The 288,358-nt window shown below is 45.7% G+C and overlaps 6 protein-coding genes and 1 long non-coding RNA gene across 19 annotated transcripts; 4 read left to right on the top strand and 3 right to left on the bottom strand.

Moving 5' to 3' along the window:
* The first annotated feature begins 29,537 nt into the window (after positions 1–29,537).
* On the top strand, positions 29,538–33,950 carry LOC135919577 (uncharacterized). The gene is made up of 2 exons (XM_065453495.2): positions 29,538–30,124; positions 32,200–33,950. The coding sequence occupies exons 1-2, from the start codon at positions 29,827–29,829 to the stop codon at positions 32,559–32,561; spliced, it is 660 nt and encodes a 219-aa protein (XP_065309567.1). The 5' UTR covers positions 29,538–29,826; the 3' UTR covers positions 32,562–33,950.
* Positions 33,951–40,269: 6,319 nt separating this feature from the next.
* On the bottom strand, positions 40,270–158,209 carry LOC135919594 (mucin-2-like). Of its 3 annotated transcripts, none has more exons than XM_065453510.1 (14): positions 157,956–158,209; positions 153,791–153,889; positions 152,374–152,448; positions 148,567–148,672; positions 130,883–131,071; positions 100,279–102,415; positions 91,972–92,198; positions 89,800–89,975; positions 81,755–81,871; positions 80,970–81,071; positions 56,440–56,568; positions 52,878–52,939; positions 44,791–44,915; positions 40,270–41,118 (listed from the first exon to the last, which is right to left on the bottom strand). In XM_065453510.1, the coding sequence occupies exons 2-14, from the start codon at positions 153,863–153,865 to the stop codon at positions 41,075–41,077; spliced, it is 3,564 nt and encodes a 1,187-aa protein (XP_065309582.1). In that variant the 5' UTR covers positions 153,866–153,889; positions 157,956–158,209; the 3' UTR covers positions 40,270–41,074. The 3 variants fall into 3 exon arrangements, with proteins under 3 accessions (XP_065309582.1, XP_065309584.1, XP_065309583.1); XM_065453512.1 differs by having other exon boundaries at positions 130,883–131,026; positions 157,956–158,208; XM_065453511.1 differs by lacking the exon at positions 157,956–158,209 and adding an exon at positions 157,592–157,879.
* Positions 158,210–158,396: 187 nt separating this feature from the next.
* On the top strand, positions 158,397–167,385 carry LOC135919596 (histone H3.3A). Of its 3 annotated transcripts, none has more exons than XM_065453513.1 (3): positions 158,397–158,571; positions 160,784–161,096; positions 165,760–167,385. In XM_065453513.1, exons 2-3 carry the CDS (start codon positions 160,815–160,817, stop codon positions 165,886–165,888), a joined length of 411 nt encoding a protein of 136 aa, XP_065309585.1. In that variant the 5' UTR covers positions 158,397–158,571; positions 160,784–160,814; the 3' UTR covers positions 165,889–167,385. The 3 variants fall into 3 exon arrangements, with proteins under 3 accessions (XP_065309585.1, XP_065309586.1, XP_065309587.1); XM_065453514.1 differs by lacking the exon at positions 158,397–158,571 and adding an exon at positions 159,117–159,271; XM_065453515.1 differs by lacking the exon at positions 158,397–158,571 and adding an exon at positions 159,368–159,520.
* A 9,334-nt stretch (positions 167,386–176,719) lies between these two features.
* On the bottom strand, positions 176,720–217,312 carry LOC135919593 (uncharacterized). Of its 7 annotated transcripts, none has more exons than XR_010570019.1 (8): positions 216,596–217,309; positions 201,646–201,894; positions 194,282–194,351; positions 189,156–189,356; positions 181,249–181,320; positions 179,453–179,821; positions 177,566–177,644; positions 176,720–177,063 (listed from the first exon to the last, which is right to left on the bottom strand). XR_010570019.1 is itself a non-coding variant. In XM_065453508.1 (6 exons), exons 1-6 carry the CDS (start codon positions 216,974–216,976, stop codon positions 179,505–179,507), a joined length of 1,290 nt encoding a protein of 429 aa, XP_065309580.1. In that variant the 5' UTR covers positions 216,977–217,309; the 3' UTR covers positions 179,215–179,504. The 7 variants fall into 7 exon arrangements, 2 of the variants coding, with proteins under 2 accessions (XP_065309580.1, XP_065309581.1); XR_010570016.1 differs by having other exon boundaries at positions 177,566–177,666; XR_010570018.1 differs by lacking the exon at positions 177,566–177,644.
* Positions 217,313–223,143: 5,831 nt separating this feature from the next.
* On the top strand, positions 223,144–225,653 carry LOC139048642 (uncharacterized). The gene is made up of 5 exons (XM_070523115.1): positions 223,144–223,276; positions 223,357–223,533; positions 224,253–224,328; positions 224,469–224,555; positions 224,613–225,653. The coding sequence occupies exons 2-5, from the start codon at positions 223,439–223,441 to the stop codon at positions 225,651–225,653; spliced, it is 1,299 nt and encodes a 432-aa protein (XP_070379216.1). The 5' UTR covers positions 223,144–223,276; positions 223,357–223,438.
* LOC139048643 (uncharacterized) lies at positions 225,645–235,959 on the bottom strand. Of its 2 annotated transcripts, XM_070523116.1 has the most exons (5): positions 235,552–235,958; positions 235,093–235,294; positions 233,877–234,010; positions 232,216–232,280; positions 225,645–227,901 (listed from the first exon to the last, which is right to left on the bottom strand). In XM_070523116.1, exons 1-3 carry the CDS (start codon positions 235,762–235,764, stop codon positions 233,988–233,990), a joined length of 438 nt encoding a protein of 145 aa, XP_070379217.1. In that variant the 5' UTR covers positions 235,765–235,958; the 3' UTR covers positions 225,645–227,901; positions 232,216–232,280; positions 233,877–233,987. The 2 variants fall into 2 exon arrangements, with proteins under 2 accessions (XP_070379217.1, XP_070379218.1); XM_070523117.1 differs by lacking the exon at positions 232,216–232,280 and having other exon boundaries at positions 235,552–235,959.
* A 219-nt stretch (positions 235,960–236,178) lies between these two features.
* Positions 236,179–239,035, top strand: LOC139048381 (uncharacterized). Of its 2 annotated transcripts, XR_011507649.1 has the most exons (5): positions 236,179–236,349; positions 236,471–236,722; positions 237,495–237,529; positions 238,332–238,406; positions 238,475–239,035. It is a non-coding gene; the product is annotated as an uncharacterized lncRNA (long non-coding RNA). The 2 variants fall into 2 exon arrangements; XR_011507650.1 differs by lacking the exon at positions 237,495–237,529 and having other exon boundaries at positions 236,183–236,349.
* Positions 239,036–288,358: the final 49,323 nt, after the last annotated feature.

Raw genomic sequence — 288,358 nt, forward strand, 5'->3', positions numbered from 1 at the left:
AGTTCGAATTATCCGTGAGGGAACCTTCTCGCGTTCGAATTAACGGACTTTTTTATACATAGACTTCTGTGGAGCTTGGCCGGACCAAATCGTACAGTTCGAATTATCCATAAATTCGAATTATTGAAGTTCGAATTAACGAGCTTTCACTGTACATGAATAATTACTGTATTTTCATTGCCAAAGATGCTGCAAACGAATTCTTGAACGCTACGCGCTGTCAATACAAGCAAACTATGTATTTTTTTCATAGAATATTATATTCGTATGTGCCAAAAATTGTGCCCAACATAACTGATGTCAATGCTTCCACGTTTTTGTCTATTTACTAAGTAAAGAAAATATCACACGAGCTTTAGAACTACATCAGTTCGAAACCAGCAAAGCAGTGCATGCCGCTGATATGAAAAATGTAAAGGCCATGAAATGAACAAGTTGAGCACAAATATGTTAATGAAACTTTGTCATTCAAGATCCTTGTTTACATTCTTGTACATATGCAATGGCCAGTGAAAAATCTCAGTGACGCTGTCATTTGTTCCAATGTATTACGCAGGAGCAGCTGTCACCGATCGTGTATCGTGAGTAATTGCACCTAAATTATAGTCGCAACAGACAGCACGTATAAAAAGAAGTTCTGCAGAATTTACGAGGGCCAGTCAAATGAAAGTGGGCCAATGCGAATATATGACAAAAGGGTTACTTCATTTAAACGTAGCCTCTGTGAGCATTTAGGCATTTGTCCCATTGACTAACGAGTCCCGTAGTTCTCCTCTCATTAAGCTCCTTGGGTTGTTGCTCCAAAACGTCTGCAACTGACTTTCACGTCATCGTCCGAGACGAATCTGGTTCCCTTGAGCTGTTTCTTTGGTTGCCCCAAAATGTGGAAGTCGCAAGGCGACAGGTCTGAGCTGTATTGCGGATGTTGCAGCGTTTCCCGCTTGAACTTTGCCAGTTCTGTATTAACCACATCAGCCACGTGTGCTCGGGCATTGTCGTGGAGCAAGATCAGTGCCGTATCAACAGGGGGGGCCGGGGGGCCGCGGGCCCCGGATGCAAGGGGCCAGTGAGGGGGGGGGGGTGTCATATACGTCTGAAGACACCCCTCTTTCCGCCGGCTACACCCGGGGAAGGGGGTGACAGAAGGCCTATGGGCACCGGGTGCCAGACGACCTAGCTACGCCATTGAACAAGATGACCCCATTCGTGAATTTTTCACGTAGTTTGTTCTTGATTGCAACATGTAGGCGATCCGGCGTTTCACAATATCGGAAACAATTGATAGACTCTCAGGATTTAGCAAATTCTATCAGTAATGGCCCCTGACGATCGAAAAATAAAAGTCAACAACACCTTTCCGGCGGAAATGACGGCCTTTGCTGTCTTTGGGGGTGGTGAATTTTAATGTTTCCATTGTAAGCTTTGCCGTCGTGTTTCAGGCTCGTAGTAGTGGTATGATGGTTCGTCTCCGATCACAACTGCAGACATGAAATTGTCACCCTTATTGCAATACCGGATCAGATGAGTAAAGGCAGCGCCGAACTTCTCCGTACTCTGGCGGTGGCTGAAAATCTTGGGCATCCATAGCGCACACAAGAGCCGATAACCGAGATATTCATGAATTATAGCGTGAACGGTGACGGTGAACCGAACCGTGACTGACGTTCACACGCTCTGCCAGTTCATCGATGCTTATCCTCCGTTCTTGTGTCATCAGCTCATCAACCTTTGCAATTTTGTTAGGGGTAATAGCACGATGGCTTTGGTGCGGTCTGGGATCGTCTTTGCAACTTCCACGTTCTTCTTTGAACCGTTTGTTCTAACGCTTGACGGTGGCCAATGCAATGCATTCTTCGATGTTCAATAGGACTTAGTCAAGCTGCTGACGCAGCTTTTTTCCTCAAGACCTGTCCATATTCAAATGTATATTGTATATGGGAAATAAAGCACTTTACTTACTTACTTACTTACTTACTTACTTACTTACTTACTTACTTACTTACTTACTTACTTACTTACTTACTTACTTACTTACTTACTTTACTTACTTTACTTACTTACTTTGCTTGCTTGCTTGCTTGCTTGCTTGCTTGCTTGCTTGCTTGCTTGCTTGCTTGCTTGCTTGCTTGCTTGCAATGTACACGCGGCAGCCATACGGTCACTAATTTCTTTTTGGGAAGCACCTTCAGCTGTCAAAAACCTCACGGCACCACGTTGCTCAACTTCTGGAGCGTCCATTACGTCTCGCAACCATGTTCAACCCAGTGTATGAGCGCATTAAAGAACATTTATTCTCACACCTGCGTGTCACTTTTGTAAATGAGAGATGCCTGTGTGCTACGCGCAGGCCTTGCATAAGATGAACAGGACCATAATTGCGCAGGATGGGTGGGCTCACTTTCATTTCACTCGCCTTCGTACATTAGAAACGCGAAGATACAATGGAATATACAAATGCCAAGATACAGCTTGATAAACGGCAAAAAAGTGCCACTCGAAACAAAGTTCACTACACGTACGCACAAAACCTCGCAACAAGATATCTAAACGTACGTATAAGTCTCCAATAAATCTACGTATCTAAGAAAAAAGTCACGGTGTATAATGCGTCAAACAAGGCAAATAAACATGTTGCGCAATCACAGATTCACGGAATCCTAGATCTCTCCCCCATTCCATCCACACTCTCCGATGTATCGCGCGCGACGGAAAGCGGCACGCTTGCTCCTGTTTTCTCCCTCGAGCACACAAGACTGAGACACCATCGTCGTCTCACCCATTCCAGCCCCCCATCCCCCTCACTACGCTTTCACTCGCACATACAGCATGCGGCGCGCGGTCATGATGTTATCGCCCTTGGACTTTATGCGGAACATGAGCGCGACGGCAACGGCAGGAATGCGCCTAGAGTGTCCATATAATTGCTATCGCAATAATATAATAAGAGTATCCGGCAGCTGAAGCGTCCCATGGTCCATTACTTTCCGCAAAAGAAGAAGCAACAAAATCGAACTTTCACCATGCGACAATTCGCTGTGCCACAACACTGTCTTTTTTTTTTCTTTTGTGGGGCGGGGGCAGCGAAATGCAAAAACGCAAACGAAAGTATCTCCACAATCGAATGTCTACTTTGGGCACCTAATTTGGCTACCGAAAGAATATCGAAGAAATCGTGAGACGTTTGGTCCACCGAGAACCATACGCATACTGCTCGGTATCCTACACCGGCTAGACAAGACTTTCTGGAGAGGTTGCGCTCAGGCGAACGCGGTGCAATCCATCGAGTCCCCACAGTGATAGTGGCGAGCGACCATAGTTTCTTTTTCTCGTCTTCTAGCTAGAAAGCGTCCAAAACTCTGCCAGGCGAAAATGCACTCGGCCAGAGAAAACCGAACGCGCACCGAAGTGCGCCGCGCGGTGGTCGGGGCAACACGAGAAAAACGCATGCGCTCTGGCTGGCTCCGGCAGCCCGCGTATAGGGGAGCGAGAACAAAAAAAATTGAAGAGGCTCAATGTGCACTCCCGATTAAAAGTCAAAGTAGAAAAAATAAATAGGAACGTAGTTACCTTGGCTGGCTTTAGTACCTTCACTGGATGCATTGGCGCAGGTGAAAAAAAAAGTTAATACATTTATGTGACATGACGGCACCAAAGAACCACCACAACGCTTTGTCTCATCGGGCCTCGCTGCGGGCTTTGTCAACTTGTCTGGAAGTGCGTTGATTTGGCTTGTCTCGTTGTATGGCTCGATGTACGACTTTGAAAAAGTTAATGAACCTTTGGCGTCAAATATTCATGGGCGTCTTGCGCTGGAGTTTGAGGTATAGTAGCGGCACCTGGTGGCGGCGCGGGAAACGACATCTGGGTCGTACCAGCTTGGGTCGTATTGAGCCCTGGCTGTGGCAAAGCACGTTTCTAGGCCGAGTTTTGCGTCGATTCGCACTTTTTTTATGCCCTGTTGCGAAAGCGAAAAGGCCCGTCACTTCTCACAGACCACGCCGACCACGCTGTGAGCTCGCCTCCGCCTATAGTTTAACGAAAACGGACTCTCCGTGTGCCGTGGGACGTAATGCTGTGAGCAGAAGGAATCGGTGACGCCGATCCGGAGAGACCTAGCCCAGCCTCGAAAAGGCGTCACCGTCATTACTTCTGCGTCGTGGGCCAGCTGCCATGAACAAGAAGGCCTGAATCCCAACAGCATATTCTGCCGTTTTCCTTCAAGGCCTCACGAAGTGGAGCGTCGGGCGCGCTGGATAGCTGCAGTTCGTCGCGCTGAGTAAGCGAAACTTCACGCTATGTTGACTGCTTCGCCTGTCTTGAAGCTTGCTTGATTATCTGCGTTCTAACGTTCGGTCTTTTGCACCTACAGTCCCGACAGCAGACCGATATAGCAGCAGGCATGGCTGGTAATTCACGATTCGAGACCCGGCCACAGCGACAAATAACAATTCAACCGATGCAAAGTGGTGAAGTGACCAGGTGTGTGCAAATGAGCACAAATGGTCGGGCTCATTCGATGACAATTCACTACTCCACTACAAGCAGCACAAGTTAAGAAAGTTAAATGCGCTCATCCTTGATCTCAAGCCAGCACGTTGAGGCAGCGCAGCAAGGCAGTATTGATTGCAGCACATCGATGTTCGAGCGCTGTCATTAAAACCTACATCAAGCGAGCAGCGCACGAGCTCGCGCTGCAGCGCGATTCGCACGTACGTGCGAGCTCATATGCATGGCATCAGTTATTAGCGTTATTATTTAACTTATATTTTAATGATTTATCTAATGTTGTGAACGTCAAATTATATCAGTATGCTGATGACACTGTCCTTGTTTCACACGCTCGAAGTTACGCTGACGCCATCTCTTCTTTACAAATGGCAACAACAAGAGTGATGGACTGGTTTCAGAATAACGTAGTCCATATAAATGCGTCCAAAACCCAACTAATCTGTTTCCACAACCCTGTCAAGCAAGTTACCCTATCCTCCCCGTTATATTTGCACACATCACATTGCAATCCCTGTTCGTGTGCCCCTGTGCAATACGCTTGTTCAATTAAAAACCTTGGTGTCTTTTTTGACAGTGATTTATCCTGGAACTCTCATTTCGCATATATTTGTCAAAAACTTCGCGCAATGTCTTGTGTTTTGTATAACATAAAATTTTACATGCCATTGTCTGCCCGAAAGCTTGTAGTACATGCCTTATGCTACAGTGTAATCCGGTATGGGATATCTACATATGGTCATGGCGCTCAACATTTGGTAAGCCGGGTCAACTCCGTCCTTCGTGGCATTCTGAAGCATGTTGCTTATGATGTCTCCCCCAAATCTGATGTGTTCAAAACTTTGTCTTTACCTGATTTCAATTCTTTGCTGCTTGAAACTGTTATCTTAAAACATTTTTGGTTAAGTCAGTATAAAATTCCTTATGTGCCTGTCCGTTCCCTGAGACCAAAGAATCCTTACATTACACCCCGCTGTAAGACGAGATATGGTCAAAGACTTCGTAACTACTATGTCCCAGCAATGTTTAATCTACTTCCTCAAAGCATACAAGATGTGAAAACAAAATATGGTCTTAGAAAGGCTCTTAGACACATGAATGCATGATTGGAAGCCTGTCATGTGAGTGTATGTGTGTGTGTTTTTTTTCACTATTGTTTAATAACGAGTTACTGATGGCTCTGTCGCTGTCTGCCAGGCACTGCCGTTCAAGCCCACTGTGGCTTTGGCAGGCCCGATTCTTGCACTGTATGCTTCTCAAGTCATCAATAAAGTATTATTATTATTATTATTATTATTATTATTATTATTATTATTATTATTATTATTATTATTACCAGTTACTAAAAGGGACAGATGGCCGCTACTACAACGCAGGCATAACTACTTGTTTAGTGGCATGCAGTCAACAAAGATTGCAGGAGGCCCGCCGTTTCGCGGCATGTCGAAAGACCGCTGCCGTCGCGGCGCGTACGATCGTGCGCTCGAGCAGTTCGTACATCGCGGCGCGTACCGTCGTGTGCTCGAGCAGTTCCGTACACATGATGCCTGCTTATCGCTGCTGTGGATTCATTTATAGCAAGCATTTCCTCGCGTTTGTGCGCCTGAATCTACTAGCGTGCAAACCTTACCTGACGTTCCACTTCATACGCGACTCGCTTCACTTGCGATTGAAACGGTGCTAAAACTTCGCCGCCTAATTCTTGAACGGCGTACACGTATTCGGCACTGCATAATTTCTTGCCTTTACGCAGCGTGCCACCCCTGAAAAAATCTTAGGCGCCCGATATTCGCTGCAAGCCGTGAAACAACACAACCGAAAGTGGCGGGTCCATATTGTAAACGTGCTTTCCGAAGCAGACGACCGAGCTTGGTACGACCCATTTTAGCACAGAGGGCGCTTTTTATCACCTTTCTCGCAGCGCCCCCTTGGCAATGCAAGAGCCCCATTATACATAGAGTTACTATACTGACTCTAGAGGACAAGCTACCCATAGGGCCCATGCATTAAAATCGGGAACCTCAAGAGCGCCGCCATGTTGCTACGCGCCGAGGTTGCCAGCTCCTGAGACGCTTGCTAGACTTGGTGACAGTAGTCAGTTTTAATCCGGCAACAGTAGCAGCTTAGCAGCATGGCGTCTCGCTTGAAGTGTTGTGATGTGTGCGTGCAGCCGTGTGTTTGGGCTTCATAAGTCGGTTCTTTATTCTATGTTGCGGGATGGTGTGGGTGTGGTCCATGTTGGCCGTAGAGCTGGCAGTTATGCAACCGAGGGATGATCCTGTTCAAGCTTCTGGCGGTATGCGGTTTTCAGCGGTCACGCCTGTTGCAGGAGTGTCACTCGACGACGTTACGAGCTCGAAGCTGTGGTCAGATTCCTCGTTGGCGTTCCGTAATTATCTTCGCACGGGCGCGGTATGTTGCAAAAGCCGCTTTCGCGATCTATCGTCGTGACGATAGATCGGTTTTTTTATTATTATAAGTAATGATCCAGCTGTAGGGCACATGTAACCGACAAACGAAAGTCTCAGGAGAGCACCTGAGATGGTAGTAGAGCAGGCGGCGCAGGAACTCCAGGGCGAACGAGGGACAGTGGGGGGATCAAAGCTCAAAGCAGAACGGTACGTAGTTTGGGGCCGCCGAGGCAGGTGTGTGCCAGGGAGTGTTCGCACGGACAGCTCCCCTGGCACGCGCAGCCGTGCCTCGCAAGGTCGAGATACTTTAAAGGCACCTGCGCCCATGGTCTTTCTTTTGCCTCGGCGCAGTGAGCAAGATTAACGAGAATAATGTGGAGGGCATCCGGTGCAGTCGCGAATGCATCATGACAAATGTAGCTCGCGTCGCCTGGCGTCTGTAGTAATATCAGAGTTGATTGTATGAACTTTATGCATAATACGTTTTGTTACGGTACCTCAACGGAATGGGTCTAGAGGACGGTGTTGGTACATTTTTTCGTACCGCCCTAATCCTATACCCCCACTACAAACACACACATACCCCGCTTTTTTTATGTATACATACAATTCCTTGCCATGACGGATCATAGCCTCCTTTATTTTTGAAAAATAGAGGAGGCTATGGACCGATTGACCAGTTCAAGTTGTCAACTGGTCAGTAACTGTCGTAGGAATCACTGTAATAAACATAATTCCACGATTGGATTGTTTACTTTCATTTTTTGTTGTAACACTGAGGACTACATAGAACTTTATTTTGTATATGTGAGAGAAGTATGTGGATATCACGAGCTTAAGCCAATGTGCAATACACAGACAAAGCAGCTGCTACAACATGAACTGCGTTGAGGGCCACACAACACATACGTAATTAAAGGTGCAAAATATAGGGGGAAGCTTCAAAATACGCTCTGTAGCACTGCAAAGTATAACATATATTGTATGTGTACAATAAATGTTCAAAAATACAATGCACCAATGTACCATTTGCCTTCAAGTTTATTATGAAGTTCAAGTTTACTGAAGTTTATTATGAGCATATGTACAACAGGGATCAACTAACACACCCGCAGTCGAGGTGGCTGTTCGAGGTGTGCTGGCTGCTTCAGTGTAAGAAAAAGAAATTGGGTAAATGTCGACACCAGTGCCACTGCTTCTTGCCTCTGACCTGCACGTGCCTCTGCGGCATCTTTGTGCACAAGTGTGCTGGCGTGGTGAGGCGTAGGAGTCATCCGAAAGAAAGAGTATTGTTTACATGGAGGAGTGGCTGTTCACATTGCCTGTCACTTTCCCTCAAATGTTTCCTTGGCGACTAGGGTGACACACCCGCAGTCAAGGTGGCTGTTCGAGGTGTGCTGGCTGCCTAAACGAAATAAAAAGAAATTAGATGAATGTCGATACCAGGGCTATTGCTTATTGCCTCTTACCTGCATTTGCCTCCACGGCCTCTTGGTTTGCGGAGTCTGTATGAGGGAGCTGCTGTGGCTAGGCGTAGGCATTGTCTAAGCAAAAAGAAAAGGCCATTTAAATGGGGAATTATGGAAATAAATGCAGTTATGTCTGCTTCTTGCACTCTTCTTGCCTAAAAGTTTTCAAACATAGTGTCCAGAACACACCAGCACTTTGACTGCTTCTGCTTTTTACCTGCAGGTGTTGTTGCGAGATCCTTAGTATGGCTGCGTGCAGCATTGTAACACTTGGTGGAGGCATTTGAAGTGGTACCCAAAAATATAAACAATCATCCTTGTCTGCACAAATGCTTTCAATTTCTAAATGCAGTGGTAACTATCACTATTGGTGCAAGCCCCCCCCACATCTATGCGGCAAGTGCCATAGCTCGAAACTGAATTGTTCCTTTATGTTTCACAAGGCATCTGATATGTCCACATTAGATGTGATGTGTTTGTTTTTATTTATCCCAGTGTGGAGAGAGCATCATTAAATGGCTGAAGTACTATAGCGCCAAACAGACGACACAAGAAGAGACACGGACGAGCGCTTATGTCCGTGTCTCTTCTTCTTGTGTCGTCTGTTTGGCGCTATAGTACTTCAGTAATATGCACCAACTAGCCCAACAAAAAGTTCTGCTGAAATATCATTAAATGTTTTGTTTATTTTTGCGTGTCTTGTTTTTTGGTTTATTTCTGAATTTATCATGATGCTAAAGTGACTTATGTAATGGCAATCAGCTTTTGTTTTGCAGAAAAACAATGCATTTCCTGACCCATTGTTTGACATCCCCTCACTCGCATAATTTTGCAGAGTATTCTACCTATATTGACTTGCTTGACTTCCACTAAAGGGTCTTGCATTTTTAAATACGACTCTTTCCTTAAAATCATTCGACACTTCTCATAAGTTCTGTACCTTGGGCTTCTGATACTCTGCATTCACTATTTTTGCTTGTTTCTGACTAGAAATGTCTTGTTTAATTTAGAGCTTAAATTTTACCTTTGGAACACACGGAAGGGCTTGCCATTGCATATCTGCATAAAAGGGAAACATGTTTCATTAAACATTTGCAAAATCCCATTGAAGATTGATGAATGCAGCTTGCAGTGTGATATGACTGAATGAGCCATAAAAGTAACTCATCTCACTTGGTAAATGAAAGCACATATTAGTGTGATGCACAAGATACGTTACACTAACGTGGTGGGTTCTCTTGCTTATAAAGCAAAATAATCGGTGCACGAGAAAAAAATTATTTTTGCATAACCCTTGTACACACTGACTTAAGGAAAATGAGCTGGAGCTGTCCACATTATCTACTTATTTTACCTGCGAGTACGGTCAACAAAAATGTGTCCCAGCTGCTTAGTGGTATTCCGGATTATGTCAGTATTGCATATGTGCCTGTTGTCGAAAATAATTGAATTTTGAAAGTGCTCCCAGGGATCTGATGTGCATATCTGCAGTTTATGGGTACATGTAAAAGACTCAGCATCAAGTGCAAGTGAACGGTCCCACAGGCCCGGAGTCGATCATGCAAATAGATTCGCTGCACAAATTTGTGACCAGAAAAGATATGCCACATGAAATGGCATGCAAGGACGTGTTGAAAATATTGCACAGTTAATACAACGCCTCAACTATTAATATGTGGCTTGATGCACTCGTTATGCAAAACGGAGGTGAGGCGTGCAGACAGGAAACAAGAGTAGAGTATTTACAAGCAAACAACACGCGCGCCGCCCACTTCTCTACTCTTGTGTCCTGTCTGCACGCCTCACCTCTGTTTTGCATAATGAATCCTTACGAACTAGCTCAGCTTTCTGTCGTTCTAAGTCTCGATGCACTCTATTTCGTCCGCATTAGGCACTCGCCTCTTGATTACTGCGTGGCACAGAAATACTCGGTCATCAGGCTGTTTTTCTGCTGTGGCCTTTGTAGAAGCATGATTGTTAAAAGTGCAACAATAAACAGATTCTTTGAGTTGCTTGTGGCTTCGCCAGTGCAATTCCGGTGCGCTGGTCCGCCTGTCCAGCAATTTCCTACTCAAGGGAAACCTGCAAATAAAAACACCGCTCCGCATGCAGAAAAATGCTCTACTGTGACGCTTCTCGAACGATTGTGATGTACCACAAGAGCTGCCTACTCGCGTGATATTCTCAACAAGGAGATAAATTCGTTTACTTACATGTGAAGGTATATGCCAGACCACTTCGGGGCTTCGGTGGCACATAAGGCACGAGTGTGTCATAGCGTCCGATGTCGACGCGCGATCGCATGTCAAACGAAACTACTACGCATCCAAAAAACAGATTCGAAACCGAAATTCGCGTCATCCATTATTGCATGAATGCGTACATCGTGATTTACATAGGTCACGGACTTAGCGATCGCTTTCTGTAAACTTAATATTAACGTACCACCTTCATAAAGCCATCAGGTATGCGTTTTTAGGTGACAAAGCATAAGGTGACCTGTACTTGTTCTCAGCTCTTTCAATAGTAATTGCGCTGGCCACATTGACCAGTAGCAACAGGGCGGCGCCCTAGAGGTTCCCACTTTTCCGGCCCAGCTTTTCCTCTAGAGTTGTTCTACTAACTCTATGCCATTATATGCTCCTACCACAACCTACTGGTTCAGTAGGTCGTGGCTCCAGACGCTCCCGGACCTTCGAAGCGAGCGGTCGCATCGCCCCTCGCTCCGACGACTACGGCTCGCCCGCCACTTCTTGCGCGCGTACGTCTCCTCCTTCGACCGCGCTTACGAGCGCAGCCCTTTTCAGGGCTCGCACGGCAGCTGGCTCGATTGCCTGAGCCACGCTGCTACACGGAGGCCCCATCTCATGGGTGACGCTCCGAAGCAGCAACATCGGAAGAGGCCGAAGAAGTCAGCTCCTGGCTTCAACGACTCGGAGCACCGACGGGGCCGGCAGCACCAGCCGCGTGGTCAACAACCACGCACCGGCGGATCGCCTCCCGCGTTACGATGGAAGCGCGGACTGAAGGCTCGCGCGCTGCGTGCGCTGTCGGCTGATTCGACGGACTCCACGCCGTCATGCCCACCTTCGCAAGGGAGTGCGACGCCGACCGCGCGCGCCCCATCATCCTCGGACACTCCCTTCCGCGCATTTCCATTTGATGTGCAGAAGACGACTTCCAGCGGCCACGACGCCGCACCGTCCGCCTCAACGGACACCACCACAGAGGCCCCCACTTCGGCTGCCTCCACCGACGACGGTGCTAGCTGCGCGTCGATCGGCGACACCGACGAGAGTGCCGGCAGCTTCTTCTTGCCAACCGCAAGCATGATTGGTACCGACACTTCGTCCTCCCGTATGGACGCGACGACCTCGCCCGAGGCAAGTCCTGTCCGGACCGATTCCCCATCACTGTCGTCGCCGGCGGCCTGCGCGTCGCCCCCACTCACCAACATCGAGCCCACCGCTCCTGCGGCGGGGGAGGGCTCCCGCTCGGCGACGGTGCCTGCCACCGTCACGGACGACGACCAGGCTGACGGCCCCTCGCCCAACGAGAGCCGGCCGAGTGCGCCCACCCCTGCTCCAGCTGCTGGGGGATCAAGGGAGCTCAACCAGGAAAATCCTCCGCTGCTGCCTGCGGCCGCCGAGGATGCCCAAGCCTGCCAGCCGGCAGCGGCGCAGCAAAAACAAGCCGCACGAAGGAAACGCCGTCGCCGACGGCTCGTCGACTTTGAGCCGCACGCCCCACCCGTTGACGACGGCGTCGCCCGCGATACCGACGTCACGGTACTCTACCGTCCCACCGGACGCAAAGCGACTTTCCTCGCACTGTCACGGGACGGTATCGCTGCCCAGCTCTCCCCTTTGCCAGCCGTGAGACGCGTTCGCGTCAACTTCCGCCGGAATGTGGTGGCTGCAGACGTGATGCGCGGTGCCGACTTGGCGCCTCTCCTCGAAGTGTGCGACCTCGGCGGCGTGACGGTGCGCCCCAAGGCACTACACAACAACTCCTGTGTGGGTGTCATCCATGGGGTCGACCCTTCTTTCGACGCCCGCACAGTGCGCGAAAACCTGGAAGCGCCCGTCGCGGTGCTGTCATGCTCGAGGAGTGGCGCCAGCGTCACCGTCACTTTCGTCGGGAGTGTCGTGCCTCCAAGCGTGCGGCTTTTCAAGCAGCTGCGCGCCGTTCGCGCCCGTCTTCCTCGACCGCTACAGTGCGACCGCTGCGGCGTTTTCGGACACGCCGGCGCCACCTGTTTCCGCGACGCCCGCTGCCTCCGCTGCGGTGAGTCGCATCCTACAGGAGGCTGCCCCGCGGAGAAGGCACGCTGCGTAAATTGCGGTGGACGACACCCCTCGACAGAGCCGAGCTGTCCAGAGTGGCAACGCGAAAGGAAGGCGGCCGTGCTGTTGTCTTCGTCCGAGCAGCCCCTCTCGAGGAAGAAAGCGCTTCAGCTGGCCGGCGCCACATCGCACGAGTCGCCTTTAGCCACCCCTTCGAAGAATGCTCGCCCCCCGCAGGGCCGATCCTACAGTGATGCCCTGCGTGGCCGCAACACCCAGACGGCCGCTCCCGAGCCGTCACGCGGCCCACAAACCGCACCAAGCAGCGACCCCAGGGACGCGCTCATAGCCGCCCTCGCGGCTGCACTCCGTGCCGTACTAGACCAGTGCCCAGCCATCGACAGCAACATCCGACAGATGTGCGACGCGGCTATCGCGGCACAGGAAGCTTTGCTGCTTCACCACGACTAGGAGCGTTACCGCGCCTTACAAGCGAATGTAAACAACCTGCCCGCGCGCTGTCTGGGCAGCCGCCGCCGCGTCTATCTCACCCTTCTTTCGATTCCCTATCCCTCTTGTGCAGTGCGGTTGAGGTGTCCTCATCTGAGAGACAGTTACTGCACTGCACTTTACCCCAATTATTTCCTTCCCCAACAAGAACCTCTCTCTCTCCCACACTCTCCTAACATATCGAGACAGAAGAGTACGGCAACCTCTGCAACGCCTGCAACCCCTGCCGTTGTACAGAGCAGTGACTGCCTTTACCCAGTCGAATCACCACTGTCTGTTGCATGTACATGCACGCTTTGCGCTGATTTGCGCGTAGTCGGTCACATGACTTAACGACGCCGTCTTATTGGATCTCTTCGCTCTTCTGCGCAAGCTCGGAATGCTTGAAGGCCTGACGGTTGCTGGGCTGGTGTGCTCCGCGCTCTCACACGCTCAGGCGTTCAGTTCGTGCGCTTTCTATCGCTTTTTATGGGCAGGTTGCAAGTGCACAGGCGGCGCCCTGTCTTTCCGACCCCTAGCGCCATCTGACGAATAGTTGCGCGAATGCGGTAGGATAACTCACGGCGTCAGCAGCCCGCGCTGCGTGTTTGGCGTCCTGCCAAACGGTAGCGATGGCGCTAAACAGCGTGCCGATATTAATTTTAACCGGGTTTCGGGAATTACAAGATCTTCATAGCTTTTTTCGTGAAAAGAATTTAGAGAAAGGAAGTCATCTATTTGAAGTGCGGCACGTCTACGACGTGAGGGAAGTGTTGAACTCGCACTAATCGGAAATGACTGCTAGGTTTATTCCGCAAACGAAAAATAATGCACCAGCGAGGTGCGTGAAGCTCAGGGTAAGTTACTTCGTTATCTACGGTGTGGACGCATGAAATTATAGGCGACATTGATTCTTGAAGATCGGCGACAGCAGACAAATCCTAGCGGGCAGCTGCGATTGCAGTGCTGGCATCGCAGGGAAGTGCAAGGACGCCGCGGTAGTTTCCCTGTACATACAGGACGGCAAATACGAATCCAAAACATCTCATCCAGGAACGTGGAGCGTACGAACGACTCGTAAGACCTACCAGAGGTATTCTAACGTTGCTCTCCCCAAACACAGAAAAAAGGGGATGAACTTACCAGTTGTGTTAGACTACGCTGGGAAAATATTTTCGCCCAAGTTACTGGAAGATACGATACTCTGGAAGTGCGATACTCTTATGTTGCGATTTTTTCAGTGCGTGCAAAGGAGGTTCCAATAAACCACGTTGTCAAAAATTTTGGTTATCTCAACTGCCCCTTCGTTGATAATATGCTGGGCGCAGAAGGGCGTATGCCAGCTCAGCCGGCTTCAACCCCTCCTCAAATCTCTCAGCAAGCCCTAGCGCTGTTTGTATGGGAGAGGATTGGGAAAGAGTTCCACAGCTTTACTGCAGTACAGTGTGGGAACAAACTACTTTGTTTGCTGCATATCCTGGTACGCACTGCAGGCAGTGGCGTAGCAACGGGGTGGGGAGGGGGGGGCGGGTCCGAGGGGCCTGTGTGGGGGTGTCATATACGTCTGGAGACGCACGGAAATTGTTGATAACCTCACCTTCCTCGAATAAACCCGGGGGAGGGGGGGGGGGGACAGAAGACCTATGGGCACCGGGTGCCAGACGACCTAGCTACGCCACTGACTGCAGATGTCCCGTTGCTGCCATCATTGCTGTAAAAGCAAAGAATTCAGCGTTATAACGCATTTGACATAACGCCGGAACATAAAACAGCTTATGCCGTCTGACGAGCGCTATCCAGTGTTGACGCCGTTCTGCTTCATACGGTCGGCTTGGAAACCTGTAAAACTTTGTTCCTCGTGAGTTGGTGTACGTGCTGTTGCAGCCCACTACTCAACAGCTCGGGTTGCACTTCGGCATTGCTCAGAAAAGGCAACAGCTACGCGCGAAACAGTCCACATACAGGCTTTCCGAACGCAAGCGGGCCGGTCGTATCCTGCCGGTTCCGCGCTCGCCGCCGCGAGGGGCGCCCTAGTAGGCGCGGGAACTACGTTCGCAACCTGCCTATGAACGTGGTGGTTGTACCGTTGTGCCATGTGCTCATGAGTTTCAGGGTGAGAGTTGGTCGGCTCCAGGTGAACGTTTTTGTCATGCGCGTTGGAGCTCCATTTCTGCGGCGCCTGTACGTCTTACGCCTATCAAGAGGTAAGTGACAGTTCATGAAATCAATGTTTTTTTCTCTTAGCAGCCCTGCAAGTGTCTTGTCTGCGCATAATCGAATGACGGACATTGTACTACATCGATCCCCATCTTTTGCAGCGACGGTAACATCCATCGGCGATTGACTATGGTCGCATCGTTTGGTCGCATCGTACTAGTTTTCTGCAAACTTCCGAGCTTACTCTGTCCTATATTTCTGCGCAGCGCAGAGATCCGCAGAAAAAAAAAATCCTGAATTCGAAACTTTAGAACCGTTAACTCCCGTGTAGCCCACAGGATGAGTCCGCGAGAGTTATCGGTGTCTGCTGAACAGTGGCAAATAGTAAGAAAATTAATATTAATTATAATAGCTTCCCGAGACACACTGTCCAGAATAGCCTTGCTTCAGCTTCGTTTTCTTTGCGTAACCGTGATTGCGAGAGCAATCAATCATACAACTGCATAAGGTTGAAATAGCTGAAATTTTGTGCGCATTTGTATCGCGGTCGGGGCACTTGCTGCACGTTATGGCCGGCAACGCTGCTGAATTTTAATACACCTGTCTTTAGGGCTGCTATATTCTTAAATACTAACAGTGCATGCACTTTTCTTGGAATAACTAAACTTTAGGGCGACTTGCTAGTCTTCAAGACAAGTTTACTCCTCGGCTGCCTGTGGCGAACGAAACGTTTGCGCCTACTTAATTGCTCGTTCGCATGTGGTCGTATTTTTTAGTACGTAACAGTGAAACTTTTTCTCACTTGACTGATTCTTTCGCGTGCTCGTAGTGATAACCGTGTCGCTTAAACTTCGGTACGTGTGCTGTTGGCGTTTTCTTTGCGTAGCAGCGATTGCCAAAGTAATCGTAAAACTGCGTACGTTCGGAATAATAGAACTTAGTTGGCGTTTATATCGCGAGTTGAGAATTTGCTGCCCGTGATAACCGGTCGCATTGCTGAATTTAACAGCTCCTGTATTTACGGCTGGTATTGTTTGCCAGTGTTGTGCACGTTGTCGTAATAACGAGACATCTGGGCGTCTTGTTAGGTTTCTGCTTATTTACACGTGAACGGATGCATGCTTGTATGGTGTTAAGGTCAAATTCACGTCTCAGCTCTGTAACGACGAAACCTGCGCGGTGATGAGCTCGCTCGCATGTCGTAGCAATTTTTTTTTGTTATAAGAGTTTGTGAGGGTTGACTCCATCACACGCTCGTAGTGAGTAACTGTGTCGCTTAAGCTTCGTCTGCCATTGCTGTTTTGTTTGCTTAACGATCGCAATAGCAATCGTAAAAAGTGTGTAAGGATGGATAAACTGAATTTATTTATTTCAATGACTCTTAATGTCACGCAGGGCGTTACAAAGAGGAGTGGGATTCTATACAATAAGTTGAAATCGTGGTTTTGAAGTGTGATGGGACAGCTTGTCGCTGACCTTAGAAGAAGAAATAACCGGCCGTGCACGTTTGTACGTGAACTTGGGACGTGGAATACAGATGTAGGCATCTGTGTCACGATCGGAGCACTTGCTGCGCGTGATGGCTAATTGGGCGGCCGTACTGCTAAACTTTACCACGCTTGTCTTTACAGCTGGTATACCAGCCGTAAAGACAAGCGTGGTAAAGTTGAGCAGTGCGGCCGGCTACTTATAACCATTGCGTACAGCATACATATATGTGCCGAACAGTGACATGCACATTTTTCGAAATAACGAAACTTTTGTGCGACTTGTTAGGCTGCTGCCTATTTGCATGTGGTCGGATGCATGCTATTATGAGGGTAATAAGACCAAGCTTAGGCCTCAGCTTCCTGTAATAATCGACGCATTAACGCTTATACTATAGCTCGTTCGAACGAGCTGCACGTGGTCGTATTGTTTCGTATTATTAATGGGGAACGTTTTTCGAACTTCGTTGACTGCTAAATGTGCGTCACGCTACCGCCCTCAGTGATTAACCGTGTCGCCAATTGAGCTTCGTCTGCCGTTTGTGTTTTCTTTGCGTCACCGCGACTGCGAGAGCGATCGTAAAATGGCATGCGGTTGAAATAACTTAACATTTGTGGGCATTTGTACCGCGATCACAGCACTTTTTACACGTGATGGTTGGCCTGCCGCGCTGCAGAATTTTCCCACGCGTTTCTGTCATACAATGCCCTACGCGTTCGTTTCTGGGAATAACGAAATTTTGGGCGATATCTAGTGAACTGCTGCCTATTTGCACGTTCTCAGGTGCATGCTAGTATGTTCGTGAGGTCAAGCTTACGTCTCAGATGTCTGTAACGATCGAATCGTTTACGCCTATTAGGTTATCGCTCCGAATTCGCACGTTGTCGTATTTTTAGTAATGGAGTCCCTCCCGGCCACAGCGCCCGCATTTTGACGAGGGCAATACGCGAAAACACCCGTGTACTTAGATTTAGGTGCATCTTAAGAACCCCAGGTAGTCCAAATTATTCCGCAGTCCCCCAATCTGGCGTGCTTCATAATCAGATCGTGGTTTTGGCACATAAAACCCAATAATTTATTTTTTTAGTAATGGCGAACGTTTGTCTCTTTTGACTGCTAATTACCGCCGCGGTAGCTCAGTGGCTATGGGCGTCTTGCGCTGGAGTTTGAGGTATAGTAGCGGCGCCTGGTGGCGGCGCGGGAAACGACATCTGGGTCGTACCAGCCTGGGTCGTATTGAGCCCTGGCTGTGGCGAAGCACGTTTCTAGGCCGAGTTTTGCGTCGATTCGCACTTTTTTCTGCCCTGTTGCGAGTACGAAAAGGCTCGTCACTTCTCAGAGACCATGCCGACCACGCTGCGAGCTCGCCGCAGCCTATAGTTTAACGAAAACGGACTCTCCGTGTGCCGTGGGACGTAATGCTGGGAGCAGAAGGAATCGGTGACGCCGATCCGGAGACCTAGCCCAGCCTCGTAAAGGCGTCACCGTCATTACTTTTGCGTCGTGGGCTGCCATGAACAAGAAGGCCTGAATCCCAACAGCATATTCTGCCGTTTTCCTTCAAGGCCTCACGAAGTGGAGCGACGGGCGCGCTGCATAGCTGCAGTTCGTCGCGCTGAGTAAGCGAAACTTCGCGGCATGCTGACTGCTTCGCCTGTCTTGAAGCTTGCTTGATTATCTGCGTTCTAAATTTCGGTCTTTTGCACCTACAGTCCCGACAGCAGACCGACATAGCAGCAGGCATGGCTGGTAATTCACAATTCGAGACCCGGCCACAGCGACAAATAACAATTCAACCGATGCAAAGTGGTGAAGTGACCAGGTGTGTGCAAATGAGCACAAATGGTCGGGCTCATTCGATGACAATTCACTACTCCACTACAAGCAGCACAAGTTAAGAAAGTTAAATGCGCTCATCCTTGATCTCAAGCCAGCACGTTGAGGCAGCGCAGCAAGGCAGTATTGATTGCAGCACATCGATGTTCGAGCGCTGTCATTAAAACCTACATCAAGCGAGCAGCGCACGAGCTCGCGCTGCAGCGCGATTCGCACGTACGTGCGAGCTCATATGCATGGCATCAGTTATTAGCGTTATTATTTAACTTATATTTTAATGATTTATCTAATGTTGTGAACGTCAAATTATATCAGTATGCTGATGACACTGTCCTTGTTTCACACGCTCGAAGTTACGCTGACGCCATCTCTTCTTTACAAATGGCAACAACAAGAGTGATGGACTGGTTTCAGAATAACGTAGTCCATATAAATGCGTCCAAAACCCAACTAATCTGTTTCCACAACCCTGTCAAGCAAGTTACCCTATCCTCCCCGTTATATTTGCACACATCACATTGCAATCCCTGTTCGTGTGCCCCTGTGCAATACGCTTGTTCAATTAAAAACCTTGGTGTCTTTTTTGACAGTGATTTATCCTGGAACTCTCATTTCGCATATATTTGTCAAAAACTTCGCGCAATGTCTTGTGTTTTGTATAACATAAAATTTTACATGCCATTGTCTGCCCGAAAGCTTGTAGTACATGCCTTATGCTACAGTGTAATCCGGTATGGGATATCTACATATGGTCATGGCGCTCAACATTTGGTAAGCCGGGTCAACTCCGTCCTTCGTGGCATTCTGAAGCATGTTGCTTATGATGTCTCCCCCAAATCTGATGTGTTCAAAACTTTGTCTTTACCTGATTTCAATTCTTTGCTGCTTGAAACTGTTATCTTAAAACATTTTTGGTTAAGTCAGTATAAAATTCCTTATGTGCCTGTCCGTTCCCTGAGACCAAAGAATCCTTACATTACACCCCGCTGTAAGACGAGATATGGTCAAAGACTTCGTAACTACTATGTCCCAGCAATGTTTAATCTACTTCCTCAAAGCATACAAGATGTGAAAACAAAATATGGTCTTAGAAAGGCTCTTAGACACATGAATGCATGATTGGAAGCCTGTCATGTGAGTGTATGTGTGTGTGTTTTTTTTTTTTCACTATTGTTTAATAACGAGTTACTGATGGCTCTGTCGCTGTCTGCCAGGCACTGCCGTTCAAGCCCACTGTGGCTTTGGCAGGCCCGATTCTTGCACGGTATGCTTCTCAAGTCATCAATAAAGTATTATTATTATTATTATTATTATTATTATTATTATTATTATTATTATTATTATTATTATTATTACCAGTTACTAAAAGGGACAGATGGCCGCTACTACAACGCAGGCATAACTACTTGTTTAGTGGCATGCAGTCAACAAAGATTGCAGGAGGCCCGCCGTTTCGCGGCATGTCGAAAGACCGCTGCCGTCGCGGCGCGTACGATCGTGCGCTCGAGCAGTTCGTACATCGCGGCGCGTACCGTCGTGTGCTCGAGCAGTTCCGTACACATGATGCCGGCTTATCGCTGCTGTGGATTCATTTATAGCAAGCATTTCCTCGCGTTTGTGCGCCTGAATCTACTAGCGTGCAAACCTTACCTGACGTTCCACTTCATACGCGACTCGCTTCACTTGCGATTGAAACGGTGCTAAAACTTCGCCGCTTAATTCTTAAATGGCGTACACGTATTCGGCACTGCATAATTTTTTGCCTTTACGTAGCATGCCACCCCTGCAAAAAATCTTCGGCGCCCGATGTTCGCTGCAGGCCGTGATACAACACAACCGAAAGTGGCGGTTCCATATTGTAAACGTGCTTTCCGGAGCAGACGACCGAGCTTGGTACGACCCATTTTAGGACAGAGGGCGCTTTTTAGCACCTTTTTCACAGCGCCCCCTGGGCAATGCAAGAGCCCCATTACCATTTGTGTTGGGCTGCTGAGCATGAGGTCGCGGGATCGAAACCCGACCACGGCGGTCACATTTCGGTGGGGGCGAAATGCTAAAGCACCCGTGTACTTAGATTTAGGTGCAGGTTAAAGCACCCCAGGTGGTCGAAATTTCCGGAGTCCTCCACTACTCCGTGCCTCATAATCATAAAGTGGTTTTGGCACGTAAAAGCCCCATATTTTATTTGAATGTTAATTAAATTTGCTGTTGGGTGCGCATTTTATCGCGTTTTGCTGGACCTAACAAAAGTTTATTCACTCAGTCTGTCAGGTAACCTACCGTGTCGCCCAAGTTTTGTTTACCGTTTGAGTTTTCTTTGCATAATCGCGTTTGCAAGACCAATACAATCGCGGAAGTTCCAAATAATGAACTATATTGTGGGCATTTGTATTTTAATGGCAGCACCTCGCACGCAGTGCGGTTGACCAACCGTGCTGCTTCAGTTTTCTCGAATTTGCTATCATTTGGGCCAGCGTATGTGCGGACATGTGTGCGCGACGCGCTGGACAAGATCACGAGACTGTTGCATCCCCATATTGTCATTGTATATGTACTGGAGTTGTGCAGTCGACAATCGCCTAGTTTCTGTATTATTATTGCGATAGAAATTGTACGGACACTCCTGACGAAATTCCGCTGACGCGGACGTGCGCCGTGGTGGGTAGTGGCTTCGTGGGCGCTGTTCCCGCGCAGCTTAGTGTCGAAGTTCGCGTAAATGTGGCTCTGGAAAGGCGCTGTGGCTGGAAGCAGCAAGAAGCGATTGCGTGTCGCTGCTGCCCCGCTTCACGCCAGCGTTCATACAGCGTGTTTACCGTCAGGGAGATGTGTTCATGTTTGGCTTTGCGCACAACACTGTTAATTTAACAAGGAAGCGAAGGTTTATTGTAAGTTAAAGTGGCGATAACACGTACAGCTGCTTAAATATAGCGTTTTGTAATTTGCTGCCCCCAATCGCTGCTTCGCTTTTCGAACAAAACTATGCTATGCTGACGTAGTGACTAGGAGAATTCCTTTTATCTTTGTAGAGTTGAAATCATTACTTCTTTTCTGATAATTGTTCGCTCAACGAGTTTGTATTAAGCCACAAAGAAGCAAAGCTGCTGTCAGAACCTGTAGATTGCTGTTAAATGTGCAGGTTGTTAAGATAGCAATTTTCGTAAACATTTCTAACACGTTTTTATTGCATACTTTACAGACATGCTGTATTCCTGCCATCAGCCTGATGTCACTTTGGGTCGACATCATTCTTTGTTGAGGATCAGCACAAAAACAAGCCCACGGAAATCTGCTTCTTTAGTACCTCTGATCTCAACAGTGTATTTTAGTGTCTGCGACCACAGGAACCGATCCTTCAGGTTGACTAGTAAATTGTGTAGCGTACCCGTGATCTATTCTGTTCTGCATCTGAAACTATGGACGAAAGGCTTCACCCAGCGTGTGGCGACTTCCTTATGGACTGATGTACCTGTGAACTCTGGGTTAATTTTTGTCTCTGACTGTTCAAGCAAGTCCACAGAAATGCCCCACTAAATTTTTTAGTAGTCACGTGAACTGCAATGTAGTCGTCTTCGAGCACTGAGCCAGCCTGCAGTGAGCCTTAGTGAAATGTTTAGTCGCCAAGATACCTGTGATCTTTTCAGAAGTATTTGTAACTGCTGCCAATGAAGAACAGTCGATCATGCTCTGCCTCTGGTAACTTCCATCGAGGCTGTCTGATACCCATGAATTTTTAGGATGAAATTGTGTTTATGTGTGGCCGCTGAAGCAAGCGCACACAAATACTCTATTAGCTTTCCATATGGGTGAACTCATATAATACATTTTTCTGTCTATGACTGCTGAAGCGAGCATGCTGCAAGCTTTTAATCTTGTAGTCGCCATGGTACCTGTGACGGTTCAGCAATATTTGGCTGTGACCACGGGAAGGTCGCATTCAGCTTCTGTTTACTTACTTAGAGGCCTTCAAGCCTATGAACACTTATGTTGAATTTGTGTTTGTGACCACTCAAGTGCAGCAAGTGTCTTGTAACTCTAGTACCTGTGAAATCAGTTTGGTATATTCTGTTGAAGCAAGTGTCTTGTAACTGCTTTCGTATCTGTGAACTCTCGAGTAATGTTCGTGTTTGCAACTGCTTAATTGATCCTTTAGTGTTTTTTAATGCCCAGTGTGTCTATAAAATATTTAGTACTTTTACTGTGTGCAACTGCTGAAAGAGGCCTGCAGAAAGTGGAGTAGCTTCCATCATGGCTGACACCTCTGAACTTTCCAGCAAATATTGCATTTATGTGCACGCAACTGTAGAAGTAAGGCAGCCCACAGTAACCCTCCTACTAACTTCCTTTGTACCCTCCCCCCCCCCCCACCCTTACATAGGGCTTTTAAACTTCTTTTACTGGCCGAGGTGCATCTGCGAATTAGCTCAACTGAAATGGTCCTGTCACTACACACAAAAGTTTCAATGTTTGCTCTGGTGACCTTTGCCTGAACTTGCTATGGATGCACAGTGCATTTGCTCTACACTCTAAGAACAGTTGCACCCTTTGGGGTTTAAATTTGCCACAGAACAATAATCATCATCTGTCTTGCTTGCGTTTCCTTTCTTGAAAACCCTGCGCTCATTACTTTCCTGTTGAGAATGCTCTGTCATGCTGATAATGCGCATGCCGTTCATGACATGGAAGTACCGGGCTTGCAGTGTTAAAGATGGGAAATGCAGGCAAGACAGATGACGATTATTGTTCTGTGGCAAATATGCACCCCAAAGGGTGCATATTTTTAGAGTGTAAATTTATGTTCATATAGAAGCTGTTTGTCTATATATGACCACTGAACTAGCCTCGAGTAATTTTGTTAATGCCTAATGTAGTTGTGACGTCTTAATTTAGCATAACTCGTGTTCGTGTATGTAACTACTGAATATGGCCTAGGGAAAGGCTCTGGCAACTTAAAGTGGCTAACATATCTAAACTTTCAGCAAATTTTGCATTGATGCGCCCGCTACCATGGAAGTGAGCCCACAGCAAGCCTCGTGATAAGTTCCATAGTGGCCCCACTGCGAATTCTTAAATTTTCTTGCTGCCCAAAGTGCATTTGTAAAGAGTTTGATTAATGTGCACTTTTACTAACCACGGTGCGGTATAACTCCTAATAGCTGAGCATGTATAATGAAATTATCGAGTTTATTTGTTTGCATTGATGGGTTTTACTAAAAACTGCTGACTGCATTTTAGAGCTCAACGAGTGATCTTCCTGCAACTGTTTTATTGAAATAAATGCTGTATTTTTAATGAGATTGTCAAATGATTCAGCAGCCTGCAGAACTTAGTTCTGTAGCTTTGTCCCGGTTAGCACAAAAAGTATAGGTTGCATGTCTATATGTTTTGAATTAATGCATTTTTATCAGGTTGTATGTAATGTATTTGCTTAGCGTAGCAGGGAACCATGTGCGCAATGCTTAGTTGCACTGCAGCCTTCATTTAACGTGCTTTGAGGTACGGTGGGTTGCATTCCTGGCTTGTCTCCTGGTACTTCAGCTTTTGCATGACAAATATTTGGTCGCCTTATTGGACCGCTGGGATAGACCTTCAAGAGCCATGCAGTTCCTTTTCATCATTGCCCACAAGTCATCACAAAACCAGCTTACTGTGTTAATGGTATGTAAATTGCTGCAGGCTTGCTGCACTGTAGGGCCCATTTTGAGGAACATCCCAATTATGGTAATTCATAAGCAATATGGACGCCGTGTGGTTATCCTAAATCCCCAACCTAATGTCCCGCAAATGTCCTTTGGACGATTGGTAAAATGTCCCAGAAGCGTATACATCCTGACAAAAATGTCCTTAGGATGCACTCGGGGTTATGCAATAAGAATAATCCGTATTGAAACGTCTCTTGGACGTCCGAATATCCCATTATGACGTTCGGGGGACCTTTCTATGAACGGCAATCCCAGGGACGTTCGAATGTCCCGTTTTCGATCTCTGCTGGGCATCTGTAGGACGCTGGTGCTCCAATGCGTTATCTTCAAAGGTCCTGCGGACGTCCGAATATTTGATTTTGATGTACGATGGACGTTCGTGGGATGTGCAATTGCGTCGGACGATCCTATGGACATCCGTAGTACATCATCGGGAGTTCTAGGTATGTTTGACTGACATCAAAATATCCTTTGCAGGACGTCCTTTGGACATTCACTAGAGCCTTGGGAAAACTCTGAGCGGCATGTGAGGGAATTTTGCTCTCAAAAGCTTGGCATTGCTGTTACCTCCGTTGCCAGAGCTCACCGCTTAGGACGTTTTTCGACAGACAAGAAGCGACCCATCATTGCTAAATTTTATAATGAAAAAGAAGTCGAATCTGTCCTTAGTCTTGGCTACAAACTAAAGAACACCAATTTAAGTATATCACGCGATTACTCTGAGGCAGTTCGGCTGAAACGCCGTGGACTGTGGCAGTTTTCTAAAACGATAAGGAGGGAGGGGGACCGCATTCGTCTGTCGTTCAATAAACTTCGTGTGAACAATGATGTTTATCTCTGGGATACCACTGGCAATAGGGCTGTGCGTGTGTCCGATTCTTCTACCGAATGACACAATCAAAGTCACCATGATGCTTCCGATCGTGCACCACCATCATTGTCGGGACCGAAGTGTTTAGATAAGATGTGTTTCCTATACACTAACATCAGAAGCGTTACGGCGAAAAGTGTTGCCCTCTCCTCCCTTATCGACTCCACTGGAGCCTCGATATTAGCACTGACTGAAACGTGGCTAAACGATTATATTGCCGACGATAACATCCTTTCATGCGAATCAAGTTTTAATTTTTTCGATGTGACAGAAAGGACAGGAGAGGAGGTGGCGTCCTTATTGCGGCGAAGCAAGAACTCATTATCGTACCAGTTGTTGTTTCCTCTTTTCTGGAATGTATATTCATCTCGATAAAGTGCAGTACTACAAATATTATTGCTGGTGTGTTGTACCGTCCTCCAGACCTGAACGATGGGTTTGCTGACGAATTTTGTCGCCTACTGACTGATGTGTGTACGCGTTTTCCAAATTCCGTCCTAATTATCTTTGGTGATTTTAATTTCCCCAGTATCAATTGGGACATTTTATCTGTCTCACCAAGTGATAAGGAAGCGCACGCTTTTCTGCAGTCTTGTCTAGATTTTCACCTAACTCAGCTCATTACAAAGCCCACGCGATCCACAGGTACCACTGCCAACATTCTCGACCTGATCCTAACCAATAATCCCGATGCCTTTTCTAAAATATTTCATCTTAGTGGTCTTTCTGACCATGACCTCATTACCGGGTGCATAAATCACCGTATGCTTGACAGGAAAACTACCTCAAAGCTGATCAGGTGTTATAACAGGGCTAATTTTGACCAGATGAATCTCGAATTAACCACTTTTTCTGGGCGGTTCTTAGCCGAATGTACTTTCCGTTCCATTGAACAGAACTGGTCGCTGTTCAAAACAACCCTACTTAACCTCATTACAAGATTCATACCGGTTATCTCAATTAGGTGCAGTAAAAGAGCGCCTTGGTTCAACGAGCGGCTGCGAAGAGCCAATAAAAAGAAAAAGCGTTTGTATAGGCAGGCAGTTGCTAACAACCTATTAACTACGTGGGAAACCTACAGGAAAAGCGACAAGGATTACCAAATAATGCTGAAAGCCACCCGGCGCCAGTTTTTCAGTGACGTCTTACCCACTATGCTATCTAATAATCCCCAAAGATTTTGGAGCGTAATTAACCCACATTCACGCCCCATTTCATCCTTAACAAATTGCAATGGTGATCAGCTGGATGATGCCCATTCTGCTCAACTTTTTAACAACGCTTTTTCGTCTGTTTTCACTCATGAAGTCATTACCCCTTCTTTAGCACTCAGTTCACTTCACGATTATTCCATGCCCTCTATAGTTATAAGTGATGGTGGTATTCTTTCTTTATTAAATAACCTTAAAGATACTACAAGCACCGACCCGCTTGGCTTTAACTACAAAATTCTTCGAAATATATCTCAGAGTATTTTTCAAGTCCTTTCTGCACTTTTTTCTCAGTCTTTATCATCTGGCTGCATCCCTCATGACTGGCGAGTAGCTAAAGTAATCCCAATTTTCAAATCTGGCAGCCGCTCTGATCCCCTAAACTTTAGACCCATTTCACTGACTTGCACCTTCTCAAAGCTCCTTGAACATGTCATACACACCCATATCATTAATTATCTTGAAGATCACAACATCATATATAAATATCAGCACGGTTTTCGCAAGGGATTTTCTTGCGACACTCAGCTTGCTGGATTTACTAACGACTTATTTACTTTAGTAGACGCCGGGTTTCAAGTCGACGCTTTGTTTCTCGATTTTTCTAAGGCATTTGATCGGGTCCCCCACCATAGACTACTACTCAAGTTATCGCATCTCAATGTTCACCCTCAGGTTTTAGCATGGATTAAAGACTTCCTCTCATCTCGCGTTCAGTTCACAGCTGTTAATGGTTCTAACTCTTCGATGGCTCAAGTCACATCCGGTGTACCCCAGGGGAGCGTGCTTGGTCCCCTGCTCTTTCTAATATTTATTAATGACCTACCCAATTGTGTATCTTCCCAAATCAGACTGTTCGCGGACGACTGTGTTGTGTACCGAGCCATTAAATGTGAAACTGACCACCAATTTTTACAAACTGACCTCGATTCAATTAACACTTGGTGTTCATCGTGGCTAATGATGCTAAACCACTCTAAGACAAAGCTGGTCTCCTTTACAAGAAACTCTTCCCGCATCCCAACTGCATACACTATTAATCACGTAACAGTTGAGACAGCTTCTACTTACAAATATTTAGGGGTTCACCTTCAGTCCGACTTAACCTGGAACTATCACATCGATCTGATTTTAGCAGCTGCTAACCGTTCTCTTGGCCTCTTAAAACGTAACCTTCGACACGCTCCAGCGCCTGTGCGTAAACTTGCTTATATCACCCTAATCCGTCCGAAAATCGAGTACGCTTCAGCCATATGGGACCCGGATCAAACCTACCTCATAGATAACATCGAATCCCTGCAGAACCGTGCTGCTCGTTTCATTTTTTCAGATTACTCACGTTTCACTAGCGTCACATTGTTAAAGGCTCGTGCTGGTCTTGATAACCTTTCCCATCGTCGCAAACTTGCTCGCTTAACACTTTTTCACAAAATTTACCATCATCCGTTGCTTCATGACGATTTCTTTCAATCACCATCGGCGGTCTTTCCACGCCGTGACCATCCTTTCAAGATCAAACGCATCATTTGCCGCACTTCATCTTTTGCGAAATCATTCATACCCAAAACAATTATTGAGTGGAACCAGCTGCCTGCTTCAATCGCAACTGAAATGAATTCGTCCAAGTTTCATGAACTTCTAAAAAATGAATGTGATGAGTAGCTTTTTTTCTAGTTTTGTTCCATTACCACAATGTGTTTGATTTTTAATATATATACATTTTTTTGTGTTCTGTTTACTACGTTGCGTTTTTTTTTCATTATGTCTCATTGAGTGTTGTTGTTCTGTTTTTTTTATTATTATTCTTTGCCTATTCCTTGAATACGCTTCTCTGGGTTGCTTGTAGAATTTTTGTCACCCCCTATGTAATACCCTCGTTGTGAGGGCCTTTAGGGGTTTCTTGAAATAAGTAAATAAAATAAATAAATCTGTTGTCCAATGGGAAGCTCTCTCCACTCGCCCCATATAGCCTACGCACGCGAAATTCCTTCCCTGCGTTATCCCATACCAGACCTCAAGGATCGTGTGAGGCATACGTCACAGGCATCGCCTATATCCTTTTTTTTTTCTCCTCGCTTTTATTTTTCTCGGCGCTATGCATTTCCGCCGACCGCGTCACACGCGACCTGTTGTGTCGTTCACGCAGCGCACGATTTTGCGCGATGTGCACTAGGAAACATGACTAGCGGTATAATTCAGTACGACACGAATACTGAGGCAGAACAAGCGGATCGCAGAGCGTGATGCCTTGGAACACAGTAGAAAACGGCATAGTTTCGGAACCTGCGCACGACCGTGGGAACAAGCAGACGAAGCGGAAGTACATCCCTCTTGCTTCGGTGCGAAGTAAAACAAAAAACACGCGGACATTCCGTTTGTGTTTTATTATTTCTCTAAACTTCAATTTGTCAATTCAAGCAACAGATCGCACAGATAACATGCTGTCTTGAATAATTCTCGAATTCGCGCGTCACCACGAGTGACGTCACACTACGGACACAATTACGTATGCGCAGGGGCACGATTACGTCACCGCTCGGCTTGGAGCGCGGCGGCCGCGAGTGAAGAGGGGAACGGCGTTCGGATTGAAATTTCAGATATTTCCGCGGCGTGTTGTGATGTAATACCTTGCATACACGAATGTTATCGCGCAATGTATGCTCTGCGCTTGTCAGCTCAATATGGCTAGACCTGGTGAGGGGCCCTTTAACACTTTGAAGGGATCGAATAAGCAATTTACTGCATAGGCCTTAACTAAATTACCCATTTTGAAGTTTGTCTAAATAATCCAACCTGCCACCTATTACCACAAATTATAAGCTAGGTGACTGGATTAGTATACCAAAGACTCCATGGTGAAAAAAATGGGGGAAATGAGAGAGAAGCTGGGATGTATTAATTCAATCAATCAAACAATATTTATTTTCATTCTGTCAATAATGCAGAAGGGACTGTGACAAAAAGCTGTTTGTCATAACAGCTTGACTAGGTCACAGCCCCATAGAAAAATTTCGGAGCACTGGCAGCACTACAGTAAAATAAATAAAAAATTGAAACTTAACAGACAGCATAGTACTATAAGGCACACACTAAGTGTTATAACTGCAGTGTTCTTATCATTTCTCAGTTGAAGTCTACAGCTACACGTGCCAATCTGGTTGCCTATCTTATGTTTTCTTACTTCCTTTCCCTTCCCCTCCTTCCTTAGCCTGTCTTTATATTCCGACGTTCACTGCAAATAAACGCCCATTCTTCCAGCTTGTCAGCGTGTGTCTGTCTCGCCTGCGTCAAGCGCAGTGTCCGACCTACGATGTAACAGTGGCGACGAGAAACGGAAAGCAAAACCCCTGGCAAAACCTTGAAGCACAGGACGGCAGCTACGCTACGGAGCGACGACTCGACGATGGCACACCAGCAACTGCCCGACTTCGACGACGAAAGAGACAACTGGAAGGCCTATGTTATCAAGGCAGAGGCATACTTTGAGGCAATGGGCGTGAAGGAGTCGGCAAAGAAACGGGCGCTTTTGGTGGCAGCTTTAAGCACACGCACCGTTCAAATATTAGCAGGACGAGTAGCGCCGAAGAAGCCGAATTCTTTGGAGTACGAAGACGTCGTGAAAGTCTTGGACGAGTTTTTTGATCCCAAGCGACATGAGATTACCGAAAGCTTCCGCTTCTTCAACCGCTGCCAGCTTGACGGTGAGTCTGTTCAAGAATTCATTATCGAAATTCGTCGAATTGCGGACAACTGCAATTGCGGTACCATGCTCGACCGAATGCTACGGGATAGAATTGTGTGCGGCATAAGATCGAATGCACTGCAGAAACAACTCCTGACAAAGAAAGATCTGTCCGTAGAGGAAGCTGAAACGATGGCACTGTCGGCTGAAGCTGCAGATAAGGACGCCAATAAAATGGCCGCAGACACGTCGGCGGTGCTTAAAATCAAGGCGCAGTCAGCCTCAACGAAAGAGGTACTGGCCGAATGTGGGCGTTGTGGCAGCATAAAGCACAACAGTAATGCCTGCCGTTGGAGTAATGCTCGTTGTTATCACTGCGGTCGACGTGGTCACCTAGCAGTAAAATGCCGGAACGAAGAAAGCGCAAGATCTCGAACTAGAGAAGGAGCCCGGGGATTTCGTGGCAGAGTACTGGTTGTTAAGGAAGGGGAGGCAGATGAAGACATAGAGGATAGCATGCACATTTGGACGCTAAAATCGACGCAGGAGGTAAATGTGAAACCCCCAATGCGATGTACCTTCACATGGGGAGGTGTGGACGTATCAATGATTGTCGATACGGGTTCCCGGTCTGCGTCGTGTCTCGACAGCTATTTGAGCAGCACAAAAACACTTGGCCTTCGCTACGGCCCTCACGCACTAAGTTATCATGCTACCTCGGAAAATTGCCAGTTTTTGGAGAGCTCCTCTTGCCGGTGTCGTACGACAGTACAACTGTGGAATGCACATTGGTGGTGCTAGATTGCCCCGGTCCAAGCTTATGTGGTCGAGACCTAATTTCCCTTCTGAGCGACGCAGGCTCCCCTGTCCTCAGCCTCTCAGCCAAGCCGCTGACCACACAGCCGTCTACCACCACGCAAGTCACTGCTGACGTGTTTGCCGAGTTTCCAGATGTTTTCAGCTCGCAGCTGGGCCTCATCAAAGGACCCGCGGCACACTTGCAGCTGAAGGAGGGAGCCACGCCCAAGTTCTGTAAGGCCCGATCTATTCCCTTCGCTCTACGCGACAAGGTATCTGAAGAGCTTGATAGGCTCGTGGCATTAGGCGTCTTGTCACCAGTGCCGCATTCCGAGTGGGCTACGCCCATTGTACCCGTCCTTAAGAAGGACGGCACCGTTAGAATTTGTGGCGACTTCAAAGTCACTTTAAATTCAGCATGTGAGCTGGAGCAGTACCCATTGCCGGTAATCAATGACATGTTCGCGTCCTTAAGCGGTGGAAAACATTTCAGCACACTAGATTTACGTGACGCATATAACCAAGTCCCTCTCGATGAGGCATCGCGCCAGTTATGCGTGATTAACACGCATAAAGGCCTTTTCTGCTACAACAGATTACCTTTCGGCATTGCCTCTGCGCCAGCCATTTTTCAACGCAGAATGGAAACGGTTCTACAAGGCTTATCAGGCGCTCAAGCTTATCTGGACGATGTCTTGGTGTCCGAAAGAGCAGGAAGTGACGACGTGCTAAAAGCCGTTCTACAGCGTTTCCGCGAGAATGGTGTTAAACTGCGCCTCGACAAATGCAAATTTCGGCAAGCATCCGTTACATATCTCGGCCATCGAATCGATCAGCAAGGGTTGCACCCAATAGAAAAGAATGTCGAAGCTATCACAGAAGCACCTAGCCCGAAAAATGTAGCTGAGCTTCGTTCTTTTCTTGGCATGATCACTTTCTACGCAAAATTTTTGCCGAACATATCGTCTCTGCTCGCTCCACTGTATCGGCTGCTGGAAAAGAACAGACATTGGCTATGGGAACAAGAGCAACAAACGGCGTTCGATAAAGCAAAACGTTGTTTGCAGCAAGCAGATGTTTTGGTTCACTTCGACCCTTCACAACCGCTGAAACTAGAGTGCGACGCATCGCAAAAAGGTATCGGCGCAGTGCTTTTTCACACGAAAGGGAACGTCAACAAGCCTATCGGATTTCGTTCAAGGACATTGTCGAAAGCAGAAAAAAATTATTCGCAACTTGAACGTGAAGCACTGGCCCTCGTATTTGGAGTAATGAAGTTTCGTGATTATCTTCTAGGCCGAGAATTCATCCTGGTCACAGATCACCAGCCGCTCCTGGGCCTGCTGAGACCGGATCGGCCTACTCCACCTCTGGCTGCTGCTCGCATACAGCGCTGGGCGCTGTATTTGGGAGGATTTCGCTACAAGCTACAGTATTCGCCAGGCAAGCAGCTCCTGAACTCGGACGCACTTAGTAGGTTGCCACAAGAAACTTTGGAGCCAACCACGGAAGGGGAGCCACCTGACTACGTTCTGGCACTCGTATGTGTCCAGGAGGGGCCGGTCTCGGTAGAAGAACTGCAGGTGCTGACGGCAGGTGACGCACGTACTTTCAAAGGTCATGCAGTACACAAGAGACGGGTGGCCTCCAAGCTCTAAAGCATTAGAAAGGAGCTTACTCCCCTTTTACGACCGCAAACAGGAACTGTCATTGGCCCACCGTTTGCTGTATTGGGGCCGTAGAGTTGTCATTCCAGTTAACGCGCAACATAGAATGTTGCACATGTTGCACGAGACGCATCAAAGATCATCGGCGATGAAATCAATCGCTCGGTCAGCTTTTTGGTGGCCAGGAATGGACCACGACATAGAACAACTGTCAGCGGGGTGCACAAGCTGCATCCAAAATCGACCAATGCCGGCATCTGCTCCACCAGTTAACTGGCCGACCTGCCAGGAGAACTGGTCAAGAGTGCATCTAGATTTCGCGGGGCCGATCAAAGGAAACATGATCCTTGTTCTCGTAGATGCTCACAGCAAATGGATTGAGGCCGTACCAATGAAACAGGCGACCACATCTTCGACTATTACTTGCCTGCGCAGCCTCTTTAGCAGGTTCGGCATCCCTCGCACCATTGTTTCAGATAATGGGACGCAATTCACTAGCCAAGAATTTGCTGATTTTGCGAAAAACAATAACATAACCCACCTGCGCACGGCTGCGTTTCATCCACAGTCGAATGGCCTAGCAGAGAGAGCCGTCCGAACTGTTAAAGATGGGCTGAAGAAGATGAACCAGGGCAGATTAGAAGATTGCCTTTGCAGACTACTTTTCAACTACCGGAGAACACCCCTTGCATCGGGCAAATCTCCTTCGGAACTTCTTCTTGGCTACCAAATCCGGTCCCGCCTCGACACATGTCTTCCTCCTTTGGTTGCAGGAAGATCGGGAACATCGGATGACTGGTCTCTTGCACCAGACACAAATGTTTACGTCCGTAACTTTGGTAAAGGTGATAAGTGGAAAACGGGCACGGTAAAGTCAGCAGATGGATCTAGGATGGTGACAGTGGAAACGCCTGAGGGCCTCGTTCGGCGACACATTGATCAAGTTCACACAAGGAAAGACCCAACAGCTACCCAAGGCCACAAGGAGAGTGAAAGCTCGTCCATCTCGAGAACCCCGGAAGAAACTTTCGGAGCAAAGCCAAAGGCAACAGCCGACACTCGTGAAACGTCATCACCACAGCGTCAGTCATCACCCCAACCCATTGGCCCACAAGAGAGCAACGGTGAACCTACCGTGGCCTCGGAACTCCGGCGCTCAACACGAGAGCGCAGACCTGTGCAGCGTCTTCAGTATTATTGATGGAGAAATGTTATAACTGCAGTGTTCTTATCATTTCTCAGTTGAAGTCTACAGCTACACGTGCCAATCTGGTTGCCTATCTTATGTTTTCTTACTTCCTTTCCCTTCCCCTCCTTCCTTAGCCTGTCTTTATATTCCGACGTTCACTGCAAATAAACGCCCATTCTTCCAGCTTGTCAGCGTGTGTCTGTCTCGCCTGCGTCAAGCGCAGTGTCCGACCTACGATGTAACACTAAGTAATGGAAATGTAAAGTTAATACAGAAAAGTTCAAGCAGTTTTTACAGTTGTCATAAAAATAAATACAAAACAGTTTCTTAGAAAAAATGAATATCTGAAATGCTATCAAATTACAAATATCTAGAATAAACTTTTTTAAACAGGGTTGAAGTACCTCAGACAGGCTGGCCAACGTTTCGATAGGTGGACCTATCTTCGTCAAAGGCGGCCTCGTCATCCTCGGCGTGTTAGTTTTAAAGGGTTAGTGCAGTGACGTCACGTGCGGGTGTTGTCGCTGGCGGCTGGTTTTAAAGAGAGAGATTACAAGAGGGAACAGGCGCTGCCGTCCGACGTCTGTGAGCCTCATTCTCAAGACGAAGGGACAAGAGCGTGAGAGTGGGCACGCGGGGAGGAAAGAAAAGAAATAGAAGCAGAAAAAAGGGGAAAAGAAGGGAAAAAAAGCAGGGGGGTGCCAGGGCCGTACCAAGACACAACAAAGGGGGGGGGGGGGTGAAAGAAAAAGAAAAATGAAATCTTTAAGAAATACGGGGGCTTGGGAGCGTGTTGGGGATGCGAAAGGTTAGGAGGTAATCCGGGGGAGTCGTTGGCGGCATGTTTTTGAGGCATTAGAACGGCCGGTCAAGCAATAGGTCGAGTAATTTTGAAATAGTTAAGGTGGCGACGGGGAGTCTGCGGTGCAATGGTGGGGTGACTGAAAGGCAGCGGCATGGTCTTTCAAGGGGCACTGCCCCACGCGCTTAACGTAGGTGTCGTTACTCCGGCATCCAGAAGGCGATGGTTGAGGCGCCGAAAAAGGCATATTGACTTCGGAATGTGTTGTCGAGGGGGTTTCTTTTTTTTTTGAAACCCCCTCGACAACACATTCCGAAGTCAATATGCCTTTTTCGGCGCCTCAACCATCGCCTTCTGGATGCCGCCGTAACGACACCTACGTTAAGCGCGTGGGGCAGTGCCCCTTGAAAGACCATGCCGCTGCCTTTCAGTCACCCCACCATTGCACCGCAGACTCCCCGTCGCCACCTTAACTATTTCAAAATTACTCGACCTATTGCTTGACCGGCCGTTCTAATGCCTCAAAAACATGCCGCCAACGACTCCCCCGGATTACCTCCTAACCTTTCGCATCCCCAACACGCTCCCAAGCCCCCGTATTTCTTAAAGATTTCATTTTTCTCTTTCTTTTTCTTTCACCCCCCCCTTTGTTGTGTCTTGGTACGGCCCTGGCACCCCCCTGCTTTTTTTTCCTTCTTTTCCCCTTTTTTCTGCTTCTATTTCTTTTCTTTCCTCCCCGCGTGCCCACTCTCACGCTCTTGTCCCTTCGTCTTGAGAATGAGGCTCACAGACGTCGGACGGCAGCGCCTGTTCCCTCTTGTAATCTCTCTTTAAAACCAGCCGCCAGCGACAACACCCGCACGTGACGTCACTGCACTAACCCTTTAAAACTAACACGCCGAGGATGACGAGGCCGCCTGTGACGAAGATAGGTCCACCTATCGAAACGTTGGCCAGCCTGTCTGAGGTACTTCAACCCTGTTTAAAAAAGTTTATACCACAGTGTGCCATTCCATCTGCCAGCCCCTTTCTTGTTTTTGAAATATCTAGAATAAATACACTGAATGTACAGGAAAAAACAGTATAGAAATCAATTTGTTACAAACAGTTACATACCACTGGACGAAACAATTCGATTCGGTTATGGATTTGATAAATGAGAAGGTTTGCGATAAAATAAGTGCTAAGTAGTAGAAATCTCAGAGCTATACATCACTGTATATAACTTGCGGATATCCTGATATGAACAATCAAACAAGTCAAAATTGTTAAGGTCGTAGTGCAGAAGGGATGGAAGAGTGTAAGACAAGCGCTCTTTTCCGGAGTTTAATCGTACTGTGTCTCCTTCCCAATTTTCTCCATGACACGTAGAATAATTTAAATGCCTGGTTCTTAAATTGGCCAGAACGCGCAAATTTGTTATGTTCTTACGAGTTCCTAACTTGAATTTCCTGCTTAACATATGATTGCACGTCTGCTGCACTTTAACTATTCCTGAATTTCAGAATAAAACATTACTAGATGCCACAAAAGGCACATTGAAAATATGCCTAATACATTTTTTCTGAATCAAGTATATTTGATTTAGATTAGTGACCGTTGTCGTACCCCATACTAGTTGGCAATAATTTAAACGAGAGCTAAAGAGTGAGTGATAGAGCAGAAGCTTGATTCCTTTTGGAAGTAAGTATCGAAACCGACCAATTGCACCTGTCACCTGAGCAAATTTTTGCAGGACATGTCATACATGGTAATCCCAGCTCATATTCGTGGAAAAAAATATGCCCAGACATTTAAAATGGTCAACTATTTCAATAGCGTGAGTACTCGGTACTATGTCTTCATGAGGTGGAATAATTTTATTTTTTGGTCAGAATACAACAGCTTATTTTATTTTCGTTAATATGCATAGCATTTACTGCTGACTATCCCTCTAGCGTTTTCATTGTGTGATTACAAGTTCTAAGCTCGTGAATATCGTGCCCTGAAAAAAGTATGCTGGCATCATCAGCATATACCAAGTATTTGGCCCCTCGCAATATCTCATTAAGACAGATGTTAAATAATAGTTGGCCTAGAATACTGCCCTGTGGCACTCCACACGGCAAAGGTTTCACTCCGGAAGTAGAGTCGCTTATCTGAACGAGCTGCTATCTGTTTCATAAATCAGAGTCAATAAGCGTTAAGTCTTGTCCACGAATTCCGTAGCAATGCAATTTCATTACCAATATTTTATGGTTTACTAAATCAAAGGCCTTTCAAAAATCAACAAAAATGCCAAGAACGAGCGCCTTATTTTCAAATTGTTTGAGAATATACTCTGCTTGCTCCAGCAGCGCCAGTTCAACTGATTTATTTTCCGAAAATCTAATTGGTTAGGCGTAAATAAATTTTATTTATCCACTAAATTTGAAAATCGAGTGTGCAGAATTTTTTCGAAGGCCTTTGAGAACACAGGCAAGATAGACACCGATCTATAATTGCCAAAGTTCTTTCGGTCATCTTTTTTGTAAAGCATGGTCACTTTTGCTATTTGCATACTTAAAGGGAAAACAGAGTTAGTTAAATGTTATAGATATCTGCTAAAATCGGCGCGATAACATCAGACATGTCTTTGACAGGATGTATTTGAATTTCGGTGATATATCACAACTGGAACTACATTTTATACTTTTTATTGTTGATAAGACTTTGTGGGCGGTGGCAGGACAAAAGTAGAATGATTGAGAATTGTGAACACTTTTGTATTCGCACGCATCAGCTGAGGTTCCCGTCATTATCATATCAGTGAAAAAATTATTAAATGTGTCAGTCAAATCTGATCCATCCATATTTATACTGTTTACTTATAGTTTTGAAACAGGGGAGGTAAAGTGGCCACGATGAAGGAGTGTGTTTAATCTAGACCACAGTACGTCAGAATGATTGCCAGGAACTTCAAGATATGTGGATTGATAGTGAGTTCTCGGGGATCACAAACATTTTGTAAGTTTGTTGTGATAACACTTGAAGGCTTCCGGTAAATGAGTATGTAGGCATGTTTGGTAAAGTTTATCTCTTGTTTTCATTTGATGACGCATCTCAGGCGTTATCCATGGTTTTCGTGTTTTACAATTTAATCTGCACTCTTTATTTTTTAAATGATATAATCGTTTGAAACTTGCAATAAATTTATCGTAAGCATTGTTTGCATCTAGAGATTTCCTTATATCGCTTCAATCTGCCTGCAATGGACTGCTACGAAATGCACTGTACACCACAGGTTTAAATAACTGAAACCTAATTATTCGAGACTTCGCTGTACCTTGTGTCAATAGCTCCACACATAAAAATATTGGAAGATGGTCACCGATACAACATGACAAAACACCTGACCTAATATTCATCTCAGACAAATTTGTAATAAAAAGATCTAGGACTGACTCGCATTCAAGTGCAATTTCCCCAGCAATTATAGTATATTTATTTTCTGCCATAAATGAAAGGAATTGATCATAAAAATCAAGAAACGTTGCAATACCGCCATTTGGTGGTCGATAACAAACTGAAAACACGTTATTGCTTGCACGCACACAAAGCATTTCATAATCAGAGGTTGTCTGGGTAAAATAATCCAACAGCTAACATTCAACATTCTTGCAAACCAACAAAGCAACACCCCCATCATGGCTGTGCATGCGATTTAAATAAAATGTCTTGTAATTGGACAGCATAAGACGTAGCATTCATTAGTGCTCCAAGTTTCAGTCAGCATTATGGTGGAGTATTGGAATTAAAATTCAGTGAAAAACCTTCTAGGTATGATAGCTTATTTCTAATCAACCTCGCATTAAGGTGCACGCATCTACATGAATTAGGAGGTAGCCGACATACAAGATCGTTAAGAGGAAGCTTTAGCTCGGGTGCTCCTATCTAAATGCTTATCTTATATTTCGGCCCGCACTGACCACAGCCTTAAAATCAGGGTGCCATTGTGCCATACAAACCGGTACAGTGACTCATTCATCCCCAGCACAAGCACGCACTGGAATCGCCTTCCCGCCTCAATCACACTCATCACCGACCCTACTAACCTCAAGACCGCCGTTCAGAATGCGTTTTGTTAATATTTTTTGTTAATACTTTTTGTTTGTATTTTTACTGCATTACTTGTTGTTTTGACTCCACTCCTTTCTGTGACGTAATGCCTTCGGGCCTTGAAAGTACGTGAAATAAATAAATAAATGCATGCAAAAGGAGAATTCATTTTTCTCGGCAACCACTGCACCAAATTTGACGAGGTTTGTTGCAGTTAAAAGAAAAACTTAAAATCTAGTGATTGCAGGTTTCAAATCTTTTATTTAGGTCGCCAGCTTTTATTAAAAATTGTCAAAAATCGAAAATTTTCAATAAACGAGATTATGAAGTTTAGAACTCTGCAGTTCAACGTAAAATGATAATACAATTCTGTGAATTGCATCTAATAGTACATCTAAAGCGGACGAAATTGATATGTTACATATAAATATAAAACAATTTAGTAATATGGAAATACACCTCTTGCTGAACCCTTGTAACCAACGTAAAAATTTACATAAGATATAAAATGACATATAGAATTTGTCCGCTTTGAATGTTCTAATCGACGCCGTTTACAGAACCGTGACATCTGTTTTTGATGCAGAGCTATGAATTTGTAAACTTCGTGCTTTTATATTTTTCATATTTTTGAAAATCTCTAACGAAATTCAGGACCTAAATCGAAATTCCGCTACCAACAGTCACTAAAATTTAACTTTCTCTCTCAAATGCAACAAATTTTATTAAAATCGGTTCAGGGGTTATCTCCGAAAAACGTTTTTACGTTTTACATGTATTTGAATAGGCCAAGTCGGAGTTGGGCCCGAGCTAAAGCTTCCTCTTAAGGTCATTTGGCAGCTAACGGTGATTGGTCATCTAAGTTATTTTCGCAAAGTAACATAACAGTGATTATATTGTCTAGACTCTACAGTTAAGGTCAGCATAGCTCCTAATGTGAACGGCACGTGCTCCTTTCGTCTTCTGGACCAGTACTTTACCAAATTTATTTGTGAAGCTCATATTTCAGCCAGAAATGTTCTTGCTGCACTTAAGCTTGGTGGGGAAACAAACTACTGTGTCATGTTTTCTCGCACTCAATAAATTTTTTTACGAGTACCGTAATTTAATCACCTACAAGTATACATTGCATTCACATTGCAAATTATTTTAATGGCTTAGGATACACCACCTAAGAAATTGCACTTTGAAGGCGTGTACATCAAGTTCCTGCAGCGTTCCTGAGCTGGACCCGTTCATACAGTTGCGGGCCAGCAGGATGAACACCAGCTTGAGGTGTTCATCCACTACTACTATAGCATAGAGAGCTCTCTAGAATGCGACTATTCCTGCTCAGGTGAACAAACATATTGAATGATGTGTACGAGGCTAAATTTAGCTCCGATTGCATCATGTGTGACAAGACAATGGTGACATCTGTGCATGCTACATGCGTAGTCTAGTAGCGACTTCTTTCCTCTACATATCAATACCAAAGTGCGTGGCTAGTACAGTTGCAAAGATATGAGCGATAATGCTATATAATATGTCTTTATTACATCGGTTTTACCAAGCAACCACATTTTGTGAGGCGAATGAAGGCAGCAGTTTTCTTTACGCATGGTTCAATACAAAAAGTCAGCCACATGAAGTTTCAGTCTGAAATTTTTATTCAGTAGAAAGCTTCAAAAAAGTGAGCGTGAAGAAAAAGAACAGATAGTTTTAGCTTACTCGGTATTCCGGTAAATGCAGGTGGATTGGGCATTTCACCAGATGGGCAGGAGGCACAGTTGTGATCGGCTGGACAGGTGGTTCTACCTAGTGGCATACAGCTAAACCAGACAAACACAGATCTAATGCACCAACCAAGTGTGTTCTACTTTGCTGCAGGTATAAACTTCTGGCAGCAGCAAATCATGACACAATAATGCCAATGTGAAAATTTAAACCAGCAGCCCAAAAGAACATGCTTAGTTACTGCAAGCTCTTTCTCTCTAGTTGAGCTCTGTGGCAAAAGGTGGCTGCACCACTCAACTCACTCACTTCTACGCCTCCACACATCCGGCAAAATGCCCAGAACGCCTGCAATTACCGGAATACTAGAACATTAAACATCTCTAATGAACACACATAAGGCTATAACAGACTACTCAACATGCAGAAGGCTCAGAAATCAGTCATAACACTTGAATGATATAAAACAGGCAAATTTTCATGATCACATTGAAGAGCTATTTACTGCGTGAGGCTAAAAGTATCTGCCACATGATTGACTGGTCCCGATGATCAAAGATCTGCCATGCGAGCACTCTTTGGTCCTCTATTCAACTTTGCAGCCTGGCTGCAAACCCCTGGCCATCAAACAACTGAAAGGCACATTTGGCAAGGCGTAGCAAAGAGAAAATATCACTGCAGCTGAAAAAATAACTGGCTGCGGATGATCAAGACAACTCAACATCAGACTTTGTACATTGGTAGACGACAGATCTTGCGAGTGGTCCCTGCAGAGACAGAGAGAAAAAAAAGGCAACAACAAATTAAAATGAAAAGCCAAAAATTCGATTCAACTCTAGGGTTTCACATACCAAAACTAATTATGAGGCATATCGTGGTAGGAGACTACGGATATAATTTTTACTCCCCGAGGTTGGTACTTTAGTGTGCTCCTAAATAAGTACTCAAGCATTTTTGCATTTTTCCCATATCAAAATATGGCCACAGCGGCCAGCACGGAACCAGCAACCTCAATCTCTGCAGCACAGTGCCCTAGGCCACATTGAAAGACAGCACAATATGGCACGACGCTGGGCTAACTATCAACTAGCTGCAAGCGACAAAGTATAGTATTAAAAATGCAAGAGGCACATTCAGGACCTTTTGTAAACAATAGTGATCATTTTATACAATCAACGATGGTGCCATCTGTCCTCTTTAAGGTAAAATGTGGCAAGCCACATCTCTTCACAAAGCCGAAGGCTGTGCCATCAGTACTATGTTGAGAAATTCCACATTTCGAGGAGGCATTGCTGCACACGGTATGTACAATGTTAGTTTATTCCAAATGAACGAGGCAAATAAACAGGGTACATAGGAACCTCGGTTAATGAACTGACATATGACATAAAATATCTTAGTTATATGCAATATTCGTTACATTGCTGATATCAATGAGAAATATTTTATATTTACTTTGTTATACCTGATAATTCAATAACCACGTTTGATTTATCAAAGCATGACTATCGTAAAAAGATGCACCAGAAAATGCCACTGGAGTCAGAAATTTCAGTGCAGATCTGCCAGAGCCAGCATATTAGGCGAAAAAGATGCATGTTGCATACCTGCCACCTCAGCCGATTTGTTGCATAAAATTTATTAATCTTGGCTTGTTCTAAAATTTTATTAATATTGCATCAAGATTTATAAAAGACGATTCTGTTCTACAACACAGCTACAAAAAGAAAAGAATGCATACAAGAAAGAAATTGTATGCTACCCGTGTTGTTCTTTTGTAACAGCACTAGATGCCACATTCCACAGAGGCACTTGCTTTGAGCAAGTTTATTTGGACAAGGTCCCGAAGCAGGCCATATGGGCAACAGCAAAGTCACAAAAAAAAGCCTCTGTGATCTAAAAACGTGGTGTTGCTTGTCAGTCTCCGCTGTTCCAAGTTCGCTGTGGCTCGCGTACTGCGTCTAAAGGTAAATCATCTATAATAATGTATGTAAAAAAGCATATGCTCGAGGCAAACTATAAAAATTGATCTTCGGGCCTGGTGGAAGAAAACGTAGTTTGCGGATAGCATACGCTGCAGTGAACGTGTCGGCCAAATTTTAGTCAAGTGCGGCAGACGGTGCTGACAAGCAGAGCATGAAGTCAGGTATGTCTCAAAACACTCTTTCTTCAAGTGACCCACTTCGAAGGTGCTAGCGGCTTGCATATGTAGTCACGTGCAAGGTTCCCATGGATGGCTGCTATTGGCCGATAGCTGACACGAAACAAAAGAAGTGTTTGGATCAACCCGCTGCTTACTACTGTTACGGCACACATTTACCGTATTTACTCGCATAATGATCGCACTTTTTTTGTCAGAAAAATTGACGCAAATTCAGGGGTGCGATCATTACGCGGGTTAAATTTACCGCGAAAAAAAAATTTTTTTTTCGCCCCGCGTTTGCTGCGGGATGCGAGATTGCGGGTGCGGGACACCAAAACAAAAATGGCGGCCGGCGGAGCAAGCCGAGCGCGCCAAACGCGATTTTTTTTTCTTCTCGTGAGTACATTACGTGTATTGAAACAGTTTCTTCCGTATCAGTGATGAATAATATCGTTAATATCGGCAAGTTTGCGGCAGTAACGTAGCCATGTCCACTTTGAGGGGACAGAAACAGGTGGGCGCGCTTAGCTGCCAGTGACATAGAAATGCATGGATGACGTGCTGCGGAAACTGCGGAAACTGCGACATCTGTCTTCACTACTATCCTAATACGGCACGTTTCCGCTAAGGGTGGGCGAATATCTTAGCTGTGTTACAAGCGTCGGCGTATGAATAGGGTGCACTTTTAACGTATCAGAGTAAACGTGGCTACTATCATTGCCGCTCACGATTTGTTGCGTGCTCACGAGTGCAGAAGCAGATGAAAAGAATCGAAATGCGCCTTTATTGTTTTTGTTGAGATCAACCATTATAAAGCCAGCCCATAATAAAGGCAAGTTTGGTTGTACCTCATTTTGACATAGATGTGCGGAAAGTGATGAAAGTAATGAAATGAGGCATCTACTTAAGAATGTTTGGTGCGTGCAGGCCGCTTGGCTTGTCTTGAAGAGTCGTTCGCGTAGCATTCGACAGATGGTAAGCGCGATCATTATTAGCTAGACTTAGCACACGACATATCACTGCGGCAAGTTCGGGGTGCGATCATTACGCGGGGAATAAAAAAAAAATGGAATTTTGACGACAAAATTTAGGGGTGCGATCATTACGCGAGTGCGATCATTATGCGAGTAAATACGGTATTAACGCAGTTTAATAAATCGGCTAAAGTGAAAATCTGCTTTCAAATTTTAATACGAATTACGCATTTCCAGAAGAAGCAGACTATCGCCTGCTCGTGCTCAACTGCGGCCGCCCACGAAGGAATTCAACTTTGGCCACCCTGCTTATTGGCATCATAGACATTGGGTCTCGCTAATTTCAATTACTTTTGAACACTCGAACTAGCCTCGAACCACACGAAACTTAGTCAGGTCAGCATTCGCTCACTCCTGGCCACTCCTAACTTGACACCTCGGCAGACATCTCTTTGTAGCAAGTTACTGACAGCGCTTCAAAATGTACAACTTGAAAGTGGCTACTATCCTTCGGTAACGCCGGTGCAGGACAAAGCCAGTTCACACCACGCATCACTGCCAGACTGCAGCACATGAACGTGAGTGCACACTCCAGCCCCATCATGCACAAAGCAAACGCTAGGCATACGGACTACAGTTGCATGCGGCTGCAGTCCAACGCATAGCATAGATCCCGTGACCGCCACGGGGTATCGCAAGGAGCCCGTTCGCTGAGCGCACTGCGGCTCACCAAGGACAACCACATTTGGCCAACACCTCCTTTGTTGTTTGTCTGGCGTGTCATGGGCACCAAAATCAGAAATAGCGGTGTGTACATCAACATCTAAAATCAAATTTGAACTGCAGGCCACAGTGGTGCTCAGCTGGCGGGGCTTTGTGGGCAAGCCCCGATAGGCTTCGCAGTGTGAGGCACTGAAGGAGGAATGGGAGCACTGCAACGGGAATCAAAGCCAAACTTTGATTGCCAGTAACTCCAGCTTCTGCTGAACATGCCAAATTAGTTTCCGTCTGCAAATTATTTCTAAAATATTCTACTTTAACTTCAAATGCATTTTTCTACTCTGATTAAAAGTGTTTTAGGGACCTTTTAATAGAATGTTTGCTGTCACCTCCCCCGCCCTTTTGTTACTGTCCATGTTTTCTTTTTTTTAAGGAACCTTAAAGTTCACAGGTTGGCAGGCATGTTTTTGTCTCCATTTCATGCACCTGACATCCAGTTCAATGCACACAAACTGCTCAGGAGTTATCACTCGGCAGTCTAATGCATTACTTCCCTTCTGACCCAAGGGCTCTCTGGCAGCAGCCTTGCCAACGTATCTTACCTGAGGGTGCCGCTCCAGCCGTGTGACATGTGTCAGCTGGAGCGGCCGCAACGAAGGTATGGGATCGGACCACTGCTGTCGGTCGCTTGCCCTCCACTTTCGGGTTCTGGCCTTGTCCAGTCAGCCTGGGGCAAAGCGCCAGCAAGATATTTTAATAGGTGGACTGGCTCACCAATCAACCCTACCAATCAACCCCATCAAGCTATGCTCAAGTAATGACAGATGCCACAATGGGACTTGGGACAACACTTTCAAAACGTTTCCACCCACTGCAGTGTTCCTGTCCACGAACAGTAACCATCATCTCGCTTGCTTGCATTTCTTTTCTTGAAAACTCTGCACACATTACTCCCCTGTCAAGAATGCTGTCACACTGACACTGTGCATTTCATTGGGCCTGGAAGTACTGGGTGCAGTTTTAAAGAAAGGATAGTCACACGAGATAGGTGACGAATATTTTTGAGGGGGACAAAATTGGCACTAGCATTGTTTTCGGTTTTCCTTCTTCCCCTACAACACTGAACTTTGGAATAACCTTGAAGCGTCCTTGCATGAATGGCCTCTTGATCAACTTGTTATTCAACTGCCCAATTATGTTTGCTACTCTTTTTTTGTTTTCAAGATTTATGCACCTACTCCTGCAATGTCTTGCACATGTAAGAGGGCAATATCTGTAAATAAATAATAAATAAATAAAAGGGTGCAAACATTTCTTTGAGTATAAAATAGACCATCTGCCACAAAATTTTAGAAAGAACAGAGTGCACATCAATGTGTACTACAAGGCATCTGTTTTACACTTTGCGATCTTCAGATTGCAGTGGCCATTACCAAAATTCTTATGTAGCAAACACTAAGCCAGCGACGTAGGTGTCTAGGGTGCCTCAATGTCGTTTTGACATGCCGCTTTGTGCAGGGTGGTGACAACTGTATCATTTGCCACAACGCACGCCAAGTTTAGTCCCACTCTGCAGCACCGTGCACCTAGCGCCGGGACAGATGTTCATGCAATAAATAATATAACTCCAGCAAAGCATTCCAAGAATGTATATTGCATGACATTGCAAGTGAAGTTATTTGCTTATCCCCTTTCTTTCTGCACCAGTTTAAGCAACATCTCTGCCCTTGTTTGCTCGGTGCATTAAACTCTGCGTGGTCTCAAAACTCTTTCTTTCTTTTTTAGGATTGTGCACTGCAACTGTAGACCTCATCTGCCTTTGATTTCAGCGCATACTTTCATTTAAGTTTATTTCAGTTTCATCATCATCATCAGCCTGGTTACGCCCACTGCAGGGCAAAGGCCTCTCCTATATTTCTCCAACAACCCCGGCCATGTACTAATTGTGGCCATGCCGTGCCTGCAAACTTCTTAATCTCATCCGCCCACCTAACTTTCTGCCGCCCCCTGCTACGCTTCCCTTCCCTTGGGATCCAGTCCGTAACCCTTAATGACCATCGGTTATCTTCCCTCCTCATTACATGTCCTGCCCATGCCCATTTCTTTTTCTTGATTTCAACTAAGATGTCATTAACTCGTGTTTGTTCCCTTACCCAATCTGCTCTTTTCTTATCCCTTAACGTTACACCTATCATTCTTCTTTCCATAGCTCGTTGCGTCGTCCTCAATTTGAGTAGAACCCTTTTCGTAAGCCCTTTTCGTAAGCTGCTGGGGCTAGGTCCACAGAACATGGTGGGTGGGACACAACAGGAGTGTGGTGTTTCCCTAAGTAGCTGCGGACAAGAAGATACGCGTGAGTCGGGGCATTGTCATGGTGCAACATCCAAGCCCGATTTTCCCACAATTCAGGCCTCTTACTGTGCACAGAATCTCTCAAAAATGCTAGGATTTCCTGATAAACTTCTTTATTTACTGTCTGAACATGTGGCACTAATTCCTGATGGACAATGCCTTTGCAGTCAAAATACACAACCAACATCACCTTAATTTTTTACTGACTCATGTGTGTATTTTTTGGACAAGGAGAACCTTTGGCAACCCACTGCGATGACCACTTTCGTTTCAACATCATAGCCATAAACCCATGTCTCATCGCCTGTTATGATGTCCTTAAACCATTAAAAGTCAATGACGTAAATACACGGCTCCAGGAACAAGTCCAAAATGGTCAATGCTGGCGCCATCTCTACCATTAAAAAGCGCGCCAATTTCCTAGCTTTTTCTTTTCTGTTATGTGCTGCCACTATGTGGGAATACAGGGAATTTTTTTCGCGCGCCTCTGTCTCTCGGTTTTCATTGCAAGCTTTGTTTTAGAGCTAGTTTGCTCCCATGCGGCTATATACTACCGCTTGAGCACTGGCACGCGGGTGGGCGGGCGGCAGTTTGGGTTTTGTTCCATGGGCAGTTTCGTCTTCTTGCGCTTGCAAAACTGATGGCTATCTCGTTACTAATCGCTCAAAGGGCGACCGCCTCTCTCTCGCTCGTTTAGTGCTCATTAGCTCACAGGGGGTGTGCATAGGATGGATGGAGTCGTGCATGCGTTTCCGTCGCTTTCCTTTTTGGACACTCGCGAAAACTAATTGCACACGTTTTCCTTTTTTGATGGGCACACAACCACAAAGTTTTCTTGAGGGTGCGCGCCTACACTGTTCTATTACGCTATGGATGTGATCATCCATAGCGTAACAGCAGGAACATTTGAGTCTTTCGAAATATTCTGGTGTGCACACTTTCAAAGCCTTGAACTATGTGTATAACAAGGCATCAAATTTGTAATACTTATAAGTTCATTTCCTTTTCGATTGTTGTTATTCATGAATGAAGACTACATATATACCAACTCAAAATATTTTTTTCTCACTTTATCGTCAGCCTAGAAAAATTTTGCTGCTTTCTTCATCTTCCCTACTATGTGACATCTAGTGGAGGTACTTTGCGTTCATTTACTGGACACCCCCACAAAGCAGTGACCCAAGCCTGAACGCATACGACAACACCAGCGTCACCAAGAACCAGCGAGGTAGCTGCAGGCTGCAAGGACTGCCTCCAGAGCACGCACTTTTGCCTGAGACGACCAGGAAGATTGTCACCAAGTCAACGCCCATGGCAGTCCCAGCATCCCCCATCGTGCTACAACAACCCAGGGAGCCAATGACCTTCCATAAATCATTGACTGAAGATCCAGAAACTTGGCTGGAGACTTAAGAAAGAATCGCCACATTCAACAGCCGGAACAGCGACGACAAGCTGCGACATGTCTATTTCGCATTGGAAGCCATCGCTGGGATGTGGTTCGAGAATCGAGACGCCACCTTAAACGGCTTCCTGCTGACATTCACAAGCGTCGTACACAAAAAGCGAGCCCAAGCTCTACTAGAAACCCGAGTGCAGCTGCCCAATGAGACCATTGCTGGAGGAGATGAGCCGTCTATTCTGCCACGCCGATCCGAAAATGTCCGAGGAGAAGAAAGTTAGCCTACTCATGTGTGGTTTGAAGGAGGAACTTTTCACCGGAATCATACGAAGGCCACCGAAGACGGTTGATGAGTTTCTTCGCAAGGCCACCAGCATCGAGAAGACACTGGAAATGTGGAACTGGCAATTCAAACACCGCACAAACTCGACAAACTATGCCGGAGTGCAATCGCTGGCCACTGACGACCTGCGTGAAACTATCAGAGCTGTCATGCGGGAGGGGCTTCAGAAGCTGTTCCCTCCATCACAGCCTCAAGTGGCTTTGATTGCCGATGTCGTGTGCGAGGAACTACAACAATCACTCGGAGTACCTCAATCGCCGCAGCCTCAGCCAGAAGCGAGGACGTTCGGTGCCATCGCCCATCGTCAAAGTAACCCTCCGTGCCCACGCCAGGGTGCTGTAACGATGCAGTTCCACTGTCCGCCGCTGCGGTTGTGTCACCTATTGCGGTTGTGTGAGGAGATCGAGGTAGACGTAGAGGAGCACTTGACGGAAACAGAAATTCGTAAGACAATTCTTGAAAGTGAGAATGATGTGAAATTCATTGAACATATAGGTAACCGAATTCTAAGCAAAAAACGGGAACAGGAAGCAATTAGGCAAGAACAGGAAGAATTCAAGCAAGAACAGGTAAAAGCTAGGCACGAACTAAAAAGTATTTCGCAGGAAGAAGGCCTAACACAAGTAACGAGGCAGTACATTGATGCATTGAACAAAGAGATTGAAGGTTTTGAGCAGTTAATCGAGGAAAGTCAACAGCAGCTGGAGAAATCTGTAGGCTGGACGCAGCGAAAGTAGGAGGAAGTAGATAGCAGATTTCAGTCACAAGCCAAGGAAAATTGTAGTACCTGTGAGATTAGCAGCACGTTCATAGGTGAACTTGAAGTGCTAGCAGCTAACGATGCCTTAGTGGCAACAGAGGCCGTTAAAGGCCAGAGTGAGAGCGAAGAGGTGCTGTGCCAACAGAGGACTGTAGAGATAGCTAGGCCAGCTGTGAACAAATTGGCACAGTTGCCACGCGTGTGTGTCGCATCTCATGGTATCGAGGCCGTTAGCGAGGTACAGAGTACTGTTGACCCGACGGACACGAGCACCCATGTTGAGCCAGATCTGCGTGCCGAAATAAAGTGCGAGCTGGACGATGCACTTGAGGGCAGCTCTCAGGATTGCGAGCTGCGTAGCTCAAGAGAGAACAACTGCATTGTTCAGGGATCGGTGCAGCTCTCCGACAGTCTAGGTAGCCAAGAGAGCGATGATTTAGTTAGGAATCATTCAGACTGTGCGGGTAAGAGACCGATCCGGGCCGACGAGATGTGTACTGGCCAGCACGAGGCGCCAGAAGGTGACATGAAAGCGAGTTCAAAAAGAAAGCGCCGTAGAAAGAAGCGCGGTAAAAATCGGGAAGCCATAGATAAGCTAGCGCAGCCAAAAGGGGCGAGAGGCGCGAAAACCCAAGGCATGAAGAGAAGAAAGGTGCGGTCGTCGTTGACAACGTTGGCGCCTCAAACATGTTCGAGCCACCAGTCAAAAAGAGATTGAGAAGCATGTTCTGCACGGACGCGGACAAAGGGCACGGGGGGGGGTTATGTTCCTTGCCGATCCGTTGTTCTTTTCGAAGTTCAGCGTGTAGTAGAAAGAAGCGCAAGGTGGCAAGATCAGACCAGGTGGTAGGGAGTCGCGATGTGGTCAGTCAAGTTCGTGATGAAAGAGGGGCGCCAGGACACAAATTGGCAGGAGACTATAATGTCTTGAAGGAGCTAATAGCGTGTCAGTCCTTTTCTTGTTCCTGGGTAGCCAGAGTAGCTTTTGAACCGCGACCGCCTCGAGTACGGCTCAAAAATTTTGAGTCAGTCGTAAGTGTTTAGAACGGGAGGCCAAGAGAGCTTCCGTAGGAGGGAAACGTGTTATTTTTTTATTTTTTTTGAGCATTTGAAAATTTTCGTGAATTGAGGCTAGGATTTCTTTCAATGTGTAAGGTTTGAGCTTTGTTTGTGCTTTCATTCGAGAAGCTCCGAGCTTTGAAAGAGGTGTATTATGCGAATATGTAGTTTCGCGAGGTGTTCATTAATGAGTAGATAGGCTTTCTTTTTTGTGTGCATGAGTAACCTGATGGTCAAGGTTATCATTGAGAGGCCTCTTGTAATGCGCGTGTGTTTTAGTTAACCTTCTTTTTCTATGTGTTCTTTTATTTTCTAAGGTTAATCGCGTAGGTTTTCAGTAAGTGCATGATTTGCACTAAGAGCTCTTAGGTCCCTTAGCGCGTGTCCTGTGCGGACGGAAGGAAGCAGAATGTTTATGACTGGGTTGCTCGTGTGTGTTGAGGGCAGCCGTATTCTGTCTTCTCTAGTACGCGTGCGTAGAGCTAGTTATTTGAAGACACAATTGTTTAAAGGTTCCTCTGCCTTGCGTAAGTTACGCAAGTTTGGTTGTTCGTTTAAAGAATGTGTCCTGTGTGGACTAAAGGTACAAATGTGAGTAAGCGTGATGAAATGCTTACGTAAGACACAAGTACGCGTTCAGAATAGAGACCACAAAGCTAGCGCAATTCTGATTTCGTACCTGTGGAGTTGGCCAGACGGTTCAGTGGCAACCATACATGAGATAAGTACGCCACTGCGATAGCGTAAGAACAGGCTGTTCGTGAAGTTAGGCTGCTTATGTTCGGGTATTGGTGGTTGAGAGCCTTCGGTTTAGTTCTGCGTAAACCTTTGCTTTTGTGCAGCACGACGGCCAGATCTGGTTAAACTCGGGGAACATGAACGCTCGCTTTAGCGGCACAAAATTTTGGGGCAAAATTTTGGGTTCCCAGTTGAGTGGCTTGCGTTGAAATTTTGATAAGAAGCCTGGTGGGTTAACAGCTGATTCTGGGCGTTTGCACGCTGAGTGGTATTGTGTTGCCGGGATTGACTCATTTGTGCCAGTTGTTGTGAGATGGTTGAAGGCATCCCAAGTGCGCAGGGGTTGCAGAGAGCGAAGCCATCGTCTTGCTCGCCAGCCATTCTCTTCCTGTCCAGCGGTTGCCAGCACTGGCCAGGCGAGATTTTCCGGGCCATGGAGGAGCTGTTAGGATCGGCCTGAAACTATTCCAGCCTGCTGCACGTGCGTCGATCGATCCGGGGTGGTGGTGCCCTTCAGAGAACCAGCGAGGACAGCGCTAACCAACCGTGAACTTCCTTTGGAGAACTGGGGACTACGGCAGCTCTGGAATTTAGGTGCGCTGGCTGAGTTCGGGCGTGACCCCCTAACTACGGGGACGCAGGACAATGGATACCACGACTACTGCACTGCAATGGTCGTCGGCCCTCGAGAGAACACTGAAACCTGTGCGGGACGTGTGTGTGAGCCCTCCTCCTCCAAAAAGGCGTGTAGTCTGCGATGACGTCGAACAATGACGTGGAACGGAGTGCTTATAAGCAGCGATTGTCGGCTGCTAGAGGGTGCTCATTGTCGTGCTCGAAATGTACTTGTGAGCTGTGTGCTCGTTTGCTGTATGCTTTGTCTTGTGGGCTCCATTTAGGAGTCACACTAGACTGTTGATGTATGTCTTGTTTAAACTGTAAATAATGTAAATAAACCCTGTTCACCTAGTTCCTCCCAAGTTCCTCTCTAAGACCTTCAATTCCTTCAAATGCTGGCAGCGGCGAGATCGTCTATAAATCCTACAACTGGTAACAGTGGTGGGATCGTCCGACGAATCTAACAGCGTCAAGATTGCTCTTGCTCCATTCGTGCATTTGTTGCGCCGACCCACAATGCATGACATGGAGAAAAAAGGTGCCCGCGCTGCTTCACTGATGGTCGCAGACAGCTGTTCAAAGCAGAGTGCCGGTTGGGGATCGTTCTGCGAACGCTCTGAACAGAGCAGCTGACAGCGTATGCGTGCGTCGAGCTATAGGCAGTATAGAGGAGACAGCACTTCAGCTGACGCAGCGCGCGTGTCGTAGTGTGACTGGCCGCAAGCAACACGCGCCGAAAATATCGGACTATAAACGCACGTTCGTGCCACTGACGCTCGCCACAGATACAAGAGCAGCGCTCCAAAATGCACTCATGAGACGCACAACCTGGTGTGACATTGGTCTCCATAATACTTTCATAGTTGGAATGGCTGCACGGTATAGGCGGCATCTAAACTAATGCTTTCCTTTGAGTAATAGCCACAAATCTCAAAGGCTATGCTTTTTGGTACTGCGATCGCCAATAAATGTCACTGCCGCCATGTTTTGGACATTACCTGGTGCCGCTTCTCAGCAAAACAAAGAGCCTCGAAGATGTAGCATGAAAAAAAATGCGCAGCACTGCGACCACATTTTCACCTTGAAGGTCTTTACAGGGGGGAGAACCAACCTGCAACAACGCCTCTCTCTCCAGTCAGGTCTAAACAAAGGGCTGCAGTGTGAATTAGCGGGATGCATAACATACTGCTTTCAATATGTTGTTGGACGGGCCACGGCGGCTACATCAAATTATTCAAAATTTCAAATAATTGAGTTGTGATAACAAGCTTTTACTGTACATAAGTGTTCTTGCATTTCACCCCCATCAAAATGTGGCCAGGACCTCAAACTCAGCAGCGCGATGCCGTAGCTACTGAGCTAGCGCCATGGCTCCTTTCTCAACAGTGCCACTGGTGACTCAAAGGAAGGCACTCACTTGGAGAGCCGTCTCTCGAGCACCTTCTGTGTGGCCAAGGAGATCTTCTTTGGTGCCTGCTCCTGCAATGCAAGCGAGGATTACAACACAAGGTGCGAACACACATGCACACATGCACATATGCACGTACACCTTTATACTGTGTGCCTTTCTTTTTAAAATTCAAGGGGCCCTGAAACACTTTTTCACAACAGCAAGAAAATGTTGCTCGCCTGTCATAGAGGGTGTTGTGAACATGTAAGCCAAGTATTACTGCACTGCATGCAGCAGCGAGTTTACAATCTCGTGTCAGAAAAAAAAAATCGCTTGCTCTCACTTCCACAACGACATTGTGGAGCATTACCAAAAGCATTTGGGCCCATCAATGCTTCTGGCCGACTTTGTGATTGCGAGAGCAATACATAATTGCTAATTTTAAGTTAAATAAGCTAAATACACATATGCGTGCATGCGTGTGTGTGTGCATGTGTGAACTAAAAAAATATCATTTCATCTTTGCGCTACACGTAGCTGTCTCAGCTGTGCATGGCCTCTGAGATGGCAGCAGCATGCTACTAAGCATAAAGTAGCGCGACCGCCACAGAATGCCACGATGAGCACTTTCACAGCCACACCATTAAACTTATGGCCGAGGCTTTGCCCTGTTGGCATCTCTGCTGTGGAGCTTCTAGCATGCAAGCAGAGACTAAAGGAGAAAGCCGGCTATTGGTACGATAACTCCACTTATATTTGAGGAACAGAGTTTTATGCTTCCTCTTAAAAGGAACATCAAAATGTACCATTCAGGACTAATTACTGCCCAGTTTTGATTGAAAGGCCTTGGCAACAACTATTTACACTGTAGGTTTATTTAACGCATCACAACAGGTGCTTCTTTTTTCTTTTCTATGAGTTTTATGATATGGTTAACTTATGTTAACTTAAGTAATGATAAGGTGTTCCCTTTAGAAGAGGACCATGCTGTACACTAGGGTGTTTTAGCTGTTTCCCGCAAAACACAAGAGCAGGACATGTTCGTACACGAGCACGGAAAACTGCCCATGGGAGCATGTTGGATGCCTGATTTATATGCAGTAGAACCTCATTCATACAATTTGGAAAAGACCTTGAGAAAAAACTTACTAACTGGGAAAATGTGTGAGCCGAAGTAACTAAAAAAATTGGACAGGCTCAATTATTGTTCACATTTTACCTAACGTGAGGTGTCACGCGGATCGTTGCAGAACGAGATGGCGACACGCATTGAGCAGGTGGTGCTCTGGCAGCCCAAGACACGTTTTGTTGCTTTCGTATTGCACGCTGCTTTAAGAAAGTGAAGGGAAACCAAGACGAAATCGAGCTGGCGGGCAGCGCCGGATGCCATCAAAGCAAAACGTGATGCCAACATATGCATCACATTAAGCATAAAATGGTGGCACATTTGGATTGTCGCCCACTAAAAGCACAAAGTGCACTACCAATGACACTACACACCATGTGCAGTAAAACAGATAGGTGAATATGCTTATCACAGTAAATTTGGTTGCAATAGCTATGCATTCGGCAGGCACCTATATGTTGTTCTAGGCGACCCCCTGGACGGAGATTTGCTGGTACAGTAAAACCTTGTTCAACTGTACCCGCTTAAACAGTAGTTTCTTTTTAAAAGTAGTAAAATCAAATCCCCGACACATCAGCCATTGAACATAATGTGTCTTGTATCCGCATAAATTGTACCAGCGTATTGCATACATATTGGTTAACACGTAGTGTTTCCACTTTTCGCCGCGCAAACACGGCGGTGTGTTGTCTCCATTGGGCGGCCCGGCAGAACAAACCTCAGAGATCGGAACAACGGCCTCCAAGCGCCCTGTGCGTTTGCGCATGAAGCCACATCAACATCAACATCATTTTGGCGCCGTGCCAAAGAGCGTTGTGGCATCGTGCAAGCAAGGATTCCCATTATTTCTGAAGCTCGGATAAAAAAGACACCAGGTGCTCAGCACAGAAGAAAAATTAGACATTGTTCGTGCTATCGAATGTAACACAAAGACGTGAGCACTGGCACGTGACAGGGATCTAGTGCTGACTACAGTGTGTGGCATTTGGAATGCCAAAAAGTTGCTCGGCAGTGCTGCTGCAACAGCAAATAGATGTGGGCTACAAGGTTCGACTTTTCGCCATTGTTGCTTCTGTTGTTGCCGAAGTGGCACCTAGCGACAGCGATGAGGTTGACACGAGAAGCGACAGCACAGGCAATTCAGGCCCGACAGTGGCAGAAGCTGCGCATTACATCAACTTCATGAATGCAATCGTCGCTACGTGAACAGCACCCCACAAGGAAAAAGGCACCCCACGACTTCTGCAATGTTACCGCGCCCGTGCACGGAGAATATGCAATGCCAACAAGGAATCTGCCATGCAAGTGTCTGCCGAGGGGGCTGGCTGAAATGCTGGCTTGCAGCTTCAGTAAGTTTGAAGCCGCTGTCGTAGTTACTAGGCCATTGTGGCATCAAATGAAAATAACACTTTTGTCGCGCGAAGTGAATAAATACTGCATGTTCTTTCCTCTTCCATCACACTCTCTCCGAGTTCCGTTTTTGACAGGTAAATGAACGATCTTGTGCTATTTCAGTTAAGCAGTGCTACCATTTAGTACCTACTTATTCTAAGCTCCACCCAACTACAGTTTAATGAAGCTTCACTGTACCAGAATAAGAAACTGTTTGCGCTGTAGATTTCACACGAGATTGGCAGCTATATACTGTTCTCGATCGCATACACATCGTGCCTTTTTTTGCTCACATGGAATCTAGCAGCCAGAAAATGTATAAGATTGCAGTCTGCAGTAGGGAACGGCGGCGCGTTTCTATTTACCTATTGTCTATTAAAAGCGTGCACTACACTTCGGACGACACCACGTGGTGTGGAACAGATAAGCGAAGATGTTCATGACAATTGGATTGGCAGTGATTGTTGTGAATGCGACACGCGAGGACCCTGGTAAAGATTTGCTCGTACCAAAATGAGAAACCGATTGTGCGCCGGCGTTTTCAAGCGACAGGCAGGCGAGTATTGCGGTGAAGCTGCCATGGCAGGCAAGAATATGTACTGATCTCGATCGCATGGGCCTCGCACATCTTGTGTACATGGAATACGTGGCCAGAAAATGTATTATACAATTGCAACTTGGTGACGTACTGAACGTTAGTGTCGAAAAATCATGTTTTCCAGGAACGTATGAACTGGCAAAAAAATGAGCTTAAGTACATTGGGTCATTTTTTGTGTTCTCGATTGCAAACGTTGGCGCCGGGAAAACATACGTAATGGCAACATATCAATGAGGTTCTACTGTATAAAGGCAGTTATATGGACACTCCAAGCACGTTTTTGGCATTGCCGTCAGTGTGATGTCCCATATAAATCCAAGTGCGATAACATCGTGGCCATGTACTGCATGCTATAGCCGTGCTAGTGGAAGTGTGCGAGGGTATCACGTGCAAGGCACCAAAGGAGGAGGGTTCTACTCAGGGGTGCTACGCCCCTTGGACTTGGAACTACTAATCTAAGACGAAGCCTCACCGTGCAGCCCTTGGTGATTCGCACAGGTGGACGAGCCTTCTGTGAACGCAGCTGTGCAATCAACTGCATCCTCTCGGCAACCGGAATGTTGAAGAACACATCATGGAGCTCGTAGCACGCTGACGTGAGCTGTGGTTAAAGCAAAAAATAAATCTATGCACATTATGGAAAGAGATTCCAATGCCCAATAACGTACAATATGTATTAATAATATATTAAGAATGAAATCATAAGCATTATTTATTACCATGCACAATGGAGTCACCAGCACTTACAGTCTGAGCTAAAGTCAAGCTTTTGATTACAATTGCAAATTTATGTTGACTTTAAAATACAAAATACTGTAGCACTCAGACGAAGCCACGAAAAAAGTCTGTGGTCTTTTTTTCACAACTTTTGCAGCACATTTTATTTTAGTCCCAAAACCATACCGAATTTTTTAAAATGTATGTTATGTTTTCTCTTGCTCAATCAGTCATGTTGATGAATCAAGAAAAGAAGGATAAAGCCAACCCACAATTAACTTGAACGCGACCACACAGCCTTCAAAGCTGTAATTGATTCCATAGTGCAAAGACCAGTGAATTGAAAGCTGTAAATTTGTAAGAAAATTTTCTAATTTTGTGCCAATGACCTCTCGCTAGCACAGTTAAAGCTCTATATAATGAAATTGTCAATATAAAGAAGTATTTAACTTTTCGTGTCTTGCCCACAGAACACCATGTATTGAACCTCAATATAACGAAGTGTGTTTGTATGCGATTTCAATATACAGTCAAACCTCGATGCATCAAACGCGGATATACCTAATTATTGCGTATATCGAACACTTGCCTGGTATCGAACACCTGGAAAATCGCAGGCATTTACAATTTTTTAGTTCGAATGGGGCCAGACATAAAATGGATATATAGAGCTCCGCCACCCCAGACCATGTGCGCTCTGTTGACAGGCAGCGAGCTTTCCCGCACACCCTCGAAGACAGCAGTGGCGCGATGGGCGTTCCCGATTTCTGGGCATTATAGCTACACAGATCGATCGCACCGAGGGTGCCATCTGAACACAGCAGCGTATGCATGCGGCGTCTTGGCTTGTTCTACAACGTCAACGACTCATTGCATTTGTCGCACTGACTCTTCCTTGGCGCCACACTCTGCACCTGCCGCACCTCAGAAGGACTGGCGGTTTGCATCCACAAAGACACGCAACAGCACGTGCTCACAGGGCTCATAGACATCTTGGCAGATGCCACTTATAGGGCCCCTCACCAGGCCACATAGCAAATTTTAGTTATACTACACTGGAAGCTGTTACATGTCCTCTAGGGAGCATTCTGCCATAAAGAGATGTCAAATCGGCTAATTAATAGCAGAGATAGAAATATTTATGTTGCAAACCCATGATTTCAGGAGGCGAGCTTCACCGCAAACATAGGGGCTCTCTCCGCTCGCCCTGTCTAGCCTCAGCAAGCAAAATTCCTTCCCTGCATTCTCCCATACTGGGCCTCAAGGATCACGTGATGCATACGTCATGGGCCCCGCCTTCACTTTTTTTCTCCTCGCTTTTCTTTTTCATTTTTTTTTTGGCGTTGCACACTTCCGTTGACGGCGTCCCGTGCGAGCTGTTCCGATTGTCTGGCTTCATGCAGTACACGACTTTGCACAGTGTGCACAAGGACATGTGACTAGTGGTGTAATTTAGTGCTACATGAATATTCAGGCCGAACATGTGGATCGCAAAGCACGATCACGCGCTGGAACACGGCAGAAAATGGCATAGTTTTGGGAAAGATATGGGATCGTTCCCCACCTGTGGCAACTTTTTTCATCCACTTTCATTTCCATGAAATACTTTCTTTAATTAATTTTGTAGGTACAAGTTTTTTCCCCTATGTCGTCCTTGGTGTCAATGTTTGTTGGCTTCTTATGATATTGGTATTGAGTGTTTCAAAATGCTTCGATTGATGGACATGGAGATCGCAGCAGAAGTAGCGGCCAAACGAAAATGCTGCCGAGGTTGATCCCGCAAGCGCTTACGTTGCCCCTTTCCCGACTTCAAGTGGGGCCGTAGCTAGTTTGGTCCTTCTACACTGCTGCTGCAGTGCAGTAGAGAGCACCGGCATATCGCTTGTGGATCATTTCCGTGTTTAAGCTAGCAGCTGTCAATGAGAAGCAGGCTACACTGCTGCAGTACTTTCAGCCAAATAAATAAATACTTTGTGCGAAGCTTCAAGTGCGTATTACCTGCACCAGGATTTGGGCAAAATCAGGGATCGTTGTTTGGGGCAGGCGCGCGCGGCGCAATTGAACACGCGTTCACAGCGGACGAAGTCGGCGCGGCCTACGTGCATTCGCTCCGAATAGCGATCCCCGATCGCGCCCTTCGTTCATTGATTAATTTGCAGAAGTTTTTTACGTGATTTTATATATAGAATTCTGGCTATATCGAACTAGCTCGCAATCACTGCACTGTTCGGTATATCGAGGTTCGACTGTAATGAAATTTCACCTCTGCCACAAAGGAATGCCAAGACAATAAATGGAAACTTCCACAGACACCGAGGCTCAAAGATTTAATTACAAGCAGCTGCTTGCAAACACATTTCTCAAATTGTGCGCGACGCAACAAGAGTGACCGCGGTAGTGAAGCTGCACCAGGTTCTGTATAAAATACAAGTGCGATAAGATCCTATCTTGCCCCACGTACATTGTGCTTTAGGTGCTAGTGAAAGTTAAAGAGGGTGAGAAAAGAAACATGGTGGCTTCAAGAGTGCTGCCTTCCCACATGAGCAAAGGGAAAAAGGGGGAGGGGAGCGAGCTCACAGTACACAATCAAGCGGGCACGGGAAGGCAGGGAAGGGGGCATAGTGGGGGCAAGTTGGCGCGCGTCTTGGCCGTGGCTGCACACGGCTGCAAGTGTGGCTGAGCGTATACACAGCCGCGCACCCTGCTTTAGCAGTAATTTGCTGCGTGTGCAAAGAGTGGGCGTGCTGAAATGGCATGGAATTATGCAAACTGTCTTATGGCATGTTTAGTATTGGAGGTTGCGTAATATCGAGCTTCGTTGACTCATGCAGCCAGAGGCAGACGAAGCATTCACTCCCTGCTGCTGCCGCTTTTCATGATAGCATCATCCTAGTACAAGCAACGCTATCAGCCGCGGGGGCGGAGTGCACGTGAAAGCATGGATAGCTTGGCTTAGTTCATATTGCCTATGTGAAGATATGGTCGACATACGTGGCATGAAACAGTATCATTCGTCACAGACTTGCAAATTTATCATAATAAATTGTTTTTTCGTTCACATTTGCTTTTTTCAATTGTTCAATGATTTGGAGAATTCTGTGGCCCCTTTCTGTGTAAGAAAAATTGATCAGCGACTGCATAAAAGGTCAAATTTCAATACAACGAAATTTCGATATAATGAAGCAAATTGCCGATTTTACCTACTTCGTTAATCAATATTTAACTGTATTACATATAGTTGAATTTGATGTAATTAATGCAAAATAACAATATATCAGATATAATTAATCTTGGACTCGTTGGTACAGCATCTCCTATTTTGTTGTACCACAAGCTGAACAACAAGGACAACAGAAAGGCACATCCGACAGACACAGCACTAACTTTCAACAATATATTTATTTCAAGTTCTCATAACAACCCTTTCAGGGCCGATTTTTTTTGTTGCAGATTCCAATTCTTCTTAGCGACCTATTTCAAAAAAAATTTATTGTAATTTTTCTAGGGTGACAGTAAAGTGAAAAAAAAATATTTTGCATTGGTATATACATATATACTCTTCATTCATGAATAACAATAGAAAAGGAAATAAACTTATAAGAATAAAAAATTTGACGCATTGTTATACACACAGTTCAAGGCTTTGAAAATGCGCACACGAGAATGTTTCGCAATTAAAATGTTCCTGCTCTTACACTAATACGTACGTCTATAGTGTAATAGAACTGCGTAGGTGTGCACTGTCAAGAATACTGTGTGGCTGTGTGCCAATCAAAAAAGATAAACGGTTTGACAAACTTCCACTAATCTTCATCTTATTGCCAACCAGAGGCAATTAGTTTTCGCGAGTCTGCAAAAAAAAAAGAAAAGAAAAGGAAACGCATGCACAGCAGCATCCTTCCTATGCACACACCTGTGAGCACTAAACGAGTGAGAAACAGGCAGTTGCCCCTTGAGCGATTAGTAACGAGATAGCTACCAGTTTTGTGAGCGGAAGAAGCTGAAACCACCTGCGGAACAGAACCCAAACCGCTGCCCGCCGGCGCAAGCGCCAATGCGCTAGCGGCAGTATATAGACGCGCAGGAGCAAACTAGCTCTAAAGTAAACCATGCAAGCAACGAAAACCGAGAGAAGGAGGTGCGCAAAAAGAATTCTCTGTATTCCCACATAGTGGCAGCACATGAGAGAAAATAAAAAGTTAGGAAATTGGCACGCCTTTTAAACGTACAGATGGCACCGTAAACATATGGCATCGAGCATTTTGGGCTTGTTAGCGGCGCCGCATATTTACGTCATTGACCCTGAAAGGGTTGAGGGAAAATGAGACATCCACCCAATCGTAGCAATTGCTAAAAAAAGAAACCCATATGGGTTCCTCGAAAGAAAAGCCTAGCAGTTGAAGAAAAATTCATCCTGGTCTGGGACTCGAACCCGGGACCACCGCCTTTCTGGGGCAGCCACTCTACCACATGAGCTAACTAGGCGACTAGCAGATGGCAGGGCGAAGTCGAATTTGTGAACAACTCAAAGCAAAGGCAAAAGTTTGACGCAATAGTTCTGCAGAAACTCACAAGGTGGAGAGAAGTTATCACAATATATACCCTTACAACATCATGCAAAATGTGTAAAAGCTCGGTAAACATGAACAAAAAACAGGGAGCCACATGCAGCAGCACTTTTCTGCTACACAGATTGACAGACATGTACACGTTCAACGCAAACAAAAATAATCAAGCTCTTTAGTGGTTAAAGAAATTCAAGGCTTACTGACGCAAGCATCACCAAATGTTGATATGTGTCTAGTTTCTATTATCAAGCATGTCATCGTACACCTGCTTCTACTCATGATGACTGTTTCTTTAAATCTGAGTTAGCATTTGCATCTTTGCCAATGGATGGCAAGAAAGCTGTCAGCAGCCACATTGTTTACTTTGTTATTGTGTTCTTGTAGCCTATAATTTATGCAACTAAACCGTATCCGCTTAAGCAGTAGTTTCGTTTTAAAAGTAGTAAAGCTAAATCCCTGACTCAGTGGCCATTGAACATAATGCGTTTTGTGTCCGCATAAGCCATACTAGCTTATTGCGTCCGTATCGGTTAACATGTAGTGTTACCACTTTTCGTCACACAATCATGGCAGTGCGTCATCCCCATCTGAACAGCAAGCCTCAGAGACAGGAGAAGTGACCTCCAAGCACCATGTGCGTTTGCATGTGAAGCCACACCGACGTCAACACCATTTCGGTGGCACGCAAGCCATGTGCAAGCAAATACTGGCGTCATGCCGAAGCTCTAATAAAAAAAGACGCCGGGTGCTCAGCGTAGAAGAAAAATTAGACATTGTTCGTGCTATAGAATGTGACACAAGGAAGTCAGTCTTGGCACGCAACAGGGATCTAGTGATGACAATGGTATGTGGCATTTGGAATGCAAAGAAGTTGCTCAGCAGCGCTGCTGCAACCGCGAAAAGATGTCGGCTATGAAGTTTGACTTTTCGCCATCGTTGCCCTTGTTGTCAAAGTGACGTCTAACGACAGTGATGCGGACAACACGGAAAGCGATAGCACGGGCGAGTCAGGCCCGACAGTGGCAGAAGCTGCGTGTTACGTGCGCCGCATGAACGCAATCGTCGTGATGACAACAGTACCCCACAATGAAAAGGGCGCCCTGCGACATCTGCAGCGCTACCGCGCCCATGCACAGAGAATATGCAACGCCAACAAGGAATTTGCCGTGCGAGTGTTTGCCGAGAAGGGGGGGCTGACCGAAAAGCTGGCTCGCAGCTTCAGTGAATTTGAGGCCGCTGTCAACGCAGCTAAGCCGCCGCGGCATCAAACGAAAATGATGAGACTTTTGTCACATGAAGTTAATAAATCACAACCTCCTCTACAAACTTTATAGAGGACGTCGTGGACTAAAAACTACATGTTTTTGCCCTTTCATTGCACTCTCTCTGAGTTCCATTTTTGACAGGAAAGTAATCGATCTCATGCTATTTCAGCTAAGCAGTACTACCATTTATTACATACTTTTTCCGAGCTCCGGGCAACTACAATTTAACGAGGTTTCACTGTACCAGTTTGACCAATGTGGGATCTTCCACATGCGAGAGGAATGCGGTATACTACACTCATCATACAATCAATAATGTCAATATTGATACTAGCACCAATATAAACAAAAGAAAGGTTGGTCATCCCTCACACACACAGGTTCTCTCACAGATTAAAAAAGACTCCTGGAATGAGTGACATCAACATTGTTTTTTGGCGCCTAATAAATTGGTGAGCCTGTGTAAAAACACTAGGCCAGAAATAATCGCAAGTACCGCATGCGAAGAGGAACATAAAAACAAATTCATTGTCTGTATCTTTATAACAATATTGTATTTTTGGCACACAAAACCCCAGAGTTTAATTTTTTTTTATATCATCATGCATATATATAACGAATATTGGTTATAACTAAGGTACATTCATGTTGAACATGAGTATGTCATAATGAAGTGCAACTGTAGTGAAAGAAATGCTCACAAGGTGGCACAAGCGTACAGTTGAGCAAACGTCATAGTGTCACTGTAAAGATGGTCACCGCACTTCAGACGTAAGCTAAGTGACCACAATTCCTGTTGTACCAGATTTTACCAAGTAAAGAAATGGAAGCTGTTGAAATTAATAGGAGAATGAAAGTTCAGTATGGTAATGCATGGCCACTCTTCGGACAACCACTTCTCTATATGACTTGTGCTAGTCGCCTCGCTTTTGCCCGAAAAGGTCTTTCTGACGATGCTGCTGCCAACCAGTGCCACCAGTGAAGCGTTCTTCGAATGCCACAGCAAACCATTTGGCCATCTTCATGAGCATTGGGCCATCAACAGGTATGTTCTTGGCACGTGTCGCCAAAAACCAGGTGTACAATGCCTTCTCGACTTTGTCAACGCCGGCGGAAAACTCACAATTCATGTAAGGTCTGTGAAAAATACTTGTCACGTGAGTCAATCCCATCAAGTTGTGATGCCAGAGCACAATGACACTTGTCCTCATACTGTTCATGCGATGGTTGGAACCATTTGACATTTGTGCTTTGATTGTCCGCTACATTCTCTTTATCAACCTGTCACTAGATTATTACAGCAAAGTTGTATATGGGTAGCTGATTCGTTTGTCTATCCATTTGTCGCTTGTATGCCGAAAACTCCTCCGGCGCAACGCCATGCGCATGCATGAAATAAAATAAAAAAAGAAAGAGAAAGAGAGGCACGCAATTGTCTGCGCCAGTAGTGACGTCGTTTCTCTCCATCGCAGCTGAGCACGTGCACAGCAGTTTCTCTCCAGCTCCGAAATGGGGAGGCCAAGCATCATATGTACTCCTGAAGAGCAGGCAGCTTTCAATCAGCAATACCGAAAGCAGAACCAGGAACAAGCTCGTCCACACCATGCCGATGCTGCAGCCCGGCCACAACAAGAGGCTCATGCAGCAGAGCGCAAGCAGCAACTGCCTAGCAAGGATCCGATAGTCTACGAAGCTCTTGTTTATTGAACCGTCGGGATCGACCTAGTGATAAAACACCGGGGCTGCACATTTCAGCTTAGCTGGTTAACAATCTGTAGGAGTGCTTGGGCAGTGATTCTTTCTAGAATACAGTCGATCCTGGATATATCGAACTCGAAGGGGATCACGAAATAGTTCGATATATCGATAATTCGACATCTAAAATATGCATGTCAGAAGCTTCTCTAACAACTCCGCACATCTCAAGGCAGTTTCCCGATGTCGTAACTAACGGGAACTTACCGATCTGTGCCTCCAAGGCGCGTAAAAAAACCAAAAACACAGAGAGTTGACCAGAGCACTTTATTTCGGAAAAAAAAATCTGTGATCTTTGCTTGCTTTTTCTTCTGCACCATCAATTTCATTAGGCTGTCCTCAAGCTTGTTTACAGTGTCCAAATGAGAAATGCCAGCTCCTTCCATTGTGCCACAACAGCGGCGAATGACGCTGAAAGCTGATGCAAGTTCAGCTGCAGTGCATGGTGGTTGGAGTTCTTTGTCGGAACATTCGCCGCTGCTCGAGTCTGCGTCCTCGTCACCCGTGATGTCAGCCACAATCTTCGCATCAGCGCAATCTGCTACAGCTTGCACGCCGTCATCAGCGCTGACGAAATTGCATGCTGTAACGCCGCCTGGGAATGTCGAGAGCTCGCGAAATTCACTGTCCAGGCATCCAGCAACATCGTCTTCACTGTCAAGACATCCGTCGTCTGCGGCTACCACAAAGCCTGCTTTGCGGATGCAGTTCACAATTGTGCTTTTCTTCACATTGTTCCAATCACCAGCCAGCATTTGAATGGCTCCGAAGAGGTCCACCTTGAGTTCGATTCCTAATGAAAGGTTGATTAGGAGCCTCTGCACCAGTTGTCGTCTGTACCCAACCTTAAACGCTTTCACAATGCCTTGGTCGAGAGGCTGAAGTTTTGCCGTTGTGTTTGGTGGCAGAAACTTGATGTTGATCTGCTTTAATGGGCAGACGACATGATGGGCCGAACAATTGTCAAGAAGAAAACAAACTTTGCAGCCATGCCTGTAGCCACTCAACGAAAAAATCGCGTGTCACATCCAAGCTTTTTTATTGGATGCGTAGCGAACCGGGAGGCCTTTCACGTTCTTAAAGCAGCGTGGCGACCTGCTTTTTCCGATAACAAACGGCCATAGTTTGCATGACCCATCCATATTTGCAGCAAGCAAAATCGATACGCACGCTTTGCTGTTCTTTCCACCATGGCATGCAGTGCCCTTCAGATGCAGAGTCTTGTTTGGCAGCATTTGCCAAAACAGTGCCGTCTTATCTGCATTGAATATTTGCGATGGCAAAAAGCTGTTGGAAATATTTGGCCACTCTTCAGACAACCACTTCTTTATGCGACTTGTGCTAGTCGCCTTGCTTTTGCCCGAAAAGGTCTTTCCGACGATGCTGCTGCCAACCAGTGCCACCAGTGAAGCTTTCTTCTTCGAATGCCACAGCAAACCATTTGGCCTTCTTCCTGAGCATTGGGCCATCAACAGGTATGTTCTTGGCACGTGTCACCAAATACCAGGTGTACAATGCCTTCTCGACTTTGTCAGAGGTTGGGACGTGCACACGACACGCTCCAGGGCGATTGGACTGCACTGCCTTCAGCTTAACATCGGCTTTGTTCTTGAGGATCATACTCAGGGTGTTGTGAGGAATTTCGAACGCTGCGGTGACCGACTTTTTCTCGCCAGCCTCCACTCGTCGAAGAATGTCCGCCTTTGTTGCAAAATCCAAATTCTTGCGTTTTTTCCGGCCAAGGCTCCGGAACACGTGCCAAAAGCAGAAAGACAAACGCACTGCACCACGCGAGTCTCAAGCCTTCGCGTTGGCCTCGTGAATAAAAGGAACAAAGCGAATCGAAAGACGCACCACTCCGCGTCTCCGCACTACCACAAGCCCAAGCTGCACTGACCTCATTCGTCTCACTGCGCCAGTGGTGTCAGCCAACCAAAACACAGGAAACGGGCACCTGCGGTCAGTGTGGTTTCTACCTCCCGCTTCCCTTTCCCACCCAATCGCACTCCAAGTGCACCTCGTCACGTGCCTTTTACCCACACGCCCCTTTCTCAGAGTGCGGGGCGGCGCGTGTGAGATCGCGAGAACATCGCGAGAGCGTCGTGAGGAGAAGCGCACTTACGGGGGTGGGATGCGATGGGAGAAGCGCACTTGCACGAGTGGGATATGGTGGGAGAAGCATACTTGCCGGGGTGCAGCTCAGCACGGAGTTCGATAGATCGATATGCCGTTGCACGGGAGTTCTATATATGCGAACAATAGCGCTATACTTTTGCATGGGATTCCCAAGGGGATTTTTCAACTGTTCGATATCAGCAATAATTCGATACATCCGGGTTCGATATATCCGGGATCGACTGTATATCAACTTCTCAACTACTAAACTAGTACCCCTCATCAAGTCATTATCAGTTGTTTGGACCCCTCAAGGAAGCACAGGGCGGGAGTTCTAATCAGATGATGAGGTACACCAAGCAGTGTATGACTGTGCAGCCAAACAAAAAGAAGAAGAGTGTGCGAATACTCGAATATTCAATTTCTAATCAAATAGAGAATGTTCTAATCAAATTGCAAAATGAATATATAATATGTATTGGATTCGTCGAACATTATATTTTCCGAATATTGGTACCTTCGGTGGAGGACTTGGCCGTGTTCAGTGCCTTGATGCGCACAGCACTCCCACAGCTTGTGATCTCTATTGGTACATGGTTCAGTGAGATCAACGATGCCGACAGACACTATTAATGCGGCACGCACAGAGGGATCTCGAACAGCAGCACATATGCAAAGAATGACAGCATGTAAAAAGATCGGTGTGATTAGCCACCGGAAGATGTGCTGATCGCATTGATTTTGCGAGTTCAGTGTTCACACACACAGATTCCCACAGTTTGGAGCTCTCTGCCTACATGCCCGCACACAACCAAACTTGGCACGCACGCTCACGGTGGTTACTGGCTGGTCGACTGCGGACCCAAATTTCACTTCAACGGTCGTCAATCCAACCTGTACATGGGATATTACGACCGGTCACAGATGAGCTATACATAGGAACATATTAGAGACAAGCTTTTCGGAACAGTTGGCGGCCCATTATCATGTCAGCCGGTAGCGAATTTTCGTCATGGCCACAACATTGGTCACACTCTCTAGGCCAGTAGGCCCAATAGGAGATTCGTCATCAGGTATCAGCGACTTAAGTTAACGGTTACCGTATCAATGCAGATCTATTCACAGCCGTTGCACATGCCAAAGAAAAGCCGACAGATCGCCTTGCCAATGAAAGTAAGTATAGTCGAGCCCATTTATAATAATATTCAAGTGCCACAAAAATTCCATTGTTATAATCGATAATTGTTATAAGTGGATTGCATGAAAAAATCAAAACAGGGGGATGGCAGAGCTGTTGTGCGAAAACTATCAAACTATAATGGCGGGGAGTTCAGTATCCCTCCCCACCACCTTCTTCCATCCGGCTGCTGATTGTGTTCACTCATTTAACTGCTTCCTGGACGCTCCGATCGTGTGTAACAAGCCACAGCTGCCGGTTTTAAAGAATGGCACTGCTACAACAACTGCAATGAGGTGTCACGGGTGGCAAGTAATATGCGAGCACCACCAAGGCACCGCTTTGGTGGCCACAAAAGGGGCCTTTTAAAGATTGCGAGAAGGCTGCCGTGGCAGTCTGTCAGCTTGAGAAATCCAGAAGAAATGCTGAGAAGAGATCGCCACAAGCATCACACCATGTACTTCCCAATGGCTTGCACGAGAAAGGCCTATGTCTGTCAGCCTTGCATGCTTTATGTGAAGTTTGCTGACATCCTTCTCCAAGGCATACAAGTGCTCCATGTAGTGCAGCGGAATGTTTCTCACAAGAAAAAAGCCCTGGAGGGACTGAATCATCTGCCAGGCCTCCTGTGAGGACAACATGAGGCAGCCTGCCCTAATGCGTTATCACTGCCCTCGTCGCCATCGCTATCTGATGCAAGCATCATCTCCGTGAGACCATTAGTCTGTGGATGGTAAGACGTAGTCAGCTTGTGCTTGGTTGAGCAGGACTCCAGAATGTCGGCAATGACTTTAGAAAGAAAAACCACGGTCAGTGAGCAGTTGATGTGGAGCGCCGTGCTGCAGAATCACGTCGCATAAAAGAAAATCGGCGACGCCTGTGGTGCAGCTCATTGGAAGGGCTCTGGTGATTGCATAGCGTGTAGCGTAATCTGTCACCACAGCGACCCACTTGTCGCCAGATGTGGACAGAGAGAAAAGGCCAAGTAAGTCCAGGACAATGCGAAAGAACAGCTCCGAAGGAATGTCGAGTTGTTGAAGGCACCCGGCAGGCAGCGTCGATGGTGTTTTTCAGCGCTGGCATTTCTCACACGCCGCAACATATTTCCGGACGAAGTGCACAAGGCCTGGCCAAAAGAAGCATCGGCGAATCCGGTTGTAGATGCGGGAGACGCTAAGGTGACCTGCCGTAGGTAAATTGTGAAGTTCTTGGAGAACAGCTGACTGGAGGTGCTTAGGAATGACGAGGAGCAGGGCAGGACTGTCGGGGCGTACATTGTGGCGGTATGATACACCATCCCTGAGAACAAACAGGTGGAAGGACAAATCAGAAGACGAAGATTGCAAGCCATCAATGATAGCACGCAAGGTGGCATCACGGCGTTGCTCGTCAGCAATGTGTAGCAGCTGAGAAATGAAGAAAATGCAAGCGTCGGCATCCGGGTCAGGGTCAGCCGATGGTTCGTCCACTGGATAGTGTGATAAACAGTCTGCGTATTGATGTAATCGGCTCGACTTGTACACTACTGCATAGGAATATTCTTGCAGCCGCAGAGCCCAGCGATCAAGCCGGCCAGTAGGATCCTTGAGTGAGGAAAGCCAGCAGAGCGCGTGGTGGTTTGTGATGACAAAGAAGTGCGTGCCATACAAGTACGGGTGAATTTGGAAACCGCCAAGACAAGAGCCAGGCATTCATGATCTGTAAGCAAATAGTTGCGCTCCGCTGCTGTGAGGAGGCAGCTAGCGTAGGCGATAACACGGTCTTGACCCTGTTGGTGCTGGGCTAAGACGGCTCCGATACCGTGACCACTGCATACCTGCCAACCGTCCCGATTCGCCCGGGAGACTCCCGATTTTTTACTGAGCTTTCCGATTGCACGATGACTGTCTTATATCTCCCGAAAAGTCTCTGTTCGCACAATAGTGGTTTTCGCAGAACCGGCACCGTGGAATCTGCAGCCACATCGTAATCGTCAGCATCACCAACGGCTGCACTAGCGCCCTCGGTATCATCGACTAAGCAGCCGACTACGGTAGCTAGTAAGCCGTCCAAAGCCAGAGCCAACCTGGCTCTTGCATTTCATGCATGCGTTCAGCATGCGTTCCTCCATGGTGCATTGTTACTGCTGTTTGCGTGTATGATTAGTGTTGGCTAGGCCGTGTGTGTGGTGCACCATGTAAAGTTAAATACCTAGTGTGCTTGATGCCATGGTGCTATCAAAGCCCAAGAAAAGGTATTCGCAGACGTTTTTGCGATCTTACACTTGTGAATTTCAGTGCTTTATGACATTAAGAAAAGGAGAACATTTTGCATTTTATACGTTTCGATGCGACGTCAGCGTGCCTCACGGTAGCAAACGCGACTTCAAACTGCACATTTCTACGGCAAAGCATCAAAGCTATGTTCGCACCGCTGAGCAGCAAGACAACATAGTGAACTTCCTCCGGAACAACTGCGATGACAGTGTCATACGTGTGGAGTGCCTGTTTATGGAGATTCCTCGCCGAACGCAAGCTACTCCTTAGTGTCAGCGACCACGTTGGGCCTCTTCTACGTAAAATGTTTCCGAAATGCGACGAGGCGAAGTGTTATGGATGTGGACGCAACTCTGAAGAATGTGGAGGTGGCCAACTTGAAATTTATTTCACAAGCATCGCTTTCGAGTCTTCATTTCTTTATTCAGAGTTTCCCTCATCTACTGCCTCGAGATTCCAATGAATTTACTGAAGATGCTTTAGATGCTCTCGAAACTGAGGTTGCCACTCTACAGGTGTACAGTCTTCCAGAGGACATTCTGAATGAAGAAAGGTGGGATGTGCAGTGGTCTATGGTTGGAAAAATGAAAAACACTGATGGAAAACATGTTTCACCGAGTTGCTAAGGTGATGCTGGATTAAATCGTGATACCACATAGCTACGTGGTGTGCGAGAGTATTTTTAGCATGGCACGAAAAACTAGGACTGAATTACACTCATCGATGTGCAACACAGCCCTCCAGCACCTGCGGCTAGTGAAGGGCCGTCAGTCTGGACCATGTTTTGAGCAAAGCTACTCCGACAAATTTTTGAAGTGAATAAAATCTGCTACTGCAAGATCCCTGCAAAAGCACTCGCCAAACACTGCCTGAAAGTTTGAACAAAACACCCCCCCTCCTGGTTCCACCGGAAGTTGAAAGAATAAATGCCCCCCCCCCCCCCCCATTTTTGATCTCTCCAGGTTGGCAGGTATGCCACTGGCATTGGTACGGACCTCTGTAGGAAAGGATGGGTCAAAGTGGGCCAGTACAGGTGGCGTGGTGAGAATGTTGGTGAGCTGGGCAAACGTGGCACTTTGAGCGGGGCCCCACGTAAACAGCACGTTTTTCTTCAGAAGATCAGTAAGCGGTTGGGCAATTGCTGCGAAGTCTCTAACAAAGCGCCGGAAGTAGGAGCAAAGTACTACAATACTTCGGACGTCTTTGACAGACTGAGGTACAGGAAAAAACATGACAGCACGAATTTTCTACGGGTATGGTTGAATACCGGAAGCATCGTCGAGGTGGCCCAGCACTGTAATCTGCCGACAACCCAAGTTACACTTCGATGAATTTAGTTGCCGCTCAGCCTCACGGAAGACTTGAAGAACAGCTGATAAGCACTCAAGGCGAGTCTCAAATGTAGGTGAAAATATGGGACCGTCGTCTAGGTAGCAGAGGCATGTTGACCATTTGAACCCTTGAAGCAAAGAGTCCATCATATGTTCGAACATTGCTGGAGTGTTGCATAGACCGAATGGTATAACTTTGAATTGATATAGACCATCAGGGGTGACGAACGCAGTCTTCTCTTTGAATTGATATAGACCATCAGGGGTGATGAACGCAGTCTTCTCTTGGTCCTTTTCATCCACAGAAATTTGCTAATAACCATACCGAAGGTCTATTGATGAAAAGTAATTGGCACCATGGAGACAGTCGAGGGCGTCGTCAATGCAAGGCAAGGGGTAGACGTCTTTCTTGGTAATGTAGTATGCGCCTCGTGCACCGCCTATAGAGGGGCCACTGAAAGCCACCTAACGGACGCTTCCAACAGTACACGCGGGAGCAGTAGCAGACGACAACCCTTTGCAGCAAGGATGGCTGAAGTTCATGGCTGCGATTTCTCCTTTGTTCGGGTGCCAGGCTGCTTCTTCTGCAGTGACAGCTGTAGGGAAGATGCTGACCTCTGTGCGAGTGGGTATGAACACGATGTTACCAGTGTTTGGTACAACATGGTCCACATACGTGCAAGGTGTGTCCCGCAGACAAACGCCATGAACCCCATTTACATGACGTGGAGCTCATGTTGACTAGCCGATAAATTTTGTTGAGTGATGCGATCTCTTGATGTTTTTTTTTTTAATCTACCCTTGCCGCAATGCTGCTTCTGTACCTGAATAATAAGCCCCCGTCGTTAGTGCAGACTTATATCAAACAAATCCGCAGGGTGCAATCTCTGCATATGCCGTTGTGATTCTTCTGCCGATGAATACATGTGACATCGCCGAATAACTGCAGTCGAAGTCGCCTCAAGAAGAGTAATTGCCAATTTATTGATGGAAACGCGTATACTAGCCAACGAAGTCACCAAACACACGGGTTAATAAAAGCGCGTGTTAGTCCTGTACCGCCAATGCAATTCTGCTGCATACGCCGATGAAATACCATTCCCGCTGCAGTTTGTGCAATTTTAAATTGCCTAAGGGAGCTGCTTGGAAATGTACAAAGCTAAAGACTGGCTAGCTTTTCAGTAATTTTTTATATTACTAGAAAGAGGTGCCATATGATATATTTAAAGGCAGAGCAGCGCTAGTCAAAGTAGATGAGCGCTGGCGGCAAGGCCCGGTTTAGTCGTCTGCAGCGTAAGTATAATAAAGATTCAGTTGAGTACAAAACTCACATGCAAGAAGGGACTACGTTGTGAAACAAACAAATCACTCGGCATGTTAAGTTTGCTCAGGCAGCATCGAGGTGTGATGACTTCCCAAACGGAACGCGAGCTTTTCAGCGAGAAATGGAACAAAAATACCATATGCAACAGTATTAGCAATTCTCGCCCTCAACTACCTATTTTCTAAACACATTTCCAAAAAACACAAACAATATCCAAGATGCCCTCGGGCGAAAAGAATAAAGCTGTTAAAGAAGCACTTCCTTGGTATCATTCCGATAAGACACAGCGTGATTTATATATACCCTTTACAAACAAGGCAGGGTGAAAACTTCGCAGCTCAGAAGAATCGACAAGAGTTATGCATGGAGCAACTAGCAACAGTTAAACATGTGCGAAGCCACGCATAAAATAGATGTAGAAACATGAAGTGCACGACAGCTGGTGTGAGGATTTACCGCACCACACGAAACCAACAATTTCAGTTCTTGCAAACTTCAGTAGCTTTAACATACAACGCAATGCGCTCGTGCAGTCGTGCTGCCTAGCTAGCGCAACGCGGTAAAGAAGCGGAAAACAATATAAGCGGCAAACAGCATTCCAAACTTTAGCGAAATGCCTTTAAACCTCATGCTGCACTGCAGATGAACTTCGTTGCTCACGCGTCTAACTATGATTGAGTGGAAAAAACACCGACGAGACAAAGGAAAGGATGAGAACAAGAAATTTCCCCTCGAAGCGACGATCCATTTTTGCTACCATTGCTCCTGCTGATGAGGCTTTGCCGGGAATGATTAGAACCGTATCGCCGGCACGTTTTCACCGGTATTTGAGCCCCCCACCCTGCAACAATTCTTCTTCGACATTCCCTGAAGCTTTGGCCACCCCACACGTGCGAATGGTGTTGCCTATCTTGCTCTGAAAACGGGGATAAGACAGAGAAGCACGATCAATGACACAACAAACTACGGCACGCGCCTGGGTCCGCTTCCGCGTGTTCTGCGCAAGGCCGCCACCAGTGGCGCGTCCGTCGGTGTGCACGGCGCCTATAGATGACGATAATCTATGCAGAAGCACCATGTGCCATCTTTCTTTTTAACAAGTACCATGCACAACGCCCAAGGGCTTGATGACGGTTCAACAATACCTTTGGCAAGCATCTTGTTCACTTCATTTAGAACAACCTTGTGCTCTGAAGCAGAAACTCGATATGGCCGGCGATGGATAGGACTGGCATCACCAGTATTTATGTAATGCTTAACAATTGAAGTCTGGCCCAATTGGTGATTGTTGAGGTCGAAGATGTCGTGGTTGGAAACCAAAAGGCGACACAGAGCTGTTACTGTACTTGTTCAGGCAAGAGGTCTTCAGCAATCATGGGACGAAAAAGTTGCGTCAGAGCAAACAGCATCCTGTGGACATGGTGAAGAATAAGAGCAGACGTCTACTGAAAACGTCGTGACATGGTCATCTTCTACAACATGCAGCATTGTAACCAACAGGCCTTGGGGTAGAACTGTTCCCTTGGTTGGCTAATGTCCAGTGTTGCCCTTATTCTATTGCAAATTACCTTGGTGAATATTTTATATAATACTGGGAGCAAGTTAATGGGCCTATAACTTTTGAATTCTTTAAAGTCTCCCTTTTCATGGACTGAATGAATGAACAAGGTTTTATTATTAATAGACAAGATATAGTACAAGGGAATATTATACAGGAGAAGGTCCCGAGGTCAAAGACTGTAATGGGACCTCCTGTACAGCGTATAAGTAAAAAATATAAACAGTCGCAACAAATAATGTAAAATATTTAAAAAATAGAAAACATAGTATTGGTTTAGGTTTGGCAGTACTAATACAAACCAGCTGCAGACATGCTAGTAAAGAAAGTATAAGAATTATTATTATGTTAGACTAATTACAGAACTATAACACCATTATGAAAGTAAATGGATAATGAGACATAACCAAACGACCTTTTATTTGTGTAGCATAACCAAATGTACATTTGGAAGAGAGAAAAAAGGGAAAAAAAAAAAGATTTATCTAGGTGGTTGCAGATGATAAAATATGGTCTTTTAGTACTAGAAGAGAAACTTGAACGAGTTGGTGGTGATTCATGTTTCGTAAATTAACAGCGCAAAAGAAACGAGTGTCCTGTACTTCTTTCCCTTCATCCTCGTTTGTTTTGCGCTGTTAATCTACAAAAACATGGTCTTTTAGTTCTCATTTAAATTGAAATTATTTACATGACCTAATAGTAGGAGGTAGTGTGCTCCAGAAGGAAACGGACGAAAAGTGGATGCTCTATTACCATAATTTGGGCGTACCTTCAGAAGAATAAAATTATTGTTTAATGCAAAATCACGTAAGATTCGTATTCATTAGACAAGATTGAGGTATTAGACTGTTGCAGTGAGCGTTATCTAGTTCTCGGTACAAAAAACGTACCAAGACTAAAGTTAATAAGTTTGTCCACAGTAAGAATGTTATAGTTATGTAATAACAGTTTGGAATTGAAATGGTTAAGACTAAATGTAATTATTCTAACAGCCTGGTTTTGTAATACTTGTAATGATTGTAAGTGGGTACGATACGTATTGGCCCAGCATGCAATGCAATAGTTTATATGTGAATGGATAAATTAGTATAAAGAGAGTAGTGTTTTCTGGTTAAATACATACCAAGCTTTTAGAAGTGTTCTTATTTCGTATGTTGCCCTCTGCCTAATGTTGGCTATGTGTTGATAAAATTTAAGGTTAGAATCAAGTTCTACACCTAAGTAGTTACAGGAAATACTATGCATGATAAGATTATTACCAAGGTAGAGCGAAGGAATGAATGCGGATGAACGTTAGTGGGATATGAATAAAACAAATTTAGTTTTAGACGAGTTTATATTGAGCTGGTTAATATTGCACCAATTTAACACATTGTTTAAGTCATATTAGGTTTTGAAACTAGGTTCCCTATACAAATGTCAGAGTTAAAGATAGTTGTGTCATCTGCATAAAGAATGTAGTTAGAAGAAAGCAGGCAATTAGGCAGGTCGTTAACATATATTAAAAACAAAGGAGGGCCAAGTATGGATCTCTGAGGTACACCAATGCTTGTTATCATGGATTTAGAAAGAACAATATTAATTCTAAGTCTTTGTGTTATATTCTTTAAGTAATTTTGTAACAAAGTTAAAGCTGGACCTGTTATTCCGATAGATTCAAAGTTCAAAAGATAAAATGCAGTGGTTAATTTTATCAAAGGCTTTGGTTAGATCCACGAACACTGATCCAGTATACATGTCCTTATCGATTGTTATCGTTAATCGTTCAGTTAGGGTGATAAGAGCAAGTTCGGATGAATAGCCCTTGCAGAAGCCGATTTGGAATGGTTAAAGAATACTGAATTTAGATAGGTACTAAGGCGCTTTTCTACCAGCCGTTCAATAGCTTTGCTAAAAAAAGGGTAGAATGCATATTGGCCTATAATTACTAATCAAGGGACGGTCACCCTTTATAAATAGCATGGTCACCCTTTTTAAGTACAGGAGTAATTCTACCTTGTTTTAGTTCTTGTGAGAAGGTTCCAGTCTTGAACATTAGGTTAATAATACTTGCGAGAACATCTGAGGTTAGGTGCACAATTAGCTTGATGTGATTCGAATGCACATTATCAAGACCTGCACTTTTTGCTTTTAAATTTTTTATTATGTTTTCTATTTCCTGTGGTGTGGTTGGAAAAGAAAAGAATGAGTGAGGTAGGTGCTGCATTAAATGGTTATATTGCGTGGGTATACGCGAATCCCTGCTAAAGAAAAATTCTTCAAAAGCATCAGCAATGTCTTGTGAAGAGGTGTACGCTCTGTCATTATGAATAATTTCCTTCAAAATATCGCGATTGTTCTGCCTATTTAAAAAAAAATCATTTACTATCTTCTATTTCTTACTAATGTCTTTTTCGCATTCTAATAATTTTTTCTCGTAATAAGCTTTTTAGCTTTCTTTGGTTTGATAGCAAGAAAGTTGGAAAATTTTTTGTATCTCTTAGTCAAATTGCCGTTAAGTGGCCGTAGTTTCTTCTTATACAAATTGTCTTTTTTGCCCATCAAGGCTAGAAGCTTATCTGAAAGCCAAGGATTCTGTGGGGACGCAAACTTTATTTTGCATTTGACTTTGCGGGTGAAGCAGTCAAAATATGATTTTAGTACAGATATAAAGAACGAGAAGGCTGTTTGTGGATCTTTCATATTTGCTATAGAAGACCAATCAGCTTAGCTCTGTGAATAAATGAAAGCTTCTTTTTCAAGTGTCAGCTTTGTGTAAGCGGCTTTGACAAAGTTTTCATTATTCTGATAGCGTACAAATATCGGGTAGTGATCAGTCAGATTTTGTAACAGGATGCCTACATCTGGTGGAGACAGCAAATTTGAAAGCGCATGATCGATTATTGTACCATCTTCACAGTTAGTGCACTGCGTAGGCCCTTTTATTAAGCATTCCTAACCGAAGCTATTGAAGCAATTTGAATATTGTAGGGCCTAGGCAGACGAGCTGTCTGCGAGGTTAATGTTAATATTGCCTATAATTATAACATCTTTATTCTCGTCTGCAAGGATATTCAGCACTACATGAAGTGCGGCGAAGAAATCTTTCATACACGATGAAGGCAAGAGATATACACAACCTATTATTAGATTTTTGTTGTCCACATTAATAAAGTGACCTTTAAGTTCTACCCATACTGACTCACAGTTTGTATGCTGAGAAGAAGGTTGTGCCTTCTTTTATACAAAAGAGTACTTAAAGTCTAGAATGTGGCACCGCCATGACAGCTGTACAGACGATTTGAGTATTCTGCTTCATGGTTAGGAAAGCAAAACATGTTCTTGTCGTGGTCACTTAGCCAAGTTTCCGAGATCCCAATTATTTACCATGAGAATTAAAGTGTCGCAATCAGATTTGAAAAGTTATCATAGCATCTGCGTATGCTTTGTGCATTAAAATGAATAATACATTTGTGATTATTGGAGATATAATTATTTAGCTCTTTAGTTATAAAATATGATGACATTGTGAATTTGTCTGGTGGTGCAACTTGTCAAAGGCGAAGGTAGCTAAGTGATCACAGAAAAGTCTGCCTCTAGGTTGACCTGTTTCTTCCTGACCTACTTTACTCTTTCTCTCTTCAAATTGAGGTGAATCCTGGCTCTCGCTAACCTATGATCACTGCACTTTACCCAACCTATCACTTCTACATCCTGCACTATGATAGTATCAGCAGAAAGTATGAAATCAATTTAATTACTTGATTCACCATTAAGGCTTTTCCAGGTTCGCTTTCTGTTACTACGCTTCCTGAAAAACGTGTTCATTATTCTCAGCTTATTCCTTTCTGCGAATTCTACCAGCATCTCTCCTCTAGTGTTCCTATAACCGACGCCGTAGTTGCAAAATTGCTTGTTCACCAGCCTGTTTTTTCCCTACTTTTGCATTAAGTCGCATATTACTACAGTATACTGAGTTTACACTTTTCTTGTCACTAATTCAACATCTTCATAAAACTGCTCCACTTCCTTATCATCATGACTGGATGTTGGAGCATACGCTTGTACTACCTTTAATCTATACCTCATGTTAAGTTTGAGTAGGACTAATGTGACCCTTTTACTAGTGCTGCAGAATTCCTCAATGTTGCCCGCTATGTCCTTATGGATTAGGATTCCTACCCCGTATTGCTTCTTATCTGGGAGACCACAATAGCAGAGGACATGGCCACTAGTCAGCACTGTATAAGCTTCACCAGTTCTTCTAATCTCACTAAGGCCAATTATGTCCCAGACAATGTCTAATAGTTCCTCAAAGAGTCCTGCTAAGCTAGTCTCACTCGACAGAGTTTGGCTGTTAAAGGTTCCTGCCCAGGTACGGAGAACCTTAGCACCCTCTGCTGCGTTACAGGTCTGACCACTGTGTAGGTCAGGTGCTCAACAGCTGCTGGCGACTGATGGCCATGGGTTAATTGGAGGAATCATGAGGGAGGGAGTGGCTGAATACTGCACCAGGGAGGCCAATTCCTGTTCTGGTGAGGGAGTGTCTTTGTTGAAGCTTAGTGGGCCTTACACTACATACACTATATATTTTCTATATATAGGTACACTATATATTTTCAGCACATTTGAACACCACTTAAAACTTGTGTGAAAAAAAAGAAAAAGGAAAAAGGTTTCAGTGTTTACCGAGATACACGACATATTTTCAATGAATTTTAACAGCACTTAAAAGTAGCGTGAAAAAAAAGAGAAAAGGAAGAAAAAAAACTTTCAGTGCTCACTGGGAATTCACTTGTTGCGTATGGATAGAGGTACACCAAACAGCTCACAGTCTGGGCTGCCTATCTCAGGCATCTGATACTGGAGCACCGCCCAAGGCTGAGACACCACATGAGAGAAGGGTGCATCGGCAGAGACTTTCACTCAAAGGACAAATCCTCAGAGTGGCCAGTCGGGCCGCCAAGTAATATGGTTCTGAGCCTAAGTAATGTAGGCGACCTTAAGAGCAGCCTTGCCCTATGGTTGGGAAGTGCTTATAGGAAACCTCCTTTAAGCTATAGTGTATGCGTTCGCGATCAGTTAGACATTGTTTGTGCACTCCTCGAGGGAAAGCTATTGACGTTTCTTCTGCCGCCGCACTTGCAATATTTGCAATTTAGCAGTTGTGCATACATGCTCGTGATCTACAGGAGTACAAAAAGAAACCCGCGAAAACGAATAAAAGTGCAAAGGTAGAGAAGAAATAAATGGACGCAAACTACAACCTTTTTTACTTGATGACAATGTGTACCTGAACTTTGCAACTGTTGTTGCTACGTTATATTTTTTTCTTATTGTTTGCGTATGGGACCCTCAATACTTCCAGTGAGTCCGAGAACTCACTTATACAGCTAAGCTGCAAGTTTCAGTTGCTCAGACTGGCATGCATCTGTGAAGGGTCTCTTAAGCGCTGTCACTGCAAACAATGTGCGCTCGGACTCACTGTTAATGAAACAGGCGAGCACCGTGCACAAACGTGGCATTGAACTGAACATACTGTAAAATTTCATTTATTAATTTATTTTCAATACCCTAAAGGCCCCAAGAGGGCATTACATAAGGGGGGATACAATTCACACATGGTATTTCAACGTAATAAAAATGACTGAAGGCAACAATCAAGCGCAGATTTCGGTAGAAGAAACACTTTGTAGAAAAAAGATGAAAAAATAGAAAAAGAAAACGAAAAGTAATTGGCGTGAGAGTACATGGTACAATTCATATTTGCTGTCCATGGCACTTTCAAACAAGGCACAAGTGGCAGGCAGCTGCGGGTAAATGTACATTTAGAAATTATACATATATATAACACAGGCCAGTCAAGAAGAGGCAGCTGAACATTTTATACATTTTAAAATGTGCGCAGGGCTGATTGGAAGGCAGACGGGTCAGTGATTGTTACAATATCTTGAGGTAGGGCGTTTCATTCATTCACTGATAACACCAAAGGGGAATTCCCGAATTTTTTGGTCCTAGCAAATATGGGAGACACTTTGCATACATGGTCATTGCGGGTGGACAGATAATGGACAGGTAAGATGGAAGCAGATGAAAAAGATGAACCACAATAGTAAAGGGAGTGAAAAAAAGACAGACGGAAATATTTCCGTTGTGTGTCAAGATCCAGAAGATTAAGGGTCTGCTTTAATGCCGACACACTTTGATATGGAGAGTAGGAGCGCAAAATAAAGCGGGCAGCCTTATTTTGAATTGATTCGATGCAATCAAAAAGGTTAGCTGTGTGAGGGTTCCAAATAATTGAGGCATAATCGAGGGTTGTTCTGATAAGGGAGATGTATGCACGAAGTCTTGTGTCACTGTTTGCAAGGTACAGACGGAGTTTTAAAAAGCCAAGTTTTTTTATTGCCTTCTTAGTAATATGCTCAATATGTATGGCCCAGCTTAAATCAGATGTAAGAATAATGCCCAGATATTTAAAGGAAAAGGTTTGTTCGAGTATGCAATTGCGTAGTGTGTATACGTTAGATGGAAAGGTTAGCTTGGAAGAAAATGTCATGACCTTAGTTTTATCTGCATTAATTTCCATCTCCCATACGCGACACCATTCAGCTAACGTGGCTAAATCTTTTTGTAATATGGCAACGTCATCAGGGGTGGTTATCTGTCTATAAATTACACAATTATCGGCAAACAGCCGTATTGTTGAAGTTATATTCGTAGCTATGTTATCTACCTGCTGCTACCTATGTTCTATGTGCTATCTAGTTCTAACTATGTTCTGCTACCTATGCTACCTATATCCAAAATTTGAATGGTGATCAGCCAGTGGTTAAGCAGGACAAGTACATCTCATGACATGACATCAAGTGACATCTCGTGCAGTTACTGATGCAACACTCAGTTTACCGGCCGGACACTCTGCATCGCAGCAAAAAGCTTTCTCTCCCTGTCTTACCTGCGTGATGAGCCTCTGGTGCAGCTCGACATCCTGCGGAGTCACCAGTCCACTGCGTATGTGTGGCTCTCCATGCAAACGCAATGCACACTCCAAGGTGTCCTGCATATCACACACTTCATCTGTTTTTTTCCCCCCATCTGTTAAACACCCGCATTCAGGCTTTTCATATCACTCTTACCTAAAATCGAGCCCCTCGATCCTCTCATTCTCCATACTCATTGCATAACAAGCATTCTCATCCCTGGCCACCTTTATGCCTTGAAAAGGACGGTACATTGGGCACTTTGGTATTCCATGCTAAAGCTACTGATGGCGCGAAACGGCATGAACTACACATGAAAGATCCCCGGACACTACGTGCCTTGAGGTCAGCTTATGGTGTATGCTTCCGAGTTCCCATACTTTGTGGCACTTGCAGTTGAAAGGATTTTCCGTATTCCCTGCCAGGACCACAGGTGGGGCAAACAAGAAACCAGCAGATCCAAGAGATTTCATTTCCAATAATTTTGTTGAGGGACCTCGAGACAAAAAAACCTTCCAGCACTTCAAGTCATTAAATCAGTTTTGTGCTACAACCTGCTAGCCTCTGCATTAGCTCAAATGGCAGAGAAACTGACTGCTCTAGATTAGAACTTCAATCCCTGGACTAGCACAAATTTTTTTTCAACTGTGTAGTTCACTTCTCTGACAACACTGACACGATTCCCTTTGTATCCTGCTACTACCAGCTGCATGGACTGCCATTTCTTAGATGGAACTGTAACAGCCAAAGCTACACTGACCTTGATGGTCTGAATGATTGACTGCACACGCTGCGTCTTCATCAGCCTCCGAGTCAGGTGGCCCCTAGCCATGGCGGTGAGTCGGTCAAAACACCGGCGCCACCTGGGGTGCAGGGACTGTACAGCACATACATAACAGCTCACTTATTTGCACTTAATATATATTCAGTGGAAAAGTCACATCACATGTGTGCAGATCTACAACGGCATTTTTTTTTTTGTACAATGAAGCCAGTCACTCACAAAACACTTGATCTAGTGAAAAGCGATAACGACAATGATGACACTGATGACTTACTTGGCATTTTGTCTCTTTTAGAATTTTACAAATTGTGTCTCCCCCCACCCCCCCTGTGCTTCGGTGCCCTCCACATCTTGCATATTATTTTTAAACTATACCTTTACCTGCAGGAGTGGCCAGTGATGGGTCGGAATGTGAAAACACAAGAGAAAGTCCCCAACTTTTTGAAATGCTGTCAGGATATGAAGAGTGTACTTCACCTACAAAGTCAGCTCTGATGCACCCAAATGGCTCACCAATAAGTATTTAAGTTTGTCTCCAAAAGTACAAACGCTTCAGAAGTGTGCCTTAAGAAGCTGAGGGCCATATATATTCCTTGCAATAAAATTAGGTGAAGCGATGCTTTTAGCCAAATTATAATGTGATAAATCTTACTCAGGCAATTTACCAGCTATTTACAGTTATGTTATCGTTTTTAAAAATACGAAGAAAAGCAAAGCTGTCGTTAAGGTGACCAAAAACTTGCTAAATGTAGCGACTTCACCAAGTTACCAAGACTGGCATGGATGGAAGGATGACCGTGGAATACACAATGCAACAAAGTGCGCACCTACATTACATATCAGAATCTGAACAGCTCAAAGGCAACGCGAAAACAAGACCGGACAAGCACTGCCAGGACTTGTTCAGCCTGATTTTCCTCTCCACATTGCCTTTGCACAGGTCATGTTCAGTGTGCATTCCATATCAGCCATTATTGGTCTATCAATCTGCCTCGGAGTGGAGTCAGCAACAGATTAAGGGTATCACAAGAGAAAAATTTCTCATTACTTGGATCTGAGAAGTGCTCTTTGCACAAACACTGCTATCAGTTTCTGGAGTATGAAACACACACACACACACGCACGCACGCACGCACGCACGCACACACACACACACACACACACACATTTTCGTTTGCTGCGTGAACGGTCTACAAGCTTTTCTGCAGAAGCAGTCTATAATATAAAGAAAGTTTCTTTCTTGTGAATTTGTTTGTCAGCGTTTTTTTATGTGCCTCCAAGAGGGGAAACTAATTTTGAAGGCCATGCGTTGTTGAAGGCCACGCGTTGCTGTAGTTGCCGGAAGTGATAGAGCCACCATGTTTTTTAAACATCCTTCAATGGGAGGGGCATAGAAGAAGACGAGTTCGAAGTTTATTTTTCTTACGTACCAGGCAAGCAACATCGCCAAGTGTTATACCAAACGATCCGGGCCATATAAAGTGCTTAATTGTGTGAAATTTGAGCGAGAACAGAGCAGCGATAAACGGAAAAAAAACATTCTCCACTATTTTAAGAGAAAAACACACCTCCTTGTACTAACAGTACCAGCTTTGAAAGCTACGTGTCAATGCCAAGATGGGCTCCTTAGTCGTCAAATGCAAATAACGCAAATTAACACACTGTCGGTGAATTGGCCTTGCTTATACTAAGACAACCTGTATCTCAAGCATGCACGGGCTTCTAGTCACTTCTAATGACCAAAATGCCCTGCTGAGAAGACGAGTAAACAGAATTAACCCTTTCAGTGTCACTGACATGCTAGTACATTTCTCCATTTCTGTACCGCCATGTCACTGACGTACCAGCACATTCCCCACAACTCCCTCCATTTGCATGTGCATAGTAACATAGTTGGCATGGCTCCGAGGCAGTTCCAACATGTGTACATTTCTGGGAGGATATTTTCTCCTCTCCTTGGGTCTGCTCGGTCAGGGATTTTGTGAGTGACACTGTGGAACACACCACTTCGAGGGTGTGGTTCTACTGTGCAGAGTGGGTGCCTTCGCAGGTTTTGTACACTACCACAGCAGCAATTCTCCCTTCCCCATATTCTCATCATGGTGCAAGGCCATCACTCTCGCATGTTCTCGCACTTGTTCCAAGTTTATAGAAGGCTTTTTTTTTCTGCTTTTTTTCCCCTGTCTTGCGCTGTCTTTGCTGCAGCGTGCCTCCTTTCGAGCAATGAAATGAAGGTGCTCCGTTTGTCGGTGTGCTTTCTCCAAGATGGCTCTGCCCTCTGTCATATGTCTTTCATCTGTTGCTCTCTGTTCCATCTGAGGCTCTCTCTGCTCCAATTGGTCAAGTGTGAATAAACAAAAGCACCCCTTTTTTGAACACGGCCACGTGACCGCATTGAGATGGCTTTGAATGCAAGCAAAGCTCAGATTATATTTAGATGACAGCTTGTCATCCAAGAAAGAACAAACTTCAACCGGGCGAATTTTTTACCTTGACCTGGCAGCGCTATCGCAGAAACGTGCACATCAAGATGAGACTGTGTGGGAGGTAAGAAACGGAGATAGGAATGTAAGGACTCTATCAAGAGTGAATTTGCCATTATCTGCGTCATTTTTTTCCCTTCTGCATAAGCAAAAATAAACTGTTGTTTGCTTCATAATATCCAAGAAAAAAGAAAACAACATTGGTGTTGCGTCACTTGCAAAAAAGCAGACAGTGAAAGGGTTAATAGGGGCGCTCAAACCAAACCTAACACGAACTACATTCAAGAAAAACAACCTTCGAGTATTGAATTGAATATGTATAATTTTCTATTTCTAAACAGTGTGAAGTATCAAGGTTGCTGGAATCTTTTCAGCAAGAAAAGCTTATTTGCATTACTTAATTGATACGTGTAATGCCACTAACAAATGGAGGTCAGGTAAACTGAGGAGCTTGAAAATGATAAACAAGTGAAATCTATCACATGTGGTGCTGTACGACACTGACAGTAACTAGACAGCAGACTTCCGCTAAATAAACTCTGGTTATTTCAATTTTTCGGTTAATTTGATCCCTACTGAAGGTCCCAACCAGTGCCCATGCATTTCTATCGGTCCAAACGTTTGCTATTTCGATCCCGAGATTGGCCTTCGCCAGATAATTTCCAACTTGGCTGGTCAGCACGCACACGCCTAACCAAAATGGTGACCTCAGTGGTGACTCCAATACGGTAAAACCTCGTTAAACCGTACACGCTTAAACAGCACTTTCGTTTAAAAACTAGTAAAGTCAAATCCCCGACTCAGCGGCCATTGAACATAATGTGCTTTGTATCTGCATAAACCGTACCAGCTTATTGCATATGTATTGGTTGGTATAGGGAATGCGTAGTGGTTCCACTTTTCATCACATAGACACGGTGGTGCGTCATCTCTATAGGGTGGCCTGGCAGAAAAAATATATGGGGTTTTACGTGCCAAAACCACTTTCTGATTATGAGGCATGCCGTAGTGGAGAACTCCAGAAATTTCGACCACCTGGGGTTCTCTAATGTGCACCTAAATCTACATGGATGCGTTCACATGTCGCCCCCATCGAAGTGTGGCCGCCGTGGCCGGGATTCGATCCCGCGACCTCGTGCTCAGCAGCCTAACGCCGTGGCCACTGTGCAACCACGGCGGGTAGGTTTGGCGGAACAACAGCCTTCAAGCGCCCTGCGCGTTTGCGCGTGAAACCACATGAACATCAACATCATTTCGGCGCCGTGCCAGAGAGCGTTATGGCATCGTGCAACCAAGGACTCACATCGTGCCAAAGCTTGAATAAAAAAGGATGCCGGGTGCTCAGCCTAGAAGAAAAATTAGAGATTGTTTGTGCTGTAGAACGTGGCACAAAGAAGTCTGCGCTAGCATGCGACAGGGTTCTACGCTGACTACGGCGTGTGGCATTTGAAATACGAAGAAGCTGCTCGGCGGCACTGCTGCGACCGCGAAGAGGTGTCGGCTATAAGGTTTGACTTTTCGCCATTGTTGCTTCTGTAGTTGCCGAAGTGTCGACTAGCGACTAGCGACTAGCACGAGCAATTCAGGCCCGACAGTGGAAGAAGCTGCGCGTTACTTCAGCCTCATGAATGCAATCGTCACGACGAGAACAGCTCCCCACAATGAAAAAGGCACCCCGCGACTTCTGCAGCGCTACCACGGGCATGCACGGAGAATACGTAATGACAATGAGGAATGTGCCATGCGAGTGTTTGCCAAGAAGAGGGGGCTGGTGGCTCGCAGCTTCAGTAAGTTTGAGGCGATCTCTTGCTATTTCGGTTAAGCAGAACTACCATTTAGTACAGACTTTTTCCGGGCTCCAGCCAACTACGGTTTAATGAGGTTTCACTGTAGCGGCAGCATCTGTTGCAGCACTCAGGGTAGAGTGAATGAGTTGAATACATGTCAGCTCCAGTCGAGAGCACCTATATTCGCTGTACCTGTGCTGGACACAAAGACCAGAAGGGGTGAGTGTCACTGCTTTTAAATTCTTGCACGTGTCTGGGCCATGGCTGCGCATGGCTTTAAGTGCGGCTGAGCACATAGACAGCTGCGCACCCTGCTTTAAAGGTAATCTGCCGCATGTGCACAGAGTGGGCATGCCAAGATGGCGTGGCACCATGTAAGCTGTCCTGCGGATTTAGTGTTGGAGGTTGCGTAATCTCGAGTTTCGGTGACCTGTTGGAGCGAGAGGCAGATGACGCATTCGCTCCCCGTTGCCTGCACTTTTCATGATAGCGTCGTTCTAGTGCGAGCGCCACTATCAGCTGTGGGGGCAGAGTGCATGTGAAGGCCTGGACGGCTTTGCTTAGTTCAAACTGCCGATGTGAAGATATGGTCGACATACGTGGCACGAAACAGTATCATTCGTCACAGACTCGTAAATTTATCATAATAAATTGTTTTCTCATTCAAGTTTGCTTCTTTTGATTGCCTGATAATTTGGAAAATTCTGCAGTCCTTTTCCATGTAAGAAAAATAAATCAGTGACTGTACTTGCTTGTAAAAAAAAGTATAATTTCAATACAGCGAATTTTCGATATAACGAAGCAAATTTCCAATCTTACCGACTTTGTTATATCGAGGTTTAACTGTATTTGAATATCAGTGCAGAATAGTTGTTTCAAGCCAAATGCACCAGCCATGAATCTACCCCCTCTAATTTATATTTAAAATGTTACGGCTAACCAGTGCACTTAGTGAAGTACATTCCCATAATACTCCCGGCAAAAAAAAAAATGTCCGCCTACCTCAGCACTATTCAAACTTCACAGTGCAGGTGGATGGTGTACAATGATTTATTTTTAAGATATTACACCCAATTTCATGAGAACAGAAGCATTCTCTTAGTACTTTGGAGCAATTGCATTTTGATTGAGGCTATTATTTTATTTTTGTGTGTTCATTGTCGGATCATGAAGTACAACTAGGAGTAGGTCTGAAGTTTATAGATTATTTAGCTTTTCATTTCATACCATTTTATGATCTGATATTGGCAGTCTTATACATAAATAATTATATACAAGTGCTTTGTCATGCAAGAAACACAACAGAAAAGAAAAAAGGCCCATATTTAAGGCCATATTCAAAGCCACATTTAAGGAAATGACACTTTTACTGTGTGTTCTGCTGTAAATGGCACACTGTTAGGGCCATCAAAAATATAAGTGATAGTTCACTACACTTCAGGACCCATAATAACTTGTTTATGGGAGTTCAATGAAAGTATCTTTTTACACAAGAAAAATTTTACTTTTTGTCGTTGCTACATCTACTGTCATTGATCTATAGTACACCTATAGATCAATCTCCTGCTACTGTAATACATGCCTCAGTCTTGAGAGAAGTTGATGTGCTTATTGCGTTTATTGTTATACGAAAGCTCTGCAGGAGCGCTGAACATGTGGCTTTCACCGCACTGCCACATAGTTTTTCCTATTGCATTTTCTAACTAAATGCCGCACACTTGGAGTAGAAGTTTATCCTGTATACTACAGGCATTTCTTCAAAGATCTGGACCCCTACCAGCGGTGCAGAAGAATCTTACTTCACTGCAGCAGTTTTAATTTAAGCCACACAGCTGCCCTGTAGCAGCCATTGAGGGCATGTTATTACAACCAGTTTGTAAGAGTCTAACAAGAAGAATTAGTGCAACAGTCACAGCAGCTCTTGCGTAAGTGACTGGATTTGTTACACTAATAAAAACTGTCTGTAAATACACTACGTTTCTACAGTGTGGACACTAGGCAGCATCAACTCATCCACAAAAAGAAATACTGCTCCGTAGCAAACTAAAGCCTTCGGTTCGTTGTGGAAAAGTACACATACATGTCAAATTTGCCTCTGCCACTATTAATATTGTTACGGAAGGATAAAAGATGAGGAAGGAAGAAGAAGATTGTGAGACGCTGGCTGCAGCGTGTTGCTGCTGGTGAGCCATCTTAAACACATTGACTCGGCTTGTATATATATTGTAAATACACTGTCTATATTCCCAACATCCCTGTAACAGTAACCAAAACATACAAGGTGCTTCACGTATGGCCAAGCTCTGTGCATAAACAATTGTACTGCAATAGAAAGGTGCGCTGTCTTGCAAGTGCATGCAGGGGCTAAGAGTGCACTCGTGTTGAGCCAGAAGCCAGTGTTACACGTAATTTATGAATCAATGCTTTTATCATATTGATAGAAAATAGAATAACTGTGCAAGACATCTCACTCGAAGTGTTGCAAAGAGCCTAATAACCTTGCAGGGAACAAACTTACATAAATTCCAACTTCGGCAGTTTAATCAGTCATTTCCCCCGACTTTACTCATTAACCCTTTAATGACGAGACATATAAATACCGAGAAAACATGTTTATTGTTCTATCTGAATATGCAAAACACGTCATGAGTAAGCATAATCAACAAAAAGAAAAAATATTTTGCAGAAATTTTTCAGCAATAGAGGGAAAACCCCAGGCAGGAAACTGGAAGTGGGCTTCACCCCACTGAAGCCACCTAGCTTTATTTTCAATTTGTATAGACAGCTCTTATCATATGTGAACCAGAGGTGCCCATTTCATTTGCTTTACATCAGATGTGTGACACCAATGCAGCTGCGTACGTTGCATTGGCCTGTCTCCTCTGAACTTGCTTGCACAAGACAGTGAGTCGCGTGCCAAACTTCTTCTTCCTCGTCCAGTGTTCCTGCTCTAAACCAACAAATGACGCTTGCTGCTTGTCATTCAGTGTTGGCCGAAGACATTTAGCTAGAAACTTCGTACTCGATACTTAAACTCGACAAGAAAAAAATTCTTTTTTGGTGTGTTGCCTGTAGGCAACACTCGTCAATAAAGGGTTAATATAAGATACTCCCGGACAATTCCATGTGCTCAAAGTTTCCCCAACCTTTCCAGGTCGCTAAACACCCTGCAGTCTGTGGGGAGCACGCACATCCATCCATACTCAAGTCGGCTCAATTGCACAGTGTGGGCATGCCGAGAGCAGGTGGGCAGGCTTGGAAAAGGCACACTACGGCCTCTCCCTGTGTTTTTGTCGTTCTCGTGACACGCGTGCCCCTTTTTGAAAACTTGGAAACGTATCCAACATGCGAGGAGAACATTCAGCACAGGAAAGTAAAAACATAAAAGAGCATCCATGAAAGAAACGCCCTCTCTGGCACCTTGACCTGACCAATGACCTGACGTGAACCTTACGGATACCTGCCACAGCCTGTGAGTGACCTCACTGCCCAACCATCAGGAACAGCAAGGCAAGCCTAATAAGGACATTTTTAGAGTGCGGCCCTTCTTTCTGCAAGTGTTGGTTATTACTGGCAGCAATAAATATTTTTAGAGTTGATGACGCTGGTTGCCTTTATTCGTCCGAACCCAACGTAGCTGCGATTACATGCGCAACGGGTAGGGGAGTACTACGGAACGACTGTGTGAGGCTAGATCTGGAGCTTGCCTTCGACCCTAGCAGCACAGAAAGCAAAGCCCTCCGAGTCTCACCTGTCGTGTTTCCGACAGCAAGTCTAGGTGGATGGATGTGCTGGCCAGCGACGAGTCCACTCGAGAGTGGTCCCCGTCTGAGTGCCTCAACATGGACAGGTCAGCCGGTAGGCTTGTGTGGTCAGAAGAGCTGCGGCTACAAGGGCTGTGGCCACAAAGACTGTGGCCATCTGCACCTGCAGGGTGATCAAGCAGACCAAGCAGTGGTCACAAGGGTATGAGTGGAAGCACACAGCCCTGCTATCACTTTTGTTTTATATTTACCATACGGTTGGCAACTTCAGACTAATTTGGAGTTCTTCGGATCTGGGTATCTCGTTGCCACACTCTCTTGCGACATGGGACACCCTCTTGTGACACGAGCTCTGTTTTGTGATGATGAATGACTCAACAATTGTGATTCGCTGTGTGCTACGGTGCTAAACAGAATGAAAAGGTGTTGAGTAGAAATTATGCATCGTGGGATTCGTTAATTTCCTGGACGACCTTTTTCAAATGCACACACACACACACACACACACGATGACATCTTTCGGAAAGTACGGTATTTACTCAATTATAGTGTGCCCTAGATTGCAACGTGCACCTGTTTTACTGACGAAAAACAAGGAACAAGACATCCTCGATAGTAATGCGAACTCGTTTGCCGTGACCTAAAGAAAGTCATTTACAGTACCATGCACCTCATTCTTTCATACAGAAATACAACTTTCTCTCATTTGGAAAAACAAAGATTTATTCCCAATGCATTAAAGTTGCAATAAATAAAGTCTCAGTTTCACCTGAAAGGATAAGCATCGACTGCGAATACAAATTAGTAGACAGCTATACGAAAAGTAAGGATAGTTGTTTTATAGGCCGTATAAACTTTTAAACATTCACTTACTAACTAAATTAACAAGCATGGTGTCACATGCGCACAAGCAAACATGAACACATATCGCACAATGACCACGGGAACTCTTTATCAGCGGTAGCAGGCGCAAGCAAATCATGGAGCGAACTGACCTTTGTGCGGCCTCTCGCTTCAATGCGAACTAAGTGACGAGAGCACAGCGCAGTGCGCCTATATGCGTAGATACTCCATCGCAGATGGCTTTCAAGATAGGCGCCGCATGGCCGCACTGTACGTAGCAGCCGCCATAGTAGAACACATCTCCTGTTTGTGCAAGTTTTGGGAACTCTGAACGTCGGTGAGGCGGCGCGATTTCTGTCCGTCTCCGCACACGTGATCACTTTCCTTTTAAATATGGCATCGTGATGAAGTCGGCATGTCTTTGTAGTCAGCACTTCCATGCTGATAGCGCAAACGCAGAAAACGGGAAGACAAACAGTGCAACACGTACTACAGCACATGGAGGAAGCTACAGCAGCTAGGCTCGAAGCGTACGAGGCAGCCATTTTGAAATGTTGATGGCAATACGGTAACGCAGATTTAGGGTCGTACTCAATTCTAGTGCGCACGCAATTCTTGGACCCAATTTATAGGAAAAAAGTATGCAACAGATTCGAGTAAATACCGTAAGTTGCAAGACTTGAAGCAAACCACAACTGCACCCCTGGTTGCTCTCCATTTTTAGTAGCATTAAAGGGGACCTGACACCAAATTTTCAAGCTCGAATTACACACTGCACATAATACCATACATGTCCCATAGTAAGCTGGCAAAATTTAAGTCCATTTGACATGATAGAAAATTTATATACATTTTTATGTCATAGTTGAACCACGCAGCACTCTAGGAAAACAACATGTGTTCTGCACAGTCAATCTCCACAGTTTACACGTGGTATTGTTTTCATATATGTGCCTTGGCAGTAAGTCCAAAACGTTTCTGTGGGTGTTAAAAAAATATAGTAAATTCTGGGATTCTACGTGCCAAAACCACAATCTCTCTGGTTGGTGCTGCTTTCATTAAGCAAGTGAAAGAATTGCAGGCTCGATGCAACGGCAATGCACTTGAAGTGCAGCTGGGTCCCAGAATGTATGGAGCAGGGGGAGTCGAGCACAGAGCACATGTGATTTGGAAATGTTTCAGAGCAGAGGACACAGTTTGGGAGCTGAAGTTTAAGTTGGGAGTTAAAAGTCCAACACAATGTAACTGTCATTTTAACAATTATTATTTTTATAGAGACGCTTCCTTTGCTACAGAAACTGGAGGCATCCACTTACTCAGAGGCAATATTGAACCTGCTCTCTGCACTTCCAGTGGTGTGTCGTCATCTGTACAAGATTTCTCCTCCCCTCTCAATGCTATGGAAACAGCTTCTTCCCGCAAAACTGAAAAGCCACTCCGGTTGACCCTGGCGTAGTCCAGTGCGAGTGTCTGGCACAAAGTCTGCAACTTTAGCTCGTGGGCAGCAACCATGTCGTCTGCCGTCATGCGCTGATTAAGAGACCTGCAACACCGGGAGGTGAGCGAGCATTTATTAAAGAAGCACCACATGGAAACATCAGGTGCGGCTAACATGACAGATATCCATGTGAGGAGCTTATATGAGCTCATAGTGCAAACACAACCATACACAAAAAATGAGGACAACAAAAGACAAGATATGGAAAAGTATCTTGTGTTTACTGGACATCTGTGCTCTGTGCTGGTATCCTGCGAAACATCTGCCATGATACTGAAACCAGTGCTTGCACACATTTAAATCTCTTACGGAGACCGAAGAAAAGTGACCCGGTCACAGAGTTGATTTAAACAAAGTACTCTAGTCATGTCAGTCATGCAATATAACAAACTGAAACTCTCATACCATTCACTACTTTCTTTTTTTTTAAGCTTTCTTGTGTTTCATACATTATATGCAGTATAACTGCGTACTTACTAGTGCTCACATGCATTTTGCCGTAGTTTTAAGGCAGGAGTGTTTCACACCTACACTCCATTGCATGCAGACCATGCAAAACTGTGGAAGCTAGCACAACTTTTTGAGGTATCTGCACTCGTAACAAGAAATAGCTGGGTGTTCTTTGCCAGCAATCAAGTGAACTGTTCCATACTTAAGCACAGTATAAAAAGAAAAAATTTTCAATCCATAAAAATGAACTGCATTATACAGCTGTTAATAAAAATTATCTAAAACAACATAATATCACTGCTTTCATTTTCGGGTTTTTCATTAGCAGCTCATTGTGACAGCCATGTCTTACGCCTCAGAAGCTAAGTAAAGAGACAGTTCACACAAATTGACACCAGAACAGAACCGCGAGTCATCGCTTCACATGTCACGGCCAGGCGCTGTCTTTATTTTCTTCTCATGCAGGTGCGCACTATCCAGATTCTAAGCACCACCCAAAGGAGAGCACTACAGGACCCCCCACCTAGACTGGAAGTTGAAACCGGACTGAGGGCCGCTTGTCGCAGGGGAGGAGCCAGCTGTTGAATGAAGGAGGTCGGTAAGCAAGCGAAGCAGCTCTGCACAGTGTGGTGGTATAAAGCGCGTGGAAAAATTCACAAGCCCGAGGAACTGGCGCAACTGGCACAGTGTTGTAGGCTGGGGATAACTCTGGATGGCCTTGTCATGGGACGGGAGAGGGCGTATACCCTCGGATGATACGTGATGGCCAGAAAACTCAAGCTCAGATATGCCGAAAATACACTTGGAGGCGTTCACAATCAGGCTGTACTGCTGTAGACATTAGAACAAAGCACGGAGATGGTGCTCATGATCTTGAGGTGTAGGGCTGGTGATAGGACGTCATTAAGGCACGCGAACACAGTGGGAAGGCCCCACGTGACCTCAGCAATGAATTGCTGAAAAGTTTCAGCCGAATTGCGGAGTCCAAAATATCTGCACATAGTTAAACAAACCCAAAGGCGTCGTGGCAAGTTTGATATGAATTTGATGGTACGTCTTCACCAGGTCTGCTTTGCTAAAATGGCGCAGCCGTCGAGGTGCGATGTAAAATCTTGGATTTGAGGCAGCAGATAGCTGTCGTGGACAGTCTTGGCATTGAACAGTCGATAGTCTTAACAGGGGTGCTAGTCACCGCGATCACGCTGGGGCACTAGATGCAGCAGAGAAGCCCATGCACTGGAGGATGGGCGTATAATGCCGAGCTGCAGCATGTGGTCGAACGATCCTGTTTGGTGATAGGTGGACAGTCCCCAAACAAGCAGCGTGGACGAGCAGCTGCTGGTGGACCAGCGTTGACAATGTGGTGTGTCACAGTATGTTTAGGCGCCAGCATGGGGTCGCACTCTCCCGTTTGGCGATAGGCGGACATTCCCCAAACAAGCAGTGTGGACGAGCAGCTGCTGGTGGACTATAGGTGACAACGTGATGTGTCATCGTATGTTTAGGCGCCTGAGTGAGGTTGCGTAGGTTTGCTAACTGTGAAAAATCCGCCAAGATTTTTTCTAACGCAGAGGAAAGTATCAGCGGTCAGATGCCCGCTGATGTCAGTCAAAGTTCATTGATGAAGTCTTGCACTGTGGATGAGTTCTTAAAAAGCAGAAGTGTAAACGCGGCATCCACGATACCTTTGAGGATATGTGCAACCTTTTCTATTCCCAGCATCATGTCATCGACTTTGCAACGAAGTGCAAGCACGTCCTGGATGTACGTCACATAGGACTCGGTGGAAGTCTGAGTTCGGCATGCAAGTTCTTTCTGCGCAGCACGACGGTTCCAATGGGCTTGCCAAACAGATCGATGAGCTTTTGCTTACATACCTCCCAGCTTGTAAGTTTCTGTTTGTGGTTCAGAAACCACACTTGTGCCACGCCCACCAGGTAAAATATGATGTTCCCTAGTATCTGAGTCGGGTCCCAGTTGTTGCTAGTGCTCACCTGTTCATACAGTTGAAGCCAATCTTCGAGGTCGGTGTTGTCAGAGCAAGAAAAGGTACTTGGGTCATGCGGTTATGTGAAGACGACAGGCGAATGGCGGCGAATGGTTGAGGCGCGCTTGGTGACCTGCTCGAAGCATTCTCGTCCCCGCCAAGTGCTGGCATTGTAGATGCCGGCGCGGCAACTACAATGCTGCACGGGCTCCATCTGCGCATGGGCTCCATCTTGTATGCCTGTCTTCTGCCCAATGTATATATTTTATATATTGTCAAGCGTCTTTTCTCCCCGTAGCAATATGTACTGTTTATTCATGAATAACAACAACAAAAAAAGGAATTAAACTTATAAGAATTAAACATTGGATGCACTGTTATAAACATAGTTCAAGGCTTAAAATATGCGCACACGAGAATATTTCACAAGTCTCAAATGTTCCTACTCTTACACTAATATTTACGTCCATAGCGTAATCGAACTGCGTAGGTGAGTGCACTCAAGAAAACAGTGTGGTTGTGTGTTGACCAAAAAGCAAAACATGTGACAAACTTCCGCTAATCATCATCTTATCGCCAACCAGAGCAGATTAGTTTTCGTGAGTCTCAAAAAAAAAAAGAAAACGCATTCACGGCAGCATCCTTTGCGTATACGCACACCTGTGAGCAATAAACGAGCGAGTCACAAGCGGTCGCCTTTTGAGCAATTAGTAACGAGAAAGCCATCAGTTTTGCAAGCGTAAGCCGAAACTGCCTGCGGAACAAAACTCAAACTAACCACCGCCCGCACACGCGCCAATGCGTGAGCGGTAGTATATAGACACACCAGAGCAAACGAGCTAGCTCTAAAAGAAACCATGCAACGAAAACTGAGCGAGGGAGGTGCAAGAAAAATTTACTCTATTCCCACATAGTGGCAGCACATGCCAGGAAAGAAAAAGTTAGGAAATTGGCGCGATTTATAAACGTAGACGGCACCGTAAATATATGGCATTGACCATTTTGGACTTCTTTGTGGCCCCGTATATTTACGTCACTGACCCTGAAAGGGCTAAGTAAGGTCCCTAATTTATTATGTCAGTGGTTGAGCACAGGTATTACACGATACTTTTAAAGTGGCACCGCCAACAGCTATGTTAAACACTGTGCAACCAGACATTGTCTGAGACTTCTTTTTGATCCGACAACTTCCTTGATCAAGCTCCGTACCATGCTGGAAAAAGGAACACTGAATGCACAAACGGCACTAACCCAACTGCACTACAGTGACAGGAACATCTTTTGGTGAGAAATTCACCAAAAGCGTAATGTCAGTGAGTGGAGAACCAAAGGCGTTAGCTACATCAACGGCTATGGCCGCGCCGTTGACTTTCAGGAGGACGATGATAATGGCAGTGTGCTTTAATCAGGCTTTGGTTACAGCTTCACTACTGAGGCCGCAGCATCAATATAAGGAGAGTTTTGTCCCAATGCTTCATTTGGCACATGCATGGTGCAATTTTCCGCTAAAATGCCATTTCGGAGCAGGATGGCACAAGGCACAGCTCTTGGCACAACTGTTCCATCACTGCTTTACCTTATTTTAACATTTCAATTTTTCCTATACTTTCCTTGGATTCATTTTCTCCTGACTGCTGAAAGCTTTTTGCTCCTCCCAGCGACTCCACACAAAAGACAAGAAAACACAGTTTACTCACAGCAAGGGCACAAGTATCCTGGCCATTAAAGGGGCCCTGAACCACTTTTCATGGAAGTGGAGAAAGGTATTTGGGGGGAAAGTAGGCTATTTCAGAAATATTTTGCCGCAAAAAGTACTTCAATGCATTCAGCAGAAGCGGACTTATTAGCAATCAAACACGGCCTCGACTCTGCTCCCGTTCCTTCTTCAGTGCCTTGCAATGCGAGGGCTACAGTGCAGCAGGACATGCCCACAATGCTCTGCCTTCGAAACGTCACCGTGGCGCACAGTCACAAATTTCCTTTTGGATGTTAACATCGATGCAACGACTTCTGCCTTTGGTGCCTACGACGTGCTGAACATAAGCCAAACGCGGTTGTCCTCAGCGAGCCGCAGTGCACTTAGCCAGTGAACTCGTGGCGGGGCACACCACGGCGGCCGCAGTATCTACACCATGTAGCCAATAACAGCTTGATGTGAGCTATCAGCCAATAGCAGCCGTCTAAGGGAATAACAAAATAGTGCGTCTAGAAGAGAGTGAGGACATGGCCTTCTGTTGAAAAATGAGCATTTGAGAGAAAGGTGACCTTGCGATTTGCTTACGAGCTCCACACACCGCGTACGACAGCAAAGCTTGGCTGAGATGTTCACAGCAGCATATGCTGCGCGCTATGTTATGTAACCAAGCGCAAGGGGAGGTTCAGGGCCCCTTTAAGGATGTGTCCTGGCCCTTAAAGGTTCATCTATTTGCGTGAATGTACTCTAAATCGGAGAAAACTGGCTTTTACTTAAATTATTATTACCATATTTATTGGTTTATGAGGTGGTCACTATGAGAAAGAGAGGGTGCAATTGTGGGACCCAAGAAAAAGAACATGCCCTTTAATATAAGGCAATATAATGTAGCTAACTTATTATTTAAACTTGGCATGGATTGCCCAAAGTGCTAAATAATTGAAAGCCCCCGAAATAATCATAATTTGGACAAATGGTGCAGGTTATAAGCACAAGGACCACAGTTCTCGTGCCGGCACAAGGTGCCAACCGACCTCGTATGATACGCACACATCCCTGCCACATAGTATGTATATGACACACACTGATGTAAGTTGTTCCGAACAAGAACACACAACCACTCCACACCTGCCTGGCCAAGGCCTTGAGCCACACCACACGTCAGCCGACTCAACAGCAGCAGCAATCCGTAAAAAAAAAAAAGAAAAGAAAAATAAACGAAAAGTCGAGAAGTGCAAAAAGACGATTTCACGGCAAAGCAGCGCATGCCAATTTGCCATAAAGCCACACCATAAGGCAAAATTTGCAGTGCCATGAAGCCACACCTCAAGGTAAAATTTGCATTTAATATTCACTCCACTTTTACTGTTAAATTTCTTTAACTCTTCAGCGTCGGTCTATGCGCAATAGTATTGAACTGCCTCACCTGCCAAAGTTCAGCAATTGCTACAATTTGCACTGCCATCTACAATCTGGATCGCTGGAAATGTGGTGCTGCTGCCGCCATACTGAAACGGCTACTGAATCTATCAGCCTCGCATATAAGGTGGATGGCGACTTTGAAGCAAAGGATTCTGGAAAAAAAAAACCTTGCCTTAGATTTGAATAAATAAAGTATTAAAGAGGCAATAGGAAAGATTTAATATGAAACATGAAAGTCTTGCACCTAACATGAAGGAATCAATACAGTACAGTAATTTTCTTTTCTTCAACAAGAGTAAGTGCTTCAATACTTCGGAACCAGTTTTAGCCATCTGTAAAGTACATACTCTCCCCTGATGGCAGTTGTAAACATTAACTGAGACAGTGACCTCCATGGCAGTGATTACTATGTCGCTAATTGCATTGTGATTCACTACTAGTCCCTTGAAAGGTTCAATGCCAAGTCAGACTTCTGAAGACAAGAAGTTTCATGGAGACAACCTAGAAGAGAGTACTGAAAAGAGCACAAGCCAAGTTTCGTTTCAAGCTGTTCATTAAGATGCAGCTGTTCATTGTCATGCTACTTGAGACAGCTGGTGTCACAACTTGTTTATTTTAAAATTTTTTAAAGCATCATGGGTATTGGAGGCAAGGACTTACTGAGTCGCTGCCTGTCGGAAGCGCCTAGCTTGCGTAGTATGAGGGATAACGCGGTGCGATCCTCATAGGTTTGGCTGTTGGCGCTCAATAAAACCACCACGTGGGAGCCCTCCTGGACATTTCTATAAGTACTCTCGAAATGGGTTAAGTTTTTCAGTGTCAAAAATAATACTCTTGGGCATGCAGAAAGCACAGAATGGTTTACAGATGCTGTCTCTTTACTGACTATGGACAGTGGACGCCCACGGCACACGGTTGCCACGATGGATAGAGTCCACCGAACTGGCCCTTTGCGTGAAAGGTAGGCAGTCACCGAGAGCAAACTATATGAAATATGATATGGCTGTCTGTATAACCAAATGAAGCATAACAGAATGAAGCCTCAATGCAGCGATCGTCCAGGTTCGCAGCGAATGACTGCACATCTGCAAGCATGTCCACACAAAATCTCTCGCTTTCTCTGCAGGCATGCTTTGACACTGTGCTGCGAGCTTTAGGCTGCAGCATATCAGCATTTGACAGCACACATATAACCATTGTTGCGAGGACGATATCGGAGCTGTTAAAAAGCAATTTTGTCACAACTAGGGACTTTGACGCCTACGACGACTTGTGATGTGCCATTGAGACAATTCAATCTTCCTTTTTTTCTTCTTCTAAATTCTTGGACATTTCAATATCATTATTTCTCAAGTTGTGTCGCACTGTATGTTTATCGGTCTTCACAGCGAGCAATTTCCCACTGCTTCTTTTTCTTAAGTGAGCATGAATTAAGCAACTGTTTGGTGCTAAAATGAACACGAGCATATGCTACGCCTTTTTTTTTTATGTGCTTCTTGCCCTTTCCTTTCCATTCCAGTGAACTTGCCAGTATGTAGCATCAACATGTTCATAGATCAAAGCTTCATCGCAGTCCCGACGACGTAGCAGATATCTTCCTCGCAGAAGTGCTTGTTGCACAGCCGAGTTGTAGCTGCTGGCTGCTTGCCGGTTCAAGCTTCGTGATCCAAGCTTCGTGGAGCTTCTTGTCCTGCGGGTGCATGTGAAGGCTGACACAGGGCTCCCTTGTGTACGTCCGGCACTGCGGCACCGAGCAGTAGCCTACCAAGCTGGACTCCTTCAAAGGCAGCCACTACCTATTATAGTGCTTTCAAGTGTTCTCAAGCAGACATCCAAAGTGGGAAAACTTCCTCACTTAATCAGAACCGCGGTGCAGGTGGGGCTTTAAACTTTTATTTTCAGTTCGCTTCGGCGTTCCTGAAGCAGCCGACGTGGCCACTGTGTCCACGTGATCCCTCATATTATGTCACACTGACAGCAGTGCTAGCTTTTCAAGTGGTGGAGCTCACCCCCAATATGGAACACAATTTTCTAATACTATTCTAATAAGCACAACTTCGTCAAATTTCCATAGAGTCCACAAAAATGTGGGGCCATCAACCAGTCACACATGTAGCTATTCGTCACAGTAAACAAAGTCATGTTTTTCAATTTCTGTTTCTCATATATACAGGAGCTCTAAAATGTAGAAGAATAGTGAAGTACTATGAGCTATACAATGGGGCCTACAACATACATTCAAGTTGAAATTTGTCCCTTCGTCAAATGTAAAAGAGCACTCAAAATGGTGCTACTGAGCCATCAACAAGCATAGCAAAGCGCTAATGCACATCATCTATAGCTTGAGACTGACCAAATTACTTCCGGGTACCCAACAAACAAAGCTATATAACATAATACGAAAGCTAATATCCAACTACTGACCAGTGAAAAATGCTAGCTATGCCTGAAGCTAACCTGGAGCACTTCCTTACCGACACTTCAGGCTCCGATAAAAATTTTCACCCTTATTTGATTATTGTTGACACATCACACAATAACTTGTGGAAGCCATTAAAAAGCTCACTACTCACTTTAGGTGTTCACTGCCAGAACTTGCAGATGACTCATCCAATGAGCTTCCACTACTTTCTAAACATCCATCCAGTTCAGCAGAAGAATTCGCTTGGTCATCATGATGTTCATCCACACCTTCATACTGTTCTTCATCCTCCTCAACATCACCCGAAGAGTTGAGAGTAAGTGCCAGGACATCACGTTCTGCATCAAACGACGAGCGGACGCTGCTAATAGAGGAACAGATAGAGTGTTTGTTGGAGCTTGGTGATGCTGGCACAAAACTAGCATCACCTCGGCCCCAGTCGCTAAGAAAAGTCTTGCCAAGCATTGGTACGGTACAAGCAGTCGCAGCACTGTCTTTGGTAAAAAATCCAGGCAACGAAGCAGACGACAGTTCAGCCCATTTGTCATCGAGGGCATCAGTAAACACGTCATCTACTACAGTTTCCTCTGCTGAATCATCCCCAGGCACATTAGGTATGTTGTGCAAAGTATTGTCAGCAGCACTGTCTTTCACAGATGCAGCAGGATCTTTGGCTACAGCTACCACGTCAAGTATAGAGGAAGTCCAAGGCACGACACGTCCAGTCACTTTGGACGAGTTGTCGAAAGGAACGTTGAAACTGCCGTCGGGTGTCTCATGGGTGGGAAGATAATTTGTCTTGGCAAAACTTTTTAGGGTGTCACTGAAGACACGAGAAATGAAGCATGCATCGACACTGTGACATTTACCCAGCAAGGTTGATGCTTGTTCAATTCTGTCAGGTGATGCAGGCACTCGTAAAGCTGTGGGCTTCACAATTGGAGGGGATCCTCTAGTGTTTTCAGTGTTTTCATCTGCATGTGCATGAATGTCCGGATCACTGCGACAAGAAGCAAGGTCGTGTTGCTCTCCAGCTGGCTCACATACAGAGTTCCTCTGAGGTTGGACATCACCACCTAATCGGTGACTACTTTCATCAGTAGTGTCATCTGTCGACCGTGAGATAACACTTGAACAGTTCACTTTACGATCAGCTTTGATGAAAGTTTTTGAAATAGTGAGGCCTTTTGTTTTGCGAGTTTGTTCTCCCACCCTTGCGGCATACATATTTCTCTCACTGCTGCGAGGGTTCAAATAGAATGAATCCTTAGTCGGGGAGTTGCATGGCTGAACAATCTTGGCATCGGTTCCATTCACCCTGTTGCGACCATCTTGATTCAGTCCTCTCAGCAGTAGCTGGGCCAGAGACGGACTCTCAACAACAAATGACCGTGATCGGCACAGTGAGGGCACCGACACTTTGGTTGAGAAGCATTCCTCTCTGATTGGCGATGAAAGGGGTGTTGTCACTGCCATTGTTGTTAGTGTTGCAGCTGAAGTCCCTTGTGTTGTCATTGGCATTTTTGGTGAAATTATCATTGGCGTCGTCATTGGTGTTGTGGCTGATGTTTGTGTTGCCACTGCAGTCATCACTGGTGTTTTATGTGGCATTGTCATTGGCATCGTTGTGGGAGCTGCAGCTGATGCTGATGTCACTTGTGTTGTCACTGTCATCACCGATTCTTTAGGCAGCATTGTCATTGGCGTCACTGTTGATGTCGCAGCTGATGCTGATGTCACTTGCGTTGTCGCTGTCATCACTGGTTCTTTACGCAGCGTCGTCAGTGGCATCGTTGTTGATGTCACAGCTGATGCTGATGTCACTTGTGTTGTCGCTGTCATCGCTGATTCTTTAGGCAGCATTGTTATTGGCATTGTTGTTGATGTCACAGCTGATGCTGATGTCATTTGTGTTGTCGCTGTCATCACTGGTTCTTTAGGAGGTATTGTCATTGGAATCGTTGTTGATGTTGCAGCTGATGCCAATTGTGCTGTCATTGGCATCATCATTGGTGTTTTAGGTGGCATTGTCATTGGCATCGTTATCGGTGTTGTTGCCGGTGCCACCTGTTTTGTTAGTGTCATCTCCGTTGTCACCTCCAGCAGTGTCATTGGCATTATCATTGGCATCGCTGTAGGTGCTGCCTCTAGGTACTGCTTCGGTGTAGTTGCTGTTGGCATTGCTGGTGTTGCCTCTGTCAATGTTACGGGCACCTCCATTTGTCCAACTTGGTTACCAGGCACTAAATCCTTTTCTGGGGACAGCCTGGTCTCATCCTTTTGATGACCTGCATAACAGAGCAGACAGCTTAATTCTTGAACAAATGCAGGGCTGTAAATCAGGTTCAGAAACTGAAAGAGCATTAAGCTGAATGGAAGCTTAGGTGCAAACAATACAGGAAACCCTTGAACACTGCTATTTTACAGTGCCCTCTGTGCCTCACTGATTAGTTAAAACTCCAGAGAAATGCTGAAGCCAGTGTAAAGCATGACTTAAAAGTGGACTAGTTGGTATTCTATAACTAGTAAACCTGAATATGCAAAGGAAGAACAGTGATGTCAGGACAAAGAATGCTGTGTAAAGCACATCATTAGGGAAATTGTGTTGTGGCAGCAAGTGCAAAAGCCAACACAAGAGTAACCAACATAAGATGCTCAGAGCCATTGGTTCTTATCACGGCACCTCAGGTGCAACTTGTTTCATAAGTCACACTGTCGTGACGGTAAAGAATCAAAGCCAACCAATACTGTGAGTTAAACTTAAACACTTATGCACTTTGTTGGGCAAACTAGCACCCAGGAAAGTAAGTTATAGTTAAAGCACACAAACAACAGCAAGCAATACGAACGGTTGGTGTAATATAAACTTCAAGTCTGTTCACTATATTAGTAATTGCATCGCCATGTGCTCCATGGTAATTGTTGGTGCTTACATGTTTGCGTCGTGCAAGCAATCTAATTAGACAATAATCTTTTATTACAGAATCTGTGGCAACATCCAACAAACTTTGGACGCATTATGCACGTTTTGCACCAAGCGATAAGTTGACAACAGTGATAATCTGATTAAAAAAAATCTTCACAGGTATATGCTTGTGCAGGCAATTCACACATCAAAGACAGTACAGCTGCCTAAGCAAGTCGTTTCAACCTTCAGAAGTCCTAGTCGCCTGTTCTTCCACTACCAGAAATCTACCCAAGATTTGTAAATGCTTCCCTATAACCAGTGCAATTACTTTGCTACACCCAAGCCTTTGCAATTACTTCACTATAGCCAAGCTTGGCGCTTCTACAGTCTGCATTATATCAGGCACCTGTGCCTATATTGTGTGCGGTCTCTACTGTGGCTGGCACCTGTCTGCTCGTACCAAGGGCCACGTTCGGCTGCACTGCTGGCTATTCGTAGCGACGATTCCTCACCGACGTTGGCCTCTGGACATGTGTTCTCATCGACGCCCTCATACTTCAAGACTCCCTTCATTGGATGTGTTTCTGGGCTGCTCTTTCATTGACATTTGACACCGACCATGCCATCTGCTTTCACTTCCACAGCCATGTACTTTTCTAGCTGACCTCCAACTTAAGGCAAGTAAAACATGATGCAAGAAACAAAAATGACAAAGTACTGGCTAAAGCAAACTGCGCAATGAAGTTGTCTATTTGAGTGAGGTATATGCAAGATAACTACTTTTCTACACTCATAATTATGTCTTAAAGCAAATTCAGAGCTCCAACATAGGTTGCATTGCTGGCTTTTCGTTTATAACAACCATGCCATCACACACACCGGCCTTCACAGCCACATGAAAACTGCTGCAGAACTCTCTTTAATACAGTCGAAACTCGATATAATGAAGTTGTACTTGCAACGAAAAACTGCAGTAAATCGTGAATTTCGTTAATTTGAAGTTTTAGTTTCAGCATTAAATATAACTTCAAAAATTCCCAGAGCATTCTGGGTGCATAATATCTTCTTAGTAAGCATCTATAAACCAATCGCAACAAGTTCGGGCCATAATAGCATGGTTAGGAGCACATGCAGTGCAGATCGGACCAAGAGCAATGCATTGAAGTGGCTCGTGGCATCCAAGATTTGCGTGTGTTGCGTCGTACGGCACCGTAAATCTTGGACGCCATAGCTGACAGCACTTAGTGCCTGCAGCTGGTGCCCACAAATTAAAAACTGGTGAACAGATACAGATACTGGTCCTGAGCCAAAAAAAAAGTCAGTTTTACAGGAAAGGTGGAGCACTCATGGCTATAGCAAAGAGACTACACAAAGTAAGGTTCGTAGTTCTATTGGTGTCACGTATGCTCAGGCAAACATTAACAGATCTCACTTGATGACCACGAACTCGCAGTCACAATGCAAAGCGAGTGCTTTGTACCGCATCTCGGAAACTTCAGATTACCCGACCGCCAAACACTAGACGTGCGGGAACAAAATGCACGTGAAGGCACCATCCATTTTGGCTTACCACAGAGAGGTTACCTCCAAGATCGATACTGAATGTGACCCGTGCATGGACGCACCCAAGGATGAAAAGGCAGATAGACACACGTTCCTGCCCCCCCCCCCCTCCCTCCAGCGCGTGCTTGATCACATTACCGCTCATTCACTTTCTCCCCATTCCTCTTGGGCAGAAAGAGCCGCCAGCTCTCGTGTTGTATACCAACACGACAAATGGCGCAGCACTTTCTCCTGCCTACCGCTTCCCAGCATGCACGCTTTCACAGCACTTTTGCCGCTTAAACTTTTCCTGCAGAAGGACACTTAAAATACTTTTTGCCTCGGTCAACATAGTTTTTTGCTAGATTTACTAGCCATACAGGCTCCAAGTACAGTCGAACACGGATATATCGAACTCGAAGGGGATCGCGAATTAATTCGATATATCAAAAATTCGATATCAAAAATACAGGCCCAGAGACTTTACCTGTGGCGGACGATGACCTACCGATCGGCGCATTCAAGAATGACAACTATTTCCACACACACGACGCAACGTAATGCTTTATTTGCGTGAAAAAAAATCGCTTATGTTGGTCTGCTTCTTCGCCTTGCAAATGAAATTAAAGACGCCAACCTCGATCTTATCGAGGCTGTTCAGGTGCGAAAGCCCGGTTCCTTCCATGTCGCCGCAACAACGGCGAATCAAGCTGAACGCTGCCGCCACTTCAGCGGCGAAGTACGAGCGTGTAGCCGCGCCCTCGTCCGGACGATCTTCGTCGCCACTCGAGCTGTCAGCCTGGGTCCCTCCGACTGCAGCTACAATATCCTCGTCGGCGAGGCTCGCAACAGCCTGAACATTGCTGTCAACGTTCACATAATCGTCAGCAGACACTTCGGCTGGAACAGCAGCCGGGAAAAGGGACGACAACTCGCGAAACGCGTTGTCCATGCACTCGTTGTCGCCGTCGCCGTCTTCGCAGGTTTCAGGAAGTTTGGCTGTCACGAGGCCTGCCTTCCGGAAGCAGTTGGCCACAGTATCCTGCTTCACGTCTCTCCAGGCACCCGTCATCATTTGAATGGCCCCCAGCAGGTCAACCTTAAGCTCGGTGCCCATGCGGAGGTTCACCAAAAGCCTATCAATGAGTCGCCTCCTGTAGCCGACTTTGAACGACTTAATAATGCCCTGGTCGAGCGGCTGCAACTTTGCTGTCGTGTTCGCCGGCAGAAACTTGAGCGCGATGTTTTCGAACTTGCAGGTGGTGTGATGGGCCGAGCAGTTATCGACGAGGAGGCAAGCGTGACGCCCCGATTTGCCCAGTTCAGCGTCCCACGCTTGCAGCCATTCTGTGAACAGCTGACGCATCATCCACGCCTTCTTATTGAAGGCGTAGCGAACGGGGAGCTGCTTACAGTTTTTGAAGCAGCGCGGTGCCCTTGCTTTGCCAATCACAAAGGGCTGGAGTTTTTGAGAGCCATCCATGTTAGCAGCGAGCAGAACGCTCACGCGGACTTTGCTCATCTTGCCCCCGTGACACGTGCTGCACCGGACGTCGAGCGTCTTGCTAAGCAGCATCTGCCAAAACAACCCGGTCTCGTCGGCGTTGAAGATTTCCGCGGATGAAAACTTCGCGCAAATTTCCGGCCATTCCTTCGAAATCCACTGCTGGATATCCTGGCTGATGACGGCTCCGCTTTCCCCAGAAATGGTTTTGCCAACTATCTTATGGCGGTTCTTAAACCTCTGCAGCCACCCTGTGTTGTCGGCGAAGTTGTCATCACCGAGTGCAGCGGCAAACCATTTGGCTTTAGCCATTAGCATTGGGCCATCCACCGGAATGTTCTTAGCCCGCACCTCTAAAAACCACGCATAGAGGGCCTTTTCAACTTTCTCCTGGGCAGGAGCGCGCACACGACAAGCTCCCGATGTTCGTAACTCCGCCGCTTTCGACTTTATGTCCGCCTTGTTTTTTAACAAGGTGCTTAGAGTGCTCCGAGGAATCCCGGTCATCTGCCACCGTCGCACTTTTCTTGCCCGCCTCAACACGCTGAATGGCTTTCAGCTTTGTCGCAAAGTCCAGGTTCTTGCGCTTCTTGACGCTGCTTGTGCTTGCTGCGGCCATTGCTTCCGCGTCAGCTCACCACCATCCAGTCACACGTGTCGTGAGACGCACGCAAAGCAATAATGAACATGAAACACAAGAACGCGCACAAAACACAAGAATTCACGTGCGCAGCCAGCGCCAACAAAGCGCTCGCGATGGCCACCTCCGAGGGCGACAGCGACGTACGAAAGGCACGAGCTGTGGTTGGCTGAGCAAAACTCGTGAAAAAGCAACAAGAAAAAAAAAGGCAAAAGGAGGAGGCCACCGCCGCCTTCGTTCCTGGCTACCTTTTCCGAGCCGATCACTATGGCTCCGCGGGGGAAGGATGAAAGACATTGGGAGAGAGAAAAATAAAAGCAGTTCCGCAAGCAGGGTGTTGCCGCAAGTCGGAGAGCGTGCGCAGCGGGAGTACCGTCTGAGCCTCCCTCCCTCTCGTTCTCACATTTTCCGAGCCTTTCGGGGAGGGCGCGGAGCACGCGGGTGCAGCGAGTGCCGAGATCGCGCGGCGTTCTATATATCCAATGGCGGGTAAAAATATCGTTCGATATAAACGTACGAATTTATATACTTTTACACAGAATTTTCAAGGGGATAATTTACGAGTTCGATACAGACAATAATTCGATATATGTGGGTTCGATATATCCGTGTTCAACTGTACATGATTGAAATGCCCAAAAACTTCGCTAAATCAAAACTGTGTCGCGAAGTTACTTCATTAAATTGTTCAAAATAAATACATCATTTTCAATGCAACCAAGATTGCGAAGTGAAAGTAGTTTGTTACATGGCAAATTTCATTAAATCAAGGTTCGCTTTATCAAGGTTTGGCTACATTATAGCTGCTGAAAAAGTAAACCAATGAAGCATGGCAATATTCTTTCAGGCAGTGGACGTAGAGGTGCAAGCAAGAGAAAGCCGCTGGTCATAAACAACACACTTTGTTGAGAAAATGCATTGCTGTCTCAAATACTGAGCTTAAGACATACGGTATTTAACTAATAATAACACACCGCTGAATCTAACATGCCCCTAATTTTTGTAGGTTCAAAGTCAGAAAATAAAAGTGCACATGAATGTGATACATGTAATGTGGAAAAGAAAAATGTAGCATGCACCTATGTTCTTCATCAGAAAAATGTGACACCCAGAGGTTACTTTCACAGCAGAGAAATTTATTCACAATGCCCGTCTTCATTGTTGGAGAGCTCCTTCTCGCTGCCAACTGACCAGATCACATCATCCTCATAACATACATTTCTAGAAAGGATGGGATGGTTGCCCATGTCTGGACTATTAGCTAACTTGTCCAGTGATGCACGCTTCAGCCTATTGTTTGGCACAAAAGTATGGTACCCATTCATTAGCCACTTGCCAAGCAGTGCGTAAACACAATCTTTCACAGGCTAACCAATGGACAAGTCCATCAAACCCACAGTAACCTTCGCAAAAACTTGTCCTGCCTCCATTTTGTGATGGCAGTGATGTTGCCTCTGACGGTTCTGACAGTAGGCTGTTGCCAATGCTGTGAATGTGGTTTTGATTTCATGTAAAATTGTAATACACAAGGAATTTTAAGGCCCATTATTTCAGAACTGCACACTGATTCAGGTAATTACAATACTTTAGGTGTTGTAAGATGACTCCGCACAACCAGTATCAGCACATTTCGGTGCAAGAGCACTAGATACGAGCATGCATATCTCACGCACCACAATGCCTGAAGCTACCCAAGAACACGTCCTACTTGAAAACAGTCAAACCTCTACACCACAAACGCACATTCAGTATTATGAATGTATTTTCGCAACAGATGTGACTTTGTTGCAACGAGGTTAGTGTGTCTGATCACTTTGGTTCATCTTAAAAAATGACTGAGCGCTATAAGGTACACCGCATTTCGCACGTGCGAGCGCTGTTAGGTGATTGTGTGTGTGCGGTTCTGTTAGTTCTCTGTTTCGTCGTGCTATGCACACGACCCGTTGACTGCGATCTTTTTGTTGTGTTTGTGTGTGTGTGGTGTGGTCAACGGACGACGACGATGTCCCACCCCAAGCAGTGTAAATCTCTGACGCTGGAGAAACAAGTTGTGTTAATCAAGGAAGTGGAGAAAGCAGGAAGGTCCAAAACAAGCATCGCCAAACAATTCAGCATCCCCTTGTCGACACTTTCGACAGTTCTAAAAAATCGGCAGAAGGTCTTGGATGACTTCGAGCAAAGCTTCTCCAGTAAACGGAAGCGGATTCGGGCCTCGAAATTCTCGGACGTCGAAGCAGCACTGATGTGGCTCCAGAATGTTAGGGCAGCCAACCTTCCCGTGACAACCCAAATGATGATGAAGAAGGCAGACGCTCTGGCATTGCAGATGGGCCACACAGACTTCCATTGCAGCAATGGCTGGTTTAAACGATTTAAAAAGAAAAATGACAGGGCCTCAAAGCCTATCCACGGTGAAAGTGGCACCGTTGATGCAGGGGCTGCCGACACCTGGCGCAACCACCGCCTCACTGAGCTGCAAAAGGCTTACGCGGGCAAAGATTTTCAACCTCGACGAAGCAGCACTGTTCTATAACATGCTGCCTAGCTGCACATACACACTGAAGGGAGAAGCGTGCTCAGGTGCTACGCAGCGCAAAGACTAAGTGACAATACTTTTCGGAGCCAACTCCACCAACGATGAAAAAGTGCCGCTGCTTGTTATCGGTAAGTAGCTCAATCCAAGTTGCTTCCGAAATGCACAGCTCCCGACAGATGCGACTCACAGCGCCAATAAAATGGCCTGGATGACTGCAGCGCTCTTTAAGAGTGCTCTTGACCGCAAAATGGCAAGGGACGGCCGGAAAGTGTTGTTCGTTGTGGACAACTGCTCCAGCCACGGAAAAATCAGCAACTTGGAAGCAGTCACGCTGGAGTACCTGCCTGCTAATATGACATCCATGCTCCAGCTGATGGACCAAGGAGTTATTGAGGTTGCTTGCAAGTTCTACAGGAAGAGCCTCCTTCACCGAATTTTGTGTTCTTACGACAGCGGTAAGAAGTATGAAATGGACTTGTAGGGTGCAGACCACCTGATTGCTGAAGCCTGGCGACAAGTACGTCCATTCACGATTGCTAATTGTTTTGCGCACGCAGGATTTTCGCGTGCCAAGGAATCGGTCGAGCCAGACACTGACGCATTCGGTGATTGCGATGAACTTTGCGACAAAGTTCGCAAAGCTACCGGCTGCGCCAGCGATGCCGAAGATGGCGAAATCACTTTTAAAGAGTATGCGCTCTACGAGTCGGACGTGCCCGTTACCAGAATGTTGTCCGACGCCAACATTGTTGAAATGGTAGTGAACAACGGTGATCACGCTGACAAAAAACAACCTAGAGAAGTGCCGACAACTGCTGAAACAATAAGCTTGCTCCGCTTGCTCCGCAACAAAGTTGAATGCAGTGGCGACGAACAACGGCTCATGTGGTGCGTTCAGCAGCTCACGGACGCTTATCTCGTGCTGAATGCCAACACAAAGCAGGCAAGCATCACCCAGTTCTTCTTTCCAAAATCATAAAATGCAGTTTTTCCTGGGAATTCTGCGTTTATTGCAAAAGCTCCCCTCGTGCTATGGAGTGTTTGTTAGCAGTGCTGGTTGTTACTGGCTCTTTCAGTGACCCGGTCATTTAAATTTTCGGCATTCTGCTAACTCAAAACTCTGCTTATCTTGAAATTTTTGCCATATTTTACAACTTCGAGTTAACGAGGGTTTAATGTATTATTCCGTAAGTAGTTAACCTAAATTAAAAAGAGAAGAGGTTGTTAATCTGAAAGGTTTGTTAATCGAAAGGTAAATTGAAAAGTTTGTTAAAGGGCCTCTGAAATGGTTCAGGCAAATTTTGCAGATGCGTTAATGCAGCTAAAGTTAATCATTTGCACCACAATTTGTGTGAGGCGCCTCTGAAGCAGCAGAAGCTTGATGTGGGCGAGTTGGTTATGCATACTTGATGATGCTTGATGTTGCTCTTTCGTCCTCGTCTTCGTAGCGCTCTTTTTTCATCAAGTGAGGCGTCTCATATTAAGAGAGCTTGTAAATGGGAAACAGCGCCAGTTCCGGCACGCAACACACCGGAAGTGGCGAGAGCTTTCGAGAGAGAGGAAAAAAGAGGGACAAGGAGCAGAGAGAAGCGCGGTGCGCGGACCTAGTGCGAAAGGAAAGCAGTAAATAAAGTAATCAGAAAAGGAACCTCACGCCTGACATTCGGCACAGCGAGTCGGATCATGTGTCCGTGTGCCTGGTGTGCAGCCTTCATGAAGGTCCGCTCATGGGAGGCCTGCCCCACGGAGTTGTTTATGGCTGCACCATCGCCGCGCCGCTACAACCCTAATCTGTCCTCGTTCTGAAGGTGCTTGTGGCCCGAGAAATGCCATAGAATGAAGCGTACGAGCTGATAACGTGTGCTGGTCTTTTTGCAACGAATGAAGCACTCTCACAAACTGTTCGTGATAACAAAGGTGCTTACGAATATCATCATCACCAGCAGCAGCAGCCTGGCTACACCCACTGCAGGGCAAAGGCCTCTCCCATACTTCTCCAACTACCCTGGTCATGTGCTAATTCAGTCCGTAACCCTTAAGGACTATCGGTTATCTTCCCTCCTCGTTAAATGCCCTGCCCATCTTTTTCTTGATTTCAAATAAGCTGTCATTAACTCGCGTTTGTTCCCTCATCCAATCTGCTCTCTTCTTATCCCTTAACATTACACCCATCATTCTTCTTTCCACAGCTCGTTGCATCGTCCTCAATTTAACCCTTTCAGGGTCAATGACGTAAATATACAACGACGCGAATAGGTCCAAAACGGTCAATGCCGTATATTTACGGCGCCGTCTGTATGTTTAAAAAGTGCGCCAATTTCCTCATTCTTTTCTTCCTGGCATGTGCTACCACTGTGTGGGAATACAGGGAATTTTTTTATTGTGCCTCCTTCTCTCGGTTTTCGTTGGATAGTTTGTTTTAGAGCTAGTTTGCTCCAGCGCATCTATATACTACCGCTCCCGCATTGGTGTGCGCGCAGGTGCGCGGTGGCAGTTAGGGTTTTGTTGCACGGGCAGTTTCGGCTTCTTGCGCTCACAAAACTGATGGCTATCTCATTACTAATCGCTCGAAGGGCGGCCACCTGTTTCTCGCTTATTTAGTGCTCACAGGGGTACACATACGCGAAGGATGCCGCCATGCATGCATTTCCTTTTCTTTTCTTTCTTTTGGGGGAGACTCATGATCTCTAAGTGCCTCTGGTTGGTGACAAGATGAAGCTTAGCAAAAGTTTCTCACACGTTTTGCTTTTTTGACGGGCACACAACCACACAGTTTTCTTGAGTGCACTCATCTACGCAGTTCGTTCACGCTGTGGACGTAAATATTAGTGTAAAAGCAGGAACATTTCAGACTTGCGAAATATTCTCATGTGCGCATATTCTAAGCCTTGAACTATAACAATGCATCAAATTTTTAATTCTTATAAGTATGTTTCATTTTTTTATTGTTGTTATGCATGAATAAAGAGTACATATATACGAATGCAAAATATTTTTTCCTCACTTTACGGTGACCCTAGAAAAATTATGGTAAATTTTTTTATAGATAGGTCCATCAGAAGAATTGAAATGTACGATTACCTTAGTAAATACTTTTTATGCAACGGACAGAAAGCTGATCGGCCTGTAATTTTCAAGTCTTTGGCATCCCCTTTCTGATGGATAAAGATTTGGTTGGCGTTCTTCCAAGATTCCAGTGCGCTCGAGGTCATGAGGCATTGCGTATACAGGGTGGCCAGTTTTTCTAGAACAATTTGCCCACCATCTTTCAACAAATCCGCTGTTACTTGATCCTCCCCAGCTGCCTTCCCCATTTGCATAGCTCCCAAGGCTTTCTTTCCTTCTTCTGGCGTTACTTGCGAGATGTCAAATTCCTCTAGACTATTCCCTCTTCCCTTATAGTCGTGGGTGCCACTGGTGCTGTATAAATATCTATAGAACTCCCCAGCCACTTTAACTATCTTATGCATATTAGTAATAATATTGCCAGCTTTGTGTCTTAATGCATACATCTGGTTCTTGCCTATGCCTAGTTTCTTCTTCACTACTTTTAGGCTTCCTCCGTTCCTGAGAGCATGTTCAATTCTATCCATATTATACTTCCTTATGTCAGCTATCTTACGCTTGTTGATTAACTTGGAAAGTTCTGCCAGTTCTATTCTAGCTGCAGGGTTAGAGGCTCTCATACATTGGCGTTTCTTGATCAGATCTTTCGTCTCCTGCGATGGCTTACTGGTATCCTGTTTAACGGAGTTGCCACCGACTTCTAATGCACACTCCTTAATGATGCCCATAAGACTGTCGTTCATATCTCTAACACTAAGGTCCTCTTCCTGAGTTAAAGCCGAATACCTATTCTGTAGCTTGATCCCGAATTCCTCTATTTTCCCTCTTACTGCTAACTCATTGATCGGCTTCTTATGCACCAATTTCTTCCGTTCAAGTCTAGGTTAACTCAAGTTCTTACCATCCTATGGTCACTGCAGCACACCTTGCCGAGCACGTCCACATCTTGTATGATGCCAGGGTTAGCGCAGAGTATAAGGTCTATTTCATTTCTAGTCTCGCCATTCGGGCTCCTCCACGTCCACTTTCGGTTATCCCGCTTGTGGAAGAAAGTATTCTTTATCCATTCTGCAAACTCAACTAATAACTTTCCCCTGCTACTCCTATAACCTATGCCATATTCCCCCACTTGTCTTCAGCCTGCTTCTTGCCTACCCTGGCATTGAATTTGCCCATCAGTATAGTGTATTTTGTTTTGACTTTACCCATCGCCGATTCCATGTCTTCATAGAAGCTTTCGACTTCCTGGTCATCATGACTGGATGTAGGCGCGTAGACCTGTACCACCTTCAATTTGTACCTCTTATTAAGTTTCACAAGACCTGCCACCCTCTCGTTAATGCTATAGAATTCCTGTATGTTACCAGCTATATCCTTATTAATCAGGAATCCGACTCCTAGTTCTCGTCTCTCCGCTGAGCCCCGGTACTACAGGTCATGCCCACTTTTTAGCACTGTATATGCTTCATTTGTCCTCCTAACCTCACTGACCCCTATTATATCCCATTTAATACCTGCTAGTTCCTTCAATAGCACTGCCAGACTCGCCTCAGTAGATAACGTTCTAGCATTAAATGTTGCCAGGTTCAGATTCCAATGGCGGCCTGTCCGGATCCAGGGATTCTTAGCACCCTCTGCTGCGTCACAGGTCTGATCGCCGCCGTGGTCAGTTGCTTCACAGCTGCTGGGGACTGAGGACCGAGGTTTGATTGTTGTACATTCATATAGGAGGTTGTGGCCAAGTACTGCACCAGGATGGCCAATCCTGCTCAGGTGAGGGAGTGCGTTAACGGTTCTGGTCACCGGGATCAGGCCGCACTCCAGGCCTGCAGGCCTGTTGGTGAATATCACCTCTGGTTAAATGCAACACGCGCAAGTTTGCATGTTTATTAGGCCACGCATGCTCTTGGGCACGCTATCTCGGACCCAGCAACCGTCGCAAGGTGTCGTCGCACAGAGCTGTTCGCCTGCTCTACACAGCAGTGTACGGCACTGTACTAAAGACCCACACATTGTTTAATCCAATGCAAATATGGTGAGACTAGTTAAAGAATAAATTGCTTTGCCTAAATAGAAACAACAAAGTCGTGTATAAGGCTTCCAAAGAGCGAGTCATTCTTACTACCTAAATGTCTGGAAATTATTCAGCAAGAATTGTCTGTCCCATCTATTTGCTCAGGAACTTGTAACTGTGATTCTCCTGCAGCAAAACCATTCAGAACAGTCCTCACTTACATCAGTCTCTCCTGCTTGAGACTCCAGTAGGTGTTGTTATCCCTTATATTGGAATAGAAACGAACATCATATTTACTCACATAACAAACTGACTTTTTTTCCCCCTATACCAAAGGAATGTTGAGGGCTGCATCTAATATGCAGGATAAATTTTATTGTAACTTCCAAGAAAAGGCAAAAATTGAAAAGTAGGAGACTTAATTTTACAGAAGAATAAACATTTGTTGGTGCACATATAATAGGCACTGCTAAATCATTACCGGGAACTCACCACTATCCTTGAAAACAAATAAGTACAATCATTACAGCCTACCGCTACTAACATATGGGGCAGAAACTTGGACGTAAACAAGCTACGGAACATGCAAAGAGCGATGAAACAAAAACTGTTAGGTGCAAATGTTAAGAGGCAGGAAGAGAATAGAGTGGATCAGAGAGCAAATGAGGGTAGTATGTATTCTATAGTCGGGTACAGCTTTAGAACAAAGGGGAGGCGCCGCCCTGATGACCGAAGCATGACAACTGATTGTCTCCACAACTAAAATGGTCCTGCTCGAAAAAACATGCTTCTAAAACACGTAATTCTCAGTATACATAAATACTTTTGTATTTTGATGACTGGTTTGATAGAGCTCTCGTAATTTAAATGCTACAACACATATCGGATTGCGAGAGAAAAATAACCCCCTGCCTTCTACAACGCTGCGCATTGCCTGCTTTTTAGCTTCAGTGGAAGGGACCAAAGAAGAAAGAGCAGCTGTGCATGACCTTTGTGCTGGTTTAATGCACACAGCACATTTACTACTTGTTTTCCAAGCTTAAAATGAATCAGTTGCTATTTAACAAGTACTTAAAAAACGATGCATTTATTGAAACCATTACAAACCTGGGGCGAGCAGACGATCAAAGCAGGAAAGCTACCAAAAATGCTTCATTTATCTTTTTAAGAAATAATCTTGGTTTTAAATAGCATAAGATATATATTTATTTGGTTTTGTGTTTTCACAAACTTGTTTACAAGAATGTGATAGGTTCTTTTTTTTTCATTCCTTCTCACTTTATTTTTAATTTATTTTTTATTTTTTGCAAGCCTGCAGTCTCACCAGTTCATGTAGTGCAGCCTTACCAATGCTCGCTGTTATCTTTCATTGCCGAATCATGGCTCAGAATGAATGCACATGGCACAAATAGTGCATCGTAAGCTCACAGTAATATTTCTGGCATGATAGACAACCACAAACAGTTTGGGAATTCACTCTGATGAGGGGCAGATGCACGCGACTGATGCGACTTGGGCCAGTTCGAAGAGCAGGCGGCCATCTGCTCCGACGGTGGGGTCACCAGCCGTCCGGCTCGTGGCATCAGTCTAAAGTGCATGCCCATTGGTCGAGGCTCATGTGCAGAGTGTGAGGAGTAAACGCCCCCTTTTTTTTCTAAACTTGTACCTAACTACAGCTGACATTAGAGAATTTTAGTGCGTCCGGTATTCCGGCAAGCGCAGGCGGTTTGCCATTCAGCGGGGGCGCGAACATGAGCGGCCAGATTGGTGGCACCAACTGGTGTTGCAAAGCTCAACCACACAAACACAGAGCGAATTACTATAATCTGCTTAGCTCCTAGCATAAATTTTTGACAGCAGCGAAGCAGAATATAGCAATATGTATATATATATATATATATATATATATATATATATATATATATATATATTGTAACAGATATGAAAGGCGCGGACAAGAAGAGAGAAGAGAAGACGAAGAGAACGAAGAGTTTGAGAGGCCGGGCTGCGCTACAATCCGCTACGATCATCATCCATCGCCTGTAAATAAAATCATTTCTTCGCAACTCTTCGTAACAGTTGTGGTGGAAGGTGCGGGGTAATCGACACCCGAAGACGGAGGCTGAAGCAGAAGTTCTTCGATGGAGCCGTCGCCTTGCTGGACTCCCACCGAATCCACCGGAGTTGAATATGTCCCACGACGCAGACGAACAACGGCCCACTCCAACAGCTGCGCCGTTAAGTTCCGTTCTACAACTGAGAGATGTGCGTCCCTTCGCCGGAAGATCGGACAAAGACGTTGAGGAATGGCTCATCCATTATCACCGGGTGAGTGCCGCCAACAAGTGGAACAGCGCTTCTCAGCTTTCGAACGTCGTGTTCTTTCTAATGGATACTGCGTTGTTGTGGTTCGACAATTACGAGGAAACGTTTACAACATGGGGAAGATTTGTTTCCGAAATCAACGAGCGATTCGGCGACTCCGCGACGAAAAATAAAAGGGCAGAACAGACGCTAGTGCAACGTGCGCAAGTGCCAGGCGAAACCTGCACGACCTAGATTGAGGCACTAATAAAACTGCGTAGGATGGTGGACTCTGGAATGTCTGAGGAACACAAAGTCGGGCACATCCTGAAAGGAATTGCCGAAGACGTTTATAATTTCCTCATCACAAAGGACAACCTGGCTTCCGTCGCTGACATCATTCGGCACTGTCGTACCTTTGAGCAACTGAAGACGAGGCGCATCACGCCGAAGTTTGGCAGGCTAGCCAATGTGACCACAGTTGCAAGCGTGGACACTAACCAGCCCCTAGATCAGGCATCAACAATACGACAAATAGTTCGGGAAGAGCTCAGCCTACGCACGCAAGTGACACATCCAGGCACTCATAGCTTCCGCCTACCACCAGATTCCTGCGGCGAGGAGTACTGAGGATTATGAACTCGCGCCCCGAAACAGCTACGTCTCTACGACAGAGGCCCTATTTACGACGCTTGGCCACAACAAGAGCAGCCGCGTTTTTACCCCCGAGGCCCTGTGACTTCTGTCAGGCCGCGACAAGAACAGCACCGACACTACTACCACGACGCGATTTATGAACGATATAACGGATTTCAGCGAGCAGCAGAGACACGTTATCCACATGACAATCAACTTTCTCGCCGCCTGCAGCAGCCTCGCATTTGTTTTGAGGGAGACGCTGTGAACCGCGAGCCTCCCGTGTGCTACAACTGCGGTTCCACAGGTCATATAGCTCGGTATTGTCGCCAAGGCTGTCAACCACGAAGGGCACCACCGACGTTCTCGCCACCCAGAACCCGTACTTCATATGACTTGCGGATGACCGATTTGCTTCCAACGGACCACTTCTCACACGCGACCAGACGCAGCGATTCGCCAGCTTCTGAGCGGAGTTTGACGCCACCAAGTAACCGTCCCTGTTGCTCTCCGTCCCCTCGCCGCCGTTCTTTGTCACCGCTGCCAGGAAACTAGCATCCGCGGCCAATGGAGGTGTGGTCGTCGGACGGTCTTTGCAAGAAATATCTCTGCCTGTTGTGATGTTCAAAAACAAAGTGAATGTCTCGATTGACGGAATACCGACCATGGCGTTAGTTGATACTGGGGCGACTGTGTCTGTGATGAGCCTCGCTTTCAAAAACCGTCTAGGCCACAAAGTTACGTTTTCTTGGAACGACGGTATTACCTTTCGTGGAGTAGGCAGCGAGTGGCTTCAACCCCTTGGTGTTTGTGCTGTCAGTGTTTTGTTGGCTGGGAAAGCGTTTGTGTTGGAATTCCTTGTTCTTTCTCGTTGTTCGCACGATGTTATTCTTGGTATAGATTTTCTTGAACAGTGCGGTGCTTCCGTGGACCGTGATTGTGGCGAAATATCATTGAACAAGTAATTTATATCAGCACAGTCCGAACAAAGCTCGGGTGGTGAAGACAGGGACACAGACACTCTCAGTGTTCCTGATGAAGTGATTGCACCATCGTGGTGCCTGACGCCCGTTCGTGTTTCTGCAACTACTGTGGATGCTGATTGTGTTGACCTTGTAGTTAGGCCTCTCCGCATAAGCTGTGCTCAAAAAGATATACTTGCACCCTGCTCTGTCGTGTGCATGACGAAAGGAGTCGCCACATTGTGGGCGCTGAACTGTTCCGCCACGCCGGTTGTCCTTCCTCGCGGTATGAAAATAGCTCGCTTCGATAAAGCCGCACGTAGCTCAATAGCGGCACTAACTATGGACGTTTCTACAGCTTGCTCTCCTTGCGATAATCACCATTCTGAAGAGCTAATGCTCGGCATGATCAGCAAGGCTCTCGGCACATTGGAACGGCAAGCACTGGTACAGGTCCTTGCCAGACATGAGGCTGCATTCGACTTCACGCATGGAGATGCACCCCTTCATTTACCGTCGTCTTGCGCTCGTCACAGAACAGATACCGGCTCAGCACACCCCATCTGCCGGAAGCCCTACCGAGTGTCATCGTCCGAGTGCAATGTTATTGCAGGGCAAGTCAAGGAGATGATGACCAAAGGTGTCGTTCAAGAGTTTTTGTCGTTCACCCCGTTTGCCGGAATAGCGGATAAGCTATATGTCCCTATTAAGAGAAGATGGAGCTGGACAGGCTGCATAAAGCGTAGGGACCATAACCGGTGGACTATTAACGTTACTGAATGGTTGCCAAGGGAAGTGAAGTGCAGTCGAGGACAGCGGAGAATCAGATAGCATGATGAAATTAGGAAGCTTACAGATACAAATTGAAACCCGCTAGCAAAGGACAGGGGTAAATAGAGATTGCTGGGAGAGGCCTTCATCCTACAGAGGACATAAAAATGATGATGACGAATTATTTAAAATGCATTGATAACTTAGCTTTGCGGTAAGTATACATGTCTACTAATTGCAAACAATGACAATTTTTCGGTCTTCGGCAGCTGGAAGGTATGACACGTGTGATTGGCAACGAGCAGCCTATTGTCTTGCTTTTGCCAACAGCATACATGGAACTCATCAATACCTGAAGTGGCTCTGTCGGCTGCAGCACCGGAGTACGAGGAAGATTAAGACAGCCCGGCACGGAGAACACCAGCAAGTCAGCGGCCAAGGAAAAGAGGTATGCCAGGCCGCTCCACCGCTGAGGCTTTGTCGTTGCTGCAGTCACCTTCAACGCAACCTCAACATATTGTTACGCAGGAAGACGCAGACGAAAAGCTATATACAAGTATATTTACAAGGGAATACGCCACACTTGGCCAAGAGGCAACAGCCTGCGCTAGCCTCCAATCGTTGTCGTCGTCTTCTTACAGCTCGCCTCTTCGTCACTGTAAACACTGTTCCGTAGCACTACCCCCGGCGGCAAAAACGTCGTCCCAGAGCGACTAAACGCTGGACTCGGAAGCAATGTAGTAGGCCTTGAGCCTACTGATTTGCATGACATCACTAGATGCCAGAGTAGAGGATGAGGTTGAACACACAGAAGCGATTTCGTACATCACAGGCGTCACCTGGCACAGCCCACGGTAGGGTCCTGTGTATCGCCAAAGGAGCTTTTCTGAATGTCCAACGTGACGAGAGGGCGACCACAGGAGCACGAGCGCACCAGGCGAAAACTGTACGTCACGGTGGTGGGCGTTGTACTGACGCTGCTGAGTGGTTTGCGAGGCCGTCAGTCGAGCACAGGCAAGCTGGCGTGCCTGGCCGGCGAGGGTGATGGCGTCGCGTGCATACTCGCTTGTTAAGTTTGCAGCAGGAGGAAGTGCCGTGTCAAGGGGCAAGGTCGGTTCGCGACCGTACAGTAGGTAAAATGGAGAAAATCTGGCGGTGTCGTGCTGGGAAGAATCATACGCAAATGTGACGTAAGGAAGGGCAATGTCCCAGTTGTGGTGGTCCTTGGAAACGTACTTGGAGAGCATATCGGTAAGAGTACGGTTTAACCGCTCTGTCAGGCCATTGGTCTGAGGATGATACATATCAGGTAGTCAGCTTGTGTTTGGTGGAGCAGGAACGCACAATGTCGGCGATAACTTTCGAGAGGAAGTTACGACCACAGTCAGTAAGCAGCTGTAGCGGGGTGCCATGAAGTGAGATAATGTCACGCAAGAGAAAGTCCACGACATCAGTGGCACAACTAGTAGGGAGAGCTTGCGTGATAGCATATCGGCTGGCGTAATCAGTTGCGACAGCTACCCATTTGTTCCCAGAGGATAACGTGGGAAAGGGACCGAGGAGGTCTCATCCAACACGAAAGAACGGTTCCACAGGGACAGTGATCGGCTGGAGATGACCGGCAGGTAGCACCTGAGGTGTTCCCCGACGCTGGCAGGAATCACAGGCAGCAAAATAGCGTCGGACGGAGCGAGCGAGACCAGGCCAATAGAAGCGGCGGCGGACGCGGTCGTATGTGCGGGTTACCCCAAGATGTCCTGCAGTGGGTGCGTCATGCATCTCAAAGAGCACAGTCTGTCGTAGATGTTTTGGCACGACAAGAAGAAGATCAGATCCATCAGGGAGGAAGTTCCTTCGGTACAGAATGCCGCCCTGAAGGACATATTGGCGAACGGATGTGTCAGTAGGTGTAGAGCGCAGACGCTGGATGAGTGCTCGCAGCGATAGGTCTCGGTACTGCTCATCGGCGATGTAAGCGAAGGCAGACACAGAGAAAATGCCGTTGGCGGTACTACTAGCGGCGTCGTCAGGCTCGTCTTCAGGGTAATGAGACAGGCAGTCGGTGTCCTTGTGTAGTCGGCCAGATTTGTAGGTGACAGTTGTGGGGATGCGCAACCCTCGCGCCTCCCCTGATAGCTTGTTTTCCCGCATAGCCCCGTCTCCGTGCGGCGTCGCCGCGTGGGCCGCGGCGTTGGAGTGGTACAAGCGTGGTGCGACAGATGGCGCGAGCGTCGCGCCGCTGCGCGGTTACTTGGGTGCGGGAGAGACAAGGCGCTCTCTCTTGGGTTCGAGACGCCAAAGCAGGACGGGCGTGCCGTCCCGCACGTGCCACAACCCTATTCCCCGGCGGGTCGCCGAACAGCGCGGACATTCCGCGCGCGCGACGACCGATGCATCTGCGAGACCGCCTCGCGTGGCCACCTTCAAACGCGCCACGATTCGCGTGACCGTACACGCGAACGACCAGGCGTTGGGATCCAGCATGGAGCGAACATATTCGCTCGCGAGGACGCGGTGAGTCGGACTTCTAGATTTGTCGCGCGCCCATCGGCATGTTTTGTGGATAGCAACTCGGCTAGCAGGCATTGATGTATGAAAGGTGCAATAAATGCCCTTGTGATCGTGTGCACTACTGTGTTGTCGTTCCTTTGTCCCAAGAGTACGGTGTGAGAACCCCCACATCAGACCCCACACAGTATACGAATATTCTTGGAGGCGTAAGGCCCAGCGACAAAGTCTTCCTGCAGGATCTTTCAGTGAGCATAACCAGCAAAGCGCATGATGGTCTGTGACAAAGGAAAAGAGTCGGCCATATAAGTATGGGTGGAACTGTGCAACCACCCAAACTAGGGCCAGACACTCACGCTCAGTGATGGAATAGTTGCGCTCCGAGGGTGAGAGGAGCCTGCTGGCGTAAGCAATGACACGGTCGTTGCCACGCTGGCGTTGGGCCAGGACTGCGCCAATTCTGTGACCGCTGGCATCAGTACGGACTTCGGTAGGTGCAGAAGGATCGAAATGGGCCAGTACGGGAGGCACTGTAAGAAGGTCGATTAGATGCGAGAATGCATAGGCCTCGTTATCGCCCCACTGGAAAGGGGCGTCTTTATTCAAAAGCTTGGTTAGTGGTCGTGTTATGGCCGCGAAATTTTTTATGAAACAGCGGAAGTACGAACAAAGGCCGATGAAGTTACGCACATCTTTGACACACTTCGGAACAGGGAAGTGCGTAAAAGCATGGATCTTGCCTGGGTCCGGTTGCCCTCCGTTCGCGTCAACGAGATGCCCAAGGACGGTAATTTGGCGACAGCCGAATTGGCACTTCGATGTGTTGAGTTGCAGACCGGCTCGACGAAAAACGTCCAGGACTGCTGAGAGGCGCTCGAGGTGCGTAGTGAATGTTGGGGAGAATACTATAACGTCGTCCAAGTAGCACAGGCACGTGGACCATTTGAAACCGTAAAGAAGGGAGTCCATCATGTGTTCAAAAGTGGCAGGAGCGTTACATAGACCGAACAGCATCACTTTGAATTGATAAAGACAGTCTGGTGTAACAAAAGCAGTCTTCTCGCAGTCGAGATCGTCCACGGCAATCTGCCAGTAGCCGGAGCGAAGGTCAATAGAGAAGTCGCGAGCACCGTGGAGGCAGTCAAGGGCGTCATCAATCCGAGGTAGGGGATACACGTCCTTTTTGGTAACCCTGGTAAGGTGCCGATAATCCACGCAAAATCGCCATGAGCCATCCTTCTTTTTTACCAGTACAACAGGTGACGCCCATGGACTACATGACGGTCCAATAATGTTCTTGGCAAGCATTTTGCAAACTTCTGCGTGAATAACTTGACGTTCAGCCGGTGACACTCGATACGGGTGGCGATGAATAGGAGGGGCATCGGCGGTATTAATGCGATGTTTAACAGTGTAGTTTGGGCCAAAGGATGATCATTAAAGTAAAAAATATCGTGGTAGGAAAACAGAACGCGGTACAGCTCACGAGCGTGCTCGGATGGTATGTCGGATGCAATCATTTTCTGTAAGTTGGCGATGGTACAAGTTGCCGACTGCGATGGTAGAGGAGGATCGGCTGAATTGTCGTCTACTGCAATAGATGCTACTGAGGGATCCTCGAATGAGCAAAGCTGGGATTGTCGTCGTTGGGGTGAAGGCGAACGAGAATAGAAGTGGTTCGGCGCAGGAGAATCAGTGGCGGCATTATCAGAGCGTGCGACATAGGGACGAGAAGGGCCATCTGAGGGGCGAGAGTAGTCAGTATAAGTAGACTGGGTCAGGGAACTCCAGCGACTGTGACAGTGCCGAGAAATGTGCCAGATTTCACGGCAGTGAAAACAAATGGGCTTGTCGTCAGTGTTATATAAGGCGTCGCTGCCTACCGCAGCGCCATGAGAAGGCGCGCGCTTGGAGCCGCCCAAGGGAGAGGAAAAAGAAGATAGAATAAATGCAGAGGATGAGTAATGTCTCCATTCCTGTCGTACTGATTTAATATGCACGATATAACATAATTGGCGACGAGGACTTAACAACCCATGTGCTACCGGCTTGCCCTTCATCTGTGCCGTCGATTGCTGCATATCATCCTCTACGATGAGTATTTCGGGGCTACAACCGCCACCCCCGTTCCTGTCATCACCTGGAGACCCAGTCATCCCATGGGAGCAATGGATTCAAGCGTTCAGGAACTACATGGTGGCGTCGGGCGCCTCCGACCTACCTGCCATGCGTCGGAAGGCGATTCTGCTCAACTGCTTGGGCTTGGAAGGCCAACGCATCTTCCAGACCCTCACGTCGGAGGACGACCCGCGCTTTTTGGCTTCGAGCGCCACCGGAGGGTCGTTGACGACTCCTGCCCCAGATGAGTTCGACTGCGCTGTTACGACACTTGAAAGTCACTACAAGAGCTCTGTCAATGTCACCGCAGCGCGTCACCGTTTCCGTCGACGTGCACAAGCCCCAGGTGAGACTGCGCTCGATTACGTCACCGCGCTACGAGGTCTCGTAGCAGCGTGCAACTTCGGTGACTTGGCGGACGACATGATGCGCGACCAGCTTATAGAAAAAACTACTAGCGAGTACTTGCGTGAACGTCTTTTACTGGAAGAGTCTCTTACGCTTTCCCGGGCCCTCACCATTGCGAGACAGCATGATCAGGCGACTAGAGAAGCGAGAGAACTTGCACGACATGAAGCACAAGTGCATCACGTTAAAAACACAAACACTTCAAATATGAGAGAAAAGCACTGTGGCACGTGCACATGCTATACGACGCCAACTGAAAGTCGTCGAGCTCTGAAAGAGCAAGAATGTTATCGTTGTGGTTCTTTGGACCATCTGGCGAATAGCCCTCACTGCAAAGCTAAGACACTTAAGTGTCGCAGATGTGGAAAGACGGGCCATCTGGAAAAGTTGTGCAAGTCTTCCCGAAAGTCTGAAAAGAAAATTCAGCATGTCACGGAAGGCGACGCAGATACAGCTGACACGGACGATCACATAAGTGTTTGTCACATCTGGAGTCGTAAGAAGGGAATTTATGCAGTTTTGGAAATTGAAGGAATTTCCGTGTCGTTCCTGATTGACACTGGATCATCAGTTTCAATCCTAGCCGAAGAGCTTTACCGACGCCATTTCGATACTGTATTTCCCCTGACATCAACGTCCGTCCAGCTCCTCGATTATTCTAAGTCAGCAATTCCTATAAAAGGATGTTTCATTGCTCCAGTTTCATTTCATGGCCGATGCACTTCTGTCCTTCTGTACGTTGTGTCGGGAGGAACAACCATTCTTGGTTTAGATGGCATCGCGGCTCTGGATATGAAGATTCAAGGGTCACCTCTCAGGTGTCTGCTAACGACGCAAGAAACTCCTGTGCTCCCTCCTGAATTACGTTCCGAGTTCGAGCACTTGTTTGAAAAGCAGCTAGGAACTGTCAGAGGTTTCACTCACAAGGTCCGAGTTCGCGCATCTGTTCAACCAGTGGCCAGCAAACTGAGACGACTCCCACTCGTCATTCGTGAGCAAGTCTCGGCAGAAGTACAAAAATTAGAAGCCCAGGACATCATTGAGCGCGTCGATTCTTCAGAGTGGGTCTCGCCAATTGTCGTAGCCAGAAAAAAGGATGGCTCGATTCGCATGTGCGTAGACCTACGAGAGCCAAACAAATCTATAGTAGTGGACAGTTTTCCCCTGCCACAAACTGAGGAACTTTTGAACAGCTTGGCTGGTGCACAGCGATTCTCCAAGCTAGATTTAGCTTCTGCATACCATCAGTTACCACTAAGTCCAGAGAGTCGTGATCTTACGACGTTTATAACCCACGACGGACTATTTCGCTTTAAGAGGGTGTGCTTTGGACTGGCATCGGCACCGTCAGCGTTTCAGAAGATGATGCATATGATCCTCCAAGGATGCAAAGGTGTCTTGTTTTACATTGACGACATAATCGTGTACGGACGCTCCAGAGAGGATCACTTGGTCAATTTGCGCACTGTTTTGAAACGGCTCTCTGACGCTGGCCTCAGGCTCAACTATAAATGTGTTTTCGACGTCACAGAGTTGACTTTCCTAGGCCATGTTGTCAGCGCCAAAGGGTTATTCCCACTGATGTCATCTATCGAGGCGATAACCAAGGCACCATCACCTACAAATATTAATGAACTTCGCTCGCTGCTGGGACTCGCAGGCTTCTACTCGAAGTTCATCCCGCATTTTTCTGATGTTGTGGAGCCAATGCGTGCTTTGCTTCGCGGAAACGCGCCTTTCGCTTGGACTGCGGCAGCCCAAACCGGCTTGGAGCAGCTGAAAACGTTGATAACATCTTGTGAAGTTCTTCACCTTTTTGATCCTCAATTACCCGTGTACGTTACAACTGATGCCTCGGGATATGGATTAGGTGCTGTACTGCAGCAGGATAACGGAACATCACTGCAGACTGTCGCGTTCGCCTCACGCACTCTTCAACCGCATGAACGGAAGTACTCCGTCGGTGAACGTGAGGCCCTTGCCTGCGTCTGGGCCTGCGAGCACTGGCACGTTTACCTGTGGGGCCGACCTTTCACCTTGCGGACAGACCACTCTGCTTTGGTGACGCTCCTCTCAACGAAAGGCACAGGTCACCGTCCTTTAAGGATTGCGCGCTGGTCATCCCGGTTGCTGTGCTACAACTACATCATGGAATACAGGAAGGGTAGCGAAAACGTCGTGGCTGACGCACTCTCCCGGCTGCCCGTACAGAGTTTCATCCATGATGCACCCGAAGAAGAATTTATATGTCTCTTGTCCCCAGTAGTTACCATGCAGGAGCTTCGAGAAGCAAGTGCCGCCGATCAGGCTATCTCTCAAGTTAAGCAGTTTAACACTACTTCTTGGCCTGACAAGAAATCCTTGTCAAAAGAGCTGCTACCTTACTTTCACGTGCGATCTGAACTCTCTGTTGTTAGCGACATTCTTTGCCGGGGTGACAGGATTGTCGTGCCTTCAGCTTTGACCCGCCGTCTTATGGATCTGGCGCATGAGTCACACCCAGGAATTAGTCGTACCAAAGCTCGTCTTAGGGAGTCATATTGGTGGCCGTGCATGGATAATCACATTGAAGAACTTGTACGCACATGTGTAGCCTGCCAGTCATGTGACAAATCAGCACATACTTCTGCAGCCCCAATGCAACCCGTCACTCTTCCTGAGAGAGCCTGGGACAAAGTTGCTATCGACATTGTGGGACCTTTCACGCAAGCTCCAACGGACTGTCGATTTGCCATTACGCTTATTGATTACTACAGCAAGTGGCCAGAGGTGACTTTCGTACGCGATGCGACCACGTCTACAGTGACCAAATTCCTACTTGAACTTTTCGCGAGAGAAGGATATCCACGTGGGATCGTATCCGATCATGGACCACAATTCTCTTCAGCGAATTTTCAAGATTTTCTCACAGAGCGCGGAATCACCCATTACAACTCTTCAGTGTATTACCCGCAAGCTAACGGCTTAGTGGAAAGATTTAACAGGGTATTAAAGTCCTATATTCAATTAGCCCTGTTAGAACGTCGTGAGATAAGAACAGCGATGTTTGATTACCTACAAATATATCGCTGTACGCCTCATGCGACTACTGGTGCTGCACCCGCTATTCTTCTTCACGGATGCCAACCTCGCACCAGACTTGACATTGTGGGATTCCCTGACAAATGTTTCACCAATGACCCTTCAAAGGCACTACAGCTGTTGAGAGAACGCATCAAGAACAAGCAAATGACATCGAAGCGCTACACCGATCAAAAACGCGGTGCCAAGGAACCCAACTTCGCCGTTGGTGACTACGTGCGGGTTAAACTACCTGCAGTCCAGGGGAAGTTATCTTCACAGTTTTCTGCGCCCAAGAAAATTATTGGAAAGCGCGGACCCGCCTCCTACCTCTTGGAAGATGGGCGGGTGTGGAATGCTTCCAAATTAGCGGCCGTTCACCCTGAAGCTATCAGCAAAATGAAATTAGGTACCACGGCTGTCATGAACTGGTCACCGGCATCCGATCACTCAACTAGTGCGGCTGTAAGCCATCCGTCACAACCTGGCACATCACGCGCAGATAATGCACCCCTGATTCCTGAACCACGTGCTGCAGGGCACACGCAACAAGCTTCAGCTAATTTGCCAAGATGCGAAGAACGCGTGAGGAGAAGCGCCCGCAACAAGAAGACACCAAAGAAGCTGCACGACTACATCAGGAAGTAACGGACCATTTTTTTTTCTTTTTCACGAGGGGATATGTTATATAAGGCGTCGCTGCCTACCGCAGCGCCATGAGAAGGCGCGCGCTTGGAGCCGCCCAAGGGAGAGGAAAAAGAAGATAGAATAAATGCAGAGGATGAGTAATGTCTCCATTCCTGTCGTACTGATTTAATATGCACGATATAACAGTCAGCAGCGCCATTCAGATGGGTTGCGGAAACGTGGTGGGTAATAAGATGTGGGACGGGGCGGAATCGATGAAGCCGGGTGGTTATCAGGGCGATGGGTCGAGCAGATGATGGGAAGACCGATGTTTGCAAATTCCTGGCGGACAACTGCCTGGATCAGGGAAGCCGTGACTGCAGGTGCGTTGGAGGGGCTGGAGTCAAAGGCAGCCAGATAGGCGGCCTCGATCTCACGCCGGACAATCCGGGTAACATCGCTAGTGTTGGTGGGACGAGGAGCATCGGCACAGGAAGATGTCGCTGGGGTGTTGGGCAGACGGGCAAACTACTGGTCAATACATCGGCTTTTAGCGAGTTCCAGGCGGTGGCACTCTTTTATAACTGCATCCACCGTCGCCACGTTGTCGAAAACGAGCAAGTTGAAGGTGTCATTGGCAATGCCTTTGAGGATGTGGGAGACCTTGTCGGACTCAGTCATGTGTGCGTCAACTTTGCGGCATAGAGCCAAGACGTCCTGAATGTATGTGATGTAGGGCTCCGTTGACGTCTGTGCATGGCTGAATAACGCCTTCTGCGTGGCAAGTTGGTGACCGTATGGGCTGCCGAACAAGACTCGGAGGTTTTCCTTAAGCGAATCCCAACTGGTGAGCTCATCTTCATGCGTACGAAACCAAACTCGAGGTGTGCCACCGAGGTAAAAGACTATGTTGGCGAGCATGATAGTAGGGTCCCATCTGTTATTGCGGCTGACGTGTTCGTACAGGCTGATCCAGTCATCGACGTCTTCCCCATCCTTGCCCGAGAATACACCAGGATCACGGGGAGTGGGGAGAGTGATGTAGGTCGTCGAAGTGGCAGCAGGTGTTGGAGCCGGCGGAGTCGAGTTGTTATCGCCGGGAGCCATGAAGGAAGGCTCAATATACCGTCCACCGTGAAGCTCCGTGACGAGGTACAGGGAACGTCCACCTCCACCAGATATGTTACGTAGGAAGACACAGACGAAAAGCTATATACAAGTATATTTACAAGGGAATACGCCGCACTTGGCCAAGAGGCAACAGCCTGCGCTAGCCTCCAATCGTCGTCGTCTTCTTACTGCTCGCGTCTTCGTCATTGTAAACACTATTCTGTAGCAATATTGTTGACCCAGAGAAGGGCCATCATGGCAACCAGGCCCGGGGCTCCCACTGAAAACCATTTGTAACTGGCCCTGCCACCTCTTTCACTTTTCCAAGAGAGCAACCCAGCAATTTGGTTCTTGCAGCTGCAGGCCCACTTCTTCCTCCACTGGGTCAGCTCAAAGCGAGACAAGTACCACCTGGCTGTTGAGTTCCTGCCTATCAGCCTTCTGGCAGTCCGATCCCAACGCTGCACCGTATATTCCACAGCTTCCGACTTAAAACTAACTGAAATTATGGTCATTGCCCACCGCAAAAGCAACACAGACAGAAAAGTTATCAACAGACAATGCTGCCAGGGAACAATGGCCTTCAAAGTAAAAAAAAAATCATACAAATTCTACACACTGTGGGAATCAGGTAAGCAAAGGTTTGTCAAGAAGGCTAGATAAAACAATGCATCATGGTAAAAAATGCAGCAGATTTCGTCAACGAACCCACCCCATAATGGTTATCAGCCACAGTGACCTGCCTTGCAGAACAAAGGGATAATAGTCTCAAGCCATTGGCACTGAACCTCGACGATGCACGAGATAAGACCATATGAAAACTGTCGGCATTGACCGCTTCAAGTTTACTGTCTATTCCACAGAGACCACTGCATGTACCACAGTGTGGTCTATGCTTAGCAGGAACACTCGTGTTTGTGTGCACAATGCTTCAGCAGAAGCCTCTGTTGTAGAGCTGACTGAGCGGAGCGTGACAGTGCATCCAGTTGGCTTCATCGTCTTTGCAACCAAATGCACTGCATGCACCTGATGGCTCTGGAGACCTTCTGACTCTCCATCATATACCGGCCATGCGTGCATTACTGATAGTGTGACAGCACAAGCATGCCCTTCAGTGTCTACATGCAGTAAACTCCTGCGTAACTAAAAGCTGCAAAAATGGGGAAAAAATTTTGAAATAAACAAAATCTCGACATAGAAGCCCGGTGACTGTGGATAGATCACACGAAGCCTTTCCAAAATGGTGCCAGTATTATTCTCGGTCACTTTCGCATGCCTCGGCACTGGGGATGTAGGTGTCCATGAGCAATGCCACTACTGACACTGGGTCAAGACAGCGCAATTTGCACAGAGTCCGGACAATTCACCCTAATGCAATATTTGAAGCCAGTTATCCGAGCATAACTGCTTCCAGACTTCCAAAATGCTGGTGCTGTTACTTTCTGCATCAAAATGAATTCCAGACAATTTAATTTCAGAAACTGAAACTGAACATCAGAAGATGGTAATTTTCGCACCTTTAGGAGATGCCCCATGAGTCACGCTGCATTCACGCCTCCCCACCATGCTAGCACGAAGAAAGCATCCTTATCAAGTTGCAATCTCGTTGCAATGCTGTGTGCTCACAGCTTCTTGAGAGTGCAGCACGAGGGCTAACCGTCGTGCTCAAAAGCGCCAAAAATCTTACTCAAGGTAACAATTAATACACGGTAACCAAGTTGATGCACAACCGAGATCAACCTAAATGATAAGGAAAAAAATAACTTTGGCTCCCAGTTCACTGCAGCTGTGTGAGGCAACAACAAAGTGCAGCAAGCAGTCGAGCAAGTGCATGCAAGCGGTGTTAGACATAACAAAGGGGGAAAGATAAGCCTCAATCAGTACTTTTCAGGTATCAGACCGCAGGTCAGCAAGGGTTTGCTATAATTATTATCACAACAAAATTAAGTCTCACTGTTTCCCTTATACTCTTTCTTTATTTAAAAGGCACTGTGTCATTAGGATTTTGTTGGGTGTGAAAAGGCAAAGTTTTCCAACTCACCTGCTACCTCATCATGCCTGCTGCCTACAGAGTCTGCCGTGCTGGTGCCACCGGCCTCCGAGTCTGAGCTGCTGGGCACCAAGGTCGCCGAGGAACCAGTCTCGGGGGTGTCTGACGCAGCCCATCGCACGTCTCTTCCTAGCCCTGTCACAACAGGCAATGTCAGAAATGCCCCACTGTCCGCAGCTGCTAAATACCAAGAGGCTCAATCAATCAACATTTACCATGCAAGCACAAAACACATACACCACCTGGACAACACAACCGCAACACATTTCCATCGTCAGCCATTTTTTATGTCCATTGCAAAACAAAGGCCTCTCCCAACAATCTCCAATTACTCTTGTCTTGCGCTATCTGACTTCGTGTTATGCCTACCCATTTCCTTATTTCATCCCACCACCTAATTCTCTGCCATCCTCAACTGTATTTCCCTTCTCTTGGCACCCATTCTGTAATTCTAATAGACAACCGGTTACTCGCCCCATGCATTACACTGCCTGCCCAGCTCCCTCTCCTCCTACTAGTGTCAACCAGTGTATCAGCTATCCCCGTTTGCTCTCTGATCCACGGTGTTCTCTTCCTGCCTTATGGCATTAGGCTTAAGATTTTTCGTCCTGTCACTCGTTGTAGGGTTCTCAATTTTTTCTCAAGCCTCTTTCTTAACCTCCAAGTTTCTGCCCCATATGTTAGTACCTGTAGAATGCAATGATTGTAACTTTTCAAGGATAGCGGTAGCCTGCCAAGGTTACTAGAACACAAGGTTGCAACAAAGGTCATTTGTCTAACAGCAGCGATCCCATGTGACCCAACAAGCCTGCAATAAAGGAGTTCTGTCAATGTTTTTAACTTGTAACATTTTATTGGCATTAGTACATGACAGTTCAAGCCCTCTAAAGCTTAGAAAATTCACTTATGAATGTCAAAGTGCCATAAAGAGTTTAATGACACTTGTTGCTACGAACCAGCTTCAGTACTTAGGCAGTGGATGCATCATCATGTCACAATACTCTGACTTGCTCTGTTCCTGTGAATGCTGCAGCTGCCACCTAGCGCAAATACAGCAAGAATAATTGCATACTCCACTCTTGTTTAATTTTTTACAAGCGACATCGTCACACCTAGCATTAGTGCTGCATAGTGTCAGCGAAATTTGGTTCGTCTCGTGACCTCACCATAATATTGATGACACCAAGTCTGGGATTTCAAGATGACTTAAGCATCAATGTAATACATTTGATGTTTCCCGATCATCAGACTAGCTAAGTGTGATCTTTCTTTTGCACCAGAAGAGTGCGTCAGGGTATAACACCAAGAATATCAATGAAGAACCAACCCTGGTTGCTATCAAAGACAGTTAAACCTCAATATAACGAACTTCAATATAAAAAAATTCTCGGTATAACCAAGTATCTAACTTTTCATAACCTCTTGTCCATAGAACACCGTGTATTCAGCACCTCAATACAATGAATTGTATTTATATGTGATTTCCATATAATGAAATTTCACTGCCGCTGCAAAGGAAAGCCGAGAAAATAAATGGAAACTTCCGTGGATGCAGACAGTCAAATGATTGAATTACAAGCAGCTGCTTGCAAATGCACCTCTCAAATTGCACGCTGCGCGACAAGAGCAACTGCCAAAGTGGAGCCGCATCATGTCCCATGTAAAGTCCAAGTGCGATAAGATCCTATCACGCACACTGTGCTTTAGGTAGGAGTGAAAGTCTGCGAGGATGAGACAAGAAGATGGTCGCTTCACGAGTGCTACCTTTCTGCACGAGCAAAGGGAAAGAGAGGGAAGGGAGTGAGCTAGAGGTAACGCGATCAAGCGCGCACGAGGGTCGGAAGGGCGGGAGGGGGGTAGGTTGGTATTTCACAATTTCTGGCGTGCGTCTCCACCGTAGCTGTGCATGGCTGTAAGCACAGCTGAGGCGTATGCACCCGCGCACCCTGCTTTAGAGGTAATTTGCTACATGTTGTGCACGCCCACGTGGCACTATGTAAGCTGTCTTACCGCGCGTTTCCAGCCAAATCTCATTACTACGAACCCCACATTAACGAATTTCTCAAATTTACGAATATGTTAAACATCCCCACCAGATTGCCTGTATCTTCAATTTAATAATATTTCAGATCTATGAATTTCAATCGAGCACATATTTCAGAATAACGCACATAGTTCATTTTCCCCTTTATAACCGATGAATATCAGTATTACGAATTCAGCTAAAAGTAACAGTGCCGCAACTCTCGCGTGAAACTGAAACTATGAGTGCACTAGCTATAATCATCATGTAGCAGTAGCTATCATCATCACCATGTCGAGTGCTAACTGCTTTACCACAAACTTCACCAAGAACTTCATGACAGAGGCTTGGCAATGTTCAAGCGAGATCCAACAATGAATGCAGCTAGTAACAGCACCAAGAAGAAACGAAAGCAGTTTTCGCTGCAGGACAAATTGGACGTATTGCAGGAATCGATGCAGGGAAAAAGCAAATCGACGTGCGCGGACAGTGTGGCATTGCTCCGTCGACCATCGCGACCGTTTTGAAAAGCCAAGACAAGATTGTCAAACTTCACAGGGAATCGCAACTCACTCCTACGAGGGAATGGCTGCGACTGGGAAATGTTCAATATGTGGACCAAGCTGTTCTTACGTGGTTCAAAGATGGCAGACTGCAAAACATTGCCATGTCTGGCCCAATGCTCCAAAAAGAAGCCCGCAAATTTGCTGATGCACTTGAACTAGCTGGGTTCGACACCAGTGCAGGTTGGCTTTTTCACTTCCCCAAAAGGAACAAAATTTGGCAGGTAGCCTCAGGCGAGGAAAAGGCTGCTCACAGAGAAGGTGCGGATCCCTGGCACTATGATCGTTTTCTAGAGGAGCTGAATTGTACTCTGAAGATGATATTTTCGACACTGATGAGACCACATGTTTTTATCAGCTCCTGCCAGACTGCACAATGCACTTCAAAGGGCATCAGTGCAAAGGAGGAAGTAATAATCGCATCTTTGCGTGACAGTCCTACTCTGCTACAATGCAACTGGCATGAAGAAAAACTGCTCGTCATCGGCAAGTACGCAAAGCCTCGCTGCATGAAAAATGTCATGTCGTTACCGTGCAACTACCACACCAACAAACGAGCCTGGATGACCAGAGAACTCTTTTGCAAGTGACTCATCAAACTCGACGACCAAATGAGGTGGGATGACCGAAGAATTCTACTGGTTGTCGACAACTACTCTGCTCACATTGTGAATGTTCGCTTGACGCACATTCTCATTGAGTTTCTGCCGCCAAACAACACGTCCTTACTTCAGCCCCTAGACAAGGGCATTATAAAGAGTGTGAAGGAAGAATTTCATACACGCCTTGTGCAGCAGTTGATTATCAACCTCCACCTAAAGCAGCCGACTGCAATCAATATTCATCAGACAGTGCAAATGCTCACAGGAGCTTGGTGGAACTTGAAGGCGTCCGTCATTAGCAACTGCCGGCGAAAAGCAGGGCTGTCAAAGCGCCTGTGCAGCTTGACGATGACTTGGAGGTGACCAACAACAACCCAGGAGGCCTGTGGACCGAGGCTGCAGAACTGCTGCCTGACATCTCTTCCTTCGACGACTACGTGGAAAGCGATAACGCAGCACTAACGGCGGCTGACCTGAAAACCGAAGAGATTGTTGACCCTTTGAGGGTCGATGCCGTAAATATACGGTGCCGCGAACAGGTCCGAAAATGGTCGATGCTGTATATTTACGGCGTCGTCTGTACGTTTAAAATGCGCGCTAATTTCCTAACTTTTTCTTGCCTGCATGTGCTGCCACTATGTGGGAATACATGGAATTTTTTTCTTGCGTCTCTCTCTTTCGGTTTTTGTTGTATAGTTTTTTTTGTTCCGGCGCATCCGCTACTGCTCGCGCATTGGCGCTCTCGCGGGCACGTGGCTGTTAGTTTTGGTTTTGTTCCGCACCCGGTTTCGGCTTCTTTCGCTCGCAAAACTGATGGCTATCACGTTCTTATCACTCAAAGTGTGACCGCCTGTTACTCGCTCGTTTGTTGCTCACAGGGGTCCGCATATGAAGGATGCCGTCGTGCATGCGTTTCCTTTTTATGCGAAGCATATTAACGTAGGTTTCGGGCCTTCGCGCGACGCCCGGCGGTGGCCACCATTGACCTTCAAGTGACCTTCAAGTAGGTCACGTGACATGACGTCACGTGATGACGTCACACCGGCTGCAGATGGGGCCTCATATCGTGCCATCGGTCCCCTCCCGGCGGTGGCCACCATTGACCTTGAAGTGAGATCACATGATGTGACATCACGTGATGACGTCACACCGGCTGCAGATGGGGCCTCATATCGTGCCGTCGGACGTCGCCCGGCGGAGGCCTCCACGCTTCGGTTCGCGCCGTCGCGTCAGTCTCTGTGCCCGCAACCACGCCAGCGTCTTTGCGCCGGGCGTGTATGCGGTCAAGATGCCTCGAAACGCTAAGGATACGCTAAGGTTAAGCCCAGTGCATGCGAAGCATCCACTGGGCTTAACCTTGACAAGCCTCCAATTTTTTACACTTTATTCAGAAGTTCCCTCCCACGGCTGTTCAGGGAAGCAGTACCCAGAGGAGGTGCCACGTCTGCGCCAACACCACTCGACAGCAAAAACGTCGCAAGGGCACAAGGTACATGTGCGCTGAGTGCAACAAACCGCTCTGTGTGGAGCCATGCTTCAAGGACTACCACACGCTGAAGAAATATAAGTGCAAGAGGAATATTTGAGACTTGCAAATAATTTTTGTGTGCGCATTATTTTTGTGTATTTTTCTCGTGTGGACATTGTGTATAACAATGCGGCAATTTTTTTAAAAATTCTTATAACTTTATTTGCTATTTTTTATTGTTTTCATGAATAAACAGTACATATATGCCACTGCAAAACATTTTTTTCTCACTTTACGGTCACCCTAGAAAAATTACGGTAAATTTTTTTCGGCATAGGTCCCTCTGAAGAATTTAAATGTGCAATAAAAAAATATATAGACCCTGCGCGGTCGCATATGGCGCAAAAAATCAACCCTCAAAGGGTTAACTGCATTCGCGCCGTCTCCAGTGATGATAACGACCCGAAGGAAGGCGACTATGGGTCATTGAACACAGAAGATGAGATCACATTGAACATTGATGTTTTAGTGCGCATGAAAAAAGCCCACACTTTCATCGCTTGGTGCAATGATGTACCCAATAAAGTATTATGCAATGTGGAAGATGTAGACGCATTCCTAATAGGGCGTGCGCGCTGCTCGTGCCAGAAGAACTTCACTGATTTCTTCAAATGAAGTAGCTTCGAAGTGAGTGAAACATCTTTATTTGAGAGTATGCTTTCCTGCACGCGCATCTACTGCCAAGGTACATCATTTTAATTCCTAGGTTTGTCCACTGGCTTATAACCGCAAGTTTTTCATTACAACAATATTTCAATATAACGAACGATTTTGACTGTAGTATTGGAGGTTGAGTAATCTTGAGTTTCAGTGACTTGTTGGAGCAAGAGGCACATGAAGCATTCGCTCCCTGCTGCCAGCACTTTTCACGGTAGTGTCGTCCAAGTACGGACAATGGCATCAGCTGCGGAGGCCGAATGCACGCGAAAGCATGGCTGACTTCACTTAATTCATATTGCCGAGAAGATCTTGTCGACGTACATGGCATGAAACCGCTTTGTTCGTTGCCAACTCCAAAATTTATGAAAATTAATTGTTTTCTCATTCAAATTTGCTTTTTTCTATTGCCCAATCACTCTGAAAATTCTGTGGCACCTTTACGTGTTAAAAAAAGTTGATCGGCACCTATACTTGTTTGCATAAAAGGTTGAATTTCAATACAACAAAATTTCGATATAACAAAGCAAATTGCAGATTTTAACTACTCCTTTATGTCGAGGTTTAACTGTAAGGTGCTTAGCACTCTTTGGGAGGTGGTTATTTGTGGCACTAGGTTGCATTATGTGTCATGGCTGGCACTCCCCTTACCACCATGCCTACGTACAAGAAAGACAACTTCGAGTGGTACTTTCTCCAGGACCAGCCCAGAACCAAGCATAGCGTGTGCAAGCACTTCCGGTCATAGACGATGTGAACAAAGACACAGCGTCCTGAACAACAGCATATCAAAAATTCTCGCTGTCCTAAAAACAGAATAATGTGATGTACCGTTTCATTGCGGAGGAGTTGCCGACCAAATAACCATGTTGTTTACTCACGGTATCTCGGTCACATGCGGAATCGTGAATATCACCGACAGGCACATGAACCTGCTGCTAACAAATTTTAGTAAAAGCGACGGAGCCTTCCAAAGGGCACGGCTGTGGCTTATTTTGATGGTGTTGCAAATGTTCGCAGCTGCTGTTCACTACTCGAAGAAGCACCTACGCAAAACCCAGCTCCTGTACTTGACATCAGCACTGCTTTGTTGCAGCACGGGCTAGAACAACTCCTTACACTATTGGCCAAATTCAACGACTGATTGGTGTCAACGTCCAGTGTCGGCAAGACACCTCTAACAAAGCACTGAATAATTACAGAGGATACGGCAAGGCCAATTCACCAAAATCATTGTCGTGTGGCTCCCAGAAAACGTGAAGCCATACAAGAACAAGTGAAAATTCTTGAAGACGACGTGATCCAGCCATCAATGAGTCCCTGGGCATCTCCTGTATTTCCAGTCAAGAAAAAAGACGGCAGGTTGCGTTTCGGTGTGGACTACCGAAAACTAAATCAGGTGACAAAAAAAGACGTGTACCCACTTCCCCATATAGACGATTTACTCGGCAGGCTTCGACACGCATGTTACTTCTCTTAAATGGATTTAAAAAGCAGATATTGTCAAATCGAAGTAGATCTGAGAGACTGTGATGAAACTGTTTTGTGATACCAGACGGCCAATACGAATGGCCAATACATACTTGCCCTTTGGCTTGTGCTCTGCCCCTGCTACTTTCCACCGCCTCATGGATACTGTGCTTTCGGGTCTGAAGTGGAAAACACACTCAGGGTACTTCGACAACGTCATCGTGTTCTCTGCAACGCGTGAAGAACACTTAGAACAGTTTGAAGCGGTTCTGCAGTCCATAGAGTGCGCCGGCCACACCCTGAAACCGGAGAAGTGCCACTTTGGCTTCGCAGAATTAGTTTCTTGGTCACGTCATCAGCCACGCAGGTGTCCGCCCGGATCCTGAAAAAATTGCCGCCGTCACACAGTTTCCCATACCATCTGATAAAAAGGCTGTAAGGCGCTTCCTCGGCTTCTGTGCCTACTAAAAGCGGTTTATTGCAGACTTTGCTCACATTGCGTCCCCGTTAACTCACCTCATGAGAGACGATGTTGCTTTTGTATGGGGCGACGAAGAGCAAGATGTATTCAACAACTTGCAGCAACGTCTCCCGACAATTGCAGTGCTTGCTCACTTTGATGAGACCGCTCCTACATTGCTCCACACTGATGCCAGCAATGTTGGCTTGGGAGCTGTTCTTGTGCAGCGGCAGGAGGGCACAGAAAGAGTACTTGCCTATGCCAGCAGAACACTCTCACACACAGAGGCTAATTACTCCACAACTGAGAAGGAATGCCTCGCCGTGGTATGGGTGGTTATGAAATTTCGCTCATACTTGTATGGCTGCCACTACACAGTTATCAGCAACCACCATTCACTGTGTTGGCTGACAAACCATAAAGATCCTTCTGGACAATTGCAGCGTTGGAGCCTAAGGCTGCAAGAGTTTGACACGACTGTTATGTACAAGTCAGGGAAACGACATATGGATGCTGACTGCCTGTCTCAATCGCCAATAGAGTCACCTGCTCCACCCAAACAGGAAGACTCAGCATTTCTTTGTGTTCTGGACACATCCACCATTGCGCAACAACAATGGGACGACCCCGAGTTGCTTGAACTAATCAATTACTTATAGGGAAGATCTGCAAAACCGCCTAGAGTTTTCGCAAGCGGACTGTTATCGTTTTGTTTACGGGCCAAAGTCCTTTACAAAAGAAACTTTTCTTCGACCGGGTATCCCCATCTGCTCATCATTCCTGCAGCTCTTCAAGCCTGTCAGAACAAGGTGACTTCTAGTCACTTAGGCTACACGTGAACATTGGCCAGAGTGCAGCAAAGGTACTACTGGCCCAGACTTACCACCGCCGTGAAACATCCCGTTCGCACTTATCTCAACTGCCAGAGGTACAAGTCACCTCCGACAAAACCAGCCGGCCTGCTACAACCCATCCAAGTTCCTTGAAAACCATTTGATCATATCGGAATGGATATTTTGGGCCCACTTTCTACTTCTACTGCAGGGAATCGCTTTGTTATCGTCGCAACCGACTATATCCCACGTTTCACTGAAACAAAGGCAATCCAGAAAAGCACAGCAGCTAAGGTGGCATGCTTTTTCATTGAGCATGTTGTGTTGCGACACGGCACACCAACCATCATAATAACAGACCGAGGAACCTTATTCATGGCTGCACTTTCAGATCACGTCTTGCTACTAAGTGGAATAGCTCATGGGAAGTCAACCGCCTACTATCCACAAACCAATGAATTAACAGTGTGCCTAAACAAAACAACTGAAGGCATGCTCTCAGTGTATGTGGATGTTGAACATAAAATTTGGAAAGACATCCTACCTTATACCCGTGTCACACGGGCACATTTGGAAGGCCTTCCAGTCGACGGCCTTCGAAACGCCAGAACTCTATCGACTCAAAGGAGTTGTCGCGCTGCTACATGGCACTTTTGAAAGGCCGTTGAGTGGTTCCGGCGTTTCTCGCCAAATTGTGTGGCGTTGCGTATCTTTATTTTCGTTTTCATGTCACAAAAAGTTAAACAACATTAAAACCACTTAAAAGCACTATAATTTCTTTTATGTTTGTTTATACATTAAAACAATTGTTTATACATTGCCTTACATGTATGTTTAGTTTTTAAGTTGTTGAGTAGCGAAACTGCGGCAACGTTTGCGTCGCTGCACGTCACTGTTGTTGAGAGTGTGTGTAGTTCGCGCATATCAAGTGGCAAAAATAATTTATTGAATAATTGATAACACTCATATATACAGTCGAACACGGATATATCGAACCCACATATATCGAATTATTGTCTGTATCGAACTCGTAAATTATCCCCTTGAAAATTCTGTGTAAAAGTATGGAAATTCGTACGTTTATATCGAACAATATTTTTAGCCGCCATTGGATATATAGAACGCTGCGCGATCTCGGCACTCGATGCACCCGCGAGCTCCGCTCCTCCCCCGAAATGCTCGGAAAATGTGAGAGCGAGAGGGAGGGCGGCTCGGACTGTACTCCCGCTGCGCATGCTCTCCAACTTGCGGAACTGCTTTTATTTTTCTCTCTCCCAATGTCTCTCATCCTTCCCCCGCGTAACCATAGTGATCGGCTCGGAAAAGGTAGCCAGGAACGAAGGCAGCGGTGGCCTCCGCCTTTTGCCTTTTTTTTCTTGTTGCTTTTTCACGAGTTTTGCTCAGCCAACCACAGCTCATGCCTTTCGTACGTCGCTGTCGCCCTCGGAGGTGGCCGTCACGAGCGCTTTGTTGGCGGAGGCTGCGCACGTGAATTCTTATGTTTTGTGCGCGTTCTTGTGTTTCGTGTTCATTATTGTTTTGCGTGCGTCTCACGACCCGTGTGACTGGATCGTGGTGAGCTGACGCGGAAGCAATGGCTGCAGCATGCGCAAGCAGTGTCAAGAAGCGTAAGAACCTGGACTTTGCGACAAAGCTGGGACGCCGAACTGAGCAAGTCAGGGCGTCACGCTTGCCTTCTCGTCGAGAACTGCTCGGCCCATCACACCACCTGCGAGCTCGAAAACATCGCACTCAAGTTTCTGCCAGCGAACACGACAGCGAAGTTGCAGCCGCTCGACCAGGGCATCGTTTAAGTCGTTCAAAGTCGCCTACAGGAGGCAACTCATTGATAGGCTCTGCATGGGCACCGAGCTTAAGGTTGACCTGCTGGGGGCCATTCAAATGATGACGGGCGCCTGGAGAGACGTGAAGCAGGATACTGTGGCCAACTGCTTCCGGAAGGCAGGCCTCGTGACAGCCAAACTTCCTGAAACCTGCGAAGACGGCGACGGCGACAACGAGTGCATGGACAACGCGTTTCGCGAGTTGTCGTCCCTTTTCCCGGCTGCCGTACCAGCCAAAGTGTCTGCTGACGATTTTGTGAACGCTGACAGCAATGTTCAGGCTGTTGCGAGCCTCGCTGAGGAGGACATTGTAGCTGCAGTCGGAGGGACCCAGGCTAACAGCTCGAGTGGCGACGAAGATCGTCCGGACGAGGGCGCAGCTACACTCTATGGCTACACGCTCGTACTCCGCCGCTGAAGTGGCGGCGACATGGAAGGAACCGGGCTTTCGCACCTGAACAGCCTCGATAAGATCGAGGTTGGCGTCTTTAATTTCATTTGCAAGGCGAAGAAGCAGACCAACATAAGCGATATTTTTTTTCACGCAAATATAGCATTATGTTGCGTCGTTGCGTGCGGAAATAGTTGTCATTCTTGAATGAGCCGATCGGTAGGTCATCGTCCGCCACAGGTAAAGTCCCTGGGCCTGTATTTTTTATATTGAATTTTTAATATATCGAATTAATTCGCGATCCCCTTCGAGTTCTATATATCCGTGTTAGACTGTAGTATTTGATTTGTTCTTTCTAGCCGTGAGTTGGAGCACATTGTGAACGAGAGGGCATGTTCGCGCTGTTTCCGTTTCCATTGCTCAAAGGCCATCGAGATTTCGATAGAGTTGTGAGGTACTCCGTTGACTCGATAGACTATTGACTCGGCGGCCGTCGAAACCGCCCGTGTAGCAGCTCGAACTTGACCTTTGAGTCAACTGACTATCGGTTGGAAGGCCTTCCAAACGCCCGTGTGACACGGGTATTATATAACCTTTGCGTATAACACGGCGAAACAAGAGATGACACACATGACTTCGTTCACCCTTGTTGATGGATGGGATGTACGAACGATGTTGGATGCGATACTTCCATATGACTTTGATGACACAGACACAGATGCCGATGTGTTTACGCAACGTGCAGAAGAGGCTCGGCAGTTCGCGCGCTTGTAGATCTGCCAGCAGCAAGACTGCGACACAGGCCGCTATGATCTTCACTGTAGAATAGTAACTTGTGAAGTCCGTGACAGAGTGTGGGTTTGGGCACCCATACAGAAACTGTCAAGGCGATACTTCGGCCCATATCAAGTATTGCGGCGACTCAGTGATGTCACGTACGACGTCATTCCCGATAGTCCCAATTGTTAGCGGCGCCGCACACACCATCCTGAACTTGTGCACGTTATCCGCATGAAGCCGTATGTGAACGAATAACTATGCCAGAGACTCCTACTTCCGCAAGTGACATTTCTGGTTTAGCATCGGGGTGATGCTCTCTTAGGGAAGCACAAATGACACATGTATTCTATGCAGACAACAAAGGCGATGGGGGCATTAACAGACTCCGTCTAGTGGGTCAGTTAGATTGGGAAAGGACGAAGAAGACGTGTCTCTGTTCTGTTTGCTTTTGAACAGGTTGTCTTGTTCTTGAAGAACATCTGTCTTCTGTCTGCGTTGTACCACGACACTGGTGGAGGTGCTGGGTACTGACCACACCTGATGCTCCAGAGTACTTCTGGGAGTCGTTCATCTAGCCCAGACCCATTGTCACCTGTTACAACACCTGTGCAATGCTTTAATCGTCGACTGCTAGGTCTTGCCCTGGAGTTCTCTGCTCTTCAACCACCTCTCTCCAGGAACTGCGCACATCTCGCAATGGCCCAAACCAGCGCACCACAAGCACCCCAAAGCAGTCGGTTTCCCAGTCCACAACAGGTAACCATACTGCATCTGCTGGTTCATGATCGCTATCGCGGTGCAGTCTTCGAAGACATTGAAGACTGACTGGACAAATATGAACACGTCGCACAGATTAACCAGTGGACTGAGCAGCAAAAGCTTTATCACGTCTATTTCGCCCTTGACGACAGTGTCCATACTTGGTTCGAGAACCGCGAAGCTAGCCTGACGACATAGAATAACTTTCGGCAGAAGATAACGGATACTTTAGCAAGTGCCAACCAATGCGATTGCGCCCAGCAGATGATGGAGCTACGGGTACAATAACTTAACGAGTCGGTCACAATGTTCACTGAGGACCTGACCCACCTCTTTCATAGAGCCGATCCGAACATGACCAAAGATAGAAAGTTGCGCTAGCTCATGCGAGGTGTAAAACAGTGGTTGTTCGCGGGGCTTGTGTGGAATCCACCAGTCGCCATCACTAACTTTATCAAGGAGGCTACGGCTATTGAGCGAGCCCTTCCCCAACGATACAGGCAGTATGATCGACTGTCCACCAGCACTACAATCAATGCCGCTGCAGTGACTGCCGCCGAGTATCAGAACTCCTTGCGTGAGTTGGTCAGAGAGCACATCAGAGATGAAATTCGAAAGGTTCTAACACCGACACTGGATAGACCCGTAGCATGAATTGCCCAAGTTGTGCGCGACGAAATCAGACGGGCATTCCCGGCAGCCGATCCTCAAGACTATGAGCGTCCCATGAGTTACGCCGTCGCTGTCTGATGTCCACCACCGGTTACAACCACACCGCCGTACCACCAGCCTCCGACAGCCACTCGATGGTCGCTGCTACAAGAGAAGGCTTTGAGGCATGCAGCTGTTATGCCGCTGCAGTCATACCACCAGCCATTGTTTGCCGCGCCTTGGTCAACACTGCAAAACGACACTACAAGACGACTGCAATTTTGGAGAACCGACATATGGCACACTGTCGATAGGTGCCCACTCTGTTTTCACTCCAGAGGTGCCAGCCATATTTCGCATCATTGCTGGTATCGTGACACATCATTTCAGCCTCTTCATTCGTGGCCCTATGGTCAACGTGCAAATGACGACTCCATGCTAAGCCATGATGACAATGCTTTTCAGAGACCTCCAATAGTGCACCCGAATGACGGATCCATGCCCAATGATCGGTCCAATTTCAGCCACCGGTTGCGCTCTCTAACCCCTCTACGTTAGATGGCTTCACCTACTGGACATACTTTTGCTGACCTCCGAAGACGAAGGTTGCCCAGCCCACGTTGAGGAAACTGAAGGCAGCTACCTCTGGGGGTAAGGTTGCAGGCCCGCCGCAAGACAATAAAAAGCCCCCAACACTTTCACTGCAGAATGCCATGAAGCTGATAAACAACGACACCAAAGAAATTGTGAGCGCCGACATTGATGTTTTGGTGGATGGGCAGCCAATGACAGCGTTAGTCGACACTGGTGCCGACTTCTCTATAATGAAGAAAGTAAGGACACCATGAATGGGACCTCACATAAGGACGGCAGGCGGCCAATTACTGATGCCTACTGGAAGATGTACTGCTATAATTAACATCTGGGATTCTTCTTTCGTGGCCGCTTTCATCATTCTTCCTGTGTGCTGTAAAGATTTGATTACTCGAATAGATTTCCTAAAAGAATATGACACCGTAATTAACATACCGGACCGCATGGTGATATTTTATAAGAGACCTGGTTTAGCCCATTGCGGCAACACAACACCTTTCATCTAACAGAAGACGACGTCGTCATCCAACCTCGATCATGTACCCTTGTTTCGCTTCCCTTACTACCATGCCACTGTGTGACTTTTACTACTGTGTTAGACTGCGTTATCTTCAGGATCAGCCCACAAAAATAGGCAGTCACAAGAAACTGCAGTCAGTTTCATTTCAGTCACATTGTTGTTTTTTCATCCACTTTAATTTCCATTAATGTATCGTTTCTGTACTTCATTTATTAAGCACAAGTGATTTCCCCTATGTTGTCCATGGTGTCAGTGTTTGTTGGCTTCTCATAATATGACTAATAAAAATCGGGTCCCTCGGTTAACCGCCTTTCTTCTCGCTCAGTACCACAGCCTATTCTATACGTAGTAGACAATAGCAATTCTTTACCCTCCCTGCACTCATGACAAAAAAAACTAAAGAAACAGTGCATGAAACATGAGTCAAAAGAAATGGGAACGTAGTACATAATTTGATGCAACACTGACTTCATATATTACAGTCACAAGTGCAGGCAACGTGCAAAAGACATAGCAGACATGGACGTATTAGCCACGAAATGATGAGCAAAGCGACATGTTTTTACGACTGCATTCATTGTAGTGCTTCCACAGCACAACACGTGCATTCACAACCAAAATATAATACAGCATACATACTGCATGCTTGCCAACCTGTGAACTTTGAGATCTGTAAAGATCCAGCAAACATGACACTACGAGGGAGGTACAGCATTTAAAGGTGACCTTGAGCATAGGCCTTTTGTTGTGGGGTACATATGCACTTTATTTACAATCGATTTACCTTTAGACGCAGCCGACAAGCAGCAGTGAACTTGGAACAGCAAAGACCGACAAGCAACACTATGTTTTTAGACCACAGCAACCTTTCTTTTTTTTTGGTGACACTGCTATCATCAATTGTGCCTGCTTTGGGAACTTGTCTGTATAAACTAGCTCGAAGCAAGCACCTTTCTGGTTCACCATCAGATGCATGCAGTAGGTCATGCTTACGGTGTGTGGCATCTTGCACAGCCACAAGATAGCGTACAGTTCTATTTTGCACACACCTTTTGCAATCTTCCACTGCCCAATCAATTATGCTTCAAAATTGCAAAGAGAAGGTGCCATAAACAACCACATATGCAGTCGAACCCACTTATAATGACACCAGTCTTAACAATATATCGGTTATAACAACAGGAAGCTGCTGCACCGTCAACTTTTTTATGTTTTCCATGGTGAAATAACCCACTTACTATAATACCGTGATGCCGCATTATAGGTTATAACAATGAAGTTTGGCTGCTGGGTGTCCGAGCCAAGAGACAGTGAAATGCAAGATTCTTGAAAAGAAAAAAAGAAAATGAGAAATTCGAGCCGCTACACGATGGCCCACTGCTCCAACAGCCGCTACACACTCATTTTCCAGCCTTCTCCGCGCCTTTCTCTTGTTGCCCTTCCACCCCTCCGAGCCCAAATGGACTGTGCCAATACCTCTATGCCGCACCACCCTCTGAAACACAAATGGACCATGCCAAATGCACTGCTCACATGTTGATCACTGACTCATCATTCAGCGTAGTCCTGCAAACAGCATAATCGCTCGCGTTCGTCTTTGTTGGTTGCGTTGAAATCGTTCCTAGCCACGTGGTTTCTCAGCCTCATTTGACTTGCCGCTGAAACGGAAGATGGCTGATCTGCCTGCTGATCGTCGGCAATGCACGACGTTGCCGGTGAAAAGAAAGCGCATGGCTATAGATTTGGAAACTGAGTGCCGCGAACTGCTTGCATCAGACAGTGACACAACGAGGGCAGTGATAACGCGTTAGGGCAGGCTGCCTGAACGTTGTCCTCACAGGAGGTACGGCAGATGATTCAGTCCCTCCAGTGCTTCGCTTTCACAAAGAAGCTTGTGCTGCACTATGTGAAGCATCTGGATGCCTTGGAGAAGGATGTCACAAAGCTTCCCGTAAAGCATGCGAGGCTGGTGGACATAGGGTTTTTTCGTGCAAGTTAGTGAGAAGCACATAGCGAGATGCTTGTGGCAATCTCACCTCAGCATTTCTTCTGGTGCTCACCCCTTTTGGCGAGCACCACGAAAGCAATGCCATGGTGGTGCTCACATATCGCTTGCTGCCCGTGACTCCTCTTTGTATTTGTTATAGCAGTGCCATTCTTTAACGCTGATAGCCACGGCTTGTTGCATGCGATTGGAGCGGCCAGGAAGCAGTTAAACGAGTGAATACAATAAGCAGCCAGATGGAGGAAGGTGGTGGGTAGGGGCACTGGCCTCCCCACCATTAGAGTTTTCTCGCATCAGCTCTGCCGCAGCCTATTTAGTTTTCATGCAACCCAGTTATAAGAATCATTAGTTATAACAATGGAATTTTCGTGGCGCTTGAATATTCTTATAAGTGGGTTCGACTGTAGCAATATATCTTTTTTCCTTTAAAACTTGGGCATTTGACGTAGAGTTCTGCACAGACCTGCAAGGTGGAGAGAAGTAATTAATAAAGGGAAAATCAGACATCCACCTAAACGTAGCAAAGTGGTACGAAGGATACCCACATGGGTTCCTCAAAAGAAAAACCTCCCAGTTGAAGAAAAATTCATACTGCTTTCGGACTCGACCACCGCCTTTCCAGGGCAGCCGCTCTATCACCTGAGCTAACCAGGCAGCTAGCAGACGGCAGGGCAAAGTTCAATTTATCACCACCTCGAAGCAAAGGCATTTGACATAAAGAGTTTGACATAAAGTTCTGCGGAAACTGCAAAGGCACCCCCGTATTACATGCAGAACAAAACGATTTTCAGCCTAAAGCTCCAGTTCTAGAAATGCCTTCACCAAGTTTTTTCAGTGCCAGTGTCGTCACCGCTCTTATCTTGCATCTCTCATTCACGTTGTAGTTCGCTTTTCATTTGAATTTCGTACACTTGTGTCATACACGAATGAAAACTTTTTTAATGCTTTTTGTTGTCCCCGAATATCAACTCACATTATGTTCAAGTCCGTACTGTACATGGTTTTTTGTGGTACTTTTGGTAAAACTTGGCACAGCATTGGGAATGCTTTCTAACGGGGTATAGCGAATCAGAGCACGATAAGACCAATGCGGAGGAGGAGAGCATGTGGAGCGATTGAACAAGGAGCAGAAACGACAAAGCTCTGTATGCTTCGTACAAGTCACGTGGCATGAGTCACTCGTTTTAAGAAGCAGGGAAAAAGCTGCAGACATGCTGCGGGTGATGGACTGCAAGTGCGCAGGGATTGCCTAGGTGATGGAAAAGCCTCTATTCGTAGCCTCCAAGATGGGGCAGTATGTGTAGCTGCCTGATGTTGGAACCCATGTTTTGCTCCGACTGCTGGTCAGCAGCATGCATTCAAGTGACAATCTTCACACTGAATGTGTCTGTGCAGCCACTCTTCACCTTTTCAGTTTCCATCCAAAATGTAAGCACTTCCCTCCATTGCATTCTGTTCCGTGTTGCTTTGCCTGCTTCTTGCGAAAGCCAATTGTGAAGAGTGGTTTCGGTGCATTAAACATCAACGCTTGCAAACTTAAAAGTGCCCAGACGTCCTGGTCACATGGTTCAATTGTCAGATACGCATGGCTGCTTAGTCTATATCTTGAAGTGCTATTGTAGTGCATGCAGACAAGGATGCAAGAAGACATGTGAAAGACACACACACAGTGCTATGTGCCTACGTGCGTCTTCTTGCATCCTCATCTGCATGCACAACAAAAGTACTCCAAGATGCCACATCAACAAGCATGTGTTGCGACACTAAACGGCTCCACTTAGTCTACCATGTTTTGTCCATGTGCAAGGTTCAGAAAATTGTCTTGGTTGTATTGCTGTACCACTTATAGAACAGCTATTAGAAACGCCAACAAGGTGTTGAAGCGGAATTTTCAATACACTGGATTAGCAGGTGTCCTAACGGCAGGTGTCCTCTACGCTGACCCACCCTAATGCCAACTCACCCATCTTACAACGTCTCAGAGCTTCCACTCACCCAGAGATGGTGGTGCGGTGTGCGCCACATCAAGGCTGCTGTCCTCGCTGTGGTCCAGCTCGAGGTCAGCCTCACACAAGGTGTGGAGAAACGCTTCCCTCTTGCGCTGTCGGAGGAACACGGGGGTACACTTGTCGAACACTGATAGTCAATACAGACAAAATCTTGATATAACAAAATGGGATATAATTTTATAACAAATGGATAAAATAAAAACCAGATGAAAGAGACTCTGAAAAAATAGCGGACAAAATGCGATGAATACCTCTTGATGAATCCACAAGTATTTTGTTGTTGAAATTTAGGTTATCAGAAGCTGACAAAGTTTTCAGTTTCATTAGTAAAGATAAGATATCGGTCTCACCAATTACTATTTCGTACATTGAGGTGTTAGAAGTATTCATTGTGATGGGGGCTAAAAAGGCCGCTTCTCGGGTAAAAACTTATATGAATGCTTTATTGAAAATTTAAGCGCAGTCAGTCACAGGAATACTGCCTCCTACAGCATCGGTGGTGGTTATATCGGGATTATTAGAAGGATTGACTGTCTGCCAGATTTTTCGAGGGCTGTTTGTTAGCACTCATGATAGATCTTGTGTGAAGAAATGGCGACGAGTAGATATCATCACCGACTGACATTCCTTATCGCAGGCTCTGTAGCGTTGCCAGGAATCGGACTGCCTGTTTAAGTTGGCCTGTCTGTAGAGGCGTTTCTTCTTATTAGAGGGCTATTAAACCAAATCACAAAATACTGTTGGAATATTGATTTGTATTGGTCTCATCCGTCTTCCTACTTTGAGTCGCTACTTGGCAAAAGGAGACCTGTATGGCATTGAAATCATTTGTCAAAATATGAGCCATGACTGCTTTTTCCTGCTTTTGAGGTTCTGGCATTTTGCGGACAATGAACTGGTTGCAGAATCGCAAGATCGTGTCTTTAAGATCCGACCTCTGGTAGAGAAATTTAACCAAAATTTTGCCACTGTGCTTGAGCCGGGAAAGAAGGTCAGGGTCGATGAAACAATGGTGCCATGGTGTGGCCTACTTTCATTCGGATAGTACCGTATTTACTCACATAATGATAGCATTTTTTTTTAACAAATCGATGAAAATTCAGGAGTGCAATCATTATGAGGTGTTAAGAACGGCCAGCTGCAGTGCAAGTTTTGCCGGCCAGTTTCGACAGTGGCGGCAACTTTCCTGGAGCGTCGCCGCAAACCTCTAGCCAGGGCGTGGCTAAGTCGACTGTGTGTCGAGAACAATACGCGCGCCCCGAACTCTCCGTCGCTGGAGCAGAGTTCAACAAAGCAGGCTTTGTGCCTGCACTTGCCACCGCCACCCTGGCTTGCCGCGAGTGGGGAAGTACCGCGGGAACGTCGACCGAGACCCCTTCCCATGCACCGTTCGTGAAGTAAGCCCCGAGTTCTGCAAAGACAGTCGAACGTCGGTGGGCTCCGTGAACCTGTGTGAGTGTGTGTGTAAGTAAGCCCTCACGCAAAGAGGTGGCCGTTTTCCGTCGACTGGGTGTCGGGGGAGGAACGAGTGTTTATAAACCGCTGTTGTGCGGATGCTCAGTACACTCTCTCTAGCAGTCATGTTAGACTGATGCACTTTCACTCGCAGTTATGCTAGACTGTTGTAGATACTGTATATAAACCGATATTCCTCGTTCTCGATGAGAAGCAGTCCTTCCCTTCATCAACGTCCTCAGCGTGGATAACTTGGACGTCCTCAGCGTGGATAACTTGGACGACGGCATGGGCCAGTTACCTTCTAATTCATGCCGGACTGCAATCTTGACAACGGGTTACAAGCGATTGGATTGAGCCCCGAATCCTGACAGCGGGTTAAATTTTCTGCAAAAAGAAAACCTTTTTTTTTTTTCATCCTGCGTTTGCTGCGGGATGACAGGAGCTCAACTACAGGTGGCTGCCACTGTAACAGTGCGGGACACCAAAACAAATATGGCGGCCAGCGAAGCACGGTGAACGCACCGAACTTGATTATTTTTTTCTTCTTGTGAATACATTATGTGCATTCAAAAGTTTCTTCTATATCAGTAATTAATAATGTCGTTAATATCAACAAATTTGAGGCAATAACGCAGCCATGTCCACTTTGAAGGGACAGAAACAGAGATGGGCACGCTTAGCTGCCAGTGACATAGAAACACATGACGGGCATGCTGCGAAAAGTGCGGCACTTGTATTCACTATTATCCTAATATGGCACGTTTCTGCAAACGGTGGGCGAATATCTTAGCTGTGCTAGAAGGGTAGGCACACGAATAGGGTACAGTTTTAACGTATCTCTGTAAATGTGGCTACTGTTGTTGCCGCTCGAGAATTGTTACGGCCCCCAAGTGCAGACAAGAGGAATCGAAAGGTGCCTTTTTTGTTGTTGTTGTTTTGAACACAACCATTATAAAGCCTACAAATAATAATGCTAAGGCAAGTTTGGTTGTAGCTTTTTTTTTTATGGAAGTGCGGAAAGTGATGAAAGGAATGAAATGGGGCATCTGCTTAAGAATCTGTTTGGTGCGTGCAAACAGCTTGGTATGGCTTGAAGAGTGTAGCATTCAACAGCATTCCACAAATGGTAAGCGCAATCATCATTAGCAAGACTTGGCACACGACATATGGCTGTGGCAAGTTCGAGATGCAATCATCACGCTAGAAAGAAAAGAAATTGAATTTTGAGGACAAAACTTAGGGGTGCAATCATTACGCGAGTGTGATCATTATGCAAGTAAATACGGTATATTCCAGGAAAAGCCCATAAGTACGGAGTCAGCCTCCTCAAGGCATGTAGAAAAGACAGTTACATGCTAAAAGTCGAAATATATGCGGAAAGTATGATCGACAAGTTGTCGTCAGACAGGCCGAAGATGTAGTTTGAAACTCATGCAAAATTACAAAGGAGTTGGGTGCACACTGCACATAGACAACTTCCACACACGCTTGCCGCTCACTCTTTGCCTTCTAAAAGGAGACGCTTTAAATTGCAGTAAAATTCGCTCAACGAGGAAAGGACTGCCAAAAGATGTCACAGAAGCGAAGGTTGCGAAAGGAAGTGTGATCGGACTTCAGTCCAAAGACGGAGTGAAGGTACTGAAGCGGTTTTCTTGAGTGCGCTCACCTACGCATTTCACTTACGCTATGGACGTAAATATTAGTGTAAGAGCAGGAACATTTGACACTTGCGAAATGCTGTCGTGTGTGCATTTTCTAAGCCTTATGTGTATGACAATGCATCAAATTTTTAATTCTTATAAGTATATTTCCTTTTTTGATTGTTGTTATTCATGAATAAACAGTACATACATACCAACGCAAAATATTTTTTTCTCACTTTACGGTCACCCTAGAAAAATTACGGTAATTTTTTTTAATATTGGTCCCTCAGAAGAATTGGAATCTGCAATAAAAAAATCGACCCTGGGTGTCGCATATGGTGAAAAAAATCGACCCTCAAAGGGTTAACAACCTTGACATGCGAGTAAGCTGTCCATCTGTATCCTTTTGAGACTGCAAATTTTCATGTCGATGTCGCTTGATCCATGCCATGCCTTCATTTTCTTGTTTCTTATTTTTAACAGCTTCGCCTATCACCTGCATGCATATACATATGCATTTCTTGTACGAACAAGTTTTAGTTAGCACTTGTTGTGTCTCGTTCAATGAGTGTCTTTGTTAGCACTTCGTTACCACGAATGGTTATTCATTATATCCGTGTTCTTTTCATTTAAGTTTGGCAACCACTACTACGGTGACTAAGACACTAGCAACAGGGCTGTGAACCACCAACCTTTGCACGCGCTGCCTCCCTCTCGCAGGCGAGTGCCTTGAAATGCCTCATAAGCAGCCGCTTCTCATTGGTCATCTGCATGCAGGAGTAAAAAACAGAGTGTCCCACAATTACTTTGACCAACATTTTAAAGACTACACAGTGGTTCAAACAAATCTTGGCACCTGACTTGAAGCTTACGCCTACAGACCAACTTGCAGAAGTTACAAGAGGCCTCCAGGCTTTTTGAGTAGTATATAAGTAGTAATTTTTCGCCTATTTCATGCTTCAATGACAGTGCCTGATCACCAGCAGCAGTAGCCCTACATACATCTAGCACAAGATAAACAATTCTCCCAGCGACGTCGACTGTCTTGCATCGGTGTCTGCTGTCTTCGGGCTGCAATTTTCCTAAACTCGTCGACTAATCACCTCGTTTACATGACAGCGACATGCATGCACTCAATGCTGTCATCTTTATAATCCAGGTATTATCTGTTTCATACATAGTGGGCAAAACTAGAAAGGCTAGAAACGTCTCTAACTGCTTGTACGTGCAAACAAGAAAGTAGTGTGCCACATATGAAAGAAAGATGTAGGCAATAATGTAATTCTACGTGAAATTAACTCTCATACCTTTAGGTCGCGCAGTGCGATGCAATTATCACACGCAATGCGTCACCTGTTTGACCCTGTACACCCCCAAATGGCCAGAGTGACACATTTCTACGATCAGAGGCCAGAGAGCAACACTTGTACTCATGACTAAAACACAGTATGTCATGTACTGGAAGCGCAAAGGCGCCCAAAACATTTCATGATTCGACGTAACCTGATGTCTGGAACTTGCAACAGACCAAGATTTTAATCCATAGGAAGTGCCGCGCATAAAAAAAAAAATGCATTGCAAAAGGCATGCAGTGAGACTTATCATCATCAGCCTATTTTTCTTTCAACTGCAGAGTGAAGGCTTTACCCAGTGATCTCCAATTACCCCTGTGCTATGCTAGCCAATTCCAAGCTGGACTTGTGAATTTCCCCTTTTCATCACACCACTGAATTCTGTATCGCCCATGACAGTGCCTCCTCTCCCTTGGCATTCATGCTGTAACTCTAAAAGGATTACCAGCTATCTACCTTACGCATTACATGGCCTGCCCAGCTCCATTTTCTACATTGCAGACTTTATAAAATTAAGGTTTGACTTTACATATCAGCGTACTCATCCTGAATAAAACAGCTGGAACTTACCTTTCATGTCATAGTTCATGTTTCCATCACTGTCCTCGCCTTTCTTTAGCAGTAAACATCTCACGCAGAGAATGCTTGTTGTGGTGTGTGCAAATGCCAGCCTCGATGTACTGCTTGATGCTTTGCCCCCGAAAGTAACATACACCAATTTCCGTAAATTCCAGTTGTTTCAAACGTGCATGCTCACCAGAGGAGGCAAAATGGGCCTGCCAAAGCTTTTGATGCAGGACACGTACGAGCACTGCTGTGTTGCTTCTGCCATGACAGCTGTCAATCACCTGCGTCACTGGACAGTGCAGGCAAGACACTGCAGTTAGTGATCTCTCTGCACCTAAGAAAAAAAGGTTATACGCATTGCAATACCTTTTTCTGGAGGTGTCAGCAGAGTATACAAGATGTAATAACGTCAGTTGCTCATGTCATAAAGCACGCAAGTTGAGCCAGCATGAAAAAATACAGAGCAATGGAAATGAAGCAACATTTTTTAATTGAAGTGCGAGACAAACAAAGCCAGAACATCCAGTAAACCAACATTACGGCTAGCATAGGTCAGCATACCCACACACGAGTATACTGACTCATACATTCGTCTTGCAGGCACGAGATAAAGGGCGCAAGTAGACAGCGTGTGCCGGTTAGCACGAGTGCAAACAAAAGTAGGCAACGGTGATATCAAGTGGGTGCCGATAAGTGCGAGTGAAAGTGACTATGAATGCAAGTGGGTGTCAGCGAGCAAAAGCAAGTGGAAGTGTCAGTGAGCACATAGCCTGCAAACATGTTGGCTTTTTCTGCCACCTTATGGTAGCAAGCTTAATCCACTCAGATAGCAACAGGAAACTAAAAACAAACACTGCAATATAATGGCAGCAGGACGTTTGACATCTACTCATTTTTCTCCCTGGCAGCGTGCCAGGGAGTAGTCATTGCTAACTCATAGGGCCATATTGCGCTTAATGAAGACGTCGACTTTACTAAGAAATAGTGCCAATATTGGTTGATGACCTTGAACCCTAATAAATGTAAAGTTACGTCCTTCATTCGCCACTGCCACCCTATTCTGCATCCCTTACAACACTGCTCACATGCAACTACAGTTGATTGTACATGCAAATACCTTAAGCCTTTAGCCTAGCCAATGCCTAGCCTAGCCTAGCCTTTTACCTTTAGCCTAGCCAATGATCTGTCACGGAATGCACACATGGCTATCATCTTGGCAGCTAACAAAGCATTGCGTTTCCTTACTTGTCATCTCTGCCATGCACTGAAACATGTAAAAGTTCTTGCTTATAAATCATTAATCCAATAAAAACTAGAACATGCATCCCACATCTGGAATCCCCCCAAAGTTGGTCTCACTAATTATCTTGAATTAGCTAAAAACCACACTGATAGATTAATTCATCCTCTATATTCCCATAAAGTCCAGGCTTCAGCCTTAAAAGCACAATGATATTTATCTCTTCCATCTTTTTGCCACCATGTCGCCACCCTCTCCCAAAAGTTATTTCATTCTACACATAATTGTGAGCCTTACGTAACCCCTGTGATTTACATATGTCATAGTACAAGCCCAATGCATTTAATGTTGCTCATCTATTTGCTGAAACTAAAACATTTTCAGCTTCTCTCTCTTTTTTTTTAACCAGAGAAGCCAAGTACAAGGAACAGCTTCTTTCACAATATCACTTGCCTGTCAACCTTCACAGCAAATATAACAAATAATATTTCACGATAGAAACATTACAATTTTTTTATACATCTCTGTAACCCTCTCCTTGTGTCATTTCCCATCAAGGGGTTTTTAAAGAAATAAAATGAAATGAGAAAAACAACGAAAAACGTGGTTATCATCCCGGTGTGCAAGCATGAGCCCCATGATGCCACTAAGAATGTAGATGTGGGGGCAAAAATAGGTTGCCTTCAGTTTTCTGTGCTATAGTCTCTTCGTTATGTAGGTGTAATAATTGAGAACCTTCCCTTGAACAGCGATTAGAAGATAAGATGCTGAAGATTCCGGGTTTATGATGGTTCTTATACTGCAGGCACATATATGCACTACACGGGATGCGAGGAAGATCAATACTTTTTACCTATTCTCTATCTTTTTTTTTCCAGTATCAATGTTTTTTTTGTTTTGTTTTTTTTTCATTAGTGTCTTTCACTATATCAGGTAGTCAATTACTCTTTTCACAACTTTTCAGCTCTGAATATCTTTCTCAATGCCGTCTTGACACCATTTACATCAAAACAGTACAAATTTCTGCAGCCATTTGGTCTGGCAGTCCTGCTGCTCTACAAGTAATAAGTGCATTGATAGCATACAGGGTCTTGCAATGCAGACACAACCAAGTGACACTGCAAGCAAGCTGTGGCCAAAACATACATAAAGTGACATTAAATAGAAACAACGAATCAGTTTATATTGATAAAAGTGTTCTTGAAAGACACTACTTTCATTGATTTTGCTGTAATAGCTATGTTGAGTGATGTTTCAGTTTTTTATTTTGCGCCAGGACCCCGTGGCCACTACATCACAGGTTGCAAAGCATTTTTTCACATTTGGGATGTGGCGGTTCAGCAAAGGTCCACAAAACTTGCTGCATTCAGTTTTGGGATTTAAAAATATATTATGCAGTCCACTGCGAGCAATAAATATTTAACTAGGCCCAAGCGGGCAGTGCCAAAATTTATAATGTCGCAGAAGGCTCGTGTGAGAACTACAAGGCATGGTCGCCACCAGTTTTTGGTTCTTGCGTCTGTGCTGACATACCAACCGTCTTCTCACAATAAAGTGTTTTTTTCGGTATTGCGGGAGTCTAATTTACCAACATAGCTAAAATAATTTTTTTAGTGTCCCTTTAACTGCTACTAGGAAGTAACCGTCTATGGTTCCTTTCTGCAGCGCGTTCTTTACGCCTTATGATTTAGCCCTGGTGCCCTCTGCTTGCAGCTGTTCAGGTTTCAGATGCACAATCTAGACAGTTGTTGCCCATCGAACATGTGGCTCCGACACACGTACAGCATGAATTCACCCAGAAATGGGTCAATTATTCCAATATATAATGAAAAAAATACAATTTCAAAGCTGCTATGGACTAAGTGCCAAAGAAGGTAAAATTATCTCTTAAAATGAAAGTAATAATAGCAAAGAGGAATCAATAATCATTAATTGAAAAGTGCGCAAAAAAAAAATGCGGATTTCAGCATTAGGTTGGATTCCATGGGAAATTTCTGGACTGAGAGCAAACATCCCCGCGACTGAATCCAAGAGTAGAAGCCTCAAACAAAAGAATAACTGGTTCTGTTAAGTTCAGGTAAAGTCTTACCGTGCAGTCAGCAGCATTTTTTTTGTATTTCCTTTACAAAATGAAAATAAACAGCCAACTACTACACTGTCCACCAGCTGCCAATCAGATTTCCTACATCAATTCTTATTACTTTCCTCCTGATGTACAGCTCTCGCACCAGTGATTTCGGCATCCTTAGTTCAACCGTTTGGATCGCCTGAATGCTGCCTGTTCACCGTAATCCTCCGGAGACTTATTCAGAAATGCATGTTAACTTGAAGCCCACGCTTGACTTGATTTAAATCACCCCTGTAGTGAATGCTCGAAAGGAAACGCAATGAGGCATCTTTGTTGGGCTCGTTTCAGGCGTTGCTTGTATCAACTCAAGCATGGGCTTCAAGTTAAGATGTATTACGAGGCTTATAATCTATTTCGCGAACTTAACCTTTTCGAAGTGGTTCGAGAAGGAAAGAAATCCCTGCAATTCATCAAGGTTGGTTGCCGAAGATTGTTTTTTTTTTCCCGCTAGCAGTTACTTGTACGATGAAGAACGTGGAAGCGGCCGCGCTTGAGATAACATAGACGGTAAGGTGTGGCACATACTCTTATTATTGACGTCTACAAATCGCCACAAAATCACTGCCTTCGGGCATTTGTAAGAGAGGTGCTATTTCAAGATACTATAATCAGAAACGACAGACCCAGCCGTCCGCCCGTAGTAGCTTCGAACGCTGCCAGACGCACAACCACAACGCTGCGGATGGTTTTAGGAAGTAAGCGTGAACTGGGATGAAAGAAAAGCTGTTGTTTTGCATCCATGCACGCAAGCTTCTTGATGCCGACTCCGCGCAAGGAAAACAGCTTTGCTTCCTTCGTCGTTTTCAGCCAATTGTCAATCACATTCGGCGCACCTCACTCGCCCAATTCAGCAACGTGACACAACTGCGGTTGAACTCGAGTCACAAAACACGACGCAAGCGTTGCATCGCCGCCTCATGAGCATTCGATAATAAACACAGCGATATCACGGGCGATCGAACAAATAACACGGGGAACCATGCTCACGTGATTTGATGAGTCGAAATTTCGCGCTTCGGAGCTCAGCTGCGGAAACCGTCGATCACCTGGAAGTGTCTTCTCCACCGCGCCGCAATAACGTCTGCATTGCGCGACCGTCCTCTCAAGTCCTCCTGTTTACGCACGATAAGGCATTACGCAACAAGATAGTCGGCATATCGCGCCAATCACACCGTATTATCGATAACGGCCGCAACACGAGTGACAGCTGTTTACTAGCGTTGCCTTGGCAGCGCGAATATCTGAATGGCAAGGCCCGCATATAAAAAAAAAGCATATTGGTAACTATAATGAGCCTTATCCCTGGCTTGTAAAACTCACATGAAAACCAATAAAAGAGTCGATATTTTTTTAAATGTTTATTTAGCAGTTTTTCGGAGTTATTTCGCTTTTTAATGAGGACATAAACATAAGATATAAAGCTGTGTTTGGACTAGACGGCGCGAGAGTCGATCTGACCTACTTAAGAAGTTCGTTGTGGTGTGGTTTGCGTCAGGTTGAGCCGTTTGTGTGTGGACGCTGGAGTGTGAATTCACGTAGGGCTCTCGTCTAAGGTTTCCTTTGCTCAGGCGTCTGTATACCTTCGAGACACGGTTCGTGTAAGGTGAGTAAAGAAAAGGCAGTTAAGTTTGGTCAACGCTAGTGAAAGTTCAGTGGATATGGTTCCCTCTACTTGTGTTCATATGTTTTTAAGGTTCCAAACTTCTACGTTGTTTAGTCATTTACGCATCAGGTATATTGTTCGACGAAGAGCCGTTGTCGCGCAAACGAGTCGTGCATGAGCTGTCAGCTTGAAACCGGCGGCTTTTGAGCAGACCGCTTGCGGAAGTAGGCGAAAAATTGACTTTCGGTGCAGCCTTATAGGGTCGGTGCACGTTTTCTTAGTTCTTTCGTGATATTTTACATCCTGTGGCGCGTAAAACACGCATATCTACCGTGAAACTGCTCTCGGTGCCGAATGAATTCGAGCACTGTACCCAAAAAGCGACCGTTTTCGACATCCAAACGGCTTCTAGGCGGACCAATCGCGATTCGCAGCTGCCAAACGAACGACCAATGGAAAACGAGCTTATCAGAGCCAATAGTAAGAGACGTGACGTCAAGAACGACCAGTAGTAGCTCGCGAAGCTTATGACGTTGCGCATCTGTCATGAGGGGTTTTTTTTGTCGTATATTTTTTTTAGTCTTCGCGCTCGGCCATTTTTTTTATTAGTCTGTTTCTTGTGTACGCACGCTTGCATGTTGTGAGCTGATCCGCGCTGCAGCGCAAGTCCCGTGAAAGTGCCCCGGATTTTTCGCTTCAGGTTTGTGGCGCGTTTTTGTGCACAAACTCCTGGGCCGTTCCGCGTTTTGGTCTTCTGAGCCGTGCGCGAGTGTGTAGCGTTGCCGAGACTCGTTCGCGTTGCTGCCACGTCTGCCCCCACTGGCGGCAGCGCACCTCATTGTGTTGCCTTTCTCTCAAAATATCCGCGGCAGCCATTTTGAAACAAAGCTTCTCTGCCAGGGTTTCGCGTTGTCCAGTCTTCGGCCCTGACCGTGCAGCGCTTTTCGCGGTGAGTTTGCGTGTAGCGTGCGGGGTGGCATTTGTAGCATCTGCACTGGGAACCTGCCAGAGAACTTTTATACGCGGGAGGCACCCATCCGGCTGTTTTGTGGGTCGTCCGGAACGCAGGCTAGTTTCCGTTAGGCCTAACTTTGCGCAGGAGCGCTTCCGTTAGTCGCCGACCGGGCACGTATCCCTGACCGTGTCTTGTAGTGCAGTTCATGGTTCGATAACTCTGTAGTCTTCAGATACTGCTAGTTCGCTCGCATACACTCGCTGCGAGCAGGCGGCGTCAGAGGTACGCTCGCTACCGCAGTACGTGCTCTGTCGCCAATTGGCGGGAACGAACTTCCATTCGCGCTGTGATTCAGCCATGAGAAACCGCGTGCGCATTGCAGGATGTTTTGCCTTTAGCTCATTGCTCCGTGCTGGGCACGCTCGGGCGTGTTCAGACGTGCCTCGTTAGGTGGGTACCCGGTTTCGTCCCGACTTGCTACGCTGCATCACTTTGCAACTGGCCACCGCCGCATTCTGACCCCCCTAGATTCCGAACAGGCCGTGGCTTTCGCTGAACGCAGATTTTTTTTCTCGTATCGTGCAAGGCGTTAGCGCTTCTCGTGGCTGCGTGCTGCTAGCTTCTTGGCGTTCATGACCACGCTGACAGTAGACCGCGATTTATCCTGCTGCTGGCGCGTTCTAACTTGCAGCCGCCAGATGCATTTCGTTCCGTGCCCAATTACTGCGGGCTAGGCTCGCGCTGATTTGTCTACTCTTGTGCGTAGTCCCGTCCTCTTTGAGCTGTTGACATTCGTTCTTGGCTACGCGAGTTGTGCTCGGCGTTCGCGCTATGCGCCAGTGACAACCACGCGCTGCCGTTTCAGGTGCCCCTCTCGCGGCGTGTTCATCCCTAATGGTTCTGGGCGACTTGCCCGTTCTCAATATAATTCGCCTGCCTTTTTCGGGGATGCAGTGCGCTGCCACTTACACTCGTAATCCGTCCTTTAGTTGCGTGCCCTTAGCCGTCGTGCGTGGCTAACGCTGAAGGCGGTTGCCGCGCTTTCCGGGCAATGAACCAGTGAGGCGCGCCCCAAGATAATGCCGATTTTATTTATGCTTCGTGGTTTAACCCTGCAGCTATTTCCCGAACTCGTGTGGACCAGAGTTAGGATAAGCTGCAGAACACCAAGCATGTTTCGGTGCCCACGGCCTTCTTGCGGGTTGTTGACACTTCGCAAGGTGCCGTGTTGCGAGCCTGTTTCCTTGTGTCGCGCAGGTAACCCAGCCTTCATCTCGACGCATCAGCAATGGCCCGTACGAAGCAGACAGCCCGTAAGTCCACTGGTGGCAAGGCCCCCCGCAAGCAGCTGGCCACCAAGGCGGCGCGCAAGAGCGCCCCCTCGACGGGCGGTGTCAAGAAGCCCCATCGCTACAGGCCCGGCACTGTGGCCCTCAGGGAGATCCGCCGTTACCAGAAATCCACCGAGTTGCTCATCCGCAAGTTGCCCTTCCAGCGCCTCGTTCGCGAGATTGCGCAGGACTTCAAGACTGATCTCCGCTTCCAGAGCGCAGCCATCGGAGCACTCCAGGTGAGCCGGGAGTCTTTTTTTTTTCCCGTTAATTTCCATCTCTGAGGTCGCTTTCTAGCCCAAGCGGTCGCTCATCGTTGGATGTACGTCCACTTCTCATTTTTATACCTTTATGGTATTCGCCCGATTTCGAGTGCAGTGTAGTGACTTTCTATTGACAAACTGGGCACAAGCCTTTGGAGTATAGCAAGCTTCTGCAGCAAATTCGAGCGAACATCACCACCAGGCTCCTTCGCATATTTTCTGGCCCTGCGAAGCTGAGGGTATTTCTCCAAAGGACAGTGTACTACGCACTTCCTGTTTTGCTTTTGTGCCTTGTCGGCCCAAGTTCCTGCTGAAGGTTCCCAGCAATAACTCCACTTCCGTGTCAGGGTCTCGTCGGGAACATCCACGACTGTTTGCTTTGTAACCCTTCCTGCCATCATCCAATCTCTTAACTGTAGCGCTCATTCGCAAAGTCTGCATCGGGGGCCTCTTTAATGCCAGGCTCAAATTTAGCTTAAAGTCCACTGCAAACATTGCTAACGCTCGGACATTGGGCCTCCATGGCGACGTGAAATCCCCTTCTGCAGCAGCAGCTGCCATTGGAGAAGCACTCTCGGTGCCGACGGTTTCAGCCAGCGTTTGTCGCCAGAAACAGTCATCCCGTGTTGCACATGGCAACAACCCCATTTCTGCAGTAACTGTTGCAGTTCAAAAGGCCGTGGAAACTTGCTAGGGGTTTTGTACGGAAGGTACCGCACCAGTTGCAAGTGTAATGTGGTCGACAAACTGACGCTATGCAAAGTGCACAAATTGACACAGCTTGCAAGATTGCTAGCAAATCGCCAGACGCTTGTTTTCACTGTTCAAAGAGCTGCCGGCAACTCCAGTGGTGCATTGGGCGAGTGGTGTGACCGATTCTTTATGACCAAAAACTGTTCCTGGGCATGCCAAATAACCTGGTGTGAACAATCCATAACATTAGCCTTGTTAATGGCTTCCGCGAGTCGGAAATAACAAATGCAGTGTAGGCAAGATTTCATGTATTTACTTAATGTCGGCTCGTTTGATACAGTGCATCTTGAAGGCACACTACATAGTTAAATTGTGAGACGACAAACGGCATTGGCAAGCTGAGCTTGCGGACTGTATTTACTTGTAATGTGAGGGTGACATCGGGTTCATGGTGATGACGTTGATGTTTCAGTTTAGTGTTCATTCAAGATGAATAGTTTGGTAGTTGCTTGCAGGTGAGCATCCCAAGTCGGACTGCAGTGGGACCACTCATTTAACGAGTGGTACACAATAATTACTACAGCAGCATGAAAGTATGCAATCTATAACTAAATAGAAAGTCAACAAATTTTCGCATTGCCAATCTAAATTTGTTAACCCCATTTAACACATGATGTACATATTTCATCTACAAAGTAAATTAATCGGGACAACTAGTTGTAACATGAAATTTTGAAGTTAATATTTGAATGCCTGCAAAGATGTTCTTGATTTAAAGGGAAGCTGAAGAGTTTTCCAGGAAAAATGAGTGAAGAGCTGTACGTAATGGCTTTCATCTCTCCGAACCTGAATATGGCATCGAAATTTAGTGAAAGTGCAAACCGGTTTTATTTCGAAGAAAACTGCAGTAGCAGACATGGGCAGCTCGCGCGCCTTGTTTCCGCCCGTGATTGGTCGGGCTCCTCGTGACGTCAACATTGGTGTTCGTCCGGACCGGCCGCTGCCGCCATACATGAAGCACAGTGCAAGGTGGTTTGGCACTGTGGCTTGGTGAGGCGGTAATGGTAAATTTCAAGAGCTTTCGTTTCGCAAATGCGGAACAGCGCAATTTTAAATCGCAATTACTTCATTCCTAAGTGAGAAATTCCACCCAAAATTCTATGCATAGTTTATAAGGTTCCTGCATCCGTATACGAGTCTTATTGAATTCGACACTCTTCGGCTTCCCTTTAAGAACATGTTTTAGCTCATGCACTCCAATGTAAGTACATTACAAGGAGAATTGGGTCTCTGCACCAATTGACGAGGTTTGTTGCATTTAAAACAAACTGAAAATCTAGTGACAGTTGGTTTCCACTTTCTGTTTAAGGTAGCCAATTTTTTATTCAAAATTCTCGTAAACTTGAGTTTCACTTTCACTCAACAAGGGAAAGTATCAAAATTCTGTGAATTGCATCTGATAGGACATCTAGAGCGGACAAAATTGACGTGTTACACATTATTTTAAAATAATTCAGTAGTATGGAAATACAGCTTTTGCAGAACCCTTGTAAACAACTTCACAAGTTCACGTAAGATGTAAATTGTCATTAACTTTGCTGCATTTCTTGCACTTGTCCCATAGTTCAGCATTGGTTGATACACGAGTCAGAATTGCTGCTTTGTCTTGCATGCTATAACTACACCCGAAATGTCAGTGGCCAGCTTGCTCCCCCTGCCTATGTATTTCACGCGGCTTCAAACCTAGCTAGTCTCTTTACCACAGTGCCCTGTTTTGCACATTGTTGTTCATCATGCCTTCCTATATTCTGCGACGGCTTTTTGCACACCTTCTGGCTGTACTTCGTAGCCTTTGCTCTTCGTTGGACATCGGCCACCATGGAAATTCAGATATGTGGAGATTGCACCCCACTGTGCGACTCATGTGCACGCATTGTTGCCATCTAGGGCAGCTGTACATCTTCCTTTGCATAGCGCAGTACCAGTATCAGGGTGTCTACCAACTGGGAATTCCCGGGGATTCTTAGTAGTCTAGAAATCTTGGTCAAAACACGGGGGAAAATTGGCTGTAATTTTATTGAAACTGTCGAAACTTGCTGTAATGCTGGCTCAAGTAACTGACTGGAATAAAAATGAATTGTCTTTGATGCCTTGTCCTCAGCTGAAGGAGTTGCCAGTGTACAGTCAACGACAGACTTTTTGGGTTCCCGATAATTTAGACGGCTTTGTGGCACCACCATGTACCCCTAAAGTCAATGTATCGGAACGTTTGACATTTCGGAGGCAAGCACTCTTTGCAGGTCCAAAACGGCATCCATCAAATCCACCATTGCTGTCAATTCTATTGCCTCACCACCTCGAATGGCTCTCGCCCGCAGGTCCACTTGCAGCCGCCACCAACCGCGGCAGCGCTAGGCCAGGTTGCTTTGACATTCGCTGTTCAGCGTCTTGCCATTTGGTGCCGTGTTCTTCATTGAAAGAATTCGCCACTGTCAGCAATGCGATTTCACCTTTATGGTCCTTGCTATTGGCTTCGAAGCTTGGAAAGCATGGCACATTGCATAAGGCAGGTTCCTGAATGTTCGCCTCGGTACAGTAGTGTTACGTAGTGCAGCATACTGAAAAGTATTGCGGCGATGCATAGCAAGCATTGAAAGGGCCAATTGTCACGGGACGCAGTATGTATTCCTTAATTAGACACGCATACACTTGTCTGTCGCAGTACGAGCACCTATATGCCTAATAAGTGTACTGGCACTCATTCAGAGCTTTTTCGTATGCGATGGTGGCGATTTAGGCCCATAAGGGCAGTAAAAGACATGCATGTATTTTGTGAAGCTGCCCGCTTTTCTGGATGTTTTCACAGCCCCTAGGAGTACTAAAAATTGTACGTTCACTGTACAGCTGACCAAGAGCATGGTTCGTGAAGCGCACGTGTGTCGGCAGGAGAACAAGAACAGAAGACTTTCGCATTCAGGAATTGGAAAGGAAGCATCCTGCCTCCGATTCTTTGAAGAAGCTTGAGATAAAAAAAATGTATTGGCTGACGCAGAGGTGCAGGTGTCCCTCGTTCAAACCAATATACTCTTTCAAGTAGCGAAACGCAACACAGGCGTTGTGCATGGGCTGAGAGGTGGACAGCTGAGGGTGACTTACAGCTGTTGAGAGCGAATCTCACTTGTGAAAAAGTGTGGGCATCATACCAATGAGCTTGTAATCATTATATAAAAATAGCTCATATTCGAAAAGATTTGCTTCTGTACGTATCTCCTTTTTATCCCTATTTATTCCTGTTTGAGGATGGTAAGCAATGCGCAATTTGTTGTACCATTTTTTTTTGTGCAGGCATTTTATTTGCTGAGAATTTCGCTAGCCCCCCCCCCCCCCCCCCCCTTTCTATTCTCTTATTGAATATATATATAAGCACTACTCCTTATTATACAAACTAGATTGTCTCTTTATTTTTAACATGCTTACTAGCGTGACAGTATCGAGCGACATGGTGTCGGCCTGCCTTGACATAAAACAAAGTTCTGTGTCGCTCGGGGAAAACCTGGAAAACTCTAGGAATTTGGAAATGTCAACTTGGTAGACACCCTTGTGATTCGTCTAAACTGTGCGGGACCTGCCACCATTGCTTAGTGGCTCTAGTGTCGCGCAACCAAGCACAAGGTTACAGGGTCAAATCCCAACTGTGGCGGCCGCATTTCGATCAAGGCAAAACAGCCTGTGCATTGAGAGGCACATTTAAGATCGGGCAGCCAAATTAATCCAGGGTACCTCACTATGGCACACCTCATATTTGAGTCGTGGTTTTGGCCTTGTCCAACCCCAGAATTCATTGCAAAAGTAGTAGCCATTAGTACCACGGCAGTAGCGCACTTATTTCGGCACTTGTGTTGCTTCTGCCGACCCTGACTCGTGTCCTTTGCGTGCATCCCTGCAGGAAGCCAGTGAGGCGTACCTGGTTGGTCTGTTTGAAGACACCAACCTTTGCGCCATTCACGCCAAGCGTGTGACCATCATGCCCAAGGATATCCAGCTGGCCAGACGGATCCGTGGGGAGCGTGCCTAGAGCTCCTCGGCAAAGGGACACACTTCTCTTCTTTTGCCCCGCTCGTCGTCCTTGCTCTACTCTCTCCACATCATCGTCATCGCGTGCCTGTCCTCCTCCTCCGTCTCGTCATCGGTCTCTGCTCCCTTCTTGTGGCAGCCATGCGCTCAACCAGCTCTGTTCAGCAGCAAGCAGGGTCCACATGCCAGTGCCACCTGGCGTCGTGTGGAGGATGTGTTCACATTGCTGTACGTGCGAGTGGCTGGTGTTCCTGCCATTGCCACACAAGCGTACACCACTGCGTGCAGCTGCGCACCACCCCCCTCGCAAGCCTGAAGAAGTGCAGTGTGGACCAACGTCCCAGTGTTGTGGCCCTGCTGTGTATTTATCCCACTTTTGGTTGCGCCGAGCTGCCCCCACTTTGCAGACATTTTACGTCCTCTGTACTTTTTTTTTTTTTCTTGAGCTCGAGGTAGAATTGGCCTGCACTCTGTAAAGTTCTTGGGAGTCCAAAGTTTCTACTGCCTTGTCTCTGAGCTCCTTTGGTTTACATTTATGTTTCCATTTCATAAATCATGCCATCGTGTAGTGTTGCATTGACTGGTGGAGTGCGGACTGCAGCAGCTTTGCCGCGTGCAAAAATGGCCCCAGCCACTGGGCCAGGGACACTGCTGCATCAGTCTGCTAGACCAGCCTGGGGGCCCGCTTGCAGAGAGGATCTTGCAAGGCATCTGGCAAGCTATACACATGTGACGGCTGTGAAGGGTGTCTCCGCAAAGATGTGGCAGTGCCCACAATTCCTCTGCAAGTGGGCCCCCTCATTGCAAGTGCACAAACGCGTACTTAACAAAAGCAAATTGGACCTTGCGCAGCTACCTGCTTGATTTCTCCCTCCACATTTGGAATGGCTTATCGAGGCATTGACTGGACAAAACGGAGGGGAATGATGATGGCCGAGGCCCTCGTGCTGGTCGTTAAACGTGATTCGAAATGTACCTCTGTGAGGTGGGTGCGTTTTTTTTTCCAGCAAGTACAGCCTATACAAACACTGCTCGGTTTAACATGAGCTCTTTGTTTGTGATCAGAATGGTTTGCACGAGGGCATCGCAATCTCAAGTCTGCTCACACTGTTCCATTCAAAAAGTTTTTGTCTACCACTGCCACGTTCCACCGTGCAAAATCAGCCTTGAACACTTTTTGGTTTTCACATGGTTGTAAATCTTTATTTTATTCAGAGACTACTTTCCAGTCCCTTAAGCATACTTTTTTTTTTCTTGCTTGCACCCCTTGGATGAAAGTTGACTGTCATCTTAGTGTACAAGCGTGTCAAGAGGGGCTAACTACAGCGGTTCAGTGTTTTTAATAAGTGTTTGCATATCTATCAGTATCATGTCACCGCCATTACACCTTGCATGTAGCGATAGCTTGTCAAGCGACGGGTTGTAGTACGTTTGTCAACTCTGGTCTTCACCGTGATTGAAACAAAAACAAATTGGAATAAAGTGCATCACATTCCAATGCTTTGACTGTGTTGCTGCTTTTGGGACTTCTGTCTGGTGCCTGCCCAGCAAACGAAGCCCTCTTTTGGTTCAACTATGTCCCATGAATAAAGGGGACAATGAGACATCCACCTGATCGTAGCAATTCCTACAAAGGAAACCCATACGGGTTCCTCGAAAGAAAAGCATTTTTCTTCAACTGTGAGGCTTTTCTTTCGAGGAACCTGTATGGTTTTCCTTTGTAGGAATTGCTACGATCAAGTGGATGTTTCATTTTCCCTTTATTCAGTTACTTCTCTCCACCTTGCGGGTTTCTGCAGAACTACTATGTCCCATGATTCAGTTCAGCTTTCGTACCTGCCATGCTTAATTTTCATCAGCATTACGAAGTTCTTACTGTAGCTTCAAGTTATCTGAAAACTCTTGCGAAAAGCTTTGCTTGTCCCCCATGACACTCCTATGTCAAAGAACTTCACTCGAGCAAGCTAATTACAATGAAATTTGCAGTAGCAGGGCCACTGTCGGCTAAAATTTCTTCCTTGTTAGCATCTGCTGTTTTCTCTTCTTGAGGTAAAGTAGAGTGCTTTTCATGGGCAAATGGCTGGTGTGATCGATCAAGGCGCACGTCGAATAAAATATTTAGTCATTCCCAAAGTTCGGCAGGTATGAATTTTATGCAAGTTTTGGTCCATCCACCACACTCCCGATTGAAACTTTCAGCAAGACTTGACCAAGCTGCACTGGCCACTTCAACATCGCCACAGTTGCCCAGGCTTCAACTTTGCATGTTTGTAGAGAAGCTGCATTACACATGGTTTACCTTGTGCGTAGTTTCAGGACTGAAACGTTTGGTGCTCTGAAATCAAGTTCTCTACAATTAAGCCTTGCTTGAGTGCCAAGGTGCTCAATATTTTGGGCAAGTAATTCAGCCTAATTTGTGTGGATTCAATTGCATAAACACACTTAAGTGGAATGGACACTCGATGGAAGCACTTGTGTGCAGATGTGACCATTGAGCTCGAAGTGTTAATCTGTTGAGTCTCGCATGGCATTCCTTGTAATCTAGTTGTTTTTCAGTACATCAAACTTTTCGTTCAACTGGAATGAACTTCATGAATTGTTAAACTTGGCAGTTAAAGGTCTGCAAATGCAGCATTTGTTTTGACAGCAGTTATCAATGAAGAAAAAAATGCAATGGTTCTTTTTGCCACAGCTCAAGAGACTGTATATTGCAATGCAACTTCTTTTTAAAGCACTAATACCCTCTTTTGACCCTGTAGGTTTTTGGAACATCATTGCTATAGAAAGTTACCGGAGTATTGAGTGCCAAGTACTATAGGTCCATTTTATTCACTGGCACTTTCTGAACTAGCCCAGGTGTTGCATTTCCCCATTTGCTTTACCCACCTCTATTGGTGGTGCCTGAAGTGTGGCTGTCTCGGCATGTTTCCTACTCTCGCACTTCTAGCGTGTTGCCCACAGAAACGTAGCCTTCGAGAAATATTTAATGGCAGAACGGTGGAGAGGTCGGCCGGAGTGAAGTGCCTCTAGCCTGCTACTACATGCTGCGGAAGGGGTTTGGGGCAATAGCAGATGGGATGTGAAGAGGAAGGAAGGTGTTGGTACGGTGACTATGATGAGGGCTACATAGCACAGTTGTCTTCGCGGGCAGCGGTGGAACTCCTTTTAGTGTAGCTAGGAGACGTGTCTATAGCTTTCATGATTTTTATTGCTGTTAACGCCACTGGCGTATTTTGAGCAGACAGTAGCAGCTGCATGGCATCAATTATTTGTTGCATTTGAATTCATGACTAAGATAGCACTGAACTGGTGGAAACTGCTTTATATACGAACTGCAGGACAAATATAATGGGCCTCCTAATGTCCGTGTTGCTGAGCCACGGTGTTCTAAGCAAATTTTTTGTATGCCAAGCATGATTGGCGGACTTCAAACTAGCTTTACAGCGAAGCTTCTCTGCCTCATCCTTTGACTGTTGCTGCCTTGCGCATCTGCATGGCAGAGAGGAAAGGCGAAGCACCAGATTGGACGCCCAGCGTGCTACAAACTGCAGGTAAACAAGACGTACAGCACGAAGGACAAGGACTGCGCGAGACTACAAACACTGCTCACTTCCAACAATATTTTGTAGCGTTGCTACGTCTATATATCAAGAGGGGGCATGTGCAGAAAATGAAAGGCGCTCGCAAGGGGTGTTCTTACAGCAAGGCATTGCACCATGTACATGGCCACGTGAAAAAAATTACTTCATTAGGTTTTGGCACATAAGAGGAGGCACTAATGCTCTAACTAATCAGTTGTGAAATCTGCTTCTATAATTTCCCACATGAGCTGTCTTGCTAAAACTTCCTTGCACGCAACCACAATCCTGGCAATGGATGCTGAAGTGGCCTGGAACAGTGTTACGAACATTGTTGTAGTGCTTTCTTGAACGATCGTTTTAAGCATCTGCCTGTCTGTCCAACATATTTACTGCTGGAAAACGGGGAATCTGGTAAAGGACATTGGTTGTGCATGCTGCAAAATGTTTTCTGTGCCCAACAGAGCAACAAGTGATGTGATTTTGGCACTTTGACACGTTAACAGAGCCTTGCCAGCTTTTCCAGGGCTGCAAAAAAAAAAAAACGGATTCCTAGCATACTGCCCAATTTTTTTTTTTAGCCTATGGGAGACATCATGCCCATACAGTAGCACTGGAAACCGGGGCCTTTCGACCGGCTGGCTCCGTGATAGCGGGCTCATCACGGTTGGTGCTCCACGGAAGCTGTTCCACTATGGCTGAAATTAAGGGCAAAGGGTAATCAGCTCAAGAAAGAAAATCAACTTGTGTGGAAAAACTATGCTGCATCTCGTACAAGCATGATTTGAGTGTGCATAATCTTTGAGTGTGCTGCGTTAAAGGGGCAAGAGTGGCTTCCCTCTCCTCAGTTCGAAGCACCGGCACTCGTTTGCAAGACACAGCCCGAGATCTAGAGAGCACGAGGAATTATCCTACACTCGTAAGCAAAATTGCACCCTTTTGCCACACAACAATAATCGTCTGACGCGGTGAGCCCAAAGCGCAGCGTTTTCAAGGAAGGAAACTCGAGCCAGACAGACGATTATTGTGTGGTAAATATACACCCCAAAGGGTGTACATTTGCTTAAGATAGTATAGGTGTGCTCGTGCGCAAGTTCCAAAAGCTGCAGCTCCTTAAACTGGGTAGCTTTTCATTGTTCAACAACTGCAGCGTAATTTGGCTGCACCCAACGACAGTGTGACTTGCATGCCTTTTTTTTTTTTTAAGTTCCAGGAGCATTGGTTGACTCTTGCATAACAAGTGTGGAATAATTACAAATCACCCGAGACGAGCAGGGCAAAGTTCATGGGTTTTATTATAGATATATTGGAGCATAAGTTCAGTTATAAATTGAGTTACTGAAGTGTCTGGAATAATTGATAACTGGCCAATTATTAAAAAAACGGTTGCCTTCGAGTTCGTTTCATGTGCCGCTAAGAGACACATACCTAAGTCTAAGATTAGGTTCGCCTGCCATTTTTAATTCGAGCATTAGGAGCATAACAAACGTTATATATTTATTAATGTATCAGTCGTATAGACTCCCGATGTGGTTTTGCGCTGTTGTTTCCTTTCCTCGGAGCATGTTATTTCGCACTACCTAAATTTAGGATGCAGCACCGACTCTCCCAGCAAAGCACCCTTCTGGTGTGCTAGGCTGTGGCACTGCTAAGCTCGTCGCTGAATGCAATAACGATCGCTTAGGTTTAGGCTCACATTAAAGAACCACAGGTGGTCAAACTTAATCTGGAGCCCTTGGATGGCGTGTCTAATAAGCACGTAAAATCCAAGAAGTTTTTATTATTATTATTATTAGTCATCTTTTTAGCTTGGTTGTTGGCTACAATCGGTTTTGGTAAGAAATAGTAACCGATTCAGTAAGGCTATCTCGAACGTGTGCCTGCTCAAGAGCCACGATGCGAGGGCATTTCACAGGTGGACAGCACAGATAGACTGAGCAAGGCTGCTTGCTTGGCTTGCACGTTTGCCCGTTGCATTGACGGCATGAAGTAAATCAACCGAATTTACTTCTTACAGGCGACATAAATGATAGTGTTGATTGTGTTGTACAAAATTCGCGATATATCGTGAATATTTATATATATAGTGACTGGTGTGACAACCTTCCTCGTTCGGCACGTTGCAAACTGAGCGAAATGTGGCGCGACTGCCTCGCTAATCGGGAAATGGCGAGAAGCACTGCGTTGGTGACGCATGAGCGCGATTTGCAGCAGCCGCCGCAAACAGACGTCTGCTTATGCACTGCTTTGTTTCAGATAAAAAAGAAAGCTGAGTAGTGGTTCCCACCCGTCGAACAGCCTCTTCGAACACTTTCCCAACCACAACCAACGTTGTCGGTGAATGCTTCAACACATGAAAGTTTCATATTAGTATAACTAGAGGGAAATCTGGCGCTGCAATCGTTCAACCATCATGGGAATGATGGGAAGTACAGGCTTCGGATTGGCGTTCTGTTGACTGGCGACCTAGCCTACAAGTATTTCTGGCAGTTTGGTTTCGCTCGAAGCACAATTGCTATAACCTGCAGTGGGACAATGGAACACAAAGGTTTTGTTACGTTGCTCGAAGTGACGATAGCGCGCTGGGCCAGCGACTGGGACGATGTTTGTGTCGCAGTGTGGTGTCGAAGCCCTGACGAGAAAGTGACGGCATCGTAAATGTTGACAGAACACTTTTTGAGCGTTTGGACCTTGGTTTGTTAAGTGTGTTAGGTTGGCGCTGTAGCGTTACATGCTTTATGAAACTTCAGAATAGGAAAAAGAAGGCACTACTGATAAAAGACATACAGTTGTGCTTCTAGTTGCTTGACAAGCAAGTTTTATTGAGGGCTTCATTATGCATTGCTCATTTATGTGCTCATTGAAATGCGCGTTTTAGGAATTTGAGAACACAAACTTGCTTGTGGTAGGAATGGTTGCCGATTCCTGGCTGTAGTCTAGTGTCGCAAAATGGGTACGTGCAAAGCCATGCCGTAACGCTTCGGAAGCGGTTTCGTCAATAAAAAATATGATGAAGCATACTCATAGGAGGCCACTAGTGTCCTAGCTAGCACTGCAGCAGATGTGCTTAAATGTACTTCAATACGTTCAGCAATCGTGACAGCGGACGCAGCCTTTCGAAAGAGCGAGAGTTCGCAAGTGCCTGTCGTTTGCGAGAAAAGCCGCGTTTGCAGCGAGCAGGCGCCGTAGCAGATGACACTTGTAGCATTCCACTCAAGGGCGCAACACTTTCTCGCAATACATCTTTATTTCCATAAATACTTGATGAGTATTTTTATACAAGTACATGCACAGTTGTTATTGCTGTTGCAAAAATAAATAAATAATTGTTCTCCGACGTTAAATGGGGAACAGAAGCGCACAAGAATGCATACCCTGGTGTGTCCTGGTGATAAACCATAGTAAACCATGCTTCTATCTAAACGTCATGCAAGGTTTATGTAGCATGTTGTACATTATATAACATACTGCAGAAATAAAATTAAATTCTACGCTATAATATTTGAGTATAGCTTCTTTTACTGCGCCGCAAGCAAACGCCACTAGTATAAAGATCGAACTCAATCCGAAGCCTGTACTTGAGCCAATGCTCATAAGAGCCCCTGTAGACACTAGCGCCACATTTCCCTCTCGGGTATTTATTTAGAAACTCCATGGCTTCAACACCTTTCTGACCTTGGTGTCATGCATTTCTTTTTGGAACTCTTCAAGTCAATCTTTCCATTTCGAGCTTTTCTCTAGGAAAAAAAGAAATGTCAACCAAAGCTTCATCAACCCTTACAGGAAAACATGAAGCTCCTTGTCAGGCGGCCAAGTCGATAAGATGGCACGGGCAACCAACCTCTATCAAACCTGGTTGAGCCTTTCTCGATACAGTAGAAACATTGTTTTTCTTGCCGATCATGACATCGGAATTGTCCAAACACATAGCCAACAGGTTTCCGAGAAGCTAATTCTGAGACTTCATCTCGTCCAAAACCAGATTTGCAATCTTGGGACCCATCGCTTCACCTTGGATTATCCCGAGGCAAAGAAGGCAGATTTCGACTCTACTCGTCTCTCTAACGAAATATGTCACAACAACAGGGTAAAACTGCGTAACCATATTGTTACTGCCATCCACAACGATCGAAAATACTTGCTGTTTTAGGGCATCCATAAAGGAGTCTCCGCATTGGTGGCCATTTCCTGACCAACTGACGTTGTCTTTGTTCGTTCACAGGCGTAGCATTTCGCTTCTTTGCACTTGGGGGAACATCTTCCGGAAAAGTGGTCCGGCATAATAGCTGACACTCAGCGAAATGTTGCATTCAACTAAATACGCCGTGAAGAGGCATTCTGCAGGAATCACACCGAGGTCATTGTCGCTGCATACAAAACTTGCTAGGCTTGGCTTGCTGTCTGCGGCTTGCACGTATCCCTGATGCTTTTTTGAAGCGATGTGGACCTTGATGTCAAACTTGCCGCCATGCGAGATGTTCACATCATAGGCACACGTGGTGCAGAATCCGAACTTCTCCCCCTTCTTCGATGGCACGAAGCACGGAAATTCTGCCGTGTACGATTTCAAAAACACTTGGAAGTACTATCGGGGCTTCGAACCCACTATTGCACTGCGAAGCCGCTACAGGCTGGAGTCGCACTGCGTCCGATGCGGCAGCTAGTCACGTGAAAGGCGAGGCCAACACTGCAGTGACAGGCTGACTAAGTCCAAACCTGCGCACTCGCGTGGACAAAGGCAACAGTGTGGCAACAGGTTTGCAGGGGCGCTATCGAGCTTTGGATATGGATTCGTGACCCCCCCCCCAGTAGAAGACAGAAGTCACTACGACCTTGCAGCTGCTGATGATGATACCACGCATACGTGTTGCCCTCTTGTGGGGGCACAAAGTAGCAGGGTGTAGTTTTACTACATTTTCACTTTACTTATTTTCTCGCAAATAAAGTGTTTTCTGTAAAATTTCAAGCAAGATTTGTAAAATCGTAAGACTGCTCAAAACTTGTACATTTTACGGACAATTCGGAAGAGTTCACAGCTATGGAACATGCACTTATAAAGCAAGATATAAGAAGGAACAAGGAGCATGACCTTGCTGTGGTAATGCTGGATGGAGCATGCTTTATTATAATATGAAGATATCTGCTCAGCGGTTAATTTAAACATCTCTGGCCTCCTTGAAGCCCTTGGGCTGAGTGAGAGCAGGGGAAAAGCAAACATGTCCACAGTAGAGATTATTAAGTGGCGATTGGAAGATTGGTGGAAGAAAAGTAGGGAAACGTCAAACTGAGGCATACAAAAACAAAGTTCACAATAGGGGTTCAGAAAGCTTGGTTGTGGGAATTCGTTTTTTTTTTTTTCGTTTCCTTTGCTTCTTTAACATAGGTAGGACATTAGGCAATGTAATAACAAGACCTTGGTGGCACCACCCACCACCTCGTTCCAAACGGGATGCTCATAGCATCCATCCATTGTGGCCCATGCAAGAGGCTGCGTTTCTACCAGAAAGTCCGCCTTCGTGCATAGCGTTCGTCGCGAGCGTTTCACGTTAAACATTACGATTACACACGCTGCAGTTGCCGGGAAGCGTGAGAAGCAGTCGGGGATCTTTGAATGCTGTCGCGTTCCACTCTTAAAGGCGAAGCTTAAGCATTCTCAAAATTTTCTTGCTCACGACTGAATGTTGTGCGTGCGCTTGCTTCACTTTGGAATGGTTAAAAGGGTGCTTGTATGCACACGCATGAAATTTACGTGCCAAGTAGTCGCTGGCACGTCACTTTGTGTGTTATTATGTAGTGCAACTGACTCGGATTGTGCCGTGCGGTGCACATTTTCGACGACCTCCATTTGGTTTGCACGTACGTATTGTGAAATGCCTGTTTGTAATAGGGAAACCAATGAGACAAGCGCTCAGTTTATAACAAAAAAGGCAAACATTACAAGTGCAGCACTCATCCAACCAGAACTATCTGGTAAGTAAGGCGAGTTGAAATTGAAATGCAGTTTGTATGCGTCTGCATGTCTCACCGGCTTCATAAATACGCACTAACTTGCACAGACATCGTGTTCTGTTATGGCTTGAAATGAGCACTTGTGCTGAATTCTGATTGGAAAGTGCTGTATAATGCTTCAGATACACATGACTTAGAAATCTAATCAAGTGTATTGTGAGGAGCACAAACACAAGCTCTCGATACATGTATTTAAATATCAACAGACACAGAACGTAACTTCCAAACTGAGCTTCTAGTGAACCAGCATAGAGATCTTGAAATCTTGAAGTGGCACTGAAAAGTGTTATGCTGTTCGTATGTGTGTTTGTGTAGCACTGCTGACTGATAGGTTTATGTTTGAATATTTTCAACCAGGCCTGTGCAATGCCTATGCTACATTAACAAATGTTCTTGACGCAATGAATGAGATGCATTAACTTCTTTTAGTGCAGATACATTACAAGAGAACGTCGATAGTGAAGTTAAATGGCACAGCAACCACTGGATTCAGTATATAGATATCAAGTGCTTCAAAATGCTGAATGTATGATTTGCAGTGGCTTTCTTGAGAAAGCCAGCTTGTGGGGTCTCACACGTGCTCTTGGGACAAAGGAACGACAATACAGTAGTGCAGACAATCACAAGCATATTTATTGCGCCTTGATACACCAATCTATAGCCAGCCGAATTATTACTGAGAGAACATGATGATGGGTGCGCGACAAATCGAGCAAGTCCGACTCACCGCCACCGGACAGCGAGTGAATATGTTTGCCTGCATGCTAGACACCAACACCTTTTCGTTCGTGTGTACGGTCACGCGAAAACTAGGCACGTTCAAATCATCACATTCGTCCATTGCAGTGTTGCGCTGCTAAGCCTCTTGCGCGAAAGGGGCACGCGGCTCGCCGACCCCCGAGAGGAAGAGCCAACTACTAGGTGGCGTTAGCAGCACAGCACTCGCCCCATCTCGTAACATGCTGCAGCGACACCTACTGCCGCGGGGCTCAGCTAGGCAGAGAAGTTGGATTACGGGGGGACGTGAGAGCCATGCGAGGAAAACAGCATCAGGGGAGGCATGAGTGTCGAGCTTGGCAGTTCTTTTATAAAAATTAAAGAGCTGCTCCAATAGAGTATCGCAAATCAAATAAGATCTTCAATGGTGTGAGGCCCTTTTTTAGAACTAGCTATAGCAAATAATAAATGTGAATTGCAGTTTCTCTCCATGTCCAGAGCCTCCTCCCTCACGAGAGATACAATAAATAAATGAAAACGGTGGTCGAGCCGCTTTATCTCCTTCAGTCACGGTGTACACGTTTGTGGATTCGTCTAATCTTTACACTGGTTGCAAAGAATTGACAACGAACAGTAGGCTTTGAGTAAATTGAACATTCTGCTTTCCTAAAGTAAACCCATTTCACTTCCGAGTGAAATGTACTGCTTCAGACGACCGCTTTAGCAAAGGCAGTACCATGTTTGGCGGGGCATTTTAAGTGGGGTGTTTGGTAGTAAATGTGAAAGATTTTTAAGCATGAAAACCTTTAAGCTTCCAATGTCGGCGACCTTCAAGAGACGTTGTGCCAAAATCCAGAGCCGTTGTCTGGGCACTGAAAACGAGAATGGGGTGAGAATGAAACGAGAACATCCAGTACGACCTTCTGACACAAAGTGCCTGTGCTCGTCCTTCTTTCCACTAACCTCATGTTCGTATTTTGACAATGCGGTGCTTTGCACTTCAATACTGCCACGACACAAGGGGACCTTTTTCCCGAAATTTTTTGCTTAATGCAAATATCCCAAAACAGTGTTTGCATTGTAGCGCACATTTTTTTTTTTTTCAAGTACAAGAATAATGTTGCGTCAGTCTATTTTTTTTATATGTTATTATTTTCCCACAGAGACCTTTCTGTTCTGCCCCTACAAAATGCACAAGATGTTTCTATATGCTGTGACAATACTCCACCTGTCTCACTACATTTGAAAATTTTAATTCATAGTGATATACAGTAAATAAAATTGTCATATTAAAAAAGAAACACGGTAAATACACTTAAGACTGCTTAAGTATTACACTGTTTGTAGTTCTTGGAGCATCATGAACGCACGCACACTAGGCACTCCTTTAGTCAGCCAGAACCATGGATCCGCCGTGGCGTCTGGGAAGCGCGCTCGTCTTGCACCCGGAGGCCTGGGTTAGATTCACACCCAGGCTGAAATGTACAAAACATTCTTTTAAAAGCAATTAATTTACTTTGTTTACAGAAACCCCCTTCAGAAATTTGATGTCAATCAGAAAATTTTTTGACATGTTTTTACTCTTTGCGCCATTGGCCATTTTTGGTACCATCTTTCAGCCACCACCACCAAAACATTTTCGCGTAATGGGGCATATAATGCTTTGGCATTAAAATAATCCTACCATGGCGTGCCTCATGCTTTGTAGTATCTAGGCATATGCCAAGAGTAACACTCAGAAGTTTTTTTTGTTGTATTTGTCATGAACCCAATAGTTAAATGATTTGAAATTGAGAAAAAAAATATATATGTATATTTCTTAAATCAGCCTGAAATACTGAACTAGATTACAAAGTTTGTTCAGATTACTAAAAGAAGGGGAAAAAAGCAAGACCAGTGTTGTCATCTCCCACACCCCCTAATGTGCTGTGTGAAACCAGCTTTCTGGATGTAAACCTCGGGAGCTACCGACTGTGTTGTTCACACTTCAACTCTCTTTGCCTTCACGGTAGTGCTTCTAGTGATAGGTAAATTGACTATAAATAGCATCAACATTCTCACGAAAATATTGATCGTGTGAAATACACTATTGATAGTATTATGAAGGTGGATCAAACAGAAACAAGGCTTTTATTGTAGAGTGCATTCTATCAATTGGCACGTGCTGTCTTTTCAGAATTTGTAAGGTAGACGATTCAGGGGTCACATGAGCAGCCAGCTGGTCTCATTACATTCCCTTGATAGTCTGTCTATCGATGACTGAGAAAGAGGTACACCTGCCTGTAGCACAACACATTATGTTTCTCACTTGCGAGGGTGTAAAATTCTACACAAATTGAGGGCACAGTATCGGAATCAAGCGCTTTCAAGGCTCCGTGTGTTTGCCTGCCATAAAGAATTAATGGAAAGCTGTACAGATTGAAAACGAGAACCATTATCATTGCCCACGGAGGGGCATTATGGAGCAGAGCATTTAAACTGTTCATAATCCTGAAGAGGGCAACCGACGCTAGAATGTGTCTAAAGTTTGTTTTCAGAATTTATGCCTACCTATGAAAAGATAGGGAGAAGTTCAAGAAGCGCTCAGTCCATAATCACAAAGGTGAAGGTCCTATGAATCCTAAAGTGTCTGCCTAGTAGATCTCACATCTTCTGACTGCAGAACCGCAGTTGGTGCATTTGCACGTGTGTTGAGTTAAAGAAATGATAAATTATTGAATATGAAAGTGGATGAAAAAGAAAACTGGCTGCAGGTGGGGCACGAACTCAGGTCTTTACCTTACGCGTGCGCTGCTCTTGCGAATTGAGCTACCACGGCGCCGTTTTCCCATCCACTTTCTGGGGTACTTATGTTTATCTACTAAAACTTGACCTGGGAGCGTCAGCCAGCGCCACACCTCATAACGTCAACGGCAGAGGTGCGGAATGGCCTTCACAGCCTGTGCTGTCAAGGCCATGAGGTGGTATCGAGCACACTACGCATAGTGTGCTCGATAGTACTATCAATAATGAAAATGCACTAACCAGTTTTGATAGTTTTTTTTACTACAGATGTTTTCATAATGACTAAACTATCGATAATAACAATAGAACATACTATTGATAATTGTTTATCACCACCACGTTCCTCTTTCCGGTTCTCCTATGCTCTGCACGTTTTCAAAAAAAAAAAAAGATGCTCGTGTGCCCCACACAATCACTGTTCCAAGAAAGCCCACAGAACGATACACTATCCCCATTTCACCTGCAGTAGCCCCTTACTTTTTGTGGATGCAGTCACAGAGGCAGATGTTTTCTGTCCCAGTGGTTTAGGTCACTTTTCACACTCCAGGAGCACCTCTGGCACAAGGACATCATCGATGGTAAACTTCACTCCACAGGGAGCAGAACATCTGGCATCGCCGGATGTTTCGTAATTTTTGTCGGCCTTCCTCCTTTGTTTTCGCAAAGTGGACAGTCTAGACTTACACTGCGCTCCGGTCCGCTGAACATTTAACACGCAAGACATTTCTCGAGCAATTTCCTCGTACATGAGCTTTTTTGTCTTGAAACGGTCGTGGGGCCCAACCTGGCGTATGTACGTCGTGTAGTAATTTAGAAGCAGCTTGGTCTCCTCCTCGCTCCAGGGCTCTGTCAATAAATGTAAAGATCACGTTATGCATACGTGTATGCTAATTCAATTTTTTGTTTAGTTTGTAGTAGTACGAGTATGTGAATAGCGAATAGTATATTTTGAATTGAATCAAGAAAAAAAGAAGCTGAATATTGAATTGAATATCACAAAATTTTGGGCAAGAAAACATGCTGCTGCACATGCTCAGGAGTCTCCTAGCATTGCATAACAAGAACACATAGCAAGCCATGAGTAATACAAGTGGCACATAGAAACCGAGGTGCGCACTGAGAACAGTCAACTCTGATTAATGAAAACACCAAATTACTATTCCAGCACTGACTACAGCTCAGTTCTAGCATACGAAGGTCTGGAAAAGAAGTTTTTTTTTTTGTCAATAGAGCTTCTATCAAATAGAATTAAGGGCTTTCTTTCCTCTGAAACTAATGGAGTAGTGATGTTCTGTTGTACTGAACATCAATGTGGTTCTCAGCTTGATGGTGGACATGTGTTTTGTGGCAATCTTTTATTTATTGCATTGAAAGTTTTGCTTTCCTGTTTTTCTCCTAAATGCAGAAGGGCTATCCTAACTTTATAGCAATTGGCTTATCGTAATGTCAATTTGTGCAACGGACGAAAGGACTGTGCATTATGCGACTCCGCGTGTAGCTGGCGCCAACAGTAAAGCGCCATCTGCGGGTCAAGTTCAGTGTAACTTGCTATCCCATCAAAGAATCTAAAATAGGGTAGGTCACGGCGAGTTCACGATGCTCGCTGGCAAAGATGTCAAGACCAACTGCAAATAAGAAAAGTGATGAACCACAACAGAGAGAGACAAAAATGAACAACCATAATCACATTATCACGCGCTGTGTTGAAATGGTTCAAAAAGGTGTAAAAGTATATGACGGAATGGCTGTTATTACAGATTTACATTTTGTTCAAACATCATACAAAGAGCTAAAAGGACACACAAAAAAAGAAAGAGAAAAATAAAATAAATATTAAAATAAAAAAAGGGAGTTTCAGAGGTATTGCCCATTAGTACGTCTATGTTTTTGTTATGTTCTTCTTACTAGTTAAGGTTTGGTTTCATATTACTGTTGCAGTTTTTGCCAACACAATCAGAGACAACTGTTCATGTATTTAGCTCTAAGCTTCTGCATTTCTCCCATCGTTTTGACTTTGTTGGTAACCACTTTCCTCTAGTTGCTTTGGCCTTGAGGGTTGAAGAACTTCACTACATGAGGCAAAATAAGTGTACTACTACTGTGACATGTTGTTAAAGCACTTTCATAGGTCTATAAAAGCATTTTTGTACCACAATACAAAATGTGACAGTAACAATGTTTGCGCTGCATAGAGTGCAATCATTTGCAAATGAAAGTAGCTAGTAAGGTGGTCTTTCACACGGCAGGCACAGGTTCTGGGTTTCATTGCGTACCATTAGATGCAGCAGTGAAGTCTTCTCCTCCAGCGTCCAATTCACGAATGTTGTCTCTGCTTGCAGCGAGGCCTGCGAAAAGAGCATGGAGGTTACCACCAAGACCTTCAAGATGCCCAAATAAAGTGTCCAACTATGTGGTGCCCGAGGGCTCATTCATGCTGGCGGCTCTCGGAGATTGCATGAGCAAGTTGGTGAGCAACCAGTCACAAATGGCTGCTTTGACTCAGTCACTGGCTGCTCAATCTTCCAGTTGTTTTGAGCTGCAGACATGCCTAACCAATCAGTGGCGGCGCAGAAGCAGGACGTCTGTATAGGCCGGCACTTATTTTCTGTGATGGTGGCGGTGTGAGCTGTGTCACCAGGTGCCAGCAGCACCAATCACGAGACATTTTGGTGTGGCGACGGGTACTCGTTGCACTTGCTGGTGAGAACACTGGTTGCCAGTACAGTGAATCTTGCAACTTCCATCAGTAATAAGTGTGAATGTGCATCAATTATTCTGCATTTATTTGCCGCAGCAATGCCTACTAAAATATGTGATTGTTGTCACTGGCAGTGAAGCACGCAGAGAGGTGAGCCAAAAATTGAACCAGCATCTTGATACTGATGCAATCTCACATTGTCACTTTGGCTGATAATGCATTAAGTGCAACTCATTTATAACAAGTGAATAACTACACAAAGCTTTGGGTATAAACAAGAATTCACCTTTCACACTGTGAAATATACTCAGCAAGCAAAGAAAAAGAAATGACAGGCGAGTGAGGACATGAGTGCATGCCCGTATTCGACTCAACTTTATTTTCTTTTTTTTCAAGAGTCAAAGAAAACATCCTCTGCCTTGGCACTGCTTTCTGGTTTTCAACAGTACAGTGCTGTGACCAGGATTGTGATATGCAGCTAAAGACCCCTGAAAATGAAGTGAGCCTTTCAAAAAGGACAACCAACCAACACAATCAAAGCACGGATGCAGCATAAGAAACAAAAAACGATCTGCGTCATCACAAGGGCCCTGATTCCAACGACAACATGGGAAGACTGCGATTGTAACATGCTACTGTTCAAACGGTGGTCGCCATTAATGACATGTCAGCTCTAATGCAGGCAGAAATGACACCATCTGGCCAGCTTATTAACCCATCACCTATAGAAGGTAAAAGAAATTATACTTACACACCTTGGGTAATCAGGTAGAAGAGCAGGTTATGGATAGTAATCTTGAGGAGCTTCAAAGCATTGGACAGTATCTAAAAGCGATCTTTCATGTAAAACTTTTTGATGATTGCATTTTATCGAAGCTTCAATGAATGACTATGCATGTCCTGACCAATGATGTGACCAGGTTAAGCCAGCTAAGCATGAGAGGGCAAAGTTCCATGGCAACCCCATTAAATGGCCATAATTTTGGGATCAATTTCAGTTTACCATTCAGAACAACCGATATTTGACAGATGCTGACAAATCAAAAGATCTTCAGAGCTACTTGGAGGATACACCAGAAGGGGTCATGAGTGGCCTGCCGACAACTAATGACAGTTACAACAGAGCTACAGAACTTTGCTCAAAGAATAACTTGGCCATGAGTCAGTGATTGTTGATGACCACGTGCATTGTTTTCTAAACTTATGCAGTCTGCTCTTTCAAAGATTTCAAAGGGCCTTACACAGACTCGTATGAGATCCCTTTGTAGCCTCGACGTTGAATTAAAATATGGCATGCTTTTGAAAACTACTATGCTATAATACAGAAAATGCCTAAAGAAATGGCACTCCGTTACGCTCAGCTCATCTTGTCTTCAACATGTACGAGCAGCCTTATGACAGACCAGATGAAATGCCTATCTTTCTGAAGTTCTTAAGCCTTGAACATCAAAGCCGAGAACAGGCTATATGGATTACTTTTGACATGAGAGAAGAAGCCTTAACTACGAAACGGAAATCTGAATGATCATCTAGCAAACAAGGTTCTGCATATGTGTTAGCTGTGACACATTGTATTTGCACGAATGTAACGCGCAACCTTCTTCTTTTTTCGAGAAAATGGGGTTGAATATTCCCTGCACATTACAATCGGATGCGAGTCCCAAATCGCACTTGCAGTGTTGGCAACAGCATAACGTCAGAGCTATCGGACACAGTGTAAGCCATCACCATCATGATAGGGCAACAGAGCATGTTCTCTTAAAGTGCCATGGATTCATTTTGTGCTTCACTACGATCACTTTTGTGAATTTCACGTGACTCTGCACAGCATGTGCTGGCATATGGGGCCACCACCCTTTCTGGCGCTGTGCCAAACTTGCCATCTGTGCACAGTGCGAGGATTGCTATCGGCCCATAGTTCGACAGGTACGATTCAGAATCATGTAATATCCTGTGACAGTACAGTAAAAGTTCGTTAATTCAACACCCGTGAATTCGGATAATTTGGATGGCTCTATTGGTCCCAGCCAAAGTGCATGTTGGGCTATGGGACCAAACCTTCATTAATTCGTCAGAATTCGGCCCCGCACCGCTTAATTTGGACAAATGCTGACAGCTGCCGCTACACGAAAGTGTGGTAAAGCAGCACTGGCACTACTGCAGCGAAACCGAAACCTGAGAGGCATCGGCATCGTTATCAATTAGTGGGGGGCAATCGTAGCCTTACCGAACGTTGGTGTCTTCTTTTTTCACTTCACTGCGCCTTCGACGCCATTTTCCCTTGTGTTGTCGAGCCGGCATCATCTCTTCTTGCAGAGTTTTCTTTTTTCGATGTGACCACGTTTTGTATGCCATCACCATTGTGCGCTACAGTGATGGAAACGCCGGCAAAGCAGCACAAGTACGAAGCCAAGAATTTCATGATTAAGGTGGAAATTTTGCAGGCTTTAAAGAATCGCACCAGCACGTAATGACCAAGTACTACGTGAAGCGGAGCACATTGGGAACGTACATGAAAAACGAACAGCAGATTCTTCAAGCCTTTGAAAGCAAGAAGTCTCATGCATCAAGAAAGCTGTTGCAAAGCACAGCTCATTCCCAGCTCGAAGAAGCTTTGCTCCAGTGGGTTACTGACTGTCGCAACGCGCACCTGCCATTGAGCGGACCTCTCATCATGGCACAAGGTGAGAAGTACGCTGCAATGATGAACATTGAATCATTCAGAGCTTCAGGAGGGTGGTTCGTGAAGTTTCAGGAGAGACATGAACTCGTCTTCAGAAATGCAAGTGGTGAAAAGGCCAGCGCTGACCAAAGCGTGACCACCCAGTGGAAAAATGTGAAGCTGCTTGAGCACATCACCGCATATGAACCAAGTGACGTGTTCAACGCAGACGAAACTGCTCTATTTTTCAGAGCTCTGACCAACAAGACGGTGACTTTCAAAGGGGACCCGTGCATTGGTGGCAAGAAGTGCAAACAACGGATAACTGTGCTTCTTGCCGCCAATACCAATGGCACGGAGCACTTGCCACTTGTCATCGGGAAGGCGCATAAGCCACATTGTTTTAAAAACATCAAAAGCCTTCCTGTCGAGTATAGAGCAAACTTCCTAGGAAGGCTTGGATGACCTCGGACATTTTTCGCAGCTGGCTGCAGCAGTTAGACCAGCACTTCACGTCTAAGGACTGCAAGATAATTATGGTTGTTGACAACTGCAGTGCACATAACTGTACAGTCGAACTGAAGAGTGTCAAGGTAGTTTTTTTGCTGCCCAACACTACATGTGCCTTTCAGTCGATGGACCAGCATATCATTTACTACACGAAGTCGAAGTACCGAAAGCACCTGCTACAGCAAATGATCTTATGCTCAGAAGTTGGAAAACTGTACGAAGTGGACTTACTAGGCGCAGTGCACATCATCGCCCTCGTGTGGAAGAATACACCTCTGCAAGTCATCATCAACTGTTTTCGGCACAGCGGTTTTGTGAGGCCCAAGCATGCAGCAGCAGCCGACGAGATGTCCGCCGAGTCCACCGATGATGACTGCCTGACCTTCGATGCTGTCCTTCCCACAGATGTGACCCTTCAGGACTACATCACAATTGATGATTGTGTTGCCACGACTTGTCTCCTGACCGATGAAGAAATTATTAATGATGTCACAGGCGCCCGGGAAGACCATGATTCAGACGAAGAGACATGCGAGGAGGTGCAGCCACGACCTCATCACACCTCACGAGAAGTCACGGAGGCACTTTTGATATTGGAGGACGTTTGCCTGAGCACTTCCGACAGTTTGCGAGCTGTTGGCCACTTGGAAGAGTTAAGAAAAATTGTGATGTCAGCCGGAATCTGCGCGAAAAAGCAGACGAATATTACAAAATACTTCAGTAACTAAAGGTATGCCACTGTCATCATGAAAGCTCATAAAAAAAAAATTTCTTCTCTGAAGGTAAATTCTGCATGTGTTATTTTTTATTTTTTATTTCCAATTGCAAACATGCTATGTTTTTCTTTTATAAATTGGGCACCTGTTACATTCAGATGCACTTTTATTTGCTTACTTTAAGCCAGTGAAAAGTGGGTGCACATTAGACTCGTGTAAATGTGGTACTCCTGAGAGCTGCATGCTGTGCAGTGACAAAGACCAGTCGATGAATGCCTTATCAAATGTTAGCTGAGCTGACATTTAACAAGAGCAAGACTACGGAAATTAGGATGCTGCTTCCACAGCGCTAAACTATTTCACTGAGCAAAGAAATGCAGAAGCTGAAACAGACTAAGCTGTGCGAAGTGCAAGGAACAAAATATCACACTGATGTGCAACCCAAGTTGGATGCTGACTAAAATCTCCATCTCGTCAACAAAGTCGCTACGGAACCTGCAAATGACAAAGTCTGGGCTCAGGGAAGTGGAAGCAAATGCCTTGTACGAATGTCAATTGATGATTGCAATCAACACAGCTTTATCACAAAAGATTTATCTAGGATGCTGAAAGGCACTGTGTTGCCAGATCAGCAGAAAGTATGAGTCACACTACACAGTTGGTGTCATTCAGAATCACATGAGATCGACGCTTCAAAGGCTGCAGAAAAATGCAATGACATGTCTGCATTGACAGTCAAGACTTTCGTTTATGTTGAATTCCAATGGCAGATCCAGATCAAGTTTTTCTGCTCTGTATGGAGCAATCCTATTCCAATGGCAGAATGGGAGCGTGAGCTGTGTGTTCCAATGGCAGATTGGGACCAGCCGCTGATCCCGGATTGCTCCGTGGAGCAAAAATATTTGCTCCGCCGAAATCGGCAGATTTGACCGGAAGTCCTCGTGACGTATTTCCTTCACCCGCCTCTGCTTCCTGTCACGGTCGCCTGTTTCCGGTCGCGGGCAGCTATGGACGACATGGGAAATGTGGACGCCGCTTCGCGCCGTGCGATTTTGTTTGCGCTCCTAGACAGCTCCGACTCAGACAGTACAATCTCCAAGTTGAGTGATGATTCTTCTGACACGGACAGTGAAATGGGGTGGTGGGTTGCACTTCCAAGCGCTTGTTCCTCTCTCTATTCTAGTGCCCTCTCACTTGATTTTCCTGTACTAAGAGCCCCCGCGGGAGCGCACGTATTCCCTTCGCAGATATGGTGTGAGCAGATGAGAGCGATCTCAGTCGGAGCAACGCGCTCCGTTCGTGATCCGGCCGAGCGCTCGCGATCTACCATTGGAATTCAACATTAGATGATGTGTGTCACTGTTTTTCAGACCTTGCTCAAGCCTGGAATAAGCAAGCTTATAGGTGCAGACTTTTACTGGCAGCTTGACGGCGGAGAATTCAATGAATGGACAACTTTTTGAGCGTCATGGAACCTATTGTCGCATGGACATTTCATGAAGATACCAGAAGTCTACCAATGGAGGGGGCACCTGAAAAGTTTGTGGCCTGACCTGGATGTAGTGACCGTGGGTCGAAATTTTGCAGTCAGTTCTCAACATAGCCTCCCTTGAGGGCCACACATGTATGCCATTGCTCTTGGAGTTTTATTATTCCACTTTCGTGGAATGTTTCTTCCTGCTCCTCCAAAAACTATTTTATGGCTTCCATGACGGCTTCACCAGAAAGAAAACGACTTCCACCAAGGCGCCTTTTCTTCTGTGGGAATAGGTGGTAGTCCCAGGGAGCCAAATCAGGGGAATAGGGCGGGTTCTGAAGCAGTTGGAAACCACAGGAGTGAATTGCAGCCACTGCAACAGCCGATGTGTGAACTGGCACATGGTCCTGATGTGCCAGTTCAGCACCCCCTTCACTGCACCCCTTTCCAGAGCATCCCTTGCCATTTTTACTTAATTGCCATCCTCTGATGACGAATCTGAGCTGCACAATATTCCATGTTGATGGTTTAACCTCACAGGAGAAATTCCAGTAGACCGACACCTTTGCAATTCCAGAACACTGATGGCATAACCTTGCCAGTGGATGGAACCACCTTTGCCTTTTTGGGGCGGGGGGAGGTGGGACGTTTCCAATGTTTTCAGGATTCTTTTGACTCTGGATGAAACTAATGCACTCAAGTTTCAACCACTGTAACGAATCTCTGCAGAAAAAGATCAATACCAGCTTCAAACAGTTGCAGATTTTATGCTGAGTGACATTCTCTCGGACGTTAGTTCTCTAATGTCAAAAGTCTGGGCACTCATCGGGCCGAAACTTTGTGCATGTTCAGGAGCTGTGTTAGGACATGGCTAACCCTCTCCACTGATATGGAGAGGGTTAGCCATGTGCAGAGGGTCGAACCCGGGACCACCGCCTTTCCAGGGCAGCCGCTCTGCCATCTGAGCTACCCCAGAAAGGCAGTGGCCCTGGGTTCGAGTCCCAGACCAGGACAAATTTTTCTTCAACTGCGAGGCTTTTCTTTCGAGGGACCCGTATGGGTTTCCTTTGCAGCAAATGCTACAATTGGGTGGATGTCTCATTTTCCCTTAAATAATTGTCCCACTGATTCATGGAGGCACCATCTTGCAACCACTTTGCCAGGTTTTTGGCTTGAAACGGCTCGAAACAAGTGGCGCAAAGTGGCACTTCACAAGTTCTGGGGAGGAACCTTGTGTGCACCTCATTTCCAGCAGTGGAACACCACCTGCGTATCTTGGGAATCTTCAAAGGAACGTGGTCTGTTCCTGTGAATCTCACCTCATTGCATATGCCAACCAACTTTTGGCCATTCTTTTTTCCTCTCTTTCGCTGTCGATAGAGTCAAGTACTGCTGCTGTCCCTTAATGTCTGCTCATTCCCATGCAATATTTTCAAGCACCCTTTACCACAAATAAGCTTAGAGAGAAACGTCGCAATTTTGCAGACGACTGTGCTTTAACGCGTTTGTTACTCAAGTTAATGCACAAATTTATAAAAACAGATGATGGTTGGGAGCTAAAATTGCCTCTCTAAAGAACCACAAAAGGAGTAACTTGACCGGCATGTTAAATGGCAGGTATCTTTTGAAGTGAACATGAGAAAAATTCAGAAGCTTTCCTAAACAACAGAACAAATTTAAATGAATTGAGGCACTGCCGCCACCTGTCAAAAGCGTGTTAAATTTTTTTTTTTTTAGCTTCGAATGTCTAAGGTTGGATTAGCAGCACCGTCATGCTGCACTGGTTGTGATGGGCAATGGCGGAGAACAAGTTTTCTGAAAAAAGAAGTGGCACATATGTGTCTCGTTGTCCTATAAAGCAGCGCTCTAATGTACTCTAATGTAATTTTTACATTAGTGTCCTAATTTGAACAAATAAATGGTGGGTGCACATTTTATTCAGGGGTGTGTTAGGATCGAGCAATGTACTGTCAAATGAAGTGGTCATGTGTTCCGCCATTTTTTTTTTCTTTTTTTGTGTCTCTTGTTTAACTGAACCTCTCGGATAATTAGATTACTTTAGTCAGTCCTGTCTGTAAAAATAACGAAAGTCGACTAAAATAATAGCAGCAGTGCACCTGTGCTTGATTCCTGTTGCTCAGAGTTCTTCACATTCTTCACGAGGTTCTGTGCAAACCTGGTGAGGATGCCCAATCGTGGTCTCTCCAATTCCGTGGCACCCACACTCTGTGCTGCTCCTGCCATTGCGTCTGTGTCCTCAGACAGAGTACGACGAGCCCCAACTGTGCGTCGTACACTGGCATAGATGGGAACACGACCTGCACATTAGAACAACCATTAACCATTGTCATCATCGGACTATTTAACATCCACTGGAGGAGAAAAGGAACCTTTGATTTACCCGTCTTGCGTCGGCCAACCACAGGTTGCAGATCTTATCACACTGCCTGGCCAGCTGCCATCCTCAACTGCATTTTCTTCTCTGCACTTTCTCTACGCGTTGCATGACAGGCCCAAACAGCGCGCAACTCAGAATGTCAGCATGCTAGCAGCAGCGCTAGTACCGACATCTCGCTAATGACTGCCCTTAATGACTGCCCCATTCAATCCGTTACATGCTACCGTTATCTTGGCATTCATATAACTAACGATCTTTCTTGGAAGCAGCATGTACAGTATGTAATATCTAAAGCTAACCGCTCCTTAGGATATTTGAAGAGAAATTTTTCGCTTGCGCCAGTTTCATTAAAACGGCTGTTGTACACGACATACGTCCGCCCCCAATTAGAATATGCCTCATCCGTTTGGGATCCTCATCAGATCACATTAATTAACGAAATTGAATCGGTGCAAAATCGCTCAGTTCGTTTCATCTTAGCTAACTACCATCGCACTGCTAGTGTTACATTAATGAAGAGAACCCTTCAAATTCCATTATTATCTCATCGAAGAAAAGAATCACGCATTTCCCTTTTTCATAAAATCTACTACCAGAACGCATGTCTTCGCCCTCTTTGGATCCAACCTGCACCTTATTATTCGGCTCGTCGTGACCACTTACATAAAGTTAACGTACCCCGTCATAACACCGTTGCGTGCTCACAATCATTCCTTCCTAGGACTTCAGTCGACTGGAATAACCTACCTACATCATTAGTAAGCATCAGTGACCCCACTCGTTTTAAGAATGCACTAACCAACACAAAATAATGTATGGTAGCAAACGGCATGATTATGTACTTATCCGTCAACATTGTCTGCTTGTTAAAGTGTATTCTTTGTGTATTTTCATGTTATGTAAGCCTCTGAGATTTGTTATGAATGTGTTGCTACTTTTTTCATATTGCTTTTGTTCGTTGGAAATTCCTTGAACTAATCCTGCATTTTTTTACTCTTCGAATGTATTCGCGCCCCTCCCCTCTGCAATGTACAATTATGTACCTTGAGGGTATCACAAATAAATAAATAAATAAATAAATAAGCTGTCTTTGAAAATCGTGCAAGTCTCTTACTGCTGCAGATGACTGCACGCAACTAATCTGCTGGCATAGTAAAATGACCTTCATAAAGCAGTCCTTATTCAGGAAGAAAACAGGGTCCTAAGCCAAAAGATTTCAAAAAGTCTTTACTTTTCTTATGGCGCTGAAAAGCTGTGCAGACATTAATTTTATATGCGTATATTTCAATATGAGTTCCATTTTTGTTTTTCTCACTTGGTTACCCTATAGACTAGTGTAAGGGCTGCATCTCCAACTTGGCAGCGCGATATTTGGGGGAACAACATTTCCAACAGAGAAGCATGCACTCGCGAATTTTGGCATGTTGCGTACTTCCGCGCACCACTAATAGATGGCGAGAGCTGTGCGTTGACCCCTTATGGCACCATTTTGACTAAAAGGTTCGGTCCTGTGCAAGCAAACCTTTCTTTCAAGCATCCGACCGGTTTTGATGCTGGACTGGTCTGACTGCATGGAGAGAGGTCCACTGACAGCGTCGTCTCACTACGGCTTACGTAACTGTAACATTTGCCGGGAAGAGCTGGCGGTGAACGCTAGGCACGAAGACGAGCTTTCTGATAGAAATGCAGCCTCATGCGTGGGTTGATCTTTTGTTACTGTTTCACACATTTAATATTTCAGTCTGACACGATTTAACATAAAAGGCATGCACTGTCCATTTTTTGTCTCATGGCATTTGTTTGTGGGCTGTCATTCTCAAAATTCTGAGGAATAATATTGTAAAAAGCATAAAACAAGGTCAGAGCAACTTTAGTGATAGAACTTTAGTGCCGTACAGAATATATAGGGCAATTTTCGCTCACAGGATGCCCGGGGCAGATGCCAGATGGCAACACTGAATTTTCTGCGACACAGGGCCCTCAACGCTGTCACATTAAAATTTAACAATCTCTTCCACATAAGTAAAACCCATCATCAACTGCATTTATCTATGTAAAAGGTCCAATTTCGATGTGATGAACTAAAGTGCCAATTTTACCCACTTTGTTATATTGACCTTCGTACAGGTCTACGCGCCTCCATCCAGTCATGATGACCAGCAAGTCGAAAGCTTCTATGAAGACGTGGAATCGGCGATGGGTAAAGTCAAAACAAAATACACTATACTGATGGGCGACTTCAATGCCAGGGAAGGCAAGAAGCAGGCTGGTAAGAATGGTAAGAACTCAAATTAGCGTAGTATAGTATGGTAAGAACTCAAATTAGCCTAGACTTGAGGAGGGAACGGAAGAAACTGGTACATAAGAAGCCGAACAATGAGTTAGCGGTAAGAGGGAAAATAGAGGAATTCCGGATCAAGCTACAGAACAGGTATTAGGCTTTGACTCGGGAAGAGGACCTTAGTGTTGAAGCAATGAACAGCAATCTTATGACCATCATTAAGGAGTGTGCAATATAAGTGGGTGGTAGCTTCGTTATACAGGATACCGGTAAGCTATCGCAGGAGACAAAGGAACTAATTAAGAAACGCCTATGTATGAAAGCCTCTAACCCTACAGCTAGAATAGAACTGGCAGAAATTTCCAAGTTAATCAACAAGAGTAAGATAACTGACATAAAGAAGTATAATATGTATAGAATTGAGCATGCTCTCAGGAACGGAGGAAGCCTAAAAGCAGTGAAAAAGAAACTAGGAATAGGCAAGAATCGGATGTATGCGCCATGAGACAGAGCCAGCCATATCATTACTAATATGGATGAGATCGTTCAAGTGGCTGAGGAGTTCTATAGAGATTTATACAGTACCAGTGGCACCCACGACGATAATGGAAAAGGGCATAGTCTAGAGGAATTCGAAATCCCACAGGTAACGCCGGAAGAAGTAAAGAAAGCCATGGGAGATATGCAAAGGGGGAAGGCAGCTGGGGAGGATCAGGTAACAGCAGATTTGTTGAAAGATGTTGGGCAAATTGTTCTAGAAAAACTGCTCACCCTGTATACGGAATGCCTCATGACCTCGAGCGTACCGAAATCTTGGAAGAGTGTCAGCATAATCTTAATCCATAAGAAAGGGGATGCCAAAGACTTGCAAATTATAGACCGATCAGCTTACTGTCCATTGCCTAGAAAGTATTTACTAAGGTTATTGCAAACAGAATCAGAAACACCATAGACTTCTGTCAACCAAAGGACCAGGCAAGATTTTGTAAAGGCTACTCAACAATAGACAATATTCACACTATCAATCAGGTGATACAGAAATGTGCGGAATATAACCAATCCTTACATATAGCTTTTATTGATTACGAGAAAGCGTTTGATTCAGTCAAAACCTCAGCAGTCATGGAGGCATTGCGGAATCAGGGTGCAGACGAGCCGTATGTAAAAATACTGAAAGATATCTATAGCGGCTCCACAGCCACCGTAGTCCTCCATAAAGAAAGCAACAAAATCCCAATAAAAAAAGGCGTCAGGCAGGGAGATACGATCTCTCCAATGCTCTTCACAGCATGTTTACAGGAGGTATTCAGTGACCTGAACTGGGAAGAATTGAGGATAAGAGTTAATGGAGAATTCCTTACTAACTTACGATTCGCTGATGATATTGCCTTGCTTTGTAACTCAGGGGACCAAGTGCAATGCATGCTCACTGACCTGGAGAGGCAAAGCAGAAGAGTGGGTCTAAAAATTAATCTGCAGAAAACTAAAGTAATGTTTAACAGTCTCGGTAGAGAGCAGCAGTTTACAGTAGGTAGGGAGGCACTGGAAGTGGTAAGGGAGTACATCTACTTAGGGCAGGTAGTGACGGCAGATCCGGATCATGAGACGGAAATAATCAGAAGAATAAGAATGGGCTGGGGTGCGTTTGGCAGGCATTCTCAGATCATGAACAGCAGGTTGCCGTTATCCCTCAAGAGAAAAGTATATAATAGCTGTGTCTTACCAGTACTAACCTACGGGGCAGAAACCTGGAGGCTTACGAAAAGGGTTCTACCTAAATTGAGGACGACGCAACGAGCTATGGAAAGAAGAATGATGGGTGTAACATTAAGCAATAAGAAAAGAGCCGATTGGGTGAGGGAAAAAGCGCGAGTCAATGACGTCTTAGTTGAAGTCGAGAAAAAGAAATGGGCATGGGCAGGACATCTAATGAGGAGCGAAGATAACCGATGGTCATTAAGGGTTATGGACTGGATTCCAAGGAAGAGAAGCGTAGCAGGGGGCAGCAGAAAGTTAGGTGGGTGGATGAGATGAAGAAGTTTGCAGGGACAACATGGCCACAATTAGCACATGACCGGGGTAGTTGGAGAAGTATGGGAGAGGCCTTTGCCCTGCAGTGGGCATAGCCAGGCTAATGATGATGATGATGTTTTATCGAGGTTTAACTGTAATTGGTGCATTTTTTGAGTAATAAAGCATTTCTGGCATGGCACTAGGTACAGGCATCACGGCTGTCTGATAATGCAAAGTACCCCTCTAAACGGCTAAAGTCATGCAGAAAGGAAATCAATTTCTAGCCTGTGTAGCAGGATGGAAGGCTTTTCGTCAACACACATATCACCAGACCTGTGAATTAAAAATGCTTTGCCAATCTCATTCACCACTCTATCACAGTGGCTAGACAGCACTTTTGTGCTAGATAATAAGATGCAATCTGTGTTATGTGCAGCGTAATGACAAGTTTGAAGATGGTGCTGTTTAAGAGGAAGCTTTTCTGGTTGGTAAGGCTATTTAAACACCAGCCGGTGTCGTCATTCTATGGGAAGAGACCACAGAACACTGACCTGTATCTGGAAGACTGTGTGTGCTTAGGCTTTTTGTGCTGCTCACAGTTTTCTTAGGGTCAGAGCATGTCTGCAAACAAAAGAAAAAGGAATCAAAGCATGACTGCAGTAAAGTACTGCTAACACCCTTTAGTAAGGATGGTTATGATCTTAGCATCTTTTCTGTAGACTGTTCACAAAGTTAATTTCTCTGCAAAATAATGAATGCACTTGCAAAAAAAAAAAAAAAAGCGAAGAGGAAGCTTTAGTTCTGGGGCTGCTACCTAAATAGTACATGGGAATGGAGAAGTCGCTTTTCTCAGCAACCACTGCATCAATTTTAAAGTTAAATTTTAGAGAACGTTGGAGGCCAATTTTTGACTGAGGATGTCAATTGTTTTGATAAATATTGTTGAAAAATGCAAATTATGAGAAAATGAAACTATCAAGGTTACAACGCTGTAACTCGGCTATGGAAAACGATATCACAATTCTGTTAACCCCACCTAATAGCAAATTTAAAGCAGACAAAATCAATGTATTATACAAGGCTCTCAAATGCACCAACAGTATGCAAATAGGACTTTTGCAAGACCCTCGTAAACACTAACAAATTCACCTACGATATCAATTAATACAACAAATTTGTTTGTTTTAGATGCTCTTACGGATGCAGTTTACAGACTTACGATATCTGTTTTTGGTGCAAAGTTATGGGCTTGTAATATTTAATTTCTTTTAGCTTGCTAGTTTTTGAAAATTTTGTTAAGAAATCCAGGGCCTCAATAAAAATTCTGCTACCTACAGCCACTAGGAGTTAACTTTCTCTGTTAAACGCAGTAAGTTTCATTCAAATCAGTACATAGGTTGCCTCAGAAAAGCATTTTTATGTTTTACATGTATCTGAATGGGCGGTGCTGGAGCTGGCCTCGAGCTAAAGCTTCCTCTTAAATAGAAAGCTTGGAAGACATGGCTTAGCCTGCCAAGCGACAAACTCAAAGCCAGCTTCTCGTCGGATGACAAACCCTGCATAACCAGCCCCTCGTCCATGACTGACAGCCCGCAGTTCTTTTCAGCATCGCCATCAGCAGTGACCTTGCACAAACCACCAACATTTTCAAATGTCCTAGTCTCATTTTACCGCACAATGCTATGTCAGTGATGCATGTGTGGCTTCTGTTCAAAATATTGGGAGTTTTAGTGCCGTGCTGCCACGTGATACTTTGCAGACATGATATGTATCACATGATCCACGCACTCTACACGTCTGTTTGCAAAGTACAAACCTGGTGAGGGGCAAGAGCAAACAACATCAAGCCAACATCAAGCTAACTTCAAGATGATGGTGTGGGCTGGTAGATCTGTCATACGGGGAACTTCACAGCATTACAAGGACCAAGATGCATGGCGCAACACAATGCCATATGTATTCCTGCGTGTTGTTATATGCCGTGTTTATTATTGTGGTACCACTCCGTTTACCAGCATCACAGCTGCAGTTCAAGTTCAAGCCCAAAGATGCAAAACACAATGTGCACAAGACAAAGGGTTCATGGGAGACTTAAAGGAACACTTAAGAGAAATCACTGTAGAGGGATAAAATATTGTTTCAAAACTCTATTTCAATCTTTTGTGGTAAGAGGTTGCTCATTAGAAGAGTTTCTTCAAAATTTTGCACCGAAACCCCAGCACTAGTTCACCAGTGCGACGAATTTCAAAATGTTTTTTCATATTTGTGCCATTTTGGTGCCTTCAATATTTATGAAAGTTAGCGAGTTAAGCCTCTGGCTCTTCTAGAACACAATGTAATCTATCTCAATCAATCGATCTCGATCTATCTCGATCAATCTATCGATCAAAAAGAACTCACAGGGCAGTTACAAGCATGTAACATGAATTTTTAAGTTAGTTAATTAGTTAATTTGGGTTTAATGGCGCAAAAGCGACTAAGGCCATGCTGCGCCAGCCACAAGATATTAAGAAATCAAATATTAAATCTGCGAAAGCTGCGTTACTTTATAGTCTGTGCAAAAAAATGGTTTCTTCTTAAAAGCTCAACAAGTCAGTGAAAGTCAGGGGATCACCTCCCAGTATTGAGGCATGTAAAGGCGATGTGTAAGTTATAGAGATTCCGTAAAAGCTTTCGTCTCTGTTTTTCGGTATGCGCACATGTCATAATAATGGGCGTTACTGAAAGTGGTTCATGGCACTTCTCGGAAGTTGGCAGGTTTCCATTTTGAAGTGAATGTTTAAGTGTTAGCTGTGGTGTGGGATAGGCATCTTTGCTTCCAATCTCAAGCTAGCTGAATTGTTTGGGGATGTGAAGGTCTTGTCTCTTCCATGGCATTTCAGTGTGATAGAGTTTATAGGGTTCTTTTTTAAACTGCTATGCTTCTCTCTGACACTTGAGCGCTAGGACAATAAATGAGATGTTGACCATGGCACGATGACAACTGTATATGACAATGAATACATGACAATGGTGCCACAATCTCGACTGAATGACAACAGCCTTATACGATGGAATGATGAAGAAGGAATGAAGACAATAGGACGACAACAACTGTATGACAGGAATGATGACACTATATGGCAACGATGAGTGACAATGACGGTGTAACGTCAACACCGAGGAAATAGCACATACCCAGTAGCACATACTCATAAGAAATGTAGACTCCAATATCTTTGGGATTGGCTCGCCACTGTGGATGGTGCCAACGACACAAAACTGAGCAACGAGCTAAAATTAGCTAATGCTTCAAGATAGGGGGTGCGACTTTCAAAATTTTCTTATACAAATTGAATACGAATACTTAGAATATTATATCGAATAACCAATAATGATAAGCACATGCATTAATCAGAAAGCTGGGTTAATTTGTTATTTTGGACATTGCAATTACATGGTCAATGACGGAAGTCTACACTAGCAAGCTGTTATGGGGTGCGAGTTCCACCACTGGAAAAGCTGGCGCCGTCGCTGGCGTGACATAGTATGAAGGATCATGTGGACACAGCAGCCACATCACCTGCTATGGAAGTGCTGAAGCGAGCTGAAAATGCAAGTTTTAAAGTTCCACCTGCACTGCGATTCTGATTAAGGGAGGAGGTTTTCCCGCTTCGGTTGTGTAGTTGACAACACTTGAAAGCCCTATAATGGGTAGTGGCTGCCCTTGAAGGCGTCCAACATGGTAGGCTATTGCTTGGTGCCGCAGTGTCGGACGTACAGAAGGGAGCCCTGTGTCAGCCTTCACATGTGCCCGCAGGACAAGAAGCTCCATGAAGCTTGGATCACGAAACTTAGAACCGGCAAGCAGCCATCGGCTACAACTTGGGTGTGCAGCAAGCACTTCTGCAAGGAAGATTTCTGGTACGGCTTCAGGATTGTGATGTTCAGTAAGTAGCAGAAAGCACACACTGAGACGGTCGCCCACGTGTGCTGCCCGGCTAATGTCATGAAGCTTTGGTCTATGAAAGTGTTGATGCTAGATAGTGGCAAGTTCGCCGGAATGGAAATGAAACGGTAAAAAGTACATAAAAAAAAACATAGCATATGCTCATGCTTGCATAGCACCAAACAATCAAACGTACTGGACTAAGAAGCAAAGCAGTGGGCACACAATTGTTCACTAAGAAAACCAGCAAACATACAGTGCGATGCAACTTGAGAAATAATGATATTATAACATCCAGGACTTTAAGTATAAAAATAAGCAAGAAATTGAATTGTCATTATGGGACATTACAAGTCGCTGTCTAGGCGTCGAAGTCCATAATTATAACAAGATTATTTTTGAATAGCTCTGATAGTGTCCACGCAACAATGTTTGCTTGTGTACTGTCAAATTTTCATATGCTGCAGCCTAAAGCTCACGCCATGGTGACAGTAAGTTTTCTTTACCTCCTTCTTACTTTCGTGGCACAGAGTGCCTCCAAGCTGGCGTAACTAGCTGACTTGGTAGAAAATTTTCTTCAGCTGTCGTCGTTTCTCCTCTTCCATAGAGATGGGACGCCATAGACGTTGCACTTGGAGAATAGACTTTATGTACACAATATTTACATTGACAGCTATTTACAGTGGGTCTGACGTATCAACTCGACATAGCCAATAGTGCATAGCACCGTTTGTACGTCAAGACCCTTAGGTTACACTGGGACCGGCGCCTTAACTCGGCAGAGCCGAAAGTGCAGAGCACCTTTCCTGCGCCCGGAACCCTCATGAGAGGTCGGGAGCCAGGTTTTAAACCTTCAGTTGCTCGTCCCGAACTCCCTCACGGCAAATCACGACACCCCACTGACCTGATTGGGTCAACTGAGCTGTCACTCATTGGGCACTCTCTCTCTCACCCTCTCCCTGCGTTCCTCGAAACATTCAGAGAGATAGACGGAGAGAAAGTAACCACCAAACAACAAATAACATCCCAACCATTTCGTCTCCGCAACATATAAGGAAAATCTCCCTACACTTTGAAAAACACTTACAGGGAACGACCATCTGTGTCGGCCCGTCTTCGTGCCTTAATTAAACCCATTGCGCACTGCGTGCCGCAAAGGGCACCCCTGCCGAAGTGCACCCACCAATTCACAATGCCGTCTTGTGCATGGTTCGTCTCCTCCGGCGGGCCCGTAAAGCTAAGTGCACAGATGGATTTGTTTCGGGTGCCAGCCTACCTTTCAAGAGATCGCGCATCGGGTCACCGCTCCCTCTGGCTTTAAGCTGCCCCTTTGTACCCCAAGCGTGCCCATTGACGCCCTAATGACGCTTTGCCCGCGGTCCGTCTCAGGCAGGGCGCCTCCGTCTGCGCTTCCGGGCCAAAGGGCCCCCAACGTCGCATCCTTTCCTACGTTTCAAGACAGCACGCGCGACAGGTTAAGATGTCCCGACGTGTCGGCGCGGGCTATCTGCCACCAAAGAGCGCCTCCTGACTCATTACCGAAGCGTCCGGCTGGTTTTACTCTTGGCGCAGCCCGAAAACGGTGACCTCCCACAATTCTGGGGCGAAATTACCTCTCAGCGTCCATGCCGTTTGGCAACATCCTTTACAGTGACAAAATGCACTCATGGCAAAAGCTAAACATTGTGCTCTGCTGCATGCTTACAGATGCGCAGTCAGACACCGCGAACCTGCGTGAACCTGTTATGCTCCATTTGTTATACACAGCCACTATAAGAACATATTTCACATAGCGACTGTGAACCTCTCACACAAGAAGCCGGTTCAGGTGACTCCATCGCGGCGACCGCGTGCAGTGAGTGTTCACTGTACGTACACTCAAAACCCGCGATAACAATATCCCGAAACAACTAAATTCTTGCGACAACAAAATATTTTTGTATCACCGGTGAACACCCACAGAATTCTATGTATTTCGTACCCCTCGACAACAAAATGTTGCTTTACTACAATTCTGCATCAACGAAATTTGCCAGAGCGTAAACCTGCATATTACTCACTCACACAAGGCTAGCAGGCCCTGAAGTATGCTCAAACGCAATTTCTCTGCACCAAAATTATGTAAAATACCACCACATTACACCTGCATGGGCACTGCCATTTTTGTTTACAAAAACAACCAAGCACCAGACGCGATCGCATGCGCTGGAAACATGTTGTGGCCAGCATTTATTTTGTTGATCACCCGTCTGAAGCGGCATGCATGTTGCTATCGACATGTGACGACAGTTTTTGTGCATGTAGTGCAGTGCATAATGTTCGCCATGGTGAGAAAAATGTAGCAAAAACAAGGAAATACACATCCCACTGACATGGGATTGTTTATGTCGCTTGAGATGGTGGTCGCAGCATGGAGTGCCACGCATCGGGCCGCAATTGAGCAATTGTCTAGGAATTCGCATCCCTTGCTTCAAGGAAGCTGGTTTTGGTGCCACCCGACAGGCATGGCATGATAATTCGGCACCAGATGTACATTTGCACGCGGGGGCCGCAATCTCAATCAATTGCCTTCGAGTATACGAGATAAGATCACTTTTGCGGTCATCACCGGACATGTTGGTGCTTACAGGCTACAGCGTGCACTGGAGAAATGCTGCTCATGCATGGAGTGCTGTTGCTCTGCGTCCGGTGATGAGTTATGCAAGTTCTCGCAAAAGTGATCGCATCTTCGAAAGCGCATGTGGCGCACTTTGTGCTTTTGGCTATGCAGTTCCATATTGACACGTGTACTTGTCTATCTTTCTCGGTTGACTGCTTTTCAAATGCTAAATGTTATCACTCAGTGCAAGACATGCCTGCATGTATCAGAAGCTTCTTGAATGTTATCGATGACAGTTACCATTGTCTGCCATCACCAAAGCTTGCGTAATCTGATTGTTTTGAGCCATGCAAATAGGATAGTACTTTCTGGAAGACACCCGGGCACCAGCGATTACACCAGAACCTTCGACGAGCGATGGAAGCCGACACGCTTGACGCCCTGATCAGATTTCGACGATCACCCACTGTGTTCACTGCTATTATTGTTCTTTGAGTGTAACTTGCTTTTGTGGGCACAGGCTCTCCCAACAGGAAGTTGGTTAAGCTATTCATAGTTTTGCTGCTGTGTTTTTTCGCCACCACTACTACGTGACAATATCTTTGAACAAGCTTGGTAAAGTAGGCCAACGGAATTTTGACAGTAAAGTTTTGCTCTGCGACGCATTACCTATCTGTGCTGTCTCATTTCGCAACAATTAAATTCTCGCGCAACTGAATTTTTTCGCATTCCCCGCCGATTTCGTTATTGCGAGGTTCAACTGTACTTGGTAAAGAGATAGCATCTACAAACCATTCTGTGCTTTCTGTTTACCCAAGATTATTATGACAGTACCAAACTTTCTTCATTTCAAGAGTATTTACAGAAATGTCCAGGAGAGCTTCCGCTTGGTTATTATGGGGGCCGACAGACAAACCTATGAGGAGCGCAGCTCTATATCTCTCATACTACACAAGCGAGGCGCTTCCGACATATGGCGAGTCCGTAAGTCCTTGACACCAGTACCAAAAAATTTTGTATTTGGCCCATGTTAACTTGGAAAATTTAGCGATTCCCAATAGCTGTCCTTACCAGCCTGTGCCTTATTCATCATTATCATCATAATGAGCCTATTTACCCCAGTCTTGTGCTAGCTGATTCCTGCAAACAGTCTCTGTTTATAAATTGTGCTTCGCTTTCATCTATGTGGTGCCCCGTCACAATACGAATACAACTGAACCTACTTTTCTTTCTCGACTCCTATTAAGTCAACGTTCTAACAAGGAAACCTGTCGAAATGTCAGCTCCAAACTTTTCCACCACTGTCAATGATAATGAGTGATCTGCATGCTTTACATGCTATAACTCAAGGCTGCAAAGGCTTTGTAGACATACGGCGTTGAACAAACCTTGGCAACAACAGTGGTGCTGATGCTGCTGGTGCAGCTACTGCCACTAGCTATGGAAATACAACCACTTTGTTCCTGCTTCACGTGCAGCGTGGGGAGGTCCACAGAGTTGGCAAAGTGGCCGCCCACTGTCAGGCAGCTGTCTGGCTTCCTGTCCCAGGTGCGAGAGCAGCCTTGGCCACTGTTGACTGAGAGCTGGTTTGCGTCGTGCATATCTATCAGCTGGCAGTGGCTGGCATTCGTAGAAGCCTGCAGGTCAAGCAAGGAATGGCAGAACATTGCTGCCTATGTATCTTGAAAGGTTTCTGCACAAGAAAAATACAACGGTGAAGGATACGCTAATGACACATTTCTTTCTTTTTACCTCTAAATTGGTCTAGAGCCAAACCGTTTTGGGGTTCTTTTAAGCACCTTTCATTCATCTTAAAACATCTTGTACGCAAACAAACAGGGACAAAGAATAAAAGAAACACAAGGACGAGCGCTTTCTAACAACTGGTTTTATTTTTGAAGAACCACCTGCTTAAATACCCACAGATCTGCGCGATCTAGTCAACAAAGCACGCCTATAGCACAGTTGTTAGAAAGCACTCGTCCTTGTGTTTCTTCTATTCTTTGTCCCTGTTTGTTTGCGCACAAAAGTGCGCACAAAAGTTTTAAGATGAATCTGTTCCAACTAGGCCGACTCGCAGTAATGCTTCAGTTCATTTCTAGTTCTTCCGGCCCTCTTTCTACTTGTCCAAACAAAAATACGCTATAGGCGTGCTTTGTTGACTGGATCGCGCAGATCTGTGGGTATTTAAGCAGGTGGTTCTTCAAAAATAAAACCAGTTGTTAGAAAGCGCTCGTCCTTGTGTTTCTTCTATTCTTTGTCCCTGTTTGTTTGCGCACAAAAAGTTTTAAGATGAATCTGTTCCAACTAGGCCTACTCACAGTTATGCACCTTTCATGTTTCTCTTGGGTGTTCATGCATTGTGCAATAAAGGTTCAGCTGTGGATCAGTGCTGTCCGCTTGCGCTTCTCTAATGTCCATGTCCTAGTAATCGAAGGTTGTGGCTTCATGGGCTGACCATGATACCAGTGCAAGGTATCTGTCCTGGAAATGATTTTCATGTGGTTTGTAACTCAGGCAAATACTGCAGGCAGGGCAACTTTACATCAAACACACACTTCACAGCACTGACCAACAAAGTTAACTGATAAATGTCCCCAGCAACATATCTAAGCAGGTCTATACTTTGAGGCTACAACTTGACAGTGACAATCACCCTCTAATGTTTCTGCCAAACTTATAGCATTTTTTTGTTTTATTGATTCATTCACAAGTGTCAATTGCAGGTAAAAAAAGAAAGTTACAACTTTTTTTGTGCAGCAACCATGCACAATATAGTGTGCCGAGAACAGGTTTCATTGTAACATACGGTGCCAAAACTCAGGGGGCGAACTGCTGCTTGATACCTACAGGCTAAAAATTGCAAATGCAATAATATCTCAGCTGAAGCTTACATAAAACCACCCATGGCTCACAAAAATTTAACCCCTTCTGTGCCTCGCATGAGCTGTGTTCGTCCATGCGTTTCTGGTGAAAATGGCCAAGGCCGAGCTTTGCTCCTCGACAGTACTTTTTATTTCCTCGCTATGTCATAAATGAGATGGTTCCATCTCAGTGCTTCTGGCAGTAGACGATCCAGTGAAAGCAGGAGCAAGATTATTCTGTAAGACATATTTTCTGCACATATGACCACACACAAAAGAAAGACACGCACCAGACAACACAGGCAATGTATGTGTCTTTGTTTTGTGTGCGTCTTGTTTGCTGCAAGTATGTCTTGTATCAACTACCAACTAAATAAATAAGCAGTTCTCCTGGAGCTTATTCTGGTGAAGCAAGCAAAACAAGTTGGCAACGAGGGTCTTTAAATATGGCACTGCTAACAGCTCAAACTTCATTGGCTTCTTCAGAGAAAAGAAAAAATGACTTCACCAATGAATTCAATGATTCTGAAGGTGAAGTGCACTGCTCTTCAAGTGAAGAAGACGATGATATTCTTCATGCAGTCAGCTCATCTTCTACTGATGTATTCTAACGGCAAAGACGAAGCAACATTTTCTCTCTTTTTGGAGCAAGTGTGTTAAAACGAGAGAGTGAGGGTACGAATGCATGTTCCAGTGGGAGATTGAGAGCAGATTACGAGCAGTGATCATTCCATGGAGCAGTCGAAGCCACTCCCTGAAAATCGGCAGACTGGACTGGAACTCTGCATGACATATTTTTTTATGCGTGCATTTTTGTGTGCTTCCAGCTCACAACATTTAATGGTGCCGTGATCTTTTTCGTGCCAATGGAGGACCCTATGCATGACATGTCAAGGTGTGCTGCATGGCTTCTGGTGTTTGATAGCGACATCCCAGACTCAGATTCTTCAAGTTCTGACATGTGCAATGAATTGGACGCAGACAGTAATGCTGAAGCTGCCAGAGACAGGCAGATGACACTGGTAGAGAAGAGTGGAAGTGTGTGACCATGGATAAGATATCCTGGGTAACTATGAATCTGGTAGAGAACTCCCATTCCCTCTCTCATGCTACGTCCTCCAGCAGTGTGGCTTGTGTTCCAATTGTGAATTTGGAGGCACTGCTCTGTGCCAGAAAGAGGTGCCTACTTGCAGAGTAAGTCGGCTGCTCTGACTTTGCCACTGGAATACCCTGTAAGAGTGAGTATCTCACAGTACATGGCATAGTGCTGTTAAACTTCACTTTTGTAATAATGGCTGAGATTTTAAATAAATACACACTTAAAATATTTTGTGCTGTTTCCTGTAAAAAACACACCATAATAAGAAAATTTCGCAATTATGAGTCAGAATTTGGAATAATAACTTGACATGGATGGCGCTTAAGTCTCAAAGAATGAAACAGGGCCTTTCTCTTCAAGTAGAAGGATAGCATGAAACAATATGTTGCAGAAGAGGCTATAAAACATTCGTGTGGATGTTTTGCACTGGGAAATGAAATTTAAAATTGATTTATTTAATTAATTTACTTAAGGTAAGCTGCAGAAAGATTTTTGAGTGTGTAAAAAGCCTAAATTCATACAGTGTAGACATAGAAAAGCCTCCATGCAAATTCTAATGTGTGGAACAGAAGTGGATGTCTCTCAAAGAGCTTGCAGACATAGATGTTTCTGATAAATGAAAGGAAAAAAAACACAAGAACAATACCGCCCTCGGTAAATTCTGTCTTTCTTTTCTTTCATTATTAGAACATAAAACATAGTCAAATATTTTATCAGCCTGCCAAAGCAATGATGCTTTTGAGTGAGACTGGGCAGTGCTCTGGCCTGAATGAAAGTCTTGAGCTTAAGAACAGAGGAAACAGTAGGAAGAGATAAAAAATAAAAAGTACAATAGCAAAATTAAATTTCTTACATGTGCCACAAACAGCAACCTGTAGTCTGCGAAAGCATCAATGCTTTTATGCGGACCACTGTGTATTTGCCTTCAACAAGGCAAGTACACAATTTCAATCCCTTCCATTCCCTCACCCTTTTCTTGCATTGGTCGACTAATTTCTAGTATTTGTTCCTGCACGAGCAATAGTTTAAGCAAAGACATATTACAGCAGCAAAATGTATGTACAGCACAATGCTCTATTTCACCATATACAGTTGTCAATGTTTTAGAAATGTAGCAGTCATCAATCACTATTAGAAAGTAAAAAGAACACAACACTATAGTCTGTTTTATACAATTGTTAGCGAAAGTTCATCAGAAAAAGTCCTGCCACATGGTTTGCTTCTGCTATTCCCAGCCACTTGTCAGAACCGTGTGACGTACACAATCTTTTATTTTCCTGAATGACGATACTTTGGGAACTTGTATTTTATTAAAGTAGAACGGTACATAAAATGATCTCATTCTTTTACCATAGCTTGTGAATGCTTTAGCCCGAACGAATATCTCAGTCTTGCGCAGATCACAAGCTTTTATGTTTTTTGTTTTAAAGGATTCATCAAAATAATGCTTCATAAATATCAAGGAGAGAAAAAGTTGTTTAACATCAAATATACCATGTTCTGCCATCAGCTCACTGTGGCTGATGGAGTTGTTGTTTGTTCCGTATGCTATGTTATTCATTATTTTTGTTATTGTTCTATTTAACACGTTGAGCCTATATGGCGAAGGAAGTTCGTAATGCCATACCGTAATACGGTTTCAGCCTTATATGTGAGTTTTTTTAACTGAACGTCACATACTGATCTGATTTTGTGCATGACTGCACATACTGCTCGGAGTCTTTTAGCTACATGTTGTATGTGAGGGACAAATGTGAAATATTCATCGAAAATAACACCAAAGTACTTTATTTTTGTAGCATAATGCATACTTTGGCAAGAGCATCCAATGCAGCATTCACTATGCAAGTATACATGTTCAGTTAGCTGCACTTTTTTGTATGGGCTGTGAAAGCAGATTAACTGTGTTTTTGCTTTGTTCACAAATATGTAGTTGTTCTCAAACCATGCCATTATTTTGTATATATTGTCCTCTAACAAAGTAATGCATTCATTAATATTGTTACGCTCTTAGGTGCATAGTGGGTTCACGCCTCAACAAACAGTATGCGGGGGCACCGAAGAGTGGTGAACGAGAAAGACGACGTGTGGCTGGCTGGCTGAATCTCGACAGGCGCTCAGCTGATCAAGGCCATCGCTTCTAACTCTACCCGGCTGCAAAGTAACGCCTTTTGTAGGCGCAACAAAGTGGTGGAGGTGCTGGGTACGACAGGACGTACCACGGAGTCGCAACAACCAGAACTTCGCCGGAGCCGTCGTCTTGCCGGTCTCTTGCCAACGACCTTCCCTATGGCTCAGGACGGAGGTGGACAAATGCCAGCTCAAGTTTCACCTTCTCAAAGGTCAGCATCAGTTGGACCTTTGTAGCACTACATGGAACCACGCTCGTTCGCGGGAAAAGTGGGCGAAGACGTCGACGAGTGGCTGATGCACTACGCAAGGGTGAGCCGCTACAACCGTTGGGATTCTGTCACTCAGCTTGAATATGTCGCGCTCTTTCTGAGTGAGACAGCGCTGATGTGGTAAACCACGAAGACTCCCTAACAACGTGGGAGCACTTTGTCGAGGAAATTATGAAGTGTTTTGGCGACACCCACGCCAAACAGAAACGCACCGAGAGAACACTTGTTCAAAGAGCTCAAGCTCCTGGAGAAACATGCACTATTTACATAGAGGAAATCCTCAAACTGTGCAAAATCGTAAATCCGCAGATGTCCGAGGAAGACCGAGTCGGACATCTCCTCAAAGGAATTGCAGAAGATGTATACAATTTCCTCATAAGTCGGGAACACGTTGGTTCCGTCTCAGATGTCGTGCGTCATTGCCGTACGTTTGAGACGTTGAAAACACGTCGCATTGTGCCAAAGTTTGGACGCCTGGCGAATGTGACAACCATTGCCAGCGTCGATGAGAGCCCGTCTGCCGATCTTTCGTCTACTATACGGCAGATCGTGCGTGAGGAACTGCTGCGGCACCAGGAACTTGCTCGCGACGTCATACGACAACCTGACGCTTATTACCCGGCAACACATGGCACATGCCGCTTCCAACGACGGACTGCGACGCGCACAACTTCGACTGCTATAGTGCATCACTGGAGCCGGGATTTCCTGATATAAATACCTTCAAGGTCGAGCAACAAAAAGACAGAACTTTAGAACCACTGCTCATTACTGCAAGGCAATCAGCACCATCCACTCGTTTCTGTGTTCGTGATGGGGTTCTTTACAAAAAGAATTATTCTACTACAGGCCCACGATATCTTCTGGTGGTCCCGGAGAGTCTCCGTGTCTCCGTCTTGCACGCTATGCATGACGATCCAACATCTGGACATTTGGGTTCTGCGCGAACTCTCTACCGCCTTCAAGAAAGGTTCTACTGGCCTAAAATGCGCCAGACGACCGCCCAGTATGTGTCCAGCTGCAGCGAGTGTCAACCTTATAAGCGTCCGACAAGTGCTCCTCCTGGTCAACTCCATCCAGTGCCACCCCCCAGCACTTCCTTTGAGCAAGTTGGCATCGACCTCCTCGGTCCTTTTCTGCGTTCATCCGATGGGAATCGCTGGATTATCATGTGTGCCGATCACTTGACACGTTACTGTGAGACAGTTGCAATACCATCGGCTACTGCAACCAAAGTGTGTCTTTTTCTGCTGCATTTTGTCATTCTCCGACATGGACCTCCCAGAGTCATCATCAGCGATCGTGGGCGGCAGTTCACTGCAGACGTGGTCGAAGAGATGCTTCGTCTATGTGCTTCAAGGTTTCGACATTCCACCCCATATCATCCCCAAACAAATGGCCTTATGAAACGCACGAACAGAACTCTTACTAACATGCTGTCCATGTATGTCGAGTCATATCATAAGAACTGGGACAGCGTGCTACCTTTCATTGCGTACGCATTTAACACCTCAAAGCATGAAGTTAGGGCTACAGTCCCTTCTTTCTTCTTTACGCTCGTCCGCCTCGTTATACACTAGACACTATCTTCCTGTTTTCCAGCCATGATAATCTTTGTATATCAGAGACAGTCTGTCTTGCTGAAGAAGCTCGACGACTTGCTTCTTTACGCACTCTTGTTTCACAAGACCGCTCGAAGGCACGCTGCGACCGCCGACACGTGATATATGACCCTGGTGATTTAGTGTTGCTCTGAAAATTAACCAGGAAACGTGGACTATGTGAAAAACTGCTGGCCCACTATGTTGGACCCTATGTTATTACGGAGCGCATCAGCATTTAACCTACCGCATAGCATGTCTCACATCAAATGGCCGACGGTCAGTAAAGGCTGAACTTTCGCATGTGGCCCGTTTAAAGCCCTTTATCTCTCGACAGCCTGTTTGACTTGCCCAGCGGGCTTCGTCTGCGCGGAGGGAAATGTTATGCTCTTAGGTGCATAGTGGGTTCACGCCTCAACAAACAGTATGCGGGGGCACCGAAGAGTGGTGAACGAGAAAGACGACGTGTGGCTGGCTGGCTGAATCTCGACAGGCGCTCAGCTGATCAAGGCCATCGCTTCTAACTCTACCCGGCTGCAAAGTAACGCCTTTTGTGGGCGCAACAATATTTTCATCGGGTAATATTAAAGCAGTATCATCAACAAATTGATATAGCTTTGAGTGCAGCGCTAGATGGGCTAAATCATTCACATACAAATTAAAAAGCAGTGGACCTGGTACGGATCCTTGTGGGACTCCATGCTTCATGTGTGTTAACTCACTGTCTATATTTTGAATTTGAATGACCTGATATCGATTTTTGAAGTAGTCTTTAAGAACCTCTATGAAAGGCCCGCGCCGCGGTATCCTATTCTAGCTAATTTTTCAAGGAGTATTTCATCATCTAACATGTCGAAAGCTTTTTTCAGATCTAAAAAAAGCCCAATTACTATGTTATTTTTATCTATTTCAATGTTAATTACGTCTGCAATGTCTTCTAGTAGTGTGATTGTGCTTCTCTTGCAACAAAACCCATACTGTGAATTAGACAACAGATGAAACTTTTCGCAAAAGGAAACCATTTTCTTGTGCATAAGCTTTTCTAGAACACACGACAATGCCGGCATGATTGCTATAGATCTGTAGTTTTCACACTGTTGCCTTTTACCGTTTCTGTAAATTGGTCTAATCAAAGTTATTTTCATTGCATTGGGAATCTGACCCGTCCTAAATACTTCTGAGTAAATATATAGCAGCACACTCGTCAAACAAGCAAAGTCGAAGAATATCTCACGAAATCGAATCCCCATCATATCTTGGCATTCTAGTAATGGAAAATGTGCTTATTACATCCCAAACATCGAGATCAGTTACCTCACTCAAATATGCAGAGTCGACGTTTCATTTTATTGTTATGTCACATGCAGCCCTAGGGGAATTTTCCTAGGGGAATTTTCCTGAAGTTTCTTAACAGTATTTGCAAAGCAGTTATTAAAGTCGTTTGCTCTTTCATCCATTTGTCTTGTGGGAAAATTATTTCTTATGCTTTCGTCTATGTTGCATTTCGCTTGTCTGCCTGTTAGCGAATTTACTATGTTCCACGATTTTCTCAAATTAAATTTACACTCGTTTAGCTTATTACTACAGTATTTATTCATTGCTGGCCTTAGTGAAGCTGTTACCTTATTTCTTGTTTGCTAAATTCTTCTCTTAACTGTACATCTAATTGATTAGCCCTACTTCGGTGCCCACAGCTTTTCTTTGATGTAACTTAACTATTGAATTTCATTGGTAATCCATGGTTTTTCAATTTTCCTTTTTTTAATGGTAATTATCTTTTGCCGTTTATCATAAATTGTTCTAAATATACCAGTTAGCTTCTCGTACGCTTGTAAATAATTTAGTGCTAATAAGGTGTCCCAATGATATTCTCTAATTAATCTATCAATCTTCTGGTTACCGAAGATATGGAATTCTTGTTTAGTCTCCCCATGTGAAATGGGTAAGTCTTCACTGAACATAGTGAGAGCAATTAAATAATGGTCAGCAACTTTTTCTTTTACAATGCTTGTTACAGGTTGCATGCTAGCAACACGCTTTAGTATGTGGTCAATACATGATTTCGTAAGTTTGTTCCCCAAGAATTGTTCTCGCATGACCCCTGTGAAGTTATTTTCTAAGCCATAACTTGAAATGAGAGTGAAACAGTCACTGACATAACTGTTAGTAGTAGAAGAGATATCTATGTTGAGATCACTTACCAGAATTATGTTTTTTCTCTAGTGTTGTTAAAAGACGCTGCAATTCCCCCAAAAATGTGCCTATATGCACCTGGTGGCCTGTAGATAGTGCTGATTATGAATGATGCATGTGCACATTCAACTGATTACAGTAGTAGAGAGTTTTAGAATAGGGGCCCCAAACGTTTTGGGGCCCCATAGAAATAGCGTCAAAGCTACTGCGCATGCGCGAGACGCAAACTGCGTTTGGGTTTTGCATTGGGAACACTATTTCACCGCTTTAGCAGGAGCCCAAATAGCGGTCCCAAAAGCTTTGCGTCAACAAACATGGCGGCACCTATCGAAGCGATGGCTCTAACCTAGCACCAAACTGTGTTTGATTCACGGTAACGCGTCAAGTTCGCAAGCTAAGAGAAGTGACTGCGGTTATCGCTTTCTCTCAACTAGCGTGTGTTATGAAGATTGATTCATTAGACGCCGCTGATTCCGAATTCGAGTGCGGATTTTATGGCTCGTAGGCCTAACACGGCTAAGCTTGGCTGGTGAAGGCACGTAAAGTTGGGTTTGTTGCTCAAAACTAAGCGCAACTAATTGTTTGCTGCTTGAAGAATAACCTCTAAATTGTAATTAAAAGCGAATACACGCAAGTCAAAATTACTATTCCTATCATAAAATGGTATATTTTATTTATTTATTTCTAATAGCTTTTCTTTGACGCCATAGTGGCGCTGTCAGTGCAAGACGCTACCCGCAAACGCAAAGCTCTATTCTAAAGCTCTTCACTCCTGCATGCCCCAACGCTAACACCCACAAAGCTCTTTGGGGCCCCATAATATTGGGGCCCCTATTCTAAAACACTGTAGTATCTCTGCTTCTTTTATAGTTATGGTCAGTCTTTCGCATAGCCAATTGTTTCCAACGTATAACACCTTCTCCTCTTCTCTCGTGACGGCATACCGAAAATTGTTCAAAATTTTTTATTTGATATAACTTAGCATTGGTTTCATCTACACTCACTTCAGTAAGGATAATCACATCTAACCAGCTCTTATATGGCTTCAAATAAAGCTCTAATAGATCCCCATTTCTGTGTATGCTTCTGATGTTCATATGAATCAGATCAAGGCATGCAGTTTTCCTTCCTTGCAGGTGTATCTCTGCCGGTAATTTACTCAGCCTTTAATTGAGTTGGATTCTACTTCCATGTCTACGTCATTTTCATTAAACTCGCTTCATTTTCAATTCTGATAACACTGGCTCCTTCTTGATTTTTTACGAGTACTTTACCATTCTTCACTCACGCGAACTTGTGCGACTTTTCTTTAGCTGCATTATTCGGCATCCACAACAACTTCCTTGCATATGATGTCAGGATTTCATTAATGAAGATTTTATCAAACTTTAGCTGAGTCTTTCGGCTAGCCATGCATCTCTAATTGAACTGTTAGAGAATCTAACCAGTATAGACGGAGTTGACCCTGTCCTAACTCTAATTCTGTGAATTGCCTCTAGCTGTCCATCCATTGGCTTAGTCAGACCCAATTTGCCAGTCCAATTGTTCAAGATGTCTCTCAGGTTTTCATTGTTTGACTGAGGTATTCCGTGGATTTCCATATTACTTCTCCGAGAGTACTATCCTAAACTTTCAATTGTTAGTTTCATCTGCGCGACCTCATCTGACAGACTGTCTAATTTCGCACTTAGGTTCACGGTTGTCATCTGCAGATTTTTAATCTCTTCCATTTGTGTTTGAATCACCTTCAGTAGCCTGTCGTAGTGTGAAGAAATGTATTCCAGTGAACCCTCCATTCCTAAAACTTGCTTATGCTGTTCCTCCAGCTTATGATGCTTAGGGCTAGCATGACTTTCCAGAACACCATGCACTGCAAATATTCGAGGCCATGGTCTCGGACTTCTGCTAACCACCAGGTGCATGCATCGCCTGCTTGGGTGCTACTCAAAGGATCTTGATAAGGAAATTCGACAAAGAGCAGCCCTGTAGCCTTTCCGAGACTGCTTCAATAGCATGAACGACTCGTTTACAACAAATTTATGAAAAATGAATTTTCGCTGCAGTTGGTCTTTCAAATGTGCAACACAGTTAAGACAAGTCAGCATCTTTGAAAGCCATTCCTTAAGTAACAGATGGTTGTGTGTGAGCCTTGCCTGCCCATATGGATCCAGAAGAAAAGTACTACGAAACAGTATAGGCTGTGTGCGCAACTTGTAAAGGCGGGTTTTCGAAAATGGATAATCAGAACTCTTTGCAGCCTACTCAAGGCAAAGTTGGCTTTATGCAGGACTGGGCAGCCGAATAAATGATTACAGAAACAAAAAGACTGTGTAATGTAAAATATATTAGCATCGCACCTGCAAAAAGAAAATACTTTGTTATGCTTCACTACTTATGCAACAGACTCCCACTGAAAGGAGTAAAAGAAGATAGAGCCCTTCCGATGGACTTTGGTGGTGACCCAAGGAATTTCCCCAACACCTCAATGAATTCCGATTAATCATCATCATAATTTCATCAATTAATTAAGTCGAGCGCAAACGAAACCTTTTGACCACTCGCGTCGTCAGCAACAATGTCAATGAGTTCTTTTTTTCTAAAAATGAAATATAACTGAAGAAGTAGCATTTTTTTTCATCTTACAACATAACACCAGGATGTTTATAGCAACTAGTAGTTGAGCACTAGCTACAGAATTTCACTAAGGAGGGCTTTCATCATCGGGCAAGTGCTTGCATGTCCCGAGGGCGTCTCTAATCATGTCTTGCATTTACCTCAATTTTTCGATTATTAAGGCTCTGTTCACAATAATATTGAAGCCCTAGTGATACTCAAGCACTAATCTATCACTTTAGCTTGACTTAGTATTTGCCTTTAGTGTCCCTTTCAAGGACAACATGAAGTCCATCATCATCATGGGCGACTTCAACATGGACCTATATAAACCTGAAAGCAAATGGCCGCCAGTGTTTGTGCAAGAGATATGTGGTGTGCAGTTGGTTCCCCTTTATCTACAAAGATTGGGGGAAGCAAGCGATCATGTTTCTATGAGGGGTGCTCATGAATTATAAGTGTAGAGTGTGCCAATGGATGCGCCACTGGTGATGGCCTTGCTAAGTGCGCTCTGGAAGGAGGCACCCATCGGCTGCAGTTTTCTGCATCCTTGCTCATGATCTTGTTTTATCCCCATTTTCGAAATGAAATAAACAACACCCACCACATGTGTGTGGTGGCTGAAGCTTCAAGGCATGTTGAAAAGCAACTCTTGTGTGATGAGGTGCTCAAATCCCTAAAAGGTCGCCAGTGGCATGGTTCTTCTCATTCCCTGCGAGGCCTCATGTGTGGGAGCAATGGAGCACCACCATATGGTAGAAAACTTCTTGTTGCCATGCTATCTTTCTGTCACTGTGAAGCTTGTCCCACTCGATGTTTACTTGGGTAAGTGACAGGGTTGATCACAACATAGCCACATTTCAGTTCAGTTTGTCCACCATGCCTTGCCGCTACCGTTTGCTGCTTCTTTATTATTTTGCTCTAGCTGGAGTGCACGAGTGTTTCGTGTTGTGTGTTAAAGCTGCTGCAGCCTGCAAGCACTGATTTTGTTGGTTTTATGCAATGCACTAAATTGTCGCACCAGCTGTCATGCACTTCATGTTATTGGATCTATTTTATACATGGCTTCGCACATGTTGAACTGCTGCTACTTGTTTCATGCAGAACTGTTTTGAATGACAAAAAGCTGAGCTAGTTGGTAAGGATTCATTCTGCAAAAAGAAATTGAAGCCTTCGATTACTTTACATAAGGAAGAGTTTAAGTGCCTTAACAGTTATCTCTCAAGTATACCGGCACATGCACCTGACTGACACGTGGTGATACCATTCCAGAGCTTGTACAGATGAGTTTTGCGTCTTTCTTGTTTTTTTCGCCTCAGTGCTCCCTTCAGTTGACAGTCAGCGTTCGTATTGTTCACTTCTCTTCTCTTGTGTCCTGTCTGTACACCTCACCTTTTTGCAGAACTGTTGTCAACTTTTTTTAAGCACAAGGTTTTCACCTCACCTCATTTGCAGCTGGGTTAAATCACATTGTGTTTTACCAGACTGGTTGGATGAATGAATGAATGAATGATAAAGTGCTTCTTTAACAGCTTTATTCTTTTTGCCTGACAACACCCTCAACACTGTGATTAGTTAGAAAATATTTTAGAAAAGAGGTAGCTCAGGACGAGGATTGCTGTTAGCTGCTCCGTATGGTATTGCTGTTCCACTTTCACTGAAAGAATTCCAAGTCGTTTGTGAAGTCAATAAAGCTTGCTGCTGTCTGCGGAGTTACCGCACAGAGTACTTTGTTTCTTTCACAGCTTGGTGCCTTTTTCCTGCGTACTTGGTGATCATATTATTTTTTTGTTAATATCCATTGTGGCATAGAAGTGCAACATTTATGCTGGAAAGGACGGCCCTGCCGCCAGCATCCACTTACCTTCGCTGGCACTGCTCCGTCTTTAAATATAACATACAGCTTCTCTCTTCGGTAACATAAAAAAATATACTCAGAATATGGTAAGACGTTTGCTTTGCAAGTTTCGAAGCAGGTCACTAAGAGAATTTCAAGCAGAGAAAACACTTCTATGAAGAGCAGCTTGTTGGGGTATGTAACGGCGGTGCAGTGCTAACTCACACTATTATTCATGTGTGCGTTTGGTGACTGGCCTGATTAATGTATGCATTTGCATTAACAATTTCACAATTGCTCTTCATGAGGCAATTTTCACGGCAGTTATTCAATGATGTCATGTGCATTCAGCACTAGCAAGTTCACTACAGTGTGTGCCGGCATTGCGCCAAGCTGAGTTGTCCGAGATACAAGTCTGCATCAACAGTAACGCAGCAGGGTGGAATTAAAAAAAGATAATGATTGAGATATAATTCACAAATTGAAATGGCTACTTAACACTATTTCCACTTTGTAACCAGGCTTCGTTATGCTTGTCTGCGGGATGCATCTGCCATGTAAGCGGACTAGGTTGTCCCAAACTCTGGTAACATTGTGTACATGACTGCTTTCATGGAGGCTTGCGCCTTTCCTGCAGCTGTCACCACAAAACAAGCAGTTTTGCACCCGAACAAAAGATAAATCGCAGCCGCAAACTTCAGTCATCAGTGCTGCAAAGGGTTGTCATTAGCTACTGCTCCGAAGTTTGCTTTTGAAACTGCCCACTAGGTGGCTATCAGTGGCGCTTCTATAGGTGGCGCACTATGGATATATGTATGCCATGACGACTTGTGTTTCACCATTCACAGGCCTCTGGTTTCCATATTTGCACTATCTCCTCCCAAAATGCATCGTATTGCTTTGGAAGACCTCATTACCATAGCATGCAAAGTGTCATGTTACGAAATGACCATGACAGTGTTCTCTTTCAGTGCCAAGATGTAAAATAAACATCTATACAATGCCTCATCCATGTTAAAAAAACAAATTACTCAGACAACTTGAGTACTCCTCCTATAATCATGTGTACCAAAGTCAGTGTGTACATAAATTGATGCACAAACATTTGTTTCAGACTCCATGTGTTTTGAATGTGCTTCATTTTGTTTCCTGATGCTTTCTTCCTAGTGCAGTCGCACCAGATTCCTGCGTGCACATACTCTTCGAAAAGACCATGTCGTTTCTCAAACACTTAGACCTTCTATGTTAACGCTCCTACTTGTCCAATTCAATGTAGTAACTCTTACTCGTACAAGCAATCCTTGTTCATTTAAATGATGTTCCAACTCATTGAGCGTGACTGACCTACATGTCACTTTCTGTATTCAAGCACGTGCTAGTCGCATGTGCTTTGGTCTAGGTATTTTGTACGCATTTAATGAGTTGTAGAAAGAAAGCAAATTTGTATCTGATTGATGGCAAGGATGTGCAACCGGACCCGGGACCATATTTACAAAACTTGGCAACAGCGCGTACATAGACAGAAGGACCAGAAGAACGACGAGCGCTTGTCGTCGTCGTTCTTTCTGTCCTTTTGTTTATGTACGCGTTGTAGTCAATTTTTCAACGGAATACCAACTAGCCCGCACCCAAACCCTGCGTCACAATGGCGCTCTTGCGCTAGATTTGTTCGTAAGGGAAAATCTAACCAATCCCGACGCCGAGCGAGCCAATTGCAAGGAACACTCACGAGCGAGGTACTTTGTAAGTCCGGCCCCCGAACGGCCTGGATGGGCGCAGCGCTGCTGCTGGCCTCGGCGATGCGGCGGCGTTTCTCCGGGCTCGTGTAGAGCGTGGGCACCGTGGCGGTTCTAAGTAACAGTGAATTGTTGTGGTAGGCAGAGCCCGTGGTGCGCCTAAGCCACTTGGAGGTGAAGTGCAGCGTACAGACGAAGCCGGTGCGACTGTCGGGCAGCCAGTTGCTTTTGCCGGGGCAGCCGCGCACGAAGTCGAGCCAGGCGCCGTAGAGCTTCGACTGGCGCCGGTCGGGGAAAGGGAGCAGCACGGCGTTCGGGGCGCGCTGCAGGCCGCACACGGCGCAGCGCGGTGGTTCGGCGTCTTCCTTCGGCATGACGCAGCTGTTGCTGTATGCCACTGGAGTAGTGAGAGACTAGACCAGTGGCTAGACCCTGTTTGAGCGCACTCGCGCACGACGGCACGGCATCGATCGTTGAACGAAGGTCGCACAACGCACACCGGCACCAAACCACATATTAAGCCATTGTGCAGACACGCACCGGGACACCTTCTTCCGTTCCTTAGCACAATGTTCACACAAGCGCTGGCGATCGTGCTAGCGATGTTGTCGTTTACCACGGCTAGAGTGACCCACAGCAACAACCCATGGCCACTACGGTTTATTCTGGAAATTCCGCCATTTTCTTCGAAGCGTGACGTAGGCGCGACGCTTACAAAATGGCGCTGATGTCCTTGTTTTGCTTTCGCAACATGACGTAAACTTGACGTTTTGCTTATAAAACTGAAATGAAGGCACTGAACCTCATGTTCTTGATAAAACAAAACTGTTTTCCTTTCCAGTAAAAGTAAAGCAGTTAGCTCAAAGCGTACGATTATTCCGTTGAAAACGCTTCTTGCTTCCGTCGTCTGCTGCACTGCCATTCTTTCTCTACGCATCGACAAGCCATCGTCTGCTTCATAAAAGGGGGGGGGGGGGTGTGCTGGTTGGGTGGATGGATGATTGAGGCTCAACCCTTTGAATCGGGCGGCACGCGCCACCTAGCCATGAATGGTATATATGCATGTACACTCTAAGAACAGTTTACACCCTTTGGCTTGCCCCTTCTGCCACACAAAAATAATCGTCATCTGCCTTGATGCGTTTCCTTTCTTTATCGCTGCAAGCCCGGAACTTTCCAGTGACGAACGGCACGCGCGTTATCAGAAGAGGCACTTCAAAGGGTGTAAACTGTTCTATGCTGATAACGCGCGTGCCGTTCGTCACTGGAAAGTTCCGGGCTCGCAGCGATAAAGAAAGGAAACGCATCAAGGCAGATGACGATTATTTTTGTGTGGCAGAAGGGGCAAGCCAAAGGGTGTAAACTGTTCTTAGAGTGTACACTCTTACGCAAAGTTACACCCCTTTGCTTGCACTCTAAGAACAGTTTACACCCTTTGGCTTGCCCCTTCTGCCACACAAAAATAATCGTCATCTGCCTTGATGCGTTTCCTTTCTTTATCGCTGCGAGCCCGGAACTTTCCAGTAACGAACGGTACGCGCGTTATCAGCATAGAACAGTTTACACCCTTTCGAGTGCCTCTTCTGATAACGCGCGTGCCGTTCGTCACTGGAAAGTTCCGGGCTTGCAGCGATAAAGAAAGGAAACGCATCAAGGCAGATGACGATTATTTTTGTGTGGCAGAAGGGGCAAGCCAAAGGGTGTAAACTGTTCTTAGAGTGTACACTCTTACGCAAAGTTACACCCCTTTGCTTGCACTCTAAGAACAGTTTACACCCTTTGGCTTGCCCCTTCTGCCACACAAAAATAATCGTCATCTGCCTTGATGCGTTTCCTTTCTTTATCGCTGCGAGCCCGGAACTTTCCAGTAACGAACGGTACGCGCGTTATCAGCATAGAACAGTTTACACCCTTTCGAGTGCCTCTTCTGATAACGCGCGTGCCGTTCGTCACTGGAAAGTTCCGGGCTTGCAGCGATAAAGAAAGGAAACGCATCAAGGCAGATGACGATTATTTTTGTGTGGCAGAAGGGGCAAGCCAAAGGGTGTAAACTGTTCTTAGAGTGTACACTCTTACGCAAAGTTACACCCCTTTGCTTGCACTCTAAGAACAGTTTACACCCTTTGGCTTGCCCCTTCTGCCACACAAAAATAATCGTCATCTGCCTTGATGCGTTTCCTTTCTTTATCGCTGCGAGCCCGGAACTTTCCAGTAACGAACGGTACGCGCGTTATCAGCATAGAACAGTTTACACCCTTTCGAGTGCCTCTTCTGATAACGCGCGTGCCGTTCGTCACTGGAAAGTTCCGGGCTTGCAGCGATAAAGAAAGGAAACGCATCAAGGCAGATGACGATTATTTTTGTGTGGCAGAAGGGGCAAGCCAAAGGGTGTAAACTGTTCTTAGAGTGTGCCCCTTCTGCCACACAACGATAATCGTTATCTGCCTTGATGCGTTTCCTTTCTTTAACGCTGCGAGCTATACTTGCCAGTAACAAATGGCACGCGCGTTATCAGCATAGAACAGTTTACACCCTTTGGAGTGCCCCTTCTGATAACGCGCGTGCCGTTCGTTACTGGAAAGTTCCAGGCTCGCATCGTTAAAGAAAGGAAACGCATCAAGGCAGATAACGATTATCGTTGTGAGGCAGAAGGGGCAAGCCAATGGGTGTAACTTTGCCTAAGTGTGTACACGTACGTATTTACTCCTTTACTTTTGCGTTGATATTATCCACCAATCAATCACGGTGGCACCTGCTTTTCCAGTGGTGGAGCTCGCCCCCAGACAACTTTTCTTGGCTATGGGGAACAAGCGCTGGAGTTTTCAGGACACCTGCAGCACGGCCCTGGCGGTCAGAACGTGCACAATGCAGCCGCTCCCGCGGACGAAAATTGCTACTGGTAGTGGCGTTGCGTGCCCTGAAAGTCGAAGGAAAACAAAATGACGCGCGTACGATACTGTTGCGTATAGAAGTGCCACAACTACGTCGGGATGAGGAAGGATGTATCCTTCTGCGTCTTTCCATCTAAACCCTACGAACAATTCACTCTAAGAACAGTTTACACCCTTTGGCTTGCCCCTTCTGCCACACAAAGATAATCGTCATCTGCCTTGATGCGTTTCCTTTCTTTATCGCTGCGAGCCCGGAACTTTCCAGTAACGAACGGCACGCGCGTTATCAGCATAGAACAGTTTACACCGTAGAAAAGCGCGTTATCAGAAGAGGCACTCCAAAGGGTGTAAACTGTTCTATGCTGATAACGCGCGTGCCGTTCGTCACTGGAAAGTTCCTTACGGAGGCGGCGTTTGATCCAAGCAATCAGGCGATAAGTTCCCGTCATGTCGCCCTGTCAAGCCATGTCGGGCTGGTTTCTAAATCGAATTTCGCGTGTGTGCTTGGTTTATTCGATAGTGAAGACGGGCAGCCGTAGCAGACAGTACCAAACAGCAGAATCTGCAGTTGGCATTTCGTCGGAAACAAAATGAGCAATAGCATGCACCATCCGGCATATATGTACCAACAATTTTTCCTTCGCAATACCACCGCCAAGCCCCTTCCAACGCCACCGCACCAAGCGAACGATACGAAAGGTAAATATTATCCATTCATTGCCAAGAATTATGTGGGAGGGAAGCTGCCTTGTAATACGAGTTGTATGCGCGTACTGCTGGCGCACGCGCGACTAAGCCGTTTATGTGTTTTTTAAAATGTGCATGCGGATGAGGACTCGGCGCTGAGATGCATCCGGTAAATTTGTGTAATTAGTGCTAAATGTAGCCAGCGTTGTTACGGATCCAGCAGCGGAGCACTCAAACCTTTGCTTGCGCGAGTCAGCTGATGCGATAAAGCTTTCTTCTCCATTGACTGCTGTGGCGAAGTAACATGACAATTTTTATGTCTAGCCCGAGAAATATGGAATGTCTTCAGGCCAACTAATAATTCCGAAACCATAGCGTAGCACGACCAGAGCCATAGCTGTTGGATTTGCGAGGCAGGCTGCCACGCAATCATAGCAACGGCATACGGCGCAACCGTTAAAGAAACACACGTGCTCGCCGCAACACACTGCGAAAAATATATAAAGCTTAAAGAGCTTCTTTCGTCATTTCTTCACTTGATGGCGCTAGCTTCTTTACGAAAACGGTTCACTTGAAGCGGCACGAAAAGGGAAACATACGAACTATAATACGGCCGCGCACGCGTGTGTCGTCTGGTCGACCGGCTGGAATATGCCGCGTTTCGTCGCCAGGGCGGCGTGCAACGCACTCTTTTGCTTTTGGTTTGCTTTTGGATTTTGTGGCGAATGGACGTGCTTTTCGGGGCTCCGTGGCGACGACGAAATCCAAAGTTTTTGTGCATGCTTTGAGCTTGCTTCTGTTTTTATTTGCTGGGTTTTTGCATTCAAATAGTAATTGGGGGGTTTTTCCGTTTCTTTCCTTTTATTTATTTTTTTTATTTTTTTGTCTCTCGTATTTCGGGTGCGCGGGTGTGCTTCGTGTACGTTTGTTTTGCAGGATGATTAGAGCGTATTTTCATGCCACGTGTCCCAACATGTGCAGCCTAGCGGCACGTTGAGTGTTTGTAGCTTGGAAGTGGCAAGAGAAATAGCTATTAGTGGTTTTACTGTGCGTGTTTGGTAGAAAAGTGAGAGCGTGACCGCGTGGTTGAGCGCGTCATACCTTTGGTCTCCGCGGCATTGATTGTTTTTGAAACAGAGGTGAGAGTTGCTTTGCGGCATTTTGAGGATTTGGATCCTGTGCGTATCGGTTTTTTCTAGAAGGCACGTGCTCTGCATTGATATAGTATTATAGTATTTGCAAAAAGCCGTGCAATACATGGCGAGAAAGCCGGTAAAGCAGGCAGTACGGGGGGCGACCCCCTGATCAAGGCAGATGAGGAGACGGGTGAGAATGGAGAGGGCGTCGAATTAACCGGCACACAATGTGATGTCGATACTAGGCTGCAGAAAATGGAGAGTTTCCAGGAAGAGCTTCTCAAACAGGTGCAAGAGCTCAAAAATGAGCTAAACACGGAGCGTGAGGCACGGAAGGAGAGGGCGCTAGAAGGAAGTAATATCGGGTTGAATCTCTCATACAAACAGGCGGGTACAGTAATAGAGCAGCAACTCCCAGGTTTATTTTATGCGGACGACATTGTGTTGCAAAGTGATTTGCAACGTCTGGCTAATATCTGTGGACAGGAAGGCAACGATTTAGGTTTGAAGTTTAGTGTTAGAAAATCAAGTTCTATGGTATTCAATGAAAACAGTGAACAGACAGTGGAGATACAGGGCCAAGGAATACCTCGGGTAACAGAATATAAATACCTTGGTATATGGATAAACGAAAGCAATGGATATATGGAAACGCAGGAAAAAACCATAACAGTAAAGGGGAAGAGAAATGAGAAATGCAGCCATAAATGAAGCACAGTGCGCTATGGGGATACAATAGGTACGAGGTCCTCCGAGGTATGTGGAAAGGTGTAATGGTTCCAGGAGTTACTTTTGGAAATGCGGTTGTTCGCTATAAATCAGGGGTACAATCAGGACTCGACGGGAACCAAAGGCCAGTGGGTCGCCTCGCATTGGGCGCTCACGGGAAGACTACAAATGAAGCTGTGCAGGGTGATATGGGCTGGACTAGTTTTGAAGTGAGGGAAGCTCGCAGTGAAATTGAGTATGAAGAACGGCTGAGGAATATGGAAGAAAGTAAATGGGCTGGGAGAGTGTTCAGGTATCTGTACAGGAAAAACATTGATTCACAGTGGAGGAAAAGAACTAGGAAGCTTACCAGCAAGTATGCGGCCTGTAGGGTGGACAACCCAACAACAAAGGTCAAGCGGAAAGTAAGAGAAGCTGAATTAATCTCATGGGTGGTGGCAATGGAAAAGAAACCTGCCATGAGTAACTACTCAAGAGGAAAAAAACGAAATCAGGAAAGAAACCATTTATGATAACTCAAAGGGAAGCTCATTACTTTTCGAAGCGAGATCAGGATGCCTTAGAACACGCACCTATAAAGCGAGATATAAGAAGGAAGAAGACATGTGCTTGCTGTGGTAAAGCTAGGGAAACTACGGAGCATGTTTTATTAGAATGTGAAGACGTTTACCCAGCGGTCGATTTAGGCACCACTGGCCTCCTTGAAGCCCTTGGGTTCACAGGGAGCAGTGGTAAAGCAAACATGTCCGCAATAGACATTAGTAAGAGGCGACTGGAGTATTGGTGGAAGACAAGTAGGGAAACTACAAAAGACGGAGACGTACAAAAGCACAGTTCGCAATAGGGGATCAGAAAATTTGGGCGTGGTAGTTCATAGTGTTTTTTGTGTCTCTTTTTTCATTGTTTAACCTAGATAGAATATTAGGCAGTATGGGGAACCAGCGCTGGAGTTTCGACGAACATGCAGCGCCGCCCTCTTGGACGCGGCCGGAAGTTTTCAGTAACACAAACAAATAGAAATGGCAGCAAACGTCAACGACACCGCGGTGCGTGAAAGTGAAACCATAGGTGAAACGCGGAAAAAGAAACTTCGAGGCCGGCGGTATTGCTGTGTTTTTAAGTGCCACAACCAAGAAGGCTATGATAGCAGCGTGTCTTTTTACACATTCCCTTCAAAGCCGTACGAGTTAGAGCGGCGGCAACGTTGGATACAAGCTGTTCGACGTGCTGGGTGAGTGTGTTGAATTTTAAAGCGTGACACTTAAACAGGTGGGACTACGCTTGAACTTATATGCTTAATTTGTTCGACAGGCCTGACGGCAAGCCATGGCAGCCGAATGCGAACACCAGAATATGCAGCCGGCACTTCTTCGGCAATGCAAAGAGTAATTGCATGCACCATCCCGCCTACGTGCCAACAATTTTTCCTTCAGCATACCGCTGCACGGTTCCATGCGACCCTTCGGCACCAACAGAGCGTTACCACCGGTGAGGTTTTTTAAAGCAAAACTACGTGTCATCGTTGTGGGTTGTGTTAAATTAGGCATCGAGCGATCGCGCCTCGAGAAAGCCGCACCGTCAACTTGTTGCCGAGAGGAGCGGAACTTGCACGACGCGCGCGTAAGGGCCCGTCAGGCGGTTGGAAATTTGCGCTGTGTTCGGCTACTGTGCCAGTGAGTAGGTGTTTGACAAGCATAAAGGCCAAACTGTTCGTTTTATGCCACTCGTCATCCACCGTTCAAGGCCGGCTGATCCCGTTGATAACGCGGACGATCGGACGTCGCCCTGGCCACGAACGATCGCGGCCGCCTTCATTATTTCTTGGGCTATTTCTGCATTGCAGTAGAAACGATGCAAACTGTTGATTTATAGTAAAAGCCTCCATGTACGCTTCGACATCTCAATACACCACCGCTGCTTGGTACGTTCGCATACCCCTGTCGCTTAATTGTACGCAGCCGACGGTTTTGTTTCCGGGCTATCGCGACACCTAACTCCATTTTATAGTTTATTGGTTTCAACGATACAAAGACTGTAGCGGCTGACGAGCTGTTAGTTAGCTTTCAAAGTCCAAGAGTCGCCTTTCGACTAATCTTAAATATCTTCTTCATCAACCTATCACATTAATGTCGCGTTCATGTAGTGGGGGATGTCTTTAAAACCGTACATACAAGTGCACCGATTCTGTTTTTTTTTTTTCTTACCAGATGGGCAAAGCGAGCTCGAGCACGTGCGAAATCACCTACGAATTGCCAGGAGCCATCACAACAAAGTGAAAGGAGGGCAAGTGGAAAACAATGTTGCATTTTGGTTCAGAAATCATAGAAAAATTTATTTTTTCCGTTTACACAGGACAAGGACACTCACAGTTTGGTTGGAGGCTCCAATCAGCAGCAGTTAATTGACTTTTTCCATTTATACAGGACAACGACATTCACAGTTTGGCTGGAGGCTTGTATCAGCAGCAGTCATGCCTTGAACCGCCAAATGGACACAATAGCCTGGAGCTGGTATGTTCACCGTTTGCTGGAGCTCGATTCATATTCTCTCTCATTTGCGACTTTCAGGTTGAATACAATCTTGAAGAGGAGCACATTGAGGCATTAGACCTTACAGTGCAAAAGGTGTGCCAGAAAGAAGAATCAGCCACACCATGCTTCATAACACCAGCAGGAAATTTGCCATGCCTATCGCACCGTGCTGCAGGACCAGACTCTAGGGTTTGCTTTTTTGGGGGATTCGACACAGTTTCCTTAACACCCGGTGCAGTGAGAGATCTCTGTGGCGTTTCAGACAATGTTTTCTCGCTCCTGTTAAGTCTCCTGCCTCACACGAGAGATAAGGGTACTGATGTCAGCCTTCCGAACAAACTTTTAATATTTCTATTCAAAATGAAGCACGGAGTGCCTTTTAGTGCAATTGCAGTAATTTTTGGCATTCATGAAACAACAGCAGCACGAACGTTTCATGCAGTTCTGGGCACGCTTGCGGGTGCTACAAGAAAGTGGATATATAAGCCACATATGCAAGTGATACGGGATACACGTCCAGAGTGTTTTAAGGTCAACTATCCTGACTGCACACTCATTGTCGATTGCACTGAAGTGCGCACAGAAACACCATCAGAGGTGAGGCAACAACATGTCCTCTACTCCACGTACAAAAGTGGCTTTACATTGAAATTTTTAGTTGCGATTGCCCCCTCTGGCCTCATTGTATTCAAGTCCAAATCCTATGGTGGGCGTTGCTCAGACACACAAATCGTGCTGGAATCAGGATTCCTTGAAATAATTGGTCAGCATGATGTTATTCTTGCTGATAAGGGTTTTCCTGGAATACTAGCAGGTGTAGCAGGTAAAAGTGCCGTACTGATTATGCCACCATTCTCAACTGGCAACCAGCCTTTCTCACCTGCAGAACTGCAAGAAACATACAATGTTGCTCAAGTGCGCGTGCATGTAGAGAGAGTGATACAGCGCATAAAAACTCATGGAATTTTGGAGCACCGTATTCCTGTCAGTTTGATTCCTGCCATGAGTGAAATTTTTCATATGTGCTGCATTTTGGCAAATCTGCAAAGTCCAATAATTCAAAGCAACACAAAGTAAGGTGCTTTATTTTCACTGTGATACACAAGCACAGAGTATCAAACATATTTTTGGCATAAGCACTGCTACCACCTTTTACAAAATTGTAATATTTAAAGGCCAACTTCCCCACAGAGATTTTGAAAAATATTCCGGTCATGTATGTTTTTAATCATTTTTGGCAATAATAAAAAGCGGACCAATCCATTCGTGTAAACATGTGTAGACTTATGTGCCTAGCTTGCAAACACAATACGGCTGTTTTGCAGGCAAGCACCATACAGAAATAAATTACTATGCTTTATTTTTAGAACATTAAGTGCAGTATGACACTGAAGAAACTGCTCATAGCAGTGATATTTTAGCCAGCTAACATAGTAGTGCCCAGGTCACCAGGAAAGCTAGCAGCTTTATCTGCGACTCTGAAATTATAAACTTGGATGAGAAATTGTAAAGCAAGGGGACAGCACTAGGCTGAACAAATTTGCAAACATATCTAAGAAGCTATGGTGTGGCTCTCAACCACCATACAAACACACACAAAAACATGGGAGACATCAATTAAAACTAAAGGAGACGTGATCAGGTCGACAGTGCCTCAAGGCTACATTCACTACAGGCATCAAAAATGGCTTAAACACTGCAACTGTGAACTAGCCTCAACTGTGCAACAGCAGAGGCTCTCAATAAGGAAATACAGTGCAAGCTTACAGATACAACTGAAAGAATCACTGCAACTCCTTCAGTGACAGAATGGACATGTAAAAGCCATGGCAGACGTTCGGGATCTTTTTGATGCAGTCTTTCATGTTGCAGTTATAAAGCGACAATAAGCAAAGAAATTGGTGGTAATAAAGCATTGCTGTTCACTTGCAAGTTCCTGAAAGCCAGGCAATTTCAGAGGAAGATTTCAGACTAAAACCAGCTTTTGCCATCAGGTAGCTCAACAGTGTTTAACACTAGCAACTTCCTTAAAGGGCCAACAAGTGCAAAAAATGTGTCATGAAATGGTGCAAAGGAAAAGACGATGATTTATATTGATAGAAACAAGGATGCTGTACATGTTTTAAGTAGCTATTATAATTTTAAATTGGCACAGAAATCGAAAAACACTTTGTCACTCACTGGAGGTGAAACCTTGATACTAACACACTGTAGGTAATTGAGCTGTTAATAAGTGCAGCATAATTTACACATCAGCCTTTATATTACACAGACCTAGGGTCTGTATCCAAGCTAGCTGGCACAGTGGAAGGTCGAGACAGTAACACGTTTTGGTAAGGCATGTATGGCAATCACAATGTATTGTCATTCTTTCCGCTGTCTGTTTTTTATTTGTGCTTTACCTGCCTGAAAACCACAGGCACTTTAATCTGTGAGTATTACAAGGTAAAAAAGGCATGCATAATGGTACACATAGATGCTTTTGTACACACGCGAATTTGCATGCAAGTAACCCAAGTTCTGTGGTCCCCCCTATGAGATACAATATGACATCAACTATGCCACAAGTGGGCCAACTCTGCACACTGTAATCAGTAAATCTGCACACTGTAAGTCAGGAAAAACACGTAATAGGAAGTATACTGCATTTCAGTACTAATAAAAAGACCAGTAACCGCGTACACTAGTAGAAGGTCACGTGGCAGAGCTCTTATGCAGCTTCATGTGTGTGCCATGTGGTGCGCGAAAGGTCATTTTTCGCGACTTTTAGTGATAGGTTAAAAAAGTAAATTTCCAAATTTAATGAGAGAAACATGGCTTGTTTAAGCCACTATGATAGGGAATCATTCCATAAGCAGGGTTATCTGATTTCATGTGCTGAGCAGCTGTATGTACCTTTAAGAGCAAACTTACTTTCTGCAAGCAGGAATCTGGTCTAACGCAGGAGCTGCTTAATGTAGTATGAATAATAAAACGCCTCCAACCGAGGAATGTTTCGAGCAAGGAAGTCTTCATCTCTGTCAACAACTATAGTAATATCTTGCTTGCTTGTATAAACAAAAAAGAAACATTCTGTAGTGTTAGTGACATACATGGCAACCTGAACCTGTGAATAATATGGGTGGCTGCGAGGCAACTGAAGCATTCCATCATGATATGTCACATAGCTAACGTAGCTTTCGCACAGAGCATGATCTATGATTATGTCATCTTTACGACTGTAGGGGCACTTGATTTCAAGCAAAACAACACCGCTGGTTGTTTGGAAAAGGCCATCGGGACTTGCACAAAGCCATGGCTGACAGGGGTGAATCACAACGCCAACCTGCAAAGCATATTTTGTAAAGTTAGCAAATAATATGTACAACATGCACGAACACCATATTCAATATGTTTTGTGCAACAGTCATGCTTTCAAATATCATTAGCAACCACCGTGTGTGCAGCAGTGGCTGTGACAGTTTCAGTATGTGTGAGCCAGCCTCAGTGTACAAGCACTTCGATGAAAATGCATTACGCTGATCTATAAATGTGCTAAGGGGAAAAATGATCGGTTTTACTTTTATTCCAGTAATGCATAGTGGAGAGGGGGATAGAGAGACAAGGGCAACACTGCCAAGCTCTACTAATTACCCACTCTTGCAGTGTATATTCTTTCAGCTGTGCTGAGTAACGTGCACTTGTGGATGAAATTCAAACTTGCCCTTATCCATTATGAACTCGCTTAGCAGTTCCTATAAAAGCACTACAAAAAACAACTTGATGTCTGTATTAGTAAACTGATAGATTAGTTAGTTGTACAATATTAAAATGCATTATGTGACAACGTAGTTACCACCAGAACAGCAATTTGCCTCCCTGGTGCAGTATTCGGCCACAACCTCCCTGATGATATCTACAATTGATAGACCTCAGTCCCCAACAGCTGCGGAGCTACTGACCAAGGAGGCGGTCAGACCTGTATTGCAGCAGAGGGTGCTAAGAATCTCTGGGTCCGAACAGGCCGCCAATGGAAACTGACCCTGTCAACCTTTAACAGCCGAACTCTGTCGAGTGAGGCTAGCTTAGCAAAACTCTTTGAGGTACTATCAGACGTTATTTGGGATATTATTGGCCTTAGCAAAATTACAAGAACTGTTGAGGCTTATACATTGCTAAATACCGGCCATGTCCTCTGCTATAAAGGTCTCCCTGATAAGAAGCAATACGGGGTAGGATTCCTAATCCACAAGGACATAGCGGGCAACACTGACGAATTCTACAGCATTAACGAGAGGGTAGCACACTTGACATAAAAATTGTAACAGTGCCAACACATGCATCCACAATGGACGAGACACAAGCGCTTGTTACTTAGTGGATGCATGCATTGGCGCTGTTACAATTTTTACGTCAATAATAATAATAATATTTGGGGTTTTACGTGCCAAAACCACTTTCTGATTATGAGGCACGCCGTAGTGGAGGACTCCGGAAATTTTGACCACCTGGGGTTCTTTAACGTGCACCTAAATCTAAGCACACGGGTGTTTTCGCATTTCGCCCCCATCGAAATGCGGCCGCCGTGGCCGGGATTCGATACCGCGACCTCGTGCTCAGCAGCCCAACACCATAGCCACTGAGCAACCACGGCGGGTCAATTTTTACGTCAAGTATGCACCAACTCATCCAGAAAGAAGTTTTAATGAAGAGGGTAGCAGTAGTCGTAGCAGTAGAGGTATAGATTAAAGGCAGCACAAGCCTACACTCCAGCATCCAGCGACGACGATGAGGAAGTAGATCAGTTTTATGAAGATGTTGAATTAGCGATGAGAAAAGTGCAGATTCGGTATACAGTAGTAATGGGTGACTTCAATGCAAAACTGGGGGGAAAGCAGGCAGGTGAGCAGGCAATTGGCGACTACGGCGTCGATTCTAGAAATGCTAGAGGAGAGATGCTGGTAGACTTCGCCGAAAGCAATAAGCTGAGAATAATGAACACCTTTTTCAGGAAACGTAGCAACATAAAGTGGACCTGGAAAAGCCCTAATGGTGAAACAAGAAATGAAATTGATTTCATACTTTCTGCCGATCCCAGCATACTGCAGATTGTAGATGTGATAGGTAGGGTAAAGTGCAATAATCATAGGTTAGTGAGGGCTAGGATTCACTTCAGTTTGAACAGAAAAAGAGTACAATCGCTCAAGAAAAAAAAACAGGTCAACTTAGAGGCAGGAAGGGTAAAAGCAGACAAATTTAGGCTGGTACTTGCAAACAAATATGCTGCCTTAGAACAGAGATGATGATGATGACATAGAGGCAATGAATGAAACCGTAACGAAGCTGGCGTCAGAGGCAGGAATTGTAGTGGGAGGCAAGGCACCAAGGTAACCAATAGGCAAGTTCTCCCAAGTAACAAAGGACCGAATAAAGAAACGACAAAGAATGAAAGTGTCCAACTCAAAAGATCAGATAGAATTCGGGGAACTGTCAAAACTGATCAACACAACGAAAATAAGTGATATTTGAAATTATTACTTGAGAAAGAGTGAAGAAGCCGTAAAAAATGGACGCAGCCTGAAATCAGTGACGAAGAAACTTGGCATAGCACAGACCAAGATGTATGCACTGAAAAATAAGCAGGGTAACATCAGCAATCTTGAAGGTATAATAATAGCAGCGTATGAATTCTGTACTGACCTGTACAGTACCCAAAAGCCTCGGGAGTACTCTATTCGAAACAATACTGAACAGTATACAGAAACTCCTCCTATATCTAGAGATGAGGTCAGAAGGGCCTTGCAAGACATGAAATGGGGAAAAGTGGCAGGAGATGAAATAACAGTCTATTTAATCAAAGATGGAGGAGACATAATGCTTGGAAAAATGGCGGCTCTCAATATGAAGTGTCTATCGACTGTAAGGGGCCCAGAAAACTGGAAGGACCGTAAAAGAGAGTGTAAGAGTGGGGTTTAACGTTAATACGTAGAAGACAACGATAATGATGAATAGCTGGACAGCGTTATTAGAATTGCTAGTGGTTGCAGTGGTGCTGGACGTTTCTGCGCAGGCGCGAGTATGAGCAGGTGCGAGAGAAAATCTGGGGGCCTTTGCTTCTTGAATATGTGAGTCTGCCTAGGCACTACGGAGGAGGTTTCTTAGCGTGTGTTGTATGCGTTTGTCCCGTAGGCATGCCGGCATTAAGAAGTGCGGTCCAGTTTGTTTACGCTCCGCTGCTGGCTGCTGGCACGGTGAGGCAGTGAACACGGACGCCCCATTTGGTGATCGCTGTGTCTGAAGGGGAAAGGTTCTGACTGGTGTTGTATAAGTCATGGTGTTTTTTCGTCGGGACGATAGATTGCATTTTTTTACAAGCACTGCTCCAGGAGGGCACATGTAACTGGCAAACGGAGGCCTCAGGAGAGCACCTGAGGTTACAATAAAGCAGGAGGCGCAGGTCTCCAGGGCACCCAAGGGGTAGCGGGGGGATCAAAGCTGGAAGCAGGGTGGCCCATGGATAACTCGGCGAGCCCCAACCCACAGACCAGTCTGGGTTCCAGCTTTGATGTCCTCGTTGCCGCTTTGGTGTCCTGGAGGTGCAGCCAATAATGCGAAATAATGGCACGTTGTTTCAATTAGTACAAAAGACGATTGAATAAATAATTACATCCAGCCACCAATTTGCGACACTAAGTTCAGCACTACCACACCCCGCAGCTTCTGCCGGCATGCCTAGGGACAAACATAGAACACGCGCTAAGAAACTCCCCCGCAGTGCCTAGGCAGAGTCGCATTTTCAAGGAGCAAAAGTCCTCACATTTCCTCTCTTGCAACTGCTCTTACTCGCACATGCGCGCAAACATCCGTCATCTGCGCAAGTGCCACGCCCCGCTATACCTACGAGCAATTGTAGATACGCAGCCGAGCAAGGGAACAAGAGTTCAGGTTCGCCAGTCAGCCTCTACAGTCTGTGAAGGAGTACGTTTACCTAGGTCAACTAATCACAGGGAACCCTAACCATGAGAAGGAAATACACAAAATAAAAATGGGTTGGATCGCATACAGCAGACATCATGAGCTCCTGACAGGGAACCCTAACCATGAGAAGGAAATACACAGAATAAAAATGGGTTGGATCACATACAGCAGACATCATGAGCTCCTGACTGGGAGCTTACTGTTATCACTGAAAAGAAAAGTATACAATCAGCACATTTTACCGGTGCTGACATATGGGGCAGAGACATGGAGACTGACAAAGAAGCTTGAGAACAAGTTAAGCACCGCGCAAAGAGCGATGCAATGAAGAATGCTAGGCATAACTTTAAGAGACAGAAAGAGATTGGTTTAGATCAGAGAGGAAATAGGTATAGACAATATTCTAATAGACATTAAGAGAAAAAAATGGCGCTGCGCAGGTCATGTAATGCGCAGATTAGATAACCGTTGGACCATTAGGGTGACAGAATAGGTCCCAAGAGAAGGGAAGCGCAGTAGAGGACGGCAGAAGACTAGGTGGTGCGACGAAATTTGGAAATTTGCGGGTGCTAGTTGGAATCTGTTGGCGCAGGACAGAGGTAATTGGAGATCGCAGGGAGAGGCTTTCGGCCTGCTGTGGACATAAAGTAGGCTGATGATGATGATGAACGTAGTTACAAACCTGGGTTACTTTGGCACCAATTTTTTTCTCGAATGTTGCCCTTGCTGTTGGTTCCATAGCAGTACCTTCAAAAAAGTAGAAAAAAAATGCAGATGCTATGTGCACGAGTTCAATGTAGCAATACTTAGAGAGCCTCATGCTCATTAATGATATCATGGATTTTGCTCTGAAATCCTTCCATAAATCACTTGTCAGTAGCAGTGTTGAACATTTTTAGTGTGCTAAGCAGTTATGAGTGTATCCCTTTTAAATCATGGCCCCTGGTAACATCAAACTTGGAAGTGTCAGAAGTGAAAAGGAAGAAAAGGTTCATGAATTTTCGTTGCCTCGAACAAAGAACCTCATGACTGCCAAGCAGGTCAACACAGCTAGTTGGGCGAGTTGAGAATTGCAATCGTGCATGTTCATGTGCTTACCAGACATTACAGAAGAGATGACGAGACACGGGTAACATGCCAGCTGTGCGCATCTCATTCTTTCTTTTGTCGTCTACTGAGCACATCTACACACTAGCAAAACTCTGAAACAAGTGCCCTACCAGTACACCACAGCTACTTTTCATTCCAGGTGAAATACAATTATACAGACAGGACTGAAGGAATACTACATGATACACAAGCATTGGCTTACAACTCAACATTTGATGAAAACCCAGTGGAGTACAGTGCACGCACAAGGCCAGCCATAATCACTCTTGCGAACATGGTAATCAAACATTACATGCAAAGCCAGCGTCAGATATACAAGAAAAATAATTAGCAAAAACTGTGTATTGCGCATGCCCAAGGGCCATATCTGCTTCTCAAGACTTTATTTTTCTGTCAGTGAAACGATGCCATGCTAACACGGACATCCAAGCCCCAACCCAAGCATTGCTGCCACTTCAACCTCTAGTTGCTTCTTTTCCTTAGCACACCGAGTAATGAACATTTCTTTTAATTCACTACAGCAGCCACATGCCTTGTGGTGCACTGGCAAATCGGCCCCACCAGCAGAGAAATGTGACATTGCATGCCTCCTTAGCTGGTATTCAGGACAATGACCTGGCTAATGAATGTCACCATGATGTTCTATGTATGACTGTATCTTGGTGTATATATATTGTTGTTTGTGTACTGCACTATCATCAATTGTTGCTTTCATGCTGCCAGTATGCACCACGAAAAATAAAACAATTTCTTGAAGCCTACGTCTCCCTGTGTGAATACAACAGACACCAATATGTTGGTTGCCTAGATGCTTACAGGCTCACAGGGTGTATGTATAGGCACATGGCATTCAAGTTCAAATGCCTGCACAAGAATCTACGGCTGTCATAATCCTTGCTGTATGTTCCCTTGTTAAAATGTGCATTTCTAGAGGAACTGTTCCTCACTCATGCACTTAACGGAATACAGAGCTACAAATTTTACTTTCACTGATAACCTGATCCACGCTGCAGTAGTATTCAAGCAAAGACCAATCTTTAGTAGTGCATATGTAAACATTTGTTCAGTTGCATGATTGAGGTGTTCCTAAGTGATGTAAAGCGGTATATTACAGTGGATTACAGTGCTTAGTGCCATCACTGGCTCAGGGCTGCTGCTTTAAACCAAAATTTATTAATTTCTATTACATGTCAAGTCCATCAAGTCATTTATAAAAAAAAATTGGGTGCCTACCATACATCAGCGCCGGAACAAGTGGTGTTTTGGAGTTCTGCAGCTGCTCGGCCAGGGACTCGAAGGCCTTTTGCCTAGTCAGGATGCGGTGTGCGATGGAGCTTGATATCCTCACCGACCTTTCTTTGTGCCAACTGCAACACAAAAAGGATCAGTTAAATTTCATGGCCAGTAATAAAACGTAGAGCACATTCTGAAAGCATGCATCCATGCATGCACCAAGAAAGAGTATAGTGCACTACATGTTCTCATGCAGCAGAAAAGGTAAGAAAACGAAAACATGCGAAATTTCAGAAATGTGCAGTGCTTTGTTACAAACCGGGGGCATTTTCCCTGCATTATAGTTTCAGCAGCTGTCACGGTTGCCTGGGAGCCTGTACATGCCACTTTTGTGGCAATAAATTGCTGCTCAATTGCAGTGAGTGAGGCACACTGTCCTGCTGTATAGTGAGGTAGACTACAGTCCCAGATCAACACCTCTTCTACAGATAATACGTCAGCATGGAGTGCTGCCTTTGAAATAAGGTCTTCTAGGACGTCTTGCACGTCTCGTTCAACTCGCCCTTGCTCCTCACTTATCAAAGCTGAATTCATTACACAGTTTATGTCGGGGAAATGGTGCAGAACATAGGATGGCGGTTCTTCTTTTGGGCACTTGCCACCAACATACAGGGGCTTGTACTCTGCAAGAGATAACAGCTGTGAACTACATGTTTAATAAACTAAAAGCACAGAAATTGCAGTGGCGACAGCTGCAGATGCAAAAGTATGATCAGTATTTAGTGCAACAATATAAAACATGATTGTGATTGAGTACAGACATAGCCAAACTTGTGCTAGGCATACACACATACCGACTCCATGCTCAGAAAATGCAGGCTAATTAGATATGGCACTGTTGCATTGTCAATGCAGTGGCGTCCCTACGCAAGCGACAGGACCAGCAGCTTAGTGCTGCTGACCCCCCCCCCCCCTTCCTGCATACCCACACACATACACAAGCTTCCACATGCACATAGCTTCCTTCCACATATGCTTAACATCAGCATGCCCAAAACCAGCTAGACACCACTTTGACCACGTTAATGTCGACTTGTCAAACAGGCATGTAAATAAGAAAATGAAATCGTGTTTCGAAAAGGCTTTCGATTTCCGCTGTACCGAGAACCAGTAGTTCTCCACGCCACATTTTTGCAAGACAAAATGTACAGTGTACCTCCAAAAAGCTCTTCGATGGACTCCCTTCGAGAAGTGTCCGGCTTAGAGGACGGCCGACCCCACCCTTGAGGGCGATCAGTCGAAGACGGCGCGTCGGCCTCGTTGACGAACAGGACGACGGCAGCTACATGTTTGCAACCGCCACCAAGGCCGGCCTTGCACGTGCACTGCGCACCCAGTATTCGCCGCTGCGATGACAGCTGCCAACGCAAAAATATATTTAGTCAAACAACTGAAAACGTGATTCTTACCGCGCACGGACGTAGCGAAATTTGCGTTAGGCATACACGAGATAAGCAGCGCTCGAAATTGTTTAGTTTGTGAGGCTTCGCTACGCCGCGTAAAACTTAAAATTAATAAGCATATGAAGTCCGTAAACGCTGGTCAAACTACGCAAGACACCAATCTTCGCGGTCATGGTGAAATAAGAAAAAGCTTAACGAATATGCGCGCTTACCTGAATGTTGACGTCGTACGTAGCTTGACGCACTTGCGAGTGGCATTTCGCCACCACTTGTGAATCGCCATCAAAGCGTTCCAGGGTCTCCTCGACGTCGTAAGCGTACTTCGCAGCGCACAACTTTCGGCCCTTCTCAAGCGCACTAGCACGGAAATATTCGTCGATCCCGGCCACTTTCCTAAAACCGTAGCGCAGCACTACGGGTGCCATGCTGCAGCCGCGGAGGTGGCGTCGCAGTTTTTGAAACCTGTGAAAATGTTGGAACGCACCACGACACAACAACAGAAACAAGCGTCAAAAACGTGCTCGCGGTGAGGCCCACAACACTCACGTCGCCGCGGCGGGCAGCGGATATGACAGCATTGCTCGCACAGTGTGTGTTACTGAAAAATGCATTTCCGTCACTACAGACGGCGCTATCCCGTTATTTTTGGAGCGCCATCTATCGAGAGCTGGTTCTCCTAGGCGCAATTACTATTGAAAGAGCTGAAAACAAGTACAGGTCACCTTATGCTTTGTCATTTAAAACGCATATTTGATGGCTTTATGAAGGTGGTGGGTTAATATTAAGTTTACAGAAAGCGATCGCTAAGTCCGTGACTTATGTAAATCACGATGTACGCATTCGTGCAATAAAGGATGACGCGAATTTCGGTTTCGAATCTGTTTTTTGGATGCGTAGTAGTTTCGTTTAGGTTTGACATGCGATCTGCGATCGCGCGTCGACATCGGATGGCACACTCGTGGCTTATGTGCCACCGAAGCCCCGAAGTGCTCTGGCATATACCTTCACATGTAAGTAAACGAATGTATCTCCTTGTTGAGAATATCACGCGAGTAGGCAGCTCTTGTGGTGCATCAAAATCGTTTGAGAAGCGTCACTTTTCTACATGCGGAGCGGTGTTTTTATTTGCAGGTTTCCCTTCAGTAGGAAATTGCTGCAGGCGGACCAGCGTACCGGAATTGTACTGGCGAAGCCACAAGCAACTCAAAGAATCTGTTTAATTGTCGCACTTTGAACAGTCATGCTTCTACAAAGGCCACAGCAGAAAAACAGCCTGATGCCGAGTATTTCTGTGCCACGAAGTAATCAAGAGGCGAGTGCCTAATGCGGACGAAATCGAGCTCTTGCATCGAAACTTAGAACGACAGAAAGCTGAGCTAGTTGGTAAGGATTCATTATGCAAAACAAATGTGAGGCGTGCAGACAGGACACAAGAGTAGAGAAGTGGGCGGCGCTCGTGTTGTTTACTAAATACTCTACTCTTGTGTCCTGTCTGCACGCCTCACCTCCGTTTTGCATAACGAGTGCATCAACCCACATATTAATAGCGTAGGCATTTTGTTAACTGTGCAATATTTTCAACACTTCCTTGCATGCCATTTCATGTGGAATATCTTTTCTGGTCACAAATTTGTGCAGCGAATCTATTTGCATGATCGACTCCGGGCCTGTGGGACCGTTCACTTGCACTTGATGCTGAGTCTTTTACATGTATCCATAAACTGCTGGTATGCACATCAGATCCCTGCGAGCATTTTCAAAATTCAATTATTATAGACAACAGGCACATATGCAATACTGACATAATCTCAAATACCACTAAGCAGCTGGGACACATTTTTGTTGATCATACTCGCAGGTAAAATAAGTAGATCATGTGGACAGCTCCAGCTCATTATTCTTAAATCAGTGTGTACAAGGGGTATGCAAAAGTAATTTTTTATCGCGCACCGATTATTTTGCTGTATAAGCAAGAGAACCCACCACGTTAGTGCAACGTATCTTGTACATCACACTAATATGTGCTTTAATTTACCAAGTGAGATGAGTTACTTTTATGGCTCATTCAGTCATATCACACTGCAAGCTGCATTCATCAATCTTCAATTGGATTTTGCAAATGTTTAATGAAACATGTTTCCCAAATTTTATGCAGATATGCAATGGCAAGCCCTCCCGTGTGTTCCAAAGGTAAAATTTAAGCTCTAAATTAAAGAAGACATTTCTAGTCAGAAACAAGCAAAAATGGCGAATGCAGAGTATCAGAAGCCCAAGGTACAGAAATTATGAGAAGTGTCGAATAATTTTAAGGAAAGAGTCGTATTTGAAAATGCAAGACTGTTCAGTGAAGGTCAAGCAAGTCAATATAGGTAGAATACTCTGCAAAATTATGCGAGAGAGGGGATGTCAAACTATGGGTCAGGAAATGCGTTGTTTTTCTGCAAAACAAAAGCTGATTGCCATTACATAAGTCACTTTAGCATCATGAGGCTGCTGCTTGATAAATTCAGAAATAGACCAAAAAACAAGACATGCAAAAATAAAAAACAATTTAATGATGCTCTCTCCACACTGGGATAAATAAAAACAAGCACGTTACATCTAATGTGGACATATCAGATGCCTTGTGAAACACTAAAGGAAAAATTCAGTTTCGAGCTATGGCACTTGCCGCATAGATGTGGGGGGCCTTGCACTAATAGTGATAGTTGCCACTGCATTTAGAAATTGAAAGCATTCATGCAGACAAGGATGATTCTTTATATTTTTGGCTACCACTTCAAATGCCTCCACTAAGTGTTACAATGCTGCACGCAGCCATACTAAGGATCTCGCAGCAACACCTGCAGGTAAAAAGCAAAAAGCAGTCAAAGTGCTGGTGTGTACTGGACACTATGTTTGAAAACTTTTAGGCAAGAGGAGTGCAAGAAGCAGACATAACTGCATTTATTTCCATAATTCCCCATTCGAATGGCCTTTTCTTTTTGCTTAGACAATGCCTACGCCTAGCCACAGCAGCTCCCTCATACAGACTCCGCAAGCCAAGAGGCCGTGGAGGCAAATGCAGGTAAGAGGCAAGAAGCAATAGCACTGGTTTCGACATTCATCTAATTTCTTTATTCTTCTTTCGTTTAGGCAGCCAGCACACCCCTAACAGCCACCTTGACTGCGGGTGTGTCACCCCAGTCACCAAGGAAACACTTGAGGGGAAAGCGACAGGCAATGTGACAATACTCTTTCTCTCGGATGACTCCTATGCCTCGCCACGCTAGCACACTTGTGCACAAAGATGTCGCGGAGGCACATACAGGTCAGAGGCAAGAAGCAGTGGCACTGGTGTCCACATTCACCCAATTTTTTTTACTTACACCGAGGGCAGCCAGCACACCTCGAACAGCCACCTTGAGTGCGGGGTGTGTCAGTAGATTCCTGTTGTACATATGCTCATAATAAACTTGAAGGCAAATGGGACAATTATGCATTGCTTTTTGAACATTTTATTGTACACATACAATATATGTTATACTTTGCAGTGCTACAGAGCATATTTTGAAGCTTCCCCCTATATTTTGCACCTTTACTTACGTATGTGTTGTGTGGCCCTCAATGCAGTTCATGTCGTAGCAGCTGCTTTGTCCGTGTATCGCACATTGGCTAAAGCTCATGATATCCACATACTTCTCTCACATATGCAAAATAAAGTTCTATGTAGTCCTCAGTGTCACAACAAAAAATGAAAGTAAGCAATCGATTGTTGGAATTGTGTTTTATTACAGTGATTCCTATGACAGTTACTGACAAGTTGACAACTTGAACTGGTCAATCCGTCCATAGCCTCCTCTATTTCTCAAAAATAAAGAAGGCTATGATCCGTCATGGCAAGGAATTGTATGTATACATAAAAAAAGGGGGGATATGTGTGTGTGTGTTTGTAGTGGGGGGTATAGGATTACGGCGGTACGAAAAAATGTACAACACCGGTCCTCTAGACCCATTCCGTTAAGGTACCGTAACAAAGCGTATTATGCATAAAGTTCATAGAACCAACTCTGATACTACTACACACGCCAGGCGACGCGAGCTACATGCCATGACGCATTCGCGACTGCACAGGATGCCCTCCATATTATTCTCGTTAATCGTGTTCACTGCACCGAAACAAAAGAAAGATCATGGGCGCAGGTGCCTTTAAAGTATCTCGACCTTGCGAGGCACTGCTGCGCGTGCCAGGGGAGCTGTCCGGGCGAACACTCCCTGGCACACACCTGACTCGGCGGCCCCAACCTACGTACCGTTCTGCTTCGAGCTTTGATCCCCCCACTTCTCTCTCGGGTGCCCTGGAGTTCCTGCGCCGCCTGCTTTATTATAATCTCAGGTGCTCTCCTGAGACTTCCGTTTGTCGGTTACATGCGCCTTACAGCTGGATCAGTACTTATAATAATAAAAAAACACGATCTATCGTCGCGACGATAGATCGCGTAGGCGGATTTTGTAGCATACCGCGTCCGTGCGAACAGAATTACGGAACGCCAACGAGGAATCTGACCACAGCTTCAAGGTAACCTCGTCGAGTGACACTCTTGCAACAGGCGCGTGACCGCTGAAAACCGCATACCGCCGGAAACTTGAACGGGATCATCCCTCGGTTGCATAACTGCCACCTGTACGGCCAACATGGACCGAACCCACACCGTCCCGCAACATAGAATAAAGAACCAACTTATAAAGCCCAAACACACGGCTGCACGCACACATCAAAACAAACTACAAGCGAGACGCCATGCTGCTACGCTGCTACGGTTGCCGGATTAAAACTGACTACTGTAACCAAGTCTAGCAAGCGTCTCAGGAGCTGGCAACCTCGGCGCGTAGCAACATGGCGGCGCTCTTGCGGTTCCCGATTTCAATGCATGGGGCCATAGAGTTTCTCACTACATTACCTAGAGGGAAATCTGGCGCTGCTGCGCTGTGGTATGCATGGGAATGCCGGTATATTGTGGATTCGGAGTGGCATCGTTCTCGTAGAGACAGGACACCTTGAAGACGCGCTTGGCAAGTACCGTTCCGTCTGTCACAATGATTCATTTTCTACGAAAACAGCACTTGAAAAGCTGTTTTAGCTTTATTATTACGCGAAAACATGTTTTGTTTAACTATGAGAACTTGTTATTGTGTGTATGACTACATGTTACGTAAAAACGTATCAGCGGGCCGCTAAAGTTGGAGGACAGACGACAAGGTTCGCGCTCGCTTTGAAACAGTTGGTCGTCTGTTCTGGCTTTTCTTCGCTTGGGGCGCTATTCTGGACATTTCCGCCATTTTCTTCGGAGCGTGACGTAGGCGCGACGGCAAACAAAATGGCGCTGGTGGCCCGGTTTTGCTTACGTAACGTGACGCCAACTTGACGTTTCGCCTAAGAAACTTGAAATGAAGGCACTGAATGTAGCGTTATCGGTAAAGCAAAACAGTTTTCCTCCGCAGTAAAAATAAAGCAGCTATCTCAAAGGGTATGATTATTCTGTCGAAAACGCTTCTCGCTTCCGTCGTCTGCTGCGTACAAGCCGTCGTCTGCTTCAGTAGCTCGGATGCGTGTCCCTGGAAAATGGAATGAGTCATCGCATGTTCGTGCCAACGCGCTTGTTTTCTTTCTTGAGACAACATACGCGAACTACCAGTGGTGATGCGCGCACGTTCTAGGCCACGTTATCGCTATTTCGTGAAACGCAAGTGACTCAGCCCGACTCGGCTGGCTTAGAAACGGCCGAATATCACCGATAGCGTTGCGCGCGCCAGAGATATCCACTAGAGCGACGCAAGCGCCGGCGCTGCCATCTCTTGTTCATTTCGCTGGTTACTCGCACCGCGGGAGGAAACTTCAAGGCGCCGCCTTGCGTACATTTCTTTTTATAAATTAGAAAGAGGCCGTTGTCATAACTTCTGATTGTGCGAAAAGGCATTAATCTCGATTACAATACAAATGCAGCAGTGAAAAGTGGACAACATTGCTGAAAGTTTGCTATATTCAACCAATATTATTTCGTATAAACGCGTTCTTTCAAAAAACGATGGCCCCAAACACAAATGCCAACACCACCCGAGAGCGATGCAAATACTATGAGCACGCGTTATGAACAAAAGATTTTCGTGGCGCCAAACGACGGGGAAAATGTGGCGATACGCATTCCTCTCGGCTGCCATTGCATATGGCTGCCCATTAGCATAATTCGCGCGGCTCGTCGCAGCAAAAATTATGGCGGTAAATCTCAGCAATCGCGGCCCAGCGCAACGTCACGCATCGTCAAAATGACGATTACGAAACAGCCCTTCCGGTGACGCTCCTCACGAGATATTCCTTCAGCCAATCAGCAAGCTGGCATGGCGCATATCTTGGATCGCCACCACATATTCGCGCAATAACAGATGCATTGCACTGGCTTCTGCACGCTACCGCTCAAATTCTTTTTGAAGCGCTAACATCACAGTATATCTGCCAAGGACCAAAAAAATGTATTAGTCTGTAAAATTTGCAGCTCCACGTCACGTTTCGTCATCTTGATGAAAACGCAAAATTGCATTTTGCAATACTTCCGCTTCCCGGCACAAATTTCAAAACACGTGACCTTTCGACAGCCAATCAGAGAGTAAACATGGCGGATAATGGCGGCCGTGCAGCCGCCATGCGTGTCCAGAATAGAGCCCTTGGTCATGCATCGTGGGTGAGTAAGGATGTAATATGCGTGAATGGAAACATTTTATGAAGATTTTACTTTGAGAACGGGTTATTTGCGTAGCCATATCCACGTTTTAGACGAAGCCTCTTACAACACCAGCCAACACGAGCCTCGCAGACACATATCCCGTCATTCCCATGACGGCACGGTGTCCCCTTAAGAAACTCCCATAGACGGTGGCGCCAGATTACCCTCTAGGTGTGGCATGGGCCCTATGGGTAGCTTGTCCTCTAGAGTCAGTATAGTAACTCTATGTTGCCGCCTATCCAGCGCTGCATAGAGTTTCATATTAGTTTCATATTAGTATACCTAGAGGCAAATCTGGCGCTGCGATCGTTCAACCATCATGGGAATGATGGGAAGTACAGGCTTCGGATTGGCATTCTGTTGACTGGCGAACTAGTGCACAAGTATTTTTTTAAAAGTTTCGGTTTCGCTCCAAGCGCAATTGCTATAACCTGCAGTTGGACAGTGCAACGCAAAGCTCTCTGCGTTTGTTATGCTGCTCGGAGTGGCGATAGCGCGATGGGCCAGCGACTGAAACGATGCTTGTGTCGCGTTGTGGCGTCGAAGCCGTGACGAGAAAGCGGCGGCATCGTAAACGTTGAAAGAACATGTTTTGAGCGTTTAGACCTTTGTTTGTTAAGTGTGTTAGGTTGGCACTGTAGCGTTACGTGCTTTATGAAACTTCAGAATAGAACAAAGAAGGCACTACTGATGCAAGACATATACAATTGTACTTCTAGTGGCTTGACAATCAAATTTTATTGAGGGCTTCATTATGTGCTCGTTTATGTGCTCATTGAAATGCGTGTTTTAGGACTTTGAGAACACAAACTTACTTGTGGTAGGAAAGATAGCTGCTTCCTAGCTGTAGTCTCGTGTCGCACAATGGGTACCCACAAAGCCACGCTGTAACGCTTCGGAAGCGGTACGCCAATATAAAATATGATGGAGCATACTCGTAGGAGGCCACTAGCGTCCAGCTAGCACTGCAGCAGATGTGCTTAAAAGTACTTGAAGACGTTCAGCAATTGTGACAGCCGACGCAACCTTTCGAAAGAGCGAGAGAGTTCGCAAGTGCCTGTCGTCTGCGAGAAAAGTCTCGCGTTTGCAGCGAGCAGGCGTCGTAGCAGACGACACTTGTAGCATTCCCGATTTTGGCATTCCTCTCAAGGGCGTAACGCTTTGTCACAATACAACATTTTTATTTCCAGAAATACTTGATGAGTATTTTTATATAAGTACATGCACGGTTGTTTTGCTGTTGCAAAAGTGAATAAATAATTATTCTTTGGCGTTAAATTGGGAACAGAATCGCACAAGTATGTATACCCTGGTGTGTCCTGTTGACAAACCATAGTAAACCATGCTTCCATCTCAAAGTTATGCAAAGTTTATGTAGCATGTTGTGCATTATATTACATACTGCAGAAATAGAATTAGATTTTACGCAATAATATTTAAGTATAGCGCTGTTTACTGCGCCAGAAGCAAACGCCACTAGTCTAAAGACCGAAGTCAATCCGAAGCCTGTACTTCCCATCATTCCCATGTAGGTTGAGGCGACGCTCATGATAACCCCCGTAGACACTAGCGCCACATTTCCCTCTAGGGTATTTTTAGAAACTCTATGCAGCGCTGGTTCCCCATATAAAGCGAAGGCACGAGACGTTCATTTGAGAGATCGCCAGTCGTTTGTGCGCAGGCGCGATTAAGAGCAGGCGCGAGAACGAAAATCTGGGGGCTTTTGCTCCCTGAATATATGACTATGCCTAGGCACTTAAGGAGGAGGTTTCTTTAGCGCGTGTTGTATCAACTGTTGTATGCGCCTGTCCCCTAGACTTGCCGGCATTCCGTAGTGCGGTCGAGTTTCCGCTGCTGGCTGCTATTTCCACACTGGCTGCAGGCAGGGCATGGATGCCCCTTTGGTGATCTCTGTGTCTGAAGGGGCAATGTCCTGAAGGGTGTCGTATAATTCGCGGGTCGCTTTTTTCGTCGCGACGATAGCGTGGATTACATGTTTACGATTACATGTACGTAAACGATACGATTACATGTGCCCAGGAGGGCACATGTAATCGGCAACGGAAGTCTCAGCACCTCAGCTTATACTAAAGTAAACAGCGCCGGATCTCCAGGGCACCCAAGGGGTGGCGGGGGATCAAAGAAAGCAGGGCGGTCCGTGGGTTGAGGCCGCGGAGGCCGATGTGTGCCAGGGGGTGTTCGCATAAAAAATTGCCTGTCCGCGATAGCGGACAGCTGGTACACCCCTAGCTGGCAAGCGCAGACGCCGTCCTGGAGGCTTCGTTTTGGTGTCCCGGAGTTGCCGCCAATAATGCGAAATAATGACACGTTGTTACAATTGGTAAAAATCACAATTGAATAAATGTAAATACGTCCAGCCGCCAAATTGTAACGCCGTAGGTTCAGCACTACCACGCCCCGCGACTTCTGCAACACCGGTGAGAACTTTGCCTCTGAAGGTACGTCGGACAGACTTTCTCGCTCATGCGGCGCTGTTAATTGCTGGGTCAGTCATCGTCACCGGCGGCCTTTAAGCCACTTGCGTTCAATCGCGGTTGCTAAGGCGCTGTGCTCTGCCCTCTAGATATTCAATATATGCAGCCCAGGCTCTACTACATTCGCTACTGCTCCCACAGAAATATCTGTGATGTTATTTACACTGTGCATTGCTGTAATGCGCAACAAAGCTATGATCTGCCACGACTGACTTAGCACGAGCACCGCAGCTGCGAGTCAGTCTGTCCGACGCAGCGGTCGCTACATCGGGCAAAGCCTACAACACGCGCTAAGAAGCCTCCTCCGTAGTACCTAGGTAGAGCGATATGTTCAAGGAGCAAAAGCCCCCAAATGTTCCCTCTCGCGCCCACTTTTACTCGCGCCTGCGCACAAACAACTGGCGCTCCTGTGGTGTATGGAACGATTCAGTGTGACGAGACGTTCATTTGATGGATCGCCAGTCGTTTGTGTGCAAGCTCGAGTAAAAGCGGGCGCGAGAGAGAAAATTTGGGGGCTTTTGCTCCTTGAATATATGACCCTGTCTAGGTACTATGGAGGAGGTTTCTTAGTGCGTGTTGTAGGCGTGTGCCTCTAGGCGTGCCAATTTTGGTTCTTTATTCTATGGCGTGCCGGCATCGAGGAGCACGCTGCTTCACCTACTTCACGCGCCTGCCGGCGCGGTGAAGTAGGTGAAGCAGCGGGCTAAGTCGTGGCGGATCGTAGCTTTTTCGCGCGTTACGACAATGTACCTTGTAAATAACATCACATATGTCTCTGTGGGAGCAGTACGACCGTAGTGGAGCCCGGGCCGCATACATTGAAAATCCAGAAGGCAGAGCGCCTTAGCAACCGCGCTCGAAAGCAAGTGACTGAAAGGCCGCCGGTGACGATGACTGACCCAGTACCAGCGCCGCAGGCGCGAGGAAGTCTGGCCGACGTACCTTCAGAGGCAAAGTTATGAATGTTGCAGAAGTCGCGGGGTGCGGCAGTGGTGAACTTAGCGTCACAAGTTGCCGGCTGGACGTAATTATATTTACTCAATTGCGTTTTTTACTAATTGTAACAACGTGTCATTATTTCGCATAATTGCCGGAGACTGCAGGACACCAGAGCTAGAGCCCGGACGGGTCCATGGGTTGGGGCTCGCCGAGGCGTGCGCGTGCACGGCTGTCCCCTATCGCGGACAGCCAATTTTAACGCGACAGCGTTAAGGAGCTCGTGTCGCAGAAAATCCGGTGTCATCGGCGTTGGTGTCGGCGGCGTTGGCCGTGAGCAATAAATCCCGGCAGGCACTTCATGAATAAAAAACAACTTGCAAGATGGGCTGGGTGGGAATCGAACCAGGCTCTCCGGAGTGTGAGACGGAGACGCCACCACTCAGCCATGAGTTCGATGCTCGAAAGCGGTACAAAAGCACTTCTAGTAAATGCGGTGTTGCCTTAGAAACGAGCAGTAGAAAGTGATTCTGTGGTGTATCTCGGTAATTATGAACATGTAACTTACAGAAGTCGCAGTTACACGAGTAGCGAAGTGCGTTTCCGCTACATTTCTTCAGCGCTTTCCGCACACGCAGAGCCATCTTGCGGTAAACACAGAAGACCCCCTCCTCTCAATGTACGGCGCTGCCCCGACAGGTGGCGCGCCACGCGCGCATAGGGGCTGTGTGGGGACCGGTGCGAGGCGCGTCGCGGCCCGGACTCCCACTCCCCTGACGACGCTTCGCCTTGCTCCCTCACGGGTTGCAGAATCAAGCGCCCTTCCTTTCTTTAGATCACTGTCTGTCTATCTCTCTGCCCGCGCCGATCACGACATTTGGCTGGCGTGCATCGTTTCCCCCTCCCACACACCGAGTTCTTCGGTTCGTTCCGCTTGCTCAGGCGCACGTTTCGTTGCCGCGCCGAACGCTGCGTTGCTCGACGCTCACCGCGTCCGGTGCGGGGCGCCTCGTAAGTGATCGCTGCGCCGTAGCCCCTTGTCTTGGCGCACCCCTTGGCGGGTTGACGGGAACGCTGTCGCGTTCCACTCTTGAAGGCGAAGCTTAAGCGTCCTCCAATTTTTATGCGAAGCATACTAGCCGCACAACCACGCTCTTCCTTGCTGCGCCGCGCGCGGCCGCGTAGCTACCATATGACGTCATAACAGCTGCAAAGCGAACGCTTAAGCTTCGCCTTCAGGAGTGGAACGCGACAGCGTTCCCGTCGACCCGCCAAGGGGTGTAAGACAATGGGCTACGGCGCAGCGACTACGCGCCCCGCATCGGACGCGGTGAGCGTCGAGCAACGCAGCGTTCGGCGCGACAACGAAATGTGCGCCTGAGCAAGCGACGCACGCCTGAGCCGACACCGACGACACCGGCTTTTCTGCGACACGAGCTCCTTAACGCTGTCGCGTTAAAATAAAGGCTAGTATGCTTCGCATCCTGGGCTTAACCTTAGCTAAGCCACAGCCATTTTTTTATGCGAACACCTCCTGGCACGCTTCGGCCTCCGCAGTCCCAACCCACGGGCCGCCCTGCTTCCAGCTTTGATCCCTCCGCTACTCCTTGGGTGCCCTGGACATCCTGTACCACCTGCTAATCACTATAATCTCAGGTGCCCTCCTGAGATCTTCTTTGTTTGCCGGTTACATGTGCCCTCCTGCAGCAATGCTTGCAAAAAAAAAAAAAAAATTGGAGGACGCGGTCAGGAGAACGCGGAGGAAATCTGGAGAGAAAAATATATATTGACAAGATTTAGTGATATTACCAAATTCTATCAAATTCGGAGGCGACTATTACCACCGCCTCACACTAAACTGAACAGAGCTGAGTCCGTTACTTGGAGGCGACTACAAACAGAAACTTATACGAGTCCCGTGCAACTAAAAACTTTCTACCCCGATATATACGAGAGCGATATGTGCAAGCTATGCAAGTCTGTTAGAGCCACCCTTCAACATATGTTGTGGGGATGTGAAATATACCAAAATAAAATGGCAGTCTCCCCAGCAAATCTACGGGCGCGGTGGTCAGCCGTGCTGCTCAGCTCAGAACTCCAAGACCAACTTTGGGCCGTCCAGCGAGCCAAGGAAGCCGCACGGGAGCAGCAGCTCCCAGTGGCCACCTAGGCGGCCCCAGGCCCGGGCCTCCCAATCGCCGGATTCCAAATAAAGTTATCACACACACACACACACACACACACACACACACACACACACACACACACACACACACACACACACACACACACACACACACACACACACACACACACACACACACACACACACACACACACACACACACACACACACACACACACACATGCTTAAGCTTCGCCTTCAAGAGTGGAACGCGACAGCAAAACAAAACCGAAAACAAAACTGAAATTCTTATAATTAGCAAAAAAATAAATAATACAAACTCCTAAGATACACCAATGACGCAGTCTATGCTTGCACGTTTCCGACCACATATTATTCAGTGTTCCTGATCGTCTGCTCAGCCAATGGGTCAGGGTTTCTGTTGCAGAAGACAAACACTCGTCTGCTCGTTCCGTGCGGTAAGCACGCATATGTTTTTGGTATTTCGAAAGACACGAGGATAAAAATCCCGGAAAGAGCATCTCCACAGTTCAGTGCCGGATTAAGAAAAATAGGGGCCCTGGGCTAATGCGTATGCAGGCCCCCTATCCATATACTGACACCCCCCCCCCCCCCCCCTGCTACGCTACTGGATATATGCCATGTTTCATTTTAATTCCACCAAATTGAAAAAAAACGACGTGCGACCAACGGGATTATTATTATTGTTATTATTATAAGGAAAACAACAAAACTTGCTTGAAACGAGTGCTGTTGTAAACACCAACACATATTGTTACGCATGAAGAAAACGAAGACCAGTGAACGTGCTTGCGGTCCCGGGTGGAGGAAGGAAGAAGAGGACGACGCTCAGTGGATAAACCAGCTGACCGCTCTTGCGCTCACCTCCGCGACTTCAAGTAAACGGTCCCCTTCATCCGTAAGGGTTACAAACGGTCTCCTTCGCACGCAACAAAGTGGTGGAGGTGCGGAGTATCGCTCACAACAACGGAACCATCACTGCCGCAGCTTCGTCGAAGCCGTCGACTTGCCGGCCTCCCGCCATCAGCCGTGACCATCTTCGACATGCCAGAAGAAGGAGCCACTCCGAGGGCAGCGCCTAGCAGTTCACTGCCATACTACCGAGTTCCACCCACCTTCGGAGGCAAAGCGGGGGAAGATGCCGACGAGTGGCTCGTCCACTACAAACGAGTGAGCAAATCCAACGGGTGGGATGCAACCGCTCAGCTCACCAATGTGGTGTTCTCCCTGACCGATACCGCGCTTGTGTGGTATGAGAACCACGAGGACGCGCTTACGACGTGGGAACATTTTGTGGACGAGCTAAAGGCTTGTTTTGGGGACTCAGTCGCCAAAAGGAAGCGTGCGGAGCAGACACTGTCTCAACGGGCGCAGCTACCAGGTGAGACATGCACAACATATATCGAAGAAGTATTGAAGCTGTGCAAGGTGGTCAGTGCTCGCATGTCAGAAGAAGATAAAGTCGGACATTTGCTGAAAGGAGTGGCTGAGGATGTATACAATTTTCTAATTGGAAAGGAGAGCCTCAGTTCTGTGTCTGACGTCATTCGGCACTGCAGAACTTTTGAAACGCTCAAGATGCGTCGGATTGCGCCAAAGTTTGGTCGATTGGCAAACGTGACGACGGTTGCCAGTGCGGACACGAGTCCTTGCCTCGACCTTAATTCCTTCCACCATCCGACAGATCGTCCGCGAGGAACTTTCCCGCCGCGAGGAGTTGCATTCAACTGCTGACCACCATGGCGTGTACACTTCACGTGAGGCTATGACGACGCCACATTCGGCCCCTTGGCAACCGATGGTTACCGCAGCGGCCGTAGAGTACAGCGCAGCCCCACAGCCGAGGATGACAACACGCCCTCCGACTCCGCGCTATAACCAACGCGCTCAACGCACGCCTACTCGACGCCCGATGTATCGTCGTGACACACGCCACGAACCAACCCACTACACGCGGGAAAATGATAATATCCGCTTCGTCGACGAACAACCAAGGTTTCGACCTCTCCCGGTGTGTTATTCCTGTGGTGTCCCGGGTCATATATCGTGGTTTTGCAACCAGCGTATGACCACGTGGTATGGCCAGCCCTCAGAGTTTTCTCGGCCCTCCGAACGGTCACACGCTGCCCCGTGGCCAGCACACGTATCATCTGGCGACGAGTATTGGCTCAGCAGCTCCCGGAATCGCTCCCCGGCATCTGACAGGAGTTTGACACCCCCACCGCAACGTCGTGCTCCCCGTTCTCCCTCACCGCGGCATCGCACCACGTCCCCTTCGTCACCGGAAAACTAGCTAGCGCGGCCGATGGAGGTGAGGTCGCTGGAGACGTGCTACTGACAGAAATACCTCCTGTGTTGATGCTGAAAAACAAAGTGCGCGTGCTCGTAGATAATGTCCCTGTGATGGCTCTGGTGGACACAGGCGCAACAATTTCCATCATGAGTGTCTCGTTTAAACACGTGTTAGGGCGAAAGGTTTTGTTTAAATGGGACGAAGATTCAAAGTTCTGTGGAGTGAGTGGTGAGCCATTGCGACCTATTGGTGTGTGTAGTGCTGACGTATTTTTGGGAGGCCATGTTATTACGACAGAGTTTGTAATTATTCCTCGGTCGACTCATGATGTTATTCTCGGCATGGACTTCTTGCAGGAGTGTGGGGCTACTGTCGACTGCCGCACAGGAAAAGTATTCTTAAGTGGTAGGATTCCATCAGGACTCCTGGAGAACCCTGTAGATCGCGAAACTGCACTGTGTGTTTGTGGTGATACGGTCATACCTGCATCATCTGCCGTTTGCGTTCCCGTTGTCTGTTGCGGCGCCGATTCCGACTGCTTCGAAGCTACCGTAGAACCGATGCACTTTAACTGTATGAAGAAGAATGTGTTGGTGCCACATTGTGTGGTGTCGATCAAAGGTGGACGCACTGGCTTATGGACGGTAAACTGTTCTAAGGAGCCCGTTATACTATCAGATGGCATGAAATTAGCCTTCGCCAGGGAACACGCGTCCTTATCAGTGGCTGAACTTACAGATGTGTCGGAAGAACCTGATGGCCACAGTTCGGAAACGGCCCTTTTGTCGATGGTAAATAAATCGCTCAGTACGAGTGAACGCCGAACGTTAGTGGGTGTGCTTTCGAAGCACGTTTCGGTATTCGACTTTGCGCAGAAGGACAATATACCTGAAATCCCTGCGTCTCGGACGCGCCATACCATCAACACAGGTTCGGAAAATCCGATTAGACAAAAGCCATATCGTGTTTCACCATCAGAGCGCCAGATTATCAACGAACAAGTGCAAGAAATGATTAAAAAGGGAGTCGTACAAGAGTCAGCAAGTCCGTGGGCAGCTCCAGTGATTCTTGTTAAAAAAAAAGATGGATCTTGGAGATTTTGCGTCGACTATCGCCGTTTGAATGCTGTAACAAAAAAGGACGTGTACCCACTCCCACATATTGATGACGCAATAGACTGCCTTCATTCCGCCTCTTACTTTTCCTCAGTAGATTTACGATCCGGCTAATTGGCAAATTCCGATGCATCCTGACGACAAGGAGAAGACTGCCTTTGTAACCCCTGACGGGCTCTTCGAATTTAATGTGATGCCATTTGGATTGTGCAACGCTCCGGCAACTTTCGAGAGATTTATGGACACTGTATTGCGTGGCTTGAAGTGGAACATCTGCATGTGCTACCTCGACGACGTCGTCATCTTTGGCCGCACCTTCAGCGAACACAACTCGCGTCTGGATATTGTCCTGAACTGCATCAGAAACGCTGGTCTAGTGTTAAACTCTAAGAAATGCCACTTCGGAGACCGCCAAACCCTTGTGCTTGGGCACCTCGTCGACAAGAATGGCATCCGCCCTGATCGCCAGAAAACAGCAGCCGTTGAAGCGTTCAGTGTACCGCGCTGTGTCAAGGAGCTCCGTAGTTTTCTGGGGCTTTGTTCCTATTTCCGCCGATTTATTCCTAAATTCGCCGACGTTGCGTATCCGCTGACATGCCTGCTACGGAAGGACACCCCCTTTGAGTGGACTCCGGAGTGTGACTCTTCTTTTCGTCAGTTGAAGTTCCTGCTGACGTCACGACCGGTTCTTCAACACTTCAGTCCGTCAGCTCCGACAGAACTCCATACAGATGCCAGTGGCATAGGTATTGGTGCCGTCCTAGTTCAACGCTACGGTGACCGCGAACACGTGATCGCATATGCAAGCCGCTCATTAAGGAGGCCCGAGCAGAATTACACTGTGACGGAACAAGAATGCCTCGCGGTAATATTTGCGGTTCAGCGGTTTCGTTCTTACCTGTATGGACGCCCCTTTACAGTGGTCACCGACCACCACTCATTGTGTTGGCTTGTGAATCTTCGTGACCCTTGTGGCCGCCTTGCGCGCTGGGTGCTCCGACTGCAAGAATACAGCTTCACCGTCTCTTATAAGAGTGGTCGACGACACGTTGATGCGGACTGTCTCTCGCGTATGCCACTTAGTACTACGGACTGTGACGCCGACGACTTCGATCACCTCGTGGCTTCTGTGTCGCCGCGTTTTCCAGACGTCGACTGCTTCAAAACCGAACAGCGAAAAGACGGTAAATTAACACCGCTCTTCACCGCTACGACCGCCTCGACGACAGCAAACCATTTCTGTGTACGTGATGGACTCCTCTATAAGAAGAACTTTTCCAGCACTGGCGCACGTTTTCTCCTAGTGGTGCCGGCGAGCCTTCGCACAGCGATTCTGAGTGCTATGCACGACGACCCTACGTCTGGCCATCTAGGTTCGGCGAGGACGCTCTACCGGATTCAGGAACGCTTTTATTGGCCTGGAATGCGACAATCTGTTGAGACGTATGTGGCCAGCTGCATGCAGTGTCAGCGCCACAAACGGCCATCTACTGCTCCAGCAGGTCTTCTGCAGCCGATCCCGCCTCCAAGCACGCCTTTCCAACAAGTGGGCATTGACTTCGTAGGCCCATTTCCAAAATCAGCCAAGAGAAACCGTTGGATAGTTGTTTGCGTCGACTACCTCACACGCTACTGCGAGACGGCGGCAGTGCCCTCCGCAACTGCCACTGACGTTTCAACATTCCTGCTGCAATATGTGATCCTGCGACATGGTCCGCCTCGCGTGATCATCAGCGACCGTGGACGACAATTCCCAGCAGACGTCGTAGAGGAGCTGCTTCGTTTGTGTGATTCCCACTTGCGTCACTCGACACCATACCATCCACAAACGAATGGGCTTACGGAGCGCACCAACCGAACAACTGTAAACATGCTATCTATGTACGTTTCATCCGACCACAAGAACTGGGATGACGTACTGCCTTTTATCACGTACGCGTTCAACACCGCCAAGCACGAGACCACCGGCTATAGCCCTTTCTTCCTGCTGTACGCACGGCCACCCCGGTACACCATCGACACTGTTTTCCCCTTCTGCAGTCACGAAAATCCCACTGTCGCCGAGACTCTCTGCCTCGCCGAAGAAGCTAGTCGTATTGCTCGTTTGCGCACTTTGGCATCGCAGGACAGATCAAAAGCACGCTACGACATTCGCCACCGTCCGGTAACCTATCGCCCTGGTGATTTAGTCTGGCTGTGGACTCCAGTACGGAAACGCGGGTTATGCCAAAAGCTTTTGGCCACCTACGATGGACCGTTTGTGATTATTGACAGACTCACGGAAGTCACGTATAACATAGCTCGCCTCACGGCGAGTGGTAGAAGAGCTGCCAAGACACAAGTGGTCCATGTCGCCCGCTTGAAATTGTTCACGTCAAGACACATGGATTGACTCGCCCGGCGGGCTTCGTCTGCGACGAGAGGAATGTTACGCATGAAGAAAACGAAGACCAGTGAACGTGCTTGCGGTCCCGGGTGGAGGAAGGAAGAAGAGGACGACGCTCAGTGGATAAACCAGCTGACCGCTCTTGCGCTCACCTCCGCGACTTAAAGTAAACGGTCCCCTTCATCCGTAAGGGTTACAAACGGTCTCCTTCGCACGCAACAATATGTTAACTTTGTGATTAATCTGCAGTCTGTTTTCAGCAAAAGCTGGGCTTTAAGGAAAAGTTTAGTGCACTCAAGACGAGCAAGAACGTAGAAAAGACGACACAGCTCAGATGTCTATCCTTCTGAAGCTAGGCTTTGTTTACGTCACTATGTTTAATCCCGTGAGAAGACGCATGGTTGTATCCAAAACATTCGTTATTAAAATTCAAGTATCAAACTGCAGTAATCGTTATACACGTTACTCTGTAAATATGCAATAGATATATACAATACTTAAGGCAATACAAACACTAAAAATGCACTAGAATAACATGAAAATGACCAACTGTAATTACAAATCATTATTTGACAATATTTTCGTTAAAGGTAAGACAAGCAAGGACGACGCCAAATAAACGTGGCACTATCAAAAACAACAAAAATATAGTTCTTTATAAGCACGCTAAATATCAGAAGAAGAACAAACAAGAGGCGAACAACGAAGATTTGCATATCTTGAATTACACTGCTCAGCGTTTCATTGGCAAGGTGGAGGCTGCGAGGCGACAACGAACTTATTGGAACTATTTATGTATACTGCAAACAGTCCTCTTTTAAAATGGCATCTTTCGCGCCTTCGCTTTGGCGAAATCAGATGTAGTCTGTTCGAAGGATAGATCGCGGAGGAGGATCGCGAAGGATAGATCGCTTAAGTACATTCGCAAAGCAATAGAAAGGTACGGAAACACATCAATAACCTTTCTTTCGTGCAGCAACTTCATTATTCCCAGGGGACTCGTGTCCTGGCACACAGAGTTGTGCAGAAATTTCGCAAACTGAACGATTTCAGCGGAAAATGCTGGCTCCAAATCATTTTTGTTCTTTCGTGCAGCAACTTCATTATTCCCAGGGGACTCGTGTCCTGGCACACAGAGTTGTGCAGAAATTTCGCAAACTGAACGATTTCAGCGGAAAATGCTGGCTCCAAATCATTTTTGTTGGTTTTCACCAACTTCTCAGCCTGCTGTGCCAGAGAGGCCTCGCTCCCAACTTTTGCCAGCAATTTTAAGAATGAGAACCTTTCGCAGAGGCAGCCTTTCGCACTCGCAAAGCACAGCCTAGACTGTCAAGTACAACACTGCAGGTCTGTACGATAAACTTTCTTCTACCTTGTAGCGCACTATCGCTTTTTCCGTCCGGGTGCTTACTCAAAACGATGCGTTTGCCCTCATCCTGATAACATTGATTGGTACCTTAGCGTGCGTGCGCTCTCTCCGAGGGTATCAAAGAGAGGTCGCAAAGAATTAACAAAGCCTTTAAGAGAGCTCAGCAGGTCTATAGCAGTTGAAATGTCTAGGCCTGGTTTCTGAATTGCTACGCTCGTTTTGTCAAAGCGCTCCAAGATTTCACTCCAGAAAATCGCCATGAATGCAGTCTTCAGTTTTGTCATTTTCTTGGAGAGAGTGCGCTTCTTTCCTGGTGCCACCATGTTCTTCCTCGTTCTTTGATATGGCTTCAAGGCAACACAAGATTGCATTGACATTTTTCGGAATGGCCTTACATGATTCATATCATAAGAAGCCAACAAACACTGACACCAAGGACAACATAGGGGAAATTACTTGTGCCTAATACATGAAATAAAGAAACGATAAATTAATGGAAATTAAGTGGATGAAAAAACAACTTGCCGCAGGTGGGAACCGAACCCACAACCTTCGCGAAATGCGAACCACCCGGTCTTCCACCTGGTCCACCTTCGACCTTCGACCACCTGGTCTCAGAGAGACCTTTAAGAACAAGCTGCTGGCCATTTCCGCCCATGCTGTCCAAAATATGCCTCCATCGCATAGGTGATGCAGCAAAGAACACATACAGTCTCTGAATTACAGTGAAAAATTTGACTGCCTCAAGGCAACTGTCAACGCTACACGCGCCAACTACACTAAAGGGCAAGATATAGTCCGGCGTAACGCGCGCGCGCGGCCACGCGCGTCGCGGTTAAGCGACGTCGGTGAAAAGCGCGCACTCTACAGTCCGGCGTCCCGGCGTAGCCGGCGTGCTTAGGCGCGCTTGGCGAGCACAACGCCGCCGGCGCGGACATAGAGCGTGTTCTATTTCACGCGGCTGCCGCTAGACCAGAATGCACTGCGCGCTGCAGCGGCAGCGAGCAGAAGGCAGAATGACGGCCTGCGGTGCGCGTACTGACAGTGCGGCTGTGGTTTTTTGAACATCCGTGTGGGATGACAGCGCGAGTGAGGACACCTAATTGAAGCGATTTGCAACCTGCAATGTGTATACGATGTGAAACGCATGGACCACCGCGACACAGAGCGCAAGAACAACGCGTGGGAAGCTATACGAAAGCAGTGTGGCCTCGCCACAGGTAAGCTGCATTTCGCAGCTCCTGTACTAGCTGGTGGTAGTCGCCGAGTTGAGGGCGCTTGTCGAATAGCTTTCGCATGTACATACATGGTCCGCTTCCATTTTTGACGTAGCCGAAGTACTAATAATATGAATGCGATGTTCTGGCTGTCAGGCACGGCGGCCGCATTTCGATGGGGGCGAAATGCGAAAAACACCCGTGTGCTTAGATTTAGGTACACGTTAAAGAAGCCCAGGTCAGAAAGAAAGTGGTTTTCGCACGTAAAAACCTTATGTTTTTTTTTTGGCTGTCAGGACAAGTTAACGCCATCCCGCAAAAGTTTTCATTTTAGTGCACAAACAGCGCGCGGAACGAGAAGCGCGCGCGCTACCCGAACGGCGAGGGTATATGCAAGACGCGCATGCGCCATGTAAACATCTGTTCGCAGCGGCGGTGAAGTTGCGCTCCCGGACGCACAGATGGCGCCAGCCTCGAGCTGCGCGCGCACGCCGAACTCTAGAGGAAGCAAATTTCTTGCACCCCTGGCGTCGCTAGCGCAGCGTATCCGACTTCGCCTGCCGCGGCCTGGCGCGCTGAGAACGCCGGACTATATCTTGGCCTTAAGAAAAGTTTGCATCCTTTGGAGTGTACCTCTGCCACGCAACAATAATCATCTGCCTCGATGCGTTTCTTTTAACGCCGCGCCCGCTGCTTTCTTGTCAGGAATGCAATAGCATACTGATAACGCGCAGGCCGTTCGTCAATGGAAAGTACCGGGCTCGCAGCGTTAAAGAAAGGAAACGCGTCAAGGCAGATGACGATTATCGTTGTGTGGCAGATATACACCCCAAAGGGTGCAAACTTTTTTAAACGTGTAAGTTCAGTGAATGACCAGCACACGGGACGTAAATTGCCAATTCGTTCAGGTGTTTGATTTGAGCTTGCAGTCCTTTGTATTTTCCTGACATATTACTCGCATTATCATAAGCTTGGCCCCTACAGTCATCAATTCAGATGCCATATTGGTCGTCAAGAGGGACATCACAGTATCGAAAAGATATAAACCGGTATGCGATTCAATTCGAACAAATCCAAGAAGGCGTTCGTACACTTTCCCATTTTAATAGTACCGTAAAACAACTGACAGCTGATCAACGTGAGTAAGGTCTGGAGTCGAATCACAATTAAAGAGAAGTTTGTTGCGCGTTTCACTTCATCAACGAGACGTTGCTTGACAGCCTTTGCCATATGCTCGATAAATTCATCACATATGGTTTTTGAAAGATACGATGGGTGACCTTTCCCTTTGTTCTCGTAGCGTTTGATGTGCTCCTCTAGAAATGGATCAAACTTGGCAATGGCCTCAGGCACTCCCATATAATTGCCATTTCTCGGTGAACCAAAAATCTCCTTACTGCCCCTAAATGCTAGGTTGCGCTTAGCTAGAAGCTTAACTACAACGACTACGTGCTTCAACATCTCTGCCAAGTAAGCGGTCTCAGTGACAAGATGCTTAACCAGCTCCTTGTCAATTGTGCTGCTGGAGTTAGAGCGGGCGAGCCATGCTGCCACGTAGTTCCAGTGCTCGACGCTATTTTGATGTGCCCAAAACTTTTCTTCTTCTCTTTTCCAATCAGAAAAGCCGTGCGTGGTGAAAGCAGTGGGGTTGTTTGAAATGGAAAATAGTTTGCACATGAAACAATAAACGGAACCTTTGGACTCCGAGCACATTAACCAGTGTCGCTCGTACGCCTTCCCATTTGCAGCCTTTTGCACGAAAACATGAGGTGACATATAGCGTTTCTGAGTTTTGTATTGCCTTTCGGAAGACGCAAAATTTTCTGCCCGATTTTGAAAATACAATGACCCTTTCTCAAGGCATACATTCCGAAAGCTGTCAGTAATAACGTCCGGTCACTTAGCAAGGTCACTTCGGAGAATCTCGCAACGTACCTCTTGCTGCAGGGGTGTCTGTACTTCTCTGTTGCCGCAACGAGAAGCCGTCTCATTCGTCCTCTCGATGCACACTTTGTGGGTGGGAACATGAATATTTGAAGCCAAACTAACAGGAAACAAGTGAATCGGTTCTTGAAGTGTTGTTTCCTGGCTCTCATCAGTAGAAGGAGGCTCATCAGGGAAGTTTGGCACCTGTTGATAAGCAGTGGTAGAAATCGGGCGTGGCGGACCGGACACCTGGAGCTCTGTGGCAGGGGCCCGGCTGAGTAGCATAGACGTTGCTGCGTCAGGAACAGGACAGGGCTCGGTTAGCGTCGGTTGCTCAGAAATATGGACTACCGAGGTTGGCACCGTTTTCACAGGATCCAGACAACCAAGATGAGTCAAACATTACTTTTTGCCAGGAAAACGTGGTGATGGAGTTGGCAAGTCCTCCACAGAAGCACAGTCGGTACCATAGGGAGTTTGACACGGACTCTGGGTAGAGCGATCATACTGCTCCACGGAAGCTGCATTCAGTAGGTACTTTGTCATCTCTGGTAGCTTCTTTTCAAGCTCTTCTCTTTCTAACTTCGCCATTCGCTTAGACGCACCACTTTGATGCTTCAGACCGAGCATTTTCTCATGAATGGATGCTAATTGTTCACTGGGCACATTGTCAGTCCGACGCGACCGGAGGTGTCCAACGGTGGCCGTCCCGATGACTGGGGCACGCTGCCTGGATGGTCCATGGCTGGCCGAGAGTGGTGCGTCCCCCGGGAGCTACTCGAGGGCGGGTTTATGCAAGCATAACCGGCGGCTCGGGGCTGAATCGCAGCCAGCAATCAACCTGCTCTTATAGACGCGCGCCGCGTCTGTCTGTTACAAGCGCCAAAGCAGGCGTTCACATACGCATAGAGTTCCTTGTACAAATTCCCTCCTTCTCCCTACGAACTCAATCCTTCTCCCGCTCCGGTGTCGTCTTCTTATTGGCTAGGAGCAATCGTCCGTACTGTAAAGTTCTCGATTTTTCTTTCGCCCCGTCGACGCCGAGCATGAGAACGGAGGGGAGAGGGCACTCCAAGCGCGGGCGAAGTTAGGCGCCCTCCGTCTGATTAATCTTTTTCTGCTTCTTTCGGGAAAGTTCGGCGGCCAGTCTGATCTACTTTTTCCGTCGAGCGTGTGCGAGGGTGCGCAGTCACTAGGCAGGAATGGGCCCTGGAGAGAGGCCTTTGTGTCCAGCTCTCCAACTTCCCCCTTTACTCTTCCACAACCCTAGCCCGAACAGTGAACATTCCATGCCCCACGGCACGCGGACAAAAGCACGTGTGACGTCTTCTTTTCTTCCCTGTCTAGACTCTGTTATCAGACTCATTATCATGTGCTATCGGACTCATCCTCCCCGGCCCAAATTACCATCACAGCTAAGAAAACTCGAATAAGAGGCACTGTTGGGTACTGCAGCACATCCTTTCTATGAGAAGGACAGCGGCGGAACTATTTGAGAGGTGGAGGGTGGCGTGGTGGTGACGAGGGGCAAGGGAGATTTAGGTCCTCATTGCACATTAAATCTTTTAGGCGTTTCCCCCTTGCCCCTCCTCTCCAGACAGCACTGGACAAACGGAATGAAAGGAAATCACGAAAACTCTTCCAAGCAAACGCACCTCGTTTCGTAAGAAAGAGGGCCCCACTTGGGTGGCGGGGGATTCCTGTTTTTGCAGTTCGACAGGCTCTCCCCAAACGATCAGGCTAAACGCATGCTGTTACATTAGGCGGGGGGCCCCGTCTGTTCGTTCTGGTTTTCTCGCTTCATACATGTCGCTTGAAGTTCCGTTGCCCATGGTTCCTTATACTGAGCAGGTTAGAATAAATGGGCTCCATTCTCCTACTGTCCGAGGTGAGGTCCTGGGCTGCAGCCCCCTTAGCCCTCCCCTCCCCCCCCCCCCCCCCCCCTTAATCCAGCGCTGCCTCCACTGTGCCTGGTCGGTTGCACAGGATTACTTTCATTTTGTATCAGCCAGAAAAGCGGTCGCCAGGTTTCACTGAAGAAAAAAAATGGCTGTGGCTTAGGTAAGGTTAAGCCCAGGATGCGAAGCATACTAGCCTTTATTTTAGTTGTTGAACCACTGTTTAGCCTGGTGAACTGCTGTTGCTTGGCTATATTTGGTTCGGCTAGACGAAGAAACAACTCATGCATTACTGCTTCGCCTTCAAGAGTGGAACGCCACAGCGTTCCCGTCGACCCGCCAAGGTGTGTAAGACAATGGGCTACAGGGCAGCGACTACGCGCCCCGCATTGGACGCGGTGAGCGTCGAGCAAAGCAGCGTTCGGCGCGGCAACGAAATGTGCGCCTGAGCAAGAGGCGCACGCCTTAGAAACAGCTCGTTTCTAAGGCAACACCGCATTCACTAGAGGCGCTTTTGTACTGCTTTGAAGCATCGTACTCGTGGCTCAGTGGTTAATAAAGAAAAAAAATACTCGTGGCTCAGTGGTAGCGTCTCCGTCCCACACTCCGGAGACCCTGGTTCGATTCCCACCCAGCCCGTCTTGCAAGAGTTGAGCCAAAGCCACTTCTCCTCTGTCGTGACGTCACGGTGTCACGTGGTTTCAAGGCGACACCGCCGCGCCTGAGGAGCTGGGCTGAGCTCTCGTAATATGCTTCGCATAAAAAAAAAATACTGCTCTGTGACGACTGCAGCCGTTAACGTGTAAATATTGTGCCTGGTCGGTTGCACAGGATTACTTTTACTTTGTATGAGCCAGAAAAGCGGTCGCCAGGTATCACCGAAGAAAAAAAATACTGCTCTGCGACGACTGCAGCCGCTAACGTGTAAATATTTTGCTCCGTAAAAGGGCGCTGAAAGGCATGAATCCAGCCAATGTTCTCAATGTGTCCGTTCTGAAGCAACCGGCAGTTGTTGTGATGGTTATGCAGGAACCTCAATGCGCACGCACACACGCACACAGACAGACAGACAGACAGACAGACAGACAGGCACGCACGCACGCACGCACGCACGCACACACACACACACACACACACACACACACACACACACACACACACACACACACACACACACACACACACACACAAGTAAATCTGCAAATCCAGCGCTTGCCGTGCACACAAATGATGTGCGAACGCGGCAGGAAAAACTACAGCAAGCAATCGGCGTGCTTCAAACTTACATTGCATGACCTCCACGACAACCATAATTGCCAATCCCGGAGGTCCTGTGTTGCACCATTATTTTAAAGCGAAATCTTTACTGGCCGCGAACTTGCGATTTCGCCGTGGCGGGGCTCCGAGGAGGCACATGACGTCCCAACGCGCGCCTCGCCGCGGATATTTCTCTCTCTCGCTCCCTAGTCACTACTGCGCCAATAGTAGCCCCGAGCCACAGGTGTGCCGCCGCTGCGCAGCGCCACGCATTTCCGCCGCCGCCGTTTGATATGACGCACAGACTTAATATAACCAACTCTAGAGGAAAAGCTGGCCCGAAAAAGTGGGAACCGCTAGAGCGCCGCCCTGTTGCTACTGGTCAATGTGGCCAGCGCAGTTACTATTGAAATAGCTGAAAACAAGTGCAAGCTACCTTATGCTTTGTCATTTAAAAGCGCATAGCTTTATGAAGGTGATGCGTTAATATTAAGTTTACAGAAAGCGCTTGCTAAGTGCGTGACTTATGTTATTCTCGATGTACGCATTCATGCAATAAAGGATGACGCGAATTTCGGTTTTGAATGTCTGCTTTTGATGCGTAGTAGTTTCGTACAGTTTCGGCTCGACATGCGATAGCGTGTCAGCATCAGACCCTATGGCACATTCGTGCCTTTTATGCCACGCAAAGTCCGAAAGTGCTCTGGCATATACCTTCACATGTAAGCAAACGAATGTATCTTCTTGTTCAGAACATCACGCGAGTAGAGAGCTCTTGTGATGCATCACAATCGTTTGAGAAGCGTCACAGTAGAGCATTTTTTTAATGCGCAGCGGTGTTTTTATTTGCAGGTTTCCCTTAAGTAGGAAATTGCTGGACAGGTGGATCAGCGCACTGGAATTGTACTGGCGAATCCACAAGCAAGTCATAGAATCTTACTTCTTCCACTTTGAACAGCCATGCTTCTGCAAAGGCCACAGCAGAAAAAAACAATCTGATGCCGAGTATTTCAGTGCCACGAAACAATCAAGAGGCGAGTGCCTAATACGGACGAAATCGAGTGCATGAACCCACATATTAATAGCGTAGGCGTTTTATTAACTGTGCAATATTTTGAACACTTCCTTGCATGCCATTTCATGTGGCATATTGACACGTGTACTTGTCTTTATCGGGCGACAAGTTTTGTCGCCTAGCAAATGTTATCACACAGCGCGGGACGCGCCTGCATGTATCCGAAGTTTCTGGAAAGTTATCGATGCTTCTATCCGCTGTCTGTTGTCGCCGAACGTTGTGTTATCTGATTTCATCGCTTGACACGAATGGTGTAGAACATTTTAGAAGGCATGCGGGTCCCAACGTTTAATCTGGAACATTCGATGATTGCTGTATAAAAGCCGACGCGCTTGACCCCGACCCCCAGAAAACAGCTGCCATCGCAAAGTTCCCGCAGCCCACCGACAAGAAGGCAGTACGTAGATTCCTTGGCATGTGTGCCTTCTACAGGCGCTTTGTCAAGGACTTTTCACGCATCGCCGAGCCGTTGACACGTCTAACTAAATGTGATGTTGAGTTCATGTGGGAAACGCCGCAGGCCGACGCATTTGAAGAACTCAAACGACGCATGCAGTCGCCGCCGGTACTTGCGCACTTCGACGAGTACGCCGATACAGAAATCCATACTGACGCCAGTAGCCTAGGCCTCGGTGCCGTTCTAGTACAGAGGAAAAACGGAGTCGAACAGGTGATATCTTACGCTAGCCGGTCACTGTCAAAAGCGGAAGGCAACTATTCTACGACCGAAAAGGAATGCCTCGCCATCGTTTGGGCTACAGCTAAATTTCGCCCTTATCTTTATGGCAGGCCATTCAAAATCGTCAGTGACCATCACGCGTTGTGTTGGCTAGCGAGTATAAAGGATCCTTCAGGACGACTGGCGCGGTGGAGCCTCAGACTACAAGAATACGACATCACTGTAACCTACAAGTCCGGACGAAAACACTCCGATGCCGATTGCCTATCACGCGCCCCCATTGACCCGCCGCCGCAAGATGACGAAGATGACGACGCCTTCCTTGGCATGATAAGCGCGGAAGACTTCACTGAACAGCAACAGGCAGACCCGGAGCTAAAAGGCCTGGTGCATGAATATTTGGAAGGGCACACCGACGTTGTCCCCAGGGAATTTAAGCGCGGATTATCTTCCTTCACGCTTCAAAACAATCTCCTCGTGAAGAAGAACTTTTCACCAGTCCGCGCCAACTACCTTCTTGTTGTCCCGTCAGGACTTCGTCCAGAAGTATTGCACGCCCTACATGACGATCCGACCACTGGACACCTCGGTTTTTCCCGGACACTATCGAGGATACAAGAAAAGTATTATTGGCCGCGCCTGACCGCCGACGTCGCCCGTTATGTCAGAACATGCCGAGACTATCAGCGACGCAAGACACCGCCGACAAGGCCAGCCGGATTACTACAGCCAATCGAGCCTCCTTGCCGACCATTCCAGCAGATCGGGATGGACTTGCTGGGACCTTTTCCGACGTCAACAGCCGGAAATAAGTGGATCGTCGTGGCGACAGACTACCTCACCCGCTTCGCTGAAACTAAAGCACGGCCGAAAGGTAGCGCAGCCGAAGTGGCGAAATTCTTTGTCGAAAACATCCTGCTTCGACATGGCGCCCCAGAAGTCCTCATCACCGACAGAGGAACGGCCTTTACAGCAGAGCTCACCCAAGCCATTCTGAAATACAGTCAGACAAGGCACAGGAGGACCACGGCCTACCACCCGCAGACGAATGGTCTTACGGAGCGGCTGAATAAGACCCTCGCCGACACGCTAGCGATGTACGTCGACGTCGAACACAAGACCTGGGATGCCGTCCTGCCGTACGTAACATTCGCTTACAACACGGCGGTGCAAGAAACAACACAGATCACGCCGTTTAAGCTGGTTTACGACAGGAACCCGACGACGACGCTCGACGCCATGCTGCCCCACGTCACTGACGAAGAGAATGTTGACGTCGCTAGCTATCTCCAGCGCGCCGAAGAAGCCCGACAGCTCGCCCGCCTACGGATCAAGAACCAACAGAGGACCGACAGCCGACACTACAACCTCCGACGACGCTTTGTTGAGTACCAGCCCGGCGACCGTGTTTGGGTTTGGACACCGATACGCCGACGAGGACTCAGTGAGAAACTACTCCGACGCTATTTCGGACCCTACAAGGTCATCCGACGTATTGGCGCTCTGGACTATGAGGTCGTGCCAGACGGCATTTCGCATTCACAGCGACGTCGCGCACGACCTGAAGTGGTCCACGTGGTGCGTCTTAAACCATTTTACGGACGCTAACGAACTTTCCTTATTTTGTTTTTTTCTTCTTTGCTATGAGTGCTTACTTATTACTTTCGTTTGTTTGCAGCATCGGGTCGACGCTTTTTAAGAGGGGGGTATTGACACGTGTACTTGTCTTTATCGGGCGACAAGTTTTGTCGCCTAACAAATGTTATCACACAGCGCGGGACGCGCCTGCATGTATCCGAAGTTTCTGGAAAGTTATCGATGCTTCTATCCGCTGTCTGTTGTCGCCGAACGTTGTGTTATCTGATTTCATCGCTTGACACGAATGGTGTAGAACATTTTAGAAGGCATGCGGGTCCCAACGTTTAATCTGGAACATTCGATGATTGCTGTATAAAAGCCGACGCGCTTGACCCGCTGATCAGATTTACGACGATCGCCGACTGTGTTCGCCGCTCTCGTTGTGCTTGTTTTGTAGAATATTGTGGGCACAGTGGAAAGTGTAGCCTGTTTTGTGGGCACAGGTTAGCCCAATAAAAGCTAGTTATTGCCTTTCACAGTATTGCTTCTTTGAGGTCACGACCACGTGACAATATCTTTTCTGCTCACAAATGTGTGTAGCGAATCTATTTGCATGATGAACTCCGGGCCTGTGGGACCGTTGGACCATTGGGACTTGATGCTGAGTCTTTTACATGTATCCATAAACTGCAGATATGCACATTAGATCCCCACGAGCAATTTCAAAATTCAATTATTTTAGACAACACGCACATATGCAATACTGACATAACCTCAAATAACACAAAGCAGCTGGGACAAATTTTTGTTGAGTATACTCGCAGGTAAAATGAGCAGATCATGTGGACAGCTCCAGCTCATTTTCCTTAAATCAGTGTGTACAAGGGGTATGCAAAAATAATTTTTTTCTTGCGCACCGATTATTTTGCTGTATAAGCAGAAGAACCTACCACGTTAGTGTAACATATGTTGTACACCACATTAATATGTGCTTTAATTTACCAAGTGAGATGAGTTACTTCTATGGCTCATTCAGTCAAATCACAGTGCAAGCTGCATTCATAAATCATCTATTGGATTTTTCAAATGTTTCATGAAATATGTTTCCCTGTTATGTACATATTCAATGGCAAGCCTTTCTGTTTGTTCCAAAGGTAAAACTTAAGCTCTAAATTAAAAAAGACATTTCTAGTCAGAAACAACAAGCAAAAATGGCGTATGCATAGTATCAGAAGCTCAAGGTCCTGAAATTATGAGAAGTGTCGAATGATTTTAAGGAAAGACTGGAATTTGAAAATGCAAGACTCTTTAGTGGAAGCCAAGTAAGTCAATATAGGTAATATACTCTGCAAAATTATGCGAGTAATGGGATAGCAAACATCCGGTGAGGAATTGCGTTGTTTTTCTACAAAACAAAAGCTGATGATTGTCATTACAAGAGTCGCTTTAGCATCATGAGACTGCTGCTTGATAAATTCAGGAACAGATGAAAAAACAAGCCATGCAAAATGCAAATTTAATGATGCTCTTTCCACACTGGGATAAATAAAAAGAAACGGATCACATCTGTTGTCGACATATAAGACAGCTTGTGAAACACTAAAGGAAGCTATCTCAAGTCAACCAGGCTGCGATATCATATTTGTTTTGTGCCTTCATTATTTCCCTGCGTTCGAAGAAAGAATTCCAACTTTGCAATTTTGGCAGCCACACCACTTCAGTCTCTTGATATGAACACAATCTCTGTAGCTGGGCAAGAACAATCAATTTTTGCCAGAATTCTAGAAAATTTTGGGGAAGGTAAATAAATGGGGAGGAAGAATTCGGAGCTTCATCAAACGCATCGAATTTTTTTTTTCAAATATGTTTGGGATGGTAAAAATATACGCTGGTTGGTTGCTCTGGAATGACCCAGGTATATGGATGAATGCAATATTTTTAAAGAATTTTCTCATTGCACCTACTTTTGAATATCAAGCAAACTTGAAATGGTTTGCCATAATGGAACAGTTCTTGACAAAACTAGGTGGTTTGGAATGAAATGACTGAAGATACTTAAAAATGTATTATTAAGGAAACACTATCCTTACTGGAAATATATCAAAAAGTAACATGAATATATATTAAAATATAACAAAGCACAGCACTTGTGTTCTGGATTGAGCAATCCAATGTGGGCTTCTCAGGAGACTAGCATGATCAACATAAACAAAATTAACATAAAAATGTCAAGGCATAGAAAGGCACAACATTTGCACGCTCATTTGGAAGATCTCCATTGCGCTCTTCAGGAGACTAACATAAACATACACGGACCTGAAATTGCAGAGTTACAAAAGCACAACACTTGTGCTTTGGTTTGAGCTGTCAACTGTCAGAGGCTTTTGCTCCCATGCGAGAAGCGCTGCTAGATTTCTCTACATAGGGCATTTTGGTACCACAAAATTAGCGACACGTGAAGCCTGCAAGAACACCAAAAAGCAAGATCAAGTTTTAAAAACCAACTTCAGCATGCAAGAGTGTAGTATAAAGTATGCCCTCGTTATAATGAAATCGATTTATGTATTTGTCTTGCTTAATTCCTACTTTCCGCGGGTACAGCTTCAAAGCATGACCATTTAAATTTATTCAATGTGGCACCCGACTCCATCAAGTTTAAAATGCAGAAAAAGTCAATGAGGAACAACACACTGTAGCAAAATAACTTTATGAATATCCTCAATGTTGTAGATGTGCGCTTTGTTTGCTTAGAAACTGAATGGTGAAAAAAATTCACGTTGTCCCTAAAGAAAACTAAACTAATGACAAGTAATGTTATTTCTTGTAACTTCTATATTGAAAATGGGCTGCGCTTCAATGTGCTTGTCCATGCTCCAAATACAATATTGTCATGTTACTAGAATTGAGTGTGCCTTCATTTGAAGTTAGGTTTCACGAGTTCACATGCAATTAGACTCCGCTTCTCGCCTTACAATGGCTTAGGACTCTCCACGTAAAAAAAAATAGCGCTCAGCGAAGTGTGTTTTCTTCCTCAACAACTGAACGACTGCTATGAGGATTTCCTGTAGTTGTGCACCAAACTGGTTGCCATGACACATGCAGAGTGTGACAGATCGAAGAAATGCTCAGTCTTCTAAGTGAGTGTCAACTTTATTGACACTCACTTAGAAGCCTGAGCATTTCTTCGGATCTGTAACATTCTGCATGTGAACCATAAGCCAGATCTCTCACTTCTTTAACCCTTTGAGGTTCACTGCCGTACATCTGTGGCTGCGCTGGACCATTTGGAAAAAAAATGTGCCTTTTCAGAACAAATTGTTGCCTAGCGTCACTATGTAAGTGCTGCTACCTTCTGGGACTTCTAGAAAATATTCTTGTTGTGCTGTCGCTCCTTGCATTTCTCCAAAACTGATTTTTCACTTTCCTCCTTGGTACCTGTCATTGTAATAGTTTGGGAGTGTTACCACTTCACCTAGTTTACTTTAAAACATGTTTTTGTAAGTTTCATTACAAAAACATTATGCTGCTTTATCCTGAATAGAAAAACATAGAGCATGTAAAACTGCAAACATTAAAAGGGTTTTGCCGCTTTATTGTCATTAAAACAATTATTTACCAGTCCTTTTTCCGGAAAGTCACTCTGAAGAACTTAAATCTGCCATACAAATATTAGAGATGTGCCATAGTGATTTTTGAGACCAAACCGAATAATGCCAGATGCAAGTCGTATATTGGATTGTTTCTGAATAATTAACAGCTAGCCTCACAAATAATGTAAATTGATGTTCACATCCTAGTTTTCTTAAAATTTGGAAGTTTCTGTCATTACATACTATGTTATGAACAGCTGTTTATTAAAACACAAATGGAGCAGCAAAATGTTTCTTCACATGCACAGGACTCTTCAGTAAGCATGAATGTTTGCTGTACAGTCTCTAAAGTATAGCTACCTAAGTAATGTAGCCTGGAAGGCTATTCTTACAAGTTAGCGCATTGTATTTCTGTACTATGTTCTAGGACATGAACATTTACCGTACTTTGGCTCAAGTTTTACGTTTCATTGGCGTTTTGAAATATTCGAATAATATTCGCATTTACAAATAGTGACTATTCAAGGACCAAATCGAATAAGACACCATTGAATTCGAAAGTCTCGAGTATTTGAACACCACTAAAAATATATAGCTCCTAAATTGGAGACATATTTTCTTCCAAAATGTGATCCTCAATGGGCTAAACATGAGCGACCGGAAAGACCATTCATCTTTTTGGTAAATATAAGCCTATAATATACTTAGCAATGGTTCATAATAACCCTTCAAGCAGGCAAGTGAAGTAAGGGAGCAGAAAACATTTCCAACAATTGCCTAAGTGCGGTCAAGAGCCTCTTTTGCGCCTTGATTTTATTTCCAAAGAGCAAACGGCCCATGAGCTCCTCCTCTGTGAACATATGGTGAAGCAAGGCCCTTGCAAACTTTTCTGGTCCAGCATGGCGGGCCATGGTAAGCTGTGCCAGGATAATCTTCTCAATGTGCACTCCTCCAACCTATGTGAACTGGCATGTATAAGTAAATGTTGGCAAAGCAGTTTTAAGCCTTTCAAGCACATTTACACAACAGGCCAACTTCAAAACAATCACAACAGTAGTGGTTGTAGATCTACAATGTTAAACTTACTTTACTTCTTATAGTTTCTTTTGCTCTCTGGATGCCAAGTGTTTCAGAATAACAATGATTTATTCAGCACAAACAAGAATAAGAAGTAAACCAAAATATCCAAAACCTCTAGTATTATTTAGGAGCATTAGACTTCTTAGGATACTTCATATTTTCGGGTGTTTGTCTATATTTTCGAAACCATTTGTGTCAACGGGTAGCCCATGGTGTAATGGGAAGAGACACGGCTGCTGTGTTAAATGGAATTAGGTTAATAATAAACTTTCGGGTATCACTGGGTGTGTGACCCTTGGCATGCGCGACTTTTCAATGAGTCTATTTCACGCCATCCTTGGCAACTGCTGCTGCTTGTGTTGGCAAGCAGCATTAGGAGCTTGAAGAGATACATGACTTTTGATCGTTACTAAGATCAACACTACACAACAGGTTCACTTGCTCTGCTCCAGAAGTAATATGCGAGATTCCACTTTGCTGTATGAAATGTACATTAGTGACAAAGCCAGTATGTGCCAACCACCACGTCATCAATTAAGTTAATCGACTTGCAAAGCACAGGCTGCATAAGATCAGGGAGTGAACCCAGGAGTTTATGGACAGTCAGTTGATATCCATGTCAGGGACCTCTAGGGATACTCAGTCACTTTCCCTACGTGCGTCATCGTGCCCTCACACAGTATGTTACTATTCGGTCTGTCTCGTTAGTGCCACCGTTTTAAGAATAGTCATCACTTATCACCACTAATTAAAATATAAGAAGACGCTTATATCTACTGTTTATTAAATGATTATGGAGAATACTTTGAGTGTTCATATAGGAGGTTGTGGCCAAGTACTGCACCAGGGTGGCCAATCCTGCTCTGGTGAGGGAGTGCGTTACCGGTTCTGGTCACCGGGATCAGGCCACACTCCAGGCCTGTTTATGCAATTTTATCACACTCGGATTTTTTTTTATCCGGTGGAAAATTGCCGGCACCGGGATTCGAACCACGGACCTCTTGCACGCGAGGCAGGTGTTGTACCTCTACGCCACCGCTGCACATAATTTGAGCATGACTTTTTGCAGAGATAATGAATGCTACAACTTAAACGATGGTTCTAAAAATTAATCTATAGAAAACTAAAGTAATGTTTAGCAGTCTCGGAAGAGAACAGCAATTTACAATAGGCAGCGAGGCACTGGAAGTCGTAAGGGAATACATCTACTTATGGCAGGTAGTCACTGGGGATCCGGATCATGAGACGGAAATAATCAGAAACTTAAAGAAGGGAATTGCGCTAAAAAAGACACGGACGAGTAAGGACATGGACGGGCGCAAACTCGTCCGTGTCTTTTTTAGCGCAATTCCCTTCTTTAAGTATGTACGACCGACTCGCCCAACAACGTGCTCTCCATAATCAGAAACATAAGAATGGGCTGGGGTGCGTTTGGCCGGCATTCTCAGATCATGAACAGCAGGTTGCCATTATCCCTCAAGAGAAAAGTGTATAATAGCTGTGTCTTACCAGTACTCACCTACGGGGCAGAAACCTGGAGGCTTACGAAAAGGGTTCTACTCAAATTGAGGACGACGCAACGAGCTATGGAAAGAAGAATGATAGGTGTAACGTTAAGGGATAAGAATAGAGCAGATTGGGTGAGGGAGCAAAGGCGAGTTAATGACATCTTAGTTGAAATCAAGAAAAAGAAATGGGCATGGGCAGGGCATGTAATGAGGAGGGAAGATAACCGATGGTCATTAAGGGTTACGGACTGGATTCCAAGGGAAGGGAAGCGTAGCAGGGGGCGGCAGAATGTTAGGTGGGCGGATGAGATTAAGAAGTTTGCAGGGACGGCATGGTCACAATTAGTACATGACCGGGGTTGTTGGAGAAATATGGGAGAGGCCTTTGCCCTGCAGTGGGCATAACCAGGCTGATGATGATGGCGTTGTTGATGATGACAACCTAAACGAGTGCTAAACAAAAATTAATTAAATTCTGACGTTTTACGTTCCAAAACGACAATCTGATGTTGAGGCACGCCGTAGTGGCGAACCCCTGATTAATTTTGGCCACCTCGAGCTGCACGGTAGACGGGTAGTTTTGCATTTCACATGCAGTTGTTTGATCCTGGGACCTTGTGGTTAGCGGCGCTGTGCCAACGCCACTAAGCAACCACGACCTAATAGCACTAAAGAGCAAAATAATTTCAGATGTACCTGTAAATGACCTTCCTACAATTCACGAGATCCACTCGTACCATGACAAGAGGCTGAGTAAACTAAAAGGCGCAAGAGGAAGGATTGGTGGCACTGCTACCCTGAAGTCACCAGACCAGTTTGCTGTCACGTCATGGAATTTGATGGTGTCTGCCCAGGTGTAGCAATTTCTTTTACAAATAAAGGTGTTTTTCATTGTTATCGAAAAAAGCAAAAGAATACCAAATTAAAAAGCATCAGAAACATTTACTTAACCAAAACGACCCAAGTTCGTAAAAATACTTGAAATCCAAGATGTGACAATGAAGTGTCAACATGAAGACTTTGGGGCGATACTGAGAAAATTCAACTTTGAGCTTTATTTTTTCTAATAATGCACCGATACTAAGGAATGAACATAAGTAAACATTCAAAAGGTGTTTTTTTTTATTTCAGAGTGATATAGGGTGTGATTGGTGTCCATTTAACACAAAACAAGGACTGCACTTGGCTGCAAAATAGGATAATAAGCATCACTGGTTGTCATTACACGAGGATTGTAAGTCTAAATATTTTAAGGCAGTTTGTCGTGTGCGTATCATAGCCACGCACGCTTATATCGCCTTCCGTTTCTCTACCACGGGTGCGCTTTAAAACCACGGCGCTGCAATTTTGCTTTCCTTTCCTTCCTTCTTCTCCGCCCTTAAACTGGCTCTCTTAACTACTACACGCAGAGACAAAGCAACAGCGCGCGCATGCGATCCTATAGATGAGATGAATATATATATATATATATATATATATATATATATATATATATATATATATATATATATAAATTATCAGTCATAGCTCTCGTAGTATAGCCTTCTGGTCCGTTTCCTTTTTTTGTTCTTTCGAAAGTAGTCCTATTAGGGTTATTATATTACACAAAGGTATTTCGCCCTCGTCAGCAGCAGTCCTTGAGATAGTTATTCTGGCGGCTAGCTTCCCACGCTGTGCGCGCCGCCCTCGCACCTGTTTAAGTTTTTCCTAGACGCTAGATTTATACTATGTCCGCGCAACATTGAGCGATCGGAAGGCGCGTTTTCCCCTCTTGGCCGGCTGAGTAGGGAGGCTTTGTTCTGGCCGCAGAGCTTTCCACGTCTCAGTAAGCTGCCTGGTGGTGGTCTCGTGCGGACGATGCCCTCTCGGTGAACGCATATTTCCCCCCTCATCTTTTAAGAGGTTCAATACTTACAAGCATTTGTCTCGCAAACCATATTTATTTCAAGGGAATTTTCCATGTCTCAATAATTTCTCTCGTCGTATTCGAGTGCTGATTGCCGTGTTATAGTTTGTTAACGAAGCTTTCCCCTCAAGTCTAAATATTTTAAGGCAGTTTTCCTAGTCTCTAAAGCCGCTCGACCTCGCTCTTCTCCTCGGGCGGCCATTTTTCCAAGAAAGTATGCCTTCCAACAACATTAGTCCCTTTCCCCGTAAGTATGAGGCTCGGAGCAGGAGCTATGGCGCATGAAAGTAACCTGGGGCCTGACGAACCAGCCGACTGAGCTATCTTTCCGGGCAACATCCAGGGGTCACGAGTTCAAATCACCTGTCATGTTCCTTTTTTTTTCTCGCCTTTTTTTTCTTTTTTTCTTTCTTTTTAATGTATTTTCCTTTTTTTATCACTGTACGGGAACCCTCCTAAAGAATTATGGACATCCTCAATCAGGTATGGCGACACATATGCAGGTCATAAATACCAGGTTCTCTAGCCGAGTGCCATCCGTGCGGTATAACCGAGCTCAGAGTGATCAACCTTGACTGATCAAATAGGGCACCACTGTAGGTTAAATGAGGCGTACAACTCCTGCGGGACCCGCCGTGGTTTCTCAGTGGCTATAGTGTTGGACTGCTGAGCACGAGGTCGCGTGATCGGATCCCGGCCACGGCGGCCGCATTTCGATGGGGGCGAAATGCAAAAACACCCGTGTACTTAGAATTAGGTGCACGTTAAAGAACCCCAGGTGGTCGAAATATCCGGAGTCCTCCACTACGGCGTGCCTCATAATCAGAAGGTGCTTTTGTCACGTAAAACACCATAATTTAATTTTTTTTATTTAACTCCTGCGGGGACGGTAGAGTATCCGTCTCCCGTGCAAGAGGACCGTCGTTCAAACCCCGGTGCCGCGCAATTCTCCACCGGAAAATACAAAAAAAAAACGTGTGTTGAGATAAGTGCACAAACAGGCCTGGAGTGCGGCCTGATCCCGGCGACCAGACCGGTAACACACTCTCTCACCAGAGCAGGATTGGCCACCCTGGTGCAGTGCTTGGCCGCAACCTCCTATATGAATACAACAATCAAACCTCGGCCCTCAGTCCCCAGCAGCCGCGAATCAACTGACCATGGCGGCGGTCAGATCTGTGACGCTGCAGAGGGTGCTAAGAATACCTGGCTCCGGACAGGCCGCCATTGGAATCTGAACCTGGCAACGTTTAACGTTAGAACGCAATCTAGTGAGGCGAGTCTAGCAGTGTTATTGGAGGAATTAGAGGGTAGTAAATGGGATATAATAGGGCTCAGTGAGGTTAGGAGGACAAAAGAAGCATATACAGTGCTAAAAAGCGGGCACGTACTGTACTACCGGGGCTTAGCGGAGAGACGAGGACTAGGAGTCGGATTCGTGATTAATAAGGAAATAACTGGTAACATACAGGAATTCTATAGCATTATCGAGAGGGTGGCAGGTCTTGTTGTGAAACTTAATAAGAGGTACAAATTGAAGGTGGTACAAGTCTATGCCCCTATATGCAGTCATGATGACCAGGAAGTCGAAAGCTTTTATGAAGACGTGGAATCGGCGATGGGTAAAGTCAAAACAAAATACACTATACTGATGGGCGACTTCAATGCCAGGGTAGGCAAGAAGTAGACTGGAGACAAGTCAGTGGGGGAATATGGCATAGGTTCTAGGAATAGCAGATGAGAGTTATTAGTAGAGTTTGCAGAACAGAATAATATGCGGATAATGAATACCTTTTTCCGCAAGCGGGTTAGTCGAAAGTGGACGTGGTGGAGCCCGAATGATAAGACTAGAAATGAAATCGACTTCATACTCTGCGCGAACCCTGGCATCATACAAGATGTAGACGTGCTCGGCAAGGTACGCTGCAGTGACCATAGGATGGTAAGAACTCGAATTAGCCTAGACTTGAGGAGGGAAGTTAAGAAACTGGTACACAAGAAGCCAATCAATGAGTTAGCGGTAAGAGGGAAACTAGAGGGTTTCCGGATCAAGCTACAGAACAGGTATTCGGCTTTAACTCAGGAAGAGGACCTTAGTGTTGAAGCAATGAACGACAATCTCATGGCATCATTAAGGAGTGTGCAATAGAAGTCGGTGGTAACGCCGTTAGACAGGAAACCAGTAAGCTATCGCAGGAGACGAAAGATCTGATCAAGAAACGCCAATGTACGCAAGCCTCTAACCCTACAGCTAGAATAGAACTGGCAGAACTTTCTAAGATAATCAACAAGCGTAAGACAGCGGACATCAGGAGCTATAATATGGATAGAATTGAACAGGCTCTCAGGAACGGAGGAAGCCTAAAAACAGTGAAGAAGAAACTTGGAATAGGCAAGAATCAGACGTGTGCGTTGAGAGACAAAGCCGGTAATATCGTTACTAATATGGATGAGATAGTTCAAGTGACTGAGGAGTTCTACATATATTTATATAGTACCAGTGGCACCCACGACGATCGTGGAAGAGAGAATAGCCTAGAGGAATTTGATATCCCACAGGTAACGCCAGAAGAAATAAAGAAAGCCTTAGGAGCTATGCAAAGGGGGGGGGGGATGGCAGCTGGGGAGGATCAGGTAACAGCAGATATGTTGAAGGATGGTGGTCAGATTGTTCTAGAGAAACTGGCCACCCTGTATACGCAATGCCTCATCACCTCGAGCGTACCGGAATCTTGGAAGAACGCTAACATAATCCTAATCCATAAGAAAGGGGACGCCAAAGACTTGAAAAATTATAGACCGATCAGCTTACTGTCCGTTGCCTACAAAGTATTTACTAAGGTAATCGCAAATAGAATCAGGAACACCTTAGACTTCTCTCAACCAAAGGACCAGGCAGGATTCCGTAAAGGCTACTCAACAATAGACTATATTCACACTATCAATCAAGTAATAGAGAAATGTGCAGAATATAACCAACCCTTATATATAGCTTTCATTAATTACGAGAAAGCGTTTGATTCTGTCGAAACCTCAGTAGTCATGGAGGCATTACGGAATCAGGGTGTAGACGAGCCATATATAAATATACTGAAAAATATCCATAGCGGCTCCACAGCCACCGTAGTCCTCCATAAAGAAGGCAACAAAATTCCAATAAAGAAAAGCGTCAGGCAGGGAGATACGATCTCTCCACGGCTGTTCACAGCATGTTTACAGGAGGTATTCAGAGACCTGGAGTGGGAAGAATGGGGGATAAATGTTGATGGAGAATACCTTGCGATACTTGCGATTCGCTGATGATATTGCCTTGCTTAGTAACTCGGGAGACCAATTGCAATACATGCTCACTGACCTGGAGAGGCAAATCATAAGGGTGGGTCTGAAAATTAATCTGCAGAAAACTAAAGTAATGTTTAACAGTCTCGGAAGAGAACAGCAGTTTACGATAGGTAGCGAGGCACTGGAAGTGGTAAGGGAATACATCTACTTAGGGCAGGTAGTGACCACGGATCCGGATCATGAGACTGAAATAACCAGAAGAATAAGAATGGGCTGAGGTGCGTTTGGCAGGCATTCTCAAATCATGAACAGCAGGTTGCCACTATCTCTCAAAAGGAAAGTGTATAACAGCTGTGTGTTACCAGTACTCACATATGGGGCAGAAACCTGGAGGCTTACGAAAAGGGTTCTGCTGAAATTGAGGACGACGCAACGAGCTATGGAAAGAAGAATGATCGGTCTAACGTTACGGGATAAGAAAAGAGCAGATTGGGTGAGGCAACAAACGCGGGTAAATGACATCTTAGTTGAAATCAAGAAAAAGAAATGGGCATGGGCCGGGCATGTAATGAGGAGGGAAGATAACCGATGGTCATTAAGGGTTACGGACTGGATTCCAAGGGAAGGGAAGCGTAGCAGGGGGCGGCAGAAAGTTAGGTGGGCGGATGACATTAAGACGTTTGCAGGGACAACATGGCCACAATTAGTTCATGACCGGGGTAGTTGGAGAAGTATGGGAGAGGCCTTTGCCCTGCAGTGGGCGTAACTAGGATGATGACGATGATGATGTCAGTATTGTAGCGTTCCTAGTTAAAGGATACAATAGACGGAAAGTATTGCTATGGAACTGGCGTCCATCTTGTCTACCATTTTATTCTCACTTCCTTCTCTTCTCCTGAACCCAGACTCCTGTGCTTCTTCATCTTCTATTCCAAGGCTCATACCGCTTCACCCTTCCAGGTTTCTTTTGCTAAACCCTCCTGGGGTAATGCTTGAAAACGTTTCCAATCGAAGCACATTCAATTGAGCCACGTTCGCCAATGTACCACACAGTCTTCAATATTCCTTTCTGAGTGGCTGTCTTTGTCACAGAGTAAGGACCATAAAATTTGGCATTGGATTCTCTTACTCCTTTCCTAACTAGAATGAGGTCGGTGACTTGAATGTCTGGGATATCTGAGCAATGTCTCTTGTCGAAATTTTTTTTCATTCGTTTACGGTACCTCTCCTCCTGCGATTTCTGTTTCCTTTCCTCGACGATCTTGAGATTTTATAACAGCCCAAGTTCACGGTCCGCCTGAAGAATAGGGGTTTCTCCTGAAGAAGCGAATTGCGGGCTGCATCCCAAGCCACTGGTGTAGGAGCGATTGTGATGTCTTACAGCTGCTTCTAAAGAGCATTTCCAACCACCAGAGAAACTATCGTACATCCTGATGTATTGTTTAACATCTCGTATAGCACGCTCTGTAAGCCCATTCGCTGCGGGATGGTATGGCGCACAAAACTGCATTGATATATTATGGTCTCGAGCCCATCTTGCTAGCTTTTCGCTCTTGAACGCTGGACCGTTGTCACATACAATTGTCTTGGTTGTCCTAAACATATCCCGTTCGAGAAGGGCGATGACACTATTCGCATCTTCTTTTCCTGCCCGTGCCACGACCATACTGGTGCATTCATCTATGGCCAGAAGAAAAGCTTGCGTTTTTCGGACTCCTTCTCGTTTCTTATTTAGCTCGGCGAAATCCAGGTGTATAACTTCAAAAGGTACGTTCGAGTGGCAAGGTATTATCATGGCGTCCGTAGGCTGCTTATATTTCACTTTGTTGACTTGACAAATGTGGCATGAACGAATGTATCGATTGACGTCGTCTTTCATGTGAGGCCACGTAAATCTCTTGACTAGCTTGTTGTAGGTGCGCCAAAATCCGTCGTGTCCTCCAGATTCTGGGCTATCGTGGTACAAATAAAGCACCCTGGAAACCAGCGTTGGCGGGACTTGATAGCGACCTTCCCTAAAAATCAATTGTTCAGTGCCTTCCCACAATTTAATTTCATTGATTTCTTCCGATTGTTCGTTGTTGGCCTGTATCATCAGTCTAGACAATGCATCTGCATCAGTCGAAAGGGGTCCAGGTCTGTGGGAGATGGTGAAAGCGAACTGCTGCAAATAGTTCACCCATCTGGCGATACGTCCCTTAGGTTGGGTCATATTCAAGAGATGAGTGAGGGCTTGGTGATCGGTGAACAAAGTAAACTTCGCACCTTCTAGGTACGTACGGAAGTAATGAATTGCTTTAAGGACTGCAAGAGCTTCCTTTTCAGTACTGGTGTAGTTGACTTCAGGTGGCTTGAGGGTGTAGCTGTAGTAACCTACTACGTGTCGCTTTTCTCGGCCGGATGCTTCTGGACATTTCTGGTACAAGACTGCACCTGTCCCATAGTGTGAGGCGTCGGTATTCAGTTCAAAGGGTAAAGTGAAATCTGGTATGCGTAGAATAGGGTCAGCAGAGATTCTGTGCACCAGATCACGGTAGACTCTCTCACATTCCTCATCCCACTCAAATGGAACTTCTTTCTGTGTTAGGCGCGTGAGGCATCTTGTTTTGATGCCAAAGTCTTTTATGAAGGGCCTGAAATGGCCTGCTAATCCCAAAAACACACGCAATGAGTGTACGTCATATGATTTTACCAGTTGGGATATCCTCTCGATGGACTCTTGTTTCGTGCTTTTGGTAGTCCCATCAAAGACTCGTCCAAGAAACACCACTTTTCTTTGAAAGAACGCACTTTTCTTAAAATTAACCTTGAGGTGTGCCAAGCTCAAGGCATTTAATACCTGGGACAGGTGTTCCTGATGCTCCGTGTCTGTTTTGGAGAAGACGATAATATCGTCTATGTACACGTTACAAAAGACACATAGGAAAGGCTTCAGGTCTTCGTCCATAATCTTCTGGAACCATGCTGGTGAGTTTTTCCAGCCGAAAGGAAGCCGGTTATACTCGTACAGGTCGAAGGGCGTGATAAAAGCAGTGTGCATTTTTGTTTCTTCGGTTAGCGGGATCTGCCAGAAACCTTTGCACAAGTCAATACGTGAAAAACATCGGCAACCACCTTTCTCATCTATAATCGTGTCTATCTTCGGCATGGGAAATGGTATAAGTTCTGTCTGTCGGTTGAGAACCCTGTAATCTGTGCACAGTCTGAAAGTTCCATCTTCTTTCGGCGCAATAGTTATGGGAGAGGCGAAGGGTGACAGCGAAGGCCGGATTATATTGGCGTCTAGCATCTCCTGCAATTCCTTCTTCAACCATATCTTGCGCTCTCTTGACATGTTGTAAGGTGATTTTCGGATGACGGTCTTGTCGGTTAGTTCGAAAGGCACCTTGTGTGACGTCATCGCCGGTGGATAGCTTCCTATGCATACCAGTTCAGGATAGCTCGTTGCAATATCCTCCGCGCGATTGACAACTCGCAGGTTATCTTTTCTATCCGGCTGTGTCTCTTGCCTTGATAGTCCTTCCACTAAAACCGCATCGTCCCAGTATACGTTGATTTTTAGTTTCTTTATATCTGGTCTGGATAGCAGAAAGTCATACGTCACCCCCTCAATCACCAGTACTTCACTCTCTATTTCATGACCTTGGAACTCGATGTTTACTGAGGCCCACTGATTATGCATTGTCACTTTTCCATCGTAGCCTTGCACCCGTAGTACTCTTCCACTATGCAGGTGACTTGCATCATGAGTGCTTACTTATTACTTTCGTTTGTTTGCAGCATCGGGTCGACGCTTTTTAAGAGGGGGGTATTGACACGTGCACTTGTCTTTATCGGGCGACAAGTTTTGTCGCCTAACAAATGTTATCACACAGCGCGGGACGCGCCTGCATGTATCCGAAGTTTCTGGAAAGTTATCGATGCTTCTATCCGCTGTCTGTTGTCGCCGAACGTTGTGTTATCTGATTTCATCGCTTGACACGAATGGTGTAGAACATTTTAGAAGGCATGCGGGTCCCAACGTTTAATCTGGAACATTCGATGATTGCTGTATAAAAGCCGACGCGCTTGACCCGCTGATCAGATTTACGACGATCGCCGACTGTGTTCGCCGCTCTCGTTGTGCTTGTTTTGTAGAATATTGTGGGCACAGTGGAAAGTGTAGCCTGTTTTGTGGGCACAGGTTAGCCCAATAAAAGCTAGTTATTGCCTTTCACAGTATTGCTTCTTTGAGGTCACGACCACGTGACAATATCTTTTCTGCTCACAAATGTGTGTAGCGAATCTATTTGCATGATGAACTCCGGGCCTGTGGGACCGTTGGACCATTGGGACTTGATGCTGAGTCTTTTACATGTATCCATAAACTGCAGATATGCACATTAGATCCCCACGAGCAATTTCAAAATTCAATTATTTTAGACAACACGCACATATGCAATACTGACATAACCTCAAATAACACAAAGCAGCTGGGACAAATTTTTGTTGAGTATACTCGCAGGTAAAATGAGCAGATCATGTGGACAGCTCCAGCTCATTTTCCTTAAATCAGTGTGTACAAGGGATATGCAAAAATAATTTTTTTCTTGCGCACCGATTATTTTGCTGTATAAGCAGAAGAACCTACCACGTTAGTGTAACATATGTTGTACACCACATTAATATGTGCTTTAATTTACCAAGTGAGATGAGTTACTTCTATGGCTCATTCAGTCAAATCACAGTGCAAGCTGCATTCATAAATCATCTATTGGATTTTTCAAATGTTTCATGAAATATGTTTCCCTGTTATGTACATATTCAATGGCAAGCCTTTCTGTTTGTTCCAAAGGTAAAACTTAAGCTCTAAATTAAAAAAGACATTTCTAGTCAGAAACAACAAGCAAAAATGGCGTATGCATAGTATCAGAAGCTCAAGGTCCTGAAATTATGAGAAGTGTCGAATGATTTTAAGGAAAGACTGGAATTTGAAAATGCAAGACTCTTTAGTGGAAGCCAAGTAAGTCAATATAGGTAATATACTCTGCAAAATTATGCGAGTAATGGGATAGCAAACATCCGGTGAGGAATTGCGTTGTTTTTCTACAAAACAAAAGCTGATGATTGTCATTACAAGAGTCGCTTTAGCATCATGAGACTGCTGCTTGATAAATTCAGGAACAGATTAAAAAACAAGCCATGCAAAATGCAAATTTAATGATGCTCTTTCCACACTGGGATAAATAAAAAGAAACGGATCACATCTGTTGTCGACATATAAGACAGCTTGTGAAACACTAAAGGAAGCTATCTCAAGTCAACCAGGCTGCGATATCATATTTGTTTTGTGCCTTCATTATTTCCCTGCGTTCGAAGAAAGAATTCCAACTTTGCAATTTTGGCAGCCACACCACTTCAGTCTCTTGATATGAACACAATCTCTGTAGCTGGGCAAGAACAATCAATTTTTGCCAGAATTCTAGAAAATTTTGGGGAAGGTAAATAAATGGGGAGGAAGAATTCGGAGCTTCATCAAACGCATCGAATTTTTTTTTTCAAATATGTTTGGGATGGTAAAAATATACGCTGGTTGGTTGCTCTGGAATGACCCAGGTATATGGATGAATGCAATATTTTTAAAGAATTTTCTCATTGCACCTACTTTTGAATATCAAGCAAACTTGAAATGGTTTGCCATAATGGAACAGTTCTTGACAAAACTAGGTGGTTTGGAATGAAATGACTGAAGATACTTAAAAATGTATTATTAAGGAAACACTATCCTTACTGGAAATATATCAAAAAGTAACATGAATATATATTAAAATATAACAAAGCACAGCACTTGTGTTCTGGATTGAGCAATCCAATGTGGGCTTCTCAGGAGACTAGCATGATCAACATAAACAAAATTAACATAAAAATGTCAAGGCATAGAAAGGCACAACATTTGCACGCTCATTTGGAAGATCTCCATTGCGCTCTTCAGGAGACTAACATAAACATACACGGACCTGAAATTGCAGAGTTACAAAAGCACAACACTTGTGCTTTGGTTTGAGCTGTCAACTGTCAGAGGCTTTTGCTCCCATGCGAGAAGCGCTGCTAGATTTCTCTACATAGGGCATTTTGGTACCACAAAATTAGCGACACGTGAAGCCTGCAAGAACACCAAAAAGCAAGATCAAGTTTTAAAAACCAACTTCAGCATGCAAGAGTGTAGTATAAAGTATGCCCTCGTTATAATGAAATCGATTTATGTATTTGTCTTGCTTAATTCCTACTTTCCGCGGGTACAGCTTCAAAGCATGACCATTTAAATTTATTCAATGTGGCACCCGACTCCATCAAGTTTAAAATGCAGAAAAAGTCAATGAGGAACAACACACTGTAGCAAAATAACTTTATGAATATCCTCAATGTTGTAGATGTGCGCTTTGTTTGCTTAGAAACTGAATGGTGAAAAAAATTCACGTTGTCCCTAAAGAAAACTAAACTAATGACAAGTAATGTTATTTCTTGTAACTTCTATATTGAAAATGGGCTGCGCTTCAATGTGCTTGTCCATGCTCCAAATACAATATTGTCATGTTACTAGAATTGAGTGTGCCTTCATTTGAAGTTAGGTTTCACGAGTTCACATGCAATTAGACTCCGCTTCTCGCCTTACAATGGCTTAGGACTCTCCACGTAAAAAAAAATAGCGCTCAGCGAAGTGTGTTTTCTTCCTCAACAACTGAACGACTGCTATGAGGATTTCCTGTAGTTGTGCACCAAACTGGTTGCCATGACACATGCAGAGTGTGACAGATCGAAGAAATGCTCAGTCTTCTAAGTGAGTGTCAACTTTATTGACACTCACTTAGAAGCCTGAGCATTTCTTCGGATCTGTAACATTCTGCATGTGAACCATAAGCCAGATCTCTCACTTCTTTAACCCTTTGAGGTTCACTGCCGTACATCTGTGGCTGCGCTGGACCATTTGGAAAAAAAATGTGCCTTTTCAGAACAAATTGTTGCCTAGCGTCACTATGTAAGTGCTGCTACCTTCTGGGACTTCTAGAAAATATTCTTGTTGTGCTGTCGCTCCTTGCATTTCTCCAAAACTGATTTTTCACTTTCCTCCTTGGTACCTGTCATTGTAATAGTTTGGGAGTGTTACCACTTCACCTAGTTTACTTTAAAACATGTTTTTGTAAGTTTCATTACAAAAACATTATGCTGCTTTATCCTGAATAGAAAAACATAGAGCATGTAAAACTGCAAACATTAAAAGGGTTTTGCCGCTTTATTGTCATTAAAACAATTATTTACCAGTCCTTTTTCCGGAAAGTCACTCTGAAGAACTTAAATCTGCCATACAAATATTAGAGATGTGCCATAGTGATTTTTGAGACCAAACCGAATAATGCCAGATGCAAGTCGTATATTGGATTGTTTCTGAATAATTAACAGCTAGCCTCACAAATAATGTAAATTGATGTTCACATCCTAGTTTTCTTAAAATTTGGAAGTTTCTGTCATTACATACTATGTTATGAACAGCTGTTTATTAAAACACAAATGGAGCAGCAAAATGTTTCTTCACATGCACAGGACTCTTCAGTAAGCATGAATGTTTGCTGTACAGTCTCTAAAGTATAGCTACCTAAGTAATGTAGCCTGGAAGGCTATTCTTACAAGTTAGCGCATTGTATTTCTGTACTATGTTCTAGGACATGAACATTTACCGTACTTTGGCTCAAGTTTTACGTTTCATTGGCGTTTTGAAATATTCGAATAATATTCGCATTTACAAATAGTGACTATTCAAGGACCAAATCGAATAAGACACCATTGAATTCGAAAGTCTCGAGTATTTGAACACCACTAAAAATATATAGCTCCTAAATTGGAGACATATTTTCTTCCAAAATGTGATCCTCAATGGGCTAAACATGAGCGACCGGAAAGACCATTCATCTTTTTGGTAAATATAAGCCTATAATATACTTAGCAATGGTTCATAATAACCCTTCAAGCAGGCAAGTGAAGTAAGGGAGCAGAAAACATTTCCAACAATTGCCTAAGTGCGGTCAAGAGCCTCTTTTGCGCCTTGATTTTATTTCCAAAGAGCAAACGGCCCATGAGCTCCTCCTCTGTGAACATATGGTGAAGCAAGGCCCTTGCAAACTTTTCTGGTCCAGCATGGCGGGCCACGGTAAGCTGTGCCAGGATAATCTTCTCAATGTGCACTCCTCCAACCTATGTGAACTGGCATGTATAAGTAAATGTTGGCAAAGCAGTTTTAAGCCTTTCAAGCACATTTACACAACAGGCCAACTTCAAAACAATCACAACAGTAGTGGTTGTAGATCTACAATGTTAAACTTACTTTACTTCTTATAGTTTCTTTTGCTCTCTGGATGCCAAGTGTTTCAGAATAACAATGATTTATTCAGCACAAACAAGAATAAGAAGTAAACCAAAATATCCAAAACCTCTAGTATTATTTAGGAGCATTAGACTTCTTAGGATACTTCATATTTTCGGGTGTTTGTCTATATTTTCGAAACCATTTGTGTCAACGGGTAGCCCATAGTGTAATGGGAAGAGACACGGCTGCTGTGTTAAATGGAATTAGGTTAATAATAAACTTTCGGGTATCACTGGGTGTGTGACCCTGGGCATGCGCGACTTTTCAATGAGTCTATTTCACGCCATCCTTGGCAACTGCTGCTGCTTGTGTTGGCAAGCAGCATTAGGAGCTTGAAGAGATACATGACTTTTGATCGTTACTAAGATCAACACTACACAACAGGTTCACTTGCTCTGCTCCAGAAGTAATATGCGAGATTCCACTTTGCTGTATGAAATGTACATTAGTGACAAAGCCAGTATGTGCCAACCACCACGTCATCAATTAAGTTAATCGACTTGCAAAGCACAGGCTGCATAAGATCAGGGAGTGAACCCAGGAGTTTATGGACAGTCAGTTGATATCCATGTCAGGGACCTCTAGGGATACTCAGTCACTTTCCCTACGTGCGTCATCGTGCCCTCACACAGTATGTTACTATTCGGTCTGTCTCGTTAGTGCCACCGTTTTAAGAATAGTCATCACTTATCACCACTAATTAAAATATAAGAAGACGCTTATATCTACTGTTTATTAAATGATTATGGAGAATACTTTGAGTGTTCATATAGGAGGTTGTGGCCAAGTACTGCACCAGGGTGGCCAATCCTGCTCTGGTGAGGGAGTGCGCGTTACCGGTTCTGGTCACCGGGATCAGGCCACACTCCAGGCCTGTTTATGCAATTTTATCACACTCGGATTTTTTTTTATCCGGTGGAAAATTGCCGGCACCGGGATTCGAACCACGGACCTCTTGCACGCGAGGCAGGTGTTGTACCTCTACGCCACCGCTGCACATAATTTGAGCATGACTTTTTGCAGAGATAATGAATGCTACAACTTAAACGATGGTTCTAAAAATTAATCTATAGAAAACTAAAGTAATGTTTAGCAGTCTCGGAAGAGAACAGCAATTTACAATAGGCAGCGAGGCACTGGAAGTCGTAAGGGAATACATCTACTTATGGCAGGTAGTCACTGGGGATCCGGATCATGAGACGGAAATAATCAGAAACTTAAAGAAGGGAATTGCGCTAAAAAAGACACGGACGAGTAAGGACATGGACGGGCGCAAACTCGTCCGTGTCTTTTTTAGCGCAATTCCCTTCTTTAAGTATGTACGACCGACTCGCCCAACAACGTGCTCTCCATAATCAGAAACATAAGAATGGGCTGGGGTGCGTTTGGCCGGCATTCTCAGATCATGAACAGCAGGTTGCCATTATCCCTCAAGAGAAAAGTGTATAATAGCTGTGTCTTACCAGTACTCACCTACGGGGCAGAAACCTGGAGGCTTACGAAAAGGGTTCTACTCAAATTGAGGACGACGCAACGAGCTATGGAAAGAAGAATGATAGGTGTAACGTTAAGGGATAAGAATAGAGCAGATTGGGTGAGGGAGCAAAGGCGAGTTAATGACATCTTAGTTGAAATCAAGAAAAAGAAATGGGCATGGGCAGGGCATGTAATGAGGAGGGAAGATAACCGATGGTCATTAAGGGTTACGGACTGGATTCCAAGGGAAGGGAAGCGTAGCAGGGGGCGGCAGAATGTTAGGTGGGCGGATGAGATTAAGAAGTTTGCAGGGACGGCATGGTCACAATTAGTACATGACCGGGGTTGTTGGAGAAATATGGGAGAGGCCTTTGCCCTGCAGTGGGCATAACCAGGCTGATGATGATGGCGTTGTTGATGATGACAACCTAAACGAGTGCTAAACAAAAATTAATTAAATTCTGACGTTTTACGTTCCAAAACGACAATCTGATGTTGAGGCACGCCGTAGTGGCGAACCCCTGATTAATTTTGGCCACCTCGAGCTGCACGGTAGACGGGTAGTTTTGCATTTCACATGCAGTTGTTTGATCCTGGGACCTTGTGGTTAGCGGCGCTGTGCCAACGCCACTAAGCAACCACGACCTAATAGCACTAAAGAGCAAAATAATTTCAGATGTACCTGTAAATGACCTTCCTACAATTCACGAGATCCACTCGTACCATGACAAGAGGCTGAGTAAACTAAAAGGCGCAAGAGGAAGGATTGGTGGCACTGCTACCCTGAAGTCACCAGACCAGTTTGCTGTCACGTCATGGAATTTGATGGTGTCTGCCCAGGTGTAGCAATTTCTTTTACAAATAAAGGTGTTTTTCATTGTTATCGAAAAAAGCAAAAGAATACCAAATTAAAAAGCATCAGAAACATTTACTTAACCAAAACGACCCAAGTTCGTAAAAATACTTGAAATCCAAGATGTGACAATGAAGTGTCAACATGAAGACTTTGGGGCGATACTGAGAAAATTCAACTTTGAGCTTTATTTTTTCTAATAATGCACCGATACTAAGGAATGAACATAAGTAAACATTCAAAAGGTGTTTTTTTTATTTCAGAGTGATATAGGGTGTGATTGGTGTCCATTTAACACAAAACAAGGACTGCACTTGGCTGCAAAATAGGATAATAAGCATCACTGGTTGTCATTACACGAGGATTGTAAGTCTAAATATTTTAAGGCAGTTTGTCGTGTGCGTATCATAGCCACGCACGCTTATATCGCCTTCCGTTTCTCTACCACGGGTGCGCTTTAAAACCACGGCGCTGCAATTTTGCTTTCCTTTCCTTCCTTCTTCTCCGCCCTTAAACTGGCTCTCTTAACTACTACACGCAGAGACAAAGCAACAGCGCGCGCATGCGATCCTATAGATGAGATGAATATATATATATATATATATATATATATATATATATATATATATATATATAAATTATCAGTCATAGCTCTCGTAGTATAGCCTTCTGGTCCGTTTCCTTTTTTTGTTCTTTCGAAAGTAGTCCTATTAGGGTTATTATATTACACAAAGGTATTTCGCCCTCGTCAGCAGCAGTCCTTGAGATAGTTATTCTGGCGGCTAGCTTCCCACGCTGTGCGCGCCGCCCTCGCACCTGTTTAAGTTTTTCCTAGACGCTAGATTTATACTATGTCCGCGCAACATTGAGCGATCGGAAGGCGCGTTTTCCCCTCTTGGCCGGCTGAGTAGGGAGGCTTTGTTCTGGCCGCAGAGCTTTCCACGTCTCAGTAAGCTGCCTGGTGGTGGTCTCGTGCGGACGATGCCCTCTCGGTGAACGCATATTTCCCCCCTCATCTTTTAAGAGGTTCAATACTTACAAGCATTTGTCTCGCAAACCATATTTATTTCAAGGGAATTTTCCATGTCTCAATAATTTCTCTCGTCGTATTCGAGTGCTGATTGCCGTGTTATAGTTTGTTAACGAAGCTTTCCCCTCAAGTCTAAATATTTTAAGGCAGTTTTCCTAGTCTCTAAAGCCGCTCGACCTCGCTCTTCTCCTCGGGCGGCCATTTTTCCAAGAAAGTATGCCTTCCAACAACATTAGTCCCTTTCCCCGTAAGTATGAGGCTCGGAGCAGGAGCTATGGCGCATGAAAGTAACCTGGGGCCTGACGAACCAGCCGACTGAGCTATCTTTCCGGGCAACATCCAGGGGTCACGAGTTCAAATCACCTGTCATGTTCCTTTTTTTTTCTCGCCTTTTTTTTCTTTTTTTCTTTCTTTTTAATGTATTTTCCTTTTTTTATCACTGTACGGGAACCCTCCTAAAGAATTATGGACATCCTCAATCAGGTATGGCGACACATATGCAGGTCATAAATACCAGGTTCTCTAGCCGAGTGCCATCCGTGCGGTATAACCGAGCTCAGAGTGATCAACCTTGACTGATCAAATAGGGCACCACTGTAGGTTAAATGAGGCGTACAACTCCTGCGGGACCCGCCGTGGTTTCTCAGTGGCTATAGTGTTGGACTGCTGAGCACGAGGTCGCGTGATCGGATCCCGGCCACGGCGGCCGCATTTCGATGGGGGCGAAATGCAAAAACACCCGTGTAC

The sequence above is a fragment of the Dermacentor albipictus genome, chromosome 8 (assembly GCF_038994185.2).
Source record: "Dermacentor albipictus isolate Rhodes 1998 colony chromosome 8, USDA_Dalb.pri_finalv2, whole genome shotgun sequence".
Taxonomy (NCBI): domain Eukaryota; kingdom Metazoa; phylum Arthropoda; class Arachnida; order Ixodida; family Ixodidae; genus Dermacentor; species Dermacentor albipictus.

Bases quoted from the DNA above. Each gene is read 5' to 3' on its own strand.
- LOC135919577 (XM_065453495.2), top strand. From the start codon at position 29,827: ATGGCACACCAGCAACTGCCCGACTTCGACGACGAAAGAGACAACTGG. The intron at 30,125-32,199 runs GTGAGTCTGTTC...ATTATCTTCTAG, and splicing joins CAACCGCTGCCAGCTTGACG to GCCGAGAATTCATCCTGGTC.
- LOC135919594 (XM_065453510.1), bottom strand. From the start codon at position 153,865: ATGGCAGAAGCAACACAGCAGTGCTCGTACGTGTCCTGCATCAAAAGC. The intron at 131,072-148,566 runs GTGAGTGGAAGC...CTTGGTATTTAG, and splicing joins CACCGCACCACCATCTCTGG to CAGCTGCGGACAGTGGGGCA. The intron at 81,072-81,754 runs GTCAGTGTAGCT...TGTGATATGCAG, and splicing joins CAATCATTCAGACCATCAAG to GACACCTTGGAGTGTGCATT.
- LOC135919596 (XM_065453513.1), top strand. From the start codon at position 160,815: ATGGCCCGTACGAAGCAGACAGCCCGTAAGTCCACTGGTGGCAAGGCC. The intron at 161,097-165,759 runs GTGAGCCGGGAG...GCATCCCTGCAG, and splicing joins CAGCCATCGGAGCACTCCAG to GAAGCCAGTGAGGCGTACCT.
- LOC135919593 (XM_065453508.1), bottom strand. From the start codon at position 216,976: ATGCCGAAGGAAGACGCCGAACCACCGCGCTGCGCCGTGTGCGGCCTG. The intron at 194,352-201,645 runs GTTTGTTCAACG...TTTTGTTTGCAG, and splicing joins GCACCACTGTTGTTGCCAAG to ACATGCTCTGACCCTAAGAA. The intron at 181,321-189,155 runs GTGCACTGCTGC...CTCTTTTCGCAG, and splicing joins GCAACAGGAATCAAGCACAG to GCCTCGCTGCAAGCAGAGAC.
- LOC139048642 (XM_070523115.1), top strand. From the start codon at position 223,439: ATGCACCATCCCGCCTACGTGCCAACAATTTTTCCTTCAGCATACCGC. The intron at 223,534-224,252 runs GTGAGGTTTTTT...TTTTCTTACCAG, and splicing joins CCAACAGAGCGTTACCACCG to ATGGGCAAAGCGAGCTCGAG. The intron at 224,329-224,468 runs GCAAGTGGAAAA...CCATTTATACAG, and splicing joins CACAACAAAGTGAAAGGAGG to GACAACGACATTCACAGTTT.
- LOC139048643 (XM_070523117.1), bottom strand. From the start codon at position 235,764: ATGGCACCCGTAGTGCTGCGCTACGGTTTTAGGAAAGTGGCCGGGATC. The intron at 235,295-235,551 runs GTAAGCGCGCAT...TTGCGTTGGCAG, and splicing joins CGTACGACGTCAACATTCAG to CTGTCATCGCAGCGGCGAAT. The intron at 234,011-235,092 runs GTACACTGTACA...TTTGTGTTGCAG, and splicing joins CATCGAAGAGCTTTTTGGAG to TTGGCACAAAGAAAGGTCGG.